Genomic DNA, 205,554 nt, shown 5'->3' on the forward strand with positions numbered 1-205,554 from the left:
GTCAACAAACTAATCAGTCTGCCCCCACAAGATTGCATTAAAGAATATGGCTTTTCTGGGGGACATAGTTTATCCAAACTGGCACAGTCAATCATCAAATTTATATGGAAGGGTAAGGGGCCCCAAATATCCAAAACCATCTTGTAAAAGAAGAATGAAGTTGAAGGACTCAGAGTTCCTCATCTTACGACTTATTACAAAGCCACAGTAATCAAAACAGCATGGCATTGGCACAGGGACAAATGGAATAGAATTGAGAACTCAGAAATCAATCCGCACATTTATGGACAACTGATTTTTTCTAATAAGACTAGATTTATTCACTACATTAGTAAAGGTTTTGATTATACATATCTAACAGTATAAGAAGTACAAAACAGATTTGTATATTTCTAATACATTAGAAAAGTATATCCTTAAAGTACATGAGGACATACACCACCAGGCAAAGAAAGGTGGAAGGGTAAAAGAAGACTGTGGTTGAAATCTAGTAATAAGTAAATAAATACGGAAGTAGAGATGATCCATATTATAGTATATTCTACCACAAATACTGTACTTAATATGTAAAACAAACAAAAAATTTTTCAAATATAACCAAGGAAGAAGATGATAATGGCTGAGATTCTTGGAATACACCTCAAAGGCTGTTGGAGAGCTGACCCAACTCACTGTGTAGTCTGTGCATTTGGTGGCATGTAGTATGTAGGTTTTTCCAAAAGGAAAAAATATAGAATTTTAAGTTAATCTAAACGTAATCTAAAGAACTATAAAAATGTAAAGTACCTATAAAAGGTGGCTCATTCCTTATTGCTATTTATGCTATATGATTTTTAAAATCCATTTTTTAAAATAAGCACTAAGTCATGTTATTATATGGTAGGCAAAAAAGCTCCTTCCCTCATGAAAAGTCTGAAGTGGTGACATTTTTTTTCCTGAAATTTTAGAAATGAGACAGTGAGAGTACTTTGGTTTGGATTCAAGTGAGAGGCTTTTAGTTGAGATTTTAGAATTGAAGAGCTCCATGTTCAGCATTTATTTATCACTTAACATGTCAATGTTCAGAAAACCTGACTAAAAGAAGCCAAACTTGAATCTGGACCCGGCATTGTGGGATTGAGAACATCTTGACCAAAAGGGGGATGCAAAATGAAATGAAATAAACCTTCAGTGGCTGAGAGATTTCCAATGGACTCGAGAGGTCACTCTGGTGGACATTTTTGCATGCTATATAGACAACACTTTTTAGGTTTTAATGTATTGGGATAGCTAGAAGTAAATACCTGAAACTACCAAACTCCAACCCAGTAGCCTTGACTCTTGAAGACGATCATATAACAATGTAGATTACAAGGGGTGACAGTGTGATTGTGAAAACCTTGTGGATTGCACTTCCTTTATCCAGTGTATGGATGGATGAGCAGAAAGATGGGGACAAAAACTAAATGGAAAATAGGGTGGGATGGGGGGATGATTTGGGTGTTCTTTTTTACTTCTATTTTTTATTCTTATTTTCATTCTTTTTGGAGTAATGAAAATGTTCAAAAATTCACTGTGGTGATGAATGCACAACTATATGATGGTACTGTGAACAGTTGATTGTACACCATGGATGACTGTATGTGTATGTGAATATATCTCAATAAAACTGAATTTAAAAAAAAAGGAAGCCAAACCAAAAACCAACCCACTCAACATTAACACACACTTTTCTTCTAGTAGAATTTTACTTTAAATATAGTGAAAAGATTGGAAAAAAAAAAGAACCCTAATAGGGTAAAAAAGTCAAGCACCCACTCTACACAGATAAAACTTTTATAAAGGCCAACTGAAGTAATACAGAGCTAAAACGGAATTGTGCAGATTTTAATGAAGGCAGTAAACACTCATATAACACAAACAAAAGTCAATTATATACACACTAGGAAAGCTCTCTAAGAAATGTGCCCCAAGAAACTTTAACCTTTGTTTTGTGCCATTTAGAGGACTTGCACACTTTATTTTTCAGATACTGTTAATAGTGTGTGTTCTCTACCATGTGTTAATGCTTTGGTACTATTCACTATTCATATAGGATCACTTATCCTGAAGGCTTGCCATTTCCCCAAAGGGAGCTCGTTTCTGCTTTAAAAGTTTCATACAAATTAAAATAATTATCAAATATTAATATGAGGGGAGGTCACCCAGGATGCAACATATACAATCAACTCACCTCTCTGTATATTTAATTACTTTCTCTTTCAAGGTATTTGCACCAGAAAGCTTAGCCTGTCTTCCTTAATATTTCGGTAGTATGGGTTTGAATCATCAGAACCTTGGCAAGACCTTAATATTTCAAAATTTTTAACAAATACCTCCAGGGGCAAGTCCATATTATTGAGTTATGACAAATTTACTATCATGAGAGAAAACAAATGTAGCCAGCCATCTTAAAAAATGCCCCAACCACTGCTTCTCAATACAGAAAAGACTAAAACTGTGTGTGGTTTCTCATACAGCAAATCCCATCTTTGTCCCCTGAAATTCCCCTAATTTCATTCTTGAGAGGAGGATTTTTTTAAAAAGACTTAAAGAGCACTTTACAGCACCATTCAGCTTTCCTATGAAATTCTCAGCATCTTAAATATTATGTCCACTTCTCGTTTTCTTTCAGTAAGCTAGACACTGGCTTCAGAGTTTTTGGAACTGAGGGGAGGGGGGAATAACCCATTCCAAAGCATTCTAGAAATTGTCTTTTGGCAGAATAGCAAGTATCCAAGTTAAAAATAGGAGTTCACTTTGTTGCTTTGTTGCCTTTCCAAAATTATTTTATTTTTTGTCCCCCTTCTATGTAAACCTCAGTCCCCATCCTGAGTGCAGATGGGTAGAGGCTCTGGCCTCTGTTCCTCCAGCTTCTCAGTAGCTGTTTTCTTATTGTTGCATCAAGGCTCAACTAGATGTGTGTCAATGAGGACTTCCCCAAAACGGCCCTTGTAGATAATTTCACAACATATTTTCTGTCTTTTCCAGTGTGTGAGATCTAAAAAAGAAAAGACTGGTGTTGTATCAGAGCCAGAAGCCACCTCGATATCTAAGCCATCATCTGACTGGTTACTGTCACAAAGAGATTGGGCTGGGGAGGCACTTGAGAAGGTACTGTGAGCATCACAATTGTGATGTTTAAATTCCTTCTGCAGTTTACAGATGTGGTTGCTTTTTATCCCCTTCCATACAGCATTTTCACTTTCTTTGGTTTCAATGTAGTCTTTAGACTGGGTCCTGCCCTTGCATCTACCAATCTACCACATGATTCCAGAGTTTCTTTGATCCTGCTGGCAGCTTCTTCCATCTTTTCACAAGCAGGACACAGGCATTGCAGATATCTCCTGAATGAGTTTCATGCAACCCAAAACAGCTCTGGAAGTCATTTCATAGCATTTACAGTCAGTGAATCAAGAACTGGAGGACTTAGCCCTGCAAATACGGCAGCCAGCTATACTTCAGTACATCTTTGGTTTGTGAGAACCAAACATCTTTTCTTCTGGGCAATAGTTTTCCAAAAGCAGCCATTCCATGTGCAATAACATTCCTAAGGTACAGAGCGCACGCCAGGCCAGCCCCCCTCTGGTCATTCCCTCCTCAACTGCCTTGTCTAGAAAGATTGTCTCTTGCAGTTCTGCAATTGGTGCCACTGGCCCAGAAGGTGTGGATTCTCCAACTGTTTTTTCACAAGATGGTGAAGACTATTGGGAAAGAATAGTCTCTTCAACAAATGGTGTTGGGAAAACTGTATCTCCATTTGCAAAAAAAAAAAAAAGGAAGAAGGAACTCTACCTCACACCATGTAAAAAAATCAACTCACAATGGATCAAAGACGTTAATGTAAGAGGTAGAACTATAAAACTCCTCAAAGAAAACATAGGGAAGCATCTTCAGGGCCTTGTGTTATGCGATAGTTTCTTAGACTTTACACCCAAAGCACAAGCAACAAAAGAAGAAATACATAAATGAGTCCTCATCAAAATTAAAAATCTTTGAGACTCAAAGGGCTTTATCATGAAAGTAAAACAAAAACCTACACAATGGGAGAAGATATTTGGAACCCCATATCCAGTAAAGGATTAATATCTAGAATGTATAAAGAAATCCTCCAACTTAACAACAAAAAGACATAAAGCCCAATTTAAAAATGGGCAATAGACTTGAACAGACAGCTCTCCAAAGAACCTATACAAATGACCAAAAAGCACATGAAAAATGCCCAACATCATTAGCCATCAGGGAAATGCAAATCAAAACCACAATGAGATATCACTTTATACCATTAGAATGGCTGCTATTAAAAAAAAAAAACAGAAAATAAAAGTGTTGGAGAGCATGCGGAGAAATAGGAACATTCATTCATTGCTGGTGGCAATGTAAAATGGTGCAGCCACTGTGGAGGGCAGGTTGGCGGTTCCCCAGAAAGCTATGTATCAAACTGCCATATGACCCAGCAGTCCCACTACTAGGTATGTACTGCAAAAATTTGAAAGCAGGGTCTTGAACAGACATTTGCACACCGATATTCATAGTGATGTTTTTCATATCTGCCAAATGTTAGAAGAACCCATGTCCATTGGCCAATGAATGGATAAATAAAATATGCTGTGTACATACAGTGGAATATTATTCAGCTGTAAAATGGGATGAAGTCCTGATACAGGTGACAACATGGGTGAAACTTGAAGACATCATGTTGAGGAAAATAAGTCAGACACAAAAGGACAAATATTGCATGATCTCACTGATTTGAAACAATTAGAGTAAGCAAACTCACTGTCAGAATCTAGACTATAGGTTCCCAGGGGATGGAGTAGGCATGGGGCATGGGAAGTTGAGGTTTAAAATGTATGGTGTTCCTATTTGGAATGATAGAAATGTTTTGGTAATGGATGGTAGTGATGGTAGCACAACACTGTGAACATGATTAATAGCACTGAAATATATATGTATATATATACACATATATATATGTATATCTATATCTGAATGTGATTAAGAAGGGAAATATCAGATTGTATATATGGTAACAAATTTTTTTAAAAAAATTCATGGAACTACACCACACAGTGAACCCTAAGTTAAAACAGGAACTTTACCTAATAGTACAATTATAAAAATGTGCTGTCAATGCAAGTCTTTGTTAGTGGCTTGGTATATGAGAATCCTGTATTTTTTGCATGATTGTTCTGTAAACTCACAACTTCTCTAATAAAGGGAAAAAAATGTATGCTCAGAGAAATGCCACCCCCACCCCCACCACCCCCACTATAGCCCTTCCATCCATTCCCCTCCACCCCTTGTAGGTAACCAGCTGCATTGTTTTCTGATTTATCCTTCTTGGGTTTCATTTTGCAAACACAAATGCAGATATGGGTTTTCTTATTTTCCCTTCTTTCTCACACAAAAAAAGATATTCTACTGTATATGATTTTCTGCATTTTTCTTTCTTTGCCCAATAATACCTGCTGGAAATCATTCCATAGCAGTTCATAGACATAGTCCACGTTCTTTTTACAGCTCCATTTGTATATGCGACAGTTTTCCTCAATCTCTGCTGGCACATGTAGACAGTTTCCAGTACTTTGCAGTTAAAACAAGTATTGCAATGAGTGCTTTGTACATATATATTTTTGTATTGTTGAAGTGTATCTTCAGGGCAAATTCTTAGAAGTGGGCTTGCTGGGTCAAAGATTGTATTCATTTTCTATTTCTTCATAGCAAATTGCCACAAATATAGGAGCTTAAAACAGTACCCACTGCCCTCTCAAAAAAAGAAACACACAACACTCATTTATTAGCTCATATTCAATAGGTCAGAAGTTTGTGTGGGCTCCTCTGGGTTCTCTGTTCAAGTTATCACAAGGCATAAATCAAGATATCAGCTGGGCTCTTATTTGGAAGCTCTAGAAGAATCCACTTCCTAAAGGATTCAATGACAGAATTCCGTTCCCTGCAGCTAAAGGATTGGGGTCCCTATTTCATTGCTTGCTATCAGTGGTGAAGCTCCCTTAGCTTCTAGAGCTTGTCTGTATTCCTCACATCTGGTCCCCTCATCTATCTTCTAGGCAGCAGTGGCATATCAGATCTCTCTTGGAATCTCTCTGACTTCCTCTTCTGCCACCAGCCAGAGAAAACTCTCTGCTCCAGAGGGTGTGACATCTGGCTCTGTACCCCAAATTCTTGGCTTTCCAGTGGTCTTTAGTTTTAGCCACTGAATTCTCCTAGCACAATGACTCTTGGTTCCTAAATATCCTGTCTTAGAACTTATGATGCTCTCACACTTGCTAAGGGTAGAGGCCTAAAAAGGCCTAAAAAGGAAGTACCCTGCAAATCAGACATCTGCTTCCAGACACCCAAACAAGAAGCAGCCTTCTCCCCCTTGGGGACCTTGCATGCCACTGCCTCTCCCTCTCTCTCTGCCTAACTCAGTTCCAAATTCAAGACGCAAAAAAAGGTATCTCTTCTGCTTGTCCATTGTTATATAACAAAACATGCAAAAACTTGGTGACTAAAAATAGCCATTTTATGTTATTTTTATTTTTACTTTTTATTATGGCTATATATATATATATATATATATATATATATATATACACATATAACAAAACTTTGATATTGTAACAATTTTTAATTGTATAATTCAGTAATATTAATTACATTTATAAGGTTGTACTACCATTACCATCTTCCATCAACAAAACTGTTAGATCACCCTAAACAAAAACTCTATATCCATTCAGCAATAACTGCCCCCAGTCCCTGGTAACCTCTAATCTGATTTCTGTCTCTATGAATTTGTTTATTCTTAGGTATTTCATGAAAATGGAATCATAGTATTTGTCCTCTTGTGTCTAGCTTATTTCACTTAGCATGTTTTCAAGATTTATTTTGTATCATGTATCAGCAGTTAATTCCTTTTTATGTCTGAATAATATTCCTATTTTGTGTATATATATATTTCATTTGCCCATTTGTCAGTTGAAGGACACTGGGGTTGTTTCCAACTTTTAGCTATTGTAATAATGCTGCTGTGAACATTTGTCATACAACTATCTGTTTTAGTCCCTATTTTCAATATCTAGGAATGACCAGGTCATTTGGTAATTCTATGTTTAACTTTTTGAGGAAATTCCAAACTGTTTTCCACAGTGGCAGCCCCATTTTACTAGCCATTTTATTTTGATTATGATTTTGTGAGTCGGGAAAGGGCTTGGCTGGTTAATCTCTGGGGATACATGGTGGAATAGCTGGGGCAGCTGGGGCTGTAGGATGGCTACCAAGATGGCTTCTGTGCTCCCATATTGAATGCCTCTGTGCTCCTTAGCCTCTTCACATGCTGTCTCATCCTCCAGGTTGTCTCATCCTTCAGGATGCTTGGGCTTCTCACAGCATGGCTGTCTGGGGCACTGACTTCTCACATGGCTGCTGGCTTCCCCCAGAGTGAGCCTTCCAAGAGGCTCAGGCAGAAGCTGCAAGGCTTCTTATGAACTACACTCCATTTGTGGGTACTCAGAAGTTCAAGAACATTATTTCTGCTGCATTCCATTGGCCAAACAAGTCTCCAAGACACAGTAAGATACCAGGGGAGGGGAATTAGATCCTTCCTCTCATTGGGAGCAGTAGCAAAGAATGTGTGGCAATCTTTAATCAACCATGGCATCTGGTGAATAAAAGCTAAATCTCACCTGGGTCTCCAGTCACAGTGGAGTCTGGGAAATATAGTTTTAAATTTCTAGTCTCTGTAGTGGGGAAGTCACACTGGAAGGAGGATAGAATGGATGCTGAGGCAGCCATTCACCTTGGGGTCCAGCATTCAGTCATGTCTTAGTGACCAGATGCTTCCCTTCATCCTTGACCCTGGCATCCTTGAGTGCAATTGGGAATTGGGAGCAGCCCCTCAATCTATGCTGTACTCCAAGTCATGTTTTAAAAAAACATTTTTGACTGAAACTGTAGTATATTAAAGAACTTGACTAGTCTTTGTCCCTGGTTCCTGGGGGGTAGTCTACGTCTTTGGAATTGCCCATGATAGGAGTATCTTTTGTTATTCTTGGTGGATACCAGAACATACCTGATAGTTTCTGACTCAGGGTAGGGGTAGGGCCTGTCTCACTGGTAATCTTGGTGGAGTGGGGAGCTGGCCACATCAGAAAGACCAACTGGGAGGTTGGGGCTTTGAACCACTTCATATCAGTCTGACCTCCAGGGAAAGAAGGGAGCCTGGAGATTTGCATTCAGCTGCATGAGCATTGATTTATTCAATCAATCAAGCAAGTGTCCATGATTGATAACATACATTGATGTGCCAGGACAGTGACTAACTGTTCTGACTGTAGAGAAGACACGGAAGCACTTGTAGCCCTCCCATACTTTGCCCTATGCATTTCTTCTAATTTATATCCTTTCCACTATAATGAAACTACTGGTAAGTATAGCACTTTCCTGAATTCTGGGGGTTGTTCTAGGGAATTATCAAACCTGAGGGAGTGATGGGAAACCCCAAATTGGCTGTCAGTTTGTCGGAAGTGAGGGTGGCCCTGGGAACCACCTAACTTGTGGCTAGTATCTGAAGTGAGAGTAGACTCATGGGAATTGTGCCTTAACCTGTGAAGTCTGACCCAACTCAGGGTAGTTAGTCAGAGCTGTATTGTAGGTGGTGTTAGAAATTACTAAATTTATTGCAGAGACCTACAGTAAAACAAATACAGTCTACATCAGTTTATATACATATACGAATTGAAACAAGTTTCATGAAACAATCCTTATCTTTACTACATGCAATGCTCCCGTAATTTTCTCTTCTATTGTATTCTCTTGCATCGTATTCTATTTCTTTTAAAGAAAAATGCTGGTTGTGTCCCCACTAAATTAATTTCATGTTTCACTAATAGGTTACTGCCCACAGTTTGAACAGCACTGTCTCTCCATTTAAATAGGGAATCAAAAAGTGAAAAGAAAAAGATGAGTCAACAGGGAAAAAGTTATGTAAGAACAAAACAATAAAATCTTTCTTCAAAGTAGATTTACTTAATTCTGCAGGGGTGCAGTAAAGTTTATCATTATGTCATTCACAATTGCTCATCCCGTTCCCTGTAAGATGATTACACAACCCACCCTTGCTGTGCCTTCCATCTTGAGGCTTGGCCATGTGACTTGTTTGGGCCATTGAAATGATGTGAGTGGACATGGCCCATACCGTGTCTTAGCAGATGTTTTAATGCCATTGCATGGTTTGGCCTGGTTTCTAATGATTCTGCCCTCTGTTATGAGAACAGGATGTTCCAGATAGGTCTGGATCCCAGCATCAGAAAACACATGAAGCCCTCATGTGACATGAGAAACAAATGTTTGCTGTTGTAAACCACTGAGATGTGAGGGATATTTGTTACTACAGCTAAAACCTACTAATACAAGAAGCAGCTTTATTTAAAAACAAACAACCAGTGAACTCTCTTAAACATTTAAACAACAGAAGGATATAAAGTAAAACATAAAGTTTCTCTTTACCTCTCCCTTCCCATTCATTCTAGAGTCATCATTAATAACATTTTGGTGTGTATCTTTTCAGAGAAAGAAATCCCTGAAATGGCTGTGTTCCAGTTTGCTAAAGCTGCCGAATGCAATATGCCAGAAATGGGTTGGCTTTTACAATGAGGATTTATTAGTTTACAAATTTATGGTTGTAAGGCCATGAAAATGTCCAAATTAAGGCCTCAAGAAGAAGACACTTTCTCTGAGGAAAGGCTGCTGGCATCTGGGGTTCTTCTGTCACATGGGAAGGCCCACAGCCGGCATCTGCTGGCCTTTTGCTCCCAGGTTCTGTTGCTTCTCTGGGCGTTTTTCTCTGTGAGCTGTCCCCAAATGTCTCTGCCTTTTATCCTCTCATAAAGGATTCCAGTAAAGGATTAGGACCCATCTTGAATTGGGTCACATCTCAATTGAAACAACCTAATCAAAAGGTCCCACCCACAATAGGTCTGTCCCCACAGGAATGGATTAAGAGAACAGGGCCTATTCTGGGATACGAAACAGCTCCAAACTACCACAGGCTGTTCTCTAATTTTAATGAGATAAAAAAAGACACTGCATTAGGAGACCTAAACCACTTTTTTTTTTTTAATCTTCATTTTATTGAGATATATTCACATACCATGCAGTCATACAAAACAAATCGTACATTCGATTGTTCACAGTACCATTACATAGTTGTACATTCATCACCTAAATCAATCCCTGACACCTTCATTAGCACACACACAAAAATAATAAGAATAATAATTAAAGTGAAAAAGAGCAATTGAAGTAAAAAAGAACACTGGGTACCTTTGTCTGTTTGTCTGTTTGTTTCCTTCCCCTATTTTTCTACTCATCCATCCATAAACTAGACAAAGTGGAGTGTGGTCCTCATGGTTTTCCCAATCCCATTGTCACTCCTCATAAGCAACATTTTTATACAATTGTCTTCGAGATTCATGGGTTCTGGGTTGTAGTTTGATAGCTTCAGGTATCCACCACCAGCTACCCCAATTCTTTAGAACCTAAAAAGGGTTGTCTAAAGTGTGCGTAAGAGTGCCCACCAGAGTGACCTCTCGGCTCCTTTTGGAATCTCTCTGCTACTGAAGCTTATTTCATTTCCTTTCACATCCCCCTTTTGGTCAAGAAGATGTTCTCCGTCCCACGATGCCAGGTCGGAGACCTAAACCACTTTTGGAATCACTAATTAATTGAAGAAATATTTCATGACACACGAGAATTATAAGAAATTCAGAGTTCATTGTCCACAAATAGAGTTTTATTGAAACACAGCCATGCTAATATTATTTACATGTATTTTATGGCTGCTTGCACACTAACCCAGCAGAGTGGAGTAGTTTTGACAAATAATCTATGGCCTGCAAAGCCTAAAATATTTATTGAATAGGCTCTTTATGGAAAAAGTTTGCTGACCCTTGACCTACATTCAATTGTTAATATTTATATTTTATTTTATCTTTTATATATGGATTTTTTCCTAAACCATTTAAAATAATGTGTAGATACCATGATACTTCAGCATGTCTCCTAAAAACAAGTGTGCTTACACTGCTACATAAACCACATACAGTACACCCAGATAGACCATTTAACATTAATACAGTTCTATTAACTAATATTCAAAATTTCCAAAAATTGCCTGAAAATGTCCTCTGTAGCCATTTTCCCCTTAATTCAGTTTGCAGTTAAAGATCATAAAATATATCTAGTTGTCATGTCTCTTTAGTTGCCTTTTCTCTAGAGCAGTTCTTCAGCCTTTTTGGATTCTCATAAAATTGACACTTTTGAAGAGTGTGGGAAAGCTGTTTTGCAGATTGTCTCCCCATTTGGATTTTTCTGATCCTGTCCTTATTATTAATTTAGGTAAGTCATTTTTGGTAGAAATTCTGAAAATGTGATTGTTCTCATTGCATCATATCAGAAGGGTCATGATGTTGCTTTACCCAATTGTTTGTGATCTTAGGCTTTGCCACTTATGTGGTGTCTGCCTGATTGCTCTGCTGTAAAGGTAGAGTTTTCCCCTTTGTTATTAATAAATGACCTTTGGGGGAAATTTTTTGGGCTGTGCGAATAACCTGTTCCCAGACAACCATTCACGATTCTTGCTTGATTCAATTGTTGTCATGGAGGATGTAAATTGACATCAATATTTTTAAAATGGTGCCAAGTGGTTTTAAAGTGCAGCCAGGGTTGGGAATTACTGCTCTCTAGACCAGTGGTTCTCAGTCTGTGCCTACAAAATTCCTGTGTAGTGGGTTAAAAATGCAAATTCATATTCAGTAGTACTGGGGTAGGACTGAGATTCTTCATTTGTAACAAGCTTTGAGACATTGTTATTGGAGTTGGTCTCCATGGACTAAACCTTGAATATCAAAGTTTAGTCTAGACTAAATGCAATTCCTAAAAATCATTCTGAATATGATATCTTTCTTCCTTAACTTAGTTTTCCTAATGTTCCAGTCAAGATTCTTAGTTACAAACATCAAAAGATACTCTAGTTATTGGAAGAGAAAAGGCTTTTATTAATAGGCATTGGATAACTTTCAAAACCATTTGGAAGATTGTTCTAGTTTGCTAATGCTGCCAGAATGCAAAACACCAGAAATGGATCAGCCTATATAAAGCGGGTTTATTTGGTTATACATTTACAGTCTTAAGGCCATAAAGTGTCCAAGGTAAGTCATCAACAATCGGGTACCTTCACTGGAGGATGGCCAATGGTGTCCAGAAAGCCTCTGTTATCTGGGAAGCCATGTGGCTGGCATCTGCTCCAAATTCTGGTTTCAAAATGATTTTCTCCCAGGACGTTCCTCTCTAGGCTGCAGTTCCTCAAAAATGTGACTTTTAGTTGCTTTTGGGGTGTTTGTTCTCTCTTAGCTTCTCCGGAGCAAGAGTCTGCTTTCAACAGCCATCTTCAAACTGTCTCTCATCTGCAGCTATTCTCTCAGCTTCTGTGCATTCTTTAAAGTGTCCCTCTCGGCTATAGCAAGCTCGCTCCTTCTGTCTGAGTTTATATAGTGCTCTAGTAAACTAATCAAGGCCCATGCTGGATGGGTGGGGCCACACCTCCATGGAAACTATCCAGTGAGAGTTATCACCTACAGTTGGGTGGATTGCATCTCCATGGAAACACTCTATCAAAGAATTACAATCTAATCAACACTGATATGTCTTCCCACACAAGATTACATCAAAGATAATGGTATTTTGGGGGCCATAATACATTCAAACTGGCACATAGATTGATACTGAGCTCCAGGATCAGTGCCCAGACCACACTGCAAAACTGACATAATGGGGGAACTGGTCTTCCCACTGCACATATGCCAGGGATGTAACCCAACTGTGCTTGCTACTGTCGCCAGCACCAATGCCACATGTGTGCCTGGAACTCAACCTCACAACCATTGTCAGCCCCCAAAAGCTCAATGCCTCAGCAGTATCAGAACTTCATTCCTATTTATGACTGAGTAATATCCCATTGTATGTATATATCACATTCTGTTTATCCATTCATCACTTAATGAACACTTGGATTGCTTCCCCTTTTGAAGCACTGGTGAATAATGCTGCTATGAACATTGGTGTACAAATACTTATTCGAGTCTCTGCTATCAGTTCTTTTGTGTATATCCCAGAAGTGGTATTTCCAGGTCATATGGTAAGTCTATATTTAACTTTCTGAGGAAACTCCAAACTGTTTTCCACAGTGATGGCACTATTTTACATTTATACCAACAATGTAGAGTGTTTCTGTTTCTCCATATCTTCTCCAATACTTGTTATTTTCTGTTTTTTTGATGGTAGCCATTCTAGTGGGTAGGAAATAGTATCTTATAGTTTTGATTTGCATTTCCTTAATGGCTAATGGTTAAGCAGCTTTTCATATGTTTATTGGCCATTTGTATATCTTAGGAGAAATCTCTATTCTAGTCTTAGGCCCTTTTTAAATTGGGTTGTATTTTTGTTGTTGAGTTTTAGGGATTCTTTATATATTCTGGATATTAAACCCTTATCAGATGTATATGGTTTCCAAATATTTTTTCCCATTCTTTAGGTTGTCTTTTTACTTTACTGATAAAGTCCTTTGATGCACAGAAGTTTTTAATTTTGAAGAAGTCCAATTTATCTATTTTATCTTTACTTGCTTGTGCTTTGGGTGCAAAGTCTAAGAAACCATTTCTTAATGTAAAGTCCTAAAGATATTTCCCTGTGTTTTCTTCTAGGAGTTATATTTTTGTTCTTATGTTTAAGTCTTTGATCCATTTTGAGTTAATTTTTGCATATAGTGTAGGGCTGGGGGCCACGTTCATTCTTTTGCATCTGACTATACAGTTTTCCTCACACCGTTTATTGAAGAGACTATTTTTCCCCATTGAGTGGACTTGGCACCCTTGTCAAAATCAATTGGTCATAGATGTGAGGGTTTATTTCTCAATTCTCAATTCATTTTATTGCTTTATATATCTGTCCTTTATGCCTGTACCACACTATTTTGACTACTGTAACTTTATAATAAATTTTAAAATCAGGAAATGTGAATCCTCCAAATTTATTGTCCTTTTCTAAGATTGTTTTAGCTATTTGTGGTCACTTTCCCTTCTATATGAATTTAATGATTAGCTTTCCATTTCTTCAAAGAAGGCTATTGGAATTTTGATTGAGATTCTGTTGAATCTGTGTATTACTTTCGATAGAATTAAAACTTAACAATATTTAGTCTTCCAAGCCATGAAGACAGAATGTCCTTACATTTATTTAGGTCTTCTTTAATTTTCTTCAGCATGGTTTTGTAGTTTTCTGTGTAAAAGTTCTTTATATCCTTGGTTAGATTTATTCCTTGATATTTGATTCTTTTAGTTGCTATTGTAAGTGGAATTTTTCTTCATTTCTTCTTCACATTGCTCATTACTGGTGTATAGAAACAGTACTGATTTTTGCATGTTGATTTTGTACCCTGGCACTTGGCTGAGTTTGTTTATAAGCTCTAGTAGCTTTGTTATGGATTTTTCAGATTTTCTCTATAGGATCATGTCATACAAAAACAGGGAAAGTTTTATTTCTTCCTTTCAAATTTGGATGGTTTTTATTTATTTCTCTTGCCTGATTGCTCTGGTAAGAACTTCAGTACAATGTTGAATAACAGTGGTGACAGTGCATATTCTTGTCTTTTTCCTCTTCTTAGGGGGAAAGTTTTCAGTCTTTCACTTATTAAGTTTAATGTTAGCTGTGGGTTTTCCATATGTGCCCTTTTTCATATTTAGGATGTTTCCTTCTATACCTAGTTTTCTGAGTGTTTTTATCAAGAAGGGTGCTGGAATTTGTCAAATTCCTTTTGTACATTATTTGAAATTATCATGTGTTTTTTTCCTTCATTCCATTAATGTGGTGTATAATATTAATTGGTTTTTCTTATATTTAAATACCCTTGCATTACTGGGATAAATCCCACTTGATTGTGGGACATAATCCTTTTACTGTTCTGTTGGATTCATTTTACTAGAATTTTTGAAGCTTTTTGTATATATATTCATAATGGAATTATTGTTCTGTAATTTTCTTCTCATAATATCCTTGTTTGATTTTGGTATTATGTTGATGTTGGCCTCATAGAATGAGTTAGGAAGTTCCTTCCTCTCAATTTTTTGGAAGAATTAGGGAAAAATTGATGTTAATTATCCTTTGACAATTGGTATAATTCAAATGAAGCCATCTGTTCCAGATCAATGAAGCCATCTGGTCCTGGACTTTTCTTTGTTGTGATGTTTTTGATTACTGATTTGATCTCTTTATTTTTTGGTCTGTTAAGATCTTCTATTTCTTCCTGAGTCAGCTTAGGTAATTTATGTGTTTCTAGGAATTTGTCCATTTCATACAGGTTATCTAATTTGTTTGTATACAGTTGTTCCTAGTATCCTCTTGTAATCCTTTCTATTTCTGTAAAGTTGGTAGTAATGTCTTTTCTTTCATTTCTGATTTTGTTATTTGTGTTCTCTCTTTTTTTCTTTGTCATTCTGGCTAAAGGTTTGTCAATTTTATTGATCTTTTCAAAGAACCAACTTTTAGTTTTGTTGATTCTTTCTAATGTTTTCCTATTCTTGCTTTCACTTATCTCCTCTCTATTCTTTATTATTTCCTTTCTTCTCACTTTAGGATTAGTTCTCTATTAAAGATTTGAGATTTTTCTTCTTTTTAAATGTAAGCATTTACAGCTATGAACCTCTCTCTGAGCACTGCCTTTCCTGCATCCCATAAGTTTTGGTATGCTGTGTTTTTGTTATCATTTGCCTCAAGATATTTCCTAATTTCCCTTTGATTTCTTCTTTGATCCTTTGGTTGCTTAAGAGTGTATTGTATTGTTTAATTTTCACATATTTGTGAATTTTTCAGTTCTCCCTCTGTTATTAATTTCTAGCTTCATTCCATTGTGGTCAGAGAAGATACTTTGTATGATTTCAATCTTTTTAAAATTACTGAGACTTATTTTCTGACCTAATATATGATCTGTCCTAGAGGATGATCTATACACACTTGAGAAGACTGTGTATTCTGCTGTTGTTGGATGAAGTGTCCTAGATACATCTGCCAGGTCTAGTTTGTTTATAGTGTTGTTTAAGTGTTTTATTTCCTTATTGATCTTCTGTCTAGATGTTTATTAAAAGTGGTGTGTTGTAGTCTCCTATACTTAATGCAGAACAGTTTATTTCTCCCTTCAAATCTGTCAATATTTGCTTCATGTATTTTGGGGGCTCAGCTGTTAAGTGCATATATGTTTATAATTGGTATAACTTCTTAATGAATTTATCCTTTTATTGAGATTTAATATCCATTTTTGTCTCTTGTAACAGTGTTTTACTTAAAGTCTATTTTGTCTGTTATTATTATAGCCACCTCTGTTATCTTTTTGTTACTATTTGCATGGAATATTTTTTTCCTATCCTTTCACATTCAACTTACTTGTGTCTGTGAATTTAAAGTGAATCTCTTGCTTTTTTTAAAAAAATCCACTCTACCAGTCTCTGCCTTTTGACTGGAGAGTTTAATCAATTTACATGTAAAGTAACTACTGATAATGCAAGACTTTCTTCTACCATATTGTAATTTGGGTTTTGTAAGTTTTATGCATTTTTTGTCCCTCAATTCTTCCCTTATTGCCTGCTTTTGTATTTAGATAATCTTTTGTAGTGAGCCATTTTGAGACATTTCTCATTTCCTTCTGTGCATATTTTTCTAATATGTTCCTTGTAGTTATCATAGTTTTTAAAGTTGGCATCCTACACCTATAACAATCTCATTTGATTTGATACCAACTTAACTTGAATACATACACAAACTGTGTTCCTATACCTCTATCAACCTTTATGTTGTTCTTGTCACAGTTACATATTTATACATTATGAGTACAAAAACATAGATTTATCATTACTTTTATGCATTTGCATTTTTGATCCTGTAAAAAGTAAGAAGTGAAGTTACATAGCATAAAAAATACAATAGTACTGGTATTTATATTTACCTGTTATTTTGGTTTGGTAAAGCTGCCAGAAAGCAATATACCAGAAATTGACTCACTTTTAACAATGGGGATTTATTAACTTAGAACTTTACAATTCTGCTTTGAAAATGTCCAAATTAAGGCATCAATAGGACGATACCTTCTCTGAAGAAAGGCTGCTAGCAGTCTGGGCTCCTCTGTCACATGGCCAGGCACATGGTGATGTTTGCTGGTCCTTCTCTCCCAGGTTTCATTGCCTTCAACTTCTGCCTTCTCCATCTGTAGCTTCCTTCCTCAACTTCTGTGTCTTTTTCTGCATGCTTCTCTAAATTTCATCTCTCAGCTTCTGTGGGTGTGTCCCTGTCTCTCAGCTTCTCTGGTGCTTCTCTGAGCTCTCTGGGTTTTTCTGTGTGTCCTTTATCCTCTTATAAGGGAGTCCAGTAAGAGGATCAAGGCTTACCTTGAATGGGGTGGATAACATCTCAACTGAAATAACCTAATCGAAAGGTCCCACCCACAATAGGTCTACACCCACAGGAATGGATTAAAAGAACATGGCCTTTTCTGGGGTACGAAACAGCTTCAAACCACCACACCCATGCCATTACCTTTATCAAAGATTTTTATTTCTTCATATGGCTTTGATCTATTGACTGGTGTCCTTTCCTTTCAACCTGCAGAATTACCTTTAGCATTTCTTGTAGGGTTGGTCTAGTTGTAATGAACTACCTCAACTTTTGTTTATCTGGGAATGCCTTAATCTCGCCCCCATTTAAAAAAAAATGCATTTTTATTGAGAGATATTCACACACATATAATCCATCCAAAGTATACAATCTGTGGTTCACAGTATCATCATATAGTTGTGCATTCATCACCACAATCAATTTCAGAACATTTTCATTACTCCAAAAAAATAATAAAAATAATAAAAAAAAACACTCAAAACATCCCACACCCCTTATCCCCCTTATTATTTATTTATTTATTGTCTTATTTTATTACTCATCTGCCCATACACTGGATCCCATACATACCAGGGAGTGTCAGTCACAAGGTTTTCACAATGGTCACGCAATAAAAGCTATATAGTTATATGATCATCGTTAAGAATCAAGGCTACTGCATTATGGTTCAACAGTTTCAAGTATTTCCTTGTAGCTATTCTAATACACTAGAAACTTAAAGGAATATCTATATAATGCATAAGAATAACCTCCAGAATAACCTCTTAACTCTATTTGGGATTTCTCAGCCACTGAAACTTTATTTTGTTTCATTTCACTTCCCCCTTTTGGTCAAGAAGGCTTTCTCAATCCCATGATGCCAGGGCCAGGCTCCTCCCTGGGAGTCATGTCCCATGTTGACAGGGAGATTTACACCCCTGTGTCCCCCATTTTTTGAAGGCCAATTTTGTCAGATACAGAATTCTTCATTGGCAATTTTTTTCTTTCTGTCTTTTGAATATGTCATCCCACTGTCTTTTGGCCTCTGTGGTTTCCACTGAGAAACTGGCACTTAATCTTATTGTGGCTCCCTTGTAGATGACATCTTGGTTCTCTCTTACAGCTTTCAGGATTCTCTGTTTGTCTTTGGCATTTGAGAGTTTGATTATTCTAATGTGTCTTGGTCTATATTGGTTTATCTTGTTTGGAGTTCCTTGAGATTCTTGGATGTGCATATTCATCTTTTTAAGTAAATTTAGGAATTTTCAGCCATTATTTTCTTGAATATTCATTCTGCCCTTTATCTCTTTCTTCTGGGACTCCCATAATGCCTATATTGGTATGCTGTTAGTGTCCTACAGGTCTCTCAGGCTCTGCTCATTTTTCTTCATTCTTTTTTCTTTCTGCTCCTTAGACTGTACAGTTCCAATTGTCTTATATTAAATTTAGTGATTCTTTTTCTGCCAGCTCTAACAATACTGGTAGGTAGCTGCCTCATACTAAATCAATACTTCAAAACTGTAAAATCTCTTTGGATCTACTAATTGGATAAGAAATGAGGCCCTGGACATATTTCAGAAACATGGGGGAAATGGGTTTGTATTTGGAATTTGGAGGTGGAGTCTTTTCTGGGGCCTCTTCAGCATGGCCTCTCTGGAAGTGGCCAGTTGCCGCTTTCCCCTCTCTTGCCTTAAGGACCCAGGGAGCTGCACTGCACACATTCCTGCTGGAACTCTGGCTTCCAAGGACTAGCATAGTTTTCCTTCCAAGAATACCCAGGCTTGCTTTATTTCTCTATTTCCTCAGACAGGAATGGCTGGAAGGAGTCACAGGGCAGGGTTTCTTGGAAATCAGTCTGGCCTGCATCAGCATTAATGATTAAAATGTGTCCTCATATGTCTATTTCCCAACAGACAGCACATAGCACATTCCTAAAGTATTTTAACTCATTGGTTCAGAAACTCTTAAGTCCCTAATCTCAGTTCTTGAAGTCTGGCTTATTTTTCTCCCAGGGACTCAGACACCATTGACTAGAAGTTTCTTTAAGATACATAGAATCAAACACACACACACACACACACACACACACACACACACACACACACACATTCTCTCTCTTTTTCCTCTCCCTTCCCTTCATCAATTTTTCTATCTATCCATCCCTATCTATTTACCTATCTTCATCTAGATAGAGATAGTTGTAGAGATAGTTATATTATAAAATAATATAACCTTGATTTATAAAGTGTGGAACATAGTAAAAAAATTCTAGAATCCTGTTACAGTTTAATGTCATGACCTCCTTGGAGTTGTCAGGATACAGAAAACACAAAGAAGAGGTGCTTCATAGAATCTTAGGAATCTTGACTGGCTTTGTTAGGGGAGAATCATGACTCTCAGGGCCATGGGAGCAGATTGTAAAACATTTCAGGCCCTGTCCAAAGAAATGTACACTTCTAGAATCTACAGGGTCTTCTATCATCCTACATAAGTAGATTTATTTTTCCTTCGCAATTAAACACGCAATTGACTGGTTTCACTATGAAGAACATCTGATTGAAGATAAAAATTTGCCAGTTTTAGCCCACATAATCATTTCCACTTTTGTCTCAACTGTGTTAAGTTTATGAGACCTTTGTTTTTTATCACTGATAAACACTTTCATTTTGTATTTTCTATTCATTATAAAGAAAAGTAAGGGAAAATTCAATTAAATATTCAAATAATGACATCAATTGCTCTGCTGATGAAGATGTTGAAGGTGAAGCAAGACCATTGGCGGCTGCACAGAACCCCCTTGAATTAGCCTGAAATGATCTTGAGGCAGTAGATACACAAAAGTTCTTATGCACACTTTGAAAAGTGCATTGGGTCTGTTAGTATTATAGTATATGAAATGTATGATAGTGAAGGTGTTCAACACTTGAATTTAGCAAAGCTGAGGACCATCTGTATAAATAGGAGATGCCCTTCCCTGCATCACAGTATTCTTCAAAATTCCCTCTGATCTCCTCAAAATTCAGAACCTTAGTCTAATATCACTATAATACTCCACACCTCCAGGTATATATGGTTGCCATCAGGATAGGCAGAAGTGGTGAAGATTTTTGGTTTTTCTCTTGAAGGCCTATCTAGGGCTGACATCTTATTTGGGGTGGGGGGCTGTTGATATCTTGAAATATGTGGCACTTGCCAATTAGGCCTATAATAGCTCTAAAGGGATCATATGGCTTATCTCAACATCTTGATGACAAATATGAGAATTAAATTCTCATCAGAATTTGGCATCCAAACATAAAAATAAGACAGGTGCTTATATTAGACAAGTAACAGAGAGAGGTGAGGGAAATCACCTCTAATTATCTGTTATACAGAGGTTATAAAATTCCTGCAGAGAAAGGGAACAAACAGTGTCTACCAATTGCCAGCCAGTATTAGAGAAGGCTCTATCTAGGGGCACCAGAGGGAGAAGAATGAAATCCAAACTGTGAACCTGTGAGATACAGATGCCCAGGCTAACTCAACTGAAATCTGTTTGAGAATCCCCCTTTTAAGTCTACCCAACTGTATTAGATAGGACTCTTTTGTTTGTAAGTAACAGAAATCGAACTCAAACTAGCTTAAGCCTGAAGGTGGATTTATTATAATGAACAGTAAACCCTCTCTTGGAATGTGGTTGGGCTCTAGGAGCTATCTGGAGTCAGGGACTCTAGCACCACCAGCTTCTTTGTTCATCTTTGTGCCTCTCTGAGCTTCATCCTTTCTACACGGCAAAGCAGCTATCTCCAGTCTTCTTGTCTACGTAATCTGAAACATGGTTGCATAGCACTCCTACATTTATATTTTACAACTTCAGGCACCAAAAAGAGCCTGGTCCAACACTCTTTCAGCATCTGGTCCAAAAATCATGAGCAACAATCATCAGATTTGCTTGGGTCAGATGCCCTTCCTTGAACCAATCTGCTGTGAGCAGGGAAAAAATCAAATGGTAACCTGGAAGCAAAAAGCAAGGAGCAGGGGAAGCTTCTAGAAGGAGAGTGGTGCCAGACAGACATTCCCATGGGTGTTCACTGAACCAAAAAAACCTCACCATTTTGATACCTTCTTTTGCAGTTGGTAAACTATGGATCTGGAGAAATGTACCATGTTCATAGATTGGAATATTCAATATTGTAAAGCTCAATTCTGCCAAAATTGATCAGTAGAATCTATGTAATTCTTATTGAAATTTCAATAGGTTTCTTCATGCATCTTGATAAGCTTATTCTAAATTTCTATGAAAACATGAAGATACTGGCCTCTTCTTGAAGTCTTGGTATCTATAAGATCATCTTTTTACTCATTCAAGATATGAGAGAAGAAAGCAGTTTTTTTTAACAAGTGAAAAACAAGCAGAATACTGCAGATAGTCAATAAATGCCCATCTGGACATATAGCACCTTGCTGGAAAAATATTAATTCTGTTCACTGCCAGAGCAAGGAAACTCACTTGTTTCTGCCCTATTTTAGGGCAAATGGGCTAATGCCTGAATGTCATGGCTTCATTCAACCAACATTATTGAGAACTTATCCATTGGTGAGTTCAGCAATGGTTTTTAGCCTCCTGGTGTCCCAGCATTCCTGTGCACCCTGCTATTTTTAAATACTGAAATATGGTTATTTTTTGGTGAAATATGGTCATTTTGGCCTTAAAAATCTGAAATCTAAATTTATATGTTTTTAGACTACTCAGAGTTTTATACAGCATTAAAATTTTAAATTGAACAAAGAGGCACTCATTTAAAAATAATTTTTCATATTTCCACATTTCTATACTTTTCTATACTTTCTATACTTTGTTCAAGATGAAGAAGAAAATAACCAACAAAGCAAAACTTCTGATGCAACAATAATTATTACCCTGTTTCAAAGACTTTTTGAAGTAGTGGATAGTTAACATGATAGATTGAAACTGATTCAGGGAACTGAATCAGAATCTGATTCATGATGAAACTAAAGAAGACCAAAACAAAGTAGAATGATTTTTTTGAGCAAAAACCACTGCTCACCATCAATATAAAGACTGTGGTCAAAGTCCCACTCTCCAAAAAAAAATTGTTTAAGAAAACTCCAAGTTATAAAACAAAGTGGAATCATTTAAGAATGAAGGACTTGCTATCATTAAGGACGTATTTACTAGGAATTGGCCTATGCAATTCTGGGGGCTGACTAAGCAAGTCTGAAGTCCACAGAGCGGGAGGTCAGGAAGGGAAGATTGTAAGCAGTCTGGAACCTCATGGGCAGAGGGTGAATTTGTTATTCCCAAGCAGTCAGGAAGGAAGATCCAGACCCATCACTGCTTAAAGTCTCTATGCTCAGGGAAGGCCTATGCACCGCTCCCTCCTCACCACCCCTCTTTTTAAATTGAGGTGAAATTCACATAACATAAAACTAACATTTTAAAGTGTACAATTCAGTGGCATTTAGTACATTTACAATATTGTGCAACCACTAACTATATCAAGTTCTGAAATATTTTCAACCCCCCCCCTCCCAAAAAAAAACCCTTACCCATTAAGCAGTCACTCCCAGGTTCCCCCTTCCTCAGCCCCTGGCAACCACCAGCCTGCTTTCTGTCTCTATGGATTTATGTGTTCTTGGTATTTCATATAAATAGAATCATATACTCTGGGACCTTATTTCTGGATTCTGGTCTTAGTATAATGTTCTTGAGAGTCATCCATGTGTTGTGTCAGTTGCAGCGTGTAATGGTACTTCTTTTTATTTTCTTTTTATGGTCAAATAATAGTCCATCATTTGTATGTACCACATTTGTTTATCCATTTGTTAGGTGATGGATATTTGGGTTGTTACCTCCTTCTGGCTATGCAAACAGTGTTGTTATGCACATTCATGTAAAAGTTTCTTGAGGATCTGTTTTCAATTCTTTTGGATATACACCTAGGAGTGGAATTGCTGGATCATATGGTAATTCTATGTTTAACATTTTAAGGAACTGCCAAACTGTTTTCCACAGTTTCTACACCATTTTACATTCCCACCAGCAATGTATGAGGGTTCCAATTTCTCCACACCCTTACTAACACTTATTATTTTCCATGTTTAAAATAATAGCCATCTGTGGTGGTTTGAAGTTGTATGCACTCCAGAAAAGTATGTTCTTAAAGTTAATCCATTCCTGTGGGTGTGGACCCATTGTAAATAAGTAGGTGAGTAGGATCTTAAGATATGACCCACATTCATTCAGGGTGGGTCTTAATCCTCTTAACTGGAGTCTTTTATAAGAGAATGAAATTCAGACAGGAAGAAAGCCACAGAAGCAAGAAGCTGAAAGCAAGGAAACCCAGAAGAGAAGGGAGAGACCAGCAAACACCACCATGTGCCTTTGCACGTGACAGAGGAGTCCAGGATTGCCAGTAGCTGGTTTTCAGGAAGAAGGTATTGTCTTGATGATGTCTGGATTGTGAGCTAATAAATTCCCCTTGCTAAAAGCCAATCCATTTTATGGTATCGGCTTTCAGCAGTCTAGCAAACTAGAACACCATCCTAGTGGGTGTGAAGTGATATCTCTTTGTAGTTTTGATTTACATTTTCCTAATGGCTAATAATGTTGAGCATCTTTTCATGTGCTTGCTGGCCATTTTTGTATCTTCTTTGGTGCAATATCTATTTAGGTTCTTTGCCCATTTTTTTAGTTGGGCTCTTTGTCTTTTTGTTGTTGAATTGTAAGGGTTCCTTATATATTCTTGATAAAGGCCCTTATCAGATATATGATTTGCAACTATTTTCTCCCATTCTGTAAGAGTCTTTTCACTGTCTTGATAATACCCCTTGATGCACAAAAGTTTTTATTCTATTTAAACATTTTTTATATCAAAATATAACATATATACAGAAAAATTGAAGTTGTTACAGAGAAAATTTCAAAGTATAATATGGGTTAGCATTCCACAATTTCAGTTATTTCCTTTTAGCTGTTCTAAAACCTAGACACTAAAAAAAAATCTATATAATGATTCAGTAATCATAATCCTTTGTTAAATCCTATCTTGTCTGTTGCTACTCCTCCCTCTCATTTGATCACAGTCTCAATCATCAGGGATATCTGGGCAGTGACCACTCTAACTTGTTCATATTGAAAAGTGGTGTTGACATTATGTGGAAGGGGGATGCAGCTGGTTAATGTTCTTTAAGAGACTGGTGCCTCTGGGTTTTGGGAATTATCTGGCATTGGAAAATCTGGAGGTTTTAAGTTTCTGAAAAATAAACTTATTGAGTGAAACTTTTCTAGAGTCTCAGATAGGGACCTGTGTATCTTTAGGATTTTGGGGAATACTGTTGGTTTGGACTTGTCTTACTGTGGCCATTTGCAACATGTAGCTGAAGCTTTCATAAGAGTAACCTCCATGATAGCCTCTTGACTCTATTTGAAATCTCTTAGCCCCTGAAACCTTATATTGATAAATTTCTTTTCCCCCTTTTGGTCAAGAAGGCATTCTCAATCCCATGATGCCAGGGTGAGACTCATTCCTGGGAGTCATGTCACACATCACCAAGGAGACTCATGCCCCCCTGGGGGTCATGTGCCATGTAGGGGGAGATAATGAATTTATTTGCAGAGTTGGGCTTAGAGAGAGAAAGTCCACATCTGAGCAACAAAAGAGGTTCTCTTTACATGATTCTTAGGCATAATTATAGTTGGCTTAGCCTCCTCTTTTCAGCAGTAAGTTTCATAAGAGCAAGCCTCAAGATCAAGGGCTTTACTTACTAAGTAGAGGGTCCCTAATTTCACATAGCATACATTCTGTCCAAAATAAACAATCAATATCTCACATTATCTTCACTTAGTTGTACAATCATCATTCGCTCTCAATTTTAAACAATTATCAAAACCCAGAACACCCCATAAATCTTATCCCCCACCCCCAATTATTTACCTCTAGTATTGATGTGGTACTAGTAAGGTAATCCTATTAAATATAATACATAGTATGCAGTAGGTAGTTTTCCCCATATACCACTCTGTTTTAAGTGTCATACCTTAGAAGTAGATCATGCAAGAACTTATTTATATTTGTAGTGCTAATCTGTGAGATACATGACTTTAAACAACCCCTTTGAATCATGTTTGCCTTCAATACAGCACTGATACTTATAATCCCATTACCAAGTTATCATAATCACTGTCCATTCCCATATCTTTATGTTCAACCTCATTAATAAGTCTGTACATATTAGGTAATCACTCCCCCTTCTCTAGCCTCTGTTATCTATAGGTCCCCTATATTCTACATTTTAAGACACTAATTTCACATTACCTGGGGGGTTTATATAAGTGATATCATACAATAGCTCTCTTTTTTTAATCATATTTTTGTTGTGGAATATAACATATATACATAGAAATGATAACTTTCCAAGGGCAATTTAACAAGTAGTTAGAGAGCAAATTTCAAAGAAAGTTATGGATTACATTTCCACAGTTTCAGTTATTTCCTTATTGTGAAATATAACATACAAAAAGGTGATAACTTTCAAATTGCAAATTAACAAGTAGCTATGGAGCAAATTTCAAAGAATGCTATGGGTTACAGTTCCACCATTTCAATTTTTTCCTTCTAGCTATTCTAATACCCTAACAACTAAGAAAAAGAAAATTACATAGAGATTCAGTATTCATAATCCTTTGTTGAATTCTATCTTGTCTGTTGCTACCCCTTCCTCTTGTTTAATCACTTTCCCGATCTTCAGGGATGTCTAGGCAGCGAGACCACCCCTAACTTGTTCATGTTGACAAGGGGTGTAGAATTATGGAAAAAGGGGACACATCTGCTTGATGTTCTTGAGGCTATTGCCTCTGGGTTTTGGGACTTAGCTGGGATAGGAGTTCTCTGGAGGATTTAAGTTTCTGAAGAATAAACTTAGTGAGTGAAACTTTTATAGAGTCTCAGATAGGGATCTATGCATTCCTTAGGGTTTTCAGGACCACTATTGACTTGGGCTTATAATACCGTGGCCATTTGGCATATCTAGTTGAAGCTTGCATAGGAGTAACCTCCATGACAGCCTCTTGACTCTATTTGAATTCTTTTAGCTGCTGAAACCTTATTTTGTTGCCTTTCTTTTCCCTCTTTTGGTCAAGAAAGCATTCTCAACCTCTTGATTCCCAGAATGTGTCCCATGTCACCAGGGAGACTCATTCTTCTGAGGGGTCCTCGCCCACATCAGAGGGAGGGCGATGAATTTATTTGCAGAGTTGGGCTTATAGAGAGAAAATTCACATTTAAGCAACAAAAGAGGTTCTCTAGAGGTGACTCCTAGGCATAATTTATAGGTGTGCTTAGCCTCCCCTTTACACCATAAGTTTCACAAGAGCAAGTCTCAAGATCGAGGACTTGACTCATACAATAGGGGGTTCCTAAGTTCACATAGCAATAAACCATCCATATCTCACATTATTATCACTTAGTTGTACAATCCTCATCACTCTCTATGTTAAACAATTCGCATGACCCAAAACACCCCATAGCTCTTTTCAGCCCTTAATTATTTGTCCCTAGTATTTCTGTGGTACTAGTAAGGTATGCCTATTAATTATAGTCCCTATTTTGCAATAGTTGTATTTTTCCCATATACCATTCTGTTGTCAATTCTCTATACTAGTGTCATAACTTAGAAGTATATCATGCAAGCACTTGTCTATATTTGTAGTGCTGATCTATGGGATATATGCCTTTAAACAACCCCTTTCAATCCTATTTGCCTTCAATAGAGCTCTGATATTTATAATCCCATTAACAAATAACCATCACCCCTATCCATTCCCATACCTTTGAGTTCACCCTCATTAACATATCTGACGTCGTGTAAACATCACCAATAGTGGGAAGCTCTGACGACCTGTGCCTTCTGAGGTTACCCCTCAGAAAGACACAGTGTCACTTCTGTGGTGTTACTGCCCCCCACCCACATAACCTGGAACATCAGACAGACTTTCCTTAAAGGCTGTTTCACAAATCATTAGCCTGTGTGCTTCGAGAGTGAAAAGCAGAGAAAGAGGGGGGAACTGTACCCAATTAAAAGACATTGAGGGGGCATGACCACTAAATGCAATACATACGTCAGAAGGGGCAAATTGCTATGAAGGACGTAATTGGGACAACTGGGGAAATTTAAGTATGGACTGCAGATTTGATAATAGTATCACGTATCAATGTTAAATTTCCTTCATTTGATCATTGTATAAGAGAATATCCTTGTTTTTAAGAGATATCAATGAAGTGTTTAGGCATAAAAAGGCACAGTGTCTGCAGTTTACTTTCAAATGGCTCAATAACAATAATAATATGTGTATGTGGGGGTATATATGTGTGTGTGTTTTGTGTGTTGTGTATACATAAATACACATTCAGAGAGCGTGAGAGAACTTACAGAGGTGTTATGTAAATGTGGGGTTAATTGTAGTATTCTCACAAATGTTTTGTATGTTTGGAAGTTTTTCAAAACAAAAAGTTCTTAAAAAAGCAATAGGATGTTTTCTCTGGATTTCAGGGATGCAGAACAAAGTGAACTGAAGGTTCTTGGGAGAAATGCTGTCCACATCGCTTAATTAAATCCATCTCAACCAACATTCTGAGGCCTGTTATGGGCCCAGAACAGCGTTGGGTACTGTGGGGAAGGTGCAGTGAGTAAAATCCCACGCCACACCCAAGACTTCCCTGACTGATGAGGGGTGAGGGTAGAGAAGCAGACAAATTATACACAGACTGAGAACACGCTGTGGAACAGGAGAAGGGTTTCAAGAGAGGTGTCAATTGGGACACAGATCACAAGTGTCCCAGAGATGGGGACCCTCCTGAGAGGAGTTGACATTTGTGATGTGACTTGAAATTTGGCTGAACTTTTACTGACAGAGCTGGGCTGAGGAGGGCAGTGCAAGTGAAGGGATTTGCAATAGCAAAGGGACAGGAGCTGAGTCCTAGTGCCCACGGAGTGATTAGCAAGTCACAAGTCACCATCGTCCTGTGTGCTTTAATTAAGTATGCAGTTGAGTCCTGGGCTCTACACTGAAATGGAGGGCCCAGAAGGGCAGCAGGGACTGTCTTGCTCACTGCTGTGTGCTTAGTGCCTAGAGCAGTGCCTGGTGCAGAATTCTGGTAGATCTCATGTGCTGGGGGGTCCAGGATCCTGCTGAGAGTAGCATATCCTTTGAGGTAGCTACCTGCCCTGGGAAAGGGACCTTGGAGTGGGGTAAGTAGCTGGTAGCCCCTGTAGCCTCCTTAACCAGGGAGCGAAAACCAAAGCCATGGGTCACCGGTACCTGCAGCTGCTCCTGGAGAGCAGAGAAGGGCCGGCTACTACTTTTAGCTCCTCCCACCCCGCTGTTCCCCTCGCTGGAGCTTCCCCAGCCCTGAAAGTTCCAGACTTGCCTAAGAAGGGAATGCAATCCCCTTACCACTATTCCAGCCCATACTCCACATCAGGCGTAACCTTGGTCCCTCATGCACCTCTGACTGAGTGGTTCTCAAATCCGGCAGGGGAACAGAATTTATCTGGATGCTTTTCTTTTTCTATTCTTTTTTTTTTTTTTTTTTTTTTTTTTTTGAGGTGGAAATGATGGCTTTATTAAAGCCACTGGCTTGTTGATTTCCCAAGTCAGAGAACGGAGTTGTCTTTTTTTTTTAAACTTTGTAGTTTGAAATAATTTCAAACTTACAGGAAGTTTGCAAACATAATACAAAAATAATACAGACAACCCCAATATGCACCCCTACCCAGATACCCAGATATACCAACTTTTAACACTTCATTACATTTGTTTTATCATTCTATCATCTATCATTTATCAATATCTATTGATATTTATCATCTACCTATTTTCTAAACATTGACAGTTTGTACACATCATGCTCCTTTACCATTTAATATTTCTATGTATATTTTCTGAGAACAAGGATATTCACTTATGTAATCACATAAAGTACAGTTATCAAGTTCAAGAAATTTAACATTGATAAAAAGCATACTGCCTATATTTTAATCTTTTCAATTGCCCCAATCATGTCCTTTTGGGCATTTTCTCCTTGTTTTCTTTTTAAAGTGTAACAAACGTACAGAAAAGCACGCGTACGTAGATAAGACAGCACACGTACATGGATAACTCAATGAATTTTCACAAAGTTAACAAACCATGTGATTAGCACCCAGCTCAAGAACAGAAGATCATCAGCTAGTCCCTCTGAAGTCCTCTTCCTGCCTCCCCCCAGTCACTAATCCCCCATTCCCCACCCCACAGGGAGCTGTTAAGAAAATACAAATTCCTAGACCCTTCCCCCAGAGCTTCTGCTCCAGTAAAACAGGAGAGCTTGGTGTCTACTTTGCAAAGCTGCCCAGGTGGTTTATGCACATAGCTAGATTTGGAGCCACTGCTGGAAGCCAATAATCCATTTTTTCTTTTTTATTTTTTTTTTCATAAGAAGAGCTACAGGACATTTTGCTCCCATTCCAATGCTCAGCACCAGTATCGTCTGGCTGTGTTTACGTGTGGAACAGGGGGCATTTCCCGTATCTGGAATCTGCAGAGCACATGGGGGTGGCAGCTCCCAGGCTCAGAAAGCCCAATTGGTTGGTTCAGTCTGGGCACATGGCCCTCTCTCCCTGGCAGGAGCTCCTTGAAGAGGTATTTTTGGAAGGTGCAGGGTTTCTGTAGCCATTTGGAAAATGCCTGCTCATAGGCTGGATGGATTCTCATTTTAAAATGATGATGTGGCTTAGGGGACTGACCTGGATGATTTTCCTGGTTCTAGGGGTGGGGAAAGTGAGGAGGCAAGCTCATTTTTTCCCCCTTTTCTTTAGATTGTATCACCATTTTCGTTTTGTCTCAAATCCACCCCACAAGCTACGAGAGAATTGTGAAGTGTCCCTGCAGCTCATTGGCTCTTTGATGCTGTTTGCAGGTAAGTGTTTCATCTTGTCCCAGATTAGCAGGCCTCTTGGATGACCTGAAATTGAGTGAGAGTTTAACCCTCAATTCCCCATTAAGGATCTTTGGCTGGAGAGCCCTCACTTGGCAGTTTCCCTGCCCTTCTTGGCAGGATGCTGAGTGATTTAAGTGCCCTCCTGTTACCTTCACTGTGTCCCTCTCTTCTTTGCTTTCATGGCCTTCACTGACAGCTGAGACTTGCTGTTCAGCTATCCATTCATTCATGCAGCCATTCATTTAACCAGTGCCAGGCCCGAGGTGGGGATATGACAGAGGGTTGGAAAGACACAACCATCCTCTCTCATCATTTCTGCCCTTTCCCTTGGGAGTGCCCTTTGTCATCCTTCTCCAGTTGCTCCCACAGCCACATCTACACTTTCTGAGACATCTTTGCTCTTTTACTGGCATTGCAAAGGTAGCCTGTCCTCTCCATGTTGTTTCCAGATCCCTTGCTCTCCCACCTCATTTCCTCCCTTGGCCTGGAAAAGAGAATGAAAAGGTAGGCTCTGGCATGATTCTCTTCCTCAATTTTTCATTTCTGAGGGCTTCCCCCTCTTTGCCACATCCCACCTCTGCCACCATCCTCTCTCCATGCCAGATCCTGGAATGACAATGCATGCAGGCAGATCTGCTGCACTTTTGTCCTTCCAAAAAACAAATTCATCCCAACAACCCTTCAAGGCAAAAGCCGCTCTGAAGGACTGTGCTGCCTTTTCAGTTCCCCTCAAAGCCTGCAGAGAGACTTTCCTTCTGGGAAGTGAGGTGATTGTAGTAAGGAGTCCTCATTTGCTCTCTGCCAGGTCTTCTTAGCAGGAGATGAATCCCCAAGGCAGAAGCTGTACAAAGACTGGCCTAGAGAGCAGAAGCTTCCGGGCTCTTCCTGGGGTCTCGGTGAGTGCTTGTCCTCCCAGGAAAGTACATATATACTTTAAAAACAAATGGGTATATTATACACACTGTTTTTGACTTTACTGTGTCAACTGAGAAATAAACTAAGCTGCAAGGCAACAAAGGCTTTTATCTGGGGTGTCAGAATTGCAATTCTGGGAGCACAAATTTGGGTAGTAACCCAAATTTTGTCCTTTCATCTCCAGGCAAGGGTTTTTAAAGAAAAAGATTACACAAGTTGTTGTGGTTGGTAGATATTTGGGGCACTCTAATTGTCCTTCAAGTTAGATAGTTAGCTGAGTTCTTTATCTCATGGTTTGTTTAATGGTGTCTGGACATCCTTGGGGTTATAAGGAACATTGTTGCTTGAGGCTTTGCATTATTTAGCAGTTTGTGATAGCCGACTGATACTTGCCAAAAAGTAATCTCCAGAATGACCTCCCAATTCTATTTTGAAGCTCTTAGCCATTAAACTCTATTTTGTTTTATTTATTCTTACAACTCCTTTCACTTAAGTATATTTTGGAGACTTTTCTTATTAATATATATACTATGTGGGATGGGGGCAGATTTAGAAAGCTGGAAAGGCTCAGCTTGTTCCCAAATACCCCGAGCTTTGCTTCAGATCAAGTTGCTCTTTGCCTCTGGCTCAAAGGCTGGAGAGCGTGGGCTTGGGCCCCCTGAAGCTGTCCTGCTCAGTGAGACATCCTGCCACCCCACCTCCCTGCCAGATTTCACTGTAGAGACCTGTGTCCCTTGATCTTCCTGAATTTCCCCGGTCTGGAATTTGTTCTCACAGTTTGCTAAGTACTAAGAGGACAAAGGCCAGCTTCCCACCTAGCTGTAAGTTTCTTCTTAGTAGTCAGTGCCTATGCCTGCGGTCCGGAAAGAATTTGCTATCACTCCCTTACACTGCTGTGTGGCAGGGAATATTTTGAGAATTTGAAACTTGCGTTTGCGAGTTCTCTCCAGTGAGATGAAAGCTCCTCGCCAAGCAGCGGGCAGAAATGTGGTTTTGAAGCAGTGGATGGGCAGAGATTTCCTGGGAAAGCTCGTTCTCTCGTCCTGCCCCAGGATTTCATTAAAGGGGGGAAAAAAGGACGAAATGAGTCCAGGAGGAGAAAGGGCTTTTAGAGCCACGGACGTGGGGGATTTGGAGGGGTGGGCTGTAGACCTCCACCTGCGCGGGGCGCCCCTTCAGCTTTGCCACGGGGCACCGTTCCTCTGGTAACGACCCGCCGAGGCAGGTGGTGACCGCGAAGCCGCCTCAGAGACCGCGCAGGATGCAGGACGGGCGGGGCGCTGGCCGGGGGCGCCCTCCGCGCCGCGACGTCAGACCCTGCCCCCCAGCGCTGTCGGAACCCGGCTGGATTCCAAGCCGAGCCGCACGCCCCGCCTCCCTTGGAACCCACGAGTCACAGAACTCGACACATTGCCCGGGCCGGGATCCCGGCAGCCAATCGGAGGACGCCTATGATTCCACGGTCGCCGAGGAGGCTGGCGCTAGGCGTTGAGGCGGCGACGGCGGGAGTCGCTGCTGAGGCGGTCGCTGACTCGGGTTGCGGCAGCGCAGCTCCGCGGGGCCGGGCCGGGTCGGCAGGCGCTGGCGTCTGGCGGTGGGGTCGGGCTCCCGGGACGGGCGAGATGGCCCCGACCTAGGGCGGAGGGAGAAGCGGTTGAGCCCAGGATGCTGAGGAGACAGCGCGGCGGCTCCCCGCTCATCCCAGGTAAGGGGCACGCCGCGCTGGCCGCGGCTCCTCGGAACGCCGTCCCGGCCCCGCTAGCCTCCAGCCACCACCTACCGGCTCCGATCCCCGGCCGGGGTCTGTCTCGGCCCCACATCGCTTTCTGCCTACACCTCTCTCTTTCTGCCCCCCCCCGCCGTTCTGCCTGGGCCGCTCAGTGTGCGGCGCCCGCGGATCTGCTCTAGCTGGGCTCTCGCACCCGCACCCCTTCCCCCCATCGTCCCTTACCCGTCTCGGGCTTTGCCGTCGCCCGGCTCTCCCCCGGCCGTGGTCGGTCCCTGGCTCTCTCCCTTCTCCTCCTTCCCCTCCCTGGTCGCGGCTTCGTTACCACCTTCCCTCCCCCTCGGTCCTTGGGACGCCTTCCCGGGATGAGACCCCCGCCCGGCCAGCATGGATTCTCGCCCTCACCTCTGCCTACCCAGGCTTCGCTTCCTCAAGTTCGCCCTCCATCCCTACCCATTATACCGTCTCCTCTCGACATTTCAGCCCCCACCCTTCAGGTGTCCCTGGGTCTTGCCCTTTGGCTCCCAGACGCCATCCTTTCCCAACTCCTCCCTGGCTTTCATCAAGCACCATCGCTGAGACTTCTCCCTTTCCCTTACACTTAAACTTTCAGACATTTGCTCTTTCTTGAATTCTAGACCCATAGCTTTAACATCTTAATTCGGCTTGCAGGGGGCTCTACACCTATAACTTGTAAAGTGCCTTGTCCAGAGTCGGGCACACAGTAGGCCTGGCACTTGGTGGGCGCTCATGCATGCTAGCCTCTTCCTCCTTCTAGGCCTTTGCACTCTCCAGATGGTGGTAGCCAGAGGTACATATTAATATCACAAGGGATTTGACTCCTCCATTTGAAGAGTGGTGTAGGAGATGGCAGGATGAATTGGTGAACACTAGGGTGGTAAAGGGACTACATTTTCTATTGTTTACTCTGCCGTTATTGAATACAGAAGAGACTGAATTCTGCCATCCTTGAGTCATAACATTGGTTTATGTTAATTGGCTTTGGAAAGGATTCCTAGGCTGCTATTCAGGGAGCTTTGCAATATAATTATTCCCCCCTACTCCACTCCATCTACAGTATTTACTGAACCTTTCATTTTAGGGAAGAAACTGCTCCTACTTCCAAGATGACATAGTGTTGTGTATAAGCAATGTTGCACGCATTTATCTATCAGCTGGATAGTTCAGAGAGCTGCAGTGAATTTTCCTTCTTTGAGAGGGTCTGAAGGAATCATGTTGGAGTCCTTGGAATCCGCTGCTGCAGGGATCATATATGCTTAGGAGTGAAAGTTCTGTCAAGTTCTTCTCTAAAACAGAGTGAAAGAGGAATTATGTACCCACCACCCACCCCCATCCTCCAACTTCCCCCTCTTGCTAACACTCTAGCTAGCAGATGAAATAGCTACTGTATCAGAGAAGTCAGTCGATTTTTAAAATGGGTAAAATAAATTTGACTTAAAAAAATTGTAAAAGCAGTGTTATTGGCTTCATGCCATTCTTGCCATATTTGCTCTGCTGTTCTCCAAGCCTGGATGAATCAAGCAGTCAGCTTTTTTCCTTTTCTGCTCCTGGGCTCCCCAGGGCAGGCTGGAGAAAATCATGTAACTGAGCTGCTGGGTGCTGTTCTAAACTTATGGAATCCAACTTCACTTTTGCTGTTAGCACTGCCTGGAGATCCTGTGACTTGCTTCCAAGGGAACCTCTTATGTCCTAAAACCTAAATGGCTATTTATATATCTTTACCATTCTTCTCTCTTTGTCCTACTCTTGTTTTCCTCTCTTCATGGCTTATTTTGCCTCCTACTTCACAGAAGAAATTGATGGGCCAATTCTTTTTTTTCTTAATTAAAAGTTTTTAAAAAATTTTATTGGGTAACAAATATGTAACATAGAATTTCCCATTTTAACCTTTTTAAGTGTACAATTCAGTGACACTAATTACACTCCCAGTGTTGTCCTACCATCACCGTCATCCATTACCAGAACTTTTTCATCTCCCTGAGCAGAAACTCCCCATTCCCTCCTCTCCCTGCCCCTGGTAACCTCTAATCTACTTTCTGTCTATTTGAATTTTGCTTATTCTAGATATTTCATATAAGTGGAAGAAGACAATATTTGTTCTTTTGTATCTGGCTTATTTCACTCAACGTGATGTCTTCAAGGTTCATCCATGTTGTCACGTGCATCAGAACTTCATTTCTTTTTTCTACTGAATAGTATTCCATTGGATGTATGCACATATTTTGTTTATCCGTTAATTTGTTGATGGACACTTAGATTGTTTCTGTCTTTTGGCTATTGAACATTGCTATGAACATTGGTATACAAGTATCTGTTTTATCTGTTCACTTCTTTTGGGTATATACCAAGAAGTGGAATTGCTGGGTCATATGGTAATTCTCTGTTTAACTTTTTGAGGAGCCACCACACTTTTTTTCCACAGCTATCAACCATGAACTCTTCAAGGTCTGTCATTTTTGTCTGTGCCTGGACCTCTCTGATTTCTGATCTATTTTCATTTTAACTCAGAGGAAGAGAAGCTCTCCTTTCTAAGGCTAACATCTTCAACCTCTCCCCATAGTCTCGTTTTTTTCTCAGTTTGCATACATGCTTAGGTTTCCACCATCCTTTCTTTTTTTCTTAGATTAATGTGGCATTCCTTAGAGTTTTATTTTTTGTTCTTGTGTCTGTTTCCCTCTAATCTTGCATGATTATACTTCTTTACATGGCTTCAAATAGCACCTGTATGTTTATGGTTTTAAAGATGTGTTTTCAGTCCCCCATTTCTCTTGAACTTTGGGTCCCTATTTTTATCTGTCTTTTGGACAACTATGCTTGGATATACTCTAGGTACTTCAACCTGGTTATCATTTCCTTCCCCTGTCCTGGTGCCAACCACCCTCAACCATCTATACCCACACTCCTCCTATTTGAAGATCTTCAATTTAGAAACCTTAGCATCATCATCCTCTTCTCTCTTCGCATTAAATCTATAATAGATCCTATTGGTCTTACCTCAAATCTTTTTCTTTCCTCATTGCCAGAAAACTGGTTCAGGCCTTGGTGGCATTCTTCCTGAGCAGAATCAGCAGTTGCCTCATGGGCCTCCTTGCCTGTGAGTCCTGCACTCTAGTTCATCTTTCACACTGCTGCTGGGATTGACTACATTTCCAAAATATCAGTCTGATCTTGCCACTTGTTTTCTTTAAAAATTCTCATCAGTTCCCAAATACTTAGTATGCAGCATGGCTTCATCCTCATCCTGGGCCCTTCTTGATAGCATAGAAAGCAGTTGAAGAAGCAGACCATTCAATACCGTGTGTTAAAGACTCTGACAGAGGTGAGCACAGGATGGTTTGGGGGTACTACCCTGGACAGGGTGAGGACAGGTTTCTTTGCAAAGGCACCTTGTACATTTTTTGCTATCCCCCTCCTTAGTCTACGTTAGGTGACTTCTTTGTGATCCCACAGCACTCTGTGATTGTTATCTGCATTTTTACACTATTAAAATGGTCTGTTTTCTTATTTTTCTCTCTGACTAGTTACAGAACTCTTTTAGGAAAGGGGCTGTGTCATATCTCATTCTGTCTCCAGTTTAAAGCAAAGTAAACTGGCAAAGTAAGGTACATAGTAGGTGCTTGGTAAACTAAGGAAGTTTTCAGAAGAAATGGTTCCTGAACTGAATCTAGATATAGAAAGGAGAAGGGAGATGGGCATTCTTGGAAGAAAGATTAATATGAACAAAGGTGTGTGAAAACCTGATGCATTTTTGAAAGAACTGGCAATTTGGAGTGACTGGAGGAAGGGGGATATTTGGGGCATGATGAGAGATTGGGCTGGAAAGGTATACAGATGCAGTTCACAAATGATCTTGGATGTCTTACAGCAGTTTTGTCCTGACAGTAGCAGGGAGCCTTTGAAGGATTTGAACCTATGGAGAAAGTCTGGCTCATTCCCGGCTTTGTGTCTTGCTGCATGCCAGGCCTTTTGCCTAGATAGTTTTGTTTGTGTTTCCCTTTCTCTTTGGAATGCCCTTTCCTATCTTACTCATGTGTAGATGTACATGCTTAGGATTACCTCTGCAGTAAAGCCTTCTCACACCTCTCCCCTTGTTCATCTTCTTGATCTCTACTGTCAGAGTACCTGTCATTGTTTCATTTACTTGTTTACATGTTTTTCTCTTTCTGGGCTCTAAGGTTAGGATTTTAAAATCAGGATGTGTTCTGATTCATCTCTGTAATCCCTGCTTTGGAAGGTAACATGAATGAGTATTGTGACCAGATTTTTTTCAGAAAGATCTTTCTGATCCCTCTGGTACCATTATGGAGTATGGGTTAGAGAGGGGGCAAGACTGGATGCAAGGAGACTAATTATGGGTGGTGTGTGTGTGTGTGTGTGTGTGTGTGTGTGTGTGTGTCTTTACAGGAATCCACGTGAAAGATGATGAGCCCACTGAGGCTGAGGGAATGGAGATGAGGGGATAGATTTGAGAGTGAATCAACTGACCAAGGAGAGCTGGTGAGGTATGGAAAATGAGAGAGAGGGAAAGGAAGAATCAAAGATGACTTCTCTATTTTTGTCTTGGGTGATTGGACTAATGGTGGTTTAGTTCATCTAGATAGGAAATATAAGAAAAGAGACAGGTTTTGGAGGGAAACATAGAAATCCAGTTTTGGATCTGTTGAGTGTGTAGTGCCTATGGTAACATCCAGATGCCCAGGAGGCAGCTGGGAAGAGTGGTTGGACCTGACGGTGGAGATGTATTTGGAAAGTCTGCATTAAGATGATAGCTGAAGTTGTCAGAAGTAGAAGAGATTGCCTAGTCCAGTGGTTTTCAATCCAGGCACTACTTTAAAACCACCTGGGGACCTTTTTTATTTTTTTAAATCTTCATTTTATTGAGATATATTCACACACCATGCAGTCATACAAAACAAATCGTACATTCGATTGTTCACAGTACCATTACATAGTTGTACATTCATCACCTAAATCAATCCCTGACACCTTCATTAGCACCCACACAAAAATAACAAGAATAATAATTAAAGTGAAAAAGAGCAATTAAAGTAAAAAAGAACACTGGGTACCTTTGTTTGTTTGTTTGTTTGTTTCCTTCCGCTATTTTTCTACTCATCCATCCATAAACTAGGCAAAGGGGAGTGTGGTCCTTCTGGCTTTCCCAATCCCATTGTCACCCCTCATAAGCTACATTTTTATACAGTTGTCTTCGAGATTCATGGGTTCTGGGTTGTAGTTTGATAGTTTCAGGTATCTACCACCAGCTACCCCAATTCTTTAGAACCTAAAAAGGGTTGTCTAAATTGTGTGTAAGAGTGCCCACCAAAGTGACCTCTCGGCTCCTTTTGGAATCTCTCTGCCACTGAAGCTTATTTCATTTCCTTTCACATCCCCCTTTTGGTCAAGAAGATGTTCTCCATCCCACGATGCTGGGTCTACATTCCTCCCCGGGAGTCATATTCCACGTTGCCAGGGAGATTCACTCCTGGGGACCTTTTAAAGGGTTAGGATGGGGACAGGAAGGGGGCATCCACAGATATTTTGATTCAGTTGGTCTGGTACAGGGCCAGACCTTATCATTTAAAAAAAAAAGCTCCGCAGATGATTTGCAGCCAGGGCTGAGAATTGGGCTGAGAATACAAAGAGGTAGTGATAGAACTCTGGGGAACAATAGTATTTAACTCATCTTTTAAAAACCAGGAAAGTGTCACTTTTGTTGGCATGGTTAATTGCTCACTTTCCTGGTACTTTGTACATCTATCTATTAAGGCACTTTTTAAGTTATTTTTTTCATGGATCCATTTTTCTCATGACAGAGTTCTTTGAAGTCGGGAGCAATGCCTTTACCTTATTTATCTTTTGGTCACACCTTGCACAGTACTTGGTGTATTTTAGAAATTTGATACAAGTTGGTTAAATGAATTAGTTGGTATATAGTATGAAACAGATCTTGAATTTACAGTTTTGCAAGCTGACCAGCTGTTCTTTCTTACTGCTTAACAGGTCACTAGTTATGTTTACACAGTCATTCTTGGTTTTAAAACTCACATACAGAATTTTTATAAATTAGAATGGATTGAGATAAATCTATTTTGCTCTGAAATGATTTGGCTTTTAAGGTGGTTAAACTGTGACAATATTATAGAGGTTCATTCAAGCTTCCTCTTTAGCAGATTCTATTTAAAATAGATGGGCTCAGATGGTTGAAGTATTTAGATCTTGTATCTTTTTTAAATAAATATACTCTGATTTTAGGCTGCTAAGCTTTGAAATTTTTAACTAGAACAAAAACTGTCAAATTGATAAAAGATCTTTAACAGTGGCATAATTACTTTTTGACCAAGAGAATTAGGGAATATTAGTTAAACTCTATAGCTGTATGAACCTCATTGACATTGGTGATGGTGGGGAATCTATAATTCCCAAATATTTAATTACTGTTATAGGAGACACCTGTAATTGTTCATGTATTGTTATCAATATATTTTGTAATTTTTCTTGGGTGGAATATAAACTGTCAATTTCTTTGTTTCCATTTTTCTTGTTTTCTTTTGTTTTATAGATTTTGTGAGCTATTTCTCTTTTTTTTTTATTTTATTTTGAAATAAATTCGAAGTTACAGGTACAGTTGCAAAAACAATACAAACCCCATACACAGCATACCCTGATCCCCCTCCCCCGATACCCCGATCAACTTTAACATGCTGTTACACCGCCATTTCTTTCTTTCCCTCCTTCCCTCCCTCCCTGTCTATCATCCATCATCTATTGCTCTGTCTTCTGAACATATGAGAGCAAGCTGCACACATCCTTGAACAAACACTGTAATTCACATATACAATTCCCATGAACAAGAACATTCTTTTATGCAATCCCCTTAAGCGCAGCTAAGAAGTTCAAGAAATTCAACATTGATACAAAGCTTACATTCTATATTTCCTTTTCCTTATGTCTCAACTGTGTCCCTTTGAGCCTCCTGTCCTCCATCCTCAGATCCCATCCAGGATCATCCTTGGCATTCAATTGTCGTTTATTTAGACTGTCTTTTTTTTTTTTTTTTTTTCCAATTGTGGAAACATATATACAGCCTAAATCTTCCTATTCCACCCCCTCCCTAGCATTCCATTAGTGAGATTCATCACATTTAGAATGTTGTAATGCTATCACCTTCCCACTATCTATTACTAGAAATTTCCCTTCGCCTCAGACAGCAACGCTACACTCATTTCTTAACTCCCCATTGCCCCTTCCCCCACTTCTCATAACCCATACTCTGCTTTTCATCTCTATGGTCATATTCTCTGTTAATTTCTTTGTGTTTACTGTGGGGCTTAAATTTAACCATTTAAATCCATAACAATCTTGGTTTTCTTTGATACCAACTTAACTTCAATAGGACCCATAAACTATGTTCCTATAGTCCTCCATTCCCCCGCATTTATGTGGATCTTGTCAGACATTACATATTTTACATTGAGTCTAAAACCACTGATTTGTCATTAGAGTTTATGTATTTTATATCCTGTAGGAAGTAAATAGTGGAGTTACAAATCAAAAATTATTGACTTCTATTTGTATTCCATTGTGGTCAGAGAATGTGCTTTGAATATATTCAATTTTTTTTTTTTTTAATTTATTGAGGCTTGTTTTATGTCTCAGCATATTGTCTATTCTGGAGAAAGATCTGTGATCACTAGAGAAAAATGTGTGTGCTGGTGATTTGGGATGTAAGGTTCTATATATGTCTGTTAAAATTCTCAGTATCTCTTTCTCCTTTCTTTCTTTCTGTCAGTAGGGCTCCCTTTAGTATCTGAAGTAGGGCAGGTCTTTTATTAGCAAACTCTCAGCATTTGTTTGTCTGTGAAGAATTTAAGCTCTCCCTCAATTTTGAAGGAGAGTTTTGCTGAATAAAGTATTCTTGATTGGAAATTTTTCTCTCTGAGAATTTTAAATATGTCATGCCACTGTCTTCTCACCTCCATGGTGGCCACTGAGTAGTCACCACTTAGTCTTATGTTGTTTCCTTTGTATGTGGTGAATTGCTTTTCTCTTGCTGCTTTCAGAACTTGCTCCTTCTCTTCAGTATTTGAGAGTCTGCTCAGAATATGTCTCGGAGTGGGTTTATTTGGATTTATTCTGTTTGGAGTTCGCTGGACGTTTATGCTTTGTGTATTTATATTGTGTAGAAGGTTTGGGAAGTTTTCCCCAACAATTTCTTTGAATATTCTTTCTAGACCTTTACCCTTCTCTTCCCCTTCTGGGACACCAATGAGTCTTAAATTTGGGCGTTTTATTTTATCTATCATATCCCTGAGATCCATTTTGATTTTTTCAATTTTTTTCTCCATTCTTTCTTTTGTTCTTTCATTTTCTGTTCTGTGGTCTCATAGGATGCTGAGTTGTTGTTCACTTTCCTCTAATCTTGTATTATGAGTATCCAGAGTCTTTTTAATTTGGCCAACAATTTCTTTTATTTTTGTAAGATCTTCTGTTTTTTTATTTAATCTTGCAATTTCTTCTTTATGCTCTTCTAGGGTCTTCTTTATGTCCTTTATATCCTGTGCCATGTTATTCTTCATGTCCTTTATATCCTGTGCCATACTCTCATTCTTTGACTGTAGTCCTTTGATTAATTGTGCCAAGTACTGTGTCTCCTCCGATCGTTTGATTTGGGTGTTTGGGATTGGGTTCTCCATATCGTCTGGTTTTAGGAAATGCTTTAAGATTTTCTGTTGTTTTGGCCTGTTGGCATTTGCTTTGCTTGATAGCTGTGATCTTCCAGGACTTCTGCTGAGGGAAGGGTGTGCTACGTCACAAGTGTGCGCCTTGCCTCAAGGGAAGCCCTGGGCTGCCAAGCCGTGCAGGGGCACTTCCAGCCTGATGGAAAAATGGCTGAATGGAGTGTCTCAACCCCACCCTTCTCTCACAGCTCCGCCTTCCCAGCTCCAGGACACCTAGCTGTGGTTGCACCCAAGGCCACTGTCCACGGCCGATATTGTAGTGTGTGCGGGGTGCTGTGGGGTACACTCCCCATCAGACTGGGTTTCCTGGTGTGGCTCTGGGCTGTGGGTATGGCCCCAGGCAGAAGTGTTGCCAGCACGCCAGGAAGCCGGCTGCAAGGGGTGCGGTTTCTTTCTCCTTTTGGCTCTACCCTCTGTCCCTCTGTCCCTGGGACAATCAGCAGCAGGTGTGGGGAGGGCTATCCTCCATGCCAGACACTGAGGCGTTGGCTACAGCCTGCTCCTGCAATGCTTCACTGAGCAGTTCTCACTGCTGTATCTGCAGCCGCTCCCAGGGTTTTTTTTTTTTTTTTTTTTTCTTTAAAGATCTAGTCTGTCTTCAAACGCTAACCTGCAGTTTCCTCACACCACAGTGCAGCTGCAGGACTTTCAGCTGGCTTACTCACTTGTTTCAGAATGCAGACTCCCGTTTTCACCAAGTGCATGGCCCCTGTGGATTTAGCAGACCTTGTCTGGCTGGTGCATCGCTGGAAGTGGTATTCTGGGTCTCTTTCTGGTTTTTATCTAGTATTTTTCAAGGAGGTGTTTTTTTGCCCTGTCTCACCTAGCCGCCATCTTAGGTTGTATCTGCTATTTCTCTTTATAGAATTTGCAGTTGACAGTTTTTTTCCATCACTTACAAAATGTTTTACTGTGGTTCCAGATGAGAAATCCCTCTGCATTCAAATTTATGTTTCCTTGTGGATATTGTGTCCTGTTTCCCTGATTGCTTTCAAGATCTTTTTCTTTGACTTTAGTTTTCAGAAGTTTAATTATGATGTGGGTTATTACGGGTTTCTTTGAGTTTATCCAATTTCAAGTTAATTCAGCTTCTTAAATTGTAGGCTTATGCCTTTGCCCAATTTGGGAACTTTTCAGCCATTATTTCTTAGCATACCTTTTCATCACCACTGTCTTTTTCCTCTTTTCTATGATTCCAATGATACAAAAATGTTTGATCTTTTGTTATTGTCCTGCAGTTCAGGAGGCTCTGTTCTTTTTTTGTTGTTGTTAGTTTACTTTTTTCTGTGTTGTTCAAATTGTATAATTTGTGTTGTTCTATTCTCAAGTTCACTAATTCTTTCCTTTGTCATATTCATTCTGTTATTGAGTCTACCAGTGAGTTTTTTTGTTTTTTAATTTTGGCATTGAATTTTTCAGTTCTATAATTTCTATTTGGTTCTTTTCCTATATCTTTTATTTTTTTTGTGTGAGATTTTCTATTTTTCATTTGTTTCAAGAGTGTATCTAAATGTTCTTTAAAGCATGATGGCTACTTTGAAGTCCTTGTCAGATAATTCCAACATCTGATTCATTTTAGTGTTAATAGCTGTTAATTAATTGTCTTTTCTCATTCAAGTTGTGATTTTTTTTGGGGGGGGTTGTATGATGAGTGACTTTTGATTGTATCCTGGAAATTTTGGATATTATGTTAGGAGCCTCTAGATTCTATTTAAATCTTCCATTTTTAGTAGGTAGTCACCCTAAAAGGTTTAGTGTGTAGTTGGGCTACTGTTAAGGGTTGAATTGGGTCTCCTCAAAAGATATCTTAATCCCCATTTATAAATTTCCCTCTAAGCTCTGTTTTTGTTGAATCTCAAGTTTTGGTATGTTGTTTTTGTTTTTGTTCATCTCAAAGTATTTTCTAATTTTCTTTGTGATGTCTTCCTTGACCCATTTATTATTTAGGAATAATAATAATTTGTTATTTATTATAATTATAATTTATTATAATTTATTGAATAATAATACATTCAATTTCCACATATGTGCATTTCCCAAATTTCCTTCTGATTCCTTATATCATTCCATTTTGATTGGAGAACATACTTTGTATGATTTCAGTCCTTTTAAATTTATTAATACTTGTTTTATGGCCTAATAATATTGTTTATCTTAGAGAATGTTCCATGTGCACTTGAGAGGAATATGTGTTCTGGTGCTGTTGGCTTGAGTGTTCTATAGATGTGTGTTAGGTCTAGTTGGTTTGTAGCATTGTTCAAGTCTTCTATTCCCTTGCTGATCTTCTGTCTAGCTTTGTTATCCATCATTGAAATGGGATACTTAAGTCTCCAACTGTTATTGTTGGATTGTTTATTTTCCCCTCAATTGTGTCAGTGTTTGCTTCATGTCTTTTGGGCCTCTATTGCATTATAAGTGATGTTATATCTTTCTTGATGGATTGGCTATTTATTCATTATAAAATGTCCTTTTTTGTCTCAAAATGTATTGTATCTGACATTAGTATAGTCAAACAAGTTCTCTTGGTTATGTTTGAATGATTTATCTTTTTTCCTCCTTTTACTTTATTCCTATTTGGTCTTTGACTCTGATGTGATTCTTGTAGAAAGCATATAGTTGGATCATGTTTTGTAATTTTTTTCTGGTCCATTCTGCCAGTCTCTTGCTTGTTGAGTATTTAATCCATTTACGTATGGTGTAATTACTGTTAAGTTAGAATTAATGTCTCCCATTTTGCTGTTTGTATTTTATATATCTAATGCCTGTTTTTCCTGAATTCCTTCATTACTTCCTTTTTTTGTTTTATTTTCCAGTATACAATTTTTATTCTCATGTTTATTTTACTATAAGTTTTCTTTATTTTTCTGTTTATTACAATTAATGTTTTGAGTATAACAATATAGTTTGGCTTAATACCAACTTAATTTCAGTAGTATACAAAAACTGCTTTAATTTAACTGTTCCTTTCCCTTCCTTTGGGTTATTGTCATTCAGATTACATTTGTATACATTATAAGTCTATCAACACAGTTTTATAATTATTGCTTTATGCAATTGTTTTTGAGATAGAATTAAAGTTGCAAACAAAAATGTGTTTATACTATCTTTTGTATTTACCTATGTAGTTACCTTTATCATTGCTGTTTATTTCTTCATGTGAATTTGTGTTACTGTTTAGGGTCCTTTCATTTCAGCCTGAAGTCCTCCCTTTAATATTTCTTGTGGGGCAACTCTGCTAGTGACAAATTCTCTCAGTTTTGTTTATTGGGAATGTCTTAATTTCTCCTTCTTTAATGAAGGATAGTCATGCTGGGCATAGAATTCTTGGTTGACAGTTTTTTCTTTCAGCACTGGGAGAATGTCATCCCACTTCTTCATGGATTCTTGGGAGAAGTCAGCTTTTTATCTTACTGAAGTTAGCTTTTCATCTTACTATGATGAGTGGCTTTTCTATTGCTGCCTTCAAAATCCTCTCTCTTTGGCTTTTGAGAGTTTGATTGCATGGTATCTAGGTGCATATCTGTTTGAGTTTATCCTACTGGGTGTTTATTGTGTTCCTTGGATATATATATTAATGTTTTTCATTTAATTTGGGATGTTTTGGCCATAATTTCTTCAAATATTCTTTCTTTCCCTTTTACTTCTCTCTTCTGGAACCCTCGTTATGCATATGTTTGTATGCTTACTTATGTCCCATGGATCTCTGAGACTGTGTTCATTTCTATTTATTCTTTTTTTTTTTTTTATTGAAAACGAATTTATTGAAACATATATTTCTTGGGATACAGCAGTAAACAAAACTGAATAATTGAACTTCCTTTGCTTATGGAACTTAAAATTCCAGTGGAGGAAGATAGACAGGAAACAAATAAATATGTGTCAGGAGATAAGAAGCATGGAGCAAAGATAGGAGCGCAGAGACATTTTGGAGAAAGCCATTTTGAAACGCAACCCGGGAGCAAAGGACCAGTATATGCTAGCCACGTGCCTTCCCAGCTGTTAGAGGTGTTCCGGACATCATCAGCCTTTCTTCAGTGAAGGTATCTTCTTGTTGATACCCTAATTTGGACACTTTTATGGTCTCAGAACTGTAAATTTGTAACCTAATAAATCCACTTTATAAAAGCCAATCCATTTCTGGTATTTGCATAACAGCAGCTAAGCAAACCAGAACATAGGGTTTGTGTATCATACTTCAAATTTGTTTTATTTTATTTTATTTTATTTTATTTTATTTATTTATTTTTTAATTCAGTTTTATTGAAATATATTCACAAACCATACAGTCATCCATGGTATACAATCAACTGTTCACAGTATGATCATATAGTTATGCGTTCATCACCACAATCTATTTCTGAACATTTTCCTTACATCAGAAAGAATCAGAATAAGAATAAAAAATAAAAGTGAAAAGAGAATACCCAAACCATCCCCCCATCCCACCCTATTTGTCATTTAGTTTTTACTCCCATTTTTCTACTGATTTTTTTTCAATTTTTTAACTTTGTTTATCAAAAAGTTAAAAACAAACAGGCAAACAACAACCAAAAAGACCCCACAACATTTCAAACAAAGCAATGGATTAAGGAAAACAAATAACCTAAAATAACTACTTTGCTTCCAATATGTTCCTACCATACCCCAAGAAAATTAATAAACCATGTCCAAACATAGGAGTAAGAAAAACAAATAATCTAAAATAACTACATTGCTTCCAACATGTTCCTACCATACCCCAAGAAAATTAACAACCCCTAAGAAAACAAAGGAATAAGAGAAAAAAAAACCTAAAATAACTCTATTGCTTCTAACATGATCTTACTATATCCCAGAAAGTTTACAAACCATAATCATTCCTGAGCATTCCCATAACATTGAGATTACCCTCCATAGTTTATCTGTTCTTATTAGATTATCATTCCCCCTCCACTAATTGGTATCTCTAGGTCCCCTACATTCTACAGTATAAAACATTGTACATTTTTCACAGAATTCACATTGGTGGTAACATACAATATCTTTCTTTTTGTGCCTGGCTTATTTTGCTCAGCATTATGTCTTTTTTTTTTTTTTTTTTTTTTAATCTTCATTTTATTGAGATATATTCATATACCACGCAGTCATACAAAACAAATCGTACTTTTGATTGTTCACAGTACCATTACATAGTTGTACATTCATCACCCAAATCAATCCCTGACACCTTCATTAGCACACACACAAGAATAACAAGATCTATTTATTCTTTTTTTCTTTCTGTTCCTCAAACTGGATTATTGATCTATCTTCAATTTTACGGATTCTTTCTTCTACCAGCTTAAATCTGCTGTTGAGCCCCTCTAGTGAATTTTTTATTCCACTTATTGTACTTTTCAACCCTTGAATTTCTATTTGGTTCTTTTTAGAATAATTTTTACCTCTTTATTGATATTCCCTATTAGGTGAGTCCATCATTCTTATAATTTCCTTTAAGCATGGTTTCCTTTAGTTCTTTGAGCATGTTTACAATAGTTTATTTAAAGACTTTGTCTAATAAGTTCAACATCTGGGCTTCCTCAGGGAAAGTATCTATTGACTGCCTCTTTTCCCTTGTGTGGGTCATACTTTCCTATTTCTCTGCTTCTGTTGTAATTTTTTGTTTAAAAGTGGACATTTGAAATAATGTAATGTGGCTAATCTGGAGATCAGATGCCCACTTTCCCCCTCTCAGGTTTATTGTTCCTGTTTGTTTAGTTACTTTCTTGGACTAATTCTGTCAAGTCTATATCCTCTGTTGGGTTCAACCACTGAAATTTCTGCTTGGTTTGCTTATCAGCCAGCTAATGATTGGACAGATTTCCTTAAATGTCTTGAACCAATAAATCTCCCAGCCATTGCTGAGGGACCCTGTGTGTATGTTGCAGCACCCCTTCAGTGCTCCAGGAGTTAACAGTTGTACCTTAGCCTTCACCATCAAGCAAGCCAGAGATAGACATTAGTGCTTTCTCAGATCTTTCCTAGACATCCACATGGTTTCTAGATTCCCAGGAATATGTCAGAACTTCCCTCAACCCTCTGCGGACATCTTATTCCTCAGTTTTTCCTTTTACGTTTTTTGGTCAATGTCTTGTTTGTCTCAACTGTTACAGCTGCCTCAGGCTGCTGAAACCATCAATAATTGTCCATGATTGTTTTTGATAATTTCCCTGGTATAGCGCTGCTGACATTGAAGGAATTCTGAGTCAGGTCAAATAAAGATAAGCTCTGGAAGGGAACTTTTCCACTGAGCTCCTATATAGTGACAAATGACAACTTAAATAATGATGGTATTCTGGGGGTGGGGCTTAGGGGGGAACTTCTAGTCCCTTCTGCTCCCTTAAGTGGCTGCTAGGCTACTGTTTTTACAGCTACTATGGTTACAAGGCTGTTGGTTTTCAAGGCATCTACGGAGCTGGGGAGAGAGAGCAATAGGATGAGTTAAAATGCCATAAATTTTCCTATTATTACTGAGGTTTAGCTGTTTTTTTTTTCTTCAGTAAATGCTCCTTGGGTTGTTGGAAGCCTTTGCTTAATTTTCAGAGTTTGAAAAAGTTGATTTTGATCACTTTGCTGATGTTCTCAATGCATTTATGGATGAGTAGATTTTCAGAGGTCTTCTCCACCATTCGGAAAGTTTCCTTCAGCCTTCTCTTCCATTTATGTAGTGGAATGGATTTATACATTGCATTTTAGCAGATTTGTTTAGGTCGCTGAAACTGAGATTCTGTAATTCTGTTTTATAAGTTTTATGTCCCATTATTTCCCTGTATTTTGGCTAGGCTGCTTACTTAATATTTACTGAATGAGTGCTATCCTCTTCTACTCTGAGACTTCTTGTTATGTAGTTTTCTCTGTTTAAAGCACTCTTTCTTCCATAATCCCCACAAGGGAACTCCTGCCTTATCTTCCAAGGTTCATTCCGAGGCCCTTTTCTTTATATAGCCTTTCCTGATCCTTCCTCAAAATTCCCATATGTGTTTGTTCATACCTTTTGTATGACATTTTTCTTATTTCACTATGTAATATGTATTATTTCTTGTCTTTTCTCCCTGCTAAGTTGCTGGTTCTTTGAAGGTAGATGGTGCATCTTTATGCTCAATAAATGTTTGCTTTATTGAAAGGTGGAGTAATCTTGTATAGCAAGAACATTCCACATTTTAGTTGTTAAAAGGGGATTGCATTTTATTCATTCATTATTAAACTCAAGGAAATTTTCTGTACTGGAAAAATTAGCAATATGTAGTTGTAGGTATGCTGTATTCTTTAATCATGTGGAAGGTGAGGGAAATCAAACTATAAAGGCGAAATTCAACTTTGCCATTAGAAATTACATGGTTTCTGACCAAAGATTTGATGTTCAGCTTTTCATAGAAAAGATGACAGAATTCCAGCTCTGAGAAACTTTGGGTCAGAAGTACAATTTCCTAGACCTTACTTATATATGAAAGTGTCTGGGCTAAAGCAAAATTAAGGTGATAAAGAACAAAACAAAGCAAAACAAAACAGGGAAGGTCATCAAGATGGTGGAGTGATACATCCAGAGCTCTATTCTCCCAAAGAAGCTTAAGCAAAAACCAAGAAGTGGCAGAACCATCTTTATCAAAGCTCCAGAAAATAGTTAATGGTTGTGGTAACAGGGAGAGCTCTGAATCAAGTAAAAAGTAACTTTAAAATGGTAGGAAAATCTCATGGTGTACTTTCTGGTCCTTCCCCCATTCTCTCAGTAGCTGACTGTGGACCCAGTCTGCCCTCACAGTCCTGGTTCTGGAGGGAACAGAGTAATCCTTGTGCACTAGGGTGCATGTATGTCTGTGCCAGCTTGTCTGGTGGCGGCTTGAAGGGACTGACCCAGGACACTCGTCTCAGTCTCACCATCCCAAAATTGCCCTGCATGCAGAAGCTGCTTGTAGGTAGCTAAATTATTGTAAGAAACAGTCAAATTTCAGTGACTTGGGGCAAAAGATTACTGTCTTTGAGACTTAGAATAGAGCATCTGGGAACGAGACAAAATACTACTTCGTAGGGAGAAGAGATGGCATTTGGATCCATGTAAACAGGGGAATTCCTGGGGCCATGTGCACATGCCCAGGATAACTCATGCTCAGAAAAGGATAGGGAGGACCTTACACTTCCACAATGAACTATTCTCTAAATTAATGTTAGGAAGACGGAGCTCTGAAAGAGAGTGCTCACACAGGCCAATCTACAAAAACTGGAAAAGGTGATTTCTTCTTTTTTGTTGTTTTTCTTGCCTTTTTTATATTATTTAAAAATAATTTATTTTGTAGTTGTGGTAAAATATGCATAACATAAAAGCTACTTTAGTCATTTTAAGTACACAATTCTTTGACATTAAGTACATGGAAGATACTGAGTCTCGAAATAGATAATGATGAAAGTTACACAGTACTTTCATCATCCCGAACCAAAACTCATACTCATATAGCAGTAACTCCCCATTCTTCCCTCCCCCCACCCTGGTAACCATTACTCTGCTTTCTGTCCCTATGAATTTGCTTATCTGAGTATTTCTTATAAGAGAAATATTCTTTCCTTTTATGTCTGACTTATTTCACCCAACATGATGTCTTTAGGGTTCATCCATCTTGTAGCTTGACCCAGTATTTCACTTCTTTTTACAGCTGAATAATATTCCGTTGTATGGATATACCAGATTTTGTTTGTCTGTTCATCTGTCAATGGACGTATGGGTTGCTTCTACCTTTTGGTTATTGTGAATAATGCTGTGATGAACATTGGTGTACAAATATCTGTCCAAGTCCCTCTGTTCACTTCTTTTGGGTATATAACTAGGAGTGGAATTGCCAGGTCATATGATAATTCTGTGTTTAACTTTCTGAGGAAATGCCTAACTGTTTTCCATAGTGGCTGCACCATTTTACGTGGTCACCAGCAATGTATGAGGGTTCCTATTTCTCTGCATCCTCACTGGCACTTGCAGATTTCAATTTTTTTTTATAGTAGTAGCCATCCTAGTGGGAATGCAGAGTTATGTTATTGTAGTTTTAATTTGTATTTCTCTAATGGCCAATGATATTGAGCATCTTTTCATGAACTTATTGTGCATTTGATAATCTTTGGAGAAATGTTTATTCAAATCCTTTGTCTCTTTATTATTATTATTATTATTGTAGAACTTGTGGGTTTACAGAACAATCATTCATAAAATATAAGATTCCTATACATCACTGCACCACCAACAACTTGCATTGGTGTGGAACTTTTGTTACAATTGATGATAGCACATTTTTATATTGTACTATTAGGTAAAGTCCATAGTTTAGCTTAAAGTTCACTGCTTGTGTAGTGTAATTCCATGGATTTTTTTTTATTAAGATTTATTCACATACCATAAATCATTCAAAGAATATAATCCATTGATCACATTACTATCATATAGTTATTCATTCGTTACCCCGATCAATTTTTTTTAAACATTTTCCTTGTACCAGAAGTGAAAGCAAGAATCAAAAAACAGGAGTAGAAACAGAACGCTCAAATTGTGCCCCCACATTCTTCCTTTAGTTTTTTTTTTTTTTGCCCCATTTTTCTACTCATCCATCCATACACTAAACAAAGGGGAGTGTGATCCACATGGCTTTTCCAGTCACCTTGTCATCCCTCATAAGCTACATTGTTATACAATCGTCTTGAAGATTCAAGGGTTCTGAGTTGTAGTTTGATAGTTTCAGGTATTTACTGCTAGCTATTCCAATTCATTAGAGCCTAAAAAGGGTTATCTATATTCTGTGTAAGAATGCCCAACAGTGTGAACTTTCCGGTCCTTTTGGAATGTCTCAGCCACTGAAACTTATTTCATTTCATTTCACATCCCCCTTTTGGTCAAGAAGATGTTCTCCATCCCATGATGCCGGGTCTAGATTCCTCCCTGGGAATCATGTTCCACGTTGCCAGGGAGATTTACATCCCTGGGTGTCAGATCCCACGTAGCGGGGAGGGCAGTGATTTCACCTGCCAAGTTGACTTAGCTACAGGGAGGGGCCACATCTGAGCAAAAAAGAGGCATTCAGGAAGAGACACTTAGGCACAATTACAAGCAGGCCTAGGCTCTCCTTTGCAGTAACAGTCTTCCCAAGCAATTCCCGTGATAGAGGGCTCAACCTATCAAACCACCAGCCCTCAATGTCTGTGAGCACATCAGCAACCATCGAGGTGGGGAAGCCCAACACCCCTGCATTCTCCCCCAGCTCCCTGGGGGGGGGGGTCTGCATATTTTTTCATTGTTTTATTTTTTTTAATTAATTATTAACTATGTTAAAAAAAAACAAAAAACATACAATAAAAAACATTTCAAACAAACCAAAACAAGGGAGTAAGAAAAAGGCAACTAACCTAAAATAACTACTTTACTTCTAACATGTTCTAACTCTACCCCAAGAAAATAATCTAATATAGCAACATTTCTATGAACTTGTTCCTCCCATACCCACCGGAAATTAACAAACCATAGTCATTCCTGGGCATTCCCAGAACGTTAAATTTACCCACGATAGCTTATCTGTTCTTATTTGGTTGTTGATCCCCCTTCACTAATTGCTCTCTATCCCCTACATTCTGCAATATGAACCATTTATTTTACATTTTTCAATATTCACATTAGTGGTAGCATATAATATTTCTCTTTTTGTGCCTGGGTTATTTCACTCAGCGTTATGTCTTCAAGGTTCATCCATGTTGTCATATGTTTCACAACATCATTCCTTCTTACTGCTGCGTGGTATTCCATCGTCTGTATATACCACATTTTATTTATCCGCTCATTTATTGAAGGACATTTGGGTTGTTTTCCATCTCTTAACAATTGTGAATAATGCTGCTGTGAACATTGGTGTGCAGATATCTGTTCGTGTCACTTGCTTTGAGAACTTCCAGGTACATACCGAGAAGTGCAATTGCTGGATCGAAAGGTAACTCTATTTCTAGTTTTCTAAGGAACTTCCAGACTGGCTTCCAGAGTGGCTGAACCATTATACAGTCCCACCAACAATGAATAAGAGTTCCAACTTCTCCACACCCTCTCCAGCATTTGCAGTTTCCTGTTTGTTTAATTTAATAGCAGCCATTCTAATTGGTGTGAGATGGTATCTTGTTGTGGTCTTAATTTGCATCTCTCTAATAGCTAGTGAAGCTGAACATTTTTTTCATGTGTTTTTTGGCCATCTGTATTTCCTCTTCAGAGAACTGTCTTTTCATATCTTTTGCCCATTTTACAATTGGGCTGTCTGTACTATTATCATTAAGTTGTAAGATTTCTTTATATATGCAAGATATCAGTCTTTTGTCAGATACATGGTTTCCAAAATTTTTTTCCCATTGAATTGGCTGCCTCTTCAGCTTTTCAACAAATTCCTTTGAGGTACAGAAACTTCGAAGCTTGAGGAGTTCCCATTTATGTATTTTTTCTTTTGTTGCTTGAGCTTTGGGTGTAAGGTCTAGGAAGTGACCACTTAATACAAGGTCTTAAAGATGTTTCCCTATATTATCTTCTAGGAGTTTTATGGTACTGTCTTTTACATTAAGTTCTTTTATCCACTTTGAGTTAATTTTTGTGTAGGGTGTGAGGTAGGGGTCCTCTTTCATTCTTTTGGATATGGATATCCAAGTCTCCCAGCCCCATTTGTTGAAAAGACTGTTCTGTCCCAGTTCAGTGGCTTGGGGGGCTTTATCAAATATCAGTCAGCCATAGATCTGGGGGGTCTATCTCCGAATTCTCAATTCGATTGCATTGATCAATATGTCTATCTTTGTGCCAGAACCATGCTGTTTTGACTACTGTGGCTTTATAATAAGCTTCAAAGTCAGGGAGTGTAAGTCCTCCCACTTCGTTTTTCTTTTTTAGGGTGTTTTTAGCAATTTGACGCATCTTCCCTTTCCAAATAAATTTGATAACTAGCTTTTCCAAGTCTGCAAAGTAGGTTGTTGGAATTTTGATTGGGGTTGCATTGAATCTGAAGATGAATTTGGGGAGAATTGACATCTTAATAACATTTAGCCTTCTTATCCATGAACATGAAATATTTTTCCATCTTTTAAGGTCCCTTTCTATTTTTTTTAGTAGAGTTATGTAGTTTTCTTTGTATAAGTCTTTTATATCTTTGGTTAAGTTTATTCCTAGGTACTTGATTTTTTTTAGTTGCTATTGAAAATGGTATCTTTTTCTTGAGTGTCTCTTCAGTTTGTTCATTTCTAGCATATAGAAACATTACTGACCTTATGTGGATTAATCTTGTATCCTGCTACTTTGCTAAATTTATTAGCTCTAGTAGCTGTATCATTGATTTCTCAGGGTTTTCCAGATATAAGATCATATCATCTGCAAATAATGACAGTTTTACTTCTTCCTTTCCAATTTGGATGCCTTTTATTTCTTTGTCTTGCCGGATTGCCCTGGCTAGCATTTCTAGCACAATGTTGAATAACAGTGGTGACAGTGGACATCCTTCTCTCATTCCTGATCTTAGAGGGAAGACTTCTAGTCTCTCACCATTGAGTATTATGCTGGCTGTGGGTTTTTTCACATATGCTCTTTATCATATTGAGGAAGTTTCCTTCAATTACTACCTTTTGAAGTGTTTATATCAAAAAATGATGTTGGATTTTGTCGAATGCTTTTTCAGCATCTATTGAGATCATCATTTGATTTTTCTCTTTTAATTTGTTAATGTATTGTGATACATTGATTGATTTTCTTATGTTGAACCATCCTTGCATGCCAGGAATGAACCCCACTTGGTCATGGTGTATGATTTTTTTTAATGTGTCTTTGGATTTGATTTGCAAGTATTTTGTTGAGAATTTTTGCATCTATATTCAGGTGAGATTGGCCTGTAGTTTTCCTTTTTTGTAGCATGTTTGCCTGGTTTTGGTATTAGATTGATGTTAGCTTCATAAAATGAGTTAGATATTGTGCCATTTTCTTCAATGTTTTGGAAGAGTTTAAGTAAGATTGTTGTCAGTTCTTTTTGGAAAGTTTGGTAGAATTCCCCTGTGAATCCATCTGGCCCTGTGTATTTATTTGTGGGAAATTTTTTGATGACTGATTGGATCTCTTTGCTTGTTATTTGTTGGTTGAGGTCCTCTGTTTCTTCTCTGGTCAGTCTAGGTTGTTCATGTGTTTCCAGGAAATTGTCCATTTCCTCTGCATTATCCAGTTTGTTGCCATACGTTGTTCATAGTATCCTCTTATAATTTTTTTTTTATTTTCTTCCGGATCTGCAGTAATGTCACCTTTCTCATTCATTATTTTGTTTATATGGGTCTTTTCTCTTTTTGATTTTGTTAGTCCAGCTAGGGGCTTGTCAATCTTGTTGATCTTCTCAAAGAACCAACTTTTGGTGTTATTTATTCTCTCTATTGTTTTTTTGTTCTGTATGTCGTTTATTTCTGCTTTAATCGTTGCTATTTCTTTTCTTCTACTTGGTTTAGGATTAGTTTGCTGTTCAGTTTCTAGCTTCTTCAGTTGCTCTGTTAGTTCTTTGATTTTAGCTCTTTCTTCCTTTTTGATGTATGTGTTTAGTGCTATAAATTTCCCCTTAGTACTGCTTTTGCTACATCCCATAGGTTTTGATATATTGTGTTCTCATTTTCATTCGTCTCTAATATTTAGCAATCTCTCTTGCTATTTCTTCTTTAACCCACTGATTGTTTAGGAGTGTGTTGTTTAACCTCCAGGTATTTGTGAATTTTCTAAGTCTCTGATGGTTATTGACTTCTTAGTGTATTCCATTGTGGTCAGAGAATGTGCTTTGAATAATTTCAATTTTTAAAAAATTTTTGAGCCTTGTTTTATGTCCAAGCATATGATCTATTCTGGAGAGAGTTCCATGAGCACTAGAGAATTATGTGAATCCTGGTGATTTGGGATGTAATGTTCTATATATGTCTGTTAAATCAAATTCATTTATCCAATTGTTCAGGTTTTCAATTTCCTTATTGGTCTTCTGTCTGGTTGATCTATCTATAGGAGAGAGTGATGTGTTGAAGTCTCCCACAATTATTCTGGAAACATCAGTTGCAATCTTTAGTTTTGCCAGTGTTTGTCTCATGTATTTTGTGGCACCATGATTGAGTGCATAAACATTTATGATTGTTATTTCTTCTTGTTGAATTGCCCCCTTTTATTAGTATATAGTGGCCTTCTTTGTCTCTCCTAACATCCTTGCATTTAAAGTCTATTTTTTCTGAGATTAATATTGCTACTCCTGCTTTCTTTTGGCTGTAGCTTGCATGAAATATTTTTTTCCATCCTTCTTTTTCAATTTCTTTGTGTCCCTGTGTCTGAGATGAGGCTCTTGTATGCAACATATTGATGGTTCATATTTTTTTATCCATTCTGCCAATCTATATCTTTTAATTGGGGAGTTTAATCTATTTATCTTCAGTGTTATTACTGTGGAGGCATTTCTTGCATCAGCCATCCTATCCTTTGGTTTATGTTTGTCAGGTATATTTTTTCTCTCTTTCTCTTACTGTCCTTTAATGAACCAATATTGAATCTCTTTGGTATTGAACCTTTCTCCATATCTCTCTCTCCTTTATTTGTTTTTCTGTCAGTAGGGCTCCCTTTAGTATCTGAAGGAGGGCAGGTCTTTTATTAGCAAAATGTCTCAGTATTTGTTTGTCTGTGAAAAATGTAAGCTTTCCCTCAAATTTGAAGGAGAGCTTTGCTGGATAAAGAATTCTTGGTTGGAAATTTTTCTCTCTCAGAATTTTTTTTTTTATTTTGAAATAAATTCAAAGTTATAGGAACAGTTGCAAAAACATTACAAACCCCATACACAGAACTCCAGCATACCCTGACCCCCCTGCCCGGATACCCTACTCCACCAACTTTAACATGCTGTCACACCGCTATTTCTTTCCCTCCCTCCCTATCTATCATCTATGATCTATTGCTCTGTCTTCTGAACATATGAGAGCTAGCTGCACACATCCTTGAACAAACACTATAATTCACATATACAATTCCCATGAACAAGAACATTCTTTTATGCAATCCCATTAAACACAGCTAAGAAGTACAAGAGATTCAACATTGATACAAAGTTTACATTCTATATTTCCTTTTTTTTTTTCTTATGTCTCATCTCTGTCCCTTTGAGCCTCCTCTCCTCCATCCTCAGATCCCATCCAGGATCATCCTTGGCATTCAATTGTCATCCATTTAGACTGTCTTTTTTTTTTTTTTCCAATTGTGGAAACATATATACAGCCTAAATCTTCCCATTCCACCCCCTCCCTAGCATTCCATTAGTGAGATTAATCACATTTAGAATGTTGTAATGTGATGACCTTCCCACTCTCCATTACTATAAATTTCCCTTCACCTCAAACAGGAACCCTACACTCATTTCTTAACTCCCCATTTCCCCTTCCCCCATTTCTCTTTACCCATACTCCACTTTTGGTCTCTATGGTCATATTCTCTGATATTTCTTTGTGTTTACTATAGGGCTTAAAATTAATCTCTTAAATCCATAACACTCTTGTTTTTCCTTGATACCAACTTAACTTCAATAGGACACATAAACTATGTTCCTATACTCCTCCATTCCCCTGCCTTTATATAGTTCTTGTCGAAAATTACATATTTCACATTGAGTTCAAAACCACTGATTTGTCATTAGAGGAGTTTGTGTATTTTATATCATGTAGGAAGTAAATAGTGGAGTTACAATTTGAAAATTATTGACTTCTATTTGTATTCCATTGTGGTCGGAGAATGTGCTTTGAATATATTCAATTTTTTTTTTTAAATTTTATTGAGGCTTGTTTTTTGTCCCAGCATATGGTCCATTCTGGGGAAAGATCCATGATCACTAGAGAAAGATAAGTGTCCTGGTGATTTGGGATGTAAGGTTCTATATATGTCTGTTAAAATTCTCTGTATATCATTCTCCTTTCTTTGTTTCTCTGTTGGTAGGGCTCCCTTTAGTATCTGAAGTAGGGCAGGTCTTTTATTGGCAAATTCTCTCAGCATTTGTTTGTCTCTGAAGAATTTAAGCTCTCCCTCAAATTTGAAGGAGAGTTTTGCTGGATAAAGTATTCTTGGTTGGAAATTTTTCTCTCTGAGAATTTTAAATATGTCATGCCACTGCCTTCTCACCTCCATGGTGTCCGCTGAGTAGTCTCTACTTAATCTTATGTTGTTTCCTTTGTGGTGAATTGCTTTTCTCTTGCTGCTTTCAGAACTTGCTCCTTCTCTTCAATATTTGAGAGTCTGATCAGGATATGTCTTGGAGTGTGTTTATTTGGATTTATTCTATTTGGGGTTCGCTGGGCATTTATGCTTTGTGTATTTATACTGTGTAGAAGGTTGGGGAAGTTTTCCCCAGCAATTTCTTTGAATACTCTTTCTAGACCTTTACCCTTCTCTTCCCCTTGTGGGACCCCCTTGTGGGACACCAATGAGTCTTAAGTTTGCATGTTTTATTTTATCTATCATATCCCTGAGATCCATTTTGATTTTTTTCAATTTTTTTCTCCATTCTTTCTTTTGTTCTTTCATTTTCTGTTCTGTGGACTTCTAGGACACTGAGTCATTGTTCAACTTCCTCTAATCTTGTATTATGAGTATCCAGAGTCTTTTTAATTTGGCCAGCAGTTTCTTTTATTTCCATAATATCTTCTATTTATTTATTTACTCTTGCAATTTCTTCTTTATGCCCTTCTAGGGTCTCTTTATGTCCCTTATATCTTGTGCCATGTTCTTCTTCATGTCCTTTGAATCCTTTGCCATGTTTTCATTCCTTGATTGTAGTTCTTTGATTAATTGTGCCAAGTACTGTGTCTCTTCTGATATTTTATTTGGGTATTTGGAATTGGGTTCTCCATATCGTCTGGTTTTCTCATATGCATTAAGATTTTCTGTTGTTTTTGGCTCTTGGCATTTGCTATGCTTGATAGGGTTCTTTCAAGTTGTAAAAAAAAAATACCAGTCTAATTTTTCAGAAATACAAGTTGGTGGTGTACACTTTCTCTCACTAACCAGCAGGTGGCGCCTGCGAGTCACCTATACCCGTCAAGTCAGTTCTCCTCAACTTTGTCCTTGTGGTGTGTGGGGAAATGATTCTTGTGGGGTTCAGTTGGTGAACTCAGTTTCGGTGTGTTGCTGGAGCCGTCCACCCTGAATTTGGGGTGTGTGTCTGGGTGGCTAGGGAGGCAGGGCAGCTTTAATATTCAACCCCCCCAGGTGTTCCCAGAGATTCAAGGCCGCTGCAAGAGTCTAAGCCTTCATTTCAGTTCTGCCCCAGACTCTCTGTCACTGACCCACAAACCACCGGCATTGACATAGTGTCCCTGGGTTTTCCGAGTGGGCCCCCCTTCTCAGCTATGATCTTCTAGATCTCTGCCAAGGGAATGCTGTGCTACGTCACAAGTGCACGCTGCCCCTTAAGGGAAGCCCTGGGCTGCCATGCCGTGCCGGGGTGCTCCCAGCCTGATGCAAAGATGGCTGAACGGGGTGTCTCAACCCTTCTCCCTTCCTTGCTACAGTTGCTCCTTCCCAGCTCCGGGACAACTGGCGCGGCTCTGGGCTGTGGGCCTCCAGGGGGCCAGCTGCAAGCAGCAGATTTTCTTTCTCTGTCCAGCTCTCCCCTCCGCTCCCCTGGCCCTGAGGGAATCTGCTGTGAGCTATCCTCCATGCCAGACATTGAGAGGCTGGCTCAGCCCACTCCTGCCGTGTTCCCACCGTTGCAACTGCAGCCACTCCTGGGTTTTTCCCTCTTTTTTTTTGTTTCAAAAGAACCAGTCCATCTCCAAACGCCAACCCCTGGCTTCCCCACACCGCAGCTACGGCCGCGGGTCTTAGGTCTTTCAGCTGGCTTACTCACTCGTTTCAGAATGCAGACTCCTGGTTTCGCCAAGTGAACAGACCTTGTCCAGCTGATGCATCACTGAAACCTGTATTCTGGGTCACTTTCTGGTTTTTATCTAGTATTTTTCATGGAGGTGTTTTTTTGCCCTGTCTCACCTAGCCACCATCTTAGGTTCTCTCCCCTCTCAGAATTTTAAATATGTCATGCCACTGCCTCTCACCTCCATGGTGGCTGCTGAGTAGTCACTACTTAGTCTTATATTGTTTCCTTTGTATGTGGTGAATTGCTTTTCTCTTGGTGCTTTCAGAACTTGTTCCTTCTCTTCAGTATTTGACATTCTGATTAGAATATGTCTTGGAGTGGGTTTATTTGGATTTATTCTATTTGGAGTCCGCTGGGCGTTTATGCTTTGTGTATTTATGTTGTGTAGAAGGTTGGGGAAGTTTTCCCCAACAATTTCTTTGAATATTCTTTCTAGACCTTTACCCTTCTCTTCCTCTTCTCACACACCAATGAGTCTTATATTTGGACGTTTTATTTTATCTATCATATCCCTGAGGTCCATTTCAATGTTTTTTGATTTTTTTCCCATTCTTTGTTTTGTTCTTTCATTTTCTATTTTGTTGTCCTCCAGGTTGCTGATTCTCTGTTCACCTTTCTCTTGCCTTGTACTGTGAGTATTCAGAATCTATTTAATTTGTTCAACAGTTTCTTTTATTTACATAAGATCATCTATTTTTTAAATTACCCTTGCAATTTCTTCTTTATGCTTTTCTAGGGTCTTCTTCATGTCCTTTATGTCCTGGGCCATTCTCTCGTAGTTTTTCTTAGTTGTTTGATTAATTGCTCCAAGTACTGTGTCTCTTCTTATCTTTTGATTTGGGTGTTTGTGTTTGGGTTATCTCTATCATCTGGATTCTTCACATGTTTTAAAATTTTCTGTTGTTTTTGGCCTCTTGGCATTTGCTTAACTTGATAGGGTTGTTTTAGGATATGTAGACTTATTCAAACACTTACCTCTAATTTGTCAGCTCTACAGCTTGGTGGCCTACACTTTAACTAACCAGCAAATGGTGTCTGCAAGCCACCTATTCCCCTCAAGCTAGTTCTCCCCAGCTTTGTCTTTGTGACCAGTGGGGGTCTTAATCTTGTGGGGGTCCAATTGGTGCACCAAGTTTGTGTGTGTAGTTGGTGCTGCCCGCCCTGAATGTGGGACATGTGTCTGAGTGATTTGAGAGGGAGGGTAGCTTTAATAATCAAACCTCCCAGGTGTTCCTGGAGATTTAAAGCTGTTGCAAGAGTCTAAACCTTCCGTTCAGTCTTGCCACAGCTTTTCTGTGCTGCTGACCCAGAAGTCCTTGGTATTGGTGTATGGTCCCTGGGACTTCCGAGTGGGTCCCTCTTCCAAGCTGTGCCCTCCTAGGGCCTCTGCTGAGGGAAGACAGCTATGTCACAAATGAGTGCCGTCCCCCAGTGGAAGTTCTGGGCTGCAGGGCCGTGTAAGGGCCTTCCCAGCCTGCTGGAAGGATGGCTGTATGGGGCTCGTTAACTTCCCCTTTTTCGCACACCTCTGCCTTCCTAGCTCCAGGACAATTAGCTGTGAGTGTGTGAAAGGCTATTGTCCATACTAGATACTAGGGTGTGTGCACATGTTGCTGGGAACACTTCGTGTTGCACTGGGTTGTTTGGTGCAGCTCTGGGCTGTGGCACCAGCACCGGGCAGTAGCATTCCCAGCCTGCCGGGACAATGGCTCTATGGGGCGTGGTTATTTTCCCCTCTTGGCTAACCTCTGTCTTAGCTCTGAGACAATTAGCAGCGGGTGCGCGAAAGGCTATCGTCCACGCGAGATATTGAGGCATGCCCACAGGTTGTGGGGACACAATTCCCACCATGCTTCACTGTGCAGTTCTTGCTGCCATATCTGCAGCCGCTTTTGGGTTTTTAAAGCTAGTCTGACACCAAACGCCAACCCACGGTTTCCTCTGACTGCAGCGTGGCTGCTGGTTATTCAGCAGGCTCACTCAATCATTTCAGAACACACACTCTCTGTTTCACCAAGTGCACGGTCACTGTGGATTTAGCAGACTTTGTCCAGCTGGTGCATTGCTGGAACTGGTGTTCTGGGTCACTTTCTGTCTTTATTTAGTATTTTTCACGGAGATGTTTTTTTGCGCTGTCTCTCCTAAGTTCCATCTTCCGGAAGCCCCTATTACTAGGGCTTGAAGATATTTCCCTATATTTTCTTCTAGGAGTTTTATGGAACTGGCTTTTATATTTAAGTCTTTAATCCATGTTGAGTTAATTTTTGTATACAGTGTGAGGTTTGGGGGTCCTCTTTCATTCTTTTGGCTATGAATATCCAATTCTCCCATCCCCATTTATTGAAGAGACCATTCTGTCCCAGTTCAGTGGATTTCAGGGTATGGTTGTCAGAGGTTCATCTTTTTAAACCTCAAACCTGTGATCTTAGTTAGAAAAGGCCTAAGCCTCTCCAGATCGTAATTCAATTGGTTTAGGCTTCAAGCAAACTTCCACTCAAATAAGAGTATAGGACAGGAAATAATTTAAAATGTAAAGAGCACTTAAGTCAAGAATTACATTTCTACATATATATTTACTGAAGGAGTACTTAAGGTAAAAGGAACAGGTTTACAAAGCAAAAATAAATGGATACATTACCAAACCTGGGAACTTCAGTCCCTCCAGTCGCAGCTGAATGTGACATAAAGAGTTCCTTCCAATCTAAATCACTGGGATATATGGAGAGAGTCTTTGACTAAGACTTCAACTTCAGTCAAGGGAATTTTTAACTAAGACTTCAACCTTAATCAGGAGAGTCATATTCTATTTTTATTTTTAATAAGCTGTTGTACGTAATCTCAACCTTTATCAAAATCAAAGAAGGGTATTCACAGCATTATCAGAGTTGAACTTAACTGAATGTCTGCTATACTTTACTGAAAATATTTCTACTAAAATAGGCATGACTTCTGCAAGAGCGATATAACACATCTTTTACTTATATTAAAACTAAAAATTAAAACTATTTTATAACTAACTTATTAAATTTCTTACTTCATTCTGTAATTAGTTTAACCATTATATCATGTTGATAAGCATACGTTTCATCAAAACTGTATTTAGCTTTGTTACATTACTTATGACTTATTTATGATTGTAGTAACAGCTACAGCCCCATCCTGTTTTCTTTTTACACAGAGGACACGATGGTTACATTTTATTTATGTCTAAGAAGGTTGGAAAGGCTTTTTGCATTAAAAGAAAATTCACTGCTTTTACCAGGCTCTGCATGACTGTTTCTCACTTTTCTTTTTCTTTCTTGGGCGTGCTTAGCTTCTTCAGTTATAATTTTCTAATACAGGACTTGAAGGATCTGAGTCATCTGTTCCAGTTATTATAGTAAGGCCTTTCCACTTTCTGTCGTTTGAAAATTGTACAGAAGTATTTTTGGGTAAATGTTCTGTAGGCAAGCTTCAATTTCAGATGGAATAACTGGCTCCTCACTATCAGAACAGAAGGCATCAGGTTGTATGTGAGAGCAGCAAAGCTCCATGGCTGTCTGATACCTGCATAGAGAGAAGGAATCAGGGTCTTCATTTTCATATTCCTCAGTAGAGATACTGCCCTACAACCTTGTTAGAAATTAATTCACTGTACATCTGAGAGTCTATTTCCAAGCTCTCAATTCACTTCCATTGGTCATATGTCTATCTTTTTGCCAATACCATGCTCTTTTGACCACTGTGGATTAACAGTAAGCTTTAAAGTCAGGAAATGGAAGTCCTGCCACTTTGTTCTTTCTTAGGATGTTTTTGGAGGCCCCTTTCCCTCCAAATAAATTTGATAACTAGCTTTTCTAGTAGTAGAAGTACTTTTCAAAGTAGATTATTTTAATTTTTATTAGTATTGTAATTTTGATTAGTATTGCATTGAAGCTGTAGATCAATTTGGGTAGAATTGACATCTTAACGAAGTTTAGCCTTCCTATCCTTGAATGTGGAAAGTATTGCCACCTATTTCGGTCTTTGATTTCGTTTACCCATGTTTTGTAGTTTTCAGTAGTCTTTTACATCCTTGGTTAAGTTTATTCCTAGCTATTTGATTCTTTTACTTGCTATTGTGAATGGAATTTTTTTTCTTTATGGCCTCCACAGTTAGGTCATTACTAGTGTATAGAAACATTACTGATTTTGCACATTAATCTTGTATCCCGCCACTTTGCTTAATTTGTTTATTAGCTCAAATAGCTATGTTGTAGATGAACCTAACCATCACAATCCACCCCTTGTCAACTTGGCAGCTGTACACTTCACCTTAAACCATGCTTAATGTCTAAGTATAACTCAATAACAAACATATATTTTGCCTAACGATACTCAGCTGTTCTGGGTACAATTAGAAACACACTGAATCTCTCCAGAATAGAATGCAAGTCCTTGGGTGACATTGACTTTTAAACTTGATATCCTATAACTTAAATACTATGAAATGAACAGTAACATTCATATGATAAGTGAACAAGATAGAGTAGAAAACATAGATATTTGCTTTATGTACAAATACAAACATACTCAAAACAGGAGGAACTATTCATACCATCACAGTCCTTGTTTCTGTAACTGGTCACATGGTCATGGTTTGTATTTATCATTACCTTCTTCCGCTACCCATTCCATGTTCTCTTTACCCTCAGCAAGCAATTCAACTGGCCATAGTTCTTTCTTTTTTTTTTTTTAAATTCAGTTTTATTGAGATATATTCACATACTATGTAGCCAAACAAAGTGTACATTCAGTTGTTCACAGTAACATTATATAGTTTTGCGGTCATCACCAAAATTAATTTTTGAGCATTTTCATTACCACACATACAAAAGTAATAAGAATAAAAACTTAAGTGAAAAAGAGCAATTAAAGTAAAAAAGAACACTGGGTGCTTTTTTTTTTTTGCCCCCATTTTTCTACTCATCTATCCATACACTGGATAAAGGGGAGTGTGGTCTCAATCACATTGTCACCCCTCATAAGCTACATTTTTATATAATCGTCTTCAAGACTCAAGGGTTCTGGGTTGTAGTTGGATAGTTTCAGGTATTTACTGCTAGCTATTCCAATTCATTAGAACCTAAACAGGGTTGTCTATATTGTGCATAAAAGTGCCCACCAGAGTGACCTCTTGGCTCCTTTTGGAATCTCTCTGCCACTGAAGCTTATTTCATTTCCTTTCACATCCCCCTTTTGGTCAAGATGTTCTCCATCCCACGATGCCGGGTCTAGATTCCTCCCCAGGAGTCATATCCATGTTGCCAGGGAGATTTACTCCCCTGGGTGTCAGATCCCACATAGAGGGGAGGGCAGCAGTTTCACTGCCAAGTTGGCTTAGCTAGATAGAGAGGGGCACATCTGAGCAACAAAGATGGCCATGGTTTTTTGCCTTGCGGGGTGAGCTAAACATTTGATCCTGAAGTTTCTGGGCTATTGGTGGTACTGCCTGGGTTGGGTTGTTACAGTTTTCCATTGACTTTAATCACAGGGCATGGTAGTACTAAGAGAGGCCCTGGGGGATCTCCTGTATTCCAGGAAAACTCTTCTTTACCTTCACTGTGCAGTTGCAATCCTATTTCCCCTTGGTAGTCAGGATCAATCACCCCAGCCAGAGCAGTAGTCTCCTTCCTTGCCTGTTGATTCAGAGGCATGAGAAGCCCAAAGTGACCAGGTGGCAGTCTTATCTTACAGTTCAGTGGAATCACTGTTGTGTCTCCCAGTGGAAGCATTCCTCCTTTGGGAAACAAGACTTGTAGACCAGCAGGGCTTAAACTTGCAGGGACAGGAAGCAAAAAAAATTTTTAGTGGATCACTAGAGGTGGTAGTGAGTGGTGCCACTCCCATTTCCTTGATTCCTGGATCTGTGAATCCTGGCTATCAGAGAAACAGTACCATAGAGTGGATGCTGATTCAGAGCATACACAGCCTCCTGGAGAACAATGCCATTGCCTGGAAAGGTGTTGCTGCCTAGCTTATGCCATAATTGAGTATACAAAAGGCCATTCCGCTGCTCTGTCAACCCAGCTGCCTCTGGATGATGGGGAACCTGGTAAGACCAGAGAATTCCATGAGCGTATGCCAATTCCCGCACTTCATTTGCTGTTAATTGGCTTCCTTGATCAGAAGCAATGCTGTATAGAATACAGTGACCTTGGATTAGGCATTCTATAAGTCCATGGATGGTAGTTTTGACAGAAGTATTGTGTGCAGGGAAGGCAAACCCATATTTGGAGTATGTATCTATTCCAGTATGTATCTATTTCATGATGGAAGTGGTCCATTGTAGTTGATCTGCCACCAGGTAGCAGGCTGATTACCTCAGGAAGTCGTTCCATATCAGGGACTGAGTGTGGGTCTCTGCTGCTGGCAGATTGGGCACTCAGCAGTGGCTGTAGCCAGGTTGGCTTTGGTGAGTGGAAGTCCATGTTTCTGAGCTTATGCATAAGCTCCATCCCTACCACAATGACAACTTTGTTCATGAGCCCATTGGACAATGACAGTAGCAGCTGGGGAAGGAGGCCGACTGGTATCCACAGAACAGTTCATTGTATCCACTCGATTATTAAAATCTTGCTCTGCTTAAGTCACCCTCTGGTGAGAATTTGTATGGGACACAAATATCTTCATGTTTTTTTGCCCACTCAGAAGGATCTATCCACATATGTCTTCCCCAAACCTCTTTGTCACTAATTTTCCAGTCATGCTCCTTTCAAGTTCTTGACCATCCAGCCAAACCATTAGCAATAGCCCATGAATCATTATGACAAATACACCTCTGGCCAGTTCTCCTTCCAAGCAAAATGAACAACCAGGTGCACTGCTTGAAGTTATGCCCACTGGGAGGATTTCCCCTCATCATTGTCCTTCAGGGACATCCAAGAAAGGGGCTGCAGTGCTGCAGCTGTCCACTTTTGGGTGATGCCTGCATATCGCGCAGAACCATCCATAAACCAGGCCCTGGTTTTCTCTTCCTCAGTCAACTGATTGTTAGGAACTCATAATGCCATAGCTCGGGGCTAGGGAAGAGACAGTAATGTGACAGGAGTGGGGGCTATGGGCATTTGAGTCACTTCTTCATGTAACTTACTTCTGCCTTCAGGACCTGGTTGAGCCCTATCTCATATATACCATTTTCATTTTATGATGAAGTTCTGCTGTGCATGCCCAACTTTATGGCTTGGTGGGGCAGACAACAGGCAACTCATGATAGGCAACTCAGGTTTCCTGGTAACTTGGTGTCCAGTGGTTAAGCGTTCTGTCTCTACTAAGGCCCAGTAGCAGGCCAACAGCTGTTTCTCAAAAGGATAGTAGTTATTTGCAGAGTATGGTAAGACTTTACTCCAAAATCCTAAGGGCCTGCATTGTGATTCTCCTATAGAAGCCTGCCAAAGCATCTCTATTTGCCACTGACACTTCCAGCACCATTGGGTCAACTGGATCATATGGTCCAAGTGGCAGAGCAGCTTGCACAGCAGCCTGGACCTGTCTCAGAGCCTCCTCTTGTTCTAGTCCCTACTGAACACTAGAAGATTTTCTGGTCACTCAGTAAATGAGCTGGAGTAGCACACTCAGATGAGGAATATGTTGTCTCCAAAACCCGAAGAGGCCATCTAGGCATTGTGCCACCTTTTTCCTTGTAGGAGGGGCCAGATGCAACAGTTTATCCTTCCCCTTAGAAGGGTTATCTCGATATGCCCCACACCATTTGACACCTAGAAATTTTACTGAGGTGGATGGCCCCTGTATTTTTGTTGGATTTATCTCCCATTCTCTGACATGCAAATGCATAACCAATAAGTCTAGAGTAGTTGCTACTACTTGCTCACTAGGTCCAATCAACATGATATCAATATAATGGACCAGTGTGATGTCTTATGGGAGGTAGAAATGATCAAGATCCCTGTGGACAAGATTATGACATAGGGCTGGACAGTTGATATACCCCTGAGGTAAGACAGTTGAAGGTATACCGCTGGCCTTGCCAGCTGAAAGCAAACTGTTTCCGGTGCTCCTTTCTAACAGCTATTGAGAAAAAAGCATTTTTCAGGTCTATAGCTGCATATCAGGTACCAGGGGATATGTTGATTTTCTCAAGCAATGATACCATAACTGGAACAGCAGCTGCAATTGGAGTCACAGCTTGGTTAAGTTTATGATGATCCACTGTTATCATCCAAGCCCATCTGTTTTCTGCATAGGCCAAATAGGAGAGTTGAATGGGAATATGGTGAGAATCATCAGTCCTGCATCCTTCAAGTCCTTAAGAGTGGCATTAATCTCTGCAATCTCTCTAGGAATCCAGTATTGCTTCTGATTTACTATCGTGCTAGGCAGGGCCAGTTCTAGTGGCCTCCACTTGGCCTTTCCTACCATAATAGCCCTCACTCCAAGAGTCAGGGAACCAATGTGGGCATTATGCCAGTTGCTGAGTATGTCTATTCCAATGATGCATTCAGGAACTGGGGAAATAGCAACACAATGGGTCTGGGTACCCACTGGACCAACTGTGAGATGGATCTGAGCTAAACCCCATCGATCACCCGACCTTCATAAGCCCCTACTGTGGCAGATGGACCAGAGTGATGGTTTGAGCCTCCTGGGATTAATGTCACTTCTGAGCCAGTATCTAATAATCCCTGAAATTTCTGATCATTTCCTTTTCCTCAATAAACCATTACCCTGGTGAAAGGCCGTAGGTCTCCTTTGGGAAGGCTGGAAGATTAACAGATTATCTGTTAACAGATTAAATAAATTTTTGGCAGTGTAATAGGGTCCTTCCCCAAGGGTACCTGGCCTTCCCTTCATTCAAGGGCTCTGGGTGTGTAAATTTTCTCAAATCTGTGAATTGATTAAGGGACCATGACACTCTGTTTTTTTGTAATTCACATTAGATTTTTGCTCACTTGACCTAGAATTCTTCTGCTTATACAGATCAAACAAGGATTTGGTAGACTGCCCATCTATTTTACTTCTAGGTACCTGGTGATATACTAGCCATTGCCGTAAGTGTCTGTGACTTAAATTGTTTTGACTGTTGCTTTGAGTCTGCTGTCCATTGTGGTAGCCACACCCACCTTGTCTTTGGCACTGCTGCCATGTGGCTTTTGCCAACTCAGGATCCAATTATCCCCATTGTGTTTAAGGATTCCAAGTCAGTGACAGCTGTTCCCATGGTAATATCTGACCTATAGAGAAGGGCGATTACAGAGCTCTTCAGGGATGATGGAGCTAGTGTCACAAATTTATTCTTCACAGTCCTGCCAAAAGGTGTGTCCTCTGGACATTCCTGAGGTGTGTGAGCAGATCTTCCATGATAAATCCACTCTAACATTACAATGTCTCTAAGCCTTTGGATCCCCTCCTCTACATTATGCCAGGGCATTTCTGGCATTTCTACCTCAGGTGATGTCGGCCACCTTTTGATCCATATTTCAGCCAACCACCCAAGCAAACTGTTAACACCCTTTCTGACCCCTTGAGATACCACATTGAATGCAGAATATCCACTTAGTGGCCCATATCAATAAATTCAGCCTAATCCAACTTTATGTTCCTTCCACCGTTATCCCACATGCTTAATAGCCATGATTTCTGTCTACATTTATTGGAAAACTCATGCAGTTCTTTTGGAGTATAGTGTACTTCCTCATACTTTGTGCCTCTTCTTTCAGGGTCTGTTATGTATTTAGTCTAGTTATAAGTCTTGAAGAAAAGAGCAGTGGTGGGGGTGCATGATGAAAAGAATTAGACGTATCTTTCAATTAGTTACCTCAGGGCATTCCATTGCATTTTCATCTGGTCAAACATGATTAAGTTCTCCAGATAGCAAAGTGAGGGCTGTTTCTTCAGGGTAGGTGATTACAGGTTTAGCAGGCACTGAAGGGTTAGTCTCCTTAGGTGGAGGTTGGATGGCAGGCTTCTCAGGGCAGACTGGAGGTTGGGAAGCTGTTTCCTTAAGACAGGCTGGAGGTTGGGTAGCTGTCTCCTTAGGACAGGATGGAGATTTGGGTGGCTCTTTCCTTAAGACAGGCTGGAAGTTGGGGAGCTGTTTTTTCAGGGCAAACCATTACAGGTATATCTAGCAAAGACTCAGCAGAATCCAGGGTTCCAGTGTCCCTACTGCCATCATTATCAACCCATATGTCCCCATGCCAGTTTTCAGGATTACATTCTTTTCTAATCAGTTGCGTTTACTTTAAGAGCAGACATCCTGCGAGGTTGAGATTTTAGTTTACATCGTAAATTTGCTACTTGCACAATGCAACTCTAGGTCTGTTTTACAGAAGTCTCAAGTCTGCGGCCACAGGAAATAAGATTTTCTTTCTGGGCACACATAGATACCTTTATACAGCCTTTAAGTTTCAAATTTGAAGTCTTCAGCTTGTCCTTTCTCTTATAACTGTAGCCAGCATATCTAGGTACAACTAGCCAACATCACTATACCTCTTAACTCCACAACTCAGTTAAGGTGTCAAAAACACTGTCATCCAGAGCCTTGCCTCATACAAGAAAATGATTAGGAGAATCAAATGGTGATATTTTGTGTATCTGTATTGCCAACTCATGCAATGGTCTGTCAGTGCCATCTTGATTACTGGAAATAGAGTCATTAATGTCTTTGAATCTAATCAGAGTATAAAACCAATTTAAAAAGCTGATTTTAAGATTCTGTTTCTCAAGAACCACCCCAGTACCAGGCTGTATTAGGGTTCTCTAGGGAAAGGGAACCAGCAGGAGATATCTGTAAATATGAGATTTATAAAACTGTCTTACACAACTGTGGAGATGCAGGAGTCCAAATTCTGCAGGACATGTCTCTAGCTGGCAACTCTGAAGTAGGTCTTCGATGAACTCCCCAAGAGAGGCTGACTACCAGAAGAAAAAATGAAAGTTCTCTCTTCTCTCTTAAAATTCTTCAACTGATTGTATTAATCCATCTGATTGGATTCTCTCATTGCCAGAGACACTCTGTTAGGTGATTGTAGATGTAGTCAGCCACAAATGCGATCAATTGACTGATGATTTAATAAACCAGCCTTCTGGTTTATTAACCAGCCATGAAATATCATTGCGGTAATGGTTAGGCCAGTGCTTGCTTGACTAGACAACTGGACAACATCACCTGGCCAAGTTGACACATGAACCTAGCCATCACAACTTCCTTCTGCCATTTTGCTACTTGGTTTTTGTAAATCTACTTTTTTTTGTCTCTCAATTCTTTGGTTGTTGCCTACCTTCATATTTGTTTTATTTATTTATTTATTTTTAGAGTTACTATTTTTAGTACCTTTTCATTTCCTTCTGTGTATATTTTTGAGATATTTTCTTCATGGGGCGTGAATTTAACATGCTAATTCTGTAACAATTGCATTGTATTTGACTCCATCTTAACTACAGTAGCAAACACACTGTTCCTATACCCCTCCACTCCCCACCTTTTCTTTATTGTTGCAAATTATATTTTTATACATTTTATGCCCTAAACCATAGATTTATTACTATGTTTTATGCATTTGCATTTTAGAACTTGTAATTAATTAAAAGTGAAATTAAATGCCCAAAAGCACAAAACAATAGTCCTTGAGTTTATAATTATCGCCATGGTTACCTTTATCAGAAATTTTTATTTCTTGATGCTACTTTGATCCACTGTCTAGTGTTCTTTCCTTTTAGTTTGAGGAATCCCCTTTAGCATTGCTTGTAAGATAGATTTAGTGGTGATGAACTCCCTCATCTTTTGTTTATCAGGGACTGTCTTAATCATTTCTTGAGAGACAGTCTTCCTGGGTGTAAAATTCTTGGTTGGCAATTGTTTTCTTTCAGCACTTTAAATATTTTCTCCCACCACCTTTTGGCTCCATGGTTTCTGATGAGAAGCTGACATTTAATCTTATTTAGGCTTCCTTGTATGTAATATATTTCTTTTGTAGCTTTCATTACTCTCTCCTTGCACTTGACATTTGACAGTTTGAATACTATGTGTCTGGGTGTGATTCTGTTTGAGTTTACCCTGTTTGGCATTTCTTGGGCTTCTTGAATGTGTATATTTATGTCTTATGTTAAATTTGGGAAGTTTTCTAATATTATTTCCTTGAATATTCTCTCTGCCCCTTTCTCAAATTTCTTATCTTTCTCATAATGCATATGTTGGTACACTTGATGGTGTCCCATGTGTCCTAGGCTTTGTTCACTTTTTTCTGTTCTTTTTTCTTTCTGATCCTCAGTCTGAATCATATCAATTGTCTTGTCTTTGAATTCACTGATTCTTTCTTCTGCCAGCTCTAATCTGCTGTTGGAATCCTCTAGGAAATATTTTATTTCTGTTTTTATGGTCTTCAATGCTAGTATTTCTGTTTTGTTCCTTTTTCAAATTTCCTTGTCTTTATTGATAGTCTCATATTGTTCATTCATTGTTTTCCTGGTATCCTCTAGTTACTTTTCTGTGTTTTTTGTTATCTCTTTGAGCATATTGAAGATAATTTTTTTTGTGTGTGTGTTTGGAAAAATCTTTTATTCTACCACCATAATTGATAGTTTTATTAGAAATATAATTTCAGATTGAAAATCATTTTCCCTCATAAGTTTGAAGGCAACTTACTTCCAGGGTTGCTGTTGAAAAGACTGCTTTTTCCTAAAGTTTGTCTTTTGATACTTGTAGAATCTTCACTTTACCCCTGACATTCTTTTTTTTTTATCTTCATTTTATTGAGATATATTCACATACCACGCAGTCATACAAAACAAATCGTACATTCGATTGTTCACAGTACCATTACATAGTTGTACATTCATCAGCTAAATCAATCCCTGACACCTTCATTAGCACACACACAAAAATAACAAGAATAATAATTAAAGTGAAAAAGAGCAATTGAAGTAAAAAAGAACACTGGGTACCTTTGTCTGTCTGTTTGTTTGTTTCCTTCCCCTATTTTTCTACTCATCCATCCATAAACTAGACAAAGTGGAGTGTGGTCCTTATGGCTTTCCCAATCCCATTGTCACCCCTCATAAGCTACATTTTTATACAATTGTCTTCGAGATTCATGGGTTCTGGGTTGTAGTTTGATAGCTTCAGGTATCCACCACCAGCTACCCCAATTCTTTAGAACCTAAAAAGGGTTGTCTAAATTGTGCGTAAGAGTGCCCACCAGAGTGACCTCTCGGCTCCTTTTGGAATCTCTCTGCCACTGAAGCTGATTTCATTTCCTTTCACATCCCCCTTTTGGTCAAGAAGATGTTCTCCGTCCCACAATGCCAGGTCTACATTCCTCCCCGGGAGTCATATTCCACGTTGCCAGGGAGATTCACTCCCCTGGATGTCTGATCCCACGTAGCGGGGAGGGCAGTGATTTCACCTTTCAAGTTGGCTTAGGTAGAGAGAGAGGGCCACATCTGAGCAACAAAGAGGCTTTCGGGAGGAGGCTCTTAGGCACAATTATAGGGAGGCCTAGCCTCTCCTTTGCAGCAACCATCTTCCCAAGGGTAAAACCTATGGTGGAGGGCTCAACCCATCAAACCACCAGTCCCCTATGTCTGTGGTCATGTTAGCAACCGAAGATAATTTTTTAATGTGTTTTTCTGGTATGTTCAAAGTCTGGTTTTCTTTGTTTATGGTTTCTGAAGTTTTATCTTGTTTCTCTGGATGGACCATAATTTCCTGTTTCTTTGTCTTGTAATCTTTTGTTGCACAATGGCTATTTTGCTGCTTTAATGTGTTAACTCTGGGATTTTGTCCCTATATTCTTTGTTCCTTAAGTTTATATCTAGCCAGTGATATGACAGAGATCTCCTTGAGTGCCAGGAGCTTGCAACAACAACAACAACAACAAAAGCAAAAAATACCTTTCACTGTCTTTTCATATTGACTCTGCATTTTCTGGTGCTCTCTTTCCACATTTAGCCCTCGTATCAAGATCAGTCTGAGATAAAAGTGAATTTTCAGGTCCTTTGTGTACTTTCTGGGCCTTCATCATGTTCTGGACTTGCGCTTTCTCCTTGTCTTAGGAATTTCCCCATTTACAGGAATCCAAATATCCCCCATACTCCATATGAAATAGACTCCCCCCTTCCTGGGTGCTCTATTGTATATTTTGAAGCCAGTAATCCATTTCCCTAGGCTGCTTTGACTTAAATGTTTCTTTGCTTTTGCTGTCCATAAGTTTCTTCTGCCTACAGGGCAAGTTCTTGGAGGGGGAACCAGTGATGCTTTCTTGGTTCAGTATTTCAGACTGCTATTTGATAGATTGACACTGACACACAGGTACCCCAGTATATGCATGGGGGTTACTCTGCTCTCTCCATAACTGGGCCAGGGACCCATAGTGAGAGCACATGTCCACAATATGATGGGGAGGTGGTGCAGATGGGTCAGAAAGGGTGCCATGATCTTCTACTATTGTTACAACTCCATTTTCTTGATTTGGCACTCATCCCAGTTACTGTAACCTTTTAACTGTTTTCTGGAGTTTTGAGGAAGGTGGCTCTCCCAGCATTTGCTAGTTGTTCAAGGATTATGTGGAGGAATAGAACCCTGGAGCATCTTATGCCACTGTCTTGGTCAACTGGAAGTCCCCAGTACTGATATTTGATTGGCTAACAGAATTAGACAAGATGAAGAAATACCTTCCCATTATAGGGCTTTTATATATATTTTTACTTTTGCTTTGATTGTTTTCTTTTTACCTGCCTCCTACTCACTTTTCAAATCTTAGCCTGATCAGTATTCTTACAAAGAGGTGTTAATGTTATTTTTTATGTATTGTTTACCTTTTTCCCAATTAGAAAAGTAACACATGTTGATTATAGCAAATTTAAGAAGTAAAGAATGTATGGTCGCTTCTTGTTATTTATGATACTTATGTTCTATAAAGTTGCCACAATACTGAATTAGCAAATACTGAACCCTTGGTGACTAGGAAAATACCGGGTTAGGTTTCTCCGAACCTCTGGTCACATTTTTGTCAACTGATCAATACATAACCCTGTTTTATGTGTGTTTTTGTCTAAAGACACTTCACTGATCCATTAACATTGAACTCATAGCCTATAGCAGTATAATTCATACATGAATGGAGCTTATCTTAGTTACATGTTTTGTTTGTAAGGCACATCACAGCCTCCTTTTGTTTAATTAACAGTAGATCAAACTTCACCACTATGCTTGGGGACCATTAACAGTGAAATGACAAATAATAAGCACAAAAGTATGGAATATATGACACTAAAGATACTGTGAAAGAACTCTTGTAAACTGTATGAGACTTGAAACGACATGGCGGTGCATTGCCTCTTTTGACCTTAGCTGGGCATCAGGCAACTCAAAATTTTCACACCTCTGCATGTCCATGGATGTTTGCGTATGACTTGAAAGCACTGCAGGTATTGACTTTGGGGTCACAAATAAATTTTAGTGCATAGGCAAATTCTCAAGTATAGAATCTGTGAATAATGAGGTTTGATTGTATAAGGAAACCACAACAACCCACAATCCCACTGCTCAAGGATATTGACTTCTAGAACTTTGATGTATTTTCTTCTAGTGTGTTTCCAAGTACAATTTGTTGACTGTGATATACCATTTTTGTCTACTTAGGACCATGTGTTCAATTCAACAGATCTCACTATCAATGTTTATGCAGTATCAGATGTATATTTGGAGTTTCGTAGTGTGTTTTAGTATCTGGTAGAGCAACTTTTCCTTACTACTGTGGCTTGCCAATGTTTTGTTTTTGGTTCATCTGGAGGATGTTGATTAATTTTTTTTTTTTTTTTTTCACTAAGCCATAGCTGGAAGTCCTACCTTTCAGAATGTATTCTTTTTGTAGTGTAGTTAGTCATTTCCCCAAGGTATACTTGTCCTCTGAGGATTCAGGGTAAATTTATTTTTCTCTAGGTATAGTCTGATTCCCCTCTGTTTCTCAGTATGTAACCTTGCTCTATCTAAACTAGCAGTTGCACTGTTTCACATAGATGCCCCTACTTTTATACGTCCATGTCTTTAGTCATAGAATATCTTTAATTTAGAATACTCTGTGTGTCCAAATCTTATCAGTCCTTCTGAAGGTTAGGTCACAGACACATACATGTACAATTTTCTTTATACCAGCTCTCCTGAACTAATTCCTGTCACCTAATTAATTATGCCATGGTCTGTCATATCATTGTGCTTTTGTATATGAGTCCTGTTGCTTAGGATACCCCTCCCCTTCTTTTTCCATAAAGCATTTATTGAGTCCCTCATGTAAACTTAGGTGCTTCTTTTCCTATGTTCCCACTCTGTATTTCTGTTAAGGCACTGATGCCATTTTATTGTCATTGTTTGCATATCTCTCTGTCCATGAGACTTTGTTTCCTGAGAGCAGAGGCCATTGCTATCCTTTTCAAAGTTTGTACTCAGTCTTGCCCAAGTACCTCACCTGTAGGACCTAAATCACTAATTTTGGGGATGAATACAATGAATCTATGTTAAACATTTGGATGTTGTATGTTTCTTCTGTAACCTCTCTTTATAGTAGGATGTGGAGTCAGTGACTTGGGGAGGAAGCAAACCTGAATACCAGAAAGCTACCTTGGGATGGACTCCAAACATGCTTGGGCATATTAAATATTTGCTTGACTCACTACTGATAGCAGTAGTTTTATTTATTTTTCCAATTTGTGCCAGGTATATAGTTTCAGAATTGTTACATTAATAAAAGCTGTTTCTGATTATAAATCTAGATTTATGTTTTCTAACATTTGTGTATGCTTGTTTTTTAAGTATATCAAAGCAATCAAGACTTCACTTTCTTTCTAGCTAAAATATAATGGTGATAACTGGTGGCTAATGTGTGAATAGTCTTAACATTATGATAAAAGAACTTTTTTTCCTTTTCCTACTAGATGTTGATCAACTTTCTGCAGTAAACTCTCCATGGCCTGAACATTCTTTGAAAATCATTTAGAGGAAAACATCTACTTAATAACAGGATTACCTTATCAAGATGGTTGGAAAACTGAAGCAGAACTTACTATTGGCTTGTCTGGTGATTAGTTCTGTGACTGTGTTTTACTTGGGCCAGCATGCCATGGAATGTCATCACCGAATAGAGGAACGTAGCCTGCCAGTCATATTGGAGAGCACAAAGACCACTGTGCGAACTGTCTTGGATGTCAAAGCCAACAAAACCTTTGCCTATCACAAAGATATGCCTTTAATATTTATTGGAGGTGTGCCACGGAGTGGAACCACGCTCATGAGGGCCATGTTAGATGCACACCCTGACATTCGCTGTGGAGAGGAAACCAGGGTCATTCCCCGAATACTGGCCCTGAAGCAGATGTGGTCACGGTCAAGTAAGGAGAAGATCCGCTTGGATGAGGCTGGTGTCACCGATGAAGTGCTGGATTCTGCTATGCAAGCCTTCTTATTAGAAGTAATTGTTAAGCATGGGGAGCCAGCCCCTTATTTATGTAACAAAGATCCTTTTGCCCTGAAATCCTTAACTTACCTTGCCAGGTTATTCCCCAATGCCAAATTTCTTCTGATGGTCCGAGATGGCCGGGCTTCAGTACACTCAATGATTTCTCGAAAAGTTACTATAGCTGGATTTGACCTGAACAGCTATAGAGACTGTTTGATCAAGTGGAATCGTGCCATAGAGACTATGTATAACCAGTGTATGGAGGTTGGTTATAAAAAGTGCATGTTAGTTCACTATGAACAACTTGTCTTACATCCTGAACGGTGGATGAGAACACTCTTAAAGTTCCTCCAGATTCCATGGAACCACTCAGTATTACACCATGAAGAGATGATTGGGAAAGCTGGGGGAGTGTCTCTGTCAAAGTGAGTAGAAGTTTTGGTTTTTATTTTGATGCTGTATTCAGCTAATAATGATCTGTGTATATATCTGGACACCACAGAACTTTTCTGGAGCAGATATATAGGTTCATTGATTTTTGTGGTTGTTAATTCTCTACCAATTTCTTATAGACCTTTTCATATATTTAATTCACATGTTCACTTGTGTATTCTGATCCTTTTTATTTGTTTGATGGAGGTAAATCCAATTTACAGGTAGTGAAAGGCCTTTTCCTCAGACCTTAAAATTTATCATTCAATTTTAGTGGCTTCTGATTTCTATTTTCTAGGGTTTTTTTAAAATTCAGTTTTTTTGAGATATAGTCAAATACTGTACAATCATCCATGGTGTACAATCAACTGTTCATAGTACCATCATATAGTTGTACATTCATCCCCACAGTGAATTTTTGAACATTTTCATTACTCCAAAAAGAATGAAAATAAGAATAAAAAATAAAAGTAAAAAAGAACACCCAAATCATTTCATCCCACCCTATTTTTCATTTAGTTTTTGTCCCCATTTTTCTACTCATCTGTCCATACACTGGATAAAGGGAGTGTGAGCCACAAGATTTTCAAAGTCACCCCATCACGTCGTGTAAGCTAAATAGTTATACAGTAGTCTTCAAGAATCAAGTCTACTGAGTTGCGGTTTGACAGTTTCAGGTATTTACTTCTGGCTATTCCAATACACTGAAACCTAAAAAGGGATATCTATATAACGCATAAGAATGCTCTCCAGAGTGACTTCTCGACTCCATTTGCCATCTCTCAGCCACTGAAACTATACTTTGTTTCATTTTGCTTCCCCATTTTGGTCAAGAAGATTTTCTCAATCCCATGATGCCAGGTCCAGGCTTATCCCTGGGAGTCATGTCCTGCCTTGCCAGGGAGATTTACACCCCTGGGAGTCATGTCCCATGTAGCGGGGAGGGCAGTGAGTTCACCTGCCAAGTGGGCTTAGAGAGAGAGGGGGCCACATCTGAGCAACGAAGAGGTTCTCTGTGGGAGATTCTTAGGCACAATTTTAAGTAGGCTTAGCCTCTCCTTTGCAGTAACAGGCTTCATAAGGGCAAGCCCCAAGATTGAGGGCTCAGCCTACTAAATTGTTAGTCCTCAGTGTTTGTGAGAATATCAGTAAACGCAGGTGGAGACGTCCAACATTTCCGCATTTTCCCCAAGTTCCTCAGGGGGGCCCTGCAAATATATTTTAATTCTCTGCCCAAATTACTTTGGAATGTATTAGTATTTCACACTAACCGTACAAACCTACCAGATCTCACTTCCTAGTCAAAGTTCCGTGCAATTCTGGTGTTTGAATAAGCAGACCGTACCAAGTTAAATTATTTAGTCTGCTGCAGAAGATATATATCCTGCTATTTTCTAGGTATTTTTGTTAATAAGGATAGTTGACTTTTGTGTGGTTTAAGGTTAATATCAAGAAGTGTACCTACCGTGTTGGTGAGCACATACTGAGTTCCAAACATTTAGAAAGTTTTAGTGATAGAGAAAAATAAAGGCATTTAATAATCCCTTCCATTCATTTTACAGATGAGAAGACAGAGACACAGAAGGATTAAAGTGATTTGCTCAAGTTTAGATGGCAAAACCAAAATGAGAATCCATGACTTGATCTCAATGGGCTAGTGCTTTTTTTGATGGCATTTTACTACATATAGTGCTTCTTTTGTCATCTGAAGAAAACAGTTTCTCTTGCTTTTTTTGCAAAAGGCTAGGGAGTCTCTGGAATTTAGAGGCCTAATCCATGCAAGAAACTCCTTAAATTCAAACACATCTAAAATAAGTGTATTTTGCTTCCTTTCTTGTGAAGTGAGATCTGGGGAATCCTGACTTGATCTGATAATCTGACTTGATACTTAAATACCTAGAAGGAAGATATAAAACTACTGTTAAATTCAATAGCATTTCCTCATGAAGAAAAGTTGGATATAATTAAATTTTATTTTTTATCATTTTGTACTTATAAAATTAATATATACCACCTGTAAAAAAAGAAAAGCAGTGTACTTCCCTTGTGTGTCCTGCTTGCTCCCACCAAGGAATTTCTTCTTTATTTTATTTTCAATGGATAGAAATTGTAAATATTGATTCCTAATGTAGATAATCTCAAAGGGACAGCTGCCTGCCTGCATCTAGGTTTTAGTTATTAATTATTTATAAAGTATTAAGTATCATCACTCCAGTGGCTCTAGATTTTTTTTATCATTTCGAAGAGAATTATATCTAGCTACTTTCATCACTGTTTATTGTTCTTTCTAGATAATAGTCTATAACTAATTTCTAATCTCCTATATCCCTAAGTTATCATTTCATTCTTTGTGCTTGTGTATTGGAACAGAGGCTCTGATGCTAGTTCCTTCTATTAGTATAAAAGAAGCCTTTCAGACTCCCAGTTCTCTAAGTAGGCATTAAAGAGATGTGCTCAAGTTAAATTTTGGTAGAAATCAGGAAAAGATCATTTTACATATATACTTAGTATGTTGAAGGCAAATATAAAGACCAAGGAAATTCATCGACATTTTGGATTAATGGATTTTTGAACAGAAAGAGACCTCATTTAGCATTTAGTGTATGGAATGGAAGCCCAATGAACTTCTGTTATTTGACAAGTTTATGACAGAACCATAATTAGACCCAGCTAACATTTAATCCAAGACTCTTTTCACCTTATGATTTTTTTTAACTTGTATGTATAGTGTGTGTGTGTGTGTATATATATATATATATACTGTGCCCAAAATATTCAGTGTATAGCTTGATGAATTTTTTATATCTGTATACACTTTTTTTATTTTAAAATTATATTTTTTATTGTAGACTATGATACATGATAAATGATAACTTTCCAAGTGCAATTTAACAAGTAGTTAGAGAGCAAATTTCAAAGAATGTTATAGGTTATAGTTCCACAGTGTCAGTTATTTCCGTATTGTGAAATATAACATATATACAAAAAGATAATATTTTTCAAAGTATGATTTAACAAGTAGTTACATAGGAAATTTCCAAAAATGTTATGAGTTACAGCACCATAGTTACAGTTATTTCCTTATTGTGAAATATAACATATATATAAAAAGGTGATAACTTTCAAATTACAATTTTTTTAATTTAATAAATTTTATTTTGAAATAAATTCAATCTTACAGGAACAGTTGCAAAAACAGTACAAATCCCATACATAGAACTCCATCATACCCCGACCCCCCTCCCCTGATACCCCGATCCACCACCTTTAACATCCTGTCACACCACTGTTTCTTTCTTTCCCTCCCTCTCTCCCTCCCTATCTATCATCCATCATCTATTGCTCTGTCCTCTGAACATATGAGAGCAAGCTGCACATATCTTTGAACAAACAATATAATTCACATATACCTTTTCCATGGATAAGAACCTTCTTTTACGCAATCTCATTAAGTGCAGCGAAGAAGTTCAAGAAATTCAACATTGATACAAAGCTTACATTCTGTATTTCTTTTTTTTTTCTTGTGTCCTGTCTGTGTCCCTTTGAGCCTCCTCTCCTCCATCCTCAGATCCCATCCAGGATCATCCTTGGCATTTAATTGTCATCTATTTAGACTGTCTTTTTTCCCATTCCACCCCCTCCCTAGCATTCCATTAGTGGGATTAATCACATTTAGAATGTTGCAATGCTATCACCTTCCCACCATCCATTTCTAGAAGTTTCCCTTCACCCCAAACAGAAACCCTACTCTCATTTCTTAACTCCCTATTACCCCCTCCCCCACTTCTTGGAACCCCTACTCTACTTTTCATCTCTATGGTCATATTCTCTGATACTTTCTTTGTGTTTACCATGGGGCTTAAATTTAACATCTTAAATCTATAACAATCTTGTTTTTCTTTGATACCAACTTAACTCCAACATGACACATAAACTATGTTCCTGTACTCCATTATTCCCCCACCTTTATGTCAAATATGTAAAAAATTACATATTTTACATTGAGTCCAAAACCACTGATTTATCACTACAGTTTATGTATTTTAGATCCTGTAGGAAGTAAATAGTGGAGTTATAAATCAAAAATACAGTAGTATTGGTATTTATATTTACCATGTGCTGTTTACTGGAAATCTTTATTTCTTCATGTAGTTTCAGTCAATTGTTTGGTGTCCCTTCGTTTCATCCTGCTCATTTAGCATTTCTTATAGGACTGATTACTGGTGATGAAGTCCCTCAGCTTTTGATTATCCGGGAATGTTTTCATTTCCTCCCATTTTTACCCTCCAGGTGTTCGTGAATTCTCCAAGTCTCTGATGGTTGTTGACTTCTATTTGTAGTCCATTGTGGTCAGAGAATGTGCTTTGAACAAATTCATTTTTTTTTTTTTTAATTGAGGCTTGTTTTTATGTCCCAGCATATGGTCCATTCTGGAGAAAGATCCATGATCACTAGAGAAGAATGTGTGTCCCAGTGACCTGGGATGTAATATTCTATACATGTCTGTTAAAATTCTCTATATCTCTCTCTCCTTTCTTTGTTTCTCTGTCAGTAGGGCTCCCTTTAGTATCTGAAGTAGGGCAGGTCTTTTATTAGCAAAATCTCTCAGCATTTGTTTGTGAAAAATTTAAGCTCTCCCTCAAATTTGGAGGAGAGTTTTGCTGGATAAAGGATTCTTGGTTGGAAATTTTTCTCTTTGAGAATTTTGAATATGTCATGCCATTGCCTTTTCGCCTCCATGGTGGCCGCTGAGTAGTCACAACTTAGTCTTATGTTGTTTCCTTTGTATGTGGTGAATTGCTTTTCTCTTGCTGCTTTCAAAACTTGTTCCTTCTCTTCAGTATTTGACAGCCTGATCAGAATGTGTCTTGGAGTGGGTTAATTTGGATTTATTCTATTTGGAGTTCACTGGGCATTTATGCGTTATGTATTTATGTTGTGTGGAAGGTTTGGGAAGCTTTCCCCAACAATTTCTTTGAACACTCTTTCTAGAACTTTACCCTTCTCTTCCCCTTCTGGGACACCAATGGGTCTTAAATTTGGGCGTTTTATTTTATTTATCATATCCCTGAGATCTATTTTTTTTTTTTCCCCATTCTTTCTTTTGTTCTTTCATTTTCTGTTCTGTGGTCCTCAAGAAGGCTGAGTTGTTGTTCACCTTCCTCTAATCTTGTATTATGAGTATCCAGAGTCTTTTTAATTTGGCCTACAGTTTCTTTAATTTCCATAAGATCTTCTGTTTTTTAATTTACTCTTGCAATATCTTCTTTATGGTCTTCTAGGGTCTTCTTTATGTCTTTTATATCCTGTGCCATGCACTTCTTCATGTCCTTTATATCCTGTGCCATGCTCTCAATGCCTGTCTGTAGTTCTTTGATTAATTGTGCCAAGTACTGTGTGTCTTCTGATCTTTTGATTTGGGTGTTTAGGTTTTGGTTCTCCATATCGTCTGGTTTTATCATAAGCTTTAAGATTTTCTGTTGTTTTTGGCCTCTTGGCATTTGCTTTACTTGATCTTTAATTTGTCAGAATTGCATCTTAGCACTGTACACTGTCTCCAGCCAACCAGCAGATGGTGTCCGTGAGTCACCAATTCCCCTCAAGTCAGCTCTCCCCAACCCTATCTTTGTGGTGTGTGGGGATCTGACCCCTGTGGGGTCCGCTTGGTGCACTTAATTTGGGTGTGCTGTCGGTGCCATCTGCCCTGAATGAGGGACGTGCTTCTGAGCGGTTAGGGAGGAAGGGCACCTTTAACAATCAAACCTCCCAGGTGTTCCTGGAGATTTAAGGCTGTTCTCTGCTGCTGACCCAAAAGTCCTTGGTATTGGCATAGGTTCCCTGGGATTTCTGAGTGGTTCCCCCTTCTGTATACACTTTTGTAATCACCATCCATATCAAGATATAGAAAATTAGATAACCCCAAGAGGCTCCTTTATGTTCCTTTCCAGACAGTAGCCTTCCAAGGCAACCAGTCTTCTGACATCTGTCACTATAGATTAGTTTTGCTTGTTTTTGGACTTCATGTAATGCAGTCAGGCATATGTATTCTTTTGTGCCTGGCTTCAGTCATTTGACATTATGTTTGAGATTCAGTCACATTATTGTAAATAGCAATACTCATTCTTTCATTGCTGTGTAATATTCCAGTGTACAAATATACCACAATTTATCCATTCTGTTAATGGACATTTGAATTGTTTACAGTTTTGGGGTATTGTGTTTGAAGTTGCAAAAAAACATTAAAAAAAAATATTGTGGCAACATAATGCCGAGTGAAATAAGCCATACACCAAAGGACAGATATTATATGATTTCACTAATATGAACTAACTAGAACATGTAAACTCAGAGTCTTAAAATGTACAGTATAGGGTACCTAGAGAGAGACAGAAGCTAGAGAAGGGGAAGCGATTACCTAATATGTTCAGAGTTGTTAACAAGATTAAAGTTAAATGTTTGGGAATGGATAGAAGTGATGGTAGCTCATTACTGGAATTGTAAGTAATAGTGCCGTGTTGTAGTTGAATTTGATTGAAAGTGGTTGTTTAAAGTCATGTATGTCACCAGTTAACACTACAAATAAAATTAAGTTTTTGCATGAACTACTACAAATTTTAAAAAGTAGGGATATGGGAGAAAACATAGCTATTGCAAACTATGGACTATAGTTAATAGTAATATTTTGATATTCTTTCATCAACTAACAAATTTACTACACCAATACTATGGGTCAACATTAGGGGGGCTAAGGGGTATAAGAGGATTTGGGTTGTTTTTTTTTTTATTTCTCTTCTGGAGTAATGAAAAATTTCTAGAATTTATCATGGGGATTTATGTGTACAGCTTTGTGATGATACTGTAAGCTAGTGATTGTATGCTTTGGACACTTTGTGTGGTAAGTGAATGTATCTCAATAAAATTGAAAAAAAAAGAAGAGAAAAATATTAAAAGGAGACAAGAATAAAAAATTTATTGTGGCAACATAACACAAAATTTCCCATTTTAACCATTTTTAAATGCGGTTTTGTTGAGATATATCTATCCACCATGTAATCCATACAAAGTATGCAGTCAGTGGCCCACCATATCATTGCATAGTTGTGCATTCATCACCATGATGAATTTCAGGAGATTTTCATTACTCCAGAAAAAGAAATAAAAAGAAAAAAAGAAAACCCCAAACATCTCATACCCCTTATTCCCCCTGTTATTGACCCCTTGTACTGGTGTAGTAAATTTGTTACTGTTGATAAAGAATATTAAAATATTACTGCTATCTATAGTCCATAGTTTGCAATAGGTACATTTTCCCCATATACCCCTCTATCATTAACTCCTTGTAATAGTGTCGTACGTTTGTTCTAGTACATAAGAGAACTGTTTTATATTTGTACAGTTAATCACAGTCATTGCCTATCACAAGATTCAATGTTACACATTCCTGTGTGTTTCCGTTTGCTAAAGCTGCCAGAATGCAATATACTAGACATGGGTTGGGTTTCACAATAGGGATTTATTAACTTACAATTTACAGTTCTTAGGCTGTGAAATGTCCCAATTAAGGCATCAACAGGATGATACCTGGACTCTGAATAAAGTCCATCAGCATCTAGGGCACCTCTGTCACAGAGGAAGACACATGGCTGGCATCTACTGGTCCTTTGCTCCCGGGTTCCATTGCTTTCAGCTTCTGGTTCCAGTGGCTTTCTCTCTGAGCTTCTCTGGGTCCTCTCTCAGCTCCTCCAGGGCCTCTTTCTCTCTCTCTCTCTCTGGGGATTTTTCTCTCCAAGTTCTCTCCATACTTCTCTTGGTGTTTCTCTCATTGAACTCTCTGTGCTTTTTCTATCTTTTATCCTCATAAAGGACTCCAGTAAAGGATTAAGACCCACCTTGAATTGGGTGGGTCACATCTCAGTTGAAAGAACCTAATCAAAAGGTCCCACTCACAATAGGTCTGCCCCCATAGGAATGGATTAAGAGAACATGACTTTTTCTGGGGTACATACAACAGCTTCAAATGAGCACACTATGTTTTCACCTCTAGCTTTCCTTCTGGTATCATACATGACTCTAAACTTCTCCTTTCCACCACATTCATGCACAATTCAGCACTTTTAATTGTACTCACAATAATGTGCTACTGTCACCTCTATCCATTTCCAAACATTTAAGTTCAACCTACTTAAAAATTCTGCACATATTAAACAATGATTACCCAATCTCTAGCCTCATGATTGCAGATGGATACAGCAGTTAACCAAACAGAAATAAAAAGAATACAAACCCTGCCTTCTTGGAACTTACTAGCATTTGGGGAGCAATCCCATAAAAAAATTAATAAGTTAAATATATAATATGTTAGATGGTAATATGTACTATGGAGAGAAAACAGGAAATAGAGAGTTGTCAAGAGCTGGGGTATAGGAATGGTCAGGGGAGGCTTCACTGATTAGGGAACATTTGAGCCTTTGTAGAAGGACAAGAATACAAAATAGATAAAAATCTCTCCCCTCAGGAACTTATTTATCTTTGGGTCATCAGTGCTTCACACAGTGTCTGGAACATGGTAGGTATTTTATACATGTTTCCCAAATAAATGAACTGTGAATCAAACTTGCCCAAACCTCACCAGCTAGTATGTGTGAATGAGGATGAAGTTACAGAATGGGAATAATTCAGATTTCTTCAACAACCATGGATAATGCTGGACCTCAGCCCCCACACTGTTATCCTCCCAAGACAATTCAGTTACTTCTGGGACCTTCCAGTGGTGTTTTACATGGGTTCTCACACTGTCCTCTCTCATGCTCCCATACTGGTCTTTATCAAAAATTTCAAAAGGGGAGCATTCCAGTTAATGCTCACCCTCCACAGCTATTGTCCCCTTTGTGAGGATGGCGTACCCACCCAGGTGCTTATCTACAGTGCTCCCAAAGCCTTTTGGTGGGGGCCATGGCCGAGTCACAGTCTTTTGTGACCCCAGGGATTGGAGTCTTATTGATTCTATATAGAAATGAGGAGAATGGCCTTCTGCCTTCCAAGGTCATACATGTGAACATGAAGCTGTGTTGTGTGTCTCGTATCCTTATATTAATGTCTTCAGCATCTATCTATCCCAACATTGAGCAGAAGACAGACACTGTGCAGCTCTTTCTAACTACTATCCCCATTGCTCTGCTCTTGCAAAAGAGTACATATTGAAAAGTGTGGGGGTTGTGTGGGGTTTAGTTTGGATGGAGTAAAAGATATGTAGAGGTGAACAGGGCACCAATGGAGACTGAATTAAACAGTGAAAATGGATGAGTGCAAACCCATGAACACTAGTGAAAAAAAATTATTTGAGGGGGAGCAGCAGTTTTATTTTTAAATATGAAGAAAAACATCATTATGACTGGTTAAAGATATAACACAAGTCTAGCTAGAATATGACAGTGAGTTACACAGACCTAGGTTTGAATCTCGGTGGCCTTAATTAAATCACTTGACCTCAGTGGCTCTTAGTTTCTTTATCTGTAAAATAGGCATACCACCCCTTTCTCAGGTTCTTTTTGTAAGAATTAAATAAAATCATGTTCAGAAAATACTTAGCATAAAACCTGTCACATAGTAAATGCTCAATTTAAAAAATCTCTGCCCTCATGGAGCTTACAATCTAGCAGGAGGAAGACAAAAAAATAAATAAATAAGTAAAACATATAGTATATTATATAAAATTTATAGTATATTGGAAGGTTATAAGTGCTATGACAAAAAAGAAAAAGTGGAGAATAAAAGAGGCTCATGAACCAGGGTTTGTTTTTTTTGTTTTGTTTTTTTACTTAAATCAATAGCAATTTATTGACTCACAGTTTTGTAGACAAAAAGTCCAAAATCAAGTTGTTGGCAGGGCCATGCTTCTTCTGAAGTCTGTAGCTTTCTGTGGCATAATTCATTATCTGCCTCCATCACATGGCTGTCTTCTCTCTGTCTCTTTCCATCTCTTTTTTTTAATGTGATTTTATTAAAATACATTCACATACCATACAGTCATCCAAAGTGTACAACAGTTGTTCACAGTGTCATCATATAGTTGTGCATTCATCACCACAGTCAATTTTTGGATATTTTCATTACTCCAAAAAATAAAAATAACAATAAAAATAAAAGTAAGAATCACACTCAAAATGTCCCAATCTCCCTCCTCCATAGTATTCATTTACTTTTTGTCCCCATTTTTTTCTACTCATTTGTCCATACACTGGGTAAAGGAAGTGTGAGCCACGAGGTTTTCACAATCACATGGTCATACCATATGTGCTATATAGTTATACAATCACCTTCAAGAATCAGGGATACTGAATTGCAAGTCACCAGTTTCAGATATTTCCTTCTAACTGTTCTAATAAACTAAAAACTAAAAAGGGATGTCTATATAACGCATAAGAGTTACCTCCCGATTTCTCAGCCCAAACATGGCGGGGTTTCCTTACAGGGCTTATAGACCAGCTCCTGTGTTCTTAAGAAAGGGTCCTTGCACTTTCCAGATCGTCCAGCAGGTGGCGCTGTTTGGTAACTTACTTGTCCAAGGGCTGCTCTGCCTTGGAGCGTGGCCGGCTGCCCCTTCCCTCAAGGGTGGGGGAAGGGCTTTCAGACCCAGGGCTGGAAACATAGTCTCTGTCCACGTTTTCTGAGTCTCGTTGTCCCTCACTGATCTGGGCCTTAAAATGTCCTTCCCTGTCCACCATGTCTTCAAACAGTGGGGGTATTTTTCACTGCTGTGTGATTTTAAAATCTTTGTCTCTGCTGGGAGTGGTCCTGCCTGTTGTTTCTGTGCCTTTCCCACATGGAGACCGAGTGAGGGGGTGGGGAGAGGACCGGCTGGTCTGGGACAGAAGATTCCTACCTGATATTTCTTCTCCTCAATTCACCATTTGCAGGGTGTTACTCCAGTCTATATCCTCTTCCAGGGTTTCAAACAATTCAGAACTGTCCTTTTTTTGGTTGAATCTCTGGAGAGAAGTTTTCAGTAGCTGTTTATGTCGCCATGTTGATGATGTCACCTTGAACCAGGGGATTTTGAAAGGAGGTTGTAATATTAAGTAGAATAAGTTACAGTATGCCTCACTGAGAAGGTTGAGGTCTGAGCAAAGCTTTGAAGGAGGTGAGAGAGTTAGCCAAGTGGATTTCTGGGGAAAGAATGTTCCAGGCAGAGGGAATAGCCACAGTGAAGGTGCTAAAGAGGAAGTAGGCCTGGCCTGGTCAATCAACTGCCAAGAGGTCATTGGGGATGGAACAGAGTGAATAAGGGGGTGTGTGCAGATCAGATTATGTTATGTAGGGCCTTATAGGGCATTGTAAGGATTATTTTAAAAATAACTTGACTTTTTTTTCCTTTTAAACATTTTTTATAATGAAATATATATTCAGAACAGTGATAGTTTTCAAAATACAGTTTAATTATAGAGCAAATTTTGAAGTATGGTGTGGGTTACAGTTCCACAATTTTGGTTATTTCCTTCTAGCTGCTCTAATACACCAGAGACTAAAAAGAAACAGCCATATAATGTTTCAGTAGTCACAGTCATTTGCAAAATCCCATCTTCTCTATTACATCTCCTTTCTCTCATTTGATAATTCTCTTAAACTTCAGGGATATTTGGACAGTGACCATTCTAACTTCATGTTGAAAAGGGGTGTTGACATTATGGGGTAGGGGAATGCATCTGGTTGGTGTTCTTGGAGAGATTGGTACCTTTAGGTTTCAGGGCTTAACTGGCATAGAACAATCTGGAACTTTTAAGTTTCTGAAAAATAATGAGTGAAACTTTTATACAGTCTCGGATAAAGCCCTGGGTATTCCTTAGAGTTTTCAGGAATACTGTTGGTTGGGGCTTGGCATATTGTGGCAACCTGTAATATTAAGCCACAGCTTGCCTATTGTAGGCTCCATGTGTTTAGGTTGTTTAAATGAACTGGCTACACAGGTCAAGTTAGATTGTGTGCTGCAGAAAATTTAGAATTTGGACAAAATAAACGTCTCTTCCTTTGGTTTCACACAGAAAGGGAGGTTTTAGCATACAGACAATATCATCCTTTACCCTGTATAGTAATTTACCTTAGTCTCAACCAGTTCAGCTTTGTTCATATCTGTAATTGAAGTCTGATCTCTTTTTCAGCTTCTTTAACAGTTGCTCTAGGAGTAATGCAGACTTTCAGAGCTGCAGAACTCTAACTCTGAGTTTCAGGTGTCACAAGGCACCCAAAGTTCCAGGAAAATATCAAGGTATACACATAGAGCACAGCATCTCAGCAATTAAAAACAACATCTAAAACTCAGGAATAATTGTAACTGGTTTAAGAGCTTACAGTCCAGTCTCTAATTTTCTTATAAGTATTTTCTAAATGAGACCACAAAATATTTGTCCTTCTGTTTCTGGCTTATTTTGCTCAATGTATTTTCCTCAAGGTTCATTTACTTCGTTGCATGCCTCATGACTTCATCCCTTTCTGTAGCCACACAGTATTCCATTTTATATATTTATATATATATATATATATATACGGCAGTTCGCCGTTCTGCTCTTCAGTTGGTATACCCCTCGGCCACCACCAATCATTGGCCATTGTGAATAATGTCACCATAAACATCAGTGTGCATATGTTTATTTGAGTCCCTGCTTTCAGTTCTTCTGAGTTTATTCCTAGTAATGGATTGCCTAATCATATGGTGAACCTATATTTAGCCTCCTGTGGATCCGCTACATTACCCTCCAGAGGGGCTGCCCCATTCTGCTACCCTACCAACATTGAATAGTTCACCTCTCTCTCCACATATTCTTTTTTTTTCCTTTTTTAAAATATACTTTAAATTGTGGAATCTAACATATTTACATGGAAATAATAAGTTTCCAAGTGAAATTGAACAGAGAGCAAATTTCAAAGAATATTACTGGTTAGAGTTCCACAGTTTCATTTATTTCTTTTTTTTAATTCAGTTTTATTGAGATATATTCACATACCATGCAATCATCCGTAGTGCACAATCAACTGTTCACAGTACCGTCTTACAATTGTGCAATCACCCCAATCTATTTTTTTTAATCTTCATTTTATTGAGATATATTCACATACCACGCAGTCATACAAAACAAATAGTACATTTGATTGTTCACAGTACCATTACATAGTTGTACATTCATCACCTAAATCAATCCCTGACACCTTCATTAGCACACACACAAAAATAATAAGAATAATAATTAAAGTGAAAAAGAGCAATTGAAGTAAAAAAGAACACTGGGTACCTTTGTCTGTCTGTTTGTTTGTTTCCTTCTCCTATTTTTCTACTCATCCATCCATAAACTAGACAAAGTGGAGTGTGGTCCTTATGGTTTTCCCAATCCCATTGTCACTCCTCATAAGCTACATTTTTATACAATTGTCTTCGAGATTCATGGGTTCTGGGTTATAGTTTCATAGTTTCAGGTATCTACCACCAGCTACCCCAATTCTTTTTTTTTTTTATCTTCATTTTATTGAGATATATTCACATACCACGGAGTCATACAAAACAAATCGCACTTTCGATTGTTCACAGCACCATTACATAGCTGTACATTCATCACCCAAATCAATCCCTGACACCTCCATTAGCACACACACAAAAATAACAAGAATAACAATCAGAGTGAAAAAGAACAACTGAAGTAAAAAAGAACACTGGGTACCTTTGTCTGTTTGTTTCCTTCCCCCATCTTTCCACTCATCCATCCATAAACTAGACAAAGTGGAGTGTGGTCCCCATGGCCCCCCCAATCACATTGTCACACCTCATAAGCTACACCCTTATACAACTGTCTTCGAGATTCATGGGTTCTGGGTTGTAGTTTGATAGTTTCAGGTATCCACCACCCGCTACCCCAATTCTTTAGAACCTAAAAAGGGTTGTCTAAAGTGTGCATAAGAGTGCCCACCAGAGTGACCTCTCGGCTCCTTCTGGAATCTCTCTGCCACTGAAGCTTATTTCATTTCCTTTCACATCCCCCTTTTGGTCAAGAAGATGTTCTCCGTCCCACGATTCCAGGTCTACATTCCTCCCCGGGAGTAATATTCCACGTTGCCAGGGAGATTCACTCCCCTGGGTGTCTGGTCCCACATACAGGGGAGGGCAGTGATTTCACCTTTCAAGTTGGCTTAGCTAGAGAGAGAGGGCCACATCTGAGCAACAAAGAGGCTTTCGGGAGGAGGCTCTTAGGCACAACCATAGGGAGGCCTAGCCTCTCCTTTGCAGCAACCGTCTTCCCAAGGGTAAAACCTATGGTAGAGGGCTCAACCCATCAAACCACCAGTTCCGTATGTCTGTGGTCATGTTAGCAACCATTGAGGTGGGGTAGGCCAATACCCCTGCATTCTCCACAGGCTCTTCAAGGGGGCACTACATATTTTTTTCCTTGTTTTTTTTTTTTTTTTTTTTTTTTTTTTAACCTGTTCTTCCTTTTTAAATCAACTGTATGGAAAAAAAAAATTAAAAAAAAAAAAAAAACAAAAAAGAAAAACATACAATAAAAGAACATTTCAAAGAGACCATAACAAGGGAGTAAGAAAAAGACAACTAACCTAAGATAACTGCTTTACTTCCCATCTGTTCCTACTTTACCCCAAGGAAGTTACATAATATAGCAACATTTCTGTGAACTTGCTCCTACTATATCCATCAGAAATTAACAGACCATAGTCATTCCTGAGCATCCCCAGAACGTTAAATAGCATATCTGTTCTTCTTGGATTACTGTTCCCCCTTCCTTAATTGTTCTCTATTGCTATTTCCCCTACATTCTACATTATAAACCATTCGTTTTACATTTTTCAAAGTTCACATTAGTGGTAGCATATAATATTTCTCTTTCTGTGCCTGGCTTATTTCACTCAGCATTATGTCTTCAAGGTTCATCCATGTTGTCATATGTTTCACGAGGTCGTTCCTTCTTACTGCCGCGTAGTATTCCATTGTGTGTATATACCACATTTTGTTTATCCACTCATCTGTTGAAGGACATTTGGGTTGTTTCCATCTCTTGGCAATTGTGAATAATGCTGCTATGAACATTGGCGTGCAGATGTCTGTTCGTGTCACTGCTTTCCGATCTTCCGGGTATATACCGAGAAGTGCAATCGCTGGATCGAATGGTAACTCTATTTCTAGTTTTCTAAGGAATTGCCAGACTGACTTCCAGAGTGGCTGAACCATTATACAGTCCCACCAACAATGAATAAGAGTTCCAATTTCTCCACATCCCCTCCAGCATTTGTAGTTTCCTGTTTGTTTAATGGCAGCCACTCTAATCGGTGTTAGATGGTATCTCATTGTGGTCTTAATTTGCATCTCTCTAATAGCTAGTGAAGCTGAACATTTTTTCATGTGTTTCTTGGCCATTTGTATTTCCTCTTCAGAGAACTGTCTTTTCATATCCTTTGCCCATTTTATAATTGGGCTGTCTGTACTATTGTCATCGAGTTGTAGGATTTCTTTATATATGCAAGATATCAGTCTTTTGTCAGATACATGGTTTCCAAAAATTTTTTCCCATTGAGTTGGCTGCCTCTTTACCTTTTTGAGAAATTCCTTTGAGGTGCAGAAACTTCTAAGCTTGAGGAGTTCCCATTTATCTATTTTCTCTTTTGTTGCTTGTGCTTTGGGTGTAAAGTCTAGGAAGTGGCCGCCTAATACAAGGTCTTGAAGATGTTTTCCTACATTATCTTCTAGGAGTTTTATGGTACTTTCTTTTATATTGAGATCTTTGGTCCATTTTGAGTTAATTTTTGTGTAGGGTGTGAGGTAGGGGTCCTCTTTCATTCTTTTGGATATGGATAGGCAACTCTCCCAGCCCCATTTGTTGAATAGACCATTATGACTCAGTTCAGTGACTTTGGGGGCTTATCAAAGATCAGTCGGCCATAGATCTGAGGGTCTATCTCTGAATTCTCAATTCGATTCCATTGATCTATATGTCTATCTTTGTGCCAGTACCATGCTGTTTTGGCAACTGTGGCTTTATAATAAGCTTCAAAGTCAGGGAGGGTAAGTCCTCCCACTTCGTTTTTTCTTTTTTAGAGTGTCTTTAGCAATTCGAGGCATCTTCCCTTTCCAAATAAATTTGATAACTAGCTTTTCCAAGTCTGCAAAGTAGGTTGTTGGAATTTTGATTGGGATTGCATTGAATCTGTAGATGAGTTTGGGTAGAATTGACATCTTAATGACATTTAGCCTTCCTAACCATGAACATGGAATATTTTTCCATCTTTTAAGGTCCCCTTCTATTTCTTTTAGTAGAGTTATGTAGTTTTCTTTGTATAGGTCTTTTACATCTTTGGTTAAGTTTATTCCTAGGTACTTGATTTTTTTAGTTGCTAGTGAAAATGGTATCTTTTTCTTGAGTGTCTCTTCAGTTTCTTCATTTCTAGCATATAGAAACATAACTGGCTTATGTGCATTAATCTTGTATCCCGCTACTTTGCTAAATTTGTTTATTAGCTCTAGTAGCTGTATCGTCGATTTCTCAGGGTTTTCCAGATATAATATCATATCATCTGCAAACAATGACAGTTTTACTTCTTCTTTTCCGATTTGGATGCCTTTTATTTCTTTGTCTTCCCAGATTGCCCTGGCTAGCACTTCCAGCACAATGTTGAATAACAGTGGTGACAGCGGGCATCCTTGTCTTGTTCCTGATCTTAGAGGGAAGGCTTTCAGTCTCTCACCATTGAGTACTATGCTGGCTGTGGGTTTTTCATATATGCTCTTTATCATATTGAGGAAGTTTCCTTCAATTCCTACCTTTTGAAGTGTTTTTATCAAAAACGGATGTTGGATTTTGTAAAATGCTTTTTCAGCATCTATTGAGATGATCATTTGATTTTTCCCTTTTGAATTTTTAATGTGTTGTAATACGTTGATTGATTTTCTTATGTTGAACCATCCTTGCATGCCTGGAATGAACCCCACTTGGTCATGGTGTATGATTTTTTTAATGTGTCTTTGGATTCGATTTGCAAGTATTTTGTTGAGGATTTTTGCATCTATATTCATTAGGGAGATTGGCCGGTAGTTTTCCTTTTTTGTAGCATCTTTGCCTGGTTTTGGTATTAGATTGATGTTAGCTTCATAAAATGAGTTAGGTAGTGTTCCATTTTCTTCAATGTTTTGAAAGAGTTTGAGTAAGATTGGTGTCAGTTCTTTCTGGAAAGTTTGGTAGAATTCCCCTGTGAAGCCATCTGGTCCTGGGCATTTATTTGTGGGAAGATTTTTGATGACTCATTGGATCTCTTTGCTTGTGATGGGTTGATTGAGGTCTTCTATTTCTTCTCTGGTCAGTCTAGGTTGTTCATATGTTTCCAGGAAATTGTCCATTTCCTCTCCATTATCCAGTTTGTTGCCATACAGTTGTTCATAGTATCCTCTTATAATTTTTTTAATTTCTTCAGGATCTGCAGTTATGTCACCTTTTTCATTCATTATTTTGTTTATATGGGTCTTCTCTCTTTTTGATTTTGTCAGTCTAGCTAGGGACTTGTCAATCTTGTTGATCTTCTCAAAGAACCAACTTCTGGTGATATTTATCCTCTCTGTTGTTTTTTTGTTCTCTATGTTATTTATTTCTGCTTTAATCCTTGTTATTTCTTTTCTTGTACTTGGTTTAGGATTGGTTTGCTGTTCATTTTCTAGCTTCTTCAGTTGATCCATTAGTTCTTTGATTTTGGCTCTTTCTTCCTTTTTAATATATGCGTTTAGTGCTATAAATTTCCCCCTCAGCACTGCTTTTGCTGCATCCCATAGGTTTTGGTATGTTGTGTTCTCATTTTCATTCGTCTCTATATATTTAGCGATTTCTCTTGCTATTTCTTCTTTAACCCACTGATTGTTTAGGAGTGTGTTGTTTAACCTCCAGGTATTTGTGAATTTTCTAAGTCTCTGATGGTTATTGACTTCTAATTGTATTCCATTGTGGTCAGAGAATGTGGTTTGAATAATTTCAATCTTTTTAAATTTACTGAGGCTTTTATGTCCCAGCATATGATCTATTCTGGAGAAAGTTCCATGAGCCCTAGGAAAGTATGTGTATCCTGGTGATTTGGGATGTAATGTTCTGTATATGTCTGTTAACTCTAATTCATTTACCAGATTGTTTAGGTTTTCAGTTTCCTTATTGATCCTCTGTCTGGTTGATCTATCTATAGGAGAGAGTGATGTGTTGAAGTCTCCCACAGTTATTGTGGAAACATCAGTTGCTTCCTTTAGTTTTGCCAGTGTTTGTCTCATGTATTTTGTGGCACCTTGATTGGGTGCATAGACATTTTTGATTGTTATTTCTTCTTGTTGAATTGCCCCTTTTATTAGTATGTAGTGGCCTTCTTTGCCTCTCAAAACATCCCTGCATTTAAAGTCTATTTTATCTGAGATTAATATTGCTACACCTGCTTTCTTTTGGCTGTAGCTTGCACGATATATTTTTTTCCATCCTTTCACTTTCAATTTCTTTGTGTCCCTGTGTCTAAGATGAGTCTCTTGTTTGCAACGTATTGATGGTTCATTTTTTTTGATCCATTCTGTGAATCTATATCTTTTAATTGGGGAGTTTAATCCATTTACATTCAACGTTATAAGCGTGAAGGCATTTCTTGAATCAGCCATCTTATCCTTTGGTTTATGTTTGTCATATATATTTTTCCCCTCTCTCTATTAATATCCTTTATTGTACCCATACCGAATCTCTTCAGTACTGAACCTTTCTCCAAGTCTCTCTGTCCTTTCTTTGTTTCTCTGTCTGTAGGGCTCCCTTTAGTATCTCCAGTAGGACAGGTCTCTTGTTAGCAAATTCTCTCAGCATTTGTTTGTCTGTGAAAAATTTAAGCTCTCCCTCAAATTTGAAGGAGAGCTTTGCTGGATAAAGTATTCTTGGTTGGAAATTTTTTTCACTCAGAAGTTTAAATTTATCATGCCACTGCCTTCTGGCCTCCATGGTGGCTGCTGAGTAGTCACTACTTAGTCTTATGCTGTTTCCTTTGTATGTGGTGAATTGCTTGTCTCTTGCTGCTTTCAGAACTTGCTCCTTCTCTTCCGTGTTTGACAGTGTGATCAGAATATGTCTCGGAGTGGGTTTATTTGGATTTGTTCTATTTGGAGTTCGCTGAGCATTTGTGATTTGTGTATTTATGTTGTTTAGAAGATTTGGAAAGTTTTCCCCAACAATTTCTTTGAATACTCTTCCTACACCTTTACCCTTTTCTTCTCCTTCTGGAACACCAATGAGTCTTATATTCGGATGTTTTATATTATCTATCATATCCCTGAGGTCCGTTTCAATTTTTTCAATTTTTTTCCCCATTCTTTCTTTTATGCTTTCATTTTCCATTCTGTCATCTTCAAGGTCACTGATTCGTTGTTCAACTTCCTCTAGTCTTGTACTATGAGTGTCCAGAATCTTTTTAATTTGGTCAACAGTTTCTTTAATTTCCATAAGATCATCTATTTTTTTATTTAGTCTTGTAATGTCTTCTTTATGCTCTTCTAAGGTCTTCTTGATATCCTTTGTATTCTGTACTATGGTCTCATTGTTCATCTTTAGTTCTTTGAGTAGCTGCTCTAGGTGCTGTGTCTCTTCTGATCTTTTGGTTTGGGTGCTTGGGCTTGGGTTATCCATATCGTCTGTTTTTTTCATATGCTTTATAATTTTCTGTTGTTTTTGGCCTCTTGGCATTTGCTGAACTTGATAGGGTTCTTTTAGGATGTGCAGACCAATTGAAGTCCTTATCTCTAATTTATCAGTTCTATAGCTTTGTGGAGTACACTTTCTCTAACTAACCAGCAGGTGGCGTCCACGAGCCACCTGTTCTCCACAAGCCAGTTCTCCCCTGCTTTGCCTTTGTGGTGAGTGGGGGAGTGAGTCTTGTGGGGTCCAATTGGTGTACCACGCTTGCGTGTGTAGTTGGTGTTGCTCGCCCTGTATATGGGGCGTGTTTCTGGGCAGTCAGGGAGGGGGAGTGGCTCTAACAATCAAATCTCCCTGGTGATCCTGGAGTTTTAAAGCTGCTGCAATAGTCTAATCCTTCAGTTCAGTCCTGCCACAGTTTGTCTCTGCCACTGACCCACAAGTCCTTGGTATTGGCATATGGCTCCTGAGACTTGTAAGTGGGTCCCTCTTCCAGGCCGTGCACCCCCTGGTCCTCTGTTGAGGGATGACTGTGCTATGTCACAGGTGAGTTTCGTCCCCCCAGGGTGGTTCTGGGCTGCTGGGCTGTGTAGGGAGGCTCCCAGTCTGCTCAAATGATGGCTGAATCGGGCTTTGTTAGTTCACACTGCTCTACCTTCCCAACTCTGGGACAATCAGCTGAGGTTGCAGGGAAGGCTAATGTCCACGCCCAGTTTTGTGGACTGTGCCTGTTATTTGAAGCACTTCCGTCACACTGGGTTGTCTGGGGCAGCTCTGGGCTATGGGGCTGGCGATGGGCAGGAGTGCTTCCTGTCCACCAGGATGATGGCTGTGAGCGGACACCCCCCTTTTCTTGGGAAGTTGTGGTGTTTAGTGAAATTTCTCAGCCACTGGATTATTGCCTTTTGTCTCAGAGCTCTCTTAGTTCTACTCTCGTTTTGACCTGCCCAAATTGCAAGTCTTTGAAGCTTTCTGTATTGGGCTTCTTAGAGTAATTGTTTTACAGAAAGAAAAAAGGATTAAAAAAAAAAAAAATAAGGGCCCTCCTCACAGATCTAATGGGTTATTGAAATGCTAAGAGACAAAGCAATTAGGGCCATTTAGGAAAGTTCCACAGGGCAGAGAGATCAGCTTTTCTTCGGGATTTGCATATGAGCCTGAGGGCCTGAGCTCTGCCCTTCCCCTTTCTATGTTCACCAGAACTCCAAAAATTCTCCACTTTTATTTTGGAGTTTTTCGTGCTGTTTTTTTCTATGTTTGTCTCCTCTCTGCTGGGCTGGCTGCTCTCAGATTCTCTGGTGTCTGGTCTCAGTCTATCTATGGTTGGAGTTTGGATCAGTAGAATGAGTTTCCGATAAGGGCTGCCACTGCAGTTCTCCCTTCTCCTTCCCGGAGCTGACAGCCCCTCCTCCCACGGGACTGAGCCTGGCAGGGAGGGGCGCGGGTCCCCTGGCCGCAAAAACTTACAGATTTCGCTGATCTCGGCAGTTCCACATTTTCATGAGTGTTGTATGAAGTATGCCCAAAGTCAGATTGCTCTGTGGTGTCCAGTCCACGCAGTTCCTGTCTTTCTACCTACTTTCCTGGAGGAGTAACTAAAACATACAGCTCACCAGTCCGCCATCTTGCCCTGCCTCTCATTTATTTCTTTATTGTGAAATATAACATATATTCAAAAAGGTAATAACTTTAAAAGTACAATTTAACAAGCAGTTATATAGGAAATTTCCAAAAATGTTATGAGTTACAGTATCATAGTTTCAGTTATTTTCTTATTGTGAGATACATTGTGAGGCTGTTGGGCTTTGGCCCATAGTATTATTTGGGATTTGTTTTCTAATGGCTTGTTGAATTGCACTTGGAGGTTGTCACTTCTGTGTATGTATGTTATATTCCACAATAAAAAATATGATTTAAAAAAATAGAATGGATTATGCATGTTTGGGTAAATGAAAACTGTATTTTATTTGATTTGCCCTTTAAAAAATAAAGTTCCCTGAAAATTAAAAAAAAAAAGTAATTTGACTTGTTAAGTTTCTCTTAATCTACAGGTATCCAAACCCTCCATTCCTTTCTTTACAATACACTTTAATTTGAAGAATCCAGGCCATTTAACCTGTAAAGCTATTTATAATCTGAATTTTGCTGATTGCAAAATTGTGCAGTTTTGCAGTTGAACAGTTGGTTGTCCATCACATTCCTCTGAATTTTGTCCTACATGAAAATTGGCAGTTGAATCCACTGCCTTAATCAGACTCAAGGTTTATTTTGGCAAGGCTATCCATTATGCCTTGCTAGAAATGTTTTTTTATTTTTGTTTTTTTTTGTTTGTTTGTTTGCTTTAGCAGCTGTTAATCTTCATTGCTGAGATTCATCGATTTGTTGGGTCTTGCAAAATCCTAATATTCTAATTCTGTCATTTCTCTTCCTTATATTAGTTGGAGAAAACTTATAAAGAGACATATCTCCACATCTATTACTTGGTCATGGTCATCAAGCTTACAGTTCACATAGGAAAAGGATGATAAATGCTTGATTCTTTCTCTTTATTTACCAGTTTTCAAGCTAATAAATTGGTTTCTTACCTTCCAAAGAGACAAGTTTGATGAGTTTTCAATCTATTGTATTTAGTATTTTTAATGTAGTTCAAATTGTCCCATGGCTACTGGGACTAATTCAGATTGGCTCCTGAGTACTTTTGCCTTTACTCAACCCTAATAGCTTCAGATAGCTTCCTTGGTAGCCAATACTACTGATGTGACAAGATATTATAGGCCAGGCTCAGATCAGGAATGAGTTGTTTCTTCAAGATGCCTTAGTTTCTTTCAGTGGAGAATGGTATTTCAAGACCACTCTCTGAGCCCTACTGTTGCTCATTGCTGCTTGTTTAGTCATTGTTTGTTAGTCTTTTCAGTTGATATAGTTCAGCAGGAAGGGTGTGTGTGTATGTGTGTGTGTGTGTGTATGCACGCATGCACGTGTGTCTGTATCTATGTACTGTATAGAATAAAATGCTTTGAGCTCACACTGATAGTTTTAATTTAAAAGTCATTACTGTAGGGTTCTGTGTTATATCTATATCTCCTTGTTTTTAATTCTGAGAATCTTTGTTCTCAAGAACACATGGGATGATAGGATTAGACTGTTTTATAATTCACTTGCTTTTCCCATGTTATATTATCTCCACGTATATGATTAGTGAGAACAGTTCAAGAAATCTGTTATTTTTGCATATATGCTCTCCCTTTTTCTGTATTAAAAAAATGATTATCTTGTATCTACATTGTTAGATTATATAACCAGTACATACCATGTCATTTTAACCCTCAGTTTTATTTTGGTGGGTTACTATATATGTAATATCATCCCAGTCCTTGTATCAGTGGCCACCTAATTATTTGGTTAGTCTGAAGCTCAGTGTTTTGTAGTACAAGTGTTGCCAAACAGTGGCCTGCTGCTTGGTTTTGTATGGCCTGTGACTTGCTAAGAATGGGTTTTCCAAATTTTTAAAGGGTTATTAAAAAAAAAAGAGAGAATATGCAATAGGGACTGTATGGGGCTTGCAAAGCCTTAAATATTTAGTCTTTTACAGAAAAGGTTTGCTGACTCCTGCTCTCCAGATTCTTCACAAAGTACCCATGGGCACTATATTCCTTGCATTCTTAATTTTGATAAGAGCTTATGTATGCCCTTTATACTTGAAAATCAGTTTTGTTGAATATAAAATTCCTGGCTCAAGTTTCTTCTATGTGTATCTTAAATAGATTGCTACCTTTTCTACTGGCAAAAAGTATTGATATTGAAAAGTCTGATAATCTAATTTTCTTTCTTCTTACTCATTTTTGTGTAAATGTCCAAAGGATGTATTTTCTTGAAAGTCTGATAATTTTACTAGACTATGTCTTAATGTTGGTCTTTATAAAATAGATCTTTTCAGGTGCACAGTGTGCTTTGTCAATATGTAGTTAAAAAATTTATTTTGAAGAACATTTTCTTGAATTTTGGTTTTAGTATTTGTTCTGTTCCCTAACTTTGATTTTTTCTTCTTCAAGCACGCCTGTTCATATTGGATCTTTTTTTGGGGGAAGGGGGGGGGCTATCTTCAATATTAGTCACTTTCTCTTGGATTTATTTTAGTCTCTTCATTTTTAAAAATAAACTATTTTTAGAGCAGTTTTAAATTCACAGAAAAAGTGCACAGAAAGTACAGTCTTCCTTTAGGTTTTATTTTTAAAATATTTATTCTGTTTCCAATTATTTTCAAGTCTATATTTGTTCCTTTGAAGGAATTATTCTCTTTCACATTTATTATCTTTTTTTTTTTTTTTTTTAGCCCTTGTCTTCCTTCTAGGTTAGTCTTCATTTTGGAAATGATTTTTTTCTTTTACTTTTGATTTTTTTCTTGAGTTCTATCACTTCATTTCTAGTTTTAAAATTATGATTTTCTTAGTATCTTTTAGCTTATTTTAAAATGGCAAATTACAATTTTAATGTGTTTTGTGGGCATGTCTTCCTGGCTGCTTTCATTTTCTCTAGGGTTGCTAATTTTCCTTATTCTCTTTTTTCATAAAATAACTTTCTGTGGGATGTGAACTAAGACTTTTCTGTTGCTCATTTTTACATGAAAATTGCTTTCTTAAACTTTTAGAAAGAGTAATGGTTCAGAGTATCATTATTAGTTTCACAGATCTCTCTCTTCTGTTGTTTTGATAGTGTTAAATAATAAGGTAGTTTGCTTTCTGAGATTTCCTGACTCTATACCTCTTCCTCAATTGTATATGGACCCTCTTTCTTTTGTTTCTGCCCTATTTTAATAGCCCAATTTTTGTTCTACTCCCAGAATTTCTCCTCAGTGTGGTGCTCTGTACTGGAAAGGAGCTTTGGCAGTTGATTTCAGGAGTTCATGTTTCTCAGCCTTCTCTCTCTCCCTTCAGAACTTAGCAAGGGCCCCTTGTACTCATCTGCTTTTGGTTGGGGCAAACCCTTTCCAGTTTCTGCGGGATACTGATTACGTGCTTCAACCTGGCGGGCCTGGGCCGGGGGACCGGATCCACCCCTGGGGAGGGTAGTGGGTACGGGTGACAGCGCCCTCCACAGCCCCCCGGGCCTGAGAAGGTGAGGCCGGAGGCAGGCCCCAATTCCTCACCCAAAACCAACCGTTGGAGGAAGCTTGCCGGGTAAGACCGCCTCCCTCGTCTAACCACTCAACCCCTCCGTTACAGTGCAACGTCCCCTACTGCCAGTGCGCATGCACCAATCATTGTGCAACACCCAACAACCAACCTCCGCGCCCTCTCAGAACCAATCCAAGCCTTTAACCTCTACAGCTACCCCGCCCTCTAGACCGCCCGTTATAAGCTTGTACTCTCCCCTAATAAACTCTCTTGGTTTCTTCACCCTAAAAAGAAACGTGTCCCGCCTGTTCCTTTCTCGCTGCCCTCCATACTTTGCACGCCACCCCGCCGGGGACCTGGCCAAGTCCCCCGCCTCGCCCTCGCCTCCGGGAAAGAGCCCCCGCCGCCGGTACCCTCCAAGCAATCCTGAGAGCCTAGGATTTAGCAACCGGCCGCCACCCCCCCCCCCAGACGAATCAACTGCGACCGCAAGTTTCAACTGCTGTGATTTTCAGAGTATGGCTGTTGGCTGTTCTGATGGTCTCCTGTTGTCTGTCAGATGCCCTGTTGCTTCCTTCTGCTTCCTCCCACACATGTTCATTCCATGCGGTTGTTGGCTATCTCCATCCATTTGTATTTTGGGGTTTGTGGGACTACTTTGTTGCCTAACTTTGTTGTAAATGTTCATGGACTTTGGGCTCTTACCTGGTTGCTTTGTTTTCATGTGATGCTTTGGGGAGAATAAAAAGCTATTCTTTGGTTTCTCAGATTCCCTTTGGTTTACATGAGTTGGACTTTTACTCTGAGTGAATGGTGAATCATTGCAGGATTTTGAGCAGATGTGTGACATGATCTGACTTGTGTTTTTCTGGTTGATATGCTGAGAATAGACCACAGCAGTATAAAGGGAAAAGCAGGGAGACCAATTGGAAGAATACTGTAGAAATCCATATGAGGATGATGTTGGCTTGGGGCAGGGGAAAAGTGGAATTAAAGAGAAATGGTCAGATTTAGATATATTTTGAAGGTATAGATGACAAGATTTTCAGATGGATTGGATGTGAAGTGTGAGAAAAAGGGAGCAGTCAAGGATCATTTCAGTTTTGTTTTATCTTGAGAAACCAGAAGAATGGGTGTGCTTTCAGTTGAAATGAGAAGGGTTGTGGGTGTAGCAGATTTTAAGGGTAAGCTTAGGAGTTTAGTTTGAACCATGTTGGTCTTGAGGTGGCTATTAGTCTTTGAAGTGAAGATTTTCTTTGAGTTTCTTTGCTTCCCACTGTCGCATGGGCTAAATAAAGACATTGTTTATCACGGAAAATTGGAAAAGATAGAAAGGTTAAGTAAGAAAATAAAAATCCTGCTTAATCCCACCACTGTCATTGTTAGCATTTTGGTATGATTCTATGCATATATATAACATGCATATATCATATATATGCATGCAAATATATATGCATATATAACATGCACTTTAACAAAATTGAGTTCCTATCATACACATTTTTAAATCCCCTTTCACAGGACAAAACCTGAGCATTTTCTAATAGTGAACTAGTCTTTGAAAACATGATTTTTCATGGTATTTCATCATGTGTTTTACTGTAATGTAGCTAACCATTTGGCTTATGTACTCTTTTTTTTTTTTTTTTTAATCATCATTTTATTGAGATATATTCACATACCACGCAGACATACAAAACAAATCGTACTTTCGATTGTTTACAGTACCATTACATAGTTGTACATTCATCACCTAAATCAATCCCTGATACCTTCATTAGCACACACACAAAAATAACAAGAATAATAATTAGAGTGAAAAAGAGCAATTGAAGTAAAAAAGAACACTGGGTACCTTTGTCTGTTTGTTTCCTTCCCCTACTTTTCTACACATCCATCCATAAACTAGACAAAGTGGAGTTTGGTCCTTATGGCTTTCCCAATCCCATTGTCACCCCTCATAAGCTACATTTTTATACAACTGTCTTCGAGATTCATGGGTTCTGGGTTGTAGTTTGATAGTTCCAGGTATCCACCACCAGCTACCCCAATTCTTTAGAACCTAAAAAGGGTTGTCTAAAGTGTGCGTAAGAGTGCCCACCAGAGTGATCTCTCGGCTCGTTTTTTTTTTTTTTTTTTTTTTAATCTTCATTTTATTGAGATATATTCACATACCACACAGTCACACAAAACAAATCGTACATTCAATTGTTCACAGTACCATTACATAGTTGTACATTCATCACCTAAATCAATCCCTGACACCTTCATTAGCACACACACAAAAATAACAAGAATAATAATTAGAGTGAAAAAGAGCAGTGGGTACCTTTGTCTGTCTGTCTGTTTGTTTGTTTCCTTCCCCTATTTTTCTACTCATCCATCCATAAACTAGACAAAGGGGAGTGTGCTCCTTATGGCTTTCCCAATCCCATTGTCACCCCTCATAAGCTACATTTTTATACAATTGTCTTCGAGATTCATGGGTTCTGGGTTGTAGTTTGATAGTTTCAGGTATCCACCACCAGCTACCCCAATTCTTTAGAACCTAAAAAGGGTAGTCTAAATTGTACGTAAGAGTGCCCACCAGAGTGACCTCTCGGTTCCTTTTGGAATCTCGCTGCCACTGAAGCTTATTTCATTTCCTTTCACATCCCTCTTTTGGTCAAGAAGATGTTCTCCGTCCCACGATGCCAGGTCTACATTCCTCCCCGGGAGTCATATTCCACGTTGCCAGGGAGATTCACTCCCCTGGGTGTCTGATCCCACGTAGGGGGGAGGGCAGTGATTTCACCTTTCAAGTTGGCTTAGGTAGAGAGAGAGGGCCACATCTGAGCAACAGAGGCATTCGGGAGGAGGCTCTTAGGCACAATTGTAGGGAGGCCTAGCCTCTCGTTTACAGCAACCGTCTTCCCAAGGGTAAATCCTGTGGTAGAGGGCTCAACCCATCAAACCACCAGTCCCCTGTGTCTGTGGTCATGTTAGCAACCATCGAAGTGGGGTAGGCCAATACCCCTGCATTCTCCACAGGCTCCTCAAGGGGGCACTACATATTTTTTTCCTTGTTTTTTTTTTTAACTTTTTTTTTTTAATCAACTGTATGAAAAATAAAAAAATAAAAAAAATAATTAAAAACAAACATACAATAAAAGAACATTTCAAAGAGACCATAACAAGGGAGTAAGAAAAAGACAACTAACCTAAGATAACTGCTTTACTTCCAACATGTTCCTACTTTACCCCAAGAAAGTTACCTAATATAGCAACATTTCTGTGAACTTGTTCCTACTATACCCATCAGAAATTAACAGACCATAGTCATTCCTGGGCATTCCCAGAACGTTAAATTTACCCATGATCAGCTATCCATCTTTCAGTCTAGCAATCCATCCATCTCTCTATCCATCTATCTATGTGTCCATCTGTCTGACTATTTGTCCATCCATTTTCTGAGTGCAGGTTGTAGATGTCACTCTCCTTGAACCCTTAACACTGCCCTGTGCATTTCCTAAGAACAAGGACATCCTCTTATGCATCCACCTTAAGTGCAGTCATCCAGTTCAAGACATTTAGCATCTATATAAAGCTGACAGTCTACTTTCCAGTTTTTTTCTGATGTCCCTATAATGTCCCTTTAAGCTTTTTCTCCCCCCTTGCTAAATCCCATCCAGGATTCTGTCTAGCTTTTAATTATCAGTGCCACTTTAGTTGCTCTTTTTTTTAAAAAAATATACATTTTGGGAACCTGTACGCAACATGTGTCTTCCCACTCCACCCCACCCCACCCCACCCAAGCCTCGCATTCAGTGGGATTAACCACACCCAGTGTTGCGGTGCCCTCACCACCTTCCATTACTACAACTTTCCCACCTCTCAGGCAGAAACCTGCACCCATCGTGCTTTAACTCCCCACCCCCGCCAACCTGTGCTCTACTTTCTGTCTCTGGGAGCTTGCGTATTCTCCAATATTTCCTTTGCAGCTACCATGGACTTAAACTTAACATCCCAAATCTGTAACAATCTCATTTGCTTTGATAACAACTTAACTTCAATGGTATACACAAACTATGTCCCTATACCCTACCATCCCCTCACCTTTATGTTTATACAACGTGAGTCTAAAACCACTGATTTTCATCACATTTCATGCAATTGCCTTTTAGATCCTGTAGGAGGTAAAGCTGGATTTTCAAACCAAAAACACAATAGTGTTGGTGTTTGTATTTACCCATGTCGTTATCTTTACCAGAAACCCTTATTTCTTCATGGGCTTTTTTTTTTTTTTTTTTTTTTTTCATACAAAACAAATTGTACTTTCGATTGTTTACAGTACCATTACATAGTTGTACATTCATCACCTAAATCAATCCCTGACACCTTCATTAGCACACACACAAAAATAACAAGAATAATAATTAGAGTGAAAAAGAGCAATTGAAGTAAAAAAGAACACTGGGTACCTTTGTCTGTTTGTTTGCTTCCCCTACTTTTCTACACATCCATCCATAAACTAGACAAAGTGGAGTTTGGTCCTTATGGCATTCCCAATCCCACTGTCACCCCTCATAAGCTACATTTTTATACAACTGTCTTCGAGATTCATGGGTTCTGGGTTGTAGTTTAATAGTTTCAGGTATCCACCACCAGCTACCCCAATTCTTTAGAACCTAAAAAAGGTTGTCTAAAGTGTGCGTAAGAGTGCCCACCAGAGTGATCTCTCGGCTCGTTTTGGAATCTCTCTGCCACTGAAGCTTATTTCATTTCCTTTCACATCCCCCTTTTGGTCAAGAAGATGTTCTCCATCCCACGATGCCGGGTCTACATTCTTCCCCGGGAGTCATATTCCACGTTGCCAGGGAGATTCACTTCCCTGGGTGTCTGATCCCACGTAGGGGGGAGGGCAGTGATTTCACCTTTCAAGTTGGCTTAGCCAGAGAGAGAGGGCCACATCTGAGCAACAAAGAGGCATTCAGGAGGAGACTCTTAGGCACAAATACAGGGAGGCCTAGCCTCTCCTTTGCAGCAACCGTCTTCCCAAGGGTAAAACTTATGGTAGAGGGCTCAACCCATCAAACCACCAGTCCCCTATGTCTGTGGTCATGTTAGCAACCATGGAGGTGGGGTAGGCGAATACCCCTGCATTCTCCACAGGCTCCTCAAGGGGGCACTACATCTTTTTTTTTTTTTTCCTTGTTTGTCTTTTTTCTTTTTTTTTTTTTTTTTAACTTTCCCTTCTTTTTTAAATCAACTGTATGAAAAAAAAAAGTTAAAAAGAAAACAAACATACAATAAAAGAACATTTCAAAGAGACCATAACAAGGGAGTAAGAAAAAGACAACTAACCTGAGATAACTGCTTAACTTCCAACATGTTCCTACTTTACCCCAAGAAAGTTACATAATATAGCAACATTTCTGTGAACTTGTTCCTACTATATCCATCAGAAATTAACAGACCATAGTCATTCCTGGGCATCCCCAGAACGTTAAATAGCTTATCTGTTCTTCTTGGATTATTGTTCCCCCTTCCTTCATTGCTCTCTACTGCTAGTTCCCCTACATTCTACATTATAAACCATTTGTTTTACATTTTTCAAAGTTCACATTAGTGGTAGCATATAATATTTCTCTTTTTGTGCCTGACTTATTTCACTCAGCATTATGTCTTCAAGGTTCATCCATGTTGTCATATGTTTCACGAGATCGTTCCTTCTTACTGCCGCGTAGTATTCCATCGTGTGTATATACCACATTTTATTTATCCACTCATCTGTTGAAGGACATTTGGGTTGTTTCCATCTCTTGGCAATTGTGAATAATGCTGCTATGAACATTGGCGTGCAGATATCTGTTCGTGTCACTGCTTTCCGATCTTCCGGGTATATACCGAGAAGTGCAATCGCTGGATCGAATGGTAACTCTATATCTAGTTTTCTAAGGAACTGCCAGACTGACTTCCAGAGTGGCTGAACCATTATACAGTCCCACCAACAGTAAATAAGTGTTCCAATTTCTCCACATCCCCTCCAGCATTTGTAGTTTCCTGTTTGTTTAATGGCAGCCATTCTAACCGGTGTTAGATGGTATCTCATTGTGGTCTTAATTTGCATCTCTCTAATAGCTAGTGAAGCTGAACATTTTTTCATGTGTTTCTTGGCCATTTGTATTTCCTCTTCAGAGAACTGTCTTTTCATATCTTTTGCCCATTTTATAATTGGGCTGTCTGTACTATTGTCATTGAGTTGTAGGATTTCTTTGTATATGCAAGATATCAGTCTTTTGTCAGATACATGGTTTCCAAAAATTTTTTCCCATTGAGTTGGCTGCCTCTTTACCTTTTTGAGAAATTCCTTTGAGGTGCAGAAACTTCTAAGCTTGAGGAGATCCCATTTATCTATTTTCTCTTTTGTTGCTTGTGTTTTGGGTGTAAAGTCTAGGAAGTGGCCGCCTAATACAAGGTCTTGAAGATGTTTTCCTACATTATCTTCTAGGAGTTTTATGGTACTTTCTTTTATATTGAGATCTTTGGTCCATTTTGAGTTAATTTTTGTGTAGGGGGTGAGGTAGGGGTCCTCTTTCATTCTTTTGGATATGGATATCCAACTCTCCCAGCCCCATTTGTTGAAAAGACCTTTATGGCTCAGTTCAGTGACTTTGGGGGCCTTATCAAAGATCAGTCGGCCATAGATCTGAGGGTCTATCTCTGAATTCTCAATTCGATTCCATTGATCTATATGTCTATCTTTGTGCCAGTACCATGCTGTTTTGGCAACTGTGGCTTTATAATAAGCTTCAAAGTCAGGGAGGGTAAGTCCTCCCACTTCGTTTTTTTTTTTAGAGTGTCTTTAGCAATTTGAGGCATCTTCCCTTTCCAAATAAATTTGATAACTAGCTTTTCCAAGTCTGCAAAGTAGGTTGTTGGAATTTTGATTGGGATTGCATTGAATCTGTAGATGAGTTTGGGTAGAATTGACATCTTAATGACATTTAGTCTTCCTATCCATGAACATGGAATATTTTTCCATCTTTTAAGGTCCCCTTCTATTTCTTTTAGTAGAGTTATGTAGTTTTCTTTGTATAGGTCTTTTACATCTTTGGTTAAGTTTATTCCTAGGTACTTGATTTTTTTAGTTGCTATTGAAAATGGTATCTTTTTCTTGAGTGTCTCTTCAGTTTCTTCATTTCTAGCATATAGAAACATTACTGACTTATGTGCATTAATCTTGTATCCCGCTACTTTGCTAAATTTGTTTATTAGCTCTAGTAGGTGTATCGTTGATTTCTCAGGGTTTTCTAGATATAAGATCATATCATCTGCAAACAATGACAGTTTTACTTCTTCTTTTCCAATTTGGATGCCTTTTATTTCTTTGTCTTGCCGGATTGCCCTGGCTAGCACTTCCAGCACAATGTTGAATAACAGTGGTGACAGCGGGCATCCTTGTCTTGTTCCTGATCTTAGAGGGAAGGCTTTCAGTCTCTCACCATTGAGTACTATGCTGGCTGTGGGTTTTTCATATATGCTCTTTATCATGTTGAGGAAGTTTCCTTCAATTCCTACCTTTTGAAGTGTTTTTATCAAAAACGGATGTTGGATTTTGTCAAATGCTTTTTCAGCATCTATTGAGATGATCAATTGATTTTTCCCTTTTGACTTGTTAATGTGTTGTAATACATTGATTGATTTTCTTATGTTGAACCATCCTTGCATGCCTGGAATGAACCCCACTTGGTCATGGTGTATGATTTTTTTAATGTGTCTTTGGATTCGATTTGCAAGTATTTTGTTGAGGATTTTTGCATCTATATTCATTAGGGAGATTGGCCGGTAGTTTTCCTTTTTTGTAGCATCTTTGCCTGGTTTTGGTATTAGATTGATGTTAGCTTCATAAAATGAGTTAGGTAGTGTTCCATTTTCTTCAATGTTTTGAAAGAGTTTGAGTAAGATTGGTGTCAGTTCTTTCTGGAAAGTTTGGTAGAATTCCCCTGTGAAGCCATCTGGTCCTGGGCATTTATTTGTGGGAAGATTTTTGATGACTGATTGGATCTCTTTGCTTGTGATGGGTTGGTTGAGGTCTTCTATTTCTTCTCTGGTCAGTCTAGGTTGTTCATATGTTACCAGGAAATTGTCCATTTCCTCTACATTATCCAGTTTGTTGGCATACAGTTGTTCATAGTATCCTCTTATAATTTTTTTAATTTCTTCAGGATCTGCAGTTATGTCACCTTTTTCATTCATTATTTTGTTTATATGGGTCTTCTCTCTTTTTGATTTTGTCAGTCTAGCTAGGGACTTGTCAATCTTGTTGATCTTCTCAAAGAACCAACTTCTGGTGATATGTATCCTCTCTATTGTTTTTTTGTTCTCGATGTCATTTATTTCTGCTTTAATCCTTGTTATTTCTTTTCTTCTACTTGGTTTAGGATTGGTTTGCTGTTCGTTTTCTAGCTTCTTCAGTTGATCCATTAGTTCTTTGATTTTGGCCCTTTCTTCCTTTTTAATATATGCGTTTAGTGCTATAAATTTCCCCCTTAGCACTGCTTTTGCTGCATCCCATAGGTTTTGGTATGTTGTGTTCTCATTTTCATTCGTCTCTATATATTTAGCAATTTCTCTTGCTATTTCTTCTTTAACCCACTGATTGTTTAGGAGTGTGTTGTTTAACCTCCAGGTATTTGTGAATTTTCTAAGTCTCTGATGGTTATTGACTTCTAATTGTATTCCATTGTGGTCAGAGAATGTGCTTTGAATAATTTCAATCTTTTTAAATTTATTGAGGCTTGTTTTATGTCCCAGCATATGATCTATTCTGGAGAAAGTTCCATGAGTACTAGAAAAGTATGTGTATCCTGGTGATTTGGGATGTAATGTCCTGTAGATGTCTGTTAAATCTAATTCATTTATCAGATTGTTTAGGTTTTCAATTTCCTTATTGGTCTTCTGTCTGGTTGATCTATCTATAGGAGAGAGTGATGTGTTGAAGTCTCCCACAATTATTGTGGAAACATCAATTGCTTCCTTTAGTTTTGCCAGTGTTTCTCTCATGTATTTTGTGGCACCTTGATTGGGTGCATAGACATTTACGATTGTTATTTCTTCTTGCTGAATTGCCCCTTTTATTAGTATGTAGTGGCCTTCTTTGTCTCTCAAAACATCCCTGCATTTGAAGTCTATTTTATCTGAGATTAGTATTACTACACCTGCTTTCTTTTGGCTGTAGCTTGCATGAAATATTTTTTTCCATCCTTTCACTTTCAGTTTCTTTGTGTCCCTGTGTCTAAGATGAGTCTCTTGTATGCAACATATTGATGGTTCATTTTTTTTCATCCATTCTGCGAATCTATATCTTTTAATTGGGGAGTTTAATCCATTTACATTCAACGTTAAAACCGTGAAGGCATTTCTTGAATCGGCCATCTTATCCTTTGGTTTATGTTTGCCATATTTTCCCCCTCTCTCTATTAATATCCTTTATTGTACCCATACCGAATCTCTTTAGTACTGAACCTTTCTCCAAGTCTCTCTGTCCTGTCTTTGTTTCTCTGTCTGTAGGGCTCCCTTTAGTATCTCCAGTAGGGCAGGTCTCTTGTTAGCAAATTCTCTCAGCATTTGTTTGTCTGTGAAAAATTTAAGCTCTCCCTCAAATTTGAAGGAGAGCTTTGCTGGATAAAGTATTCTTGGCTGGAAATTTTTCTCACTCAGAATTTTAAATATATCGTGCCAGTGCCTTCTTGCCTCCATGGTGGCTGCTGAGTAGTCACTACTTAGTCTTATGCTGTTTCCTTTGTATGTGGTGAATTGCTTTTCTCTTGCTGCTTTCAGAACTTGCTCCTTCTCTTCTGTGTTTGACAGTGTGATCAGTATATGTCTCGGAGTGGGTTTATTTGGATTTATTCTATTTGGTGTTCGCTGAGCATTTATGATTTGTGTATTTATGTTGTTTTGAAGATTTGGGAAGTTTTCCCCAACAATTTCTTTGAATACTCTTCCTAGACCTTTACCCTTTTCTTCCCCTTCTGGGACACCAATGAGTCTTATATTTGGACGTTTCATATTATCTATCATATCCCTGAGGTCCATTTCGATTTTTTCAATTTTTTTCTCCATTCTTTCTTTTATGCTTTCATTTTCCATTCTGTCATCTTCCAGGTCACTGATTCGTTGTTCAACTTCCTCTAGTCTTGTACTATGAGTGTCCAGAATCTTTTTAATTTGGTCAACAGTTTCTTTAATGTCCATAAGATCATCTATTTTTTTATTTAGTCTTGCAATGTCTTCTTTATGCTCTTCTAGAGTATTCTTGATTTCCTTCATATCCCGTACTATGGTCTCATTGTTCATCTTTAGTTCTTTGAGTAGCTGCTCTAGGTGCTGTGTCTCTTCTGGTCTTTTGATTTGGATGCTTGGGCTTGGGTTATCCATATCGTCTGGTTTTTTCATATGCTTTATAATTTTCTGTTGTTTTTGGCCTCGTGGCATTTGCTGAACTTGATAGGGTTCTTTTAGGGTTTGTAGACCTATTGAAGTCCTTATCTCTAATTTATCAGATCTACAGCTTCGTGGAGTACTTTCTCTAACTAACCAGCAGGTGGCGTCCACGAGCCACCTGTTCTCCACAAGCCAGTTCTCCCCTGCTTAGCCTTTTTGGTGAGTGGGGGAGTGAGTCTTGTGGGGCTCAATTGGTGTACCAAGCTTGCGTGTGTAGTTGGTGTTGCCTCCCCTGTATGTGGGGCGTGTTTCTGGGCAGTCGGGGAGGGGTGGTGGCCCTAACAATCAAATCTCCCTGATGATCCTAGAGTTTTAAAGCTGCTGCAATAGTCTAATCCTTCAGTTCAGTCCTGCCACAGTTTGTCTCTGCCACTGACCCACAAGTCTTTGGTATTGGCGTATGGCTCCTGAGACTTGCAAGTGGGCCCCTCTTCCAGGCTGTGCACCCCGGGTCCTCTGTTGAGGGATGACTGTGCTATGTCACAGGTGAGTGCCGTCCCCCCAGGGCAGTTCTGGGCTTCTGGGCTGTGTAGGGAGGCTCCCAGTCTGCTCAAATGATGGCTGAATGGGGCTTTGTTAATTCACACTGCTCCACCTTCCCAGCTCTGGGACAATCAGCTGAGGTTGCAGGGAAGGCTAATGTCCACGCCCAGTTTTGTGGTGTGTGCCTGTTATTTGAAGCACTTCCGTCACACTGGGTTGTCTGGGGCAGCTCTGGGCTATGGGGCTGGCGATGGGCAGGAGTGTTTCCTGTCCACCAGGATGGTGGCTGTGAGCGGACACCCCCCTTTTCTTGGGAAGTTGTGGTGTTTAGTGAATTTTCTCAGCCACTGGATTATTGCCTTTTGTCTCAGAGCTCTCTTAGTTCTGCTCTTGACTTGACGTGCCCAAATTGCAATTCTTTGAAGCTTTCTGTATTGGGCTTCTTAGAGTAATTGTTTTAGAAAAAGAAAAAAGGATTAAAAAAAAAAAAAAAAAGAAAAGGCCTTCCTCAGAGATCTAATGGGTTATTGAAATGCTAATAGACAAAGCAACCAGGGCCATTAAGGAAAGGTCCACAGGGCAGAGAGATCAGCTTTTCTTCGGGATTTGCATATGCGCCTCAAGGCCTGAGCTCCGCCCTTCCCCTTTCTGTGTTCACCAGAACTCCAAAAATCCTCTGCTTTTATTGGAGTTTTTCGCGTTATTTTTTTTTTTCTATGCCTGTCTCCTCTCTGCTGGGCTGGCAGCTCTCAGATTCTCTGGTGTCTGGTCTCAGTCTATCTGTGGTTGGTGTATGAATCAGTAGAATGAGTTTCTGAGAAGGGCTACCACTGCAGTTCTCCCTTCTCCTTCCCGGAGCTGACAGCCCCTCCTCCCCCGGGACTGAGCCTGGCAGGGAGGGGCGCGGGTCCCCTGGCCGCAAAAACTTACAGATTTCGCTGATCTCAGCAGTTCGACATTTTCATGAGTGTTGTATGAAGTATGCCCAAAGTCAGATTGCTCTGTGGTGTCCAGTCCACGCAGTTCCTGGCTTTTTACCTACTTTCCTGGAGGAGTAACTAAAACTTACAGCTCACCAGTCTGCCATCTTGCCCCGCCTCCCTGGCTTATGTACTCTTTGACCTATTTCTTTTTACATGTCCACTCCAGCCCTGATGCTTTAATCTGGAGGATTTGATTTCCTGTAGCAATTTCTGTGTATAATTCACACCTGCAGTTTGGCAGCCAGCCTGGCTGTAGTGTTTAACTGAGACTCATGAAGATCCAAGATTATAATGATAGTCTTGGAAATTCAACTCAGTCATTCAAGACTTGGGCATTGCCCCCATTCCTCCAGGAGGGGTGCCTGCCACAGAGAACGCTGCAGAGGGAAAGGACCCTGGACAGTTGCTGACTGGGGGAAAATTGCTGATTCACAGGTGTCTTGCCTTGCAGACCTGTGTCTGGGCTCTGGCTGTTGAAAGATACCAGTCTGGTCAGATGTTATGTTTCCATCTCCCACTGAGGCTAGAGGGTGCTGGAATGATAACCAGTTCATACCTAGTATATTTCAGGCCCAAGTATTGGTTAACTTCTGGAATGACTGAATGCCTGAAAGAGTAGAGAAGGTATGATTAGCTTCATGCAGCCTGCAGGCTGTTGTTTAGAAAAGAAAATCAGGCTCTTTGGACCAGGTCCGTTCATTGAAGTAACCATATTTTTTTGAAGAGGGATTGGCACCCTTCTATTATAAAGGGCCAGATAGTAAATATTTTCAAATTTGTGTGCCGTGTGTTTTCCGTTGCAACTATTCAACTCTGCCATTGAAGAGCAAAAGCTTCCATAGATAGTATAGAAACAAATGGGCATGGCTGTGTTCCAATAAAACTTTATTTACAAAAATAGACAGCAGGCTGGATTTGGACCACTGTTTGCCAACCTTTGCTGCTGCTGCTGCTTCCTTTTAAGTTTTAATGTAACTGTTATTTTGTTGTTAAGAACTTTTTAAAATTTATTTTTTATTGTGGTATTATATCTGTAGTAAAATTTACCACTTTAACCATTTTAAGTGTACAATTCAGTGGCATTAATTTCGTTTACAGTGTTGTGCTACCATCCATTCTCAAAATGTTTTCATCTCCCCAAACAGAAACTCTGTACCCATTAAACAGTAACTCCTCATTCCCCTTCCCCTCAGCCCTTGGTAACCCCTATTTTCTATCTCTATGAATTTGCTTATTCTAGATATTATATTTAAGAGAAAGCATACAATATTTGTCCTTTGGTGCCTGGCTTATTTTACTCAGCATTATGTTTTCCACATTCATCCATGTTGTAGCATAAATCAGCACTTCATTCCTTTTTATGGCTAAATAATATTCCTTTATATATATATATGCCACCCTTTTTTAATCCATTTATCCAATGGCAGACACTTAAGTTTCTTCCACCTTTTAGTTATTGTGCTATGAACAAATGCTGCCCTGAACGTTGGCTTGCAGGTTTCTGTTTGAGTCCCTACTTTCAATTCTTTGGGATATATACCTAAAAGTGACATTGCCATGTCCTTTGGTAATTCTATGTATAAGTTTTTTGCCAAACTGTTTTCCATAGTAGCTGCCCACATCCTGACCAACTCTTGTTATTTTCCAATTTATAATAATAGCCATCCTAGTGGGTGTGAAATGGTGTCTCATTATAGTTTTGATTTGATTTTCCTGATGGCTGATGTTGTTGAGCATCTTTTCATATGCTTATTGGCCATTTATATATCTTCTTCAAAGAAATGTCTATATTAAGTCCTTTGCCCATTTTTAAATTGGGTTGTGTCTTTATATTGTTGAATTCTAGGAGTTCTTTCTATATTCTGGATATTAAATCCATATCAGATACGTAATTTGCAGCTATTTTCTCCTGATCTATAAGTTGTCTTTTCACTTTTTGTTAGTGTCTATTTTTTTAAACACATTTATTGCGATATATATGTGAAGAAGAATGACAAATTTAAAGATACAGTTTAACAAGTAGTTATAGAGCAAATTTTGAAGTATGGTATGGGTTACAGTTCCACAATTTCAGGTATTTCCTTGTAGCTGTTCTAATATATTAGAGACTAAAAAGGAATATCTGTATAGTGATTCAGTAGTCATAATCATTTGTTAAATCCTTTCTTTGTTACAACTCCCCCACTCATTTGATCATTCTCTCAATCTTCAGGGATATTTGGGCAGTAACCATTCCACCTTCTTCATGTTGAAAGGGGTATCAATAGTATGGGTAGGCAGATGCAAGTGGCTGATGTTCTTGGAGAGACTGGGACCTCTGGATTTCAGGGCTTCTCTGGCATAGGAATAATCTGGAAGTTTTAAGTTTCTGATAAATAGATGTAATGAGTGAAACTTTTATAGAATCTCAGCTAGAGCCCTGGGTCTTCTGGAATACTGTTGGTTGGGGCTTGGCATCCTGTGGCAACCTGCAATTTCTAGCTGAAGCTTGCATAAGCATAACCTCCAGAATAGCCTCTCAATTCTATTTGAAATCTTTTAACCACTGGAACCTTATTTTGTTACATTTCTTTCCCCCTATTGGTCAGGAGGGCATTGTCAATCCTCTGATGCCAGGGCCGGGCTCATCCCTGGGAGTTACGTCCCATGTTGCTGGGAAGACATACACCCCTGGAAGTCGTGTTCCATGTATGGAGGAGGGTAATGAGTTTATTTGCAGAGTTGGGCTTAGAGCGAGTGAGGCCACATCTGAGCAACAAAAGAGGTTCTCTGGAAGTGACTCTTAGGCCTAGTTATAGGTGGGCTGAGCTTCACAATTAGAGAAATAAGTTTCATAAGAGCAAGCCTCAAGATTAAGTGCTTGGCTTATTAAATTGGGAGTCCCTAATGCTTGAGAGAGTATCAAAAGTGTCCCAGGTGGGGAAGTTTAATAGTTCCATATTTTTTCTCCCGTCCCTCAAGGAACCTTGTAAATACTTTTTATTTTCTGCACAACATACTCTGGAATGTATCAGGGTATTACATTAAGTATAAAGAATTACAAGATCTCATTCCCCATTCTAGGCTCCATGTGTTTAGGTTGTTTAAATGAACTGGTTACACAGGTTAAGTTAGATTATGTGCTGCAGAAAATTGAGATTTTGGACAAAATAAACATCTCTTCCTTTGGTCTCACATTGAAGGTCAAGTTTTCAATACAGACAGTATCATCCTTTACTGTGTATTCTGATTTACCTTAGTTTTAACCAGATCAACTTCATTCATATCTCTAATTAAAGTTTTAAAATACAGTCAATATCATCCTTTACCCTGTATTCTAATTTATGTTAGTCCTAATCAAGTCTGTTTCATTTCTATCTGTAATTGTAGTCTGATCTTTTTTCACCATCTTTACCAGTTTCTATATGGAGTAATGCTGAATTTCAGAGCTGCAGAACTCTAACTCTGAGTTTCAGGTGTTACACAGATACCCAAATTTCCAGGGAGCTACCAGGTTATACACAAAGAGCTCAGCATCTCAGAATTTGGAAATAACAGTTAAAACTCAGGAATAGGTGTGACTGCTGTCAGAGATTACAATCTAGGAATGTTTACAATAAGCCTTATTGAACATTCTGTTCTCCTTCATCGTCGATTGCCCAATCTCTGCCCCCATTCTATCCCCAGATAACCTGTGCTCTCGAATTCAATACTCAGTGTTTGCTCATTAGGTTAGTTTATATTAGTGAGGCCTTATAATGTTTTTCCCTTCATTTTTGGCTTATTTCACTGAACATCATGTCCTCAAGATTCATTCACCTAGTTGCATGCCTCATGACTTCAGTCCTTCATGCAGCTGCTCAATATTCCCTTGTATGTATATACCACAGTTTGCCCCTCCGTTCATCCATCAGTGTACCTTTAGGCCACCCCTATCTGTTACAATAGTGAATAATGCCTCCATAAACATCAGTGTGCAAATGTGTATTCATTTCCCTGTTTTCAGTTTTTCCAAGTATACATCACATAATGGCATTGCAGGTTCATATGGCAGCCCTATACCCAGCCTCTTGAGGAACCACTACTGCCCTACAGAGGGGCTGCACGGTTCTACTTCCAACAGTGAATAGGTATTTCTGTCTTTCCGTATCTTCTCCAGCACTTGTATCTTTCTGTTCATTTTTTAAACAGTTTTATTCAAACACCATACAATCCATCCTAAGTATAATCACATAGTTATTATGGATTCACCAATATAATCTGTATGAGAGCATTTCCATTTCTTCTGCAAAGAAAGAAGAAGAGGAAAAAAAAACTAAAGAATAATAAAAAAAATAAAAAGGAAAGACAACCACCACAACAACAGTTCCATACCCGTCCCTTACATCCCCATTGATTTTACTTCATCTCCTTCAATCCAGGAAGGCTTCCTGGAGGAAGTTGACTGGCCAGGAGAGCCTGATGATGCCACTAGAGCTGCGACCTCTGTCCCGATGGTTGTGCATCATGTGCCGGGGCCAGCATGGGGAGAACCCCAAGGGCCTCCCCCCACTTCGGGTTGTTTTTAGGATTAAATTAGATATCATATGCTAAGTGCCTGACATAGGATGAACAGAAAATATTCTTTACTTACTGTAAGCCTTTTTTTTTCCTGGAGGTGTTTATCTCTGCAGACATGACTCCCATTCTCTAAAGTTCTTACTACACCCACAGTAAATATCATGCAGTTTAGCACTTGGGTGTTCTCCAGTTGTTTCATCTTACCTTTTAATTAGATATCATCTTTTTATAAAGACATAATTCTTGACTTCTCTTGAGCCCATTTATATAAATTAATCTTGTATGTTTTTCTTTTTCTATGAAAAGCTTTTATTTATTGAATCATTTATTGAATCAACATTTATTGAGCATCTTTTATATTAATGTTCTATGTGATGGTGATATTGAGATTAATAAGGCAAAGATCCTCTGTATAGTCTAGTGGGATGATAGATAGTTGGACAAGGGAACGAACTATTTAAATGCACCTGAAGTTAGGAAGCTTTTGAAATAGTCTGAGTGAGAAATGGTGGTGAAATAAACCAAGGTGGTGGCAGTACGGATGGAGATGAGGTCATCTTACTTAAAGATAAAGCCTAAAGACCTGGGTAACTTGGGAGTGATCTTGCTTTCTCCCCATCCCACCCAAGGCCTCACTTTGCTTTGTGGATAGGTGATGGTGCCATTTATCAAGACAAGATGTACTTAAGAGGAGTAGATTTTGAGCAGAAGATGATAGGTCTAGTTTTGGACCATCATAATTTTGAGGTGGCCATAAGGACAGATGGGTAGGGTGACCAGATAATTTACCATACAAACCTGAACACTTAAGAGAGTGAACAGAAGGTGCTGTTAGTAACTAAGCCAGGGCAGTAGGTATAAATTGGACCTGTCCTGAACAAAGCAGGATGTATTCTTTACACAGGTAAAGAATGTCAAGCAGAGAACATTGGAGATGAAGGCACTGAGAGAGAGAGTAAAGACAGCAATGAGTTAAGTAGAGTCTTGGGGAAATACTTAAGAGGGAAAAAAGATTGTGGCCATCGAGGCAAGAGAAACACCTAGAGAGGGTGACCTCACAGAATCCCAGGGAGGAAGCAGTAATCTTACTTTGCTTGTCTATTGTTTTAAGAGTGGAGCCCCTTTGAGAGACTCCTCATCAGTAATGATTATCTTTAGTGAGAGGCCGTATATTTGAATAAAGAAAGTTTCTACCTTTTATTGGAATACTAAGTTTAAATGACCTCTTATGTATTAGGATATAAAATTCTCCTTAGCGCTTCTGGCTTTGCCAGAATGTGTTAATTAATACCCAGTTTAGCTCCAAATGGCAGTTCATGTTGTATTTTATCTTCAGGATACTAGTTATTTAGTCAAATATAGTGGGTATAATCTCAAGAGGTAGAACACATTTAGCCAGAGAAATACTGTAATATTGAAAATTATAAAGCAGCACTCTTTTTCCCTCCTTAGAAAATAGGGCCTTTTATGAATTCAACAGCATTGCCTGGCTGTTTTCCCCATGACATTTGATTATGAAAAATTTTAAACATGCAGAATGGAAAGAATTACTCACCATCTCAATCCTACAATTAACATTTTGCTATATTTGCTTTATCACATATCTCTCAATCCATCCATCCCTCCAGTTGTCCATCAATCTATTTAATTTTTTTTATGCATTTCAAATAAGTTGGCTGGCTGTTTTTCTAAACAGTCTTATCTTTGTTATTTTTTTTGGTTGTTGAAATTGATACGTGAACACTTTGTGCAGATGTTTTCAGCAGATCCTTTTTCCTATTACTAGAAATCTGAAGTTGTCAATAATCTCAAACTGACAACATTAAAAAAAAATCTGGTAAATAGTGGTAAATAAGCCTGTTTATTGCTACTTTCTGAATTGCTTTATAATCTAGATACTTGTCATTTTTTAAGTTGCCAAAAATAATTTCTAGTGATTTTTTTACACTTTTTAATATTCTAAATAAATATTTACTCATATTGTTTTCAGAGTGGAGAGATCTACAGACCAAGTCATCAAGCCAGTCAATGTGGGAGCCCTGTCAAAATGGGTTGGGAAGATACCTGCAGATGTTTTACAAGACATGGCGGTGATTGCACCCATGCTTGCTAAACTTGGATATGACCCATATGCCAATCCACCTAACTATGGAAAACCTGATCCCAAAATCCTTGAAAACACTAGAAGGGTAAGTGAAATTTTTAAAGTGAACTGAGGAAACAGGATCCTGAACCCTGCAATTTGGGTCTTGAAAAGTTTTTTCTTATATTGTTTCCTGCTTTTTATGATCAGAAAATTATTTTAAATTAGAAAAATTCTGTGCATAAAACGCTTTATCACCAGAAACCTTGCATTGCATTTTTTTAAAATTTTATTTTGAAATAAATTCAAAGTTACATGAATAGTTGCAAAAACAATACTAGCCCCATACACAGAATTCCATCATACCCTGACCCCCCTCCCCCAATAGCTTAATCCACCAACTTTAACATGCTGTCACATCACTATTTCTTTCCCTCCCTATCTATCATCCATCATATATTTCTCTGTCTTCTGAATATATGAGAGTTAGCTGCACACATCCTTGAACATCCACTATAATTCATGTATGTACTCCCCATGAACAAGAACATTCTTTTATGTAATTCCATTAAGCCCAGCTAAGAAGTATAAGAGATTCAACAATGATACAATGCTTACATTCTTTATTTCCTTTTCCTTATGTCTAAACTGTGTCCCTTCGAGCCACCTGTCCTCCACCCTCCAATCCCATCCAAGTTCATCCTTAGCATTCAATTGTTGTCTAGTTAGACTGTCTTTTTTTTTTTTTCTTTTTTCAATTGTGGAAACATATATACAGCCTAAATCTTCCCATTCCACCCCTTTCCTAGCCTTCCGTTAGTGGGATTAATCACATTTAGAATGGTGTTATGCTCTTTCCCACCATCCATTACTAGAAATTTCCCTTCACCTCAAACAGCAACCCTACACTCATTTCTTAACTCCCCATTGCCCCTTCCCCCATTTCTCTTAATCCAGACTCTATTTTTCATCTCTATGGTTATATTCTCTGATAATTTCTTTGTGTTTACTGTGGGGCTTAAAACTAACCTCTTAAATCCCTATCAATCTTGTTTTTCTTTGATACCACCTTCACTTCAATAGGGCACATGAACTATGTTCCTATATTCCTTCATTCCCCCACCTTTATATAGTTGTCTAAAATTACATATTTTACATTGAGTTCAAAACCATTGATTTGTCCTTAGAGTTTGTGTATTTTTTATCATGTAGGAAGTAAATAATGGAGTTATAGTTCAAAAATTATTGACTTCTATTTGTATTCCATTGTGTTTGGAGAATGCTCTTTGAGTATATTCAGTTTTTTTGTTTTTTTTTTTTATAATTTCTTGAGGCTTGTTTCATGTCTCAGCTTATGGTCCCTTCTGGGAAAAGATCTGTGATCATTAGAGAAAAATGAGTGTCCTGGTAATTTGGGATGTAAGGTACCATATATGTCTGTTAAAATTCTCTATATCTCTTTCTCCTTTCTTTGTCTCTCTGCTGGCAGGGCTTCCTTTAGAATCTGAAGTAGGGCAGGTCTTTTATTGGCAAAGTCTCTCAGCATTTGTTTGTCTGCGAAAAATTTAAGCTCTCCCTCAAATTTGAAGGAGAGTTTTGCTGGATAAAGTATTTCTGGCTGGAAAGTCTTCTCTCTCAGAATTTTACATATGTCATGCCACAGCCTTCTCGCCTCCATAGTGGCCACCGAGCAGTCACAACCCAGTCTTATATTGTTTCCTTTGTATGTGGTGAACTGCCCCCCTCCCGCTGCCCTCAGGACCCCCCCCCCCCCCCCCCCCCCCAGTATTTGAGGGCCTGATCAGAATATGTCCTGGGGTGGGCCCACTTGGATTCATTCCATTTGGAGTTCGCTGAGCACTTATGCTTTGTGTGTTTATATTGTGTAGAAGGTTGGGGAAATTTTCCCCAACAATTTCTTTGAATACTCTTTCTAGACCTTTACCCCTCTCCTCCCCCTCTGGGACACCAGTGAGTCCTAAGTTTGGACGTTTTATTTTATCTATCATATCCCTGAGATCCATTGCGATTTTTTCAATTTTTTTCTCCATTCTTTCTTTTGTTCTTTCATCCTCTGTTCTGTGGATTTCTAGGACACTGAAATGTTGTTCAGCTTCCTCTAGTCTTGAATTGTGAGTATCCAGAGTCTTTTTAATTTGGCCAACAGTTTCTCTTATTTCCATAAGATCTTCTATTTTTTATTTACTCTTGCAATGTCTTCTTTATGCTCTTCTAGGGTCTTTTTTATGGCACTTATGTCCTGGGCCATGGTCCTCTTGATGTCCTTTAAACCCTTTGCCATGTTTTCGTTCTTTGATTATACCTCTTTAATTAATTTTGTGAGGAATAACGTTTCTTCCGAAATCTTGATTTGTGTGTTTGGAGCTGGATTCTCCATATCATCTGGTTTTATCATATGCATTAAGATTTTCTGTTGTTTTTGGCCTCTTGGCATTTGTTTTGCTTGATAGGGTTCTTTCAAATTGTATCAGAAAAAAAAACAATATCAATCTAATTTTTCAGAGACAGTTTGATGGTGTGCACTTTCTCTAGGTAACCAGCAGATGGCGTCTGTGAGCCACCTATATCCCTCCAGTCAGTAGTGTGGGGAAATGATTCTTGTATGTTCAGTTGGAGAACTCAGCCTGGGCGCGCCGCTGGGGTCGCCTGCCCTGAATGTGGGGGGTGCGCACGGGTGGCCAGGGAGGAAGGGCAGCTCTCTCTTGGTGTCCCGTAAACCACTGGACTTGGCGTAACACCTCTGGGTTCTCTGAGCGGATCCCCCCTCCCAGCCGCGATCCTCCCTCAGCCGAGAGAAAATGCCGTGCTACGTCATCAGTGTGCACCGTCCCTCTAGGGAAGCTCTGGGCTGCTTGGCTGTGCCGCAGGGCTCTCAGCTCACCTCAGAATGCCGATTGGGTGAGGCCGCCTCCACTGCAACTCCTTGTGGGCTGAGAGCAGCCGAGGTTTTCTCCACAGTGAGAGAGCGAGAGGCAGAATAATTCCCCCGATTCTCCCAAGGTCAGCCGTCACCAAAAGCTTCTGTCTGCTTGTTGAGGATTAGCTATCTGTATTGAGCAGTTATCACTAAAACCTCACTTGGGGCTGGGCTGAGAAAGTGCGTGGCGCGGCTTCCATGAGGGAGGGGCTCCCGGCTCTAGGCTCTTGGCTCTCAGCGCGAGTCCGCAATTTTACTTACAGATTTTATGCTGTGATCTCGGGCATTCCTCCCAATTCATGTTGGTGGATGTTGAGTGTACTGTCACATTTGTCTCCCCGCTACCATTCCAGGTTATTTACTGGTTTTTTGTTCATTTATGAATTGTTCTGGGGGAGACTAAGTCTTCCACGTCTTTCTATGCCACCATCTTCCCAGAATCCACCCTCCATTGCATTTTAAGGATAATTCTAGATCTTCCCAAGAAATGTTGGAACAGATGTTTAATGTATTTTTCTCAATTTCTAGGAATAGTACTTATTGTTGCAGAGATTTATTCTTATAGATTTGCAAAATAATCAGAATTATTAGTGATCTCATTTACTTCTAGTTTGATTTTTCTTTAACTCTAATGGCTACTTTACTTTTAAACCTTTGTTTAGATGAGCCATGATTTCTTGAAATTTGAAAGGTAATCATTGGCTACATTGGAAGAATTAGTAAACAGGTACACAAAAGTAACCCTCTATTGAGAGAAAGTTACTATTAAAGTGAAATTACAGTTTTTCTTTTAATAAGTTATGCTCACATCTTTACAGAATATTGTTTCAGAAAGAGTGAAAACTCAAAAGAGCTAATCTGAATATATACCTTACCAGTTGAGTCTATTTCAAATTAGACTGATATACTCTATTTTGAAACTACAGTTCAACCAAGATAACCAGGTTAATAGAAGGTTACTGATAGGCTATTTATTTCAAGGTTAAAATTCCTTGACTTGCTCTCATACTCCCTTGTTTATGTCAGTATCTGCCCCTCACCACAATTTTGTAATATATCATCTCTTTATATGTCTTTCTGTTAATTCCTTTAAGTGACTGAAAAATTTCTGTTTCTTGAGGTTAATTTCCATGTTGATTCCTATCTCATAGGTATTACTTTCATTTCCATTTTTCAGTTTACCAGTGGCTATAGAGGAAGATCTGTCTTCTTGTAAACTTTCATACATGAAGGTGAATTTTTTATGTTGTACTTTTTAATGTCATACTTTTCATATATATAACCATTTTATTATAAATATGCAAGTTCATTGTATAAAACTTATAAAATTAAAAAAATAAGAATAAAAATCACTTATAATGATACCACCCAGACACATATTCTTACTATTTTGATGTATTTTGCCTTTTTCTGCTTGTTGTTTAACAAAGGTAAGATTATGTATCTTGTAGTATCTTATCATCTTACCTTTATACTCACGCAATTTTGCATCTGACCCTTTCCTCTTAATGTTTATGAGCATTTTCCCATTTTTGCACATTCTTTTAAACTAGTTTTTCATGTTTAATGTGAGATATCCTAATATGAGCCACCTTAAATCCTTTCCAAAACATGGTAGTGAATGAATGAATGAATGAATGAATGAACAAATAAAATCTATTTCTCTAGTAGGTGTTCTAAAATTCATTTTACCATTTTTCTTTTGTTGTTTACAATTTTTATTATAACAAATTGTGCTGCAGTGAACATCTTTGCACATACGACATTATCATTAATGGTTATTAATGTTTTGCTTTGTTTTGTTTTAAGGCTAGATTAATGGAAGTAAAATTAAACCAGGTCAAAGTAGCTGAGATTTTTTAAGTTGCTTTGATATATGTTGGTAAATTGTTTTTTAAAAAACCTTGAACTACCTGTATTAGCTTCCCAGTGGAGCACGTGACTGGGCTCACCAGCACAATGCAGGTGACTTTCTTTTAGATTTTTGATAATTTTTAATAGATTTAATCAATTTTCATGTAATCAAACATTTTCTAGTTATTAGTAATTTGTATATATTCTTTCATGAAAAGTTTAAAACTTTTTATATGTATTAAGGTTTCACGAATACATTCCGCATAAAGATGAGGCCTATCTCAGTCTAGCATGCCACTTCTATAATCTAGTTCTTGGTAATCGCTCAGTAACTGCACAATACTGAAAGGGTTTTCATAAACCAAGATACATGTACAAATGATATTTTGAGGTTTCCGGGGCTGTAGACATTATAGTTTTCCTGCATGCAAGGTGGCTTGGCTAAATTATTCTTGGCTTTGTTGAGTGGTAGGTTGGGAAGAATGCTGTGGTTTGAATCCATGTGACTAGAGAATTTGTTTCATACACGCTTGTGGCTTTTGAAAGGGTTTCAAAATGCAAACAGGAAAAAATAAACCTTTTTCTTTATCTCCATCTGTCTCTAAAGTGACAAATAATTTTGAGGAAGAAAAGATAAAGTTTGAAATATAATTGTATTTTTAGCTCCTTGTGATAATGCGTACAAGCTGATATTCTTGTTACATGGGATTGGATTTCATAGGCCTTCTTGAAAACCAGATCCTATGTATCTTCAAAGTTTTCTTGCCTGTAAAAGTTCAGATGCTAATATATCCAGGATTAGTGATTATGAGGTTTCATAAAGTAATGCTTAAAAAGTGATCTTCAGTTGTCAGCTGGGACATGAAAATTGGTTCCAGAGAAAGAGGTGGCTTTGAAAATCGTTCGCTATTTATGGAGTGGGAGAAAATTTATCTTTTGTCTGGGAATAGAAACCAAAGTTCCAGGCCTTAAAAAGTGCTGGTTTTCATAAAATTCTGGGTAGTGTAGAAGTATTGGTGCCTTGAGTCAGCACCTTTTTGGGACATTTTGCCCAATTTTGAGTAGAAAATCATGTGCTTCATGGATGCTGTGACTCAGATGGTAATTGGTAATGAAATGCTAACATATTCCACACTCTGTTCCACCATAGTCTCTAATCATCAAATTATAGCACATTTCAGTAAATAGTTCCCTCTAGGTTACATCCTTACATTCATATGCCCCCTTATGTTCTTAACATTTTTAGGCTTACAGATCTTCTTGAGAATCTGATGAAACCTATGTATCCCCACATTAGAAATATGGATATTACATACATTAAAAATTCTACTCACAATTTCAGTGAATTTATAGATGTCCCTGAAGTCCCTCAGATTAAGGACTTCTGTTTTATGGTCTCCTTGATCAAGGCCACCCACTCATGACTTTATTTACAAGCAATTTGCTGATGATCATAAATCCTTGACTCCCAGTGTGTCTCTTTCCTGAGCCATAGACTCATTGCTTCCAGCTGCCTTCTATATGCTGGATGCACCTGAATGTTCTCAAGAACCTCAAACGTTGGGTCTAAAACTGAACTTACTGTCCAAACTTGTTCCTTGATATGTTGGAGCCAGATGGAATTGTGCACTAAACTGAGCAGGAATCTAGAGTGGAGATAGGGATGAGGCTGTGCTCATCTGTACTTGTTGTGTCTGTGGGCTAGTAAGCAGATATGAGGAACAGAATTCTCAGGGGGCATGTATCAAACCCACAAAATAGTTCAACAACCTGGCTGCTAAACCTAAAGAGTGAGCCAGAGACCAAGTATGAATGGAACATCCAGATGAAAACTGGAGTAGAAAGTATTGGGGAAGAGCAAGGGGTCAAATGGAAAAGCAGGTACCAGGGTGCAGAACCCACAGTAGCCAACAAGAAGGAACTTGAAGATGAGGTGAGTTGGGGAGTGGGTTGGGTTAAATTTCTGAATCAAAAAGGAAGAAACTGCGGCAGTTGGAATTGATGTTTATGCTTTAAAAGAAGTGCCTGGAATGCACACTTGTGTTTTCTGCTTCCTATACCCAGAAAAATCTGCTTCTTCCTGTTTTTCCTATCTCCATATATAGCATTCAAGTTAGGATTATCTAACTTCACAGACCACATGTAATTATTTGACTGAATGTAATTAATTGTCCAACCAAGTCTCCTTGATTCTACATTTGAAAGTATCTTGAATCAATCCTATTTCCTTTCAACAGTTTCTCCTCATTTCAAACATGAATTATTGCAGTAACCTTATTTTTTTCTGCATCTAGTCATTCTTTGACTATATTTTCTATATTCTGCAAAGTTAATTTTTTTAAAGCTCAAATCTGAATATATCATTCCCTTGCATAAGATCCTTGAATAGCTCCACAGTTACCACAGGATAGAGTCCACACCATAGGATAAAATCCAGACTTTTAATTTCCAAATAGTTGGAAATTTTCTAGTTATCTTTTTGTTGTTGGTTTCTAATTTAATTCTATTATGCTCAGAGAACACAGTCAGTATATTTCAGTCCTTTGAAAAATATTGAGAATTGCTTGATTGCCAGCATATGATCTCATGTTTTTACTTGAAAAAATTTGTATTCTGCAATTGTTGGAGAGTTCTATATATACATCAATTAGGTCAAGTTGTTTCACGGTTTTGCTCAGATCTTCTAATTCTTATTGATTTTGTGGAGTCTAATTTTTGTCAATTTGGGGAAAATTGTGTGACTTTCTGATTTTATTTCTATCCATTTTATTTCATATATTTTGAATATATTATTAGGAGCATATCTACCTGTTTAGATTTTCTTGAGGAATTAACTCTTTTATCATTATGAAATATCTCTTCATCTGTGATATTACTTTCTAGAAGTCTACATTTGTCTGATACTAATATAAAACAGTGTTTTTATGTGTACTAAATACATAGTATATTTTTTCTATCCTTTTGCTTTTGGTCTGTGTCTTTATATTTAAAGCTTGTAAACAGATATAGTGGGCCTTGCTTTTTAATTGTCTTATCAAATTTGACTTTCAAATGAAGTAATTAATCCATATACATTTAATGTAATTACTCATCTGATGGGGTTTATGTCTACCAGGTTGCAATTTATTTTCTATTTGGACCATCTGTCTTTGTCCCTTTGTTTCTCTTTTCCTGCCTTCTTTTGGATTAACCTAATATTTTTTTACTATTCAGTTGTATCTTCTCTATTGTCTATTACTGCCTCTTTTTTTTATTATACCTCTTTGTTTTATCTTTTTTATTTTTGGTGATTGCTCTAGGACAGGGTTTGCACAATTTTTCTGTCAAAAAGCCAGATAGTAAATGGTTTAGGCTTTTTGAGCCACAGATGGTCACTTTGTTCTTTTGTGAAGATCCAGGTTTTTGTCTGGAATCATTTTTATTCAGCCTAATTTACTTACTTTAGCATTTCTTGTAGTAATGTTATGCTGCTTAATAATTATCTTAGCTTTTGTTCATATGAAAATTTTTTATTTTTTCTTCGTTGTTTGAGAATATTTTTGCTTGATATAGAATTCTAGGTAGACAATTTTTGTTCCTTCTTTTAGCACTTAACAGGATGCTATTTCATTATCTTCCATTGTTTTTTTATGAGAAGTCAGCCAACATTGTTATAATATTTCTTTTTTCTTTTGTCTGCTGTAAAATTTTCTGTCTTTGGTTTTCACCAGTTTTTGACTTAGGTGTGGACTTCTTTATTCTGTTTCTATTTTGTAATTTCTATTTTCTCTCTGTTCTTCAGATTGAATAATTTCTATTGATCTGTCTTCAAATTCACTGATCTTTTCTCCTGCCATTTCCAATCTGGGCCTCAACTTTGAATGCTTTTTAATTAATTTATTTTTGAATTCATTGATCCTTTCTAATACTCTGTCCAGTCTAGTGTTAAGCCCATCCAATGAATTCTTCCTTTCAACTATTTTATTTTTCAGTTTTAGAATTTCCATTTCTCTGCTGGTATCATCCATCTCTTTACCCATTCTGTTCATCTTTTCCTTAAATTCAACATATTCTAAAGTCCTTGTCCATAGGTCTCTCTCTATTGACCTATATTTCTTTAATTATTTACTTAGTTTAAATTATTTCTTAATTATTTGATTCTTCACATCTTAGAACATGTGAACTTGTGAACATTTTGTATAAAAGAACAGTAGATAATATTTCTTGTTTTGTTTTATCCAGAGAAGGCATATTCTTTACTCTGTCAGGCACCTAGGGTGAGTGGCTGATCATTCAGATGTCACAGTGTGTCAGGCTGAGCTAGGGCTGAGCAGCAGCTTTAATAAATTTCAGTTTTCTTCTGGATTCAAATGAGATTATAGTGATTTGATCTTTAGCCCAACTCCAAACTTCCATTATGCCAGAGAGAAGGGATTGATTTCTTTGATCTCATTAAAATTTTAGCTGGGACATTTAAATTAATTTATTTCACCTCCAGATTCCAACTGCAGCAGGTTGCTGTAACATAAGCACCACACAGATTGGGAGATCTGTCTCTGCTTTCTAGCTCTGCCCTCACTGCCACTTACTCAGCAAAATTCCCCTGGGATAGAATTGTCAGACTGAGATTTATTTTTATACTTGGGGTTTTTCCAGATTCTAATCCATCATAGCAGTCCACACTGTCATTAAGGGTTTGGCTTGTTTCTTTTTGTCTCAGCAAAATCTTTTCACCTAAGATAGGCCTGCTGGGTACCCAAACTGTACCCAGACTAGGCAATTGATTCATGGTAGAAAGGGGCTCTTTTCTCATCTATGAAAAACTCCTCCTTCTCTGGAATTTGGTCTGTTCGCATCCACTGCTCTTTGATGACTCTAAATAAAAGTATGACGTTTAGTTTATCTGTATTTTTGTGTTTTATTAGGAGCAGTGGTCTTTTAAGAGCTTCTGTGTTCTAAACAGAATTGAACTCCTTAGAATGGTATGAAGACTTTGCCATCCACCCCCAACCTTCTTTTTCAACCTTTTCTCTTTCATTTCTACACTATACTACTTGTCTTTCATTCCTTTAGCACATTTTTATACATCTGTGCATTTGTATTTGCTATTCCTTCTGCCTGGATTGTCCTGCTTCTCCTCTTCAGCTTACAACTTTATCCTTCAAGAGACAGCTCAAATAATACTCTCCTGGGCCACAGACGGTTCTATTATACTTTGTACCTCCTTTACTCTTGCAGTTATCATATTGTATTGTGGTTATTTATATTATAGGCCCCTTTTTAGACTAAGGACTTTTCAAGGATAAGGACCCACGTCATAATGCATTGTGTATACTGAGCACCAAACTTAATACTTGACAATTGGTAGGTGTGCAGTTGTTGGCGACATAAACTTTAGACATAGGCATATGAATATTTCTGTAATCAAAAAGGCTTTATTCTTATATGAGGCTCTTTTAGACAACAGTTATGGTTGAGCTCACAGGGAATCTACTTTATGTGAGAAATGCTTTATTACACAGGAGTGACCCTCCGGTGGTTGTAGCAATGCTTTGTAACTGTATCAGTCTGGGTTCAGATGGTGAAAGAGAACCACTATAAGTTCTTTGGAGTGAGAGGTTTTATATATTAATTAAAACATGTACAAATTTGGAGGAGCTTGGGAAATAAAGGCCTGGAAATTTTTTGTTGTATACTTTTGTTTAAAAGAAGAGTAAAGAAGAATGAACTAGATACAGTTGAAGCTGAAGGATCAGAAATGTAGGCATTAATGACTTCTTCAGCTGGAAGCATTGGAGTAAGTAGAAAGCCAGAGACTGCAGAGAAGTCCTAGAAGCTGCATCTAGCTGCCAAAGTGGAACTTCAGTGTGGGAACCTGTGGAAAGGTGTGGTGATGAATGGGAGTGTTTGGTGATGATGCCGAGCCACTGCATCTGACTGCCTTAGTCTCTTAAGAACAGTGGTTTTTGCTTCATGTCCACTTTCCAGATCTTATGCAAGTTTCTTGCATTGACAGCCTCTGACCCAGAACCACACAGAGAAGGGCATTCTAGGAAACTTAATTTTCTGCCTTAGATAGCAGTGGTGATATTGGTGCCAGTTGATCATCAACAGTCCAGTATAGTCCACTCCTTTGTCAACCTGGCATGCATACATATCCATTTGAACCATATTTAACTTCTAAATAAAGATATAATGACATGCTTCCAGTTAACATGATGCAACCATCCTTTATAAAATTGATAGCATGCTGACCACTCCCCAAAAAAGGAGACACTATGTTTCATGCCAGTTTATTCATTTCTAGATGATACTTATTTTCTCTGTTAGCTGAATTATATTACCTCTTTGCTATCTGAAACTTAAATTCTGAGATATAGGATTAGCTGATATTAATGTACCTTATATTAGATAGTATGGGAATGAGAAAAATGGGAGGGCTTAGTTACTATATTCATATCAAAGTAAGGTAGAACATCTGCAAAACTATTGTGGTCCTCATTTCTGCACCTGTTGTGTGGTCGTAGATGGTATTTTTAATTTTTTCTTCCGCTCATCATTCCATATTCCTTTTGCCTTCAATAACCACCTCAGATGGTTGTGATTCGTTGCCTGATGAGTTACCCAAACCTTCATTTTTATTAAATTCAGTTTTATTGAAATACACTCACAAACCATACAATCATCCATGATATACAATCCACTGTCCACAGTATGATAACATAGTTATGCGTTCATCACCACAGTCTATCTCTGAACATTTTCCTTACATCAGAAAGAACCAGAACAAGAATAAAAAATAAAAGTGAAAAAAAACACCCAAATCATCCCCCCATCCCACCCCATTTGTCCTTTAGTTTTTATCCCCATTCCTCCACTCATCCATACACTAAACAAAGGGGGTGTGATCCACAAGGTCTTCACAATCACACTGTCACCCCTTGTAATCTACATTATTATATAATTGTCTTCAGGAGTCCAGACTGCTGGGTTGGAGTTTGGTAGTTTCAGGTATTTACTTCTAGCTATTCCAATACATTAAAGCCTAAGAGGTGTTATCTATACAGTGCATAAGAATGTCCACCAGAGTGACCTCTCGACTCCATTTGGAATCTCTCAGCCACTGAAACCATCTCGTCTCACCTTGCATCCCCCTCTTGGCCAAGAAGACACTCTCAGTCCCACGATGCCGGGTCCACACTCATCCCCGGGAGTCATACTCTGCGTTGCCAGGGAGATCCACACCCCTGGGAGTCGGGCCCCACGCAGGGGGGAGGGCAGCAAGTCCACCCGTCGAGATGGCTCAGCTAGAGAGAGAGAGGGCCACATCTGAGCAACAAAGAGGCACTCAGGGGGAGACTCTCAGGCACCATTACATACAACTTTAGACTTTCCTTTGTGGTAATGAGCTTCATAAGGGCAAGTCCCATGCTTCAGAGCTCAGCACGTCAAACTGCCAGTCCCAGTGTCTGTGACAATATACGCTAGGGGATCAGCATCTTAAAGTTTAGAGATAGGCCTTACAATTCAGGGATAGAGTTAACTGCTGTAAGAGCTTACAATCTAGGGACTATTACAATTATTGTGTCCACGTTAGGCTATGTTCTAAGATTCAATTCTGAGTTTACACATTGTAGTTAGTCCATATTAGTGAGGCATCATCCCTCTCACCATGTTTTCTCCAACACTTTTACTCCTATATATATATTTTCCTACAATTTTATAGTTATATTCACATACCATACATTTATCCACAGTGTACAATCAGTTGTTCATGGTATCATCATAAAGTTGTACATTTATCACCACAATCAGCATTTGAACATACTGATTACTACAAGAAAAATTATTTTTTTTTGTTTTTTTTTTTAGCAATAAGAAAAAATGATAAAAAGAAAAATAACATGTCATACAATACAATATACTACTAAGGACAGCAAATAACACCACTACCAAGAATCCCATATTACTCCCCTATATCCCCTTCTCATATACATTTAGCATTGGCGTATTGCCTTTGTTACATTTAATGGAGGTATATTACAATGTTACTGTTGACCATAGACTCCAGTTTGCTTTGATTATGTTTTTTCCTGAATACCATCCCTTTTTCAAATTTCTACATGGTTGACATTCATTTGCTTTCCCACATGCAAAAACATTTTTATATTTGTATAGTTAGTAACAGTCATTGGCCACTCCAGTTTTTGCCATGTTATACAGTCCCAGTCTTTATCATCTATCTTTACCTCTGGTGTCATACATTCTCCTATCCCACCTCTTTCAGCTTTACTCACAGACATCTTTGTTCAGTGTACTTACAATACCGTGCTACCATCACACAGTATTATGCTATCTAATTCTGGATCTATGCAATCAATCCTAAACATTCTGTAGTCCTTCAGCATCAAATGGCTGATCTCTGCCCTCTTTCTGTCTCCTGGTCGCCTGTGTTGTCAGCTTTTAACTCCCAAAGTTTGTTCATTAATGTCTGTTCATATTAGTGAGACCATACAGAATCTGTCCTTTTGTTTCTGGCTAACTTCACTCAACATGATGTCCTCAAGGTTCATCCACATTATTACATGATCCATGTCTTTGTTCTGTCTTACAGCTGCATAATATTCCATCATGTGTTTATACCACAGTTTGTTTATCCACTTGTCCTTTGATGGACATTTGGGCTGTTTCCATCTCTTGGCAATTGTGAATAATGCTGCAATAAACATCGGTTTACAAATGTCTGTTTGTGTCTTAAGTTTCAGTTCCTCTGAGTATATACCCAGCAATGGAATAGCTGGGTCATATGGCAAATCTATATTTAGCTTCCTGAGGAACCTCCACACTGTCTTCCAGAGTGGTTGCACCATTCTACATTCCCACCAACAATGAATAAGTGTGCCTCTTTCTCCACATCCTCTCCAGCACTTGTCATTTTCTGTTTTTTGGATAATGGCCATTCTGGTAGGTGTGAGATGATATCTCATTGTGGTTTTGATTTGCATTTCCTTAATACCCAGTGAAGTTGAGCATTTTTTCATATGCTTTTGAGCCATTTGTATTTTCTCTTCAGAAAAATGTCTGTTCATGTCTTTTGCCCATTTTTTAATTGGATTGTTTATCTTTCTGTTATTGAGATGCAGGATTCCTTTATATATTCGAGATATTAAACCCTTATCTGATATGTGGTTTCCAAATATCATCTCCCATTGTGTAGGTTGCCTTTTGACTTTTCTGACAAAGTCCTTTGATGTACAAAAGTGTTTAATTTTGAGGAGATCCCATTTGTCTATTTGTTCTTTGGTTGCTTGTGCCTTGGGTGTGAGGTCTAAGAAACCACCTCCTTTCACAAGATCTTTAAGATATTGCCCTACATTTTCTTCTAAGAGTTTTATGGTCTTGGTGCTAATGTTTAGGTCTTTGATCCACTTTGAGTTAATTTTGGTATAAGGTGTGAGATGGACATCCTCTTTCATTCTTTTGGAAATGGATATCCAGTTCTCCAAACACCATTTATTGAACAGGCTGCTCTTTCCCAGTTGCTTCGGCTTCACTGCCTTACCAAAGATCAGTTGTCCATAGATGTGAGGGACTACTTCTGAACACTCAATTCAATTCCATTGATCAGTATATCTGTCCTTATGCCAGTACCATGCTGTTTTGAGCACTGTAGCTTTGTAATATGCTTCAAAGTCAGGTAGTGTGAGACCTCCCACTTCATTCCTTTTTCTCAAGACATTTTTGGCTATTTGGGGCACCTTACCCTTCCAAATAAATTTAGTTATTGGTTTTTCTATTTCTGTAAAGTAAGTTGTTGGGATTTGAATTGGTATTGCATTGAATCTGTAAATCAGTTTAGGTAAAATTGCCATCTTAACTATATTTAGTCTTCCAGTCCATGAACATGGTATGTTCTTCCATTTTTTCAGGTCTTGTTCAATTTCTTTTAGCAGTTTCTTATAGTTTTCTATGTAAAGGTCTTTTGTGTCCTTGGTTAAGTTTATTCCTAAATACTTGATTCTTTTGGTTGCTATTGTAAATGGGATTTTTTTCTTGATTTCCTCCTCTTGTTGCACATTACTTGTGTATAGGAACACTACAGATTTTTGCGTGTTGATCTTGTAGCCTGCTACTTTGCTGTATTCATTGACTAGTTCTAGTAGCTTTGCTGTAGATTTTTCTGGATTTCCTACATATAGAATCATGTCATCTGCAAATAGTGAAAGTTTTACTTCTTCCTCTTCAATTTGGATGCCTTTTATTTCTTTTTCTTGCCTAATTGCTCTAGCTAGAACTTCCAGCACAATGTTGAATAGCATTGGTGATAGTGGGCATCCCTGTCTTGTTCCTGATCTTAGAGGAAAAGCTTTCAGTCTCTCCCCATTGAGTGTGATGTTAGCTGTGGGTTTTTCATATATTGCCTTTATCATATTGAAAAAGTTCCCTTCTATTCCTATCCTTTGAAGTGTTTTCATCAGGAAAGGATGTTGAATTTTGTCAAATGCCTTTTCTGCATCAATTGAGATGATCATGTGGCTCTTCTGCTTTGATTTATTGATGTGGTGTATTACATTAATTGATTTTCTTGTGTTGAACCAGCCTTGCATACCTGGAATAAATCCCACCTGGTCGTGGTGTATAATTCTTTTAATGTGCTGCTGGATTCGATTTGCGGGTATTTTGTTGAGGATTTTTGCATCTATATTCATTAAAGAAATTGGTCTATAATTTTCTTTTTTTGTAGTATCTTTGCCTGGTTTTGGTATTAGGGTGATGATGGCTTCATAGAAAGAGTTAGGTAGCTTTCCCTCTTCTTCAATTTTTTTGAAGAGATTGAGCAGGATTGGTACTAATTTGTTCTTGAATGCTTGGTAGAATTCACATGTGAAACCATCTGGTCCTGGGCTTTTCCTTTTTGGGAGCTTTTTGATGACTGACTCAATCTCTTTACTTGTGATTGGTTTGTTGAGGTCATCTATTTCTTCTTGAGTTAATTTTGGTTGTTTATGCTTTTCTAGGAAGTTGTCCATTTCATTTAAGTTGTCTAGTTTATTAGCATATAGTTGCTCATAGTATCTTCTCATTATCTCCTTAATTTCTGCAGGGTCAGTAGTTATATTTCCTTTCCCATTTCTGATTGCATTTATTTGCATCTGCTCTCTCTTTTTTTTTTGTTAGCCTAGCCAGTGGTCCATCGATTTTATTGATTTTCTCAAAGAACCAACTTCTGGTTTTGTTGATTCTCTCTATTGTTTTCCTGTTCTCAATTGCATTTATTTCTGCTCTAATCTTTGTTATTTCTTCCCTTCTGCTTGCTTTGGGGTTAGTTTGCTGTTCTTTATCTAATCCCTCCAGGTGAGCAGTTAACTCTTCAATTTTTGCTCTCTCTTCTCTTTTAATATAGGCATTTAGGGCAATAAATTTCCCTCTCAGCACCGCCTTTGCTGCATCCCATAAGTTTTGATAAGTTGTGTTTTCATTGTCATTTGCCTCGAGGTATTTACTAATTTCTCTTGTAATTTCTTCCTTTACCCACTGGTTTTCTAAGAGGGTGTTGTTTAGCCTCCATATTTTTGTGAATTTTATGACCTTCTGCCTTTTATTTATTTCCAACTTCATTCCATTGTGGTCTGAGAAAGTGTTTTGTATAATGTCAATATTTTTAAATTTGTTGAGACTTGCTTTGTGACCCAACATGTGGTCTATCCTAGAGAATGTTCCATGAGCACTTGAGAAAAAAGTGTATCCTGCTGTTGTTGGATGTAGTGTTCTATAAATGTCTGTCAAGTCTAGTTCATTTATCATACAATTCAACATCTCTGTTTCTTTAGTGATTCTCTGTCTAGATGTTCTATCCATTGATGAGAGTGGTGTATTGAAGTCTCCAAATATTATTGTAGAGGTATCTATTTCTCCTTTCAGTGATCGCAGTGTTTGCCTCATGAATTTTGGGGCATTCTGGTTTGGTGCATAAATATTTATGACTGTTATGTTTTCTTGATGAATTGACCCTTTTATTAATATATAGTGTCCTTCTTTGTCTCTTTTAATTGTTTTGCTTTTGAAATCTAACTTGTCTGATATTAATATAGCTACTCCCGCTTTTTTCTGGTTGTTGTTTGCATGAAATATCTTTTTCCAACCTTTCACTTTCAGTCTGTGTTTGTCCTTGTGTCTAAAGTGAGTTTCTTGTAGACAGCATATAGATGGGTCCTGTTTTTTAATCCATTCTGCCAGTCTGTGTCTTTTTATTGGGGAGTTTAATCCATTTACATTTAGTGTTATTACTGTAAGGGCAGTACTTTCTACTACCATTTTGTTTTTTGGAATTTATATGTCATATCTTATTTTTTCCTCTCCTTTTACCTTTCCTGATAATCTCATTTCTGCACTCTTCTCCAACTCTCTCTCTCCTGTCTTTTCCTATCAGCCTGTAGCACTCCCTTTAGTATTTCCTGTAGTGCCGGTCTCTTATTCACAAACTCTCTCAGTGTCTGTTTGTCTGAAAATGTTTTAATCTCTCCCTCATTTTTGAAGGAAAGTTTTGCTGGATATAGAATTCTTGGTTGGCAGTTTTTCTCTTTCAGTATCTTAAATATATCATGCCACTGTCTTCTTGCCTCCATGGTTTCTGCAGAGAAATCTGTACATAGTCTTATTGACTTTCCCTTGTACGTGATGGATTGCTTTTCTTTTGCTGCTTTCAGAATCCTCTCTTTGTCTTTGACATTGGACAATCTGACCAGTAAGTGTCTTGGAGTAGGTCTATTGGGATCTATTCTATTTGGGGTACGTTGTACTTCTTGAATCTCTAATTTTCTGTCTTTTATAAGAGTTGGGAAATTTTCAGTGAATATGTCTTCTATTACTCTTTCTGCCCCCTTTCCCCTCTCTTCTCCTTCTGGGATACCCATAACACGTATATTTGTGCGTTTCATGTTGTCACTCAGCTCCCTAAGACCCTGCTCATATTTTTCCATTTTTTTCACCATGTGTTCTTTTGTGTGTATGAATTCGAATGACCTGTCTTCCAGTTCACTGATCCTTTCTTCTGCCTGTTCAAATCTACTGTTGTGTCCCTCCATTGTGTTTTTCATCTCCTCCATTGTGGCCTTCATTCCCATGAGTTCTGCCATTTGTTTTTTTAAGTTTATGAATTCTTCTTTATGGTCAGCCAGTGTCTTCTTTATATCCTTCAGCTCTTTTGCTATATCTTCCTTCATTTCATCAAATTTATTTAGCATTAGTTGCCTCTACTCCTGTGTCTCAGCTGAGATATTAGTTTGTTCCTTTGGCTGGTCCATGTTTTCGTGTTTCCTGGTATGGCTTGTTATCTTAAGTTGTCTAGGCATCTGATTCTCTTGATTAGTTTATTTTGGAGCTTGTTTTCTGTCTTTTACTTAGTGGTTTTCTTGTTGGTTGGCTTTGTTTTCTGGCCTCTGTTATTCAGTTCAACTTATTCTAGACCTCTAACTTAGGTTCTATTTAGTTGATCGGAAATTTTCCCCTCTTGTTTTTTCTGTTTCTTGCTCTGCCTCTATGTAACCTTTTTGTGAGTGGGTCTCCTCAGATGTGGTCGACCCTAGTCAGATTTTCCCAGTCTAGTGAGGCCCAGGTCTCATTGGGAGGGTATGGAGTTTTCCTGAGAATGAGACCCTCCTATGAGGCCTTTAGAATTGGTGCTTTTCCTCTCCTGTCCAGCAGGTGGCACTGGCCAGCCCGCAGCTCCCCCACCAGTGTAAGGAGGTATGGAGCCTTTAGTTCTCCTGGTGACTCTGATCCTGTCAGGGGCGTGGCTGACTGAAGCTGGAATCTGAATTCCAGCCCCTGGGGTCTGAATTCCCAGAAGGAGGACTGCCAGTTGAGCTGGGCCTCCCTCCACTCTCCCAGTCCTCAGAATTCCAGTTGTCTCTCAGGGGCACTATTCCCTTCTCCTCTCTCCTCTTTGGGGCCTCTCCAGGTAGATTCCTTGGTCAGCCTGAGTTGCCAATTAAAGATGGGGGTGGAGGCCTTCAGTAGTGAATACGGAATTCAAAGACACTGTAGGTACTCTGTCTCCCCTCAAGCCCAGCCTAGTCCCTCAACCTGGGCTTTCCGATAGAAAATAACCACATATATTACTTTTAGATTAAAAAAAAAAAAAAAAAAAAAATTATAAAATAAATCAAGAAAAATAAAAAAGGAAAAAAAAAAAAAAAGAAAGAGTCTCTTTTAAACGTTTTTCCCCAGCCTGGAAGTTTTGTCAGTGTCAGAATAGAGCATTTAAAGATATGCTTTGGGCTATTGTCTGATAATTACTCTCCAACCGCTTCAGTTCCACCCCTGCCGGGGGCTATTGAAATGCAAAAAGATAAGGGATCAGCGAGAAGCCAGAAGGGACAAAATGTAAGGGAAAGAAAAATGGCTTTTTTGGAGTCTGGGAATGGGTGCCCACTTTTACATGCCCCCACTTCTTGGAGCCCAGCCCTTCTTTAGCACCCCAGCTCCCAAAGTTAGTTAATTAATTTGTTAATTAATTCTGCAGTTGAGGCTGGTTTGAGCCTCCCTTCTTGCCCTCAGCAGATTGCTGTTTTTTGTTTTTTTTTTTTCCCCCATTTCAGGGAGCCAGCAACAAGACAGTCTGTGAGGTCTGGGTGGGGAGGGGCGCCAGACCCCTGGTCTGGGAAACTTACAATGTTCGCTGGGATCTCCGCTTTTCCTCCAATTCCAAACTTGTGTCCAATGTGTGACTTGTTACTGGAGATCCCGAAAACACTGTTTCATATAGTTCTTGGGTAACTGCCAGCTGCTCTACGGGAGAGACGAAATTCTGCTCCTCACCACTCCGCCATCTTGCCCCGCCTCCAAACCTTCATTTTTAAAGGGTATGTGCCTATAATGATGGTGCCATATTGTTTTGCTATAATTTTCCATTAACTTTCCTTGTAAACATGTGCAATAGAGAATCTCCTGGGTTCTAGGCATTTTCTTCCATCCTTAGTTGTGTATTTTAAGCCCAGTTTCCCCTTAAGACTCAGGATCAATCAGCTCAGCTAGTAGAGTTACACCCTCTTATCTGTTGATTAAGTGGCATGAGGAGCCAGATTGCTGAGTTAACAGTCTTAGCTTTCTGTTCATTGGAAACAATGTTTTGTCCCCCAGAAGAATCATTTCTCCATTGGTAATTAGTCTTCTAAACCATCATAGCCCAAAGATTCTTGAATTTTTCTTTTGGGGAGGATTTTTATATGAATTCTATCTCTTTAATGGATATAGGGCTGTTCAGATTTTCTGCTTCTTCTTGTGTCAATTTTGATAAATAATACTTTTCAAGGAATGTATCCATTTCATCTAAGTTGTCAGATTTTTTAATGTAACATTTTTCATAGTATTTTCTTATGATTCCTTTAATGTCTGCAGAATCAAGGGTGGTCACTTCTTTTTTATTCTTGATTGTGATGAATAGATCTTTCCTCCTGGTGTTCACGGTCTTGTGTGATTTCCTTCCCTTGAGTGTGGGCAGGACTTGTGACTTGCTTCTTACTCATGAAATATGACAAACATGACAGGATGTATGTGATTATCTGTATGTGGATTCATGTTTACATTATGTAAGATTGTAGCTTCCGACTTGCTGGAATCTCTCACTCTCTGCATGGCTCTGAGGAAGCAAGCAGCTATGTTGGAGAATTCCATGTGGCTAAGAATTATGTATAGCCTCCGGAAGCTGAAGGCATCTTCTGGCTCACAGCAAGCAAGAACTGAAGCTGCAAGGAATTGAATTCTTTAACAACCTTAGTAAAGTTGAAAGTAGATTCTTCCTCAGTTGAGCCTCAGAAGAGGCTGCAGCTCTGACTAATACTTGATTGCAGCCCTGTGGAGACCCTTGGCAGGGGACCCAGTTAAGCTGTGCCTAGACTCCTGACCCAGAGAAACTATTAGATAATAAATATGTTTTTTTTTTAAACTGCCAAGTTTCTGGAAATATTGTTAACGCAGCAGTAGATAACTAATACTTTGATGTTGGTCATTTGTGTTCTCTCTTTTTTTTCTCGATAGCTAGGAGTTTGTCAATTTTGTTGATATTTTCAAAGAATGAGTTTTTGGTTTTTATAATTCTCTTTAGTGTCTGCTTTTTAAAAAAAATTCTGCCCATATCATCTTCTCTCTTGTCTTTCTTATTTCCTTCCTTGTACTTACTTCAAGTTTCTTTTATTCTTCTTTTTCTAACTTAAGGTGTAACCTTAGGTAATTGAGTATAGAGCTTTCACCTTTCCTGATATATGCATTTAGAGCTGTAAGTTTCCCTCTAAACACTGCTTTAACAGCATCCCACAAATTTTGATATGTTGTATTTTCATTGTCATTCAGTTAAAAATTTTCTAATTTCCCTTGTGATTTTCTCTTTGGCCCATGAATTACTTAGAAGTATGTTATTTAACTTCCAGATATTTTGTTTTTTTTTCTAGATAAGTCAGTGATATTGAATTCTTATTTAATCCTGTTGTGTCAGATAGCATACTATTTTTTTTTTCACCTGGCTTTTTTTTTTTTTTTTTCTTTTTTTTTTCTTTTTTTAATCCAGAAGAGCTGTGCTGCTGACCATGCCCCATCCTGCTGATACAGATTCTAAATTAAATCATCAGATATGGCACAATGCAAGTGTCAAAATAAAAATAAGGTCACAGAATTTTGAGAGGACCCTCCAAATACTGAGAACTTGGGTTGTACTCAAAATGGTCTCCTGAATTTCTATATTTATGAAAAAGGCTTCTTATTGATTCCCCCAGAATCCAGATTCAAGCCTATTCCTCCATAAGGGTCCAATTGTGTTGCTGAATAGTAGCAAGAATTTACCTTTGTGCCATATCTAGCATTCCAGGCCTTCACTTCTTCAGGTGAGCTTGAAATTGTTTTAACTGAACAATGGCTACAAATTTTAAATGCTCTATTGTAGCGAGTATACAGTAGAGTGATTAAATCCTGGTTTCCTTCTCCTTGTGATGAAGAGAAACAGAGAACCCAGCTCTCAGAAATGGCATCTGTTCTACAAACAAAATTCTGGATGTGGGCTTTTGGCCCATTGTGGGAATAGGAGAACTATTAATTCTGTAATTGTTTTCATGCCATTGGAGTTGGGAGGCTATCCCACATTAAACCTTGTTGCATCTGAAAATGTTTACGTCTCAAAAAGTCAGCCCAGTTTTTCTTTTTAAGAGAAAAAGAGACTTTATAAATGTGTAAATCAGTACCTCTGTAGGGAGGTACCTGCTAATATTTCTATAATGTCTGAACCCTATGAAAACTTAAAATAAAAAATATTTTGGTTTTTCTACTTAACTCCAAAGGTGAGTGTTCTAGTTTGCTAAAGCTCCCAGAATGCAAAATACTAAAAATGGATTGTTTTGCAATGAAGGGTTATTAGTTCACAAATTTACAGTTCTAAGGCCATGAAAATGTACCAATTAAGGCATCAATAGGACAGTGTCTTCTCTGAAGAAAGGCTGATGGCATCTGGGGTTCCTCTGTCACATGGGAAGGCACATGGCCGATTCTGCTGGGCCTTTCCCAGGGTTAGCTTCTGGTTTCTGCTACTTTCTCCAAAATGTCTCTGGGCTTCTGTCTTAGCTTCTTTCTTTCACCTCCTGTGTTTCCTGGTTTGTTTCTCCCAGGGTGTTTCTCTCTAGGCGTCTGGAGGTCCTCTTTTAGCTTTTCTGGGGAAAATTCTGGATTTCATCTCTTAGCTTCTCTTCTGGTTCTGGTTTCATCAGCTGTCTCCAAAATGTCTCTGGGAATTTTCTCTCTGAGTGTCTCTGTCTGTGTTGGCTCTAAGCCTTCTCTCCCCCAGAGCTCTCTTAAGGACTCCAGTAAACTAATTAAGACCCACCTTGAATGGGCGGGGTCACATCTCCATGAAAATAATCTAATCAAAAGGTCCCACCCATGACTGGGTGGGCCACATCTCTATGGAAACAATATAATCAACACATCCCACCCACAGTAGGTCTACCCCCACAAGAGTGGATTAAAAGAACATAGTCTTTTATGGGATACATAACAGAATCAAGTCAGCACATTCCCACCTCCAAAAGACATGTTCTTTCCATATGAAAATACATTCCTCCCCCCTACATGGGATCAGACACCCAAGGGAGTGAATCTCCCTGGCAATGTGGACTGTGACTCCCAGGGAGGAATGTAGACCCGGCATCGTGGGATAGAGAACATCTTCTTGACCAAAAGGGGGATGTGAAAGGAAATGAAATAAGCTTCAGTGGCAGAGAGATTCCAAAAGGAGCCGAGAGGTCACTCTGGTGGGCGCTCTCATGCACAGTTTAGACAACCCTTTTTAGGTTCTAAAGATTTGGGGTAGCTGGTGGTAGATACCTGAAACTATTGAACTACAACCCAGAACCCATGAATCTCAAAGACAATTTTATAAAAATGTAGCTTATGAGGGGTAACAATGGGATTGGGAAAGCCAGAAGGACCACACTCCCCTTTGTCTATTTATGGATGGATGAGTAGAAAAATAGGGGAAGGAAACAAACAAACAAACAAACAGACAAAGGTGCCCAGTGTTCTTTTTTACTTTAATTGCTCTTTTTCACTTTAATTATTATTCTTGTTATTTTTGTGTGTGTGCTAATGAAGGTGTCAGGGATTGATTTAGGTGATGAATGTACAACTATGTAATGGTACTGTGAACAATCGAATGTATGATTTGTTTTGTATGACTGCGTGGTATGTGAATATATCTCAATAAAATGAAGATTTAAAAAAAAAGAAAATAGATTAGATAGATAGATATGTAGGTAAAATGATACAACAAAATGTGGCAAAATGTCAAAAGTTGGTAAATCTGGGTATCTGGGTCAGGAATATATTCGAGTTCTCTGTATTGGTTTTGTATTATTTGCACCTATCCTGTAAGTTTGAAATTATTTCAAAATAAAAAGTTTTTTTATTAAAAAAAAAATACATTCATTCCATCACAGTATCACAAAAGCTTAAATCATTTCTGTCACAGTATTAATTATAAAGTCTTATCAAAATCAGTCAGTGAGCGGTAGTCCCACCCTTTCCAAAGGTTTGTGCAGTGTCACCATTCTCTCCAAACACTGGGGTGATTGCTCCAACATATCCAAGAATTGGGGAGACCACCTTGTTCTTGGCCCCACCATCCTTAAGCATCAGGGAAGCACCTGGACTCTCTGCCATCTCTGGGGCACAGGCTCTCCCCTCTCCGAACAGTGGGGTGGTGGCCAGACTCTTCCAATCCCTAGGGAATGTGCTCCACCCTCTCAAGAGCCTGGGGCAGCAACACTCTTTTGGAACAACAGAGTGGCCAAGCTCCCCTCAATTCCCCAGGCATCTGAGAACTGCAACAGCATTCTTAAACTACAGGGCAATCTTAAACTCAACCTATCCGTGTGCATGAGTGGGTTTGCTCTCCTTGCCCAAGATTTCTTGATTCCAGACCTTAGCTTCCATGATTCTACCCTTGAATCATCTTTCTCTCAGCTTGTCCCTTCTCTGTCCCTTCTAGTCCAGACTGGCAGTATTTCTGTTTATACAGAATGTGCAAAAAATTTGTTGGCTTGGCATGCAGCATACAGGGGTCAAAACTGTCACACAATAGGACTTTCCACAAATCCTTCCTGGATAACTTCCTCTGCAATCCTGTCTTGTACTTAAATGGCTGACTGTTTCCAGGTTTTGTTAAATCTTCACGTGGGGCACTACCCTCTGGGGTCCCACTTTCTGGAAGCCCAGACTTTTCAGACCGTCAAGTTTTTGTTTCTTTGTACCTAAGAGGTCAGTTCTCAGTTCAGCTCTTTCCTCTCACATTTTACTATAAGCTGCAAGGAGAAGCCAGGCTGCATTTTCCACATTTAATCTGGTGCTCTCTTCAGCTAAGTATCCTAGCTTATCATTTTCAAATTCTGTCTTCCATCTGACACTAGGACTCAATTTTGCCAAATTCTCTGCCACTTTAAAAGAATGATCACCTTTCTTCCAGTTTGCAGTGACACTTTCATCATTTTTCTCTGAGGCCTCATCAGAAGTATCTTTAGAGTCTGCATTTCTACTGACAGTCTCTTCAAAGCAATCTAGGCCTTTTCTATCCAGCTCCTCACAATTCATCCAGAATCTTCCTCTTATCCATTTAAAAAGCCACTTAAACGTGATTGGTATTTGCAAACTCAGCAGCACCCTACTCCTGGTACCAAAATCTGTTCCAGTTTGCTAAAACTGCCAGAATGCTTTGCCAGAAATGAATTGATGTTTACAATGGGAGTTTATCAGTTCACAGATTTACAGTTCCAAGTCCATGAAAATGTACCAATTAAAGCATCAATAGGACAATACCTTCTCTGAAGAAAGGTCAGTGGCATCTGTCACATAGGAAGGCACATGGCTGGAGTCTGCTGGGTCTCTCCTGGGGTTAGCTTTTGCTTTCCATTGCTGTCCCCAAAATGTCTCTGGGATTCAGTCTTAGCTTCTCTCTCTCAGCTCCTGTGCATCCTTGCTTGTTTCTTCCAGGACCTCTGGAGGTCCTCTCTTAGCTCCTCCAGGGAGAACTGGATTCCATCTCTTAGCTTTTCTCCTTGTTCTTGTTTCAGTGGGTGTCTCCAAAATGTCTCTGGGCATTTTCTCTCTCTGTCTCTTGGTTTGTTTTGGCTCTCCGCTTCCCCCCCCGCCCCCAGAGCTCTCTTAAGGACTCCAGTAAACTAATTAAGACCCACCTTGAATAAGCCGTGTCACATCTCCATGGAAACAACATAATCAAAAGATCCCACCTGTAGAGAGCCAAGACGGTGGATCAGGAGAGACAGAGAAAAATTCTTCTCCTTTAAAAACACTAGATAAAGGACAGAAAGTGCTCCAGAACCTCAGTTCCAGGGTTCCACCAGCTGGGGAGGGACTTCTACACCCATAATGAGTGTGTACTTGGAGAAACTGAGAGGCTGCATTTAATATGGGTGAGTGTTCAGCCTGGGACGCCACTGGGGAATGGGTGGCTGGAGCCAGCTGACGGTGCAGAGGGGAGTAACCTTCCGTACCCTGGACACACTCCGGAGTACTTGTCATGGGTGATAACCCTTCACAGCCCCATAGAGGAGAGCTTCCTTGAGGGAATTCGGGATTCAGTGGGCTTGTGCTGGTGTCCACTCTTCCTCCGTGGAAGCCTGCAGTGTGCACAGCCTAGAGGCAGGGGTGCTGCATGAAAGTGCCAGGAGCCCTCCCCCAATCCCAGGGACTTGTGGGCATACAGCAGAGAGGGACTCTGGGGCATTTGAGCTGGAAGGTGAGAAGCACAGCTCTGCAACCCCAGAGTACTCCACCTGCAGCCCCAGGAATGGCCAGGACCACTATTCCTAGAGCGGACTCCCTATCAAACTGCACAGGGCACACCCCCCACCCACGGGGCTGGCAGTCCCCAGTGCATATGGAAAATTAGTGCACTGATTGGACCTCCACATGGTTTGGATCCCCACTCAGAGCATAGATGAGACTGGGGAGAACTGTTTTGAGGGTACCAGGTGGCACAGGAATGCCATATGCTGGTAGGTCAGGGAAAGTTCACACCGCCAAGCTGTAGCTCTGTCAAATTATACATAAATGTTCAGATAATCCTGCATTTCCTAAAAGAACCCTCTTAAGATAAAAACAAAACAAAACAAAACAACAACAAAAAACAGAAAATTATAAAGCCTGTGAAGAACTCAGAAGACATGGAAAACATAAATGTCCAAATTAAAAAAGGAGAGGAGACACAGAACTTGAAGCAATTAATCAAAGAAGTACGCACAAACATCAATATCATGGCTCAGGATATAAAGGACACGAAGAAGACCCAAGAACAGCATAAAGAAGAATTTGCAAGAGTAAATAAAAAAGTAGCAGATCTTATGGAAATAAAAGATACTGTTGATCAAATTAAAAAAGATTCCTGAGATACATAACAGATGTGAAGAGATAGAGGAATGAATTCGTGAACTTGAAGATATGGTGATGGAAAGTGAGAGCACAAAAGAATGAACAGTGAAAAAATGGAAAAATTTTAAATGGATCTGAGGGAAATGATGGACAACATGAAGCACATAAATATAAGAATCATTGGTATTCCAGTACGGGAAGAGAAGAGTAAATACTAGGAAGACTATTCGAAGACATTGTTGGGGAAAACTTCCCAACTCTTCTACACTACATAAATATGAAAATCAGAGATGCCCAATGAATTCCAAATAGAATAAATCCAAGTAAACCCACTTGAAGACATATCCTAATCAGACTGTTGAATGCTGAAGAGAAGGAGAAAGTTCTGAAAGCAGCAAGAGAGAAGCAATTTACCACATAGAAGGGAAACAATATAAGATTGAGGACAGACTATTCAGCGGGCACTATGGAGGCAAGAAGACAGTGGTATGATATATTTAAAATTCTGAAAGAGAAAATTTTCCAAACCAAGAATTCTTTATCAAGCAAAGCTCTCCTACAAAATTCAGCAAGAGCTTAAAATTTTCACAGACAAATAAATACTGAGAGACTTTGTTAACAAGAGGTCTGCCCTACAACAAATATTATACGGAGCTCTACCAGCTCAGAAAAAAAGATAGGAGAGAGAGGTCTGCAGAAGGGCACAGAACTGAAGAGTATTAGTAAGGGTAACTTAAAGGAAATAGAGAGAGGGGAAAAATACATCTGACAAATAAAAATCTAAGAATAAGATGGCTGATTCAAGAATTGCCTTCACAGTAATAACATTGAATGTGAATGGATTAAACTCCCCAGTTAAGAGTTACAGATTGGCAGAATGGATTAAAAAATATGAACCAGCAATATGTTGTTTACAAGAGGCTCATCTTAGACCCAGTGACACAAAGAAATTGAAAGGGAAGGGATGAAAAAAAATTACATGCAAGCTACAGCCAAAAGAAAGCAGGGGTAGCAATACTACTTTCAGATAAAATAGACTCTAAATGCAAGGATGTCATAAGAGACAAAGAAGGACTAATATATATTAATATTTATTAGTATATAAGTATATTTATATATAAATATGTAAGTATATTTATACTCTACACTAATAAAAGGGACAGTTCACCAAGAAAAAATAACAATCATAAATATTTATATACCCATTCGAGGTGCTCCAAAGTATAAGAGACAAACATTAGCAAAACTGAAGAAAGCAGGAGATGTTTCCATAATAATTGTGGGGGACTTCAATACATCACTCTCTCCTATGGATAGGTCAATTAGACAGAGGACCAATAAGGAAATTGAGAATGTACACAATGTGATAAATGAATAGGCTTAACAAACATATAGAGGGCAATACATCCCAAATTACCAGAGTACAAATTCTTCTCTAGTGCTCATGGAACTTTCTCCAGGATACATCATATGATGGGGCATAAAACAAGCTTCAATAAATTTAAAAAGATTGAAATTATTCAAAGCACATTATCTGACCACAATGGAATGCAACTAGAAGTCAATAAGCATTAGAGATATAGAACATTCACAAATATCTGGAGGTTAAGCAACACACTCCTAAACAATTGGCGGGTCAAAGAAGAAATTGCAAGAGAAGTTGCAAAATATCTAGAGACAAATGAAAATGAAAACACAACATATCAAAACTTATGGGTTTCAGCGAAGGTGGTTTTGAGGGGAAAATTTATAGCTCTAAGTGCATACATTAAAAAGAAAGAAAGAGCTAAAATCAAAGAGCTAATGGACAACTGAAGAAGCTAGAAAATGATCAGCAAACTAACCCTAAAGCAAGTAGAAGAAAAGAAATAACAAGGTTTAAAGCAAAAATAAATGATACAGAGAACAAAATTAAAAAGAGAGAGAGAATAAGTAAAACCAAACATTGGTTCTTTGAGAAGATCAACAAGATTGACAAACCCTTAGCTGGAGGGACAGAGTCAGACCCAAAAGAGAGAAGACCCAAATAAACAAAAATAATAAATGAGAGGGGACATTACTGCGGATCCCAAAGAAATTAAAAAATCACAAGAGGATACTATGAACAACTGTATTCCAACAAATTAGACAATTTAGAGGAAATGTATAATTTCCTGGAAACACATGAACAACTTAGACTGACCAGAGAAGAAATAGAAGACCTCAACAAACCAATCACAAGCAAAGAGATCCAATCAGTCATCAAAAAGCTTCCTACAAATAAAAGCCCTTGGCCAAATGGCTCCACAGGGGAATTCTACCAAACTTTCCAAAGAGAACTGACACCAATCCTACTTAAACTCTTTCCAAAAATTGAAGAAAATGAAACAGTACCTAACTCATTTTATGAAGCATCATCACTCTAATACCAAAACCAGATAAAGATGCTATAAGAAAGGAATACTACAGGCCAATCTACCTAATAATTACAGATGTGAAATTTCTCAACCAAATACTTGCAAATCGAATACAAAGAAACATTTAAAAAATCATACACCATGACCACTGGCAAGGGTGGTTCAACATAAGAAAATCAATCTATGTAATACAACACATTAATGAATCAAAAGGGACAAATCAAGTAATCATCTCAATAGATGCTGGAAAAGCATTTGACAAAATTCAGCATCCTTTTTTCATAAAAACACTTCAAAAGGTAGGAATTAAAGGAAACTTCCTGAGTATGATAAAGGGCATATGTGAAGAAACCACAGCCAGCATAGTACTCAATGGCTAGAGACTGAAAGCCTTCCCTCTAAGATCAGGAGCATGACAAGGATGCCTGCTGTCACCGCTTATTCAAGAAATAAAAGGCATCCAAATTGGAAGGAAGAAGTAAAACTGTCATTATTTGCAGATAATATGAGCTTATATTTGGAGAACCCTGAGAAATCAATGACACAGCTACTTGAGCTAAAAAACAAATTTAGCAAAGTGGTGGGATACAAGCACATAAGTCAGTAATGTTCCTATACACTAGAAATTACCTAACTGAAGAGATACTCAAGGAAAAGATTCCATTCTCAACAGCAACTAAAAAAAACATCAAGTACCAAGGAATAAACTTAGCCAAGGATGTAAAAGACCTCTACACAGAAAATTACATCACTTTACTAAAAGAAATCAAAGGGGATATATAGGGATGGAAAGATAGTCCATGTTCGTGGATAGGAAGGCTAAACATTGTTAAGATGTCAATCCTACCAAAAACTGATCTACAGATTCAATGTAATTCCAATCAAAATTCCAACAAGCTACTTTGTAGACTTGGAAAAGCTAGTTATCTAATTTATTTGGAATGGGAGGATGCCTCAAATTGCTAAATACATTCTAAAAAAAAGAAAAACAAAGTGGGAGGACTTATACTTCCTGACTTTGAAGCTTGCTATAAAGCCACAGTAGTCAAAACAGCATGATATTGGCACAAAGATAGAGATATTGATCAGTGCAATCGAATTGAGAATTTGGAAGGAGACCCCAAGATCTACGGCCAAATGATTTTTTCATAAGGTCTCCAAATCTACTGAACTGGGACATAACAGTCTCTTCAACTAATGGGACTGGGAGAACTGGATGTTCATATCCAAAAGAAAGAAGGAGGACCCCTACCTCACACCCTATACAAAAATTAACTGAAGTGGATCAAAGACCTTAATATAAGAGACAGACCATAAAACTCCTATGTAGGGAAACTTCTTCAAGACCTAGTATTAGGAGGTTGCTTCTTAGTCCTTACACCCAAAGCACAAGCAATGAAAGAAAAATAGATAAATGGAAACTCCTCAAGCTTAGAAGTTTCTGTACCTCAAAGGAATTTGTCAGAAAGGTAGAGAGGCAGCCAACTCAATGGGAAAAAATATTTGGAAACCATGTATCTGATAAGAGACTGATATCTTGCGTATATGAAGAAATCCTATAACTCAAAAACAGTAGTACAAACAGCCCAATTATAAAATGGGCGAAAGGTATGAAAAGACATTTCACTGAAGAGGAAATACAAATGGCTAAAAACACATGAAAAAATGTTCATCTTTACTAGCTATTAGAGAGATGCAAATTAAGACCACAATGAGATACTATCTCACACCAGTTAGAATGGCTGCCATAAAACAGGAAACTGCGAATGCTGGAGAGGATGTGGAGAAATTGGAACTCTTATTCATTGCTGGTGGGACTGTATAATGGTTCAGCCACTTTGAAGTCAGTCTGGCAGTTTCTTAGAAAACAAGATATAGAGTTACCTTCTGATCCAGTGATTGCACTTCTTGGTATATATCCAGAAGCTCTGAAAGCAGTGACGTGAACAGACATTTGCACACCGATGTTCATAGCGGCATTGTTCACAATTGCTAAGAGATGGAAACAACTCAGATGTCCTTCGACAGATGAGTGGATAAGCAAAATATGATATATACACATGATGGAATACTATGCAGAAGCAAGAAGGGAACGAGGTCGTGAAAATATGACAACATGGATGAACCTTGAAGACATAATGCTGAGTGAAATAAGCCAGGCACAAAAAGAGAAATATTATATGCTACCACTAATGCGAACATTGAAAAATGTAAAATAAATGGTTTATAATGTATAATGTAGGGGAACTAGCAATAGAGAGCAATTAATGAAGGGGTAACGATAACCCAATAAGAACAGATAAACTATTGTGGGTAAATTTAACATTCTGGGAATGCCCAGGAATGACTGGTTTGTTAATTTCTGATGGGTATGGTAGGAACAAGTTCACAGAAATGTTGTTATATTAGGTTATTTTCGTGGGTTAGAGTAGGAACATGTAGGAAGTAAAGTAGTTATTTTAGGTTAGTTGTCTTTTTCTTACTCCCTTATTATGTTATGGTTTGTTTGAAATGTTTTTTTATTGTATTTTTTAAAAAAAATTTTTATATGGTTAATTTTAAAAAAAAGTTAATTTAAAAAAAATAATTGCAGAGCCTCCTTGAGGAGCTAGTGGAGAATGTAGGACTGTTGGGCTTCCCCATGTTGATGGTTGCTGATGCTCTCACAGATATAGAGAACTGGTGGGTTGATGGGCTGAGCCCCCTACCACGGCACTCGCCCTTGGCAAGACTGTAGCTGCAAAGGAGAGGCTAGGCCTGCCTATAATTGTGCTTAAGAGCCTCCTCCCAAATGCCTCTTTGTTGCTCAGATGTGGCCCTCTCTCTAGCTAAGCCAACTTGAAGGGTGAAATCACTGCTCTCCCCACTATGGGGGATCTGACACTCAGGGGAGTGAATCTCCCTGGCACCGTGGAATATGATTCCCAGGGAGAAATCTAGACCTGGCATAGTGGGATGGAGAACATCTTCCTGACCAAAAGGGGGATGTAAAGGAAATGAAATAAGCTTCAGCGAAGGAGAGATTCCAAAAGGAGCCGAGAGGTCACTCTGGTGTGCACTGTTACGCACAATGTAGACAACCCTTTTTAGTTTCTAATGAATTGGAATAGCTAGCAGTAAATACCTGAAACTATCAAACTACAACCCAGAACCCATGAATCTTGAAGATGATTGTATAAAAATATAGATTATGAGGGGTGATAATGTGATTTGGAAAGCCATATGGACCACACTCCCCTTTATCCAGTGTATGGATGGATGAGTAGAAAAATGGGGGCAAAAAAAAAAGCAACACTCAGTATTCTTTTTTACTTTAATTGTTCTTTTTCACTTTAATTTTTATTCTTATTATTTTTGTGTGTTTGGTCATGAAAATGTTCAAAAATTAATTTTGGTGATGAATGTATAACTATATAATGGTACTGTGAACAATTGAATGTATGCTTTGTATGACTGCATGGTATGTGAATATATCTCAATAAAAATGAATTTAATAAAAAGAATAAATAGAGAAAAATGTTTATTCAAAAAAACAAAACAAAACAAAACACCACAATGAGATATCATCTCACACGTAGTAGAATGGCCATCATCCAAAAAACAGAGAACTACAAATGCTGGAGAGGATGTGGAGAAAGAGGCACACGTACTTACTGTTGGTGGGAATGTAGAATGGTGCAGCCACTCTGGAAGGTAGTGTGGCAGTCCCTAAGGAAGCTAAGTATAGAAATGCCATGTGATCCAGCAGTTCTATTACTAGGTATATACTCAGAGGAACTGAAAGACCAGACATGAACAGACATTTGTAAACCAATGTTTATAAGGGCATTGTTCATGATTGCCAAGAGATGGAAACAGCCTAAATGTCCATCAACGGACGAGTAGATAAACAAACTGTGGTGTATACACATGATAGAATATTATGCAGCTGTAAGACAGAACAAAGTCACAGAACATACAATAACTTTGATGAAACTTGAGGACGTTATGTTCAGTGAAGTTAGTCAGAAACAAAAGGACAAATACTATATGGTCTTAATATGAACTAACATTAATGAGCAAGTTATCGGGAGATAGAAAGAGGGTAGAGATCAGGCATTTGTGCTGAAGAACTATAGAATGTTCAACAGGATTGATAGTGTATCCAGAAATGGATAGCATAATACTGTGTGAAGGTAGCACAACATTGTAAGTACACTGAACAAAGATGTCTGTGAGTAAAGCTGAGAGGGGAGGGCTAGGGGCATGTATGACACCAGAGGGAAAGATAGGCAATAAAGACTGGGACTGTATAACTTAGTGAAACTTAGAGTGGTCAAGGATTGCGACTAAATGCACAAATGTAAAAATGTTTTTACATGTGGGAGAGCAAATGTATGTCAACCTTGTAAGTTATTGAAAAAAGGGATGGTATCCAGGAGTAAATATAGTTAAAGCAAACTGGAATCTGTGGTTAACAGTAACATTGTAATATGCTTCCATGAAAAGTAACAAAGGCAATATAGCAAAGCTAAATGTCTATGAGAGGGGGATTTAAGAGGGAGGGTTATGGGATTCTTGGTAGTGGAGATGTTGTCTGACCTTATTATATTGTTTTGTATGGTATTTTAATTTTTTAAATCTTTTTTATTCTTTAAAAATGTTTTTGGAGTAATGATTATGTTCAAGTGCTGATTGTGGTGATAAATGCACAATTACATGATGATACTGTGAACAATTGAAAGCTGTGGATGATTTATGATATGTGAATATATCTCTATAAAATTGCAGGGAAGAATACAAACAGGGATACAAGTGCTGGAGAAAACATAGAGAGAGGGATGTACCTATTTACTGTTGGTGAGGAGATAGAATGGTGTAGCCTATCTGGAGGACAGTGTGGTAGTTCCAAAAGAGGCTAAGTATGTGGGTGCCATAAGGTCCTGCAACCTCATTATGCAGTATATACTTGGAAGATCTGAGAGCAGGGACACAAATGGGCATTTGCATACTGGTGTCTGTGGTGGCAGTATTCACAATTTGGAATGGATGGAGTTGGCCTCATCTGATGAACAGAATGGTGAACTCTTATGTATGCATACAATAGAATATTGAGCAACTGCAAGAAGGAATGAAGCTGTGAGATACGCAGCTAGGTGAATGGATCTTGAGGACAGCATTTTGAGTGAAGTACAGCAGAAACGAAAAGATAAGCATTATAATGCCTCACTAAAATGGACTAACTATAATGTGTAAACTCTATGAATTGAGTCTTAGAGCACAGCTTATCAGGAGAAGGCTTATTGTAATGGTCCCTAGATTGTAAGCTCTTACAGCAGTCACATCTATTCCTGAGTTGTAATGGTTATTTTCAAATTCTGAGATGCTGATCTCTTTGTGTATAACCTGGTCAGTCTCTGGAATTTTGGGTATCTGTGTGACACCTGAAACTCAGAGCTAGAGCTTGGTAGCTATGAGTGTCAGTATTGCCTCATACAGCAACTGTTAAAAAAAAACTGAAAAAGAGTTCAGACTTCAATTAGAGTTATGCATGAAGAGGATCTGATTAGGACAAAGGCAAATTAGGCCAAAGGCTAAAGGACAATACTGACTGTGCTTTAAAACTTCAACTTTTGTTTGAGACCAAGGGAAGAGATGTTTATTCGGTGCAGGATCTATATTTTCTGCAGCACACTAAATAATTTAACTTGTATGGTCAGTTTATTCAAACACCATAATTCCATGGAACTTTGAATAGGAAGTGAGATCTGGTAGGTTTGTACAGGTTAGTATGAAATACTGATATATCCCAAAGTAATTTCAGCAGATAATAAAAATAAATGAAAAATAGGGTGGGATGGGAGGATGTTTGGGGTGTTCTTTTTTATTTTTATTTTTTATTCTTATTTTTCTTCTTTCTGGTGTAAGGAAAATGTTCAAAAATAGATTGGGGTGATGAATGCACAAGTATATGATGGTGCTGTGAACAGTTGATTGTACACCATGGATGATTGTATGGTATGTGAATATATTTCAATAAAACTGAATTTTTTAGAAACGGTATCCAGTTCAGAATCACCTTTATAGAGAAGTATCCTGTTTACAATCATGTACTGCATTTAGTTCTCTTGTAGTTTTAGTCTCCTTTACTTTGGAACATGTTGTTCCTCGGTCTTTCCTTTACTTTCATGATATTGGCACTTCTGAAGAGTACAGGCCAGTAATTTTACATAAATTGCCTCGGTTTGGGTTTGTCTGATGTTTTTTCATTAGATTCAGGATATGCATTTTTGGCAGGAATATCATAGGAGAACAGAATGTTGAGTTCTTCTCATTGTATCTTATTAGGTGATATACAATTTCAGTTTGCCGCATCACTGATGATCATTTGACTAAAATGGTATCTGCCAGACTTCTCTGCTTGTGGTTGCTTTTTTTTCCCTTTGTAATTAATAAGTATTTTGGGAGGAGGTAATTTGAGACAATGTTAATATTCCATTCAGCAATAAACTCTCGGTTTATTTGTTTATATCAGTATGACTTATTCAAGGGGTTATAATGTATTAGCATCCTTTAATTTGATGCTCAAATTTTCCATGATCTGGCCAGTAGGGGCCCTTTCAAGCTGGTCTCTGTGTTTTTTTGTTTGTTTGTTTGTTTGTTTTATGTCCCCATCTGTCTTTGAGCACTTTATGGCACAAAAAGATGTTCTGGACTTACGTCGTACTTTGCCTGTCCCAGCTCAGGAATCAGCCATTCTTTAAGAACTCCTGATTCTTTTTTACAGAGATTGGTTAGATTTTACAGAGAATGGCATTATGAAACCAGGATAAGGCCACTGGGTGTGCTTGTTGCATTTGGGGTATCACTAATCCCACTGGAAAAAGCTGGAGAGTACATACATATAATATACATAGATTTATGCCCATATTTATTTCTGTATCTGTATATACTGAAAACTATAAACTTCCAATTTCAATCCAACATCACAGGTTCTTTTATAACTTTCTTTTAATACTTGTAACTCCTTTCTGTGGCAGTGAGAAACCTGGCTCCCACTGTCTTTAACATATTTACTTGTCACCCCACCCCAGTCCACTCCCTTACATGAGCACCTTCCTCATACCCATTCAGACTCTGACACCTCGTGCCAGTTTGCCACAATGCCCCATTCCAAAGTCTTCCTCAACCTGATAAGGTTCCAACACCTTGGCAGCTCACACTCTAAAGTGGATATCTTACTAACTCGGCCCTTACATCACTGCCCTCCTCACCCCACTTGGGCTCTCATTCCAGTATACTTTTCAAAATAAAGATTCAGTTAACCTGTAGTTGATATGGCTACTCTAATGGTAGTTGCATTTTCCTCTAAACAGCAACTTTAATCAATAATTACACATACTGGAGTTTTCAGTTGTATATTGTAAATAATACCTTTGATTAAAAAGGAGAAAATTCAACTCATCGGTGTAGCTGATATCTAAATTTTACTGACCTTTACTGTGAAGTACAGGCATGCTTCATTTTATTGCACTTTTGCTTTATTGTACCTCACAGATATTGCGTTTTGTTTGTTTGTTTGTTTTTCTACAAATTGAAGGTTTGTGGCAACTCTATGTCAAGCAAGTCTATCGGTGCCATTTTTCCAACAGCATGTGCTGACTTCATGTCTGTGTTACATTTTGGTAATTCTTGCAATATTTCAAACTTTTTCATTATTATTATATCTGTTAGAGTGATCTGTGATCAGTTATCCTTGATGTTACTATTGTAATTGTTTTGGGGCGCCATGAACTGCACCCTGATATAAGATGGCCAACTTAATTGATAAATGTTGTGGGTGTTCTTAACTGCTCCATCAACTGGCTGTTTCTGGTCTTGCTCCCTCTCCTCAGGCCTCCCTACTCCCTGAGACACAACAATATTGAAATTAGGCCAGTTAATAACCTTATAGTAGCCTCTAAGTGTTCAAGTGAAAGGAAGAGTCTCACAGCTCTCACTTAAAATCCAAAGCTAGTAAGCCAACTTCGTGGGTGAACTCACTGCCCTCCCCCCTACATGGGACCTGACTCCCGGGGGTGTAAATCTCCCTGGCAACGTGGGACATGACTCTGGGGGATTGAATCTGGACCCGACATCACGGGATTGAGAACATCTTCTTGACCAAAAGGGGGATGTGAAATGAAACAAAATAAAGTTTCAGTGACTGAGAGATTTCAAATGGAATTGAGCGGTCACTCTGTTGGGCATTCTTATGCACTGTATAAATAACCCTTTTTAGGTTTTAATGCATTGGAATAGCTAAAAGTAAATACCTGAAAATATCAAACTGCAACCCAGTAGCCTTGACTCTTGAAGACAGTTGTATAGCAACGTAACTTAAAGGAGGTGATGGTGTGATTGTGAAAACCTTGTGGATCACACTCCCTTCATCCAGTGTATGGGATGGATGAGTAGAAAAATGGGGACAAAAAAATAAATGAAAAATAGGGTGGGGGGTGTTTTGGGTGTTCTTCTTTACTTTTATTTTTTATTCTTATTTTCACTTTTTCTGGTATAAGGAAAATGTTCAAAAGATAGATTGGAGTGATGAATGCACAACTAGAGGATGGTACTGTGAATAACTGATTTTACATTTTGGATGATTATATGGTATGTGAACATATCTCAATAAAATTGAATTTAAAAAATGGGAAAAAAAATCCAAAGCTAAAAATGATTAAGCTTAGTGAGGAGGCATATCAAAAGTTGAGATAGGCTTCTTGGATCAGTTAGCCAAGTTGTGAATGCAGAGGAAAAATTCTTGAAGAAAATTAAAAGTGCTACTCCATGAACACATGAATAATAAAAAAGCAAAGCAGCCTTTTTGCTGGTATGGGGAAAGTTTAAGTGGTGTAGATAGAAGATCAAACCAGCTGCAACATTCCCTTACACTAAAGTCTAATCAAGACCAAAGCCCTAACTCTCTTCAAGTCTGTGAAGGGTGAGAGATGAGGAAGCTGCAAAAGAAAAGTTTGAAGATAGCAGAGGTTGGCTCATGAGGTTTAAGGAAAGACGCCATAGCATAAAAGTGCAAGGTGAAGCAGCAAGTACTGTTGTAGAAGCTGCAGCAAGTTATCCAGAAATCTAGCCAAGATAAGTGATGAAGGTGGCTACACTAAATAACACATTTTTAGTATAGAACAGCCTTCTAGTGGAAGAAGATGCTATCTAGGACTTTCATTACTGGAACAATTTCACCTAGAACAATTTATGTCACTTATGATTAATAAATACTTGTTGAATAAACTTCCCAAATATGGTAAATCAATAATATTTTCTAATTGGCTATAGTATAAATAGCGTACAAGTTGAATTTACCTCTAATAAGCAACGATTTGTTTTTCTTCTGTCAAGGAGTTTATTATGCTCAATCTTTAATAAATTTGGACATTTTAAGTATAGAATGCCAAATTCTCCCTCCACCAAGGGACTAAGCTGCCAATGGATATCAAATATTTGAAATGGAAAAATTTAACTGCCTGTTTTTTATTTAAATAGAAAGTTGATATGCATTATATGTGTGTGTGTGTGTGTGCTATCATTTGTCACATGATGATTTTATTCTATTATTTTTTCTTCTAAAAATATGAAATTTAACTTAGTACAACACATTCATTGGTTCGATAGAAATTCTTGATGATGTTGGTGAACCAAACTGACAAAAATCTCTGCTTTCACACAACTTGTATTCTAGTGGAATGACTCAGAAAAATGGGCAATAATTATAGTAAATAACCAAATTATATACTGTTAGAAGATGATAACTTCTTTGGAAAAAATAGAGCAGGGTAAGGGAAATTAGGAGTTGAACTGGGGAGGAAACAGGTTACAATTATTTGTAAGGTATTCTGGGTAGCCCTTATTAAAAGGTATGAGGGGGTAAGGGAGTTTCCATTCAGGTATCTGGAGGCAAGCCTCCCTGCCAGACTGGGCAAAAGCCTTAAGACAGGAGAACACCTGGTTTGTTCCTGGCTTGGCAAGGAGTTTGACTAGTGTGGTTAGGGCAGATTCAAAGAGCCAGAGATTAGGAAACTGGTTGACTTCCAGTCTCTTTACTTCTAGTCATAGCCTTGGGCCAGTGACCACAGCCATGGAGGTTAAGTCTCTTTGATCATGGAAATTCCTGTCTCTTAGCAACAGTCTTCTATACCCTTTCCATCCCCTTGGCTTGCAGATCGCTGGTTTCTTCTCTGAGACAGTTTTTAAAAACCAGCCTCATACAGAAGGGCACAACCCATAGCTCGGTCTTTGCCTCTAGACTTGTCCCTTTGCTTAGTGGAGAATGGTTCACAGAAGGTACTTTGAAAGGCCTGGGAAATTAGGGTTTTTTTTTTTTTTTTTTTTTTTTTTTTTGTCCAACGTTATTTCCTATCAAGTCTTCTACCTCCTTCCCTCTGCTTGCAAAATGAGGAATATGTTGTCTCCCAAATCCAAAGTGGCCAACTAGGCATTGTGCCTCTTTTTTGGTTGTAGGAGGGGCCAAATGCAACACTTTATCCTTTACCTTACAAGGTATATCTTGATATGCCCCCCACCACTGGACACCCAGAAATTTCACTAAGGTGGAAGGACCCTGAGTTTTTGTTGGGATTTATGTCCCACCCTCTGACACACAAATGCCTTACCAATAAGTCTGAAGTAGTTGTTACTTCTTGCTTCCTAGGTCCAATTAATATGATATCACCGATATAATGGACCAGTGTGATGTTTTGGGGGAGGGAAAGATGATCAAGTTCCTGCAGGCTAGATTATGACACAGGGCTGGAGAGTTGATATACCCCTGAGGGAAGACAGGGCAGGTATATCGCTTGCCTCGCCAGCTGAAAGCAAACTGTTTCTGGTGGTCTTTACTAACAGAAACGAGTAAAAAGCATTTTCCAGATCAATAGCTTCCACAGCAGGTACCAGGGGATGTGTTGATTTGCTTAAGCAGTGATACAACATCTGGAACAGCAGCTGCAGTTGGAGTCACTACCAGTTTTCAGCCCTGAAAATGTCCAAATTATTGGACTCTGGGTTAATTTCCGTTAAAGACTACAGGCAGAAAGAGCTTCCTTGAGCAAGCTACATTTATTTTCCACTATCTTTTGATGGCAGAATCTTAGTGAAGGCTAAAATATTTAGCCAACAAACACCAGTATTATTTAACATAACTTCCCTTAATATTATACCTCCATATGCACATGATCAGTTTGTTAGTTTAACCTAAAAGGACTGAATCTGCTGCAAGAATTCCCAAGTTCCCAGCTTGTAATAATGGGGTTTCTAATACTCTCTGATCATCCTCCTTTTCTTAGTTACTTCACAAGATAGTTCCCCATTTCTGATATGAAATTCTTCGTTTCAAACAACATCAACTAACTCCGGCTGTTTTAAGCAGAAATATAACTTAAAAAGATATTGGGTGAAAAAGATATTGGATGAAATGAAAGTCTATAAATAAACCCTAACATTTATAGTCAACTGATTTTTTAGCAGTTTTATTGAGATATATTCACATACCATACAATACATCCAAAGTAGACAATCAGTGACTCACAGTATCATCACATAGTTGTGCATTCATCACCACAGTTAATCAGTTGATTTTTTACAAGAATGCCAAGACAAGTTGATGGGAAAAGAACAGTCTTTTTCAACAAATGTTGCTGGGACAACTGAATATCCACGTACAATGGAATAAATTTGGACCCCTTCCCTAATACATACACAGAAACAAACTCGAAAGGAACTGTAAACCTAAATGTAAATCTAAGACTATTAAAAATCTTAGTAGAAAATCGGGGCTATGTTTGTGACCTTGGATTTAATACTCATTTCTTAGGTATGACATCAAAAACACAAGCAACAAAAGAAAAAATAGATTGGACTGCAGCTAAAATTAAAACTTTTGTTCTGCAAATGAGATTATCAAGTGAAAAGACAACCCCCAGAACGGTATTCAGAGACTGATATCCAGAATATATAAATAACTCTTACAATTCAATCAGACAGATTGCCCAGTATAAAAATGGGCAAGGAATTTAAATAGCCATTTCTCCAAAATGATATACAAGTGGTCAATAAGCACATGAAAAGATGCTCAACATCATTACCCGTTAGGGAAATACCTATTAAAAATACATTGAGAGCAGTGTGAAGAGGCGAGAACGACCCCCGGACCGACAAAAGCCTGCGCACCGCTGCATCTCAGTGTCCAGCGCCTACATCCTACCGCGATTGCCACCATGCCCAAGAGAAAGGCTGAAGGGGATGGCTAAAGGAGATAAAGCCAAGGTAAAAGATGAACCGCAGAGAAGATCTGCAAGGTTATCTGTTAAACTTGCTCCTCCAAAGCCAGAACCCAAGCCTAAAAAGGCCCCTGCAAAGAAGGGAGAGAAAGTACCCAAAGGGAAAAAGGGGAAAGCAGATAGTGGCAAGGATGGGAATAACCCTGCAGAAAATGGAGATGCCAAAACAGACCAGGCACAGAAAGCTGAAGGTGCTGGAGATGCCAAATGAAGTGTGTGCGTTTTTGATAACTGTGTCCTTCTGGTGACTGTACAGTTTGAAATACTATTTTTTATCAAGTTTTATAAAAATGCAGAATTTTGTTTTACCTTTTTTTTTTTAAGCTATGTTGTTAGCACACAGAACACTTCATTGTTTTTTGGGGAAGGGGCAAATGTCTCTAATAGAATGTCTCTGAAGCTGGATTGATATGGAGGAAAACACCTTTCCTCTCTGATTTTGAAAGACTTCCTCTTTATCCCCAGGAGATAGGATTCCCTAATATTGACACACATTAGCCACCTTGGCACAAATGCCTTGTATGGAAAAGCTAAAATTCGTTTTTATGTCCTCTTCTCCATCTCAGCCTTCAGCATAGACTTGGCTCCCTTAAACTTGTTGGGGCATGACCCAAAAGAATTGGTTACCAGAATGTTGGGCAATTTGGACCTTCCAGTGATGCCCCTGAGATGGCATCTACAAAAGAGCAGTGAGTCCTTGTTCAGGTTGTGGATCTTAAAACTGATGATTCTGCTGTTTTCATTTCATTTCCTGAAAGTCAGGGTTGGCTCGTGAAAAGTTGTCAAACAACGTGCTAAATGTGAAATGTCAACCCTCACTCTAAAACTTGCCCTGTTCAGAGCATCAGATGAAGACTTCATTGGGTTTTATAGTGGCTTTCTGATTTTGGTAGTCCATTGAAGAAGGGAGTTTGAAAGTTGTTGTATACTGTTACTGATTGTTTGCCCATGTCCTGCCTGAAATACCATGATTGTTTATGAAAAGTATCTTTAATAAAGCTGGATACAGTTTGGCTTGAAAAAAAAAATACATTGAGATACCACTTCACACCCACTAGAATGGCTAGTATTAAAAAAAAAATAATAGTAATAACAGGCATTGGTAAGGATGCAGAGAAATTGGAACCATTATACATTGTTGGTGGGAATATAAATTGGTGCAGCTGCTATGCAAAACAGTCTGGTAGTTCTTCAAAAAGTTAAACACAGAATTTATGACCCCGAGATTCCACTTCTAGGTAGATACCCAAAAGAAATGAAAGTGTACGTCCATGTAAAAACTTATACATGGGCATTCATAGCAGTATTATGCATAACAGGAAAAAGGTGGAAACAGTCCAAATGTCCATCAGCTGATAAGTGGATAAACAAAGTGGTATATCCATGCATGGCATATTATTGAGCATAAAAAGGAATGAAGTACTGATAGTTGAGACAACATGGATGAATCTTGAAAATATTACGTGAAGTGAAAGAAGCCAGTCGCAAAAAACATACAGTGTATGATTCCATTTAAAGCAAATGTCCAGAATAGGGAAATCTGTAGAGATAGAAGGTAGTCCAGTAGTTGCCTGGGGATGGGAATGCGGGTGACAGGGACTGCTAAACAGTAACGAACTTACTTTTTTGGGTAATGAGAATATTTTAAATGTTAAATTGTGATGATGGTTGCATAACTGGATAGACTAAACCCCTCCTCAAATTGTATACTTTGGATGAAATGTATTGGTATGTGAATTATATCTTAATAAATGATGTTTGTAAAGCTTTAAAAAAAAAGTGGTGACAAGACTAAGTATTGGGGAGGATACAGAGCAACTGGAACTCTTACATACTACTGGTGAGTAAGAGTGTAGATTGATAGTTACTTTAGAAACCTCTTTGACAATATCTTATAAAATTGAACATAACACGTATCGTATGACCTAACAGTTCCATAGTTGCACCCAAGAGAGAAAGTGCACGTGTTCATCAAACAACATGTACAAGAACATTCAAAGACACATTACTGTTAATAGCCAAAAACTGAAAACAATCCAACTATGTCTATCTATAGTACAATGGATAAATTCTGGAATGTGAATACAATGTAATATTGTGCAACAATGAGAATGAATGAATTACGGCTTAATGCTAAACCATTGATGAATCTTCAAAATATAATACTAAATGAAAAAAACTGGAGTAAGATTACCTACTTAAGATTCCATCTCTATAAAGTTCAAAGTTACACTTTACTGGAGGGAAGAGTCATGTTATGACTAGAAGGGGGCATGAGGAAGGCTGCTGGGTTATGTTCTATTTCTTAGTGTTCACTCTGTAAAATTTCATTCACATACACATTTTCCTTTATGTGTTATACTTTTAAGTTTATGTAAAATTGAAAAAAAAAATAACTGAGTTGTCTGACTTCAGTTTTTAAGAGCTGGAGTATAGCTGCTTTGTTCTATTCTTGGAAATCATCTAAAAACAATAATCAGAACAAAAAATTGAGACGTAAATTCTGTTTGGCACTTGGAGAAATCTGCACCCTAAAAACAAGACACCATGGAAGGGCCAACAGATGCACTGAAGGTCAAACCAAAATGAGAAGGATTCCAAGAGAATATGTTGAGAAAGGATCAACAAATGCAGTGAAGGCAAGCAAAGGTGAGGGGGATACCCAATATGGTCAATTTAGAAAAGAGCACAGGTTTCCACAGTAATTGGCAAGCCCTGAGGGCAAAACCAACAGTTTCTTATCTGTAAGAAGGGGAACACTACACAGCCTAATGGCAAGAGCTTCCCTAGACATTGTGTGACATGAAAAATCAAGAAGTAGGGAAGGCATGGATTGAACAGAGGCCACAAACCATATGTTCCAGTTTGCTAAAGCTACCGGAATGGATTGGGTTTTACAATGGGGGTTTATTAGTTCACAAATGTACAGTTCTAAGGTCATAAAAGTGTCCAATTAAGGCATCAATAGGACAATACCTTCTCTGAAGAAAGGCTGATAGCATCTGGGGTTCCTCTGTCACTTGGGAGGCACATGGCTGGAGTCTGCTAGGCTTTTCCCAGGGTTGGCTTCTTGTTTCTGTTGCTTTCTACGAAGTGTCTCTGGGCTTTTCTCCCTCAGCTCCTGTGAGTCCTTGCTTGTTCCTCCCGGGGCATTTCTCTCTAAGCATTTAGGGGTCCTCTCTTAGCTTCTCTGTGGCAAATTCTGGATTTCATCTCTTAGCGTCTCTCCTGGTTCTGGTTTCAACAGCTGTCTCCAGAATGTCTCTGGACATTTTCTAAGTGTCTCTGAGTTCTCATTTAGCTTCTCTGGGGTAAATTCTGGTCTTCGTCTTTTAGCTTAGCATCTCCAGATGTCTTTCTGTCTGTATTTCCTAGCATCTGGGTCTGTGTCAGCTCTGAGCTCTGTTAAGGACTCCATTAAATTAATTAAGACACACCTTGAATAGGTAGGATTACATATCCATGGTAATAACCTAATCAAAACAAAACCCAATTATGAGTGGGTCACATCTCCATGGAAACAACCTAATCGAAAGATCCCACTCAGAATCACAAGGTTGGATTAAAAGAACATGGCTTTTTTGGGGTACGTAACAGATCCAAACCAGCACACCATATTTTCACAAAGCTATTGTGAAGTAGGTTGATTGGCTCGACAATGAGAGCAGTTCTGCAGTGTGGATCTTGGTTGACTGTGGAGAAGTAAAAGTTAAAAAACAGAATTCTTATATACAACCTGCATCATAAAAAGAATTCCTGATAGCCTAGAACATAGCCATGGCCCTTCCCCAATGTGAACCTCCTGTAAAAATTTATATATGAAGAACTCCTCTCAAAAATGTATAATAAATTAAAATGAAAATTTTAGATGAAAATTGTGATCAAGCATACAGTACTGAATTTTTTAGAAAATTAAAGACTTAAATCATCTCTTTTAAATTAATAAAACAAGAGGAGATATAGAACAGGGGCAAGTTTTCTGTTATTTTCAACTTTAAATGGGTGACAGGCTCTGTGTCCCACCAGGATTTATAAAGGGAGGCATTTTCCAAACACAGGACGGGGGTTCAAATCCTGAGCAGCTAAAAAGAGTATAAATACTCACTACAAGGAGATGTGTAAGAAAAAAATACACACACACATGCAAATATCAAATACAGGGTTTGGTCTCCTTTTCACTGAACCCAATAATTATAAATCTTTGCCTAATTAAACTAGTTCTCTTTTTGCCTTAAGGAAACTTTGAACATACACCTTTTTGATTTCTAGCTCTTAGGATCTTGTTTAACTGGACAGCTCAACAGAGTGAAGATGTGACATACTTCTTCAACCTTGTTCTTAATCTCTCCTTTACTTTGTAGGCCATATTCTTCTTTACAAGGAATCTGATCATCCTAGCCCAGCTTCTTCTTAAAATTGTGTCCAAAATAGACATATTGTATATTGGTGTGGGGGGCGGGGGGTGAGGCAAAACACTTATATCTACAATGAGATTTTTGTAGAATGTCCTTCCAGGCAAATAACTTAACTTGAACTTCTTGGATTATTTTATTTGTAAGAGTAGGATTGAATAGAATGATAGAATGAGTGTCAATATCCCATAAAGTAATGCCATATGTAGTGGCCCAGAAGCTTCAGTAGGTTCAAATCAGGCAGACCCCAACAGTCACTTTTTCAGCCTTCCAATATACAGTCTATGCTGTAGGTGGATCTCAGAAACTGTTCTGTCTGTCATCTGTAAAAAGGGAGACCACTATGAAAGGATCTCATTCATTTATTTCTTCTTTTATCCAGTTTATAAAGATGATTAAGACTATTTATGTCCCTCTCTTTAAGGAGTCCAGTGAGGAAGATATATAGGTAATTAACAGTAATTCAATGTGATAACTGCCTTGATGGCGAGACATTCAGGATGCGAGATGGCTTTACTGGATTCTACATGTTTCAAGGATAAATAAAAGTTCCTCAGGTTAAGAAAAGGGTTGGGGGAGGCACTCTCTTTTCAAATTACTGTTGACTGTATGGTATGCCTTTCAGTGCCTCTGAAAATTTGATTTGGTATCATTTCCATTGAAAGGAAATGAGTTAGCATTCCTGCCTGATGAGTGTCCTGTAGTCAAATGATATGATTTCTTAATCATTTTGCTTACTAAATTTTTTTTCAGGAAAAGGAATGCTAAATTTCCTATATTTATACTGCTTTCTGTAATAAGAAGGGGTTCATATTTCCCACAGTTGGAGTTCAATTCATATTCTATTACATCTTGTGCAACTTTACCTATAAGTCAGCACACTGAAAAACATTGTAGGAGTAGAATATCATGCCTCTAAGCCGATTAAAATTTTTATCTTCTTGATGTAGGAAACATTAATAATGTTTTGTCCACTCATTTCTAGGCAGCACAAAACTGTGTTGAACTTTCCAGAAACCCAGTCTACAATTTGCAAAGCTGCCAAAGTATTTTAAGACAAATGGGAATATATAAACATACGTATTATCAGCTGTTTTATAATATTTGTCTTTTAGAAATAATGAGTTCCAAGTGGGCCACAAGAGCCCAGTGGGATTGAAGATACAAGTTTCAAAATCTGGATTCCTTCCTGTATTATCATATCTGGCTGGAGTTACATATTTTTTCTGCATGTGAAACAATCATGTTGTAATTCCTCTAGGGAAGATGCTTACTACTAATTTAAACTAATGAATTACATTACTAAATACATGACAGCAGGCCAAGCATAGACCAATGATGAAAGTATACCGTGAACCATGGATTATGATTAATACAATTCTGCACACAACATCCAACTGGAAGGAAGGGAGGGAGGAAAAATTATATTATTTTACAGTGAGTTTGCAGAAATAAAGTAGAAGAGTAAATTCCATTTGAATTTGCAGAGAAATTTGAATTTATAACCAATAGTTATATGTGTTGGTTAGGTTCATGTGTCAGCTTGGCCAGGTGATGATGTCTGTTGTCTGGTCAAGCAAGCACTGGCCTAACTGTTACTGCAGGGACATTTGTGTCTGGTTTATTAAATCATCAGTCAATTGACTGCAGCCATGACTGAGTGCATCAATGAAGCGTGTCTTCCGCAATGAGAGAATTCAGTCAGCTGGATTTAATCCAATTAGTTGAAGACTTTTAAGGAGAAAGAGAGAGAACCTTCACTTCTTCTTCAGCTAGCCAGTGAAGCATTTCCTGAGGAGTTCATCAAACACCTTCACTGGAGTTGCCAGTTCGCTGCCTGCCCTTCGGAATTTGGAATTATGCATCCTACCCTACGGAATTTGGACTCGTGCATCCCCACAGTTGTGTGAGGCACTTTTATAATATCTTATATTCACAGATATCTCTTGTTGGTTCTGTTTTCCTAGAGAACCGTAACTAATATAGTTGTGAGACTAATCTTTTAATCTTTGTAGTTAAAAGATATACAGTATATAAAAATACAGACCAATATCCCTTATGAGTATAGATGCAAAAATCCTCAAAAGAAAACTAGTAAACTGAATCCAACAATACATTAAAAGGTTTGTATATAATGACTGAGTGTGATTTATCCCAAGTACTCAACATAAGAAAATCAGTCGTTGTAATAAGCCATATTAATAGAATGAAGGAAAAAAATTATTTGATCATCACAATTGACACAGAAAAGGCGTTCAACAAAATCCAGCAACCTTTCTTGATAAAAACACACAGACAACTAGGAATAAAGGGAACTTCCTCAACTTGATAAAGAACATATATAAAAAGCCCATAACTAAGATCATACTCAACAGTGAAAGACTGAAAGCTTTTCCCCTAAGATCAGAAACAAGATAAGGATCCCTGCTTTCACTACTGCTGTTCAACATGATACTGGAAGTTCTAGTCAGTGCGATTAGACAAGAAAAAGAATTGAAAGGTATTCAAATTAGAAAGGAAGCAGTAAAACTATCCTATTCACAGATGACATGATCTTATACATACAGAATCCCAGAGAATCCACAGCAAAGCCATTAGAGCTAATAAATGAATTTAGCAAGTTTGCAGGTTACAAGATCAACACACAAATCAGTTGTATTTCTATACAGCAGCAATATACAATCCAAAAAGGAAGTCAAGAAAATCCCATTTACAGTAGTATCTTAAAAAAAAAAAACAAAAACAAATCTAGGAACAAATTTAAGCAAGAAGGCAAAAGACTTGTATATTGAAAACTACAAAACATTGCTGGAAGAAATTAAAGAAGACCTAAATAAATGGAAAGACATCTGTGTTCATAGACTGGAAGACGTAATATTGTTAAAATGCCAATACTATCCAAAGTGATCTGCAGATTCGATGCATTCCTGACCAAAATTCCAGGAATCATTTTTTTGCAAAAATGGAAAAGCCAACCATCAAATTCATGTGGAATGGCAAGGGGCCCCAAATAGCCAAACTGTCTTGAAAAATAACAAAGTTGCAGGACTCACATTTCCTGATCTCAAAATTTACTTAAAAGCTACAGTCATCAGAACAGTGTGGTACTGGGAAAACAACAGAAGTATAGACCAATGAAATGGAATTGAGAGGCCAGAAATAAACCCACTCATATATGGCTAATTGATTTTCAACAAGGATGTCAAGTCCTCTTAATGGAGAAAGAATAGTCTCTTTAATAAATGGCGCTGGGAAAACTGGATATCCACATGCAGTTATCCATGAAATTGGGCTCCTACCTCACACTCTGTACAAAAATTAACTCAAAATGTATCAATGACCTAATACAAGAGTTAAAACCATAAAATGCTGAAAAGAAGACATGCAGAAATCTTCAGGATTTTGTAATTAAGCAGTGGATTCTTAAAGATGATGCCAAAAGCACAAGCAACAAAAGAAAAGAAAATAAATAAATTGGACTTCATTAGAAAGACACAGGCAGTCTCTCCCAAGCCCAATATTCTACTAGCTCTCAAATCATGGCAATTTAGGCTTTTACTAATGGTCTCCTTAAAAACCTTCCAGCCAATGCCTGCTGCTCAGCTCCAAAGCTCCCCCTACATTTTAGGTATCTGTTATAGCAGAGCCCCAACTCCTGATGCCAGAATCTGTCTTAGTTATCTACTAAGGCAGCGTAACAATCACCCTGAAACTTAATGGCTTAAAACAACAGACATTTATTATCACGTGAGGAATCTGGGTATGTCTTAGCTGGATGCCTCTGGTCTTTCATGAGGTTGCAGTGAAACTATCATCCAGGGCTGCAGCCATCTCAAAGCTCAACTGAGAGAGGATCCACTTCCAAGCTTACTCATGTGCCCATTGGCAAGTCTTATGTCCTTGCTGGCTGTTGGCTGGGGACTTCAGTTCTTTGCCATGTGGACCTCTTCATAGGGCAGTTCACAGTATGTCAGCTGGCTTCCCTCAGATCAAGCAAGAAAGAATCAGAGAGCAAGAGAGAAAGTGCCCAAGACAGAAGATACAGTCTTTTTGTAACCTAATCTCAAAAGTAACATCCCATCACTTTTGGCATATTCTTGTTGTTAGAAGCAAGTCACTAGGTCCAGCCCACACTCAAGGGAAGGGAATTTTACAAGGTCATGAATACCAGAGAAGGGGGTCATTGGCCAATCTCAGAGACTGCCTACCACAAATAGCAAGGTTCATGTGTCACAAAATGTGTTCACAAAACACCTTTGGCATTAAAATAAGTTAGAAACAGTTTAACATTCTCCACAAGAGAATTTATATCTAAAAATGTAAATCTTATTTAAATCTAAGTGCAGAATTTGGTCTAATAACTTTGTGACAGCTTCTCCTATAAATGCTTGGCTATCTGAAAACCTTGGGGAATGAGTCATTCTGGAAAGTCAAGTTTCTGGATAGATTTGTCCTTTTTGGAACCAAATATTAATAATTTGGGTTAGAATTCCTTCTGCAATTGATCACCTACTTCCTTGTCTTGTTAAATAAATTACTGGTCATAATTTAATATTTTATCTCATGAAATGAAAATTAGCTTGTGTATGTTATAAAGAGAAAATGCCAAAAGAAAGATATAGAACTATTGGTCTCTTCCTAAAGAACTTGAGGCCTCATGTCTGTTTTCTTCCTTTGTTTCATTTGTCATTTCTCAGTTATCAGTACTTGCCCATTGTTTTCTTGTTTCCTGTATCTATTCACTCCAAGTTGTGTAAAGTAAAAGGGAACTATAGAGGGTTGGAGGACTCACCTGCGATCTGCAGGTAATGTTAGTGACATCCATATTGGTTGCTCCAAGACTTTTTTTGGTTGCATCTTGATTATAATTTGTTACTGTAAGTATGGCTGTAGTGACAGGTAGGTAAAACAGTGTCGGATGTTGGGATTGTAGCAGGGGCACTTCCCAAATCTGGGTTCATCACTTGAAGCCAATAGAAGTCACATCAAACCAGGCTGAGAAGGAAAAGAGGGTTTATTTACACTGGCGGGAAGATGAGAAGATTTCCCAAATCAGCCTCCCCGAAGTGATTTTTCAATTGGCTTTTACACCCATCAGAGACACAGAGAGGTAATCATCTTAGTTAACAGGTAACAGATCTGGAGAGTTTCACTAATTTAGTTATTTCCTATTTCCTTCAGGAACTAGATGACACCTGTGAAAGGTGCCTCCGGTGTCTAGGGAAATAGATGAAAAGGCTTTAATCATATTTGGGAAGTCTAGGGACCATAGATGAATGCTTATTCAAATCTGGGTGCAGACTTTATATTTACATACTGCTTCAGACTTTACATTTACATACTGCTCCTTTGTGAGAATAAGAGCTTCCATTGTAGCCTGCTTCCAGCTTTGAAGGTTACATTTTAAGGCTACTTTACAATTTCCTGCTTGCTTACAGTTTTAAGATTATATTTAAAAAGTCACTGTTACAGGATTAGCAGGTCAGTTCCTAAGTAATCTTGTAAGAAAACTGAAAGTGGCCTGAGGTCAAATTAACAGGAAAGACACATTGCTTACTTGAGCCAATTTTCAGGACTACTTCTTTCTTGGGTCTTCCAAACTTCATGGGCTACTTAGGCAAATTCTTCTCTCTCCTATAGCTCCTTATTCTAGGTAATCCTATAATTGAAGGCTATTCTTAGAAGAAATTAATTATACTTCACTCCAAAATACATGAATCTGATTTCAGCCTACAAACCTAAAGCAGAAAATACAATTTACTCTTCTATTTGAGTTTTTTCTGGAATCCATATCTGTTGCCAGCAAATGCCTTTCAGATGGAAACATACCACTACTGCCACAAGTAAAAGCTATAAAGCAGTGTTAAGTATGTAGAGCTCACATTTTTATATGCATTTCTTTTGGCCTTATGTGGTGTTTTGCTCTATGAGAGAATTTAAAACAGTGCAGTAACCTCTGTAAACTTGTTAGACAAAGACTTGAAAACCTGCTAGAGAGGGCAAACGTGGAACTAAGAAAGCATCCCCTGTGATACTCAGGCTCTGAGAAACTTCCTTCAGAATCACAGAATATTAGAGTTTAGCAAGTGCGGGGATGTGCTTTAAAAAATCCTTAGTCCTTTTCTTTTCTCTCAGCTGTGGAATCTTGGGGATAATTAACAGCAAAGCTGAAAAATCTGGGTATTACATGCATCTCCTCCTTATCTTTTCCCTCTGCACAACGGAGAATTTCTTTTCCAGTAGTAGTTTGTTCTTCTATCTAGCAATCCCATAAACGTTGTTTTCAAACTTCTGCAAACCTCTGCTACAACCACCTCACCCCAGTCACAAGTTATGTTACCGGCCCTTAGAGGATATGCACGCTATGTGTGTACCCTAACCACAAGTTTCCTTAAAACTAAGTATTATTGAGTCCTTTAACTTTAGTACCTTTTCTTTTTTCTCCATTTTCAACCTTGCAGAGACCGCCAAACTAGAGACCACAGACCCCCAATTCTGTTTGTCGTATCCTCTCTACTTGTTTCACCAATTCCCCATGAACCAGTTCTTTTCCTTTGCTGTTGATTAATCCCCTTTCTTCCCAGCTCTTTCCAAAGGTGTGGACTACCCCAAAGGCATACTTAGAGTCGGTGTAGACTGTACATCCTTTCCCTCTAATAATTTGAGGGCTTGATTTAGTGCATACAACTCACAAGTTTGAGCTGACCACTTATTGGGCAATCAGCTAGCTTCTTTCACTTCACAAATTACCTCATCTACAACTGCATATCCATTGTGCCTTTCCCCTTCTAGGACTTTAGAGGATCCATCTATGAACAATCTTTCCTCCGAGTGCAGGGGAAGATCCCTTAGGTCAGGTCAGTCTCGGGTTTGGTATTCAATTAGGTCTAAACAGTCATGCTCAGGGGTCTCTACTTGTTCAGGCCCCTTCCAGAGGAGGGAGGCCATGTTTAGGCTATGATCTGTTGTCAAGACCAAATCATCTTTTTCCATTAGGATTGCCTCATATTTCAGAATTTGGGAATTAGTCGACCATCTCCCTGCCCTTTGAGACAGAATAGTCCTCACCTGATGAGGGGTACTAACTACTAATGACCCTCCAAAGGTCAACTTCCTGCTTTCTTCTAAAAGGGCGATTGCTGCAATGGCTTGAACACACCCAGGCCACCCCCTAGAGACTGGATCTAAAACCTTTGAAAGGAAAGCTATGGGCCTTCTTTGGCCTCCCCACATTTGGGTTAGGACCCCTAAAGCTGTTCCCTTATCTACTGTAACTAACAGGTGAAAGGGTTTCTCGAGGGAAGGAAGCGCTAGAATAGGAGCTTGCACCAATGCCTGCTTGAGCTCATTTAAAACCTCCATTTCTACTTCCTCCCATTCTATATTGTCAGACTCTTCCTCTAGTAATTTTTGGTATAGCCCCTTAGTTCGAGATGCAAAAGAATCTATCCACAACATACAGCACCCTACCAATCCCAGGAATTTCCTTAGTTCCCTTTTTGTTTGAGGAAGAGGCAACTCGACTATGGCCTGGATCCTTTCTGGATGGATTTTTCTTTTTCTTTCACTTATGAGGTGGCCTAGGTACTTAACTTCCCTTGCTACAAATTGCAGTTTACTTTTAGATACCCTTAATCCTTGATCCCCTAAAAAGTTCAGTAGATTCTTCGTAGCTTGAGCCACCATTTGCCTTTCTTTACCCAATATTAATAGATCATCTACATATTGCAGAAGGGTGATCTCAGGCAGGATTGGAAATTTTTCCAGTACCCTTTTTAACTCTTGCCCAAAGAGATTGGGGGACTCTGTAAAACCCTGAGGTAAGACCGTCCATCTGTATTGCTGCTTTCGCCCATTGAAGGGATCTTCCCACTCAAAGGCAAACAGGTCTCTACTTTCTGGATCAAGGAGATAGGCCCAGAAGGCATCCTTTAAATCTACTACACTAAATCACTTATGATGGTAGGGGATTTTACTCAGGAGAGTGTAAGGATTAGGAACTACAAGCTGTCGAACCTGGACAATTTGATTAATGGCCCTTAGGTCCTGCACCATTCTCCAGCTAACATCTGGTTTCTGGATGGGGAGAATGGGAGTACTAAAAGAGGACATACAGGTCTCTAAGAGTCCATCTCGAAGGAGACCCTCAATGATGGGTTGGAGTCCCTGTCTTCCTTTAAGGGGAATAGGATATTGTTTCTGGCACACGACCTCCCCTTCCTTCTTTAACTTGATTTTAATTGGGGGAATTTGCAACCTTCCCGTTTCCTTCTTTTACCATACCTCCTCCTTAATGTCCTTTTCATCTTCTTCAGTGAGCAGGGCCATAACCTCAATTTGTCCATTCCTTACCTCTAAATCCAGTCCCATAGGTATTATTAGGTCTCTTCCTAATAAATTACTCTCAGCTTCTGGGATGTGCAACAAGGGAGCTATAATTTGACTGTTTTCCCAACAAATGTTAGTAGGCTCAAGAATGGGAACTTTAAATTCCTCCTCTTTTATCCCTGAGATGGTGAGGGAACTGCTAGAGAGCCTAGCCCCCTTTGGAAGATGATTTACAGAGGAGTGAGCTGCTCCAACGTCTACCAAGAATGTAATTTCCTCTTGGTATGGGCCCACCTTTAAATTTACCAAAGGCTCCCGGTGGGCTTCTGAGATGAGGAGCCTCTGACTCTCCTAGTCCTCAAAATTCATTTGGGGTATAACTCAACCCTCCTTCTGTTAGTCTGGGCACTCCCTTTTGAAATGGCCAGGTTTTCCACAGTGATAACACCCTGCAGAGTTCTTCATTCTCCTTGCTCCTTTACTTAAGTCAGCCCAGCCCACTCCCTTATCTCACCTCTGTCTTCTTCCTCCATTCCCTGCTTCTAATTTTTTCTTGACAAAGTGGTCAACAGTGGTCATCATGACTTTAGCCTGTTGCTTTTGCTTTTCGTCCTCCCTTCTTACAAATACTTTCTGTGCTTCCCTTAATAACTCCTCAATGACTTATTCATCCATCCATCTATTTTCTGGATCTTTTTCCAAATATCAGGCCAAGACCCCTTCACATAGCTGATCTTTAACATTCCCTGGGCCACAGGGTCATCAAGGTCTATACCTGAATATTTCCTCACTTGATCTCTCAATCTTTGCAGATAAGCAGAGGGAGACTCATCTTTCTCTTGATTCACCTCAAAAGCCTTATCCAAATTTTGAGATTTGGGTATGGCCAATTTTATCTCTTCTATAATGAGGTCTCTGAGATTATTCATTTGTGCCCTATCCTCCTTATTGTTATTATGCCAACTGGAGTCAGGACTTGGAAACTTTTGCTCTGCTGCCATCACCCCTTGCCGTGGCGGGTGTTGCCTTTCCCATTCTTTCATAGCCGCCCCTCTCACCATTCTCTCTCCTCTTTCGTAAAGGGGATGTTTAATAAGGACGTAAGTTCAGACCACGTGTATAGGCTAGAGCCTAGGAATTGATCTATTTGCTCAGCCAGCCCCATTGAGTCCTCTATTAGCTATTTCATCTCCTTAAAATTCCTTACTTTTGCACTCGTTAATGTGGCATCTACATACCTGACTTCTTTTGTTCCCATTAGCACCTCCCTCAAGGGGTAAAGGGATTTAACGGGGTGATGTTCCCTTACTCTCTTTCCTTCAAGAGTTTTTGGAAATGGAAAATTCTGTATATCCTTTTTGCACTGTGCTAATTCTTTCCTCAACGATTGATGGGTCATATCTGGTGGGGCAGTTGGCACTGACAGGCCTCCTGGTTCCCCTGGAACCTGTGTGGACTTTATTAGGTCCTCAGACTTTCAACACTTTCTGCCCCAGGAGAGGAGGGAGGAGGGAGACTTAATAAGGGGTCCCAGGGTTTAGATTCTACTAACTCAGCTTCTGAGTTTGGATTTTTGTCTTTCACAGGGTAGAGGGAAGTTTTTTTGTTCTTTAGCCAGCATGTGGCATAATCAGACTCCTCCTTAGAAAAGGGTTTCTTCTCATTAACATAAATTACAAGGTTGGCACAGAGCCAATCCTCCTCTGTCCCGTACTTTGGCCAGAATACATCTGGCAGTGAAATGCTTTCTTCAGTCCAAATGTAACAACAATATTTAATCGTTTTCTTTTTGTCCTTTCCCTTGGTCCGATCGCTATCCGTCCAATATTTTAACATCCTACCTAGTGAACTATCTGGAGGGACGTCCCCGAGGGACTCTATAGGTGCCTCCTTTTCCTCCCCAGCCAGCCAACTGCCTCTATTCCCCATTCTGAGTCTTGTCTGGGCTTCTTTCTTTCAGTTCCTTTTGCTTCGTCCGTCTGTGGCCCTTTCCCTCGCGGGAGAAGGGAACCGCAAATTGGGACTCCACACTAGCTTTGCGCAGTATGTTGCGCGTCTCAGTCACACACAGTCAGCCTCAGACTCATCACGAATCCCTGACCACCAAGGTAATATAATATTTAATAGTCCTCTTTCCTTACCTTGGTCCATGTACGGAGTTGCCTGTTCAACCAGAGGCAGGCTTTCCCTTTTCCCCTTTTACTCGTCCACAACCAGCATATCCAAGCATCTGGTCTTGGGCCCTTCAGCTGCCGGAGACGGGCCCCCAGTGGTGGCCCTCAATCGACGGGGCGCACCTTCCCTTTGTCCACCTTGGGGGTCCCCCTCCGAAGCTCCAGATCCTGGATGAGCCCCCAAGTTGTTGGAAATAAAGCAGTACCTGTAAAGGAATAAACGCTCACTGGGTTCTGGAGGAGAAAAGAATTTATTTACAATCTCGCAAGATAGGGTGCACAGCCAGAAACGTGGTGGGCTGGCACGTGAGAGGAAGAACATGGCGATCTTTTAATCTCCTGTTCCTAATGGCCAAGTCCCTCCCCCGTTTCCCCATTGGCTGGGTACTACAGAGGTTACAGCCTATCCGAGAGAGCTAACTAGCCCGTCTTTGAGATTTTAATTTGTACAGCCTATCCAAGAGAGCTAACTAGCCCATCTTTGAGATTTTGAATTGTACAGCCTATCCCAGAGAGTTCATTCAGTTTAAATTTCCTGCTAGGAGTTCCCGCCTCTGATTATACCCCATATCCCTTTACATTCCAGTAACCCTGGTTACTTTTCCATATAAGGAGCTGGCGCAGATTCTAGGCTTATGTCATGGTTCTCTCTCTCTTCCCTTTACCACAGGGCCTGTTTAAGCTGGTTCTGCCACCATTTTCCCTATTCCATGCTACCTCTAACTTAACCCTTTCTTACATTCACTATCTTCACAGTCCTTCCTACTTTATAATACTGTAAGCATTGAATGAAGTAACAGTTATAAAAGCAGTAAAATCACTGTACAGAATAAATGTACAGGGAATTCCAGTTTAAGATGGTAAAGACCTATAATATGATACCTGGGGCATCCCAACAAAAATGCAAGCAGAGGAAGCCCACCTGTAATTGGGCTCAGCCCTCATTCAGTTTTTTAGTGCCTTACAGCCAACACTCACCGAGACATTTGCAGACAGTCTCGAACATGAAAGAAAGAGACCAAGAGAAAGAAAAAAGGATCTCACAGGAAACAAAAGCAAGGTAACTAGCAGAAAAAATTTAAATGAACTATAATTAATATTCTTATAGTGATAAGATAAAGAATAAGAATGAGGTGCTATTTTTAAAAACAAAAACAATCAGAGAAATAAAAAGAACATTTGGAAACTAAAAATATGAGGGGCAAAATTTAAAATTAGTAAAGTTGGGAAAATGAAGTTGGGAAAAATCTCTTAGAAAGTAAAAACAAAACAAAACAAAACAAACAAACAAACAAAAAGAGACTTGGAGAGGAAAGGTAAGAAAATTAGAAGCCTAATTCAGGTGGTCCAATATTTGACTGGTTGGAGTTCTAGAAAAAGAGAACAGATAAAATGATGGGCAGGAAATTATCAAAGCAATACTATGAGAACGTTTTCAAGAATCTTAGGATATAGACATATGTCTCCATAACAGTGAGTGAAGAAAATCAGCCACATCATGACATAGTATCAGAATTACAGAATACCTGTGATGACTGAGAAAATCTTTGAAGCTTTCAGAGTGAAAACAAAGGTCACTTTTAAAGGACCTGGAATCAGAATGGCATCAGTCTTCTCAATAGCAACATGGGAAACTAAAAAACAATGGAACAATGTCATAAATTCGAAGAGAAAATTATTTATATCCTAGCATTATATTACCAGCTAAACTTCCAGTCAAATGTTAAGATAAAGTCATTTTCAGACATGCAAAATCACAAGAGATTTACTTCTCATACACTGTTTCTCAGAAAACTACTGAATAATGTGCTCCATTAAAGATAAGGGATTGACCAAGTAAGGGGAAGACCTGAATTAGGAAACAAGGAATAAAAAATTAAAAGGATAATAAAAATAGGCATGAAGGAGTGGAAGCTAGATAGTCCCCCTGGAACAACTAATAAACAACCAGGAGCCACTAGTAAATATTCTGGGATAATTGCTGGGCAACAAATGTAACTGTCCACACATCATACACCAACCTGGATTGGGAGGAATCTCCGAGCTCACAGCATAAAGTCTGTAAGTAAAAACTGCGGACCCACACTGAGAGCCCCTCCCCCATGACAGCCCAAACTGCAAAGCCTCCCTGTGCTAGAAAGCAGCACTCTCTGAACAAGTGAATATATGTCAGCCCAGCTCCATCCGAGGCTTTCATTAACAAATGTTGACTGCTCAATACAAGCTACAAATCCCCAAAAAGCAGACAGAGGCTTTTGGTGAAGACTGACCTTGGAGAGCTGGAAGACCTCTCTGGGAGGGAGGGGAGCCCAGAGGACCAGGTGCTATCGCTGGCCAATGGGTGAAACTGATGGTGGCTGCTGACTGGCCCTGAAAGGGGGCTTTCTGTCCCTTTTTCAGCTCAGTGGAGAAAGCTTCAGCCATTTTCAATTTGCAGCTCTCTGACCCAGACAAAGGTGGAGAGAGCAGAGTCAGAGAGACTATTCAAATGCAAATGATGTCTCCCAAGAGGTGTATCTTTCCTAAGAGGAAAAAGGTGGTGCCAAGCTCTATTACCCATCTTTCATTCACAACCAGACCCCAGAGCCTGGGGGAAAACAGCCATGGGCCACAGCTCCTTACACCAGTCTGGAGTGACAGGCTGACGGGCACCACCTGCTGGGCAGAAAAGCACAGTGGCTTGAGGCCTCAAAGGGTGTATCAATCTTCTAAGACACACTCTCAGGAAGACCTGATACTGAATATTGCCCCCTTCTGAGATCTGAATCCATTCTGGTCTGGGAAAACCTGATTGGGGAAACCAAGGAAACCAGATGCCTAGACAACAGAAAACTACAACCTACGCTAAGAAAAACAAAGTTATGGCCCAGTCAAAGGAACAAACTTACAGTTCAACTGAGATACAGGAATTTAAACAACTAATACTAAATCAACGATGAAAGGCGCAATGGAGACATACAACAGCAGATCTCAAGAGGCATAAGAAAACACTCAGGAACTGGAGAAAAAGACACCTGAAAGCCTACACACAAAAGAACAGATAGAGAAAAAAGTGGAAAAATATGAGCAACGTCTCTGGGAACTGAATGACAATACGAAATGCAGGAATGTATGTGCCATTGGTGTCCCAGAAGGAGCAGAGAAGGGAAAAGGGTCAGAAGCAATAATAGAGGAAATAATCAATGAAAATTTCCCATCTCTTATGACAGACATAAAATTACAGATCCAAGAAGCACAGCATACCCGAAACAGAATACAGCTGAATAGGCCTATGCCAAGATACTTAATAATCAGATTATAAAACATCAAAGATAAAGAGAGAATCCTGAAAGCAGCAAGAGAAAAGTGATCTATCACATACAAAGGAAGCTTGATAAGACTGTGTGCGGATTTCTCGATAGAAACCACGGAGACAAGAAGGAAGTGGTGTGATATATTTAAAATACTGAAAGAGAAAAACCACCAACCAAGAATCCTATATCTGGCAAAACTGTCCTTCAAATATGAGGGAGAGCTTAAAATATTCTCTGACAAACAGACAATGACAGAGTTGTGAACAAGATACCTGCTCTACAGGAAACACTAAAGGGAGCACTACAGACAGAAAGGAAAAAACAGGAGTGAGAGGTTTGGAACACAATTTTGAGAGAAAGTAGACAGCAGTGTAAGTACAGAGTGGACAGAGGTGATGGTAGCATGTTGTGAGAATAACTAACAGTGCTGAATGGTCTGTGAATGTGGTGGAAAGGGTAAGCTCAGACTCACATATGTTACCAGAAGGAAAGTTGGAGGTTAAAAGATGGGAATGTATAAAACGGTGAATCTTGTGGTGGACAATGTCCATGATGAATTGTACAAATATTAGAAATCTCTCTTATGAACTAGAGCAAATGTATGACACCATAACCAGAAGTTAATAATAGAGGGGCATATAGGAAAAATATATACCTATTGCAAACTATATACTACAGTTAGTATTTTAACATTCTTTCATCAACAGTAACGAATGTACTATATGAATACTATGAGTCATAATGGAGCGGGGTGGTTTGGGGTATGGGAGGATTTGAGGTTCCTTTTTTTGTTTTTATTTATTTTCTAGAGTAATAAAAATGTTCTAAAAATTGAAAAAAAATTAATTGTGATGATGGATGCACAGCTGTATGATGGTACCATGGGCAATTGATTGTACACTTTGGATCTTTGGATAATTGTATGATTTGTGAACAATCTCAATTTTTAAAAAATAGGCATGGAGAATATCCAAGATGACAGCAAAGGAAAATGCCAAGACAGTAGCTATGCGGGAGACCTAGAGAGCAACCCAGTACAGATTGAAGTAGAGGGCTTCAGGAAGGATGCTTCAGAGAAGGGGGAAAAAATGGAACAATGGAACTGATAAATTATCTAACAGATTTCATCATGTGGAAAATGATATGGAGAGGTTTTTATAAATCCATTGGAGGATGTGAGAAATCTTAGCCATGATTAAAAAAAAAAAAACTACACAAATAAAAATATGAAGCAACTAGTTAACTCCAGCTGCAACAACACAAATTGTATGTGGAAGAAAATATAAATATGCCATATTTACATTGTCATAATAGTGAAACATAGAATGTGGTTTTAACCAAAAATTATTCTGTAATTTATTGAGAGACTAGAGGAAGGGGAAGTATAACAGAGCTAAAATCCCTATCTATCGTAATGGAAAATCTGTGTTAACAGATGTGCCAGTTTGTATATATTGTGTCTCTCAGAAGGAGCCATGTTCTTTGATGCAGTCTTGTGGGGGCAGATTGATTAATCTTTTTGATTAGGATGTGACCTCTTGATTGAATGCTTCCATGGAGATTTGGCCCCACCCATTCAGTGTGGGTCTTGATTAGTTTACTGGAGCCCTATAAGAGCTCAGACCGAAGGAGTTTGCTGCTGCAGCTGAGAGACACATTTTGGAGACGGCCGTTGAAAGTAGACTTTTCCTAGACCAGTGTTTGCCTGGGAGAAACTAAGAGAACACCCCCAGACACTTAGAAACATTTCAAAAGCAGAACCCTGGAGCAAACACCAGCCATGTTCCTTCCTGGCTGACAGAGGTTTTCCAGACGCCATTGGTGTTCTTCAGTGAAGGAACCCTATTGTTGATGCCTTTGTTTGGACACTTTTTTGGACACTTTTATGGCCTTAGGACTATGATTTTGTAACCCAATAAACCCCCCTTATAAAAACAAATCCATTTCTGCTATTTTGCATAATGGCAGCATTAGCAAACCGGAACAACAGAGATGAACATCCATGCTGCTATCTGAAGGCATTGCCTTTCCCTGTGTACCAGAGCCCATCCCCTCCTCTCTCCTGCATAATTAGATTTTGCTCTCTAAAAGGATCGTTCTTGTCAGCAAACAAATATGCTCTTAGTTCTTCCACCTTACACACACACACATGCACACACGCGCACACACACACACTATTGATCCTGTTTGCCCTGCCAACTGCCACTACATTTCTTTGCTTCCGCTTCACATCAAAACTCAAGTTTTCTGTATTTCCTGTTTCCACTTCTTCTCCCCCTATTCTCTCGTAAATCTACTTCATTTAGATTCACACCTACCTTTCTGCAGAAATTGTTCTTGTCAAGGTCACAATGACCTCTGCATTGCTATATCTACTGGTCAATTATCATTTTACCTCTCAGCCTCTTTTGACACAACTGATCACTCTCTCCTCTTTGGTGTATTTCCTTCAGTTGGCTTCCAGGACACACTCTTTTGATTTTCTTTCTACATCATTCATAGCTTCTTCTCAGTCCCCTTTACCAATTCTTCCTCTTCTCCCTGACCTCTTAATGTTAAAATGCCCCCAGAATCTCAACCTCTGATCTTCTCTAAGTATACCGAATCCCTGGGTTATCTCATCAGACATCAAAACTTTACCATTTATAAATTGATGACTCCCAAATGTATATATCTTCATGAATTGCAGTTTTATATATCTGACTGCATAGTTGACATTTTTATTTGTTCTCTAAGAGACATCTCAATCTTAACATATCTAAAACCAATCTATTAATCTTCCTTCCCAAATCTGCTATACCCAGAGCCTTTCCCAAGTTAGTTGATAACAGTTCCATATTTCCAGTTTGTAGTTGGTTAGGCTAAAAACCTAGGAGTCATCCTTTACTCTCTTCTCTCACACCCACATCTAATATATTAGGAAACCTAGATGTAATTAGAAAAAAATCCAGAATCCTACCACTTCTCCCCACCTCCTCTGCTGCCTCCTTGGTCCAAGCCATCATCGTTTGTCGGGATTACTGCTGTAGCCTCCATGCGCCTATCCCTGGCCCCCTACAGTCTATTTGGAACAAAACAAATAGGATGATACTTTTAAAATGGAAGTGCAGTCATGGTACTCCTGCAGTTGCTTCATCTGTAAGAAGGGAATAATAGCACATCCCTCAAGAGATTGTGAGATTCAATGAGGTAATGCATATAAAGCACTTACTTAACCCAAGCCTGGTGCACAGAAAATAATAAAGTTTCTCTGCTGTTCTTATTATTTTTATTTAAGTGAGTCTTCTAAGTTAAAAGCCTTGCTTTTGTCTCCTCATCATTCCTTCAGAGCTTGAAGTGGGAAGGTTCTGCAGAATTGTTTGGATTCTGAGTACTTAGTTCATTACTGTCAAGCAGAATCCACAGTCCTTTAGCACCAGACAGCAGTATGTTCAAAACCCCTGTTCCCTTAACCAAAGGAAATTCCGTTCCTAGCTTTACTGTTTTTATAAGCCATGTAATGTTTGGTTTCCTGCCTTAAATAGGAATTGCTTTGTCACTGGAAAGTGTTCTTTTTGTCAGTATCCTTAGGTTCCTAACTTTTGAGGCATTCGTTCCCTAGAAGATACCGAAAGAAAGAAATCCCCAGGCAGCTTGCCTCTTCTTTTCTGATTGAGCCTTTTATCTGATCTCTTACCCTGGGCCCCTTTTGGTTTTTTATTACAATTGTAACATCAAATATTTGTTTTTTTTTCTCTTTTTATAAACTTTACCTTTCTGGAACTGTCAGTACCTGGAAGGAACTTATTAATGCTCCCACTCATATTTTCTATCATGCCTTACAGGTTTTTACAACCAACCGAAAAGAGAAGGGAGGCTCTAACCACAAGATTTGCTAGTGGCAATATAAGATGCAAAGAGCACGGGAGAGAGGAAGAGTACTGGAGCCTCTCTCTTGCCACTGGGTGACGGAATGACTGCTTGGGCTTAAGGTTAACCTTTTGCCTAAAATATAGCAGTCTAAGAGGCTAGCTAAGGAAGAGGAGATGCCATTTCTGAGAGGCCGACAGGATGTGAGGAAGATAAGAAAAGTTGCTCCACACAAATGGAAGAGGGGCTAGGGACAATCGAACTTGATCTGGTTCGGTAAAGCAGCCAGGGCACAGGACTCCGGGCCTGAGCAACTTAATGCCTGAGAGGCTTGGAAGATGGGAGGTGGGACTCAGTTTCCTGGGTGAAGGGAGAAGGAAAGACGCTTGAGAATCTGGTAAAAAATGAAAAAAAAAAAAAAAAGAAAAGAAAAGAACAAAACAAAAACCGTCCTGGTGGTTTGAGCCTCTGCACCAGGTCTGATGCCTGCTTGCCCCATAGGCAGTAGGCAGGCACAACAGAAGTCAATGTTAGCATGATATGCAGCTTAATATGTTAGCATGTTAATACATTAGCATGATATGGGGCTTGAGCACTTCCTACCCCAGCAAGCTGGCACAGTCCCTGGACTGTGCCATCAAGTAGAGCAAACATTGTCTAAGAAAGTGCATGCAAAATTCTTACAGGTTCTTCAGGGAGCAGCTAGGCCAGTTGCAGTTTTAGGAACTGGAATTAAAAGAGACAGGAAAAAAGTGTATTAATTCTCTGAATCTCCCAAAAGAATGCATCTTCCTTTAGAATTTTATTAGTCATCTTACAACTAAGTAAAAAGGGAAACTCCTTTAGGTTTGCAGGCTTTGGGTTTACCATTTAGGAGATTTCTTCGTGCTCTGAGGGGCTATCCAATGATGCTATTCCCAACAACTATCCCTAGTTTCCTGCTACAATATTCTCTAGTCCATTGGTTACCAAACTTTTTTCTAATGGAACCCTTCTCCATTCTTGATTGACAGGAATAGTTCCCAGGTTTTTTTGCTGTTGCAAAAAAGTTGAAACAAACATCTTTGTACTTAAGGTTTTTTTGTAGCAGTGAATTTTAGCATTAAGTCAATGGCTTAATTTGTTTATTGAATTTTGTTATTTTAAGTGTAACATACACACAGAAAAGTGTGATAAATTCTCAAAAAATGAACACACCCTCTTAATCACTATCTATATCAAGCAATAGAAAATTATTAGCATCCTGGAAGCCTCCTTCCTTCTCCCTCCCAAACAGTACTACCTCTCTCCTCTCCAGAGTAAACAGTATTCTGATTTAAATGGAGGCATGTAGTATATTATCAGTATATAATACTTTCATGCCTTGCTTTTTTCCCCTCATCATTATACGTGTGAGGTTCATCTGTGTTGTTGATATGGCAGTACCTCATTTTTTTCATTGCTGTATAGTATATCACTATATGCATAGACCACATTTTTTTGTCCATTCTAACTGACGGACGTTTCAATTTGTTGTTTTTAACTTTTACAAATACTGCTACTATGAACATTCTTATACGTGTCTTTTGGTGTACCTGAGTCGGTATCTCTGTTAGATATATACGCAACAAAATGAAATTGCTGGGTCATAAAGTATACCCTAGTAGGTAATGCCAAACAGTTTTCCAAAGTGTTTGTGCCAATTTACATCGCCACTCCCAGTTTTTGAGAGGTCTATTTGTTCTACATCCTTATCAACACTTGGAGTTGTCAGTCTTTAATTTTAACATTCTGGTAGATTGTGAGTGGTATGTCATTGTAGTTTTTTTGTTTTTTTGTGTGTTTTTTAAAGAAACAAAATTTTACTTAATATTTTGACAAACCCTCCCCACATTCCTTAGGTTAATTTCTTTGTAAGTGTTAGTTTTTACATTACTAATCATTGTACTGCTACAGCTAAATCAACTAAACAATAGTCTATATAGTGTTGCTCAAAAGATCTACAAACAACAAAGGTATAGACCTATGTTTACCAAAAAAAGAAGCTTTTTAAAATAAAAACAAACTGGAAGAAAGCAATAATGTTCCAAATGAAAGGCACTGGGCAAATTATATATAACAAATAACAGATTTAGATAGATTATTAGGTGTCCATCGGTTTCTCTCAAAAGGATAAAATGCTTGAGAAAGATCTTGAGACTACCATACCTGCCCTCTAAACTTTTAGCTTCTACATAGTATCAAATGTTTCAATTGGTATAAACGATAAATGCTTTTAGATAAAATAAAAATCCATCTACAAAGCAAACTAGCAAAATCTGAAGTGACTATTCCTATAAGGCTCTCTTCATCAGAGGTAATATCTTTTAGTACATATCCAGGATAGACTAAATTGAAACAGAATATTTCTGATACAGTAGCAATCTTTTCATATACTTTTACTATTATAAAATTCCAAAAATACATAAATATTTCTTGTACCATGTGTTATGCACAAGTATGGGGCAGACTAATGAAGTCATGGCTACCATTTTAACAGTTAAATATGGCACCTTGAGTTCTGCCATCTATACAGTGTATGGTGAGGGCTCCAGAGAGATGGCAAAGCACTGCTACATTGACAACTTTGTGATGGAATGTCTTCAAATTAGAGGAGAGGGGGATATGGGTAGGAGAGGTAGGTAGGGTAGGAGAATTTTAAGAGTGTATATTTTAAGATAGCTACTATACCTTGTCTATCCTTTATCCTGATCTTGAACAACTGCATGTTCATGCAAAATAAAATTTCTACTTTATAGGAAGAGGAGCAGTCTGGTAGGAAAAGCATATTCTGTTAGGGGAGGATGTGAAGACATCTCTCTCATAAGTGGCATTTTACTTGGTAAGTCTTTTGGCTACATCACTATATGCTATTTCAACCTCCTTATCACTGGGACAGGTATTGGTGAACTCATCTCTACTATAAGCTTTAGTTAAGTACTGCCAGATGCCAGTCATTCCTTCTGGGATCTCAAAATTGCGATACTTTTTGGCCACCACTTTGACAATGTGCAGTTTGGGCAGCAGGTTGCAGTCAGCTAATGTCATTTCATTGCCATCCAGAAATTTATGTGTAGAAAATTTAATATCCTCCATACTATTCTCATCAGTTTCATCAGGGAGGGGAGAATTCAAATATTCATGCAGTTTCTGCAGGGTTTTCAAGAGACCCCTCTCCAGTGCTTCAATAGCCTCTGGCCTTGAATTCTTGATGTATGCAGAGAATTTGGCAAAGATGTCCATTCCAGCAGTATTTGATTCTGGGTGTTTTGGCAAAAGCTTTAAGTACTTGAGAGGGCATGACTTCAAGAAATTCCTCAAGCTTATTTACATCCGTTTTGACTTCGTTGTTGAAAGTTATAAATGGTGGGTGGGTCCCGGGAGCCAACTTCTGCACTGACCTGCACTGTATTTACTTGATACTAAATACTATTCCTTTGAGCCAAAGAATCATGAAGAGCCTCTGGGAAAGGGGGTAGTTTCCTATGCTTTCACCATCACTGCCAGCCTTGAGGTTGCTCGATGATGGGCTCCATGTAGGCTTTTTGTCCTCCTTCAGCACATTCAGTGGCATGGAAAATGCTGTGCTCGGCTGGGCTCCGCGGGGGGCGGTGGCTGCTGCTTCGGGGCTGCTCTGGCTCCGGCCCCGCAGCACCGCCCCATGCGCCCTGCCCTGAGAGGCTGCAGCCCATTGTGGTTTTAATTTGCACTTCCTTGGTAGGCAATAAGGTTGAACACCTTTTTTGTATACTTACTGACCGTTTGGATATTCTTATTTGTGGAATACCTGTTCAAACTCATTACTTGTTTTTCTAATGGTCATCTTTTTGATTTGTAGAAATTTTTAAAATAAATTGTGAATTTGAGCCCCCTTTTTTAGTTATATGTGTGGCAAATATCTTTTCCCAGTCTCTTCCTTGCTTTTTAACTCTAATGGCTCTTTCAGTGAATTAATGTTCTATTTCTTTTAATGCAAGTCCATTTGTAAATCTTTTCCTTAGGGCTAGTGGTCCTTGTATTTTGCTTAAATAAATCTTCCCCCACCCCGAGGTTACAGATATTCTGTTATTTTTTAGCAACTTTTATTATTTTGTCTTTAGATCTACAATTCCCATGGAATTGGTGTGAAGTAGAAATCAAGTTTCATTTTTGTTCCGTATTGATATTCAGTTGAACCAGAACCATTTATTGACAGGAATATCCTTTCTCCATTGCTCTTCAATGCCACCTTTGTCATAAACCACAAGTATTCATGCATATGAGTCTCCATGTCTGGACTCTTTATTCTGTTTCCTTTGTCTGTCCTATGCCAATACCTTACTGTCTTAATTGTTGTAACTGTATAATAAGTCTTGATATCTGGTAGGATAAGTCCTCCTACTTTGTTCTTGATTTCCTTGCCTATACTTGGCCCTTTGCATTTCTATGTAACTTTTACGATTCCCTTGACATTATCTCCATGCTCTCTCCCCAAAAATACGTTAGAATTTTGATTAGGAATCCTTTTAGGAGAATAGACATCTTTGCTATATTGAATCTTCCAATCCCTGAAAGTGGTATGTCTATTTATCTGCATCTTCTTTAATTCCTTTCAATAATGTTGGGGTTTTTTGGGATGTTGTTATAAATGGTATTATTTTAAAAAAATTATTTCCTAATTACTTATTACTGGTATTAGAAATACAGTTGTTTTTAATACATCGACAAGAGTAAATTTTTTAATTTTAAAAATCTAATATGCAAACCATTGTGGAATATTGTGTAAACTGAGAAAAATAAAGTTGGAGTAAATCAAAGGTTTTAACATTAGCACATTCAGAAGGAAACCAGGAAGGCCTGTTCCTAAATAATGTGAATTGCTGTGTTGGTTGCTTAAGGGCTTGCTTTCTCCCTTGGCTAATTTGATTGGAACTTAGAATGTCAGGATGCATTTGTTTTTCCTTCAGAAATTCTGAGCCCTCTTCCAGACAACCCACATTTGGGAGCACTCAGGCAAACGTGGAGCCAGGAGAGAGTCACTCGGGGATTTCACTCAGTCCTGCCACCCTGGCTGGTCTTAGACTGACAGGCTTCCCTCCTGTCCTGAAGCTCACCGAGGATGAAGTAGTAAACCCACCTACTATCAGGCAGTGCATACTGATGTGATGAGGACAGTACCTATTTCCTTAAACTCATCCCTGTTTTGTTTTTCCAGGTCTATAAAGGAGAATTTCAACTACCTGACTTTCTTAAAGAAAAACCCCAGGTAAGGTGTCTACTTCCCCCTCTTGATGTATAATAATTGGGCCCTTGCATCAAAGTAATCTTTTTCAAGAGAAAATGATACATGCTAGTGATAGAAAGATTGGCCTCTGGTAATTGTTGGTTTTAACAGTAATTCAAAATTACTCTCAAAAGTAATTTTAGAGAGCTCAGTATTTTTTTAAAACTTGGGAAACACTTTATTGATAATAAAAATCCAATTCCTTGCATTCACTCACAAGCCACATATTGTTCCACATATGTAGGGCCTGCCTTGGTGGATCTGCTCCAATCTTCTGATATCTAACTTGAAATTCAAATGTACAGGCACCCTCTTTGTTCTTCTTACATATAATATACATCCATGGCCTTTTAACTTTCTCTTTGTAGCCATTTGGAGCCTAGAAGACTTGTGAAAACATTTATGTTCATGGCTGTTGGCCCTTAACTGGAAAGTTCCCTAAGTTGGTGAAAGGATTCTAGGAGTTTGAAGCTTGTAACTTTTACTTTTTAAAAAATTAATTAGAATTGGGGTAGCTGGTGGTGGACACCTGAAACTATTAAACTACAACCCAGAACCCATGAATCTCGAAGACAGTTGTATAAAAATGTAGCTTATGAGGGGTGACAGTGGGATTGGGAATGCCATAAGGACCAAACTCCACTTTGTCTAGTTTATGGATGGATGTGTAGAAAAGTAGGGGAAGCAAACAAACAGACAAAGGTACCCAGTGTTCTTTTTTACTTCAATTGCTCTTTTTCACTCTAATTATTATTCTTGTTATTTTTGTGTGTGTGCTAATGAAGGTGTCAGGGATTGATTTAGGTGATGAATGTACAACTATGTAATGGTACTGTAAACAATCGAAAGTACAATTTGTTTTGTATGACTGCGTGGTATGTGAATATATCTCAATAAAATGATGATTAAAAAAAAAATTAATTAAAACAGATTCACAGTTACCCATCATGTAACCATCTCATTTCCTTGCATCCAATATGGTTTACTGAGGTGAAGAGAAACAGGTAGTGCCTAGTGTAGTAGCTCAGAGAGTGTCATGCATGAGCGTCATCTGTTATTCCCATTTCACAGTAGGGAAAAAATGGGAACCGTTGTTCACTGTGCAGCAAAGATCTCCTTTTTAACACAGTGATAACACATGTGGCCTACAGGCCACTACTATCAGTAATCAGCTTGTTAGTAGGAAATGAAGGCTCAGCACTGAATTCAGTTTCTGAAACTATTCCAGATATGGGTTGGTGAGGGAACGATACACTTCACAAACTGGGGGAAGTAATGTTGCCTGAAGCGAGCCTGGAGTAAATGGGCTGTCCTTTTTAAGAGAATGTGTCTCACACCAGGGTTGAGGGTTGTCTTCCCTGAATCTGGTGTATTTTGTCTGTCTGATAATAGCCATCAATAATTGGTATTATTATTAAGAATTTCAAACTACTTTCAAGGCATATTCTTATATATTTAATTTTAATACATCCATTCTTTTGTTTATTCAACAAATGTTTACTGAGTACCTACATGGGTGAGGAATTTGAAACAAGTCCTCAGGAGTCAAAGAAAAAAAAGTTCTTTGGACTCAGGGAATCCTGATCTATCTGAAACACTCTCATCAACTGTTGCAGATAAGGGGATGCAGGGCCCTGGGCCCAAGCTGGGGCCTGATACCCTAGAAACATGAGTGGATTCATGAACATGGTATCACTCACAGGCTGTGGAAATTGGAGCCAGAGGATAATCCAAGAGTCAGGGTGTTAAAGAAATGTCACATCAAAAGGCTGGTTTGCATAATGAATCTGAAGGCGTTAAAGGAATTTGAGACTAAAACTAAGGGGAAGACCCTACCTCATAGCATACACAAATCATTTCCAGGTGGAGTATAGACCTAAATGTGAAAGGCAAAACAAAGTTTTTAGAAGATAAAACATATTTATGACCTTAAGATGGAAAGATTTCTTAAATAAGTCATAAAAATCATTAACCATTAAAGACTTGATATGTTGGGCTACATTAAAACTGAGAAGTTTTACTTATTAACAAACATCATAAAGAGAGTGCAAAAGTAAGCCTTAAGTGGGAGAGACTCATCTCTCATATATAGAATGTCATGGCCCATGGGGGCTTTTGCAGCCAAAGGACTAAAGAAAACAGAAGGCATGTTCTGAGACATGAGCTTTTATTCAGGGTTTACTTACGAAGGAAATGGGAGTCGGTCACATTGCCCTGGATTCAGGAACTTCTCTGAATGGCAGCAGGTTCAGAGCTCAATGTGAAGCTATTCTGCAAAAGTAGGGGGTGCCAGGGAGTAAAGCGTTGGGACAAAGACATTCTAACGGGTATGAGAGCATAAGCAGGAAAGTTGGGGGTGTGGGTGGGGTCTTGTGAACTTAAAGAAGGATCGATTGCAGTCAACAGGGAAGAGGGGAGGATTATAGGTTATCTTGTAGATGATAGTATTTTAGGGAGTTTCAGGGAGGGAGGTAACTTCAGGAGGGAGGTAAGCTATAGATTACATTTAGCGCTAGAGGCCTGATCCTCCAAGGAGAGGAAGTCAAATCTTAACTCACCTAGGTCACTGCAAGCTGTTCTGTGCCCAGTCTTCCAAGGCACTTGGGGAAGGCCCTGGGCCCAGGGCTTCCATACAGAATCCCTACGAATCAGTAGGAAAAAGGAAACTTAAAAGTGCCTTACTCTGGTTAGTTTCATTTAATGCACCACACATACACACACACAAACACACACACTTAGAAAAGGACCTATTATAAATGACTGCTGAACAAAAAAACTGAAGCCCACAAAACTTAAATGAATTGTCATCACACAGCTTATTATTGGTAGAGTAGAGAAAAAAGCCCAAGGTTCCTGACACACAGTTCAACATTTTCCCCCCTCTTCCAGGACCTCCCACCCGGCCTTCAGGGTCTCTGCTTTATTTGCCATTTCTGGATCCATGCTCTCAACTCTGTTCCCTTTAAAACTTGTTACCAGGGAATTAAAAACAACCTCTAGATTTTTTGTGAATTTAGGTGGTTATGTTATCTAACCCAAAGGGAAGCCCCTTTTAAACTGTCTAAACACTGAATCCATTCTTTTCCCTGTTAAAGAAATTTGGAGGATCAGAGAATGGGGATGGGGGAGTGACTATTCTGCTCACTTGTAAGGAAGTCCTTTTACGGCGACTTCTTCCATACAGCCATCAGATGGTACAGATGTGATTAAAAATTTCTGAAGGTTCCCCTTGGCCTTTAGGACAAAATTCAGACACCTTAGTCTTCATGATGAGCCGCAGCCTTCTTGAATCAGTCTCCTTTCCCATTCTCTTTTGTTCTCTAGCCATATACAACTTACCTCCTCAACTCCCCAAAGTTTCCTTTACATCTCACTTTCAAATGAAAAATAGCAAGTATAAACAGTGTTTTAAATATATTTGGATTATATTAACTATGTTTACAAAAACAAGGCAACATCTCAGGAAGTCAGTCTAGTTGGAAAAGCCTGATGCTATTACTAATAAGAGAAGTTCAAAATCATAGAACATTTAGGCAAAATTATAGAATCTTTTATACCTTAAAATGTAACACCTTCTAAGCATTGGTTCTCCAGAATCTGGTTCAGAGAATGACAGAGCTGTGAATGACTTATTTTTCTACTTTTCTGTATTTTTCAAATTTTCTCCATTAGCTCCTTTTTTAATAATTAAAAAAATAAGTGTTAAAGAAGTGGGTTCTATTTTTATAATTAAAAATAAAAAGGATTCTTTTAGGTAAAACATATGCCTTCATTAACAAAACCTTTCTTCCCAGGTGTTTTGGAAGCAAAATCTCAACCGTGGTTGAAGAGTTGCAATTTACAAAGTACTGTTACAGTGAAAGCCTGGTTCAGCAAACCAATAACCTTCCCTCTTGGAGCCCTTTGGTGAAAAAGCAGGTTGATGATAAAAGATGGGTGTATTTTATGGGTAGCAGACTGAGTACATTAGAAAGTCTGTGAACAGAGCCTGTAAGCTCTACCTGATGTTTCAGCATAGCAGTCATTTCTTGTACCAGCCACCTTCAAGGACTTTAAAACATCTTTTGCTTCATTCAACAGACTGAACAAGTGGAGTAGCAGATCCAGGAACATTCTTCATATGTGAGGTGAGGTTTGGGGGGCATTGCTGTGCCTTCAGGGTTCCCTGCTTGGGCTGTTCTAGGAGGCGGTGTAACCAGGAATGGAGAGCACAGCTCTTGGCACCATCTGCCTAGGTTGAAGTCCTGTTTCTGTTGCTGACCAGCTATGTGGCACTGAGCGAACTACTTTAGCTTTCTGTGTCATCTGTATTATGGTGATGATATCAGTAAGAGAGTGTAGTAAGAACTAACCGTGATAGTGTCTGCAAACAGCCTGGCACATAGTAAGCACTCAAGATTATGTTAGTTGTTATTTTCATTATGGGGAGGGGTTAAAAATTATAATTTTGTTTCTCCAAAATACTTTAAAAATAGGTAAACTACCCCCCAAACACATACACAAGGATTCATTTATTGTTGTCTCCACAGCAGCATTTCATCCTTGTTTGTTGAGATCTGTAGGTGCCCACATGCAACGAGAGAAGGGCTCAGGAGGAGCTGGAAGACAGCAATGCATCCGCACTTGGCTCAGATACTAGTCTTTCTTCTGGTCTTTTGGGTCCCTTTGGCATTTGAATGGCAGTTGGTGTGTTCTCTAAAGGTTCCTTTAGAAATCACAGTACCAACTTTTTCAGATGAAGTATCAACATGATCTTGAGCCCCTGATATTTGATGCACGCATGTGCACATGCATACACACACCCACACACATACACACACACTTCCCAGTGCCCCTAAAGTAGCTTCAGTTGCAGGTGACAGTTGCATCTATTTGGAAAAGGGAAGTAGCAGCCCTTGTTTTTGCTGCCATCTGCTTGTTTTGCTCATAGAATCTACTCACAAGCATCTAAAAGGGAAGATGTGCCTGTGGGGTGGACCTTCTGAGGCATCTTTTCTTACAGTGTTCGATCTTCCTGTGTCTACTTGTGTCTGGGACTCATAACAGTGAAGGAGGTGGTGATGGTGCAAGGGAGAACCGACTGCAGCTTCACACCTGTAACCACATTCTGCTTGTTTGCCCTAGGAAAGACTGCTGCCTTTTTAACGGACAGGAAATTTCTAGGAGTGGCTGTACCCTGCTGGGATGCGTGGAGTGTGTGTACCATGGCCTGCATTTCCTGCTCACTTGCCGTCCCCTCCAACTGCAAGGGTAGGGGGTTGGTGCACATGTGGGCCTTCAAGTGCTCTGATCCTAAGTACATGCACAGTTCTATGGAGAAGGAGCCTAGAGGGGCATGTGCTTTCTGTTAAAACTGCTCTTGGCCTCATCTTTTCTTACCAAAGTCCGAACTTTGTTTTCAAGGGGAGGGTGTAAAAATGAGATTCTGTAAGCAACATTGAGCAGTTTCATTTTAGAATAGGTTGTACATGTTCTAATGTTTTGTAGAACACTGTGCCTGCCTGTTTAAATGTATTGATGTGGATAATGTTAAATATTTTGATTATTTAAATAATTCATTGTGTTGTTTATGAGAAATTGGGGAATTACCCCAGACATTTACAATTTAATGACTTTTGTATTTTATTTTTCAAAATAAAAGCTTTAAATGTGAAGCATTTTAGTAGTTCACATGTTTTTGTTCATGTGGCTTCAGAGAAGCAGTAAGACTTTATCAGATATTGATCTGAGAAGCCAAAATTTCTTCACTTTACTGTATTGTAGATATTCCTCTCTATACATCATGATTTTTTAATGAAGTTTCACTGTAATTTATTTCAGAGGGACCTGCTGCCATCCATTTGTCTCAGAATCCTGTTCTACTTCCTGCTTACATTCCACATTTAAGGACAGATAAGTTACTGTTTCCAGCTGTTTTCTAAAATACAGAGTAATCAGATAATAATCCTAATTACCATTTTTTTGAGTGTGTTTTACATGCCAGACACTGAACATGGTATTTTACATATGCTATTTCTCTCTGCCCCAAAATTTGTACCTCCTCCTCCAGTCTTATCCATCTCAATAATTACAATATTTTCTACCCAATCACTCAAGTCAAAAACTTAGGAGTCATGCTTGATTTCCTCCTTTTTCTCCTTCTTCCCACCCACATACAAGCATCTTTGAGGTTCTACCCTCAGAATATTTCTTGCATCCATCCACTTCCCTTCCACTCCATTGTCCCCACCCTAACCTGAGACATCACCTTCTCTCACCTCTACTTTTGAGATAGCCTCCTAAACAAGATCACGTGCCTCCTTCTGCTCTACTCAAATCTGTTCAGGCCACAGCAGAATAGTTTTAAAATACACTAGACATAACCCTCTCCCATTTAAAATTTTTCAGTGGCTTACCACCTCATTTAGAACAAACTCCAGACTCCTCCCATGACCTAAGCACTACCTTCCTCTCCATCTCATCGCGGGCCGCTCTTCTCCATCCCAAGGCTGTGCTCTGAAGTTCTTTGCAGTTCCTGAACACACCAAGCCTTTTCCTGCCTTGGGCCCTCTGCACGTGTTACACCTTTCCCTGGAATGTTCTTCCCTTAGCTCTTGCATGGTAGCAAAGTGTTTGGTACGTTCTAGGAATCCAGTAAAATTAAAATACTTGCTGAATGGATTAATCCTCCCAGGAACCTTCGGACATACTATTTAACAGATGAGAAAACCGAGGCTCAGACAGGTCAAGTCACTTAACCATCACCCCCAACCTCCTCCTTGCCCCCACCCCAGCTAGTGCCACACTGGTGACCTGATATCCTTCTTTCCACTCCACTCCCTTAGCCTTGTCCCCTTCAATTTAAAATGAATGTTGCTGCCAGATCAATGCTATGTGTTCAGCATTAAGCTTTAAGTCACTCTTTTGCTCAAAAACCTTCTTTGATTCTCAAATGTCTGATATCATGTCTAAACTTTCTGCCTCCATAATGTGGCCTAACTCATATACGATTCACTACCTCCAGGTCCCCTTTCAGTCCCTTCAGTTTCTGCTTCTTCCATAGGCCCATATACCCAATCCTTCTCCCCTCTACTTGGGAAATCCCATCCTCTTTAAGGTCTTAGCTATCTTAAATTCTTTTTTTCATGAAGTCTCATTACACAACTGTTCCAGCCTCCAAATAGCAATAAAATCAGCTTCAGTGTAACATAGTGTTTTTATTTTTCTTTGATTATTTCCTGTGTCAATCTTATGTAATCAACTTTGTGGGAAGGAGCCCCATACTCTTTAGGGCCTTTCAGAAAGGGAGGGCAGGATATCCTTAAACTCAAGCCCATTCAGATTCCAATCTTGCACCTAAGGGAACATAAAAATTTTTATTCCCCACACCTGCCCAAACCTAGAGACTCCACTGTAATGATGGGAGTGTAATGGAATAGGAAAAAGACAGAGAACTACTGCACAAAATGGCTGATTTTAAGGACAGAGATCCAGTCCCAACTGGCCTGAAGGAGTGATGCACTGGTATCTCCGTCCGTATTGACAGTCCCACTTTCACAAAGTCTTATTTCTTTCTGGGGGGAGCACATTTCTTTTAAGCCCTGTGAAGAAAAGCTTTCCCATTCCATATGGTATCTCAGATTATCTTCAGCATTTTATAAAGTTAACTGTTTATATATGTGAAATACTGTGATTTGATTGACTCAAATGGAACTCCTATTGAACAAGTGAAAGATGACTAGAGTAAAATTTGAGAGTAGGTAACTGGGTAAGGAACCTAACTGTGGCCCATAAAAACAACAACAACAACAACAACAACAAACTTCCTGGGCCCAACGCAGCCACAATCACAGCCAACAAATGGATCTGGGGAGCCAGGGAGAGAATGGCATCACTGGTTCTGGAGGACCTTGGAGAGAGTGTCACCCACAAAGAATCATAGAATTTCAAAGTGACAAAAAAATCTTAGTGATCAATTAGTCAAATAATCACTCCAGTAATATTTATCAAGAGCTTCTCATGGTCCAGGCCCCACACACACCTAGTAAGTGACGGAGGCAGGGTGCAAACCCAGGCAGTCTGGCTCCAGAGCATGCACGTTTAACCACTGCTCTACTCTACCTCTCAGTAGACATCTTTATACAAGAAAAGAAACTCACTCTTGGTGTTGGGTGACCACTAAGTACCACCTGTACGTAGCAGTTTGCTAGGTGTCATTGCTAGAAGTGTAAGCAGATCACTGCCCTTAGGAACCTCTGGTCTTGTGAAAATCAAGAAAAATGCATGTAAAACAGTTACTTAAAGCTCTGTCTAACACAACTGTGGTATTGCCTTTCAAACAAGGTCCTGGTAGGTGATGGATAAGTAGTGGTCAAGGCAGGACTCCATGAAGTATTGCCCTCAAATCTATATTTCTAGGGGACTATGAATCCTGGGCTGTCTTAGCTTTTCTCTGGCAAGGTCAGTATTTTCAGGATTCAGTTGCCTTCCCTGCTAGTTTGTCACTATCCAACATGGTCTTCTACCGAGATTTTATGTCCTGCATAAAGCAGAGTGCTCCTTTAATTATTCTGCTTTGGATAAAAGAGGTCATTTTTGTTTCTTTTGGGTTTAAATCCAAACAAAGCATTTCATTATTATAGTACTGGTTATGTGCATGTGTTTACTCTTGTGAAACAAAAAAGTGACTCTCATTTTCCCTTTGGAGTTTGTTGAAGTACTTTATTATTACTGTTAAATACATTTTTTTTTGCGTGTGAAATTTAACATATATACAGAACAGTGATAACTTTCAAAGTACAATTTAACAAGTGGCTATAGAGCAAATTTCAAAGGGTATTATGTTTCACCATTTCTATTACTTCCTTCTAGCATTTCTAATGCCCTAGAGTCAGTATTTGTAATCTGTTGTTAAATCCTATCTTGTATATTGCTACCCCTTCCTTTCATTTAATCACTTTCTCGATCTTCAGAAATATCTAGGCAGTGACCATCCTAACTTGTTGATATTGAAAGAGGTTGTCAACGCTGTAGGGAAGGCAGCTGTAACAGATTGTTCATCTTAAAGAAGCTATGGCTCACTGTGGTCCTTTGGGATATCTAGCTGGAGCTTGCATAAGAGTAACCTCCATGATTGCCTCTTGACTCTATTTGAAATCTCTTAGCCACTGTAACCTTATTTTGTTATCTTTCTTTTCCCCCTTTTGGTCAAGAAGGCATTTTCAATCCCTGGATGCCAGGGCCAGCCTCATTCCAGGGAGTCATGTTCCACGTCACAAGGGAGATTCACTCCCCTGGAAGTCATGTCCCACGCAGGGGAGAGGTTAAGAATTTATTTGCCAGATTGGGTTTAGAAAGAGAAAGGCCACATCTAAGTAACAAAAGAGGTTCTCTGGAGGTGCCTCTTAGGCATAATAATAGGAAAGCTTAGCCTCCCTTTTACCTCTACTTATCCATCAGCTACCAGGACCTTGTTTGAAACGCAATACCATAGTTGTGTTAGACAGAGCTTAAAATAACTGTGATAGAGCTTAAAATAACTGTTTTACATGCATTTTTCTTGATTTTCACCAAGACCAGAAGTTCCTAAGGGCAGTGAACTTCTAGCAATGACACCTAGCAAACCTAGCTACGTACAGGTGGTACTTAGATAGTGGTCACCCGACACTAACAGTGAGTTTCTTTTCTTGTATAAAGATGTTTATTGAGAGGTACAGTTATTAGGTAGGGGGGTTCCTAATTTCACACAGCATATATTCTGTCCAAGGTAAACAATCACTGTTTCACATTACCTTCACTTAGTTGTACAGTCATCATCACTCCCAATTTTAAACAATTATCGTAACACCAAACATCCCAGAGCTCTTAGTAGCCCCTAATTATGCATTCCTAGTATTAGTGTAGTACTGGTAAGGTATTCCGATTAAAGACAGTCTATAACAAGTAATGGGTAGTTTTTCCATATACCACTCTGTTGTTAACTCTTTGTACCAGTGTCATACTTTAGAAGTCTATTATGCAAACACTTATTTATATTTATAGTGCTAATCTGTGGGATACATACCTTTAAACAACCACTTTCAGTCATCTTTGCCTTTAATGTGGTGAAGTGCTTTATTATTGAAGACCCAGAATCGGATGATTTTCACAGTGAAACAACACTTTTGTTTGTGGTGTACTGAATAAAAATGGCCTTATGGTCTTACCCTGAGGAAAAAAAGGCCAAAGTGCCCTCTGGTGGCCAAACATGGGATAACTGCTGAACCTATGAACAAGTTTTAAAGCTGAAAGAAGGAAATATAGCATGAATGTGTTCAGAGCTTTCTCTACAAAGATGTCCATTGCAATGTAGTTTAAAAACCAAAAAATGGTAAACAACTTACAAATAGAGGAAATTGGTTAAATGAATTTAGGTACATCCACACTCCTCAGCCATTAAATATGATTTTGTAGACAAATATTTAATAGCATGGGAAGATGTACATGTTATATTAAATGAAAATTGGAGGGCACAAAGCTGTTTAGTATGATCCCATTCTTATTATTTAACTGATATATAGAAAAATAAATAGAATAGCTAGATCAATAGAAAACTGAAAGGACATGTGCCAAAATGTTAACAAATATCTATTAGTGGTGGGTTGTAGAGATTTTTATTTTCTTCTTTCTGATTAACTCTATTTTCTTAATATACCATGATCAACATGAATTACTTTTGTAAATAAGTAAAAAACTTACTTTTTTTAAAGAAAGAAATCATGAGATTAAACCCCCAATCTTACAATTAAAAAAAACTGAGATCTAGAGTAGTGCTGTGATTTACCCAAGGCTACACATCTAATTAGACTTAACATTGACTTTTGAGTCATTTATTTTCTGATGTCTCATTATTTTGCCGATTTTTTTTTTCACAAAAAATTAGTCATGTTAATCTCAAGACTTGGCCATTAATTGTTCATGACAAATGAATCAGTGAAACTTGAATCAGAAATGAAGCAGGTTGTGATTATACTCTTCTAACTATGAGTTTAGGGTATGAGCTACTAGGACATTTAGATGGCACACATTTGAAAAGATCACAGTGCAGTTAGGATTGCTTTCTTTGTCCTATGGGGTTGGCAAACCACAGCCAGCCAGTCAAATCTGACCACACCTAGTTATCTATGAATAGGCTGCTTTCCAACAACAATGGTGGAGTTGAGTAGTTGCAACAGAAACCATATGGCTTTCTAAACTGAGAATATTTACTGTCAGGCCCTTTACAGAAAAAGTTTGCAGACCCCTGCTGTCATAGATTATTTTAATCCTATATTGCCTTAGGATATGCCTTAATGTTTCTAGCCACTAAAGAGGCCCTCAGCTGGCAGTTCCAAATAAATGTCAAAACTCCAGAGCTAGGGAGACCTGAGATAGAAGCTAGCAAAGGGAAAATGATAACCTAATATGTACAGACATGATAATGAGGGTGAACTTAAAGGGATGGGAATAGACAGGGGTGATGATGGTTCATTAATGGGATTATAAGTATCAGTGCCACATTGAAGGCAAACGTGATCGAAAGTGATTGTTTAAAGGGATGCAACCCACAGAATTGCCCTACAAATACAAATGTTTGCATGATATGCTTCTAAGGTATGACACTGATACAAAGAGTTAAGAAAGTGGTATATGGAAAAACTACCCGTTGCATATTATAGACTATATTTAATAGGAATATCTTACCACCACTACACTAATACTAGGGATGAATAATTAACAGCTGATAAGAGCTCTAGAATGTCTTGTGCTATGATAATGGTTTAAAGTTGAGAGTGATGATGATTGTACACCTAAGTGAAGATAATGTGAGACACTGATTGTTTACCTTGGACAGAATATATGCTATGTGAAATTAGGAACCCCCTACCTATTAAGTCGAGCCCCTCCATCTTGAGGCTTGCTCTTGTGAAACTTAGGGCTGTAAATGGGAGGCTGAGCCTTCCTATAATTACGCCTAAGAGACACCTCCAGAGAACCTCTTTTATTACATAGATGTGGCCTTTCTCTCTCTAAGCCCAATTTGGCAAATAAATTCTTAATTTCCCCCCATGTGGGACATGACTCTCAGGGGAGTGAATCTCCCTGGCGACGTGGGACATGACTCCCAGGAATGAGCCTGGCCCTGCAAATGAGGGTTTGAAAATGCGTTCTTGACCAAAAGGGGGAAAAGAAAGGTAACAAAATAAGGTTACAGTGGCTAAGAGATTTCACATAGAGTTGAGAGACTATCCTAGAGGTTACTGTTATGCTGTTATGCAAGCTCCAGCTAGATATCCCAAATGGCCACAGTATGCCAAGCCCCAACCAACAGTAGTCCTGAAATATCTAGGTCCTTATCTGACACCCCTTTTCAATATGAACAGGTTAGGATGGTCACTGCCTAGATACCCCTGAAGATCAAGAAAGTGATTAAACAAGAAGGAAGGGTAGCAACAGACAAGATAGGATTTAACAAAGGATTACAAATACTGAATCTTCTCTCTCTTTGTATATATATACACACACACACACACACATATACATATATATATATTTAGATGCCAGGGTATTAGGATAGCTAGAAGGAAATAACTGAAATGGTGGAACTGTAACCCACAACATTCTTTGAAATTTGCTCTATAGCTACTAGTTAAATTGTACTTTGAAAGTTGTCACCTTTTTGTATATATATCTTATATTTCACAGTAAGGAACGAACTGAAACTGTGGAACTGTAACCCATAACATCCTTTGAAATTTACTCTATAGCTACTTGTTAAATTGTACTTTGAAAGTTATCACTGTTCTGTATATATGTTAAATTTCACAATAAAAAATGTATTTAAAAAAAAAAAACACTCCAGAGCTAGGAAGTCCCCAAAAGGAAAGTTGTTTTTCCTGGTACTCGTTTACTGCCTTTGAAAGAAGGAGGCCCTTCCCAGCTTAAAGCCAATGTAGTTTCTAAGTGGGTAGGGATGTCTGGGAGGAGAAGAGCTGTGGAATGGTGGAGAGGCCCCAAAATATGGGAACATTAGGAAACAGTTCATTTTATCAGGAATTTATGCAGAGGATTATATTTCCAGCTAAATTCTTTTTCCACCTGATGAAATCATATTTAGTTAATAGACACTTAAGCCATGAAATGCTTGAGCCTAAACTGACAGACCAGTGGAAATGTCACACAAACCACTTATTGGGGAGGGAGTTGGGGAAGTGGCACCAGTATACTTACCACCCCTCCCCTCCCCCACCAGTGAGACAGCCATAATAATTTCAGAGACGACTGGAACAAGAGCTCACTTAGAGACATAAGGGATGAGAAAATAAAGTGCAGTATTAAGTGGGACAACTATAGACCCTCAAAACAAATTCATAAATCACTTCTTGTTTTCATGGAATTCTAGATGTGAGTTATTTTTGTGTCCATATTTTATATTTATGTATTCCTTATTTTATTATAATTCAATAATAAATGAAGACATGAAACAGTATTCATTGAAAACCTACATGTAAAGTGGGGCTAAGCTTGGGATGAGAGCACTAAGAGGCCCATGTCATCTTGACCGTGAAGATACCTGTGGTGACCAGTATGTTACCCTAACCAGAGAGCCTTCCCTTATGTTCTGCTCTGGATAAGACCCCCAGAACCTCTCATGACTTGAGGGAAGCCACTTCCCACCAACCCAGGGTAATGGCATCCTGGGATTTCTCATGTCTATGATATTAATAGCAGCAATTCATATCCCTATATATCTACCAATCAAATAAGTGAGCAAATGAGAAGAGAGGTAATTATTTGAATTTGATCATAGCAGAAATAGGTTTACACTGAAATGTACTCCTTTCATGTATTCTTTTGTTGAGTTCCTATTACGTGCCAGTCATTGTACTAGACCTTGGAGGTATGACAGAGATGAATTAAACAGCAAAATGGGATGGCCCCTGTCGCCTGCCTTTTGACACCCAGGAAGCTAGAGACCAGCGCTGAGAACTCTGCTATACATACTCACAGGAAAAAGGAAAAGTTTCAGCACTTCCATGTCCAAGCTTGTCAGCAGAAAGAGCAGCACGTGGCCTCCGACAGTGATCACTTTTGCTCTCCAAATCAATTGCAGTGATCTGCTTAAACAAAGTTAAGCCACCTATGGAACCCAGGATACAGAGGATGCTGATAGGCGGGGCTGAGCTGGATTGAGAGAATGTGGGCCCTTAGCCAAGCCTTTGTGCCTTGGGAAGCTGCTGAAAACCTCCTCCTTGAAGCTGGGTCAGCAAGGGAAGGCCAATCCTGTGACACTGTCCTCTCAATCTTGATATTTCTTCCTTTGTCCCTTGTGGATGAGGGACAAGGAATTGAAAGAATTGGGAGAAATAAAGAAGGATGAAAACATTTAGTGGGAAGATGTTGAGTTAGATTTTGGACATGTTAAGTTTGAGGTGCCCTGGGGACATTAGTTAGGATGTCAAGTAGGGAGTTGTATGTAAGATAAGAATCTGAAGATTTGAATTTGGGAATCTTTAATATAGAGATGGTGGTTGAAACCGTAGGAGTGGATGGAATCACTCTGAAAGGATGTGTAGAATTGGAAATGAAGAGAGCCAAGTACTAATTCTGGGATCCAGCCCATGGTGGTGGTTCTCATGCAGAGGTGGAGCAGAGAGGCTGATGGGTTGATCCAGGGTTACAGGTTTGCAGGGCAGTCCAGTGTGGAGAAGGCAGAGGAAACAAACATTGAAGGTGGCCCCTAGAGAGACATTTAAACAGACACATCGTAGGGTCTTTGTAGGATGGGGAGAAAATAAAGCAAGTGATTAGATATCTGAGAGAAAAGGGTGGAAGAGCAAGGGAGTATCAGTTTTGTTTTGTTTTGTTTTGTTTTTCTCGTACAGTTCTGTGGGTTTTTGTTTTTTTTTTAATTTTTTATTGTGGTAACATATTCACAACATAAAATTTCCCATTTTTAAAAGCCACTTTGAATATACAATTCACTGTATTGTATATTCTGAATATACAATACACTGAATTGTATATTCAGAATGTAATTAGTTACATTCACAATGTTGTGCTACCATCACTACTATCCATTACCAGAACTTTCTATCATCCCAAACAGAAACTCTGTACTTATTACTTCAGTCTGTGGTGGTTTGAAACTGTTACGTACCTCAGAAAAACATGTTCTTAAATCTAATCCATTCCTGTGGGTGTAAGCCCATTTGATGAGGCTATTTCAGTTAAGGTGTGGCCCACTTCATTCAGGATGGGTCTTAATCCAATTACTGGAGTCCTGTATTAAATGGAATGAATGGAAAGGAGTGGGGAGGAAGAGAGGGAGGGAGGGGGATAAAGAGAAGGAGGGAGGGAAAGAGAGTAAGAAAGTCACGGAAGCAAGAAGCTGAAAGCAATGAAACCTGGAAGAGAAGGGAGAGACCAGCAGATACTGACATGTGCCTTACCATGTGGCAGAGGAGCCAAGGACTGCCGACAGCTGGTCTTCGGGAAGAAGGTACCACTTTGATGATGGCTTGATTTGGATAGTTTCCTGGATATAACTGTAAGCAAATAAATTCCCATTGTTTAAAGCCAACGCATATCATGGTATCTGCTTTGAGTAACCTAGGAAACTAAAACACAGTCTTAAGGAGGTAGATAAGCAGGAGAACTGGAAATTGGGAAAGAGATGGAAGGGTGGAGTCTAGTGATCAAAGATTGAAATATTGGAGTTAAAACTTGGGAGGTAAAAGGGTTCTGGGTGCTAGCAAAACTCCTTGACAGAGTGATTACAC

At 38.7% G+C, this 205,554-nt stretch overlaps 1 protein-coding gene and 2 pseudogenes across 3 annotated transcripts; 2 read left to right on the forward strand and 1 right to left on the reverse strand.

Annotated features, from left to right (window-relative positions):
• The first annotated feature begins 32,802 nt into the window (after positions 1–32,802).
• TPST1 (tyrosylprotein sulfotransferase 1) lies at positions 32,803–195,425 on the forward strand. 3 transcript variants are annotated; one of them, XM_037814972.1, is made up of 6 exons: positions 32,807–33,096; positions 76,709–77,654; positions 120,944–121,142; positions 189,707–189,757; positions 193,856–193,902; positions 194,900–195,425. In XM_037814972.1, exons 2-5 carry the CDS (start codon positions 76,810–76,812, stop codon positions 193,871–193,873), a joined length of 1,113 nt encoding a protein of 370 aa, XP_037670900.1. In that variant the 5' UTR covers positions 32,807–33,096; positions 76,709–76,809; the 3' UTR covers positions 193,874–193,902; positions 194,900–195,425. The 3 variants fall into 3 exon arrangements, with proteins under 3 accessions (XP_037670899.1, XP_037670901.1, XP_037670900.1); XM_037814971.1 differs by lacking the exons at positions 193,856–193,902; positions 194,900–195,425 and adding an exon at positions 193,570–193,848 and having other exon boundaries at positions 32,803–33,096; XM_037814973.1 differs by lacking the exons at positions 189,707–189,757; positions 193,856–193,902; positions 194,900–195,425 and adding an exon at positions 142,372–142,983 and having other exon boundaries at positions 32,804–33,096.
• Positions 162,376–162,649, forward strand: LOC119517908 (annotated as a pseudogene).
• On the reverse strand, positions 187,348–188,083 carry LOC119517909 (annotated as a pseudogene).
• Positions 195,426–205,554: the final 10,129 nt, after the last annotated feature.

The sequence above is a fragment of the Choloepus didactylus genome, chromosome 21 (assembly GCF_015220235.1).
Source record: "Choloepus didactylus isolate mChoDid1 chromosome 21, mChoDid1.pri, whole genome shotgun sequence".
NCBI classification, from domain to species: domain Eukaryota; kingdom Metazoa; phylum Chordata; class Mammalia; order Pilosa; family Megalonychidae; genus Choloepus; species Choloepus didactylus.

Coding starts and splice junctions, on each gene's coding strand:
- TPST1 (XM_037814971.1), top strand. CDS start 76,810: ATGGTTGGAAAACTGAAGCAGAACTTACTATTGGCTTGTCTGGTGATT. Junction 121,143..189,706: donor TCCTTGAAAACACTAGAAGG/GTAAGTGAAATT, acceptor TTGTTTTTCCAG/GTCTATAAAGGAGAATTTCA. Junction 189,758..193,569: donor TTCTTAAAGAAAAACCCCAG/GTAAGGTGTCTA, acceptor CTTTCTTCCCAG/GTGTTTTGGAAGCAAAATCT.